Raw genomic sequence first — 242,400 nt, 5'->3', positions numbered from 1 at the left:
ACCTGTTCCTGTTCACCCCACCTTTTCTGCTCCCTTCAACCGCAACAGTGGGAATTCTCTGCGTTAACACCTTACAGCATCTGATACTGTTGTGAGTAAACCTTTCCCAAGGCAGCTGTGCTAGCCTTTCTGAAGCAAGTATTTCAAATCGATTGTTACCTAGAATGAACCCCATGCTTTTTTCTTGCCTCCCATACTTCTTATTTGAAGAAGAATTTAATTACTTTTTTTGACTGATTCTGCCAGTCCTGAAGCATTCAGAGCAACTTCTGATTGCTGAGGGAGGGAGGAGTATGCCCCTCATTGCTCCTTCAGAGAATAGGTTATACAAACATAACATATATTAAAATTAAATCCTGCAGTAGAATATGGCTGCTTTGGTTATCTCCTTAGATGGCAAAGCCTACAAGTTTCTGTAACGGCATCTTCAAACTCAGGTGCAGTAACAGAAGGTTTTTTTGGTTTTTTGTTTTTTTTTAAAGAGAATTTCAAAGCATCATCCCAGCAAGGGAAATGCAGAATCTTTGGCCTCTCTAGAAGAGGCCGTGCTATCAGCCAGAGCACAAGTAACAACCAGTGTGAGCTTCTGTGCTTACTTTCTACAAACAAGACATACCAGCTCTTACACAGAAAGCTTTTATCCGTTGCATGGTAAAACAAGAACCATGCACAATACTAGACCTAAATGGCATCAGCTCGCTAGCCTACAAAACAGGTGGACTTGACAATCTTCCAAGATCTACCTGTTCTAGCTTCCCTCACCCTACTCCAAAGTCCACTTCTGCTCCCAGTAGGTCAGACTAGCTCTGTTTGTTCCCTCAAGTTCTGTTTTTTGAAGCACGCACTTTACCTTTCACCACTCGTCCTTTTACCTGCTTGGCAGGACTTTGCTCTTGTTCCTCCATCCCTCCACTCTCGCCCCTGCCAGCAGACAGCTCTGTGAAGAGACAGTCTAACTCCATCTCCAGTCAAAACCCAAGAGGCAACTGAAATGCGTCTCATGCATGTCATCAACATTTCATTTTCATTTCATTGACTGGCGTTACTGGGAAGAGGTCCCCGAGGTCACCAGGCTCTTGAGGTAACCATCACGGTTACATTCCTAGAGTGACATGAACAGAAAAACAGGGCAAACCTGCCCCCAGGATGGATCAGGCAGCCCTACTTTCAAGGGGACTGGGGGGAGCAGTAAGGAAGAGAATAAAAATGTGGTAATTACATGAGCTGCTATGCGTACTATGTGTTCATCGGCTAGGTGCTCGTTACGCTTTGACTCACAGCACAAGTTATAAATTGATTTCTACCAGAAAGTGGTGGTACCAAAAGCCCAGAACACTGGCCTGGTGCTCCTCCTGGGGACAGCACTGGAGTCCTAATAAGGCTGTTACTGCTGCTTGTTAAATCTGAAATTACTGAGATTCAGCCAAACTCACCTACCTAGACATTTTAATTAGCCACACCCTGACTAAACAGGGACCAAACTAGCTAGCCTGTTATTTGTTCTTAAAGTTTCCAAGATAAAAGTAGAGTAATTCTAGTACTTCTGGACATTATAGCATTATAACACAATACCACTATTACATTATACACACAAAACCACAACTGGGAATTTGGGTAGAAGAACAGGGTTTGTAATGTACCGGCTTAGCCTGGCAACTGGCCTTTCCCTTTGAACCATGCCTACACAGAACTTCTTGGCCCTTGGGCCCAAATAGTTGCTCTGAAGCAAACTGAAGTGTTTCTGCAGTGAAGCCTTCGGCTGTTCTGCACTTTGAGAATATTAATGACAGCCACTATAAATAGAAAAGGAAAGGGAGCTTTTTCCAGCCTGCCATACCCACCCCTCTGGGAAGGGGCTGCTTTCCTAGCACAAAATGCTGTAAAACAGACTTAGGGAACTGCCCTGCTGGAAGGATTTCAGCTGCTCTTTACAGGGACCCTCAGCAAGCGCCAATGCTGTACAAACCCCAAGTGTGATGTATTACAGGCAGTGATAAGGCTGGGGCAACAAATCACTTAAAAAAACCCCAACCAACCAACCAACCCACCCAAAAAAACCCCTGTACACTTACATCTCTCTCTGTTCAGCACCTCTGTGCAGTAGGCGAGAGTCCATCACCGCTTTGCTTCCCCAATGCCAGGAGAACAGCCTTCTGCTGCAGGTACATCCACTTACTCGCCTCTCTACCACTGATTTTCTAAGATTATTAGACTAACCTGTTTCTGCTGGAAACAGCTCCATGTCGGGATGTTTTCAAAGCTGGGCTTCCCTAAGATCACCAGGTTCGCAGGCTCCTGCCACCTCCGTGCAAGGAAGTACGCACAGTGGTCATAAGGTGCTTTGCAGATGACAGGGCTGTTAATGCCTGTCCACAATTAGCTCCCCAACACTGGGGCTGGGAAGCCCTTTTGCTAGTTGTAAGCTACACTGGGAAGTTCTCTCAGATCTCTGTATAAAGTAGCCATTCGCATACCCAACTAGGAGTCAGGTTTTGACAAAATCTACAGCCAACCTCATTTATTTCTGGTAGCATTACTGTCCTACAGTAGGCCATCATATTACCGTCACAGCTCCCCTATGAGGTCAGTGCTCGCTCTCCATCTGTTAAAATAAAAAGCTTTTAAAAAGACAAAAAGGGTTATTTTAGGCAGCTGACATTAAGAATTGCCCTTTGAATGCTCCTCTCCTCCCCCGCACCTGAGGAGGTGCATAATGCTGTAGGTTTGCTGAGCACACCCAGACCTACCCTGGCTTTGGGGACCACGGGGTGAGTTACTCTCCTTTCTGTGTCGCCTTGCTGTGCATCAGGCTGTCCCGTTCAGGCTCACGTTACAAAGAAATTAAAACCTAACTGTGGCAGCTGAAAGCAAACCAACAACCCTCAGAGAAGTACCACGGACCAGCTGAAAAGAGGCTGAACTTTGGCTAAAAGCGCAAACCGACCCATTCAGTGATGCGTGAGGAATCTGCAGGAGATGAGCAGCCGGCAGGGCAGGGGCCACCCTGAAAGCCAGCCTGCCCAAGGATCCCCAGCTCTAGTTCCTTCTGCGATCTGGCAAAAAATGGATGTAAAGCATCTGTAAGGACACGGTCTCTTTTTTGGCAGGGAGATAAGTGGGTGGCGGGGGGGGGCAAAAAAAAAAAAAAAAGAAATGAGAAATGCTTTGCTGCTCATGTTTAGTCTTCCCGCTGAATCTTAGGAAAGCCGTTGGGTGCATGTGCCCTAACAAAACAGGCAGAGAGTGTCTCACCACAAGTGCTTTGTGTAGGGAAGCTGCAGTCTTACACAAGTATCTGAGCCCCTCTAATCCCAGACCTTCTGCTTTACCTCCAAGAGGCTACCAGCACAGAAAAGATAGGCAGCCAGCTGAACTACAGTCCCACCCCACTGCTGGTGAGCCACAAGCATTGCTGTGCACACCATTTATTTAAACTGGACAGCAGTGCCAACCAGAATTGGGACAGCATCCAAAACCACCCAACATTTATTTTCATTCCGGGACACACATTTCCTTACAGTCCCAGCCCAGAGACAGCCCCAGAGCAGCTGAAACCAGCCATCTCCGTGGCACGAAGGTGGGTTCCGTGTACAAAGCAGTAAAGCTAAGATACGACCTCCCACGCTAAAGTGTCTGTATTGTCCATAGACATCACAGCAAGAAGTGGTGCGCTGTAAATGAAGAATAAGCAAGGCAACCGGAGAAACAACACACTTGGAAAAGAGCGATACCAAACGTTTTAATGACGGAGCTGTGGAACACATAGCATGTAGGGAGCTGAAAGCAGAGCAAGTCTGCGAGCAGGATAACCACCCATAAACCGAGGAGCGCTCAGCCACAAGACTGGTAATCCAAATACGCTCTGGCAGCTCGGGTACAGGAGGGACATTACAATAGTAACTCGGGAAACCACTGGCACGCAGTCTGAGAGAGAGGGGCTGGCTCATGCAACAGTTGGGCCTGTGAAAACATGTATTTTTACTCTTTCTGTGTAAAAGCTTAGAGGAGGGGAAAATACACTTTAAATATTTAAATATATTTAAATATATTTAATTTAAAATACATATATTTTAAAAAAACCCAAAAACTCTTTTCTGTCCCCTTCACCAGATCTTCACAGAAATTGCCCTGCAGATAGGTTGGCACTTAAGCACCCTGTCAATGCATTAAATTTCAAAAACAACAGAAACAACAAAGCAAACCTCTTCTGCGCGTGTAGCACACTGACCAGCGTAGGATGCAACAAGCATCAGCGGCAGCACAAAGGAGGGGGTCGCAACAGCAGAATCAGGGGAAGAACCAGAGCAGCTCAGGCCAGCGGGCAACCACAGACCCAGAGACTCACCCTGTCCTCCGGCTTTTCAGAAGATTGCGTATCAAGCAGCTTAGTCTGTACCACACACCACCTCAGTAAGCAGAAAAGGGCAGAAATGTTTGTTTTCAGTGGAGCACACCAGATTATTCTCTGTTCATAGCACTAACTTTGTGGTGGAAGGAACGGCTAGTACATTCGTGAGAGATACCTGAGGCCTTCTCCAACAGCATTTGGCCTGGAAAAGGAAATTCAGAAGCAGAAAGGTAATTCCAGTCACATCTCAAATCTCCTGCTAGACAGCAGGAAAGGGAGCAAAGCAAGTGTCTCACCTTGAGCATCACCTGCATCCGAGATGGAGCTGACAGCAGCACACAGAGCAAGGCAAATGAGGAGCAGCCAAGCAACAAACAGCAGCTCAAGAAGATGCGGCAGGAAGCATCTTCCCCTCGGTGAGAGGTCCAAAGACTTACAGTTGATGAAACCAGTGACAATGTTTTAAATAAAACTGTAAACCATCATTTGAGAACAGTTAGAGGGTGCACACTATCTTACGGTACCCATACAACACTTTATCACCTGTGGAATGAAGGTGATGACCCGTGTGCTTTGGAAGAGGTCAGCCTTCACGTTTCAGCTCTGATTTCTTTCTCGTTAAGCTATGAATGTTTTTCACAACTTACCCTTGCTGCTCAGAAAGCTCTAGCTGGGAGGCCCAGCAGCATAGCCACAAGCTTAAAGGCCAGTGTTCATAGGAACAAGCATTTTCTCCCATTATCAGCCAATGTCTAGGTGTTTTATAGCAAATAAGGAAGGAACTGATTTGCAGCCCTCGCTCCTGCAGCTTTCAGATAGGAATACTATTCGCTTGCCCTCATTAGCACCGCAAGAAGCAATGCTTTGATCCGATACTTAATAGCATGAGGCCAGATGTCTAGAAGCTTTACAGGAGAGAGCATCTGCAGCCTAGCTCCTGCCTCGAGATCCAATATCAGGATCTTCCCACCAGTATAGGCTTCCAGCATGCCAGGGTGTGGGATATTCATGATCCCGTCTGGCAGACGGCTGAATGTTGCACATTCTAAACTTCCAGACAGCATCATCTGGACAAGGAGGACAAAAACGCCTGCAGCCGCTATTTAAAGCTGCTGAGTATTCTGGTGTGTCTGATGGTGGGAGGCAGAGGCATATTCTGTGATGGACAATGAGGACACTCATGGGCATGGCCATGACAAGCAGGTTTTCATGGGTTGTTAAGTCTCATGTAAGCTTTTAACAAACCAAGTGTAAAATACCGCAGGACTCATGAGCAAGGATGGAAGCCTGATGTTACATCCTGTGCAACGTACAGCATACACTTACATATACACAACTACGTAACAACAACTGGGGTGGAAACGGCAGACAAAGAGGCCCACTCTGCTGACTTTACTAGAAAATCTGCTGAGTTCCTTGCCCTCTCTGAAGCAGTCAATTGCTCTTCCCAGGGCATCATTTCTATGGGACTCTGCTTTCAGACAGCGTTCAGCAGGCCCTGGGGGTCCAGTCACCGCTATGGTTCAGCCACTGCTATGGTTCAGCTACACATCTAAGTTGGCTGCAGTCTGCATCACAAAAATCGACTCTAGGCTACATGGCCTTTGCGAATGCAACAAGAGAATGGCCAGTTGCTTCCAGCCACCAGGCAGTAATTAGTACCATCAAAAACCTACTGCGCTTTTATTCCCAAATGGTCAGAGACCATCTTTTGCTGATTAAGTACTCTTAAGTACTAAGAGGCATCGAAGCAAGTTGCCTTTGTCAAGTCACTTAGCCTTGTGCTGTACTGGAAGATGGGCTGTCACTGACTCTCTCAAAGAGGACTGTCCTCACCACTGGAATCGCGGTCCTGACATACAACAACCCTTGGGGTTCCTGGACACGCTTCAGCCTCCTTGCCAGCAACAGCATCCTGGGGCTAACGTAACACACACAAACCTACACTTGACCCAGCAAACCAAGGGCTCCTCACTTCTGGTTTCATGCTCTTTCTGCTGCAGACAAGAGCTGCCACGCAATGGCAACGCCAGCTGTTAAACCCTATTTCTAGATCCGTAAATATTTTTACAGCAGTGTGTAAAATATCCCCGTTTTATACAGGGAGAAACCAAAGCTCGGAGAGGTGCTGCAAACTGCCTGCAGCCAGCAGACCAGTGACAGACTTGGCAACCAACCCGTCTCCTACGGGCCAGCCCATCACCCGGGTGGCACGGACACATCGCCTGCCTTCCAGCACGGCCCTCGGCTTGGGAGAAGGCAAGAACATCCTGTTGCCTTTGGAGCAGTTTGCTGAGCACGGTCCCAAAGGGCCACGTGGTTTCAGTCATTAAACACCGTGCTCAGGCAAGCTCTTGGCATGACGGCAGCTAAGCCAACGCAAAGACCCAAAGGTCTCCTCGTGTCTCCCCCCTCCAACCCCATGCACTTGAAGGTAAAGAAACAACTGCATCCCTCTGGTAGAAAAGACAGCACCGAGATAACTGGAGTGTCCCAGTAAAAATAAAAAAAGACACCTCACGTCCAACTTTGGGAGGCAAAGTGAGCAGGTCGGTGCCAGCACCTGTCAGAATCACTGTGCAAGGTGAGGGACACGAAATGCCACCAGCTGGGGCACAGGGACACTGCCAGGGCAAGGGGGAGAGGAACGCTAAGGCGTGCTTAACATTAACAGACATAGGTATCTGGAACAGTTATTCCTTTACAGCCTCATAAATTAGCGAGCCCATAAAAACAGAAGCCTCGAGGAGGACATGCCAAAACCCTGCCATGCAAACCATGTTAATTATGATAATAGGCAGATTTTAATAAGCCAGTTCCTGGCTCCCACACTTTCACCTATAGAACACACACATTTCCAAGGCCAGGGCATCTCAGAAATACCTGCCAGCCATCTAATTGTCTAAACCCTGGTGGCACAAAAACCATGTTAGAGGGTTTGTCACACCCTGTATCCCTTTGAATTTTCCTAGTAAAAAAAACAGAAATCAGATGAAAGAAAACTCCTCCTCTGTAAACCCCAATCTAGTCACAGCAATGAAACAAATGTCTCAGCACAGGTGGTGGTAGTGGTAAAGGAGACAGGAGGGCAAGAGGAGGGAGATGAAAGAACGGTAAATCATCTTCTCCAGATGACGGGACCGGGGAGCTCCTGGATTCCTGGCTGCGCAGTTCTGGCAGCTGACGCTGCTCTTCCTCTGATGCCCTGGCAGAGAGTCAGGCAGCACTGCCGTCCGCTTCAAACATCTGCCAGTCCAGCCCGTTGGAAGCGCGTCTGTGCTGAACACCGGAGCGTGGAAGGTGAGGAGGGGGAGCCTGCCAGATCAGCTAAGACTTTAGCTCCCGGTCGGGTTTCATGCTGAAGGGCTCCAGCCTCTCGCTCTCTGGCAGCATGCTGTTCAGCCGCTCCATCAGTGGGATCGTCTGGTCAATGCCCATCTGTATACGCCGGAGGATGGCAGACATCTCGTTGACCTTCTGGATCTGCTCCGCATACTTGGCATACTTCTTCTGACGCTCCTGCATGAAGCTATAAAGAGTTTCCACAGAGAGGTCCATCTGTTTAAAAACAACAAGCAGAGCGAGGCACATTAGGCCAACTGTTACCGCAGGCCTTTCAGCACACTGTCTTTCCTAAAAGCAATCGAGAAGCACCTTAGATGCCCCACTAATATACCAGCCAGGAACAAAGGAGCTCCTCTGTAGGTACATAACCAGTTTGTCATGAAATGGGATAATTCATAGCTGTATACCAGGGAGGACATATGACCACCTCAGTTCTACACCCAAACACTGAGTATTTGATCAGAAAATTCTTTATTTACAGGGTTGAAAACCAACAGGCACTGCCAGGAATTTCCCAATAAACCATATGCATATCCTCCAAGTTACCCGAATCCAGGGAACTCATGGCCTCCGCCTACACCTGTAGTGTATTTTCAGTGGAGATTGTTCATTTGCAAGCATTAAGCTCTACCACACTTTCCAGTGCTAATTTCATTGCCTTAGCCAGGTTGCTCTGTGATGAAGCCACTGCTGTTGTTACTATCGGCGTCTGGAAAAGTCCCGCTTTGAGAGAGCGCCACAGTGGATTGCTAGTGTCCCTAATATCCCCAAATCCTAAAAATAAAAGTGTTATGAGTGACCCCAGGAGAGACATTAAGTAAATCAGCCATGCAATTAAACATGGTAAGTACCCAAACATGGCTCGAGCATGATGACAATGACAGGAACTGCAGTGCTATTCCTGCCACTGAGTGACGAAGGTAGCCTTTATAATTCACAGCCCAACTTTCTCTTCAGCCAGACCTGCAAACTCCAGGCGGGATTCAGCTGATAGCTGCTAGTACTGTACTCACATGAGCCGAGTCGGACAGTTTTAAGCTGTTTTACATGTTGTAAGATGTACCATATATTCAGAGAGCTTGGTAACAGATCTGCTCCAAGCTCTCAAGCACACACCTGAAGCTCGGTTGCTTCGGCTCGCCATAGCTGTGCTCAACAACCCCAGTCATTCCAGTGGGCTGGGTCTTCAAACCAGTATGTCTGAGCAGTGGGCACGCATCCTGCAACCATGCTCTGTCCTCGTCCCCTCGTTTGGGACTCGGTGCATGCCCAGAGTGGCTGACAAGTGGAGGGCAGGAGTGGACACACACTGACCAGTTTTAGCTCACTGCCACCTCTTATCACCGTTTTTCCAAACCTCTCCCATCTAATTACCTGCAGAGGAAGGAGGTCACTGCTCGTGATGAAGCAGCCTCAGGGAATCGGTGCTGAGAACTCCTGGTCTACCAGGAAGCACAGGTTCAAACAACATCCCTCACTTTAACTGCGTGACAGTCAACCCATTTGGTGGAAGACAGTGATCGTACCTGTGTCCTGAAACCAGGACAACCTGTCATCAGGAACAACCCAAATTTTTTGGTGCAGTGCTAAAATACAAGCCATGCTGACCAGATCTGACTTGCATAGTACTTAATCGGTAAGTGCAATCCTGACCCAGTACGCAGTGGTGCGGGGCTGTAGGGGAGAGCCTGCAGCAAGGGGAGGACTGGGTGGAAACGGTGCAAAGCTGGAAGAGGCATCCCCCGCCGAGGAGGGAAGTCCCACCAGACAGAGCACTGCCGTCCCGCTGGCAGCAGCAGGGTTTGGGGGAAAAACTGGGGGAGCTGTGTTTGCTGACAAACACCCCTTTCAAGCCCTGGGGAGGAGGTCAAGTCAAAAATAGTTGGGCAAGAAAATATTTTATTGAGAAACCTAAGTTACAAACAGCATTGAAAACAAACACACAAGTTTCCGCTGAACTGCCATGGGGATTAGGAAGCATTTTTTTCCCCCATCACCTCCATCAGAGCTGGATACAGTACCAATTAACCTTTTATTTCGTCTGTACTCTCTAGTGCTCTCAGGCTGAATTCTTCCGCTTTGCCTCTGTGCTTTCCTGTGAATTCCTCCCTCCACGCTTTCATGCACGGGACAAAATAAAAACCAGCAGAGCAGGAAACTCCAAATAGAGTGGAAACAATTTAAGCCTACACAGGGGTTTCTATTAAAACCCCAGCTTAATAATTTAGTAGCTTGGCGCTAGCTCTGTAAATTGGAGTGTGTAAAAAGCAGACCACCACCAGGTCTGCATGGGATGGAAGTAAATTCAATCCAGCGCCTAAAAACGTCCTACCTAATGAAAGACAGTGGCGTGGAGTGGCAGCCGGTCGGAAACCTGCCAAAAGCCAGCACGCCTCATTGAACTGAGCAGCACGGGGACCCAGGCAGAAGCCTCCTCTGGTGTTGAAGTTCTCCTCCACAGGCAGGTTCTCCACATGGCCTCACAGCACTGTGCAAGAGGCAAAACTCTCATCTACCAAGCTCTGAAACAAAAAACCCAAAGGCCCCCTTTTCTCTCCATTCCAATAATTTCCATGTGTTGACTTTTAGGAGGGGAACATGGGGAGAAGCTGAAGCTAACCTGCAAAAGGAAGAAGAAACGCAGAGTGGCCTTCCAAGCTCTTTGCTACTTTTGGACGCATTCACAATGGATATAAAAAAAGCTGCCTCACAAAAAAGAGAAAGGGTGGAAGTGTGTGTTTCCTACGGTTTCCCTACGCCTAGTGTTCAAGTTTGCCTGTTGCGGGAGGCCACGGCAGCTGCGCAGCCAGCGACGTGACAAAGAGGACTGAAATTGAATAATTGTGAGGAAAGGTCAATTTTTACTCAGACTGAACCTGGTCTTTTTTAACTAGGAAAAAAAAAAAAGCTACCTGTTAACTCCTGTATATAAACGCCAATGCCTCTTTGCAGCTTTCCTTGAAGCGGGCCTAAATACACACTTACATCCTTCCTGCCTCCTCCCCCTGAAGCAAGCTCCTCCAGTGCCAGACTTTGTGATTTTACCTCTCCTGGCACGCAGTGCCATTCCTCTGGTGCTCAGACGGGGCCTTCAGTTGCAGGACTCAGAGGGTCAGCCCTATTTACCCACCACAGAGACTAAAACTGTCCTTTAGGAATCTGCAATGACTAGGGAATGCACACAAGAATCCGCTTAATTCCCATCTATTTAATTCCATACAGTAGCAATAAAAAGCATCTGGAGAAGGGGAGCTTAGGCAAAGAGTTTGCTCCCTTGCCTACATCCAAGGCAGTCCACGCTTTTCAAGACACCCTTGAGGGTCAGATGAGTGAATCTGCCTTCTCTGAGCAGCTCCCATCAACTCCCACCTCCCTGACACAAGGCCCTGCCACATTCTCTTCTGGAAAACTCAGGTCTCAGCCTCCTTGCCCACCCCTGGCTAAGAAGTTCTCTGGGAAGCCCAGCAAGATGCCTCAGAGCCAGCAGCTCTTCCGCTGCCCCACAACCATCTGCAAGTGTTTACCTGAGCTGTTTTTTCTGCTCTGCTTGCTTTGAGCTTCCTACAACACTGGGCCACCACAGCTGTGGGCAACTGCCCCACTGGCAGGTCACCACCCTGTACCCATAAGCCATGACAGACGTGGAGCTGCACTGTCACCAGCCCCTCGACGACTTCACCATCGAGGCTTCACCATCACCAATTTCTCCTGCAAACATCACCACTGAGTAAGGTATCATCACTCCCAACTGACAGGTACAGAAGGGTTTAGAGTCAAAAGACCGGACCTGAAGCCTGTGAAGAAGCAACAGAACAAAAGCAGAGGGCAGAGCCCAGCACGTGAGGTCGGCATCCTAATTCTTGTCATAGCAAGAGGTTCTGCCCAGCCTGGTCTTGAGGAAAAAAGACATGTTCTCAGTGAATGGGTGAGAGTTCCCAACACACAGTTTATTTCTTTCCAGAAAAAATTCCTCCTGTTAGAGCAGGAAACCTGAGGCTGGACATGCCCAGAGTAGAAGACAGGATTTTTTCCCTTCCTACATTGAAAAGGATAGAAGAGTTTTTTCAGTATTTCTTTTAAGAGTATAGTATCACGAAAACAGACAAGCCTAAAACTTGTCTTCCAACGTGATGTACTTTTTTTGTACAGCCACTGACATTCAGAATTTGGGTCTGTTTCTGTTTCAAAGCTCATGACTCCTCCGTGGATCAGCAGCAGCAGGACACTAATTTATGCCTCAGCTTCACACTTCAAACATGAAATGACATCTACTGGGCTTTTCTTTCTTCAAATGAAAACAGATTCATAATTACTTCCAACAACAGTGCAAGATGGATATTCCTCCACTTAAAAGAGCGCCAGCACAGCCCCTCCTGCTACACCATTCACATTGTCAACCAGTAAGGACTCGCAGACACTCCTCTGCGTTACACAGGCCCATTTGTAACACCACACTGATGAAACACAAAACCAATTGAGGGTACTTTCAGACATCTTGCACACCACAAATTCTTGCATTCATTTTAAAATTCTTCTTGGCCCACACTGCCAAGCAGAATAAAGACATTAATTTAGCCCGCAAAAAGAGTGAGGTCAGCACTGGACACTACCCAATTCTTTTCAAGAGACCACACTGAAAACAAACCAGTGCCCTATATACACCTCTTACCTGGTGTGGTTTTATAGCACCTCTGTCATGGTCATGTAAGTGTCCTGAGCTCTAGGAAACAGAGGTCGCATCTTGTTAGTTCAATGAGTGAGACTGAAAATTGCAGGTAGACGCATCTTCCCTGGTTGCAGAACATGCAAACGCAATCAGAAGTTCACTAAACTTGGAATCAAATTTCTAGAGAGGCACTGCTGACATTTGTAGCAAAACAAACACATCTTCTAAGAGGATGCTCTGTCACTCCCAGCTTTTCCACTCCCTCCTTAAAATGCCAATAAGGCAAGAAGATGTTCTGTTCCCCCCCACTCAGCAACAGCCTTCAAGAGCTCAGCTAGACATCCGTCTGTCCTGTGTCCCTCTGCCCGAACGATTTGCTGTCAGCTCCCATCCCCTATGGCTGCCACTCAAAAAAACACAGCAATTAAGGTACAATCCTTATTCCAGAAAGTTCGCTTGCTAGAACAGTGCTCCGAGCACAAGCGGCCTTTCCCTTCACGTTGTCAGGTGCCTGGCTGGGGTGAAATTAACTCCTTCCTGCAGCTGCACAAAAACCACATCAGAAAGTGACAGGCGGGAACACGACTGCATGGAATATTAGTCACGATGCGCTGGTGTGAAAATACTTTTCAATCAACGCACTTAAAACTGAAGACAGCTCCTCTTTCTGTAGTGCTTGAAAACAAATGTGCTCAATTAATGGCTTTTTTTTTTATTATTCCCCTCTCTCTTTGATAATGTCACGCAAAGTTTGCACAATAGATCATGATGACTTCCTGATGATGGGAACATCCTCTGTTTCTCCCACTCATCCCACACACTGGTAAGTGATAAACTTACTGCGTAGCATCTTTTCCGGGGCAGAAAACAGATGCCCAGCCAAGGATCCCACATCCTTCTCTTCAGCACCAGTCATGAGTACAGCTCTTGTGAGTACCCTCCCTCTGCGCCACTGCCAGGTAAACAATTACAATTTGTGTTTACGTCTTGCTTATCACATCCAAGACCAAATGCCATGCCAAAATGTTCCTTTTGCTCCCTCTGTAATTTGTCATTGCTGTAAAAATTTGCCAAGGGCTATTCTGTCTAAGCATTGCACGGATCGCAATCAAGTTAGAGAATGAAGAGTAACCATTCTAACTGGCCCTAACATTGAGGTTTAATAACATTAACAGGTACATCAGGGTCCCTACTTCAAAAGATCTACAGCTAAATCACACCTGGTCCCTTAGAGCTAGAATAGATACACAATAGCGTAAGATAGGCTGCTGTGTCTGTAATATCAAGATGTAACTATTTTGGGAGGCCTCGTGTTACACAAAAGCATTCAGAATTCAAATGAATCAGGAGGTTCATTCCTGAAATTAGCTTTTCCACTTCCTGCATATTGCATTATTGGACAGGATATGTTTGTCGCTACCCTGCGGTCTGACCTCCTCAGCCCACGTCTCCCTCAGCTCTGACTTGAGCCTTCCCTGCCTGAGAGCTACCAGCATCCTTCTGCCAACTGGCAGCTCCCCAAGCTTAAGTTATGACTGCTATCACTACCTGTTGCTAAAAAAAAAGAAAACAAAACCAAAAACCAAAACAACCCAAAACAACTAAGAGTCCTAAAGCTACAATTAAAACAATACCTACCTCTCACCCAGCACTAATGAACCAGTAGACTTCCAAGTGCTTGAAAAAGTAGGGCCCCACTTCACAGAGGTGGGAGAAGATGGACAGCAAAGCCTGACAACCAGCAGCCATCTGGAATCTGGTGCTATAGATGCTGTAGCCAGCTCTCCAGCTTGGATACATCTCCTATCACAGTCCTGTTCTACTGGACTTACTTTACTTACATTTTCCTCAACACCACAGCTATTTATCTTCCTTCTCTCTCAAAACAGCTAAACCATAACATAAGCAAGTGAAACTCAGGGCACAGTTTCACATTACACAAAATCCAACACAACCTCAGGCTGCAAAGCAGCAGTCCCACCCTCCTCCTCCAAATCAGCTGCATGATCACGGGCTCAGTTCTGCACTTAAGTCTGCAGGGGAGAACAAAACAAGTTTGGTCTTTCCAGGCTCTCTCTTCTTCAGTGGTTTGGTCTTCTGTCCGTCAGCTTGCTTGACTGACCTGTCAGCCTGACAGTCACAGAAGTGGCAGGACCACTATGTGAAGAGAAGCACCATCTCTCCCACTGCATGTGTTCCTGGATCCTAACCTAGTGTTTGCTGTGGCCGTCAGACTTTTAAATGTGCAACAAGATTCTTGGGGGAAAGAAAAAAAAAAATTATCTGATTTTATCAGTAAGTTTTCTAAACTGTCACCAAGAAAAGTTTATAGTAATTTCTAGCTTATTGACTTTAACTAGTAAGAACATGTTTTAGAGCTTTCAATTGCTTTCATAGAACAATCTGCATCCATCTAAAAAGTCATCTGTAAAATGTATCATGACTAAAAAATATTATGTTATACTCAAAGCATTAGAAATACTTCCATAGCTCTCCTAAATGACGAAGTTTAAGAAAAATAAATAACAAAAAGCCACCCAGACAACACATAAGATTAATGAACCTGTGTGTACAACATCCTCACAAAACCTCTCTTTTGTGGAGTACAACTCCACAGAAATTAATAAGAAACTCCTAACCTGTCTTTAATTTGCTGTCCCTGGAGAAGGAAAAACCTGTATCTGTAACAGAGTGATCTGTTGCCTAAATGATAACTTGCACAACTCTTATTTCAGACTACTAGTAATTGTGCTACAAAACATGGCCTTCAATTCTCTCATTTCCTGATTTTACGCTGCTGCCATATTACTCATTCAGAACACTCCTATATCCAGCCAGAGCTGGGATATTACAGGACAACAGCACTTATGTTATTCACCCTTAGGGTTTCATTTTACTATAAATTTCAGTTCTGTACGTTCAACATGTTAGAATGACTAGCTTTAAGCAAGTTAGTTTTCCCATCAAAAATAAGCTTTGATTTAAAGTGATGACCACTGTCATTAATGAGAAGTTTCTCAGAAAACACTGCCATTGTCATTTCAGAGTGAAAAGGTGCTATCTAAAATAATAAGCATCATTACATTTGCAAGCCATCTGATATATAATGATATTATTCTCAGCTTCACACCTGGGACCTGGTAGCCGTAGGTCTTCTTTTCCAGGTGTCCTAGAAAAGATCTTTCAAAATTTTTCACAAGGGGATGCTACCTTTACCATATTTAGTCAGGGTTAGACACTAGAAGAAAGCGTTTTCTAGAAGAGAACACTACTTAAGAAGAAAAAGCTCTTAAATCTGTTCTCAGAGAACGCAAAGGAGCCAAGTTTTAACCATTTCCTACAGTTTGTGAAGTGGTAAAAGGATTATTAAGGACACCCTCTTTTTTTTTTGTCTGGGGAATTGCAGACAAAGATGGGTTCAAGCACCCTGCCGCACTTACACAGCCAGTCCAACACATCTGGTTGCATCAGACCTACCTCCCATGTGCTGTGCATATGGCCTGTATACACACAAGGAAGCTGAAGCGCGAGATGTGCAGGGGCACAAGCCCAGCAATCAGGAATCGGGGATTTCTGGACATCTGATAGCCCAGATGAAGCTTTTGCTCTTTCCCTGGCAGCCACAGTTCTCATATGAAAGTCCAAATCAACAACTTTTCATCAGGGAAACTCAAAGGTATGTCAGCTCTAACAATGTTAGCCATTGATAACCTGAAAAATTTCTGAAAGATCTTTTTGAAGCTCTATCAGCTCTTTCATGTTCAAACAGAACATGAAATGAGCCAAGTACATCCCAGTCGTGATGAGAAGGGGAGGATGTACCCCTTCATTCCCAGAAGAGCTACTTTCAAGACTGACTCCACCATACTTCCACAGTGCTGAAGCTCAAATGTCCCAGCACTTTTCTGGAGGTCACAACATTTGATAGTAAGTCTTTGGCTTCAGGAAAGCCTCAAGGAAATCCTAAGCACTGTAGATCATTTCCACAGCAAGCTCTTTTGAGGCTATAGACTATTGTTCACAGTAACAAGAGTACACACCACCACCAACCATCAACGATTCAGACAAAAGTTCAGTGAGTGAGCAGTGGTAACTCTAATCCACTCTGAGCATTCACAGAAGGCTGAGTATTTCTCTCTCCTTGTTTATTTCTACAAATGGATCTCTAGAACAAATTGATCAAAAGCAAGAAGGCATTTGAAAATTTGGGCTATGACCTGGCAGGAGAACTTGTAATTGAAAAGTAAGTAGTTCATCTTCAGTTCCCATGTAGCTTAGGTCAGGCATAAGCAAGAATTAAATTCTATGGACTAGATTAAGCAAAAGGAAAGTTTTATAACAACTACCTGAGCACCTTTTTCAGCTGAAATTAATCTGATTTGGGATTTTATCTTTTAGATAATTTGCCAGCCCCAGCAATTGCTCTTCAAGTACATCACTTTCTCTTCTGGTAAAAACATAAAAACAAAACAAACAAACCCCCCCCCCCCAACTTATTTCTTCTCCACTACACCACAGTACAGCACAGTTCATACACTGGATTAAAGGGTATTCTACTATACTATAATTCGGCATTTTATTCAGGCTTCCAGAGGTAGATGACACATCTAGTCAGAAACAACACCCATATGAATTAATTAGTAGTAAATGATATGTTTCATACCTCTAGAGCAGTGTTGAAATAATGGCTAATAATGTTCTCATATAGAAACATTCGTGCCCCAATGGCACAGAAACATTAAGGAAACCCTACCCTTCATAAAAAGCAAGATGGACAGATTACTTGCACTAGGCTTTGTAATACTTTCAACATGAAGTCATCTCTGCAGATCACATCTGATTGTTATCAGAATGCTAATTATAGGGCTGCTAACACAAAGTCAACCCCGCTCCCCCAGCCTACCATCTAGCATCTTTAAGTCATCAGAGCCAGTATTATTTGCAAATATTTGGAGTTGCAAACCTATCTAAAATGAACATCAAACTGCTGAACGGCTTTTAGCTAACATTCCTGACACACACACACCCCCACCCCCACCCCAGCCTCCTTCTCCTCCCCCAATTATCACTTAGGGGTAGAGTTGACACCTTGAAAATTTCAATTCGACCTTGAAACAGGAGGTAATCGTTAAGAATGAAAGCCTGTAAAGTGACTTTTCCTGTATCAACACAATCCAGCAGGGAGGGAGAAGACCATTTTCGATCTACGTTAACCCCAGACTTATTTAGAAAGAGAAGTTGTACCATTTTTGGTCTTCATTTGACTAAGCCAAACAAGTAAAGCTTTTCCAGTTTCCCCCCCCCCGCAAGGTTCTCCTCTCTCCAGGCATCCTTATAGCCCTTCTGTTGTACTATGAACTTGCCTGCCTCGAACACAGCGAGAGCTGCGCACAGCGTGTCAGACGAGATTGTCTCAGAGCCTTGTGCAATCAATATGTTCCTGTTTCTCATGGGAATACCTTGTGTGACACACCCCCAGGCTGATACTTGCTTTCTTCATATCTCAAATCTGTTTCATGCCCCAATTCAGTATCAAGTCTGCCAACTCTGGAATGGACTTCAATACTTATTCCAATTTTAAGATCTACAATGCTTTGGGGTGGGGTGGGTGCTTTCTTTGTTTGTTTGTTATTGTTTGGGGGTTTTCCCACCTGGGAAAAGAAGGCTAGAATAAGAAACTCAATTTCCTAATTTAAACAGGCTGTGAGAAGAAACCAAATTCTATTCCTTCTGGTACCTGATCATCATAAACTCGATGCAGTAATCCTGATGGAAGTGTTAATGTAAGCCTTAGCATACTAAGACTTCTGACCTTCAGTGCCAGTCTCTTAAGCACCTAAGTTCTATAGTAACACAAAACTTTCTGAATGCTAGATGCTTGTTTAAGTTTAATTTTCTACTCTTCCTTGGAAATTTGGGAGTGAAAAGGATTCCAGTTTAGATCTTTTCTTAAAAGGCCGTAAGAAACCAAAGCACAAGAGAAGGAAATGTGCTGGAACTGATTTCACACATATATTCCAGGAGTGAGGGACTGGTCTTTTTTAGGACACCAAATGAAGCAGTGCAACAGATTTCAGGCTGTCACAAGTGCAAACAATCTTTCCTCTTCCTTAATAACTGCTAGATCACTTCATAAAGTTTGTGTACCACAGAGCACTGGCCATCTGCCTCAGGCATAGACAGCAAGCCATTGATTCTATGTATTACAGTAACAATTAGGAAGCTTTTTCAAAAGCAGTTTCCCATGTTGATGCTGGCTCCTTAGGACATCACCCCAACACTCAAGAATTCAAGCTACTTGCACATCAGGCTGGAGAAAAATGAACAACATGAACTAGAGGATATGAAGGTAAGTTTCCAGCTTAACAACCCTGTACATTTATTTCTACATGATGGTGCCTGTTAAGATTCCAGTCTTTATAAATAACACTTCATCACAGAAGAGAGGAGGAATAGAGAGCCTGATAGAGTGCCACAGTCCTCATAATTCCAAGACACCAAAGACTGTATTTAAGGTACCGATTTCCTCACAGAACACTATGTTCCCTAGCTTTTCTAAAAAGCATGGCAGCATGGCATTAAATTCCTTGAAAATACAAGTGCCATTTCAACCCAGGTTCTTCCCCATTTCAGAAATATTACATTCCAAGGAATTCTCAGGCCTCTGTCCCTGGATTTGGGCCATTGCTAATTTAAGTCTGTGAACCAAAAGGCTCAATTTTTCTTGCAAGTTAACATGGCCTCATCTAGAAACTCTTTATATGTTGTGTCAAAACGAAACACACCTCCATTTTCACTTTTGCCAGGCTTCAATTAACAGCCTTACTTTTGATCCTCTCAGCCCTTCCCTTTAATGGGACAAAAGGTAACTTAGTGGTCTGATCCATATGAGTACATAGACCTTGAAGCAAAGGCCTGAAGCTGAAGAAACACTTTGGGCTTGGTAAGGCCATTCATATTTTGCTGGCCTAATTCAGTTTAGTCAGAAGGTGTGTCATTCTCAGGGCAGGTTTCACAAACAGTTTTGCAAACTCAGATCTGGTACCACCTACAGGGAAACGGTAACTAACAGGAATGGCAACAAACATCTCTCAGCAGAGTACTAAGACAAACTCAACCAATTAGCAAGCAAAAAACACCACCATGAAACCTCCCCTTCATTCAAGTCCATTCTCTGAAGGGCCACTGGTCAACTGTGACTGGAGCATGGGATGAATCCCAGACACTCCAAATCTTTCTGCTTAGAGAGGAATGGAGCTAAGAAGAGTGACTGTGGCGCATCACCAGTAGAAACTATATATGCTTGCAGCAGAAATACAGCACGAGTCTAATTGCAGCCTTGGTTAATGGGATCCTGCACTGCATCAACCTAGCCCCCAGCCAGACAATGTCCTTCCAAGGTTTCTGGCCCAGAATTCATTCATTCCTAGTGATGGAACAGCATCCCCCACTTAGGCAGCTTTTCCCCTTATCACCACCTTCAAGGTACCTTGTCCTTTAACTTCCACCAGGAACTTCCACCTTTACAAGCTGTCCCTACCACTGCCAGCCCTCTCACCTCTAAAGGAGAGGGGTTCAAAGCCAGGGGTCCTGCCCATAGCAAACCCATCCTCCCCTCAGGGTGGAACAAAGCCATGTTGATGACCTCGGCAGGCCACATTCCCCAGCACGTTTTGCCAGTAGGTGACAAGTCTCTTCCATAAAACAAACGCTCAATGTCAAAGAAACAACATAGATGCAATCAAGATCAAAAAGCCACAAAGCATTCACAAAAAATAAACTGAAATTCCTAAATCCCCAAATTGCTGGGCATGTTTTACTTCACACACATGGTGACATGAATGACTGAATCACAATTTATGAGTCTTAAATACATGGGATAAGCTACAATGTGCTTGTATATAATGCTTGTGTATAAAAGTGCTTTTTTTTTAGTCTGTTGCTTACAGAAAATAATTATTTAACTCCTATCCATAATTTTAAACAGCTGAAATACATTGGGAGACACGATGTGGTGTATGTGTGGTTCAAAAGTTATTTACTCGCCAAATATTAAGAGATGTATTTCTGGACATCTTAACTACATACTAGAGAACCCCATTACAATTACTTTTTGCAGCAAGCTGGTAAAGAAAAAAAAACCAAAACAAACATAAAAAAATAAATCCATACACATCTTATTCTGGAATATTTGTTCAAAACAATGAGCTATTCCCATAGACGAATTTACAGGTATGAAACAAGCCATACACTGTAATTTGCTATGTGGCAAACCAATTAGTGATATTAATGCCTGCCTGGACAAAAGTTGTTTAACTATTAAGAATAGTTAAGAATATAAAAGTAATGTTTATTACATTTGAAGATGGGGGGGGTCCCCAAAGATGTGTATCATCTTTGAGATATTTTTAATTTCATTTTATACTGTAAAAAGTGTTGTTTTCAGAATTATTGTCAGTCTGGGATTCCTATGGCAATTAAAGCTACAGATAACACTGCCTTGATAGTTGTTTTTAGGGCAAAGCATAAGAGCCCTCCCAATGATCAGATCGACTTTCAAATACATTCTAAGCACAGTTAATCTAGGAACTACATTTGCCTTTAAGGGTACACATAGGATACTTTGAGAAGCACATCCCCTTTGCCAATACTGGAAGTCTAATAAGAAACGCTGAAGATCTTTTCATTCAAAGCTTCTTTGAAAGGAGCTTAGATGGCTTTCAGCTTCCCTTTTGCTTTCATAGAAAGAAGCTAGGCCTGAATTTTCAAGTGTGACTAGTAATTTTTGGATACTCAGCTTCAGATATTTTGAAAGATGCAATTTTGGAGAAGCTTAGCACCTTGTTCATGAAAAATAGGGTTTGTTTAAGGCACTGAAACTAGACAGTTTTGGAGGCACACAAAATCACGGGCCCTTTCTGAAAATTTAGCTCTTGTTCCCCAGCCTTTACCTATTCTACTTCTTTCCCATTCCCTGTTACTCACCATTCCCTAATTAGATGACTCTCCAAATTCTCTTCCTGCCACCCAAAACAGGTATCCTCCACTGATAAGGACTTAATGTAAAGTAGCCCTCTCCCTGCTTCATTTCCTTCTTTCCCCCAAGTCATACCTAGTATTTAGTCATTGGTCGTAGTAATTTAGTATTGGTCAACATTCGCCTTCAAACGAATCTTGGCAGAAACCCTCGGTCTTACAGATCGCAAAACCGAGGCAGGCACTCCTGGCAAAGAAATCACATGCAGGTCTCAAACCCAACAGCAGCTGAGTTGCTCAAAACTTCATACTAATTATAATGCAGATCTACAGCACTGTCATAGCAGATGCAGATGTGGGATGCAGCAAGTTAAGACCTCCTGTCTACAGCTAGGACCCTAAACCCACCACAGAAACAAGAAATATCACATTCTCCCTAAGGCGCATCACCAACTCTGTCCCCATCATTAAACATTTTGTGGCAAAAGCTCCAAGGTGCAGGCAAGATCAATTTAACCTGTTAACTATCTATAATCACCTTTTATACCCTAGCATTTTGTAACACACTATCTACTGGGTTTTAAAAATGCACCCTTTTCCTAACATACACATATAACAAGCTCACATGGGTCCAACATACCATCAGTACACAGACTAGATCCTGTTCCCAGACCCATCTGAACAGAATGTCCCCGGAAGTCAATAATGTGGCGATTCATCCAATAATCTAAAAATTTTCATCCTACAAAATACCAAAGTATAGACGAATTACCCAGAAAATGCTGCACACAGGCTTTTTTCTTGAAAACTGTCAAATTTTGTGAGATGCCATAACCCTGGATTAACACATACATAAATCCCAAATTGCTGTTCTGTTGTTTTTCAAACTGATAAGGAGAAAAAATTAAAAGGAATCCTAAATATTTCAGTGGTCCTGGAATTAATGCAGTATTGCAACAGATGGTGAGTCAGCTGCCAAAAATTAATATGAAACATAATATTTAATGCATAGTGGTTATTTTTTTTCCCCTAAAAAGATGCAAGCACATCCTTTTTTTTTTGGCAGTGAAGACAAAGCCTATTGTCATAAAAATCAATCCCTTCCAAAACCAACAGTTTGGGTATGAGTAAGTGTAACTGCTGAAGAGAGGCAGTTGAGACAACTATCTTCAATCACATCTTCAATTCTTTCCCCTTCAAGAAAATGCTTGGGTAAATGTATTTCTTCGAGAGAGAGAACAGTCACAGCAACCTGGAAGCTGCACAGGTTCTATGTTTAGGAGCAGATACAGATCCAGGCAACACACTGCAAAGAAATTCTGGCTAAACTGGGAAATGGAATGGAGAGCAAAGCTAGACTGTTTTGGTCCCCAAAGTAAGGGAACGCACAGATGGGTCTACTTAGATCTGCAGTAACTACTGTCATACAATGTTTCTGTTTTCCTTAGCTTATTCTCTTTCCTATTCAGACCCATTTTAATTCAGATTGTGTGCCAATTTACAAACCACCATAGTCAATTATGAGTTATCGAGGACCAATAAATTTACAACAGTACTTTTGAGTTTTGCCAGAAAACAGGAAACTTTTTTTCTGGCCACACAGACAACGAGCAAAAGATATTTGCCCTGGGACATTTTGTCAAGGAAAGACTAAAAAAAAATCCTGGCTGCAGGCAGTACGACTGTAGCATACTATACAGTAGGACTATTACTGCACTGAGTACAGTCAGTGACAGTCTGAAAGGTGAACATACCTCAGACAAATGGTAGGGAATCGGGGACTAAAGCTTACCAACATTTTGTAGGAAAGCTAAAAGCATCAGTCACTTGATAAGTCTGTTATTGGAAGAAAACACTTCAATGCTTACAGTGTTAAAGAAAGGAAAAGGGAAATACTGACTACCGAAATGAGGATAAAAGAATTTACTGTCCAGCTCATGCACACATTATGCTTTTCACAATACACTTCATTTTCTCTTTCATTTTTAGTCTTCAGCAGCGGTCAAAGCTTTGTCTACATGGCGAAACTAAATTATTGCTGACAAATAGGTGCAGCCAAATGCGATTTCCTTTGTCTACACTTGTAACAAGAGACATACCCTGCTCTAGTTCAGCTGCACCCCTCGTTGTCAACAACTGTCAACAGCGGTTCAATTTAGTGCACCAAGGAGAGCCCAAACAATTTGGAAAGAATGATTTGAGTGGGTCCCACCCGGCTCCTCCAGAACACACACACAGAACAGCCAATGCAAGAAAAACATTTAAAAATTATTAGGAAAATGAACAGTAAAAACCCACCAGATCTGGCAGAGGAACTGAAAGCATCTGAAGTTACTTAAGTGTTGTGACCAAAAAAAAAAACCACCAACCCAACTGACTTGTCAGTTGCCCGAGTTAGTCGCCCATTTCTTCTTTACTTTGTCAGAGAGGAGTCTGTGATAAAGAAGCTAGTGACAATATCAGTATCATCGTTTTATTTATTTTATGTTAAAAAAACCCATAAGCCTTACAAACTAGAAGAAAACATCACCATAGCTAATTTGAAAGGCACTCTGCTGCTTGCCCTATAGGAGGCAAATACAACTAATGCAGATTGCACTGGTGGAGTCTACCATGACTTTAAATCATGTCGATATTCCCTCTCACACTTTAACAGCCAAAAGAATTACAATCTGCTTGGATTAATGCACTACACTGTCATTAGGCTGGCAATTAAATCCCATTTCTGAGATTGTGTGATCTGAGTCACCAACATCTGCAAATATCTTTACATCTTGTGTAATAGCTGGCCTCAGATCTTGATATACCAAAGTAAAAAGGCCTTTTTAATGGCTCCCACGTTACTTTGGACTTACAACTTCATGATGACAGCAGCTTCTCAAAACAGCCCATGAATCAAATTTATTATCCAGTTTGTCACGTGGGATTTTCTTAACTCTAAGCCAATAAAGCAACAACGAATCAAGGTCATTGTTTATACTGCATGAATAAAAATTAACCACCTGTTCAAAAATTTTTCTTTTGACATTGAAAGGTATTTGGCCTCATAGAGACTTTTGACATATGCAGCATTCACCAGTTCTTCTACACATCTGGGAGTATGTGAGAGAACACTCTCAAATAGCATCTCCTCTCATGCCAGTCTGTCTTGACATTAAAAAAAAAAAAAAAAAAAAAAAAAATCTGTCAGCCATCCTACTGCTTCCAACATCAGTAGTTACACATGAGAAAGACGATCCCATTGCAGGATGCTCACCCCAGGGATGCTCACCCCAGGCATTAATTTCCTCCCCAACAGTATCATTGAATATCTAAGTAGATTAGTGATTTTAAAATGACAGTTTAGTGGTAAGAACAGCAGCACAGGAAGATCTTTTTGCCATATGGATCAGAGAAGAGACAGCATGTTATGGGCTCTGAAAACAAAGTCTAGCTCTACAAACCCAGTGAAGAAAGGAAGAACTACTACCTTCTCCAACCATAGATGTTAAGATAACCATTTCTTTCCTTAAATTAGAGCCTAACCATGAGGCATAATAAAATGTATGCTAGACAGACCGAAATAAGGAACGTTACCTTTAAAAATTCCAGTCATCTTTTACTTCTTCAACAGTTACTTGCAGTACTTGCCATAACAGAGGAACAGCCACTGTTTACAGCCAGGAATCTATATCCATATCTATATCTATCTATAACCAATAAACACACCACCTAACAGTAACCACAATGAAAGCCAGGAAACTTTGCCTGAAGTGCAGAGCCACAAAGTTTCTCTACAGGGTTTACTCTGAAGTTGACTGCTGCAAGTGACCCACGGCTATCTACAGCAAGCACTTGCATTCATAGCACACGATGGCCAAGCCGATGCCCCGAGCCCTTCCCCACCGAAGCAGGCATGCTGCAGGCAGTACCTCCTTGATCCGCTTCACGAGTGCGTTCTGATCAAAGGCAACTGCTTCTGCACACTGGTGAAGATGATCTTGGTACCGGAGACACAGCTGCAGCACCTGCTGAGGGTCCAGCTTTTCCAGTTTGGCGTTGGTCGGAGAGGTCTGCCCGCTGAGGAGTCCTACAAGGCAAGGGAAGGACCAGAGTTAATCTGACTGTTCATGGAACTGGTTCAGCTGCAAGCTGAGAGGCAGCAGAACAAACCCAGAAAAAAGCTTTATAAGGGGTAATGAAAAACTAATTCAGGATCTTAGGCTACTGAACAGACTTCAGCAACGTAACAGCGAAGGCTAAAGTAGGAAGGGTGCGGATTGAAGATTTATGGATGTTTAGGATTTATAGCAGTGCAAAGAACAGTTTTCCATAACAGCTTAGCCGCCCCTGAAAGAACTTAAACACAGACTCTAAATGCAGGTCCATTAACGCACCTCAGCTTGGTTTTCAGCGATATGCTGTGTAAAGCTAGTCCTGTTTCTTCTCCTCCACAAACAACCCTAAACGGTAAAAAATGAACCCCCTCCTCATTTATGTATGCCAGAAGAGAAGGGAGTTGAGATCTGCATTCCCATATGGGCATGGGACTCAAACTGTTTTCACTAGAATCATGCTGTCAAAACCAGAGCTCTAAAAATTCACTGATCCCCCGAAACAAACCTGAATAAAAAATGACCCACCTAAGTTGAATTATTAGGGGCGAAATGTCCATGTTTTGCCTACCTTGCCTTTTTTAAGGATTCAGAACCCTTTCATCTTCTAAGATCTTTCTTTACAATCTCAAAGACTAGCAATATACTTTCTTCTTTTTTTTTTTTAATATGGAATTAAGACTCTTACCTACTTGCGTGAACAGGTTTCACAAAAAGCTCACCAAAAAAAGGTATTAGACTTAAAATTGGGACACTGGTAATATCCAGAGGAGCAAAATTGTCCACAGAAATTTCTCCTGCCCATTGTTTGTTGCCTACATAGCACAACTTGAGAACCTTTGCTGAGCTCAAGCATGCGTGTGCCATACTTTCCCCAAAGCTGCTGGAAAAAATTACGCTAAACTCAGGCCATCCTTTTTTTGCTATTTCATTTACTTACTTTCATTTCATTTTCCTTCAGCATTAGCACAACTTTTTTCTTATTGGGACACCATCTGTGACAACCAGCACATACACACAATCTGCTTTTCCCAAAACATCCGTCAAGCTATGTAAACTGAATTCAGTGACTGCACGCATCTGCCCTTTGGGACTCTCAGTTTACAGACAGGAAAAGACATTAAAACAGCAAATGTAAGCAAGTATCACACTAAGCAATTAAAAAGTAATAAATGCCAGTTATTTGGATTGGAAAAGTTCTTCTAAGAATGTACCTCAGTGGGAAATGGAAACTATTTTGGATGGCCCTCATGCCTATTGGAAGCTCCAACTGGTGACATCGAGTTCTTGCCAAAACACAAGAACAAGATAGAAACCAAGATGTAAGTCAGAAGCATCTTATGAATTTGAGAAAGTTAAACCTTTGAAAACATTTGCAGACAGAAATGAAAACAAAATCAGGACAGCAACTTCATCAGATACTGTGAAGTAGGTTTACTTTTCATCAACACTCAACATTTTATTCTCTCAGGATGCTCTCAATTACTCTTTGCACAAAACCTTTTCTTTCCTCATCTTAAGGGGAAAAAAAAGATAATTTTGTTTTACTGACTTGTTGCCCACTACAGTTGCACTGTGTGAGTCAAGAGGTCAGCAGAGGAAATAGACACTTCACTATTTAGTCTCAAACCCCTGTATTAGCAATAGCCAAATTTTTTTGTGTGTTTTAAAAAGAATCATCTCAAACACAATCTTAGGTCCAGCAATATCTATCGCAAATCTTTCAAGCCTACTTTCAGCTGAAGAGCAAAACTTTAATGGGAGCAAACCCACTGAAAGAAATAGGACTTTTCTTAAATGTGTACGTTATGTTCTAGTGCTTCCTCAGTTTGTTAATTCTGATCTTCTATAAAATTATCTTGACAGGATAAATGTTCAAATAATGTTGTCACTTTTTGTATGTTGAATGTTCACATAGGAATGAAGAGTTCACCATACACCTGAGGCGGTTATCCTGTTTCTGCACCGATCAAATACATGATGTTATCAACCAACTAATTTTCTTTTATTACTAATCTCTCACCAACTTCAAGAGGAGGAAGAAAATTAGACTCTATTTAAGAGACTTAATTAACATGAAGTGTGTATTTTGGCCAACTTACACTGCTTATGAGAATTTTGAAGCAGAATAGGCCCAAGGACTGTAAAATGAGCTATAAAGGAACACGCTACTCAAACTTGTATTATGTACTTATAACCATGTACAGGTTACAAAATGCTAAAAGCAAAATTAATAAACTGTAAGGAGCCTCTAATTCACTATCCAGAAAAACACAAGCGCAAGTGAAGGGAGACGTTAATTGTTCAGCTGGAATTCCTTCATAAGAAGGCAGAGGTGGAAATACAATCCAGTACAAATGTTTGGAGTAGCGATAAAAAACAAACAGCATATGCCGCTTAAAGATAGACTATGGTATTACTTTGGGTGATGCAGTAGGGAGAAGCCAAAGGAATTAGCTTCTCCAAAGACCTCTAGGCTCATGATGACAATGGCAGAGAACAATTTAGCTTAGAGTTTCAACTTGCAAGAAAAAAAAAGTAAACAGCATGAAAAAGGCCATGCAGCCATCCACCTGGCAGAAATTCCCATTGTCAAAAAGTCGCCCCACCATTTTTTGTTGTTCCCAGTAACTACTTATTGCCCACTCTATAAATATTAACATTTTCTTAACACTAACACCCCCCTCTACTCCGCTCTCGTGAGACCCCACCTGGAGTTCCGTGTCCAGCTCTGGGTTCCCCAGCACAAGACAGACATGGACCTGTTAGAGCAGGTCCAGAGGAGGCCACGAAAATGGTCAGAGGGCTGGAACAGCTCTTCTGTGAAGAAAGGCTGAAAGAGTTGGGGTTGTTCAGCCTGGAGAAGAGAAGGCTCCAGGGAGACCTCATTATGGCCTTTCCATACTTAAAGGGGGCTTGTAAAAAAGACAGACTTCTTACCAGGGCCTGTAGTGACAGCACAAGGGACAATGGTTTTAAACTGAAAGTGGGTAGATTTAGATTAGATATTAGGAAGAAATTCTTCACTGTGAGGGTGGGGAGACACAGGAACAGGTTGCCCAGAGAAGCTGTGGATGCCCCATCCCTGGAAGTGTTCAAGGCCAGGCTGGATGGGGCTTTGAGCAACCTGGTCTAGTGGAAGGTGTCCCTGCCCATGGCGGGGGGGTTGGACTAGGTCATCTTTAAAGGCCCCTTCTGACCCAAGCCACTAAGATTCTATGATTTTATTAATTTGCTGCACTTTATTTTTTAGCAAATCAGTAGCTTTGCTCCAGCAGAGCACATGGTAACAATAAGTCATCTTGAAACTTCATGGAAGAGAGACTGCAACCACTCAGATCCCAGAAAGGTTTTACCAGGGAAGCCCAGGGAGTAGAAACAGAGAGATGCAGGGCTGGAAAGGACCCCCCCCTGTGCCATGGAACCCAGATCTCTTCCCTTCCTCGTCTCCCCAGCAGCAGGCAGTAAGCCCAAACAGGTTTAACGCAGTACCTCCTCCGTGAGCTCTGCACTTAAGAGACAGCAGCACACTTCCCTATACCCATGAAAAACTTGAGACCCACAGGAAAAACGCTGAACCAGAATCAGTGAGACACAGAAAAGGGTAGGGGGTTTAAAAGGGTGTTGCTGGTATCCTTTGTTCCTACACTAACAGAAAGTTGAGGAGATATCTAAAAGCCTCTAGCAATTCAGCACTGAGAAAGCTTGATTTTTAGAGCAGAGAGATGGCCAGCACTGTGAACCTCCAGGTATTATTAAACAACCCACCTCTTGGAAAATCACTGCTTCCTTCTTAAAGCCTTGTCCCACACTTTGAACTATCCACTGAACAGGGCCATCTCTCAGTGACTGGTCTACCCAGGGTTTGTAAAAGGATATGAGATCATATCTGTTGCAACAAAATATTAGGTCACTCTTACAAGTGCCAAAAGGGGGAGAGACAGAGGTAACCAAGTGGCTCAGGCTTACTCCCAAAACAGCCAGACTTGAACCTGATCAGCAGCACATCTCAGAGCAACTAACTGCTGAGCTACTACCTCTTCACTGAGGAAAGGGTGTTCCTCTGATTTTGTCTGTGTGATTATTACTCCCCACCCCCCATGAGCACAGTTCTGCTCTTAAATGGGAAGAAAACAGCACCTGAAGTTTTAATTTCTTATTAAATTGAATACTCATTTTTCAAGCTGTTGGTTCTCTTCCAAAGAAGGAGGCACAGCAGGAATCATCTCTGCACCATTTGAAACCTCGAGAAGAGACTGCTTGGCACATGAGTGATGCGACATACCCCAGCACGATAAGGAAAGGTGGCATGGAAGATGTCGTGGCTTGGGGAAAACAAAAATGGGGAAACAGGAGAAGGATTACTGTAGAGGCTTTAGCGCATGGACCAAAAATGCTTTGGCAACTGCCAACATGCACAGTCTTGGCTATCAAATTACACCATAAAACAAATACGAAGACAGACCATGTTACGTGCCTGCCACGATGAAGAGAAGTCAAGATCTCCCACCTACTCTGGATACATCTGATCAATAAACAGCATGCCCATGAAGGTGATAAACAGCAACTGGGACAAAGAAAGATTCACATTTCAGCTCCTAAATGATGCTTTAGAAAAAAACAACCCAATACACCAAGTATGTCATGCATAGAGAAATATCATATATCACTACAAGGCTAGCTGACCCACAGACTTGACAAATCTGTTATTGTTTCCATATTTCTTGGCAAAGCAGAGGCATGTTAAAACCATTTTCCTCCTACTTAGTCATCTCCTTGTTGGTTCCAGGTCAACATACACTTCCAACAAATCACATCCTACTGAGCAGAAGAAAGCTTTTAGTTTAAAAAGCATTTTTGTGACCTGAAGTTCTTGGAAAAAAATGCGTTACATGCTATACTGATTCTACATACATACAGAACATAGTAACCCACCATAGTTTCGTTCTGCTGCTTTAATTGACAATCCTAACAACAACTTGAGTGCTTTCCAACCTGAAAAGTATTAATATTTCTTTTCGATTTCTGTATTTCCACTTGTCAATCACCTTTTCAACCAGTAACAGCAGACATTACAAAAAGAGTATCAGTAGGTCCACAGTTGTTAATTTATTATTACAGACAGCAAAGCACATGATACTGTGGTCTTGCTACTAATTTTAAGGCCAGAAAGGGTTGCTGTCATCAGCTAACCAATCTTTCTGTGGAATATAAGAGAGGACTTTAAAGTAACTCCTTATTTAATCAGACCAGAATTCTACCTTGCCCAGAATACTGCTTCCAACATTTGACAACAGTGGACATTTAGAAAACAATATCTTTATCAGTTGTTCTTCCTCCACGACAACCTTCCTGCCTCCAAAAGTTATTAATAAAAATTTCAGGCACAAAATACTGTGCTCAGTGAAGCTATGATACTTGAATTTCACTAATCCTTTTTGAAAGGTATACATTTATCTCTACAATATCCTGTGGCAGTAAGGAAGATGCTTATTTATGCACAGCATGAAGAAAACTCTTTTCACTTGCTTCACACTTGCTACTCTGTAGTAGTTGTGCTGTGACACAACAGAACCTACAGAGCGGGGTGTACGTCCTCCCACCGCCTTTCCAAGCTCAAGAACCCCACTGATCAGTCTTCTCTCCCACAGAAGACTTAATTTCTCTGATTACCTCTGTAACACCTTCAAATACCTCTATCCTGAGGCCTGACTTCCCTCTTTAAAAGCCAAGTCAATTCTTCTACAAAGTATAATGGTTACACCTCTAACAATCCAGTTGCTTCTGTAATTGCTACCCCTTTGCTGGACCTACTAATCAGCAAACCCCTTTTTAAGAGTATTGCACGTGTCATCACCTCTTCTCCCGAGAGCAAGGTTAAATGAAGCAACAGATTACACACAACAATTAGCAATTGCTTGTCAACTTTACAGAGGCGTTCCCGGTTCTGGTACCTGTTTCTGGAGGTTTATTACCATCAACGTCACTATTTTTTCTAAAACCTCTTCTGTGAACACTTCTCATTCATCCTTGTAAAGAATGACATACTTCTTTTGTAGCAAATGCTGATTCAACTAATTGATTTTGCTTTTCTGAAATTCTTCTCTGAAGACAATCCCACAGACTCTTCAGCAAGCTTCTGGAGAGTCTAAAAAGCTTTTATTAAGTATACGCTAGCAGAAAGCTGTTTTCAAGGAATTTCTACTCTGGTGTCCTCATGATTTCCTATTTAATCTGCTAGAGTTTGTGATCTTTTGGTCTCCTAACACAAGGTTCTTTTTGCCCTTATTTTTGTGTGGTTATCTTTTTGCCTACAGCTCCCTTCACGCTGCTTTAACTACACTGTTTTTCCCTCTCCCATCCTTCAAAAATCACCTGTGCTGCCTGCAATTTAGTGCATTTCAGCTGCTCCCAACTTGTGCTCTTACTACCCTGATTTTTTATGAGACTCCTCTTCATAAATTTAATCCAAGACAGCAAAACTTTTTCAGCTCTTCTATTCCTCATTCAGCTTGAGCAGACTATGGTTACAGTTAATATAATAGCATTGAGTCATTTCATTTACCCTCATTAAGACAGCATTAGTTTTAGCTTAAAAAGCACTAGTGTTTTTCAAGTCTCCAGGAATTTTCCTGTGTTCCAAGAGTATTTAAAAACGATCAACCCCACGACTTGCCTCATCAAGCATTTCTAAAGCTCCTGGGTAGAAGCTACCCAGTCTGGCCAGCTTCTTAAATAAAGTCTGGCCTCAGTGGCCACAGGTTAACTATTACAGTCGCCTTTCTTGTTGCTATTTGCATGGGGAGATTGTTTTGCCAGTACCTTCAGGCATCCTAAGGGCCAAAAAAAGATCCACACAAGAAACAGATGAAATTACATCCCTAAAGACCGAGTCTTCTTTCTTGACTGTTACTGCTTGCACAAGTTTGGAGGCAGCAACTTGCTATTAGCTGAGATAGAGAGCTTGCTTCCATATACTCTCCATGCAGAACAGCTTTAATATGACATACGGAAAAGAAATAATTGCACCTGTATGTGCAGCAGAATAAAAAGGCATTAAAAGACTTCCAAACAAGTAAGGCAATCAGATTTACAGGGCTCTTACTGACTAAATGCTTTGAATTTTAATTGTGTACTTCCTCTCTCATTCTTGAAGACTAAGTAAAGACTACATTTTCAACAAACCCTGAAGAGTCAAAATAGCTTTTTGGGGGGTTGTTTTGTTTTGTTGTGGGTTTTTTGTTTGTTTGTTTGTTTTAATAACACCTCAGTTGGGAAACATCAACATTTATACACTCAAATTTGGAAACCCAGGCCACCCTTAAGAAAAGGGCATATACCATAGAATTAATAAAAGTCAATCATAAAGAAGCTGAAGGAAAGTAAAAAAGAAAAAAAAAAAAATCACTGCTACTCACCCAGAAATCTTTAAGCTCAAATGTGGATGACCACATGATCTTTTTCACAGACCAGTTTATTTTCTAAAAATCTCACTGATAAAACACCTTGTAATAAAATACATATTCACTCCAAGACAAAAGTTGGCTTTGTCGACTGTGTATTTTCAATTCCTTTGAACTTTAATGGGGGAACACAATGACTGTAGGCAAACTGAATAGCTATTATGTGAGCAAAGAACATATTTGTACTGTGGCAAGGAATGTTGGCTGTAACAGCAGATTTTCCCTCTACTTTGGAGTCAGTACCATGTGATCATTTACTTCTGCATGGGCGACAGATGGGCCGAAGACTCTCATCTTGTCACATCTTTTCACAGGCAACTTTTCTGACTGCAGAGCTCAAATATGCTCTCAGTATGAATACTGCACCTCAGCCTCCTAACGCAGTGTAAGCTGTTCACTGTAAAACAGTACTCACCAGGATATATAAATCACCTTCCTTTTTGTTCCTCTGCCATTTGTCTTAAAAAACAAACATTAAGAAGAATCTAGACATTTAGGCTTCTATAAAAATGTAGTTTGCTACAATTCTAAGACAAAAACTCCACACTCTTAAGAGATTTCCACCTGTTAAGGTCACATAATTTACATTAGAAGAAATTGTGATTCAGAGGGGGTTTTGTTGTTGTTATTATTATTACAATAAAAACAGTATTTGGTTATGATATTTCTGCTTTCCTATTGAGCCTCATTTTTCCTTAGGACTAGATCTTGCAAAGATTTCTATACATCACTAAAGCTTTCTCCTGTCACATAGGTATGGCTATACATAATCAATAATGTGCACACAATTTTTTGCACCACTGAAGCTTGCAGCTTCTCTGATGTGACGACTTCTGCCCCACACTTTGTATGATCTGTACAGCAGTTAGCACAATGGAGCCTGATCATGACTGGTAATTTGAAGACTGCTGCTAAACACAAATGTTTCAGTAATGCAAAAAATCTCTAAGTTAAAATTTCCATTTGAAAAGAAGTAAAACAGAAAGAAATCAGAAATGCTTCCTCATTTGGACTGTTAGAAACCTGAATGTCCAAAAGGAGAAAATAGTGCACCATCTGCATGTACTGAGATTTCAGTTTGCAGTTACTTAGATATGCCTCTCTGGAAGTATGAGATTGCCCAGTGTTACACCTTCAGAAAGTCACTAGTGGTTGCCATAAAATTGGAAGCATGTCTACCGATACCCTTCTTTTGAAGCTTCAGGTAGGGAAAAAGGTACACAACATACCCTGAAGAAAAGCACACAGCTGCACTTTATCAACTAAAAGCAGCCAAGGTCCCACCCAGTCCATCTCCCCACTGATTTTTCACTTCTAGAATGCAGAAGTAATATCAAAAAGAAGTAGTTTTGACTACGCAGTTGCAATATTGTATGGCCAGCTTCCTGCAACAGACCCCGAGGTATAAAAATAGGCACAAGGCTAGAAAAATGGATGGGATAGTTCACAGGGAAGTAAGAGATGATGGTCCTGTGTCATGCAATAAGTTGTATTTACTCTGCAGCAACTTTTTTTTTTTTTTTTTTTGGAAAACACATCGAGACCCAAGACCCACCATCATCTGATTACATAAGCACATGATATCCACAGGCTACAACTGACCCCGTTATCCTAAGTACTCTGCAAACCCAAAGGCCAGAAGACTAACGTCATTTTATAAGATGAGGAATTGAGACCCCAAGAGATTAAATGATTTATCTGAGACCACATGGAAACTGCTGTCCCTCGGCCTAATGACTTCACCGCCAGAACATCCCTCCCCTTCTCTCGCCCTCAAATACCAAATGCCAGCAGGGCAGGCGGCAGCGGAGCCTGCCATCAGTGTTGAGGACTGAGCATCGACCCAGTCCCTCCCACACAGATTCTCAGACATCTAATAAAGGTTCATAAGACAGCTAGAGCCAAATCACCAGCTTCTTCCTTCCAACCCCCACATACATGTTCCACAAAAGAGAAGGTCCAATTCCCATCTTGCTCATCACATGCCTCACCACAGCTTTTGCACAAAAAACAATTCACCTCACTAAAACCACAGAGAACTAATCCAGTGGTTTTCTTTTTCCTCTAGGGTAGCAAAAGGAATCAGAGCACCAGGCGATCAAAAATTAGAGCTAGTGCCAGCAGAAGCAGAAGAGAGGGAAGGAAAGGACAGAGTGGGACTTCTCCGTTTTAGCAACAGCAAGCTGTCACCTCAATTTTTTTGTGCATGCAAAGCATTGAGAAAGTCTCAACTTTACCTGTCCACACATCTTCCTTGAAATAACAGGATCTTAACTACCTTTCGTATCTCTCTCCCACTGCAAAGTTTGGTTGAAATTTGCCACCAGATGCAAAGTTTTCTAGGCTGTAGATGGAAGAGAAAAGGGACAGCAGGAACAAACAAACTCAATTTATTTTAAATTAAAAAAAAAAATAAAAACCAAACCTCACAAAAATCTACAAGCTAAAACTCATTTAATTGATTCTATTACTAGTAATAAAGATTAGCCTCATGGCAATCTTTATTTTATTTTAGGCAAAAGTGCATGGATATTCATCCACACGACATAGCACATACTATCAGAAAAAAAAAAACAAAACCCCATGTTCAGTGGTTTAGAAGAAAGGTGACATCTAAAGTCACCTCTGAGCACAAGGGCACCCACGTGAAGTTGGGGCACGTTTGCTGTTCCACAATAACCAGCCTATGTACACACTAACCCCAAGTAAATTCAGTGGGGGTAGAGTATACTGTGCTACTTTTACAAAGAGGCAAAAGCACACACACAGGCAATTACTACGGCGTAGCTGAAGTGCTGCAAGCCTGAGTTCACAACCTAGTTTTTTCCATGGTAACTTATTCATAGGCCTTGTGCCTGAGAACACGTTACAGGAAAGACGATTTAAGGGAAAACGGCCAGCCACTTCAGGCTCACAGATTACATCTATGACATGCCTGTAAATGAGCTTCTACATGCTTCTAAATGCTTATTCTACAAGTAAGATCTTTTATTAGATTAATCAATATCGCTGTCTGTTGGTTTTCTCCAAACTTTCAGGCACTTTCTTCAGTTCAGATGTCAATTTGAGTTTTCTGTTTGCAGTTTATTGCCACAGCATGGCACAGAGCAAGACTGATGAACAGGCCGTTTACTTATGGATTCAGCAAGTCCAAGACTTCAGTTTTCTTTTCCAGAGATGGAGAAAAGGGTTTTAAAAGTGGCAGAGAAAACTTTAATGATAGCTTCACTGAAAGAGTTCTTTTTAAATAAATAATAGGCTCTGCTGATGAAACTTTTTATCGATGCTTTATAATTGCAAACAATGCACAGTGCTGATTCTGGTATAACCATCATTTATATACATGAAATACATGGTTTCTATTTGGTATGTAGCAGCACTTTTCATGTATTTCCTATCATTTCTGTATCATCACAAAAAAGTGGACACCTGTTATATTTTCTTCCTCTTTCCTCACAGGGAATTTCTGTATCATATCAAAAATATAGTCAAGTGTTAGACTGAAAATCATTCACTTCTGTTCTGGCAAACACTACATCCTCAATTACAACTGCAGCCCCAAACCTTAAGGGCTTGAGCCAAGGCACATTGCCGTAGTAAGATTAACATCATGGCCAAAAGTTATGGCCACGTCACGGCCTTTGTCCATTTTTCCAAGAGCACTATCTAAAATATACATTAAAGAAGCACTGTCCAAAACATACTATTGACACTTTCTGGCCACAAGTACTAGGAATAGTGATTTCTCTCTACTAGGTGCATTCAGAACATATAGGAAGAGCAAGAGTCCTTTGTAAATGCAAGACAGTTGACATTTTCTACTCTACCTTCTTTTCTCACATGCGACCCAACTTACCACTCAGTCATTTTGCTAGCAGTATGGGCTGCCACTTCACAACCAAATTTTAATTTGGATGATACTTTTTTCCTCTCTGAAGGCTTTACCAGCATGACTTGAAATGGCTGCACTACTCAGGAGTAGCAAAGTCCAAGTGGGGCTGATGAAACTTTTTAAATGATACAACCCGTATTTACATAGCTCACACAGCATATACTTCACACAAATTAAGTAAATGCTCCTTACTTTTTCTTGTAACAAGTTTAAGTGGACTATTTTGTTTATTAGGGTAAGTGGTTATCTACTAGCAAGTCCAACTGAGTAAAGGAAAGAGAGGTCTACCCACCGCATTTCTCCTGTTCAGTACAAAGTGAGGAACCATCACTTTGGGAACCTGGATGCCGTCAGACAATTAAACTTTTTTCTTCAGCAACCCCACTGCCCAAACAGCACAAAATCATTCAGGAAGAGCCATTTTCTATTTAAATGATCCTACCATCTGTCATTTCTTCAGTGAACCCCTGCTGCTGAAGTCTGAACTAATGCTTTCATCCCTGTCCTAGCTCTCCTACCTGTACTTAAATACTCAGGTTTCGTTCCTACCTTCCTAATTCAAGTTAGCCAAACTCAAGCACTGATGTACTCCTCTTTCTCAGTCTGCTTGGATTCTTTTCCCGCATCCATTAGAACCAATTTTAGAAGTAACTCAAGGGATACAATGGATGTCATTCTCCCAGCAGTATTGGCATCTAAATAACTATTATTGTTCCCAGCATTGTATTGCAACATAAGGGTATTTTCCCTGGCCAGAGAGAAACATGGAGCTGGCATGAAATTGTAACAACTAAATTTAGGATATTGAAATTACTCAAAGGTTGAGTTGGGGAGAGAAGGAGGAGACAATACACACACTATTTACTTTTGACAGTGTGTTTAAAAAACTAATTACTCAGCTTTACAGGGCTTATTAGGGCACCTAAAACATTCAACAGTTACACAGAAGTAAGTGGCCTGCTGTGCTCTGTATTACCTCCGTGTTTATCATCTCCTGTCAAATACTGTCAAGTGGCAAAGTGCCTTGAAGAAAGACAAAGCACAATAAGGAATCCCTAGCATGAAGTGTTTTAAAATCCCCAGGGCGGGGGGACGGGGGCAAATCAAGCAAATTGTACCTCCTCTGTAGTAGACAGTTTACATTCCTTTTGCACTTCAGTAAATGAACTCACTAGTAAAATATTATGAAAGAGCATCATCTTACTATTAAAATAAGCTGCTACTTAAGCAAGCTTTGAATACCTAATGACCGTATTTGTGCAATCCTGTCCTTATAGGTAACCCGTAGATAACAGTAGTCTAGGAGTACCGCTTTTATCAGTTACAACAAGTAACAGCACAGGGTTAGTGAGCCTGGGAGCTTCTTGAGCCCCAGCTCCCCACGCTGGAAGACAATGACTCGAGTCCCAGCATAGCCATCAGCCCAGGGAGACACATCTCGGAGCCAGCCCTGACAACTTCCACATTCCAGCTCCGCCAAGCACGTGCGTCACTCCCTCTGCGGTTAGAGATACCCAGAATATAACAATTCACTTCTCCCTCCACTTAACCCCCCCCAAACAGTGCAGCTGTAAAAACATCCCCCCCCTTATTTTTTAATACACAGTCTACCGATGGTGTGCTCACACACAGCACGAACTTATCTCCTAAGTCTGTCATGGAAAGTATCAGTCATTCTATAGCAAACATTCACTTCCTCATCGTAACAGTTCCAAATACATGGTAGGTGGAGTTTTGCTCATCCACAATCACATCTCCCTCAAGGTACTTTTAAGGTCCATTACAAGACCTATAAAGCCTTTATACCCGGAAAGCCTCCCAGAAGTCAGGAAAAGCCCCCTGTCCCTGTTTAAGAAGGGACCCCCGCAGAACTACATCCTGAGCTGAACTTAGGGCATTCTGCCACTGAAAAGGGGATGAAACTTGTTGCTCTGCCACCCCTCCTTGCCACGCAGGCCAGGCCCTGTCCTTGTACCAGTTCTGGTTCTCACTGAGCTCCTCCACAGATGGATTCAGCTCATCAGCCTACCCGAAAACTACCCACTTGTCACTACTAGTTCCCCACCAGCCCACCAAGCCAAACTGGCTCACAAGGGAGCCAACAAGCCTCAGCAGCAGCACAAAACACAGAGCTATAGGTACAGCCCTCCTCCTCTCAGCCGTTAGATCAGCTCTCCCACTCTGGGGATGATCTGGAGACAGACAGACATTCTTCCTCAGTCTAGGGCAGAGTCTGGCATGCAAAACTGTAAGAGCCCCCCAGGCACAGGACTCACTCTCAGCATCCTCTGACTATGCTAAGAGAGAAAGAAAAATACACCATGTTATGGATGCATACAGCATCAGAATACCACCAGTTAAAGTAATTATGGGTACTTGAGGACACTTGTCTACTCTTTGTGCTCATAACACTAGACAATATACACAATAGCCAAATAAAACTAAAAACACTGAATACTCAACTGTTGAGCATTTTATCTGGTATGGCTTTAAAAAAACCCAAACAAACCAGATTTTCTGACTTGGTTTACTATAAGAGAAACTTAACAGCATTTCAATTAACACATCTCCATCAGGTACTGCTTGTGCACAAAGCCAGTTATGACCCTTGGTGAGGCTCCAGCGTTGTAACCTTTCTAACGATTAACGAGGGGCCTGAATCGGAGCGCAGAGCTGCGATGCTCTGTGGCTTACGCGGTGAGAAGCAAGGCTTGCTCCCCAGCTCAGGCCTCCTGCCACAGCATTCACCTCCTCAGTCCTAAGCGCCTGGCTGCCACGGAACTGCTCTGCCAGCAGCACCCAGGGCCCCCGGGTCATGCAGCATCCAGGAGGAGCCCCTAAGCAAGAGAGAACTAGCCGGACACCTCTCCTCCTCTGCAATGTACCGCTGGGCAGAAAGGGACCTCAAGAAAACCACATTATTCTATATTAGTATATATATACACATACATGCCCACAGAGCTCAGTTTCTCTTCACTCAACATCTGAAACAACAACTTGGTTTGCAACAGCAACAGCAATTAATTCTTATATTCTGTGCAGAAGGTTCTGACTTCAGATAAGAAATAAAATACCAGGAAGGGATGAGCTGTAAAGCCAAAGACAGCCTTGTTCCCAGGCAAATGCTCTTCTTTGTTATAAAAATAGGGAGAGGAAAAAAAAAGGCAGAAAGCTTCCAATTTAAGTTTTCGAGATTATACATGAAAACAATTGAAAATTAAACGTTTGGTGGGACATTACCTGCATTTGCTGCTATTTTAAAATTATAGAAGTGAGAAAAGAGTTGGTTTTCACTGCATTTGGCATTTTTAAAGCTCTTAATAGCAAACTGTAGAGTCTCAGCATTCCCATGAGACAGAACCTAAGACTTTTTGCTTTTCAGATCACCAGAGACTGAAGAAAGGATCACGCTCCAATGCCTGCAAGCAGTCAGTTGGTGTTGCGTATCAGCCAGAGTTGGGCTGCTCTTCCACAGAGATTTGCCACCGCAGTTTAAACAGTCATAGGCTGAGCTCTTGCAGGGTAAGAGGTGCCCAACCAGCCCCAGAACGGGTCCCCGCTCTCCCACCCACCCCCTTCCCAAAGGGCTGTGTGCCGCTCTGACCCCAGCCACCTTTTCCCAGGCTTAGCACTCAGACGGCTGTGGGACATAACTGGTTCAAGCTGGCTGATCCAGCAAAAGCCTTCCCTTTTCAGCAGAACTGCTTCTCCTTCCCACTGGCCCACCCAACCAAAGGACCTGGTGGCTGTGTAGCCACCAAGCCCACCACAACAGGAGACAATGGTGGTTTTCCGCAGCAGCAGCACCTTGGAGCGGCGATGCCTTTACACCGTGAAATCCTCCTGGTTTTCAGTAAGTTTTTCAGATTCAGAGCCTGGCTACGCAAATCAAAAGTGCAGCAATAAGCCACAAACAGAGGTTACCTCCCTTGGGATATGCAAGGTAGGGTGGCTTACTTGTCAAGACCGGAGAGACAAGCTGCCTCGCTTCACCCTTGCCAGCCTACAAGAGGTAGCTGCTGCACATACACTGACTCCTTACCCGCAGCGGCTTGTTCCTGTGCACAGTCTGCAGGCTCAGTAGCTTCAGTGTAACTTTCAGAAAACCATCCATCAGGTGCAGCATAATACTGAACCCAGCATAATAGCGAAGTCCTACAAACAGTATATCCAGGTCTAAGCGACCTCTACCTACTACATCTACCACTGATTCACTGTCACTGGAATCTGATTTTGACGTTAGGTTCTCCATCTGCCGGACACGATCCATACTTTCTTAGGTTTCTTATGAAGGTGATAGACCTTGCATGCCTAAACTTTGTTCACATTAGGCTCACCAGTAACATCAGGATGGCTGTAAGACCTGCAGCTGTTAACAGAAAGTAGCAGTTCAAGATGCTGTTTCGGTATAGGGTCCTACATAAATATATCCACTTTTGCAATGATTTTAGCACTGCTTTTTCAAACTGTACAAAAACAGGCTCAGAGGTAGGTTTCAGAAAAGGGATGTAGAAGGGATCAGCCACAATTTTTTTTAGAAGTTGTAGGGGAAGAATTTTGATCACGTGGGAATCTGTAACCACAGGGGTGATAACAGAAGAGCCTTACCTTTTTTTTTTGTTCTGAAATCATGAAGCATTTCTTGTTTTCACTAATATAAATACATATCAACATGTTGACCCCACATCTCCACTCTAACAAAAAGAAGTCTAAAAGCAGTATGAAAACAAACCATGGTAGCACAGACACGTACGCATCTCTTCTTGGGTCGGAGGAGAAAGAGAATAGGAAAACTAACTCTACAGAAGACATGAGTGACAGTAACATACAACAGTATCTAAGTCCTCAACTGCCTTAAAATTAAGGTGCAAAACAACTTAGAACACATTAAAACTTGAAAGTCCGGAGCTTGAGATCTTAAGACTCTCTTAGAAATGCATTAGTACCTTAAATGTTTTCATTCAACTCTCTAGCTAATGAATATGTGATTATTTTATTTTTTTCTCTTCTGATGTAATTGAGGGAGAGAAGGACAGCACTTGCAGCAGCAGTTAAATGGTTTATTTGATTCTGATAGCTTCCAGTAAAGAAGTGGAGCACAAAACAAACCTGACCGTTCCTCCTTCCCAGTTACACTGCCTGCGCTTCTAAACGGCTCCAGCACAAACGCAACAGCTTTTCCTTGTCCAGTCTGCCTTGAAGTCTGGTGCACTGTTCTTTGCTCATACCCAAAGCTGAGTCATTGCAAAAGAGGTCTGAAGTGTGCGCATGTCTAGTAAGGTCATTCAACAGAAATCACTCAAATCTATTCAATCAACACCACGCTAGCCAAATTTTTTGAACGAGATAGCATGGTCTAGCAGGAAGTCATCAAATTGAAAAGCTTCCAGAAAGTCAAATATACCGGAGGGAATTGCGCAACATGAGGGTCAAATGTAAAGCTTTGCCTCTTTACACTACTACAGCAGCTCTAAAAGCCTGGCAATGAGTGCCAGTTGAATATAAGCTACATTGTTAAATTGATTTGCAAAGTTTGTGCCCCCAACAATCCAGTTTTTAAATCCTTTTACATTCTGAAAAATAAAGGCCCAATTTTTCACAAGTTCTCAATATCCTGAAAGGCTGTTTGCTAATGACACAAATACCTTACAGATGTTTGGGTAGCTGTAGGCTGCCCATAGCAACTTGTACACATGGTGGAGATGAGGAAAGAAAGGGATACAGGACACAGAAAGTACCTCACATCTACACTACTAGAAGGCTGAGTACTGGCACTTATTCCAGCCTAGGAGAGCTCTTTCCTAGTTCAACTTGTGCCACTTTCTGCTCTGAACTAGAATGCATGAACACAAACAGAGTAAACACCATACAACTCCTATTTTTGTTAAGGAAAGAAAAAAAAAAAGTTGTTAGACCAAGTCATATGTTTAAAATAAATAAATAAAAAGCCGTGTCACTTCTGTGGTCTGCAAGAGCATTCATACAGGGGATGACCGGCAGTAGGTGTTCCAGTATAGACAGCTCATAGATTATAGATTAGATGCTGTTAATGATTTCCCATGCTTTTTTTGGTTTAGAAGACACTTTGTTTTGTTCTTAGAAGCAGTTTTAGAAAAAACTGCTCTATCACAACATTCACTTATTGTACTTACACCTTTTCTGAGGTGCTTTCCAACACCGCTCACCATCAAATTCACCAAATACCAGTAGTTACTACTGAGCTTCAGAGTGGTATCTGTTGGAAGGTGGCTTTCACTGTTCTGCTGTCTGCCTGGTTTAAGTCCCTCCTTCTGCAGAGAGAACTTTGCATTACTTGAAGTATAAAATATGATGAAGCTTTAAAAGAAGGGTATGCAGGGGTTGAGGGCGAGGGGAGGTCCTCCTATTCATTGGCCAGGCACTGAAGCTACCAGAGGTCACAAAAGCTGAACTTCTTTACTCAAGCAAAAATTCCCATTAAAGCCAAATTAAGTTTTGTTGAATAAGGGCCACAGCAGCAAGCCCATAGTATGCTCTCAACTGGGAGCAAGTCAAAGTAAATTACGCAACGGCCGTCAGGAATCTGTGTACAGCTCTTCAGAGCTGCAGTGTAGGAGGAGCCCTGAAGCATCCTTAACCTTTGTCTATTTATGTCCCAGCACTGAGATCCCTTCCAACAAAACAAGCCATGCTTTTATATATTTTTATTAGTCCAATTTATAGCAAACAGTGCTCTCCTCCTCTTCCTCTTTCCCCTCCTCTCCTTCCCACCCTTCCCTCTCCTTCCCCCTTGCTGTGTTGTGCTGTTTGTGTGGAAAAAACCAAGCTCCTGCCCTTGCCAAGAGTGACATCAACTCATTCTTATCCGGTGATGTCCAGCAGAATCTTCCTCTGATAAACATTTGCTCAGTGTCAGAGCCCCAAGGTTACTGGCTGCATTTTGTTTTCATTGTCGCTTGTTTTCTGACACTTTGCTGCTCCTTATACACTGAAATCCCCCCCCATGTCTTCGACCTGGAGCCAGAGTGAGGCAGTGAACAGGACATTCCTCCCCGCTTACCCGGGTCTTCCCACCACCCTCTTCCCTCTGGAACAAGAATCTGTTTGTCTCTCTATGAACAATAAAAAGCTGATACTGGGGAGAAGCAAAAAAAATAGGAACAAAGCGTGTGCAAAAAGCAATTCAGGAGTGTAGACCTATGGATTTTTGACCTTTGTTTACTTTTTTGTACAGATTTTCTTATATCCTTCCCTAGCATGCTCTAAAGTTAGTGAAGAGGCATAGCTGATTAATGAGCTGATGTACCCTTGTCTCCTTGCACAGCAGCACTCTCCACCAAGACTCAGCAACATTTGCTCAAATCTGGCATCTATATTGTCTCATGCTTCTGGGCTGACCCCCATCTGATAAAGCACCTCAGATGTTTTCCTCTTCTCCCCTCCATCCTTTTTCTGTCCTCTCCTCACAAGGCACCAGCTTTCTGGAGCAAAGGGAAGCAGACGATCCTTTTCCTCGCACACTCCCCTTGCATTTTACCCAAGCTGACGTTTATCCGAAATACATCAACCTGTGCCTTCAGGCAACTAGTACTGAATGAAATGCATTACTGTTTGTCCCAGCAACGTGGAATCCATGGACAATCTATTAAAGCAAGGATGAGAAAAAGATTTTTACAAAACCAAAAGGGTTGAGTAAGATTCAAGAGCCCTGAAATCTCTAGCAGTGAACAAAGAATGAAAACAGACACCTTTTAGCCTGGGATGGCTCCTGTCTACAACTCCACTAAAGAGGAAGCATTGTACAGAAACTTCCAACTTACAGGATGATGGATACTTTGCATCCACTACTGTGTTCTTCCTTGGGTCACTGGGGAGAAAGAAAAATCCATTTGTACAGTTTTCCAGACGGAAAAGTCTGCTGTAATTGGAAGGAGATGTTCTGGTAGCATCAACCTACAGACTCCTGCTTTTCTAGGAAAATAGTCCTAAAACCTCCTCTGGTGTTCATGAAAAGGTTGCAGCTGTTCTGAACAGCTTATAAAGCCAACATCTTTTTAGCTTATATATGACAGAATGAAGGTGAATTTTCTTCAGAAAGCAAATGAAGAAAAAAAATTACTTTCAAATGTTACCATTAACACATACCAACTGTATTAGAGCATTAGAAGTACTGAGGAAAATCGACATAGAAAATTACTCCCTGCCATCATCACTTAGAGGTGTCTTCTAGAAGAAAGAAAGGGAAGGTGACGACCTGGCTTAAAACAAAGCATAGGAATCCAGTGTTCAGACAGGTCAGTCAACCTGTCCTTTGATTTTTAAACCTCTCCAATTCTCAGTGGTGTGGCTAGTATCACTTGGATCCAGCCATTCCTGTGAATTCACAAATGTTAGCGATACCTGCTGCCACAGGGCTACCTGCAACATCCTCTTTCACAACAGCAAACTCTGTCCTTGTGTAGTTTCTCACTGTTTTTTATGCTTCCTTTATTATTATTGTTTTCTATTTCAGACAGAAAATGTTAACAAACAAGACAGTTCCTGCACTCATAGCCTCATTTTCTAAAAGCCTTGACTGCTCCCATTGAAGTTCATGACCATGTCATGCCCTAAATAAGTAGGCAGAGTACAAGTAACAACCATAGTCAAGGTCAGGCAAGAAATACCTTCTCAAACAAACCATGAGGAAGGAGCATACAGGCTCTCAAATACACTAAGCAACATTTTAAATCAGTTTCCAATGAGAAGGTTGCTTATCTTTTAGAAAGATGCTTGGGAAGATCAAGGTCTTATTTCCTCTTCACATAACAGCTCTTTTGAAACTGTAAAATATTAGTAGTAGTTAAAAAATAGTCATCAGCTAGCCTGCAAATACATATTTTGCAATGAAGGGTCCAGTAGATTAATCTATGTGCTACTTATTGGGACCCCCCCTCTCTCTTTTCAATAAGACAGCCATCTAAATGAATAGAAATTCTCCTCTTGCCTTCAAGGCCTAATAAGATGCCACATCACTACTGCAACAGACTGCCATCAAGGTTATCCTGTCACTTTTCATGACTGAACAGCCAGCCAGATGCACCAACAATTTACATAGAAACAACACTACAAATCTATAACTGAACATGTATTATCATTCCAGGGAAGCATGCATAAAAACCTACACAAATAGAAACAACACATGCCAGCCTTAAAATAAAATTTAAAGAGTGATTTTCCAGAATACACGAAGCACATTTTTAGCACCAAACTCACTAGAAGTATTTGCACTGAAACATACCTTAACTCAGTGGTCAGAGCTTGGGTGGAACAGGGGAGAATATTTTTGAAGGGATACAAGGACATCCATTTGATGCTACTGTGTCGGTGGTTGCTTTACTGTCCTAAAGGTGAAACTATTGTTGGCTGACACGTAGGGACATAGCTCCATAGGAAACCTGGGTGATATTCACACCTCTGCTCATTTTAGCATTGAGTTCTTTTTTAGGGTATCATTATTTATGATACTTGAAGCATTTGAGTATTTCCAGTATCTGGAAATGGGATGTTTGGTCACAGAAATACTGACAGGGACACAAATTCCCAAACGACCTTGACTATAATTAGCCATCTAATTATAGTGGCATTTGGCCGACCAACACCTCTCTGGCAGTCTCTGGCTGTTTTGTTTCAACAGATAGATTGACTGCAGAATTTGCCAGAGCCGCCCTCCCAGTAAGATAAACCCCTATGTAACAAGAGAGGCGATAGTTGCAATACAGGAATTCATATGCCTATGAACAAAATAAACGTGGGGTTTTTTTTTCATGACAGGAAGAAAAAAAATATAGCAATGCTGTCTCAGGGGTTTAATTAGCTCAGCAGTAACACTGATAACAAGACATCTTATCAGAAGCTTTGCTTTCAACAAAACCAATTAGTATCAATTTAAACAGAACAAGCTGAGATAAACGTGTACATAACATGGATGACCTTGAGGTTCACAATGCCTAATAATTAAAGTACTGGATCATTTCCCATACTCAAGAGAGAAAAGTTTGTATAAATCAACAATAATCAAAGGAAAGTTGTTCTCCTATGGGGACAAGAAGGGTTCGAATCCAGTACATTGATTTCAGCCAGTTGTCCTTGTGAAACTGAGCCATGGCAAGGCTCAGGTTTTTTGAGTAACTTTTTGAGATCTCCAAACAAGATTGTGAACTTTTCCTTCCTATCATTTTGACCTACTTTTCTAAAATAAAAAAAAAACAAAAAACAAACAAAAAAATCAGTCCACACTTCCAAAGTCTTTTATAGACAAAGGAAAAGCTAAGCCACAGCTAATTAGAACTCCCCTTCCACCCAAAACTGTACTTATCCACCTCCTTTCCTCTCTTCATTCTTTTGCAGCCTTCTCCATCTGCTTTTCCATTACTACTTATTTTTACTCTCCTGTTTCCAGCAATATTTATCTGGATTTTTGAACTAGCAATGGTTTGATGAGTCCTTATTTACTGATACAGATTTTAGCCTAACACAACCTCTAAATGGGCTGGATGAGCAGAAAGTGAGGTGGATTGAAAACTGACTGAGCTGCTAGGCTCAAAGGATTATGATAAGTAGCATGAAGTCCAGCTGGAGGACAATTACTAGTGGTGTTACTCCAGAGAGCGATACTGGGGCCAATACTGTTTAACACGTTCATTAATGACCTAGATGATGGGACGGAGCGCACCCTCAGCAAACTTTCAGATTATACAAAACTGGGAGCAATGGCTGATAACACCAGAGGGTTGTGCTGCCATTCAGAGGCACCTTGACAGGCTGGAGACATGTGCTGACGGGAATCTCATGAAGTTCAGCAATAAGAAATGCAGAGCCCTGCACCTGGGGAGGAATCGTCCCAAGCACCAACACACACTGGGGGCTGACTGGCTAGAAGGCAGCTTTGCAGAGAAGGACTCGTGGGTCTTGGTAGACAGCAAGTTGAACACGAGCCAGCAGCGTGCCTCTGCAGCAGAGACAGCCAACAGATCCCGGGCTCCACTGGGAAGAGTTGCCAGCAGATCAAGGGAGGTGATCCTTCCCTTCTGCTCAGCACTGGAGGAGCCACCTCTGCAGTACTGTGCACAGTGCTGGGCTTCCCAGTACGAGAGACATGGACGTGCTGGCACAAGTCCAGTGAAGGACCACGGAGATGATTAAGGGACTAGAGATCTGTCACACAAGGAAAGGCTAAGAGAACTGGGACTGTTCAGCCTTGAGAAGAGAAGGCTCAGGGAGGAATCCCATCTATGATCAATACGTGATGGGAGGCAGTAAAGAAGATGGAGCCAGACTCCTCTCGGGTATGCAGTGAAAGGACAAGAGGTAATGGACACAAACTGAGATACTGAAAATTCCACATAAACATAAGCTTGTTTCGGTTTTGGTTTGTTGTGGGGGTTTGGGGTTTTTTGATTGCTTGTTTGTTTTACTATGAAGGTGATCAAACACTGAACAGGTTACCCAGACAGGCTGCGGAGTCTCCATCCATGGAGATACTCAAACCACAACCAGACAGGGTCCTGGGCAACCCACTCGTGCTGACCCTGCTTTGAACAGAGGAAGCGGACTAGGCTGTCTCCAGTGGCACCTGCCACCCTCAGCAATTCTGAGCAACAGGCAAAGACAAAAATTAGGCTTCATAAGGGCAACAATGACTTGTAAACAGTGCTTATGTAATCCCTACTGCTCTTAAAGAACATTATAAAACTTCTCTGCACATTACTCCTTTGCAGTAGGCTCATACTGTACCCTTCTGACGGAGAGCTATGAAGAATCACTACCAGAACAGGACTTTTAACTTACACCCAGCTCTAATTCAGTGTTTGCACTATGCCTCTTTTATCCCACTTGGTTAATGCAAACTAGTCAAGTTCAGCCTGAGTTAGAGGAGAAGCAGCAGCAAGGAGTACTTCGTTTGCATTCTGGTATAAGGCAATCACCGCCTGCAAACATAAAATGCACATGTTTCTTATAACATGAAGGAATGCTTCTTGATCACTCGGGCCAACTGAGAGCGTTTCAAATTCATTCACTGGGCCAAATTCCTTTCTTAGTTACTGAAAAATGGAGCAACATCATTGTGGTCAGGACATGAATTTTAGGCTATTGTAATTACTGTTGTATGTGTGAATGTACGCATGCACCCACCCCACATGTTTAGACCCAGTGCTACTTCCATAACTGCACTGCAAGTTTCACAACATGCAGTATTTTTTCTTAAAGCATTAGCAAAGTTATAGGACTATCCCCTGTCCTTCTAGACATGCTGGCTGCAGAGAGCTTGGAAACACATGTTCTTCCCATACTCCTTCATTTGCCTTTTGATTTTTTGTCTAAAAAGCAAAATTCCTAAATGGCAATTTTTGCAGTTAGCATGCAACTCTTCAGTGCTTGAGGCTAATAAAGACAGCTGTCATTCAACCAGAACACTTCAATCCACATCAAGTCTTTCCTTAGAGATAACCAAGGTAAACACAGGTGTTTCAACTTACAATTCCTGTAATGCCCACCTAAGTTCTTAAAAATCATGCATGGCTACCATCCAGAATTGTAGTACACTGGAAGGCTTCCCCGAGGTCACACAGGAACTAGCTACTGACCTCCCCACTCGTGCAACTTCTGCCACCTGCACCCACCAGCTTCAACAACCATGTGGAGCCTGTCGTTTTACCAGGAACAGTTTTGCCCTCCCCTCCTCCAAGTGAAGGGCCTGAAGCCCCTCTCTGGTCCTCTTTACCAGGAGCATTCCAAGCTCTAGGTCAGAAAGCCACTCCTTTTGCCTCATCTACCCTAACCTCCGCCCTCCTAGAGCATGCCAAACTCCATAGCTATTTATCTCCAACTTCCCCACCTTCAGTCTTTAAGAATACACTTGCTTCTCCACCAGGCCAATACCATAAAACATGTTTCACAGGCTCCACCGATTTTAAGACCAGAACACTGTCATGTCTCAGTACATTTTGAAAAGAGGAAAGAAAGTCTTTGTATGTTTTGCAATAGCTACCCCATCATTTCTCTGCATGCTTTAACCAATCTGTCCTGGTTTAACCAGGTGGAATCTGGGTTGACGAGTTAAGCTTGCAGCAGGGTGCATCCTCCAGGTTTCACTGCAAGAGTCCCATTAGAGAGAGGCGTGATCTCAGTAGAGAACCTGGAAGACAGCAAGCAGCTTGCATCCCAGACGTTAACCTTCACCCGACCACTGCCAGATACCTAGACAGGTTCAAACCACAGAAAACCACAGGGCAGAAAACCCTTGCTCTGGAGAAACTAGCCACTTCTCAACTATGGCTGCAGCACAAAAATCACAATGTAAACAAACTTACATTTCCTGGCATTAACCATGCTTTACTGAAGGTAACATTCTCTTTCACTCATGTCATCCAAACGATTAAAGAAAGGTGACTTTCCCTACAGACAAATGCCAACTTCTCAATAGTCATCAGACCACATGCTGCAAGGTTTCATTCATTCATCCATGGTGCTGTGTACACTACAATCCATCCTGTTATCATTCCCTAAAGAAAATTTTTAAAACTGGTAAAGGCATAGTGTAAGATCCTACCATTTAACTATCAAGAAATTACGCTGCTGGTAGAGAAAGAGAACATTAATGAGCATTCCTTGACAATATCACTGCCCTTGCTGGCATCAGGTTCATCCAGCAAACATAGCAAGATGATGAAAATTCTCTCCTTTTCATTTTTATCCAAAAGCACTGAAATTAACCCATAGGATTTTTTTACCAGTTTTATCTTAAAACTGGCAGCAAAATAAATAAATAACCTCTTAGCAGATTAAGACAGTTCATGGAAGCCTAAGCTCAAAGACTGAAAGTTTCTTTTTTCTTAAAAAAAAAAGAGGGGATAAACCCCCACTTGTTTCTGCTTTGCATCTGTTTTTAGGATTGCAGGAAGAAATACAGTATCTCTGCATACAGGGTAAGTCAATTTAAGGAAAACCTGCTGCCCTACACCCCCATATACAACTGGCGACATTATACTGACCTCTCCTTTATATTGTCACTGGCGCTTTTACAGCTAGGTGGAAAGCTAGTTCAGGGAACTGAGAAAAACTAGTGTTATTTTTAGAGAGGGTAGGGTTAAGTTTTCAGTTGGCTCAGCTCTCTGTCTGGCTGCATGAGAGGCAGGGATAACACAAGGGAGTAGGGAAAACAAGACTGCCTTCAACCAGCTTTAAGCTCAAACTGAACTTGGCGAGCCAGCTGGAACATCAGGAGATGAAACCTGCTGTGCTCATGCCACTCCCCAAAGACCACTGCAGTGCTTGAGGTGTGTACAATGCATATGTGAGGCAAACGTGTTTTAAAATAAAAAGCTTTGTGAAGAGGTACAAGTCAATGTCGAGCAAGCAGGCACAGCTACAAAGCCCAATATAGTCTCCTGCAAAAGATACAGGCTTAGGTCTGGAGGAAGCATACAGCCCCGCTCAGGGATACACTTAATAGCTTTATTAGCCAAGAATGTTCTGCCTCACTGGTTTGAGCCTCCCTGACACTGCCTTGCGCTATCTAAAAGTCAGCCCCTAACATACATTACTCCTCACCAAGGCACTTTGGGAGTTCACATAGGAATCAGACTACTGCTGAGGGTGCAAGTATCTTCCCTTACCACAAGCAGTTCACCCCCAAAATGTCTGAAACCAAGAGGACACCACGTTGCAAGCCAAACCTACCTACGCAATGTTCCCGGTCCCCAAAAGCCTCAGGCATAATTTTCTGAACACAGAACTGCCAAAGCGGATTGCTAACTACAAGTCTGACTAGTCCTGCATCTCACCTACAATATTAAGAGCCCTAGAATCAGCAGAAGCTGGGTAACAGGTAACCTAGCCTGATACCTAGAAACCAGCACAGACTCAAAAACATAAGGTTTGAGGCTCCCTCCAAAATGTTTGGTAATCATTTATTCTGACAACTCCCTGTATTCCTAAGCCCTAAGCAAACATCCAACTCCTTTTTGAACGTTGTTAAATTCTTGGCCCTGTCAGCATCCTGTGGTCGACTGTTCCAGCATCTAATTGCAATTCCTAACTTCTGGAGCTGCCTGCTGTGGTCTTTCTCACTTGAACAGAGCCCACTCCACCCACGTGCAAACGAAGAATGTTCCTGATAATCCTTTTGAACACATCTGCTTCAGAGTAGAGTGCTGCCTCAACGCGGGTCTGCACCAGGCCTCTGAAACCCACATATTAGACCATCAGGAATTGCGGAAAGGCAAGAAGTAGAATGCCTATGGCAGGCTAATCCCTGCAGCAGTATTTTTAAGCAGCAATTAATTCACTCTTCAGGCAAAAATAAATAATGCACAGGCAGAAAACAAGAAAGCTGAATCAGAACACCAAAATATTCAAACAATTAATAGCAAGGAAATGCTCTGATTTTATCAGAGCACACCTGAATTAAAGATGTGCTCTTGTAACGCAGCAGTCCCTAGAAAACAAAATAGAAAACACAGACCAAATGTGTCAGGCACATATGCACACCAATGTTGTATTATCTCCTCCCTTCCATCCTGTACATCAGGGAGCCCAACTGCACTGGCCAGTTTCCAGAATGAAATCATATAGTCTGCTATCAGCACTATGAATTTGTATTTCCAGAAAATCCTGATGTCATAGCCTGACAGCAATCATCAATGAGGAATTATTGATTTTAATGTCAAGTTGTGCAACCACTTGAGAGGAGGAGGAATGGAAGAAAACAGCCAAGAATGAACAGGCTATTCAATGACTTAAAAAAAAAAAAAAAAAAAAAAAGAATTAGAAGGAGTCTTTGATATCCAGAACAATTGCAGTCATGGCCAAAAAAAAAAAAAAAAAATCTAATTTTATCCCACTAGAGACTTATTGTTGGGTCCAAATTCCTTACTGTAGTTTGCTGGAACAGAAAAAAAAAAAAATATCAAACAGTTGAGCTGAAATGGTCGATATACATGCAACTGACAATATAAATGGCAGAAGTACAATCTATTAGACCGATTTTACCCAGCAAATGCTGCAATCGGACATGGATGCATGACTTCATCTAAAGGGACAGATACACCCTGGAGTTCTGAGCAGGATCCGAGGGCAGACAGCATGACACACGTGTGCCACATGACGCCAGTATGCGCTTACCAGGCTAATGCCAGCAGGGAGTTAAAGTCCTCTGTGAAACCTGAGTCTCACCAAGAGTAAAACAGGTAAAGCTCTTTTATGACACCTCGAGACCGTGGTTTCATGGCAGCTTAGATGCCAACATGTTTCAGCACATCATCCAAACACGTGCTGGAGCCAACACAAAGGAAAGGTGGGAAGGGACTGGGTCATCAAGCAGTAACACTCGCTTAAGTGCTATAATAGTTCATCATTATCAGAAAAGGGTGGCCCTGCATCTATATACCTCCTCTCTTGTACCAACCCTAGCACTTGTCCGATAGAGCAGTAAACCAAATCAGCTTATTAACGGTGGAAAATTAACCCGGTAGAGAAAGACTTTTCTGCCAGGTTAGCAAGACAAATTGGCTTCACGTAGGGTCAGATAAATGTCAGACTCAATGAGGATGAATGGAGGGGGAACGACACGCAGAGGAAGAACATGAGAAGGTGTATTCTCCTCTTTTGGAAAGGAGGAGCTATTACATCAGTTCAAGCTACATTGCATAACTTGACCCTGAGGAAACAGACTGTCTCCCTTTGCCTTGGAGAGAACATCAACCTCTCTCCATCAGTCTCCGCATTCAGAGTTTTCCAGTTGTGTACAGCATCGTTTTAATGTTCTCCCATCCATCAGCACAGGCAAAAGAACTACATGAACCCTAGGTACAACCTGCACATAAGAAGCGAACAACAATCCCCATGGTACTCATCCTACAGGTAGAGCCCAAGCCAAGCACTTTGCTCACACAGGCCAGGGAAATTTTGCCTTCTGCAAGCTTTCAGAGCAAATACCCTTTAAACCTGCAGTTCTTCAGCGATTGCCTCACTTTACTACAAGAGGGTTATACAATTTCAAGGCAACAAATGTCATTTTGATAGGAATCAAATGTTCATTTAAGAAGAAAAAGAAAAAAAAAAGCAGCGTATTTCCTTATTTTACTTTTCCAAATGCTCCATGAGGTGCTAGTTTGCTAGATGTAGCCAAAAAGCAAAACTAATGCATCAGTCTGATCCCTCTATTAAGAAATGATGAACCTAGAACATTTCTGAACTATATTCCAGGCATCCTCTCCGCACAGGAATTGATTAGCAGTTCAGCCACGCGCTGGACTGCTGCTCAGATAACAGATCGTATCCACTTTGCAGAAACAGCTTCCTTTCAAAGACATCAGAAAACAACTATGCAATGACTATTTATTTGCATTTGAAGCAGGGGACAGCGAGAAGTCAACTTTGTGACCATGTTTTTAACATTCACTGAACAGGGACAGATAGTCACTGAATAAAAGGCTACAGTGGTTTAAGATGTTCTTAAAACAGCCTTTTTTGACTTTACTATTCCCAGAAGCAGAGACAGCAAAGCAGATCACAGGGGTCCCCTCCATGTGTTTCAGTGTACAGTCCCCTAGTTATTTTTACCTGCCAGTAAAAACCACCAGCTGAGCCAGCCCAACAGTCCACAGCCACCAAAAGCTAAGCGTCCTCTTTCCTCACAGCACCCATCTCCTGACTAGGTGGTCCCATCCCCACTGGTACTCATTAGACCCCTCCGTGAACCAACCCAACTCCCCAGCCCGGGAGCAAACCTATTTGCTCTCATTGCTCAAGTTCACTGCAGGTCCACCAGGTCAGGAGCAGTGGGAGGAAGGAAGGACGGACGGAGGGGACAGAGTAGGACCTACTGTAACGGGAGTGCAAGGCTAGGTCAGCTAGGCCTGCCTTGTGCAACAGACTCCTACAGCAGACCTGTCCTACCAGCCATGCTGCTGGGAGGATGACCAGCAGCATAAATCCCTTCAAGCTTCACATCTGCTCCTACAGCACACACGGAGCTGCAGCCCGAGACATCGGAGATGCTTTCACTACTAGGATACCACAAAGGGCTGCAGCTGGCAGAAAGGGGCCTTTATTTTAGGACTGTTTAAAGACATTATTAAAACCAAGTATCCAAAAACCAAAGGATCCCAATATCACTCATTACTCTTGAAAATATTAGCATTTACTTTTAAAGTAAGCTTGTACACAAAAGTCTTTTTAAAATCTCCTTCTACAAGGAAGGTACATGTCTAGCTAGCAACAAGGTTTACTTCTATTAATATCTAAGCCGCCAGAACTAGGTAAGCTATGGAGTCTTTGTCCATCTGCTCTACTGCATGGAAGATTATCTGCTTCTGTGCATCCTGCAGTGTTTTATCTAACCTACCAGAAACATTAAAAATATGGATGTATATACACACACATATGTGTGTACATGTATATCTACCTGTATATTCACACATACATATATATACACACACACATACACAAACACCCCTAAGATGCCAACATCCCAAAATAAGAACGGTAACCAGAGGTATGTCAAAGGTCTATAAATTATTTCACCTGAAGAACATGTTTCTCAATACAGAACAGCTTTCTAACACAAACCTATGTTTATTATCCCAAAGCAGGGGGCACAGCAGTTAAAGCACAAACCCCTCCATATAAGTTTAAAAAAAAATTCCATTAGCTACAGCATCACCTTTAGCATGCATGATTAACTACATAACAAGAACATGCCTGAGGGCAAGTATATTTAATATCATGCCAAACTCCTCCATGACACCTCAGAAGAGCAGAGCTCTGTGGCGCTACAGCAATTAACTGCCTTCTACATTGTAAGAGCAAAGACTCAATCTAACTATTCTTTCTCCTTTTTTAGTTTTGGATAGTATGCCTTCCTGGACAGAAGAGATCACCTCAATATTTTTACACTTCCACTGGGAATGTAAGGCATCCCCTTGAACTAAACCATACATTTTACAATTTGTTAACCCCTACCTACATTCAAGGCAACAGATGTCTTCAAAACCTTACAATCTTTGATGGAATCATCTACCATGAGGTCCTTCTAGAGACAACACAACAGTGTCCTTCCAAGGACAAGAATACTGAGGAGATCTTCCTGGGTCAACTCTGAATCAAAAGCTGCTATGGTATAACTTAAGGCCATTTTGAACATTAGGGCCTATTAAGCGAGTCTGTGTTTTGCTTCGTAGGTGTCATCAGGCATATCGTTAAAGAAGAATAAGGCAAAAAACCCCCAAAACATTGGCATTTTCACTTGTCTTACTGCTTTCTAATGTGCAGAAGTCCTGATGATCCATTTCTACTTAATGCTAAATATTTATGAAAACTAAAAACAGCCACTTAACTTTTCTGCTTTTTTATTAAGCAGAATGACATCATCAGAAGTCCCAGGTCTTGTTTCAAAGGCTCGCTGTTGAAACCAAAGCCAAAAACACCCACAAACCCACCGAAACCCAACAACGAACCTAATCTAATAAGAAATTATCTGTTTTGACCCAAAATATCAGCAAAACTATGGCCTTTAGGCCAGTGTAAAGTAGCACTTTTAGAATAGTGCATCTCTGTTCCCTGACCTGTTTTACAATAGCAATACCTGTGCCAGCACCTCTGAGGGAGCAGCCCAGGAGAAGACGGGTGGCAGCAGCCCTGGCTTTGAGTGTCCCTGGAACTACAGGAAGCTCCACAGGGAGCAGCTGTTATTCCACCACTCTGCATCCTGATGCAAAGTATTATTTTCAGGATAAGGCTCTTCAGGTAGGCAAGATCTATAATGTCACTGTGAAGAAATAAATAGAAAGGAAAAAAAACACACGTGAACATGGGAGTCTTTCAGCTCTCTGATCCTTCCGGACTCAAAAGAATGTTTATTCCTTTTGTAAGAAAAAAAAAAATAGACAAACAAGAGTTGAGATAAGGCACTATTTTAAGGTCATTTATTAGATTTCCTGTGGAAGAATTAAAAAGTTTTCTTTCAAGCTTAAAATTTTCTTGTCCCAGTGCTTCACGACCAACATTTTGGCTGGAACAACGCTAGTGTGTTAAAGGAACAAAATTAGATATATGTTAGGTACAGTGGATTCCAAACTTTGATAACTGAGCCTCAAGGGAAAAAAAGGCATTCGCACACAGCTCCGTGCAAGTGAGCACATCCTGGCTTAATTTCAGGAGAAAATGTCCCACAGCTGAGAATGTAAAGTGGGATAGCAATAGCTCTGAGCAAAATACCAACATTTAATGAAATAGCACTTAAGTTCTCACCAGCAGAACTCTTGACCCTCTCTTAAATTACACTGACACAGTTTTAAATGGACAATAGAGTAGGTGGTGCACCGAGTTTGTGACTGGAGACATTACCTTATTTTACCATTATGCAGAGGGAGTGGAAACGTACTTGGAGAACAGCCGACACCAGTATGTGAAGGCGTATTACGGCTAGGACTTTGGCATGGATTCTTTTGCTTGTGCTCAAAAAGGGGATCCAGCCCCTTTTTCCATTGCATCCCACCCCATCCTACTTTTGGTTTTTTGCTGTGCTTGCTCCACGACAGCATGGCATAAGGCACGCAACTGTGGCTCAGAAGAGAGCAACCTATCTGCTCCTCGGTGGCTTCACAGGAAACTGTCCCAGCACACCTGGAGAGTTGCTCCTGTCACAGACGCTCTCCAGAAACCGCCTTATTAGCAAGGAGGGTGAAGCAAGTTTGGAGGGGGAGCCATTAAAAGTAAATATTATTGCCGAGTGAGAGCAGTCAAAAAGCACACCGATGAATATGCACACTAGATTTGCACATGGCAAATGCCAATTTGTCAAATGCTTTGGAGAAACTTACCTATTTCATTAAAAGTTCTGGGGAAAAAAGTTATCTAGGCATTACACGTGCTCACATAAAGACTATTACACTGAGGTCCAAAGACTTTTTACCATGTTTTTGAAAGAACAGTGAAATCATTCTCATTTTTACTATAATAAGCTATCCACAAGTACCAAGGATGTACTTGGTTTGTAGCCTGACATATTAAGCTGACTATAGAGACTGAATAACACCCTTTGGGGGACTGGTAAATACTGTGCTAAAGCCAATTCCCCCTCCCCTTTCGCATACTAGAAAATCTCTTTTTATTTTTTTAAAACCAAATGCCATCAACCTAAATCCCTTCTATTTCATGTGAGGGTGCATTTGTGGCTCCATTTTGTGAAGGAAATATTTCAAAAGGGAAGTAACCGGTGCGGTGGGCCACAGGAGTAGAAAAGCGCTCAAGAAGAGGTCACATTTATTTTGTTCTTACGTGCACTGAGACTTCGGTCAAAGAGAAGAACTCACACATGCTGCAAGTTTCATTTAAGGTATGGTAGTACAGACTAGAAGCTGGGGAAATGACAGAGGAGAGAGACTTCTGTGGTTTTCAACTGCATAGTAAGTTTCATTTTATTTTCTGATATTCAGGGCTTGAACAATACAATAATACACTCTTATCTCAATTTCACTGTACCTTATTTTGACAAGCAAGAAAAATAAGCCTAGCCATCTGGATAATAAAGAGGCAGTTTATCACAGTATAGTCTGTGATCAGCCTTCTGAAAAACTTCAGTAGGGTCAAAAATTCAAAGTAGTACAGATTCTGTTTTCCTGTTAAGCCCCTTGAGTTAAGAAGATAAGGGAGGGGTAAAATTAAAAGCATCAAAATAGTCAGCATCAAAACAGTTTCTAAACAAAATGTTTGTGAACAGTCTCAGCACTTTTTATCTTTTTCAACCTTAGCTCCCTCTGATGGCTGCTTTCCAAAGAAAAGATCAATTCTGCTGCTTCTAGGGAAAAAGCAAGCCCCAAATCACTAGCTTAGCCTGTTCTGTTCACCCCTGCTTTTGGAAAAAATCACTAAACCAAACAGGGCATCAAAGAGTAGAATACCAAATATTTGCACAGAAAGCCACAGAGGTGCAAGTCCACCGGTCCAGCTGAGAGAGCCGGACCTCCGCTCCTGCCACCGCATCACCCCCCACAGCCGCTGCACGGCCGCCCTCCCAAGGGGGTAAGCCGGTCAGCAAAGCAGAGAGGAGAACCCAGCCGGGACACTTCATGGGAAACCCGAGCACCTCAATAAATCCTGTGCACATTATCTTCTCCGCTTCAAGTCCAGAACCTAATTTGATAACATGCTCGCCTTTAAACCACCAAGATAAGTGTCTCCTTAGTTCTGAAGTACCTAGCTGGGACAGCTAGTTTCAACCAGCATGGTGCCAGATGTTTCCAGATGGAAATCTGTGATGGATTTATGGAGACTGACGTAGCAACCGCAGCCGTAAGCCTGTACGCTCCAGCGTTACTCAACCACATGAGGCTGCGGCTCCACAACTAGTAAAGCTGATCTCAGCTGGCCCCGACATGACCTCACTCCACAACCCATGGGATTTCTCCCCACGCCAGCCCCAGTGCCTGCTGGATCCCATGATAAGCCAATTCAGTTCCTTGCCTGCCAGAAACATTTTCCCTTTTTTATTTCCCAGATGATTCCTTGGTTACGCTGATCACCCTATTTTTCTTTCATCTTAAATTTGCATTTACAAGGAACAGATAGTAGAGATGAGTCACCTGTGACCACTGGTTAAATATTAACTGATTAGAGGTTGGAAAGCAAACATCCTCAGTTTCTCCCCTTTTTCCAAAAGTATACCTGATCTGTCAATATTTAACAATTTCTCCCTTTTCTTTTGTCCTGTATGCACTATCCTTATCTTTCCCTGTTGCACATTGACCATGATGGCACACATGAGCACAGCCCATTTTTAGCCAACTCACTCAACCAGTTTTCTGTATCTTTATTGAGAGATCAACCTTCTTCACATCAGTCCTACTGCCGTGGTGCAGCGCCTCTATATCTAACTCACTCCTGTCAATTCACTGCACAGGAAAACTACTTTATTTTAATTTAGATTTTAAATAGTTGATGCAATCAAAACTTTAACCTGCACCTTTGTAGATGCTTTCTTCTGCAAGCTGAGATGGTACAAAGGTAGACACACCACCACAATTTTCTTTGCACAGGTAAGAGCTATGACATGAAAAATAAATCTACCCTTCCCACATCTGTCCCATTGCCTGGCATTAAAAGCTAGGTTGAGTCTTCACATTTTCATCCAAACACAGATGCAAACATTGACAACAAAAGTAATTGGATTTAGATACTAATAAAGGCATTTGGCATTTAAAATAAAGAACAGGAAGTCTGAAACACCACTGCAGCTCAGTCATCAGTTGATGTACTACAGATCATTAGACAAAAGAAATAATTTATGTACCCAAGTGATTAATCCACAAAACCATGCAATGTTTGCATGGTACCCAACTTTTGGACCCACGCCTTTTCTCACCTGTTGGATGTTATCGTAGCCATGCAATTTTAAGAGGGCCTCTGGAGAAACATACGTCAGGCAAATAGCTTTAACCAGCAGAGCTGGGGCTTTTTTGTTGTTTTTTTGTTTTGTGTTGTTTGGTTGGTTTTAAAATGCTTTTACGCTTTCGGTCCAAATTTCTTAAGATGAGAAAACCAGCGTCTTTCAAAAACAAAAATATTGAGGGTAAAAAATTTAAAAGCTGATTTGGAGAAACCCAAGGCCAACATCACAGAAAACTTCTGCCTTCCAGGTTCAACAAAGCCCCTGTCTCCCTCCACCCTGCAAAAGTCAGGCATATCGGTATGTTTAAAAACAGAAGCAGCACGTAAAACAGACTTTCCAAAATGAGTCAAAATCCATTCTTGACCACTGACAGCTCATCAGCCTCTACATTTTACGTCAGAAGAAGTGATGAAAACAGGCAAATTCAAGTCTGTTAATTTTTGTTTCCAACAGCACCTTTGACATCTGATATGTTAATTTATTAACATGCTAGTCTTCATTAAACATTAAGTGCTATGACATCCATTTCAGCACTGATCAAATACCATATTTACTACAGCTGTAATAATTACAACCAGTGAATCCAAGACTTAGGTTTGTATCAGGTTCCTCATCAGCCTCCAGAACTTTCTAAACTTTTAGCAAACAGACTTTGAAATACTTCACATGCCCATTTCAACATGCAGTGACAGTCAACGCCTTCCCCTTCCCCTCAGCAATGCACCTCTACGTCTCTATGAAATTGTTAAACACAGAACAGGACTGTGTGAGCCTTATACTTCTAACTTAAAAAAAAGCAACAGCAACACCTAGTTGAAGCACAAATCTAACTTCAGATTTGAGAGTTTTGTACTAGCAGGGTCTTTCACATAGATGGTATATAGTAGTAGTAGCACAGCTACTAGAAGTAGTAGCACAGCAACAGCTTATGAGGTCACAGGGAACAGCAATCTCTCTTATAGCAGAAGAAACAAATTTTTGCACAAAACTTCACTAATAACTATCATTAGCTTTGTTGTTCACAAAGATGCCAGCAGATGTTCCCAATATCCAGATATTAAAGACAGAACACTTGACAACTAAGCAAGGATAGACAGAAGCATCAAATTTATCTCTTAACACAGGACAGCAGGTAGGCAGCATACCTATATACTGCTGCTTCACTGGCAACTAGGTATTATGAGAGATTGAAATAAATTAATATAACATTTTATTCTTCTCTTTTTGTTGGTCATCCCATAAGAAGCTTTAAGTATCGCATAATATCTGCACAAAATTTTTCTGAGCCAGAATCACAGTTAGTTTAATTAGATACACGATGTGGAAAAATAAATAAGTAAATAAATAAATTCCATCAAACCAGCCATTTGGACCCTTGAAACAATTACAGCTCGAGACCAATTTAATATGTGAACCAAAGTCTGATTTTCATCTCCTGTTGCCTTCATTAGGAAATGAAGCAAGAAAATTCCAACTGCCTGCAGTGATACTTAACTCATAGGATACTGAAGTTACTACTAAAACAAAAAGCCTAGTAACAAGATGTCAAAGACAACATGGACAAAAACCCCATGGGTTTGCACTTTTTGTAACTTCTGTGTTGCCAGGTTGCGGCAAGACGCCAAATCGCCCACAGAATTTGAAGCCACAGCCAAATCCTCCTCCTCTCTAAAGCAAGGCCCCGCAGCACCTCACGTGCTAGGTTGTACAAAGTAAATCCACACTGGCACCTCAAGTCTCTGGACCACCCTGTGTTAGCAAACAGCAGAGGTGCAGTGAATTCCATTTTAAAGCTCCACTGGGCTCTTGGCTCCAAAGACGACAAAGCTGTGTGCAGTTTAGATTCATCTCTGATAAAACAGCAAATTTTTTTCTGCCACCCATATATCCAAGTACAATTCAGAGCTTGGGTATGATTTCAGTTACCAAAAAAAAAAAAAAGTATCTATGCGCAAACATTCAAGAAAAGAAATAAAGCCTCTCATCTCAATGACTAATGCATACTTCCTTACTGCCTTCTCTACCATAGAATATAATAGATCAGATGGAAAACTGAGGAAATGTAGAACAGTGGAGAATTTCAAACTACCGCAATGAAAGCAACTGAGCTACCACCCAAATTGACTTGAAATTTCAGTTCATACTAAAACTGATGACAAGACCCCTCAATGGGAGGCAGCAAAAAGCAAGAGTTAAGTATTCTACTCTAAGTCATCCTGTTTGTACAAATGTATAAATACAAACATGTACTTCCATTCCAATCATCTGCTTTTGCTACTCACACATCACAGAAAAAACAAGATTTAATCTCACAGGAGGTATTACTTAAGAAGTTCCATCTCCAGTATCTCTTCCACTTCCTATTACAGATAAAAGTACTGTCTACTCAGATGAAATCGAGACCTAAGGACTAGAAGGAAAAATCAAACTTTCCCTTTAGGTTCAGGCTTTGATTAGCTGACAGAAATCCTCCAAGACTACTATTATGAAGAACGAGAATTGATAAAACCCTGACCAACATTTTGCCCATCTTCTTCCTCATCCAGCTGAACATCCCTGACCCATTCCTTGCAAAGAGAGATCAGTCAGCATCAAGAGTGTCAGCAGTGCCTTTCCAGCAGTTTTATTTGTGGTTGGTATCGTGTGGAAAGGAACATTTTAAAACATAAGCAATTTTATTTAAAACTTGTGAAATATATCACCAGGATAATATGTACTGCAGCACCCTGCTTCTTGGAGCACATTATCTTGGTGTCACCAAGAACTAAAAGCAAAGGGTTACTCACTAAAACACAGCCAGATGAAAGTTACGATGTTTTTTGAAGTCTCTTGATCACTATGACTTACAAAGCCCTAATCCGTAAGAAGACCACACTTTCCAGTTTCCACTTTGGAAACATCCCATCTACACTGCCACAACCACAACTGGTACCCACAGTGGACTCCAGGTCAGCTTCCAATTACACACAGCAGGCATAGAGAAAGTGCAATATGCCAAGGTACAATAGGCAGGGTCAGTCACAGATGCATCGTGTCCTTGAAGGATTGCCCACACACACAGGAAAAAATCCACTGCAATAAGGACATAACACAGTAAAAACCTAGAAAGAAGAGATGATCACTTGTCCGAGCCAGCTAATACCTGAAAAAGAAAGGGATTCTTCAGGAGAAGGGTTTCCTCGGCACTCTGCTTCTGGTTTAACTTGAAACATGGCTTCCCATCCCTCGTAGCTGGCACATGAGTTTAGAAAGAGTTTGCAGAAACAAGGAATTTTAAATGAGGAAACTCAGACTCCAGTAATTTTATACCAAAGTCCGAGTGCTGAAGAGGCATGTCTTGCCAGAGATCTCTAATCTGAACAGTGAGATCAGGGGGAGGAGAACAAGCACAAGCAATTTTGCATGGTGTCTCACTGAAAACAAGTTTGGGCAAGCATTAAGGTTGCCTATATTAGCATTTTAGTTTTTAAAAACTGGTTATATGCAAATAGGTTATAGCCTCAAGTTCCTGGAGAGTGCCAACACCTTCCCAGGCACCAAAAGGTTTGAACAGCATATAGTGAAGGGCATTGACTCCCCACTTGATGTCCAGATGTTTTGGTACACACCTCCCATTAATGCATTAATGAAAAGAGAACCACTTAAAACCCTTGCAATGTCAAAGGGCTTTTACTGGCATGATAGACTGGAGACAAGGTATCTTAATGACATTTCCAAGGCAACAGAGATGCAGGTTCATGACATTCCCTTCCACGCTCACTCTCCTAAGAAATAACTTGGGAATTAGCAAAGCATTGCATTTTAAGCTGAAGAGACATATACAAACAAATGTGTTCATTTATGTGAGATACACTAGGATACAAAGACTAGGAAGGTGGGGTTAAAGTCTGGAATTTTAGGCCATCACTTAAAAGATGCATAATTTCTTCCCCTTTCCCCCTTTCTCATTTCACCTCTGTCCCCTCACCCACTAGCTAAAGGGTCTCAGTTCATACCGTGTCATGGACTCTGGCAGCACTATGTGTTGTAGGGCTGGTGATGAACTAGAAAGAAGATTTGATCAAGATGAATATTTTGGGGCTGGGGCTGGTAGGAAGGAGAGGGTGTTGCAATCATTTTCTAGACACATCAGTTCCCCAGTTCCATTCCATATTCTGGATGAACGTTTTTCCGAGCACAATGGCCCACTGGGGAAAAACTTACTATGCACTAGTATCTTGGATGAGAACACCTCAGTCTTCAACACACCTATGATCAAAACAGTGTTGCCAAGAAAATACTATTAAACTCCATGTCACAGACAGGGTACTGAGGTGAGGATCAATAGCCATGGACAGGAGCCAAACCTCATGTGCTTCCATCTGTATTACTGCTGATCTATATTTCATTTTCTTACCATACATGCTTAGAAAACCCCTCATATCAACAACTGGAAATAAGTGGCGCACAAGATTTTTATTTTTCAAGATCATAAAGACTTCTGAAAGACTTTCAGCTGAAGATCTCTGCACCATCTCCTCCTCACAGACCCAGTACCGTTTCAGGCTGTAGTCGCCTCTCAGTTAAGCACTGTGTGGCTCAGCTCACAGGTCCAGCTGGTACCAAACCCAGCTTGCCACCAAGGCCACCAAGACCTCGGGCACTAGGTACAACGAATGCAACTAGAACACAAATGTTCATGAAAAGAGCTTGAAGAGAAAGCAGTTTCCAATGCACTGTTTCAGCAAGGTTTCCAGCCCTTTTCAATCACATCTACTACTCCTTTTGTATTCCAGTGACACCCTGTGGCAGTTACCTAGACTGCAGTCTTTCCAAGTCTCCATATTCACAAAGGCCTACGGGGGTAAAGAACAACAAATCAGAAAACAGAGAAAGGACATTGCAGCACTGAGCTGAAGGATTGCTGCTGTGCCTCACTACTCCCGAGGCATGAAATGCACAGGTTTCTCTTCCACAGCAGAGTAACTTACTAGCAGCCTGTGACGCTGTCCCCTTGACTCCCCAGCCGCAGCTCAGTAGGCAGACTGAAAGGCAGTACTATACCCGCTGTTACACCTTTCCCTTGGGCAGAATACATCACTGCCAGGCTGATACACCATGGTGGAAAAATCTAGTTTTATTGACTGAGCTTCTCAGGTCTTCTACTGCAACACCGAACTGCACTTCGCACTCTGATATTTCTGTCTGTGCAAGTTGCACAAGTGACTTCTAAGGGGTATCCCAACTGTATCAATTAGAGGACTGCAGCCTGCAATCATAAAGTCCCAGTTTTCACTGCATTAGAATAGACTCACCTACCATTTCCAGAGTTAATTTCTATATGCACCAGCTACTGAAAGGAAAAAAAACCCACACAAGTGAATTCAAACAGCAGCCTAGTATTTCTACTGTTTACTCTTAACCTCACAGAAAAATTTCTCTCCTAACAGCATGTGTGTTTACTTTTGCCCTTCAACTCTTTACCATATGAAAAAACATACTGGATACAGTGCCTCAAATCAGCTCAAAGTGGATCTCTAACACAGGAGATATTGCACTGCAGGACATTTTACATTTAATGAACATATCACGGCCAACCAGGGCATATCATGTGTCTTCTCTGAAATTATGTGCCAAAATTACAGTTAGTAAACATTTTGGAACATAAGGAAAGTAGACATGTGCAACACAGGTAAAAGCACCCAGGGAACTCAAACACTCTCACACACACACAAGAACACCTCAAACAAAAAACTCCACAAGCATCCAAGACATTAGCCCACAAAAGGCACTCACGTCACTGCAGTGCAATCTTTAGAACTTCTCAAGTGTCTTAAGATTGCTGGAAGATAGAGCTTCCACCACAAAAAAAGAAAAAAAAAAAATCTCCCCAGGTGCTAAAATCCTGCTAGAGTATGCCAAGGATGACCACAGTTTTGTGAAGGCTGAGTAGCATCTCAGCAGCACCTCTGTCATGCCAAAGGCTGTCTGGAGCCCCTTAGCTTAGTATGCATGGCCAAGGAATAACCAACAGGTAGGCGGATAAATAAAAGGGGTAGAGCTAGAGTGAAGGAAGTAGTGAGGATCCTGGTCTCCAATCCCTTCTTCTGAGCTACAAATGCTTTCTAGCTTGTGGTTATTTAATACAGAGCATATAAACAGACAGGTGAGCACAAAAACCTTTAAGGATGTTCCCATCTTCTGAACAACCAAGCCCCTTGTGGATCTAGCTTAAGGGTGGGAGGGTGGTGAGAGCATCAAGTCTAACAATCTTACTGGGCACCTTTCCACACTGTCTCCAGAACATGTTTATTACTGTCAAACTTCAAACATCAACCTTAGCGCTCTACCATATGAACTTAAACTATACAGAAATGCACACTATTTTGGGACAAAAATCCTTGCTCTGCTGGGACAGGAGCTTTGCCTTCGACTTTGGCAAAGTTGCAATTTCACCCTGAACATCCATTACTGAAACAAACCATTGCTTTACAGCATGTACATCTGCTCCTGCCCCTTATCCTTGACTAATGTAGTCCCTTCTCTGACCACTACCTCAGGATGATGTAGGCTTCCACGTTGATTTGTACAGCACGCTGGCAGAGTGGTGCTTATGCACAACTACAACAGGCAGCAATTGCACTTCCTACTACACATTACTACTAGTAATTTTGTTACTATTGCAAATTAAAAAGCATTATCTCCAGCAGATCATCTGCACCTCAGGATTCAGCATGTAACCTGCAATTGTGCATTTTCTGGTTTATATATGCAAGGGTGCAGACAACTAAGCCAAGCGTACCATGACCAGCCCCACATGGAAAACAGAGGGAATATTACAAAATTCAGTATGTCAAACATCACTGTTCAAGCCAAACGAACCACAAAACTCCTATTTTCCTTTTTGTTAAGCTGCCCTAAGAAAGGAATAGAGGCAGATCAAATTTTATTCTAAATTTCAAGGTTTTATAACAATGAGCTTGCTGACCTGCGCTTTATTGCTTGGTTGCCAAACTCATTTTGCACAATTACACAGAGAGAACATGGTTAAGCTAAGATCCCACCATACTGCTTTGACAACAAAGTTTAGGGATTGAGCAGACTTGTTTTTTCACTTCTATCTTAATAACCTTTTTATCTTTATATAATTTTAGTAAGTCAAATTCTTAATTAGAAAAGGGGGGTATTATCTACACATACAACCTCCTGGAATCTGCTTTTTATTCTACTAACAGTGCCTGGGCAGGGAAATAAAAATAAGAGTAGAGTTCTGAATGATGTGATGTTATAGTAAGTGCAGTTAACTGCAGACAGGCTGTGGATACAGAAGTATCCACTCATCCTTTACTTTGCTGATGGTTACTTCACTGAATCAGCACCCATAGGAAAAAAAAAAAAAATCAAGAACTAGGACATACGGTGTAATAATTTACACTGTGCCTCTTGGTTAATCATAATCTTTCTCAAAAAATTGATTGGCCTAAAACCAAATACTCTTCTGGACTTGGATAAACTTATTAACTCCTATAAAGCCTAAGATCAAACAGAAACATTCATTTTTCAAAAGCGATGCATTGCAACACTGCTACTGGCCTAGCAGCAAGACACAAGCGTTTCAGAAACGGCCACCAGTCAAGCAAAAGAACATTAACAGGGGGCCAAGCAGCATCACAAGAAGTAAACTATACATGTACAGTTTCTATGTACAGAAAATACATACTACACATACATCATCTGTAGGTATAGTATATACATACTATATACAGCAAGTATGTATGCACACATACACACATATAAAATATTTTAAAGCCAACAGTATTCAAAGTTAAGGGATATATCAGTAGGTACAATTTAAAAAACAAACAAACAAGAAACTGTTGGCAAATGAGCATGTTGGTGCATCTTCAGCCTTTCAGTGCAAAAGAAAAAAAAAAGTATTTAGAAAGAAATGTCCTGCCACCGCACACAACTACAGGTCAGCACTGGGGATCAATGAGGTTTAAACAGCATAGTGCACTTGGCAGTCAGTCAGCCGCCTGCCCACTGGGAAGTAGAGAGCTCACTGATCTTTGCTGGGAAGGCACCTGGAATAAAGTACGTCAAGCAACATACTAGACATGAAGTCTAGAATATGGACTTCAGGCCAAAATACTTTCAGGTTGTTGTTTTGGGGGGTGTTGGGGTTTTTTTGTTTGGTTTGGGTTTTTTGTTTCTTTTGTTGGGTGTTTTTTTTAATTTTTTCTGAGGACAGAGGTGGGAGGTTTAGGGATGCAGGTAATAGCTCAGAAGCATTTCTGACTTCTTTCCTTCCCGCTTTCTATTGAGAGTTTCACCGATTCCTAATGGCAGACCCGTCCTGGAGGTAATGGCAAAGTGACCTTTGGCATGTCTAGCTCATTTTCTTCTTACATTTTATTAAGATTTTCAACACCAGAAGATAGGGAAGTAAGACTTCTTCATAACTGAAGTGACCACTGATGATGGTAACAGAGAAATCTGTTGTATTTATAAGCAGAGAGATTCCTCATTAAAGTGCTATTTCAAATATGTAATTACCATTCATCCTTTCCTCCAAGATAGCAGACATTTCTCATTAAGAAAAGTCAGGTATTTTGTTGCCACATCCTCCAGCCTTTTCCTTTGCATCTCTGGCTGAACACGTCTATATTGCTCATTGCCATAGTAACTAAAGGTACTAAAATTTTCTGTCCGTGTGTCAGAGCTCCCCTCTGGAACTCAGTCAGACTCCAAGGTCCCATCCCTTCCCTGATCATCAGGTGTTTCAGTCCCAGCATGACAGACACATCCCAGACACAAACTTCTTGTGTCTCTACATCCAAGTGTCCAACATAAAACATAGCAGTTACTATCCAGTAAACACAAATACATCATGATACTAATGGCTGGAAGAATACAGCAAAGTGAAAAGAGCAGTAGGTATCACAGTGGCCAGCTAAAGAGGAGAGAACCAAAGTAATGGCACCAGGAGGCAGCTTCCATTAGGTCCCCCACTGTTTCTCCAACCCCATCCAGCCTACAGAGGGGAAACTTACTTTACAGACTTGAATCCACTGAATAACACTGTTGTAATATCCCTATAGGAGCAGTCTTGGAGAGTAATCTCTCCAACTATCTATCTCTATAAATACACTCACACATGCGTGTGTTTATATGTATATAACCTACACACGTTTTTAACTGGAACATTTCTTTGCATGCAATTTTCATTGATACAAAACATCAGGTTCAACAGAGGGATATACATCAGAGGAAGGTACCCATAGACACACCAAACAGGGAAGGTAGGAAGAGAAATTTCACTGGCCCTTCAGTCACAGTCTCAACCAAGACTTACAAGCAAGTCTTAACTTATGAGCAAGACAATAATGCTGAATAAAAGTACACAAATGTGAAGGAGAGAAGGAGAAGAAAAAAAAAAAAAAATCTATCTAGCTTTAGATGCCTGAAGTCCTTCAAGGACTGCCCCCCCCAAAGAAAAATGTCCTGTAAGTGCTTTCCCATCACATGCTTCTCCTTGTCCTAGAAAGATGATCAGCGACACTCCAGTAGAGCACACTAGCTCTTATACCTTATCAGATGCATCCAATTTCCAATCTCCTCCTGACATAAAGAGATTACAGCTTCTGTAAACATTTGTAATTACACTATGTATTTTGGATGTTATAAATAATTATTTTCATTCCACCTTAACCAGTTAATAGTGATTTCAAGGTACACTGGCCAACATGCAGGTACTCCTCATCAAAACGTGTGGCAAATCTATAAACCAGGATATGGTTAACTCCTTACCACATGGTATTTTTCCTCAGCACATCTTCTAATGTATCCAAAGGGTAGCTGCACCCCAAGAGCCGTACAGGCCAGCTGGAGAGCTCTGTCACAGAAGCTCTGTGAAGGTAAAGGAAGGAGAATCTGCAGGTGACTTGTGATGACCACCAAAGCTTACTCACATGCAGCAAGATGGTGGGGAAGAGCCATACGTGCCTGAGGAGGTCCAGGCAGGAGTCAGAGCTATTGGGTTCAGCAGAAATTGGAGTTCAAGGGTACTCACCCAGGAAAGGGGAGGCCAGGCTAATCATCTAGGTTTATACACTCGGACTCATTCTGTTTATCTGCCAATACACAAATTATACCATGCAGTGTGGAACAGCTTGCAAGGGTATGGGCCAGGGCGGGGAAAAGGTAGACAACTGAGTATCCACAGTCCCTAATACTCTCCCAGCTTGTGTTGAGCATATTGTTTGCGTAATACCTAACCACAGACTCAAATCCTCCCACACATAAAATTGAGTTAGACCAGGTCTCCAAATAGTCAACAATCCACTGAGGAATACATGGAAATAGGACATCACCATCATCCTCCTCTCCTCTCCTCCAACAACCTTTTGAAAGGAAAGCTCCTTTCCTCAAAACTGAGGCATCTTCTAGGTTCTGTTTTCAGGAGCTAGTTTTGAGTCATGAAACCAAAACAGAGACACAGCTCTTCATAATACAGAATACTGGTCCACAAGCCAAAAAACACCAAAACCCAACCAATTAAAAAACAACAACAACAACAACAAAAAAACCCCAACAAACACCAGGTAGATGTGTACTCACATTATCATTCTTGGTATTTCTTTCTGCCCAACATGCTCATTTTCACAGACTTTGTTAGGAACACGAAGCATGGGGTCCATCCAACAAACTTGGATGTTGCAAATTCTGTTAGAGCCCTATACCCCCAGCAGCACTGTTAAGTGTTGCAAAAAGCAGATCCTCCTTGTAAGGCACAGGGGCAGAATTAAAAAGGATTGAAGTATCGCAATGTTTAGAGAATCATAGGAACAAAATTCACTAACGTGTGCTATTAGCTAAATTCCCTAAACAATAAATGGAAGTAGCAGCATACAGCAAGCTCAGGGAAAGAAGAGAGGATATAAGTCAGTCAATAGAAAATACTGAGGAGTGAGATGTGACGAAATCTATTGCTTTAAAGCCAATAAACTCTAAACACCCACCCTTCCTCTACACGCTATACCAGAAAGATAAATACATCAGTATTTTTCTGACAAGTAGTTTTCCTGCCTGAAAAGTGACCTTACCAAAAAAGTTATAAACAATCCTTTCAAGCTACCTAACATAAGCTTACGTTTCCTGTGATTGGAAGACAACAGAGGATTGGCACAGCATCGGTACAGCAGCACAAGTTTCACCACTGTCCTCTCAGAAGATTTCTTAGCATCTCCCTTCAGCTTCTCTGCTGAAGATGTGCACCAGCTGTAATAAAAACACCATTGCCAAGTTTTCACTTTAAACCATAACTGAGACAAAAAAGACACACCTTATGCTGGACCTATCTTTCAGGACTCACTCTGCCATGTAACTTCGGTTTCCTTCTTACACTACTGCCAGGTAAACTATATCCTAGACTCTTCAGAGTAAAGGCCTCATTTTCTTCTTTGTGAAATACCTTTCTTGATAAATAACAAAGCAACGCAAATAAGGATAACAGGCAGCATAGTAAGAAAAGATCTCACTGGGTTAGCCATAACCTATTCATTTACTTCCAATTCACGCCTGATAGATCTTTGCTTAATGTGTCCCTAAAAACGTTAAGGACAGAAATGCTACAACCTTACTGACCAACATCTTCCCATGCTTTGCTATTCTTACTAAAGTAGCAGTAGTATTTGTAGGACAAGAATCCAGTTATATTGGGCTAGGGGATGCTAATGAGCTGCGCACAAGATCCTTCATATGGCTACAAGCTACAAGATCCATACCATGTATGTCTGACAAAGGAATGGAGTACACCACAAGTAACTCTCAGAGAAGCTGCCTCTCACCTATTTGATATGCCTGGGAACACAGGCAAGCCTGAACTAAGAGCCTCAGCAACCCTCAATAACTGTTTCTCTCCGTGCTGGGGGATCAGGAGTTCCTCTAACAAAAGACATGCTGTATATGATAGCAAATGCAATCTGCAGTCTCAGCACATGACCCATACCTAAACTGTTCATAAGCCACAGTCTCCAGTTACGTATCAGCACACTGCCTAACTCGCAGAAACGATCCCTGCTCTCAGGGGAACTTGCATACAACAAACCAAAGACTGTCAGGCAAGACAAAGCAAAAAGAACAGTATCATCACATTCCTGTGCAACAGGCCAAGCAGGCATCAGCAACAGCTTCAACAATTAAATATCTAGCATGAAAAATTTTTTTTTAGTTTAATTAAGATTTCTTCCATAGATAGAACACAAGACAGCGCTACTGAATTCTCTAAATAACCACAAGCCGATATTCAGTGAACCCACAGTATGTACTACTTAACGCTCAGTACTGAGTACCACTTACACTTCCAAGGGATGCTACCACCATATTGGCAACCACTTCCTCCAAATGAGGAGGAAAGGACAAGGAAAATGGCAGCACAAAAGAATCACCAGTATTTACAGGGGAGTGGTTACCAAAAGTTTGTGTCAAGTTACTGCAGGTGTTGTTTTAGTTAGAAGTTAACTGTAATGTACAAGACCCACCTAGAAGAAGGTCACAGTCCTCCCTGCACCGCCTCCCGAGAACAGTCCTAGCAGACGGCAGCTCAGGCCTTCAAACCAAAGGCATCAAAAAGGCATTTGCCATCAGCTGAGGAGGAGCCGGAGGGTGTCTGCCTAGCACACAGAACCAATTCCAGTTTTCATTTCATAAGGCACCTAAGTTACCACCTGGGCATGAATTTGTCTTCCTGAATTTTTAAAAAGACAATGTCCCTAATACAGTATAACCGGCAGCAGCAGAAAATAGTCCACCACCTTGGAAAAAACCCAAAACATTAAAGCAAGAGGAAACAAAGCACAACTGCAGCAAACAGCTAAGATGGAAGGCCCCACATGCAGAACTATACTCCAGCTAAATGCAGACTCATAGTAAAGAGATGTGTTCAGGAACCATTGTTTAGGACAGACAACCCAGGCACATCGCAGGAGCAGTTTAATCACATTTCACCAGCAGCAGCTACTTCACAACTTACATCGTAGAGTCCTCTGTATGATACCATTAGCAGACACCGAGAGAACAGGCAACACTTAAGCTAATTCTTTCAATGTCATTACCAACACAGTATCAAGACGTAATGAAGTCACTAGACTTGAGCCTATTTAACAGGTTGCTACTGAAAAGGGGATCTAACGCCCTGGGCTCCTCCTTCACCACCGCTTCTGTCAATTATCAGACATCAACTCTAGCACTCACTGACCTCTCCTGCAAGCTGGGTCTGCTCACCAGCCTGGCACGGAAATAACCAGAAAAAGATACGTCTTCTACCAAAAAGCCCAAGAAATACTAGAGCCAGAGCAACAGAGGACATGCCCACATGGCCAGAAGCAAAAGCAACAAGGAGTAAGTCCCCCTTTCAACAGGGGCAAGCTGCCAGCCTGGGCATTCAATGAACTACTGTGCAGCAAACACCAAATACAAGAAGAAACTGAAAGTCACTCTTACACAGTGTGAAGAACTCGTCTCCAAAACAAGAATAATTTCTCTTCCCATACCCATGTGTTACTTGAATTTTTAACTTGGCACCAAACCAAACAGAATGCAACTTGAAAGCTGCCATTTTCTACACAAGCCATGGGCTACTGAAACACCTTGGTTTTCAGATGTTCCAGAAATGTCTCAATAAAGCATGAAGACCATTCGCTAAGACATTCCCTTTTCAAAAACCAGGTTAGAGTCTGCAAGTCTGTCAATAGACACAAGTAGCCCAGGAACATTAATGGGACTGATCACAGAATTTGGAAATGACAAGAGACACCCTTCAAAATTAAAAACTGATAGAGCTTGGCCAGCTGAAGCAGAAAGCCACTGCCTTTTTGGCAGCTTTTGTCAGGCCGTCAGGATGTCTCAAATGCTCACAATACCACCAGGGTGACCAGACGAACCATGAAACCAGACTGGAGAGCAAACTAATCACAAAATCCTATGGGGATGGGAGGAGGCACAGCAATGTAAGGAAGCTTCTGCTGCCCACACAGTGCCTTGGCAGTGAGACAGTAACCTCTGTTTCTTTTGCTTCTTCATGCTGAAGACCTTTTACCAGTACAGAATTCTAGCCATAAGTAGGAACAAGTTTACTTCCAAAAAAAAGGCTCCATAGGACAAATATAGCTTATAAGAAAGACAAAGACTTTTTACCAGGGCCTGTAGCAAGAGCACAAAGGACAATGGTTTTAAACTGAAAGAGGGTAGGTTTAGGTTGGACAAAAGGAAGAAATTTTTTTTATGACAAAGGTGGCAAGACACCGGAACAGGTTGCCCAGAGAAGTTGTGGATCCCCCATCATGGGAAGTGTTCAAGGTCAAGTTGGACAGGGCTTTGAGCAACCTGATCTAGTGGAAGATGTCCCTGCCTGTGGCAGGGGGGTTGGACTAGATAGTCTTTAAAGGTCCCTTCTAACCCAAACCGTTCTTTGGTTCTATGACTCCATTCTAGACTTCATTTCTTTCAACTTCTATTTTAGATACATGCCTGGAAGAAGGATTGCTGCTTGGAAATCTTTTTGTCACCATCATACAGACAAGTCTATTTGTTTAATGTACCCTTCTGTATCTGGAGTTTCCAAAACAAATGACCAACCTGACATTAAATACCATCAGAAACAGCTGATGTAGCCTAGAATCTATTTGTGACACAGTTTCTGCAAAGTAACTAAGAAGTAACAAGACTTTTCTTCTAATACAAACTTTGGAACCTTTTGCTTTTCATTTAACCCACTGGCAATGAAAGTTAAATCATTTTTCCTGCAAGAAGACATAGTCACGAATGGGTATTAATTACACGGACTTCCTTCAAAAAGACCCACAAGATCTACTTTGTCTTACAAAGTCTAGAGCATGCCACTTACAAGACAGCTGCCCAAAACAGAGCCCCAGACACACACACTCCAACCTCACCCATGTCCTGCTCCCTTTCTCAGAACTAATCAGTCAAGGAAAGTAACAGTGTTAGTCTCAACCCATTTTAATTTGATTGTTAAATTAACAGATACACCAGTCAATGTTTTTGTTCCTACTATCAAGCTCTCAACATTTTGTTTGCCTTAGGTCTTGCTGACCTTGGCACAGAATAGGAATTATATTTGTAGTTGGATGACTAGTTCTCAAACAGCTTCTCCTATATTACTAACACGCACCAATAGGTCCTTTATATGTATCTGTCTTCTTTGTTTACCGTAACACTCCACTGCTTCCAGAAAGACGGACCTCAATCGTTCTTGAGGCTTGGGAGAGATGCTGATGCCCTCTGGAAGAATGTAACGAGCATTCTGTTTTCACAACACAAAACCTAAACACCCTTTTCAAAAGCTTTTGGGAAGCTTTGTAACAATGCTTATTTCCTTACCCCACCCATCTTGCTTTAATGACCAAGAAAAACCGCATAGAAAAGAAAAGCCAAACAACAGAATATTCACCCTTCGCTTTTCAACCCTGTCCACTGTTTCCTCACTTAACTGTGGTCAATAATCATTCCTAATTTAACACTTTTGTTTTCAGGTTGGCCCACCTGTCGGTAAAGGTGCTTTAAGTGCTTTGTCAAGTGAATCCCGTTTCTTGCCAGCAGTCCTCAATCCTCAGAGAGGATCCCCTGGTCGTAAAAGCCAAATCCTGGGTCAGAGATAATACTTTACAGATCTAGTAAGAGTCTTTCCGAGAAAAATCCCACACTGTAGTACCTTATCAACCTTCCACAGTAATGACCACAAAGCAAATTGCATTTTTAGGTTTTTTTCCAAACACCTTCATAAGCTTTGTTCATAAGCTACAAAAGTATCACCACTTTGGATTACTCAGAGAAGATGACTTTGATTTTATACACAGCTGGTGATGCTTCATGCCGTGAACTTCATGCTATGAACAGACTGCAAGAACCAGGGACACTGAACAGAGGCTTCATTTTCATGCAAATATCCTCAGGAAGCCGCATCAAGGAAAGAAACAGCACATCCCATTTGTTGTGTACCACTTACAAAGAGGTCTCTACAGGGAATGCTTGTGACCAGGGAGAAGATAGGAGACTTCCTCTGTTGCTCCCAGAGGTCTAGATTACAAACTGTCCTCCCCACTTTAAAAAGAGTCTTGTTTCATCAAGCAGTGAAGTTCCCTGCTAGCATTTCTAATAGAAGGTTTTTTACATTCAGGAAAAAAAAAAATGCAAACCCCCCAAATATATAGCAGTTTCTGGAGAATAACAATCAGGCACTTCACTCCCAGGTGCACTCCCTAAGAGTAGTTTTTCTCTCCTCTCAGTTTGGGCGAGATTGGGATTTGATGTTTACAAATGGCAATACAACAGGCATCCACTGGAATGCTTTCCTAAACCCACCACATGTGGGACACTCTCCCCTTTCTGTCCACATGAATATAGCACCAGAGAAGATAGTCCCTGGCATTAAGAAGAGAGACATTCCAGTCCTTGACTCACCAAAGTAGGTGCTACACAACCACTTCAGGACAATAGCGCCTACCCCACCGAAGAGCCATGCCTGACAGGTTTAAACACTGGAATCAGCAAATACTTAAACGCTGATCTCTCAAACACTGCTTATTACGCATGCTCAGTCACAATGACGGTACTTTGAAGAAGGCAAACATTACTTAGAAGGACCCTACACAATCATAGCTGGTAACTCTGAGGTGCAATTTTTGCTGTAGAAGACAAGGAAAACCTAGTATGAAAGATGTAATGGACACAACACTGGCATTTTCTTCCATGCAAGGGTGTACAACGCTAACAACCTCCAGCTTCACTGATCACAAGCTCAACTCAATATGGCTAAGAAAGGCTAGTGCTTTGGCTCTTAAGTGCTTTGTCTCTCAAGAACATGCAGTCTCTTCATGACCAAGTGCTTCCCCAGTCCATCAATTTAACTACTAGGCTTCTTCTGAGGCTTAAAAGCAAAATAAAACCCCTTGGCTTTGCTTAGCCAAGGAGAAACTGAAAAGAATAATGAAGCTTACAAGGGCTATGAGCTCAGGTCTTCAGCTCTCCAAGCTGGTAGATCACAAGACACAAGTTTTTAGGATTAACTCCTAAAAGATCTCTAGTATCCTTCTTCATCCATTCCAGGAACATGATCTTGCATGTGAAGAATACAGAGACCAGTCCAAACCAGAACAGCTTCTCGAGCCAGCCTGTGGCAGATCTGGGGTCTCTCAAGACTCGACTCACTCAAGAGACCACAGTGCTTTCTGTAGTGAACACAAGTATCGCAGTCCTGTTGTTCAAGTAATAACAAGTATTTGAGGCCGAAAAAGCTGTTCACAAACGTAAACATGATTAAGCATGCAATACTCTTGAGCAGTCACCAGATGTCACCACATCGCAAGAGACTCGGAGGGAAAGTATTAGCAGGCCAAGTGATAGAAATAGAAAAGGTTTCTATCATACATACACAGCTTCAGGTCCGAAGTAAGACAAGCAAAAGCAACTCAGTGACCAAGACGACCTGCCATCAAACAACTTTACACATGCATGTTTAGGAGTTAAAGGACCGGGACTGGCCATCTAAGGCAGTGCCTTCCAACCTTTCTATCTCAGCCACAAGACTGCTGCTATCTCTTCTTTCTCACTTCCTACCTCAAACTCTGTATCCTTGCTCCTCAACCACCCATAAGGAACACCGCCTCTGGAAGCAATCACCAGTCCTGCTTCCCAGGACTTCCACAGCTCTTATGCAACCCAGGTTTGCTCACCACAGTTTGAGGCTGGGTGGAACTGAAACTCTTCGTCATTGCGCTCTTACACATACAGAACAACCTCGGTGCCAGATGTTAATGCACCTTCTAAATTTGGTCTCTCAGATTAAAACTTCCTTATTTCTGTTGTGGATTTGGATTCCAGCATTTATATTCCAAATTGCTACTGGCGAGATCCTGGTTCTGCCTTTTGTACAAGGAGGTCTCAGGCAAAGCATGTTCTGCCCACAGGTAATGATCCAGCCTGCTGCTGACATGAACACTGTGCCAACATCAGCAATCTTACAAGTCCATTCTAAAATGGCTGTGAAAGTGTTAGGAATAAATCAAATACAGATTTCTACATTACCCTCTGTAAAGTTCAAGAAAAAAAAAAAAGGTATAACAGTCTCTTTCCTTGGTCAAGGGGGACAGCAGCACCAGCCCCAAAAACCTTCATGTCTGCTCTTCTCCTCCTTAATGGCCTCCCCATTTTTCTGCCCCTTCTGCTGCAAACAGTAGTCAGTGCTGTGCGCATCTAGACGCCTATCCAGCAGTACCCAATAAAATGCCAAATATTTGGCCCATTGGGTTATCATAGTGTCTACAATTTCTAGTCATGTTCCAGGGTCCTCATGCAGCAGACACGCACACACCGGCAGGGAAAAAAAAAAAAAAAAAAAAAAAGCGACATTGTGATGTTACATCACCTCTAGTGATGCCTGCAGGGTGAAGTGGCTACTTCACAGCAGCCAGGCATGAATCAGTGACACTCAGACTAGTCAGTAGCACCTAAACCTGCAGCTGTACAAGACCACATCATTTCTTCCAGTAGCAGGGAACACTGAACATCCCAGCTCCTTCCTCTCTTGTCACAGCAGGCCTACAAGGCATGAGCAAGTGCTGCAGCCAATGTACGGATGCACAGTAGGCCTCGCATTTTCAAAAAAACACTGCCTCACTGAGCGTCCACAGCACGTTCACACAAACCTGCTGACCCACACCGTTCCAGGGAGAGGAACCCAGGAGCAGGCTGCCTTTACCAAATCAATTCGCGCAGGCTGCTCCAGACATCTTCCTTCCCAAGGGGCTTTCGGAGACTAAAGATGCTGCACAGTCTCCAGAAAAGAGACAGCTAGAAGCCAGGCCGCAAAACACACAAACAGTTTTTGGTAAACTGTTGGCTTGGCAACTCCGATTTAAATCTTCACTTCCCTTTGAACAGAATAAGAGGAACAAAGAATGGGTGCAGGGGAAGAAAGAAACTAAAAAACTGGGAGGAAAAGAAACAAAGAAAGAAAGGGAGAGAGGCACAGTGGGAATTTAAGAGGTTCACCAATATAAAGGGATGTTGTCAACACAGGGCTTATGGACCCACGCAAGCCTCAGTCCAACCCCTACAGCCCACCTCCCAAACCAAGAACGAAATCTCCTCTAGGTTGGAAACCCCAACATGAAATACGGATTTTAAAGCAACTGAATCCATAGACGTGTAGCCATGACTCCAAGAGAGTAACACACAGATGTTTTTAAGAGCCTAGAGCAAAACCGGAGACTGTGGTCCATTATATATTAGAATGGCATCTAATATATATATAACATGGCATCTCTCATCAGCCAATGGTACAGGGCAAGCTCACATGCTTGGAGCTGTACTATCGTCACAGCAGATGGTTCCACTGCAGAGAATGTTACTAGCACACTTCTAAACCAGCTCACCCACCATTTAGAGGGCTGGGAATAATTACAAAAGAACAAAAGAAAGTAAGGTTTAAAACAAGAGGTGTAATGAAAAATATGGACAGAAATATGAACTTCGGTAGGAACCTCAGGATACACAAAGCACACGCTCCATTAGGTACAAAAAAAAAAAAAAAAAGGCCTTTAAAAACAGAGGAAGAACAATCGCTTACCTTTCAAAAGGGGCTGGAAAGTTGGAATTTCCTGCAGTTTTATGACATCTGGATCATTGCTGACATTCCGGGAGGACTGCGTTCCTGGGGCTACCACCACAATGTCATCCATTTTCGCTCGCTGCTTGGCTGGCGACGGAGATGCTGGAAGGATACAGGAGAGGAAGGGAACGATCAAATTAATAAGCAGATTCCATCAGAACTCAACCCTCAGCAAACGTTGCCACGTTCGACGCAGTACAGGTACGTTTTTTTACGGCATAAACACATGGCCGAGACCCCTGAAGGGCCGCACGCTCCCCTCTCGCCCTCTCCCTCCGAGAACGTATTGCGTCCGAGCAAAAGTTTTTCAAAACCTGGTTCACGGCCGATTTTAAAACACCTGCACCGCTGACACCCTCCTCCTTACGCCCCCCCACCCCGAGCCCTGCACCCTCCTCCCTCCAGCGGGACACGGGCCCTCGCCCGGGCTCCGGGGTACCCCCGCCCGCCCGGTGCCCCCCCCTCGCCGCCCGAAGCGGGCCTCCGCCGCCAGCGGAAGGGCCGGGCCGCCGCCTGGCAAAGAAAAAAGCCGTTCCCTTCTCCACAGCAACCGCCTCCGCCCCTCGCCCCCGCACAACCACGGAGCCCTCCCGCGGGCATCCCCGCCGACCCGAAGGCAGGGGGAACCCCGCTCCCGCCGGCCCCTCCGCCCTCCCGGCCGCTTCCCGCCAACGTTCCGCTCCCCTCCCGCCCCGGCCACCGACCTGAGGCGCCGGGCTCGCCCGAGCGGCTCTCGGCCTCCGCGCTCTGCTCCGCTCCCATGGCGGCGGCGGACGCCGGCCTTCCTCCCCCGCCTCCTGCAGCGAGGGGAGCGGCGGGGGGAGCAGCGCGGCTCCCGCCGCCGCCGCCGCCCGCCGACGGGGCTTCCGCCGGCGGCTGCGCCCGGGTGACAGGCAGGCTCCGCCCCGACAGGCCCGGCCCGGCCCGGCCCGGCTCCGCGTAGAGGCCGAGGCGGCAGGGCCCGGGGAGCCGAGGGGATGGCGGCTGCGAGGCCGGAGGCCTCTCCCCTCCACACACACACACACACCCGTGGCCTGCAGGCCCGGCCCTCCTGTGAGGCGGGGAGGCAAACCAGCGCTAATCTTTTTTTTTTTTTTTTTTGAATTAGGGATATTAATTTTTCTGGCCGAAGGCAAAGCCGCCGAACCCCAGAGTGCTGGGTCTGGGTCCCAGGCCGCCCGGTAAAGCCACCCCCGGCAGGGCCACGCTGTTCTCCCGTGGCTTGCTGGGTGGGCTAGCAGGCATCACCCCCCCCCCCAAAAAAAAAAAAAAAAAAAAAAAATCCAACCCTACAGCCCCTTGTCCGCAGCAGGGCAGGAGCCGGCTGCCTTCATCCTTGGGCCAGGAGCGAGGTAAAAGCAGCCCCGACCAAAAGTTCACAGGCAACTTGGGTTAAGCAAAAAAAAAAAAAAAAAAACCAACAAGTGAAAAGGAGAAGGAAACATGCTTTGAGATTTCAGACTTATTATTTTAATATTTGACAGTCAAATCAGCAAAGAAGCCACGCAATTGTCTGCAACGGAAGGATAGTCTATAAACGTGGAAGAGGGCTAGCTTACAAAAAAGCCTGTTCTCCCCCCGAGCACGATTCCCAGCATCATCGAAAGCTCTGCGCTGAACTCGGCGTCGTTTCTCCTGGCTGCCTCTGCTAACTGCCACCAAGATTTAATTTAACACAAAAATAACGCTCCTATCTCATGGGAACGGCACCTCACAAGTGTTACCCAGATCAAGGCTACGGGAAGATGGTCCCAATCCAGCATCGCCTTTTGCTAGCTGTAGGCTCTACTATGTGCTTTTGTAACCTGATAATAATTGACCTTTCTTTCAGCTGCCTGAACGACTGCTTGATCCCTGCCAAAATAACAAACAAATAGTATGAAAGCAATGTAATTATTTGGGGGGAAGAACAAACTATTCTTGGCACAATTTGGTTTACAGACTTGAGTTCCTAATCTGCAATATGCACACACATGAATAAAGTCACACCTGTGAGTAGTCTCTGGCTTTTAAGGAAGGACTGGCAGTGTTTAAAGAGAAATGCTGCAGTGTTTAAAGATAAAGTGCACTATGTCCATAGGACTACAGCCTACCTAGTGCTTGCCACAATGTCATTTGACATTATCCGTCAGGCTCGGACAAATTTTAAAATTAGCCGCGTTGGATCAGCACATTTAACTTCAGTTTGCATCCTTTCCACTTCTATGGAATGGACTTCTCGCTCCTCTCTGCAGTGTTTTCATTTATTATTGTGAAAGTGTGAATTTGCGGTATACCACCACCCCCAGAAAAGTTTTAATTTAGCTACCAACCAACTTATGTGTCTACCGTGTGGAATTTTATCATTGCAAACATTATTAAAATAAAGGTATATTTTAATGTGTTAGTTGTGTGAGTGAATTCTTTATTTTGCCACTAATGTAGGTATAACACAAGTCCTCTGTAGTGCCCTGCAGCCAGTAACTGAATTAACGTACCTGAAACAGCATACGGTTTTATGTGTCTACATTAGAATACATAAATCTGATGTTTGTGTTACCATGACCCCTGGTTTACAATGACTAGTTTGGGGGGCAAGGGATTTAACTACGTGTGAGTGGAGGTGAGTGTGAATACCCACAAACGTACCTACACATATATATATTTGAAGTTCCCCTTTTCTGCGCCCAGGTGTTTCACCCTGTAGGGCACCAGCTCCCAAGCGGAGAGGTGCTCTACAGAGGCAGGATAACACATTTAGCGACTTAGCACCATGACACGGGGCTGACGGGGTCCAGCCATCCTCCTGTCTCTCGGCCTCCCTTCCTTCCCACCTCTGTGGGGAGGGGAGCACGGCAGCCGCTGGGGCAAGGCCGGTTCTCTCCTAGCCAGTGTTTTCCGCATGGCTTTTGATGGATCTCGGCTCCCCTGCACCTCATCAGCCTGGCTGAGTTGCGTTTGCTCTGTCCGGGGAGGTTGAGTGCCCACCCTACAGAAAAGAGGTAGGAAGGAGGGAAAGAAGCAGTGGTGGCTGGACTGGGGCAATCGCGTCATCCCATAGTACCTCTTCTGCCCTGCTCATATTATATATCACATCAGCCCTTTCATAATCCCATAATCATCTAAGCTTGTCTGTGCAGGTCTCCACATTCACCATCATTCCAGTACCCCGACACCCCTAACCTTTAACGCTAACACAACAGCTCCGGTGAAGAACCATATTCTTCACCCTCCAGTTACGACCACGTCAGCCAGACCTTCAGCCTTTTTTTTGAGCTTCTTTCAGCTCAGCTTCTCTCACCACCACTATGTAAGCAAAAGCAGGTGGCAGCGGGGGCTCTGCCTAAGGCATAGCACAGGTAGTATTTGTGCTTGCTTTTAGTATTCATTCCCATAGTGAGTATCATTGTGTGATATGGTTAGTAGGCGACAACTTAAATGTTCACGTTCTCTTACAGCTTTTTCTTTTAATAGTGAAAATAATTTTACCAGTTTACTAAAAGAGGGAAACCTGGCTAGAAATAAACATTTTCTTAAACAAGTGCAGCTGAAAATTTCAGAAAAAAAGCACCAAGTGTGCGAGAATTACAACGAAACGTTAGGAATTGCCCCAGATTGGGCATTTGATGTGAAATGAGATGACGGGCTCAGTCTCTTACAGCACTTATGTCCAGATAAATGCCAACACCCAGCTGTATTAACAAAGGAGATAGGGACCGACTGGGCGTGAAGAACAAGTCAGCCGCCCATCCCTTGGTGTGGGTCCCTGGGTCGCTGGTGTTAGGCACAGCGCAGGGCAGGCAGCAGGGCAGCGTGAAGCAGGACGTGCCCACGGATGCTGCCGCCGCCGCCGCCAGCACTGCGCCCCTTCCAGGGAAGGATCTCAGAGAAGCAAGAAATCTTACCTCGATTTAAGTTTCTTTAAAGTAGACAGCGGATGTCTGCCAGAGGTGCAACCAGACGCCCTTTTTTCATTATTCTACTCTGACCATTGCAGTATGTAAAATGACCTGCCCTTTGGTATCTCTTCATGTAATGGACCATCCCTAAAAAGAAAATATCTTTTATTTACACATAACTGTGTTATTCTAAGTACTCATAGCATTCTCATCCTTCTCTCTAAGGGTGAGAGACCTGAAAAAGAAGGACTATACCTTACAGTCTTTTTATTCCTTGCACTCCTTACTCTCTGGGCCACTTTTACTCCTAAACACTGCCCCAAAAATAAGAAGAAAAAAAAAATTAAAAGAGGAAATGAAAAATTTCCGAGGAAAAACATTACTTAAGCAAGCAATTGCACTAAGGCCGTTGAGCGAAGACTGGCTAAGCCACCAGTCTGTGCTCCCAGTAGACAGGCTTGTCCGTATAACGCCCGTTCAGCAAACACCTTGTGCTTGGCTATGATTTGAACAGGATTACTCAGGTAGCAGAAGGATGGGCGGGCAGGAAGGCAGGCAGGCAGGCAGGCAGGCAGGAGGGCAGGAGAGCAGGCGGGCAGGCGAGCAGGAGGGCAGGCAGGCAGGAGGGCAGGCAGGAGGGTGGGCAGGCAGGAGGGCGGGCAGGCAGGAGGGCAAGCAGGCAGGTAGGCAAGTGGGCAGGCAGGCAGGCGGGCAGGAGGGCAGGCAGGCGGGCAGGCAAGTGGGCAGGAGAGCAGGCAAGAGGGCAGGTGGGCAGGCGAGCAGGAGGGCAGGCAGGCGGGCAAGAGGGCAGGTGGGCAGGCAGGAAGGAGGGCAGGCAGGAGGGAGGGCAGGCAGGAGAGCGGGCAGGCAGGAGGGCAAGTGGGCAGGCAGGCAGGAGGGCAGGCAGGAGGGCAGGCAGCCAGGCAGGCAAGAGGGCAGGAGGGCAGGCGGGCTAGAGGGTGGGCAGGAGGGCAAGCAGGTGGGCAGGAGGACAGGCGGGCTAGAGGGCAGGCAGGAAAGTAGGTAAGTGGGCAGGAGAGCAGGCAAGAGAGCAGGCAGGAGGGCAGGCAGGCTATAGGGCAGGCAGGAGGGCGGGCAGGCAGGCGGTGCCCGCCTCCCCCGCCGCCCCTCCTCCCGGACGTGCCGGGCTGGGCCGTGCCGGGCCGAGCCGAGGCGGGTCGCCCGCCGTTCCCCGCCGTTCCGCTGCCTTGCCGCCCCCGGACGGCGGGGCGAGGGGAGCGGGGTCAGCCCGAAGGTGCCCCCAGAAAGCCGCTTCCCCGGCTACCAGCGCTCGGGGAAGGCGGCCGCGAACGGCGGTTTCGGTCCGAGGAGGGTCCGGCCCGTCTGTGGTGAGGGGCGCCCCGAGGCCGGCGCCATCCCAGCGCCGCCGGCACCCCGGCCGAGCGACCCGGCCATGTCCCCCGGTAGCAGCCGGTGGCCGGTTCGCTTGCTGGCGGTCACCTGCCTGGTGGCCGGCCCGTCCCTGGCTCAGGAGTGCTCCGCGGAGAAAATGGAAGATACCATCATCGATATCAACTTCTCTCTGGCCCAAGGCATCCGGGGCGCGGAGCCAGCCTACGCCCCGACCGCGGGGGCCTGCGTTCGCGCTTGCTGCTCGGGGGAGAAGCTCTCAGGTAACCGGCTCCTCCTCGGCCTTTTGCGGTAGTCCGACGTACGACCGCTTGGGAAATGACTCCTGAAGTTTGGGCTCGCGGGGCATTCAAGCAGAAGGGACAAGGCTGCTCTCTCTAGTCAGCACAGAAGCGTTAATTTAGACTTTCGTGCCCGCTGCGACTAGTAACAGCTTGCGGCTGCCGTCCCGTCTCGCCAAGTGCGGTGTTAGGTCTTGACGCAAGACCCCGTAGCGTTGAGGAACGTAGTTGCAGCAAAGAAACAATGGTAGTTTTAAATGTTGCAACCTCTCACGTCCCCTTACTTGAAGACGCACGAGCTGTGCTTAGTGGACGCTCTACAAAGTAAGCGACACTTTGCACCGTGTTTAATTTTAGCCAAAAATGAGAGTGCTTGCCCTTCTCTGAGACTGCTGGTTCACATCGAGGTCTCGGAGCAGCAGAAGGAGGTAGAGCAGCAAGGAAAAATGACAGTGGTAAAGGTGACCCCTCCATCGGCAACAAGCCAAGCGGTTTCTGGGATGGGATAGGGAAAAGCATATAAATCATTTCCTTCCCTGTGAGTATATCAAGGAGGTTTTCAGATTTATCGGGATTTGTAAGCGAGAAATTGTTATATAGGAAGTGGTGCCGGTGTGCTGTGGGTGAGGGGAGGATGAGGGATTAGACTCATTATTTCCCCAAGTTCGTCTGTACGGGAAGAGGAAGGTATGACCTTTCATGTATTGGCCCCGGGCCATTCTTTTGCAGTCCTGGGCTGTTTTTCCTGCAGGAATGTTACATGTTAGTAGTTTTCCTCTCACGTGAGGAAAAATTAATCTAACAAACTAGAGCTCGTTATCAAGATGCTATAAAAGTTCTTATTGCTGAAATATGTATTTATCATGTTTTGCAGGAGACAAGAAGTGCAATTTGATGATTTTTGACGCTCGAAGGACAAGCGCACATCCAAACTGCTACCTGTTTCACTGCCCTAGCACAGAGGCTTGCCCGATGAAACCCGTGACAGGATTTGTGAGCTACAAGATAACGAGAGGTAAATAACAGTGAGAGGCACCAGTCCCCACACTAGATGACTTTTGCACCTGTGAGTTTTCAGTAGTGACCAGAAAATGTTTGGGGGTTGCGTTTTTGGTAAAATGTTCTAAGCTGAGCACCGTAATTTGAAAATGCTGCTCTTTTGCTCTGTGGAAGATGGATGGGCAGGTGTGTGCTGAGCTCCTGCATGGGCCCAGCTTCCCAGCTGGAATAACATCCCAACCCTTATGAAATTCCTTCACGTTAGATTCAGAACTCCTCATAATTTTCCCTTGCTTAAAACAAAGAGAAGCCGCTTCCATCTTGATATATTCAAGAAGGAAAATTTCCTGTACATAATGCTGAAGAGTTATCACTGAAAGCAATGGAAATACAATGCCCTTGTAAGCCGTCGGTATATTCAAAGGATCCATGCTACTCTGATGAATACCATATACACACAGGCAGAAACACTGAGCAAGTGTTGGGCAAGCCTCGGAGCACCGCTGTGATGTTGCTGAGTAATTGGCAATAGTAATCATTATCTTTTGCTTTCAGTTAGGGAACCTGAAGCGCAGATGCAAACTGCCTAAACTCAAAAATTTATGGCATGTGGGCTGCACGCTCAGAAATTTCTTGCTATCTGTCATGTGCTGTGGGATTTTTAATAGTGAGTCTTACTTATTGACTGACGTTGGCTTGCACCAGACCTGTTTGACGGCTCAGATAAGAAACTGATAATTAGACCGTCCTCCTGCCAAGAGTTCACAAGGTGGTTTCAGTGTGGCTGCTTGAGAGAGCAGAAATTTCATATTTCCAGAGACTGAACTTTTGCTGAAAAAGAGAACTTTTCCAAGAGGAACTATGCAAGGAGTAACAGCAAGATATGTAGAAAGATTATTCAGATAATGTTACCAAATATTTTTGTGCAAGCATAATCACACAGGAATTGGGCAAAAGCAATGTGCAACAAATGAATTACATGCCTGTAAAATTATCGTTAGAACTATTCTTTTCTCCAGCTCTTTCTCCCCTAGAAGCATATGGGGGTTTCAAACAAATAAACAAGAAATGTAATCATGCTAGTGCTTTTGTCCTGCATGTAGTGTAATGCTCAGTTAACAACTTGATTGCCTATACCATCTCTTTTTAATTTTGCATTTTTTAGCTTCTGTGAACATTGAATTATGGAAAGATTATGCTAGCTTGTTTACCTTATGTTCCGAAGAAGTTTTCAAAGGTAGCACCTGGGTGGCGTTGGTACTGACAAACATTTCAAGCTTCGTTTTTTTGTATGAGAATCTGAATGTGGTTACCCTGAAAACCAAACTAAAAGGGGGAAAGGTACTTTACTGGTAATAAGGCAACTTGAAATACTAATGCTGTGTTGGTAATGAAATTTTGTTTTTTCTTTTTTTAACTATCCTTGTGGCTGCTAACTAATGGAAACAACCTATGGCTTGGGAAGTAAAACATTTCCTGGTCCTAGTTGCAAAGAGCTCTTGCTAAAAAAGTAATAACATTTCTGGTTTCTGCTGTTCATGTACTTCTGTGGCACCTGCCTTTTCCACCCCACCAAGATACCCAGGCAAGACTGCTGGGTTCTAGCAAAGTATGCTCAGGAGTTGTTTAGTTTGTTTTTTAAGAGTGACAATCTAAAGTTTGGTTTCTAATGCAGCTTACCAGATTTGAGATACCAGCAAGACCACTTTGGGTTTTTAATCTCTTTTTAAAGTTTGACTTGTGTAGCGCCCTTGTTCTTTCTTACCAACAAGCTTATCTATCCTAATACCCCAGCTGGGCCTCGCACGCAACAGTGTTGGGCAATTACATTTGGGAGCTTGTAGTCTAAAATGGAGACAAAAGTATACTATAAAATCAATGTTTGATGCTGAAAATGTGGAGTAGAGTTAATTAATGCAGGCAGTTACATTAATTAATCCACGTGCGGCAGAGTATCAGTGATTATTAACTCCTGTATGGGACTCGTCAGGTAGCCTCCTTCTCCCTGTGCTCCCTCCACCCGTCCTTTGAACGCTGCGTGAATGCTCTGGGCTTTTCTAGCTGTTGCCCAGGAGAGTGAACTGAAGATGCCATAGCATGCTGCAAGCGCTTTGTAGCTGTCACACGACCTCCGCCGTTTGTTTCAACGCGCGGGGCGGGGGGAGCATCCCTGGGAGTGCATCGGGAACAGGGAAAAAGTGAGTTGAGGGCTGACTCTGGTGGTGACAGGCCATTTCCTTGCTGGTCTGGAAGGGTGTCCGGAGCTGCAGAAGCAGCTGAGAGTTTGGGCGTCTTCAGCCGTACAGTTTCTGATTCTGTAATTGCTGAACGTTTTGTTATTTAAGGCCACTCTCTAAAAACAGAGTATGGCTTTCTCTAAGTCAGACCTTGTGGTTGGAGTCCGTAATCTCTGTCTAGGATCTTGCTTTGCTAACAAGCTGGTGCCTGACTGGAAGGGTAGGATTAAAATTAGTGTCTATAGTTCGAGGGAAGTAGTTGCTGTGCTCTTGTTTAAAGCATTGCCGGTTTTTTGGTTTGTTGTTTTTGGTGGGGTTTTTTGCACTTCGGTTTTTTGTGGAGTCTTAGGGCTTGGAAATACATATTAAGACAGCAGCCAACTAGGCTTCTTTGTATGTATAATAAAACTGACATAAATCCACCCCTCTAGATAAGAGTTCCTACTTGAGAAAAAAGTAACAATGAAAATGTCATAGACTTTTTGTTATTTGTTTCAATTCCAGTGCAGTTAACAAACCTCTTTTTGTCTATAAAAGAGATGAGTGAGAGTCAGAACTACTTGAGAGCATGTTCTCTTTTAAATGTTCTGTGCGGCAGCTGAATGATAATATGTATTATAATTATAAATACAATTATAAAATTAATATATGTATGTATATAAATCTGAATTATAACAATTAGCCAGTCTTTCCAAAAACTCGTGCTCACCCAAATTCTCTCTATAATACCTGTATAGAATCAGGTAGCTGCTAGGATTATCATTTGTATGGAATTTCTGTCACATAATGCTGTTGCCCTGCTTCCAAATTCTATTAAAAGACCTTCACCCACCTGTTTGGCAAGGAATACATATCGACTTCTGGAGAAATCATAAAGTGTAGTCTGCTTCTTGTGGAGGCCTTCACTGCAAATACCTTGGAGACTCTTGGAGCAATGTCTTTCTTCTAGCACAGCGATAGGAGCTAAGGTCTTTCCTACAAATCAGTATGTGTATAAAATGGCCTATAAAATGGGGATATTATTGCCACCTTGTATCATAAGACACTTTTTTGTATGTGAACTGAATTGTGTCAAGCAATCACAGGGTGCTTGGATATTACAAGAAAGGGGAGTATATCATCATCTTGGCTAGGTGGAAATGTGTATGTCTGACAAATAAAAGTGAGGTTGATAATATCTACTTCTTAACTGACAGAGGTGGAGAACGGTTTGAAGGCAATGGGCCTACTCACTCTGCTTTTCACCTCTAAATAAAGGCTTACAGGCATACAATAGGATATAAAACAATCAGATTGGGATGCTTGCTCGGCACAGGTGAATGCTGTAAGAAGCTGCATCGGGTCTGATATGCCCAGGTTTGAGGCTGACAGGTCTTGTGACACAGACAGAATTTAAAAGTCACTCTCCATATTTTAAAGAAAGGAAGATCTTGATGCCTCAGTTTCATTAGTTATTACTTTCTGGAGCCCACTTATCTCTCTCTTACTAAGAAATACAAATAGAGTAAGCCTGTGGGAGTCAAAGAGAGATTAATAATTAAATACTGGTATTTCCTTTCTGTTTCCAGACACCCATGCGTCAGAGGATACAACCTTCAAAAGTGAGGACTTTTCTTCAAATGGGTATTCTTTGTCTTTGGATGCTGGAGCCTTTATTTCTCATAGTCAGACTAGCCATCAGAATCCTACTGCTGCTTTGCAACAATCTGTCTTTCATCAGGCATCTGAACTCCTGAACCACGTGGGCAAGCATTTAGACAACGCCGAAGTTCATACCGTTTTTCCTGAATCTCAAAGGGCAAAACATCCTGAGAGCTTAGACCCCTACCCAAGGCAGAAAGTAATTAACCTGCCGCCAAAGACGTCTTCTGCTGTTCAAATTGGAAACCTCTCTGCTTCGTTCCCCACCACTCAGTCTAGCGCTCCTGAACACAGCAGTACTACTCTTACTCCGCTGCCTACAAGTACCACCCGACTGGAGTCTCGTACAACCTCTCTGCATCCTCATGGTGCTGAACCTACTCCCGTCACCACCACCACCACCACAGCTACCTTTCCACCTACCGCGACTGCTAGAGCTAAACCTGGTGTCCCTGCCACCAGCATCGCCACTACTCGTGTTCCTCTTTCCAGTCCCACAACTTCCTCTACTTCTACAATCAAGCAGATGACCACGAATTCCAGATCTGCTACCACCCCGTTGGGGCTAAGAACTTCAGCCGTGCCTCCTGAGCCAACAGTTGTCTCTTCCAACAATACCAGCCAGGTTACCCTCCTCTCTTTTTCAGGTTTCGCTCCGTCTACTAGTGATTCCCCCATGGCTTCCCAAAATGAGCCTCAGGGTTATGACCCCTCTGATTCAGGAAGCTACCTGCCAGAGAGTGTTCTGAGAGGGAAAGGTGTCGTTCAGCTGGGAGAAAAAAGCAGCCTTGTAGCAGCTTTGCTTTTTGGGGTGATATTCCTGTTGCTAGTTATTGCACTGACAGGGAAGAAAATAAGCGAATCTCTTCAGAAAAGGCATTATACCAGGCTGGATTACTTGATCAATGGAATGTATGCTGATGTATGACGGGGAGAGGGAATAAGATTGTAAGGAGCATCTGTCATCTTTGAGAGGACAACTATGAAATGGAACAGTAGATACTGAAATCTCAGAAGAGGATAGATTTGGGGTTTGGCTGCTAATGGGAAAGCGGCAGATGGCTTTGGTGGGGAAGAGAACTGCTCTTTCTACGCTGAACTGTAATGTCTATCATTTTTCATTTATTACTAAATCCTGAAAATAAACACTCAAATCCAAGTTAAGCTAAGAAGGTCTTATATTTAAGGAGAAAAAGCATTTCAAGAGCTTAATCTGTACTGTGACAAGATTAGTGGAATAGAAGTACACCTAATAAATTGAAGACCTCTGCAGTGCATGAGAATTTTCAGTGCTGTTTGTACCAAATGCCACAGTGTTACATGATTGTCTGGCAATCCTATTTACTCTGTTTGTAGCCTTAAAGGAGTACTTAGTAGTAGAGCTTTGTGTCCAAATGGTTTTAGGTACAAACAGTAAAAATTGTAGTACACATAACATAGCTTGATTTTCCTTAGCAACATATAGTTTATGGATATATATGTATCTTTAATGTTTTCTTCTGCATACATCTCAAGCTATCCTTAAAGACACGTGCTGCAGATCTGAGTTTGCCTTTTCTAAAGAGCTCGCCACCCTGTAGCACATTGGTTTTTTGCAATATGTGTCAGAGAGAAAGAGTTTTTATCGTATCAAAGTAAACCAAGCTGCAGTCAAGCTCGTAGTAATGGTGTGACCAAGTGACTTGGCATATGCATGAGAGAGAATCTGTTCTAATGTACCAAAGTCCCTAACAGTTGAGGCTCAACACCTGATCGCAGAGGGGGCTTGGCAAAGGCAACAGCTGTATTATTGGCAGAAGACACACAGGAAGGTGTGGTCTCCTTTTGCTGGACATCTAAGGGGAGGTAAAGAAGTTTTAAAGGAAAATGGTGGCTATGTTGTAGGAGGGTGCCAACCTCAAAGAACTTTCCTATGGTCAGCAGGAGCAGATGAACAAGGTTGCGTTATCTTCATGCTTCTGGTGTTCTCCGACTTCCCTCACCAGGTTGGTGGCTCTTGAAAGAGCTGCTTGCAAGTGCTGGACTTGCTGTCCCTCCCAAACACACAGAGCTTTTACCAGCTCTCAAAGCACACCCTCTTCACTTCTAGGGTCATCTTCATGTGACCAGTAAGCATAGTTGCTCCATATGTTTCCCCACCTCTGGAACAAGAGATGAGTGAGAGTACGCGTGAGCATCTACTGCTTGCTACACAACTTCCAGTTTATATTATTTACGTTTCCCGTTACACGCACCCAGTCTGAATCTGATTTTAGAATGAAAGACTAGATCTCAGAGTATCCATGTGGCAGGCAGCATAATCTATGACAAACATCAGGACAGAGAAAGAAGGGTACCTCATGAATACAAGAAAATAATTCTATTACAAAATATGAAATGTGACTCATGTCCAAGAGGTTCTTAGATCTGTCAAGCTTAGTGCGGTGGGAAGCAGTCGTGATCCAAAAATGGCCTCAAGGTAAGTTTTCTGAGAGCTCTAACAATAACTTTATGCAGAAAATTCTCTGAAAATTCCATTATTCAAAGATCAAAGAAGAGTCAGTGTTCCTTATGTCAAGATATATGGGGGCTGCAAATTGCTTTATACATACAAAACCAGCTGGTCTTCTACATTGCTTAAGTCTGACAATGCTTAAATGAAAAACATTCTGGATAACCTCTTTAAAAGTGAACAAAATGACAAAAGAAAAGTATCTCAAGTTCATCAGCTTGTCTGTTGACTGCTCTTTGTTTAACCTCAGTTTCTTTTTTTTTTTTTTTTAATAGCTATTTTCAAAGGTTTCTGGTCAAGGAACCTGACGAGGGGTAACAACATTTCTGGGAAATGAGTTAATAAAATGACAAGTACTAGGCCCAGTTGTGGGCTGTAAAAATGCAGGTGCAGATCTGAGGTTGACTGCAGTTTTCTCCCAAAAGAACTACAACTTTGCAAGAAGCCTTCTATGTTGCTGATGCCATTATGGCAGCTTATTGCAGGAGAGGTGCTGAGAACAACCCCTGAATCCTCACTGTGCATTTCTGCTGTAATAACTAATTTGTTGGAGGGAGAGATGGTTGGTATTAATTGGTACAGTACAGTACAGTAGAGCTACGTTCAAGAGAAGGCAGGCAGGCATATCTCGGGGTCGTTCAGAGCACTGGGCATGTATTTGGCTAATATCTTTAGAAACATTGCCCTCCAACCCAAACAGCAATGTATGTCAAGCATGGTGAATGGTAGAAGTAAAGCAGAGAGGTGCACAGGTACCATGACTAATTCGGTGGGGATGCTGAGTGGAGTGGCCTTTCACAGTTTTTGAGTGAAACAAACAACTTTAAATGTGCTTACATTAAAAATCCTTTTTTATGCTTGAGCAAAGAAATGTAGGTATTAGGCAGGTGTACTGAAACACCTTTTTATTTTGCCATCCATTTGTCTTGTTGGATTAAGAAAAACGGAATTATTAGGTGACCGGTTTGAATCTTTCTGGAGGGCCATTTACAAGCTGAAGCTGTGTTTGAACACTAGAGGGCAACAACAGTTTATTAAATAGAATTGACAAGTTTTGAGGATGCCAATTTAAAAATGTTTTAATTAGCTCGGTTTTTTACTTTCCTATCAATGGTTATTTCATTGCAAAAATATTTTATAGGAAAGCTGGTTTTTTTATTGGAAGGTTCTGGGTGGAGGATTATATACGCGCACTTTTAAAACTTATTACTATATCATATAGTGGTAGTGAACAGCTGTAGAAGGCAACAAAACTAAGCATTTTATCTTCTGTATTTTAATAATGTTAAATCAGATTGTATTATTAGTCACATATTGGCATTGCCAGTTAACAGAGCAGGAGAGAGAGATTTCCTGTCGTCATTCTTTCAACTATGCTGCTTAATTATATGCGTTTTTGGAGCTAATTTATTTGTCTGGATAATGCTCTTGTATAATGAAACAGAAAGGAGTGAGACAGAGTAACTGTAAAAAATCCATCCAGTTTTTATGCTTTTCAACACTGTCTATCTAAAATTCCTGTGCACTCTTCTATTTTTCCATTGATGTCTCCTGTCGTCTTAACTGTACACCACACTCATGTCACTGGGTCATCAGCCATCATGACATGATGACAACCTGTGCACTTGGGGTGGCTCTTTCTGAAGGTAACCAGTTATGTTATGGCTCGAGGCCAAAAGCTGATTGACTTTAATCACCTGGAGAGTGTAATAAATGCTGTAGCTGCTTGTTTTCATGTTGTTGCTTTATAGTGTTGAGCAAACTTGAAGTGTGTAAATAACTAAATATAGACAGTGGTGAACAAAACTGTTTTGTGGTATTGTACAGTAGGGCAAATAGAAAGCCCAAATTTTATAACCACTGCAAACAATCTTAAAGAAATAAATTGCAGATCTATTTGAGATGTATGAGAAGAGCACATAGTCCCTACCTCAAAGGGCTCCAAACTCAGTATAGCGTGTTCTCTTCAAATTCAAATGCTTCAGTTTATTGTAATTCCTTTAGGAGCGGGAAATGCTTACACTCAGGATTCTTTCAAGTAAATTACTAACTGTGGTGGGTTGACCCTGGCTGGATGCCAGGTGCCTACCAAGCTGCTCTATCACTCCCCTCCTCAGCTGGACAGGGGAGAGAAAATACAGTGAAAGGCTTGTGGGTCGAGATAAGAACAGGGAGAGATCACTCACCAATTACCATCATGGGCAAAACGGACTCAACTTGGGGAAAAATTAATTTAATTTATCCAACCCTGATTTTATTGGTAATAATGAGAAATAAAAACTAAATTGTAAAAACACCTTCCCCCCACCCCTCCCTCCTCCCCAGGCTCAACTCCACTCCCAATTTTCTCCACCTCCTCCCTGCCAGCAGCACAGGGGGATGGGGAATGGGGGTTGGGGTCAGTTCACACGTTGTCTCTGCCGCTTCTTCCTCCTTGGGGGGAAGACTCCTCAACACTCTTCCTCTGCTCCAGCGTGGGGTCCCTCCCACAAGAGACAGTCCTCCACAAACTTCTCCAATGTGAGTCCTTCCCACGGGCTGTGGTTCCTCACAGACTGCTCCAGCGTGGGTCCCTTCCACGGGCTGCAGTCCTTCAGGCACAGACTGCTCCAGCGTGGGCCCCCCATGGGGTCATACCTCCTGCCAGAAAACCTGCTCCAGCATGGGCTTCCCACGGGGTCACAGCCTCCTTCGGGCATCCCCCTGCTCCAGCGTGGGGTCCTCCCCGGGCTGCAGGTGGGTATCTGCTCCACCGTGGACCTCCATGGGCTGCAGGGGGACAGCCTGCCTCACCGTGGTCTTCCCCACGGGCTGCAGGGGAATCTCTGCTCTGGCACCTGGAGCATCTCCTCCCCCTCCTTCTTCACTGACCTGGGGGTCTGCAGGGTTGGTTCTCTCACGTGTTCTCACTCCTCTCTCACATCCCCCTTCTTAAATCTGTTATCCCAGAGGTCCTACCACCGTCACTGGTGGGTTCAGCCTTGGCCAGCAGCGGGTCTATCTTGGAGCTGGCTGGCATTGGCTCTGTTGGACACAGGGGAAGCTTCTAGCAGCTTCTCACAGAAGCCACCCCTGTAGCCCCCCTGCTACCAAAACCTTGCCACGCAAACCCAATGCACTAACCAACTAACAAAACAAACAAAAAAACGGAAAAAGAATTACACGAGAAGACAGTTTCAAAACTGAATCTTATTTTCCTCCTCGTACAAAACCATCTCAGTACATTTGAATCTGATGATGCCACTAGATACTGCTTTGATCCCGCCATCCCGCGCTCCGTGCTGATACGAGCATAGAGTTTGCAGTCAACAGTTTCCACTCAGTATCCCTTCATATAGAGGAGCTATACTTTGTGCTCTGTCATGCTCCTGAAATTGGCCTAGACTGCTGGGCCCTTCCTATGTATTACTCATTCTTTCATACAGGTAATATACTTCTCTATGTCCTTGTTCATTGATAGTTATGGGATAGCTGCATCCCCTCATCGTTTAAAAGTGTTGCACATCCCTTCAGGAGTGTACATGCTATTCCCAGATGCTTTACCAGCCCCTTAATGGGTAGGTCCCCTGAAGGATTAGGATATATTGAAAATTTTCCTTCATCTTCAGGAAGCCTACACTCACTCTTATCTCACAGTCTAAATTTGATTTTTTCTTCTAGGTCTGTACACTTCTTGAGGATATCAAAGTGCAAAGCCTAAAACTGCTGCTCTTTGTCCTCTTTGTGTTTGGTAGATATTATAAACAGTGATTAAATGTATTTTTAAGTTTCAGTACAACTACGGTGGATGACTGTTTCCTGTATATTGGCTCACTTTATGAAAAAAAACCCCCGAGGCTTATTCCCCTCCTTCCAACCTATACAATGTCATTGTCTTAAGTGGCAAAAGAGTTTAGATATGCCATGTCCAAGGTGTTCTGATCCCTCTTCTTTTTGGTTTGCTGTGTTTTTAATAGAAAATTGAAAATTCCATCATACTGACAAGACCCAGGAATAGTCATCAGATAATTTGTGCACTCTGTATTTTCTCAAAGAAATTTAACAAGCAGTTAACATCCAGAACAACTTCAGGACATTGTGGGTTAGACTGGCTAAACCATAGGCATGTTTTGAAACATTTGCAGATTTGAACAGTCACTCTGAAGACCACAAAGGTATTTCTTCAGAATGCTAGGATGGTAAGGATGGTTATATAAGGTGTAAGGACTTAGAAGGTGCTTTGGTACCTGCCACATCAGAGAAGCAGCTGAGTTCTGGCTGAACGTTCAAAAGCCACAGGGAGCAGCACCAAGTTTACTCTGTGCCCCACTTACACTGAAAGAAGGATGTGATCAGCGGTGCTTAGACTTTGACATTGCAACTTTTGCAACTCTTCTCAACAACACTGAAATTGAAAATTTGCACAAAGTTCAAACATTTATTCTTGTGCTAGGAAGATGGTAGAAAACCCCTGACTATGACACAGATTTCCTATAGGCTTGCCTGCTCTTAGTTTCCAAGTAAGCTTTCCTGTTTGCTTTTATGAAAGAGCCTTTTTTTTCCCTATCCCTAAATCCAAGTTCCACTGACACTACTGAAGTCCTGTGTAGCCCAAGGAAGTTAGGAATGAGATGATTCCTTTACTTCAGTGGCTGTGTGCTGCTCTGTCTTTGTGCGTGCAACTCCCGTTGGTGTCAGTGAGAGGTCCTCCAGCACATATTTTATGGCTATAAGTCAAGTCCTTCCACTTAGTGGCTCATAACTTTCCAAAACAATTGCCTTACAGGATGACAGGACTTCTCAGCCCAGAGGTAAAATTTCTGAAAGAATCCAAAGACCATTTTCCCAGCTGCTTCTGATTATTTAACTATGCCATTTAACTACATCCTTGTTTTGTTTCAGGGCACGAAATAAGGAGTTCAAATGTTTTTCCACCACGTGATAACACAGGCACTATTTCTGGAAAGACTCCAGATTTGGCACATGCTATATGTTGCCTTTACGGAGCACTCCGTTTTAGAATAGGCAAAAAATAATTTGTTTGTGAGGTATAGTCTTAAACAAGTGAGAACAGCTCGCGCTATGCTGCTCCCTACTAAACTTAACAAGATACACATGCAGCTTTCCTACACTGACAAATACATAAAGCAAGGGTATACCCCATTCAAGTGAGTGTTGTAAAGGATGGTAGAGTTTGAAAAGTGACAGGCCTGAATGTTGAAGTCTATGCATGTGCTACGTCTAGCAGAGAGAGTGTAAGCTTTCCCAGAATTATGTTGTAGACTCCGTCTCAAGGGTGAGTTTGAGGGTAGTTCAAGTGCCATGATGTTTTTGCAGTCACCAAAACTGGATATCACTGGTGACAGCAGACATCTCCAGTGGTACCCCATCAACTGGTAATGAAAGTGGTTTCAGGAACTCAGTCTGCATACACCAGCCATAGCAAAAAGAGCAACCAGTAAAGCGCATAAGTGCTATAAGCGGTTACAGTGCAGCTTACTTCCTCGTGGCTGGAGCACCTCCTGACTTTGGAAAACATCAGGCATTCGGAACATAGAAGAAGGTTATCCTGGGCAGCAATCCAGATGGGGTTAGAGTGGGCAGATGCAGCAGCTGGGGTCTGTGATCTTGCACAGCAGCAAGTCACCGTGCAGCAGCCGGCAAGTGACACACTCGTTCTTGGACTTGTTGTGCTCCTGGCTGACACCTCTGTTCCAGCTGAGACTGTAGAAGGAATGTAGGCTTGAAAGGTGAATTCAAAAGATGAGTCTTGGTTTGGGGGTAAAGGTTATAACTTTGTAACTGACCCTGATTATTTTTTTCCTTTAGTTAATTTTCACCTGATTGAATGTTGATTAAGTCCTAATTAGAAATGACCTTGGTTGCAGGTCTCATAATGGTAAAACAACATAGGTCTCTCCAGGAAAGACTTTGCATATTTCTCATTTGGCTTTTGACCTAAAATTTAACAAATCTTGTTTCAATCTTTAACTCAGCTCAACTGACATTTATTTTACCCTATTGCCATCAGTTGTGACAACTCAGTATCTGTCCTGTAGCTTCTTTTTCTGCACAGCCTTTCCATTGTCTATCCAACATTGCTCAAGAGTGGAGGTTTTGCACAGGGAAAGAAAATGGCAATTTGCCTTTGTATTTGCTAGGTTGTGTTTTGCTTTAGTTTTCAGATCTTCCTGTTTAAAACTGAAGAGTATTTTAAACTTGAACTTTGATGTTCTAAACTTTCTTTTGAAATGGTATCTATGTAGCAAAATAATTACTGGGTGATCCATATGTCACAGACCCAGGGCTGCATAATGTTGAATGCTTTTTGCTCATGAAGATGTCCTTCTGAATCTATTGAAATAAAAAAAAACAGCATCTCGGAAAAAAACAGATTTTGTCCTTTGTTTGTCTCAAAGAGCTATAACAAGCGTTCCAGCTACACCATAGGCATGAGTCTCAAACGTTTTGTGTTCATGTAAGTATAAACCATGGCACATATTTAATGGAAAGAATAATAAAAAGAACTGGCAGATGCATAGCTGAGTACTCTAAACTTTCTGTGCAGAAACCAGGGGAGCTGCTGGGGCACTGAATGAGACCAAGAGCTACAGCTCTTCTGCTTGTACACTGTGATGACTCACTGGGGTAAAGCAAACAAATAGAGAGCAAGTGCAGGTTGCCCAAACCTTGCTGTTTTGTAAAAGCTGTAGAATGTGCAGAATGTCCTTGTTGCTTAATTGGAGAGATACAGGTTTGATGGATGGACTGTTTGGTGGATAAGGAATTTGCTGGATGGCTGCATCCAGAGTTGCAGTCAATGGCTAAATGTCCAAATGGAGATCAGTAACAAGTGGTATCCCTCAGGGGTCCGTATTTGGACTGATACTGTTCAATATCTTCATCAATGACATGGACAGTGGGATTGAGTGCACCCTCAGCAAGTTTGCCGACCACACCAAGCTGAGTGGTGCGGTCGTCACGCTGGAGGGAAGGGATGCCATCCAGAGGGACCTTGACAGGATTGAGAGGTGGGCCCATATGAATCTCGTGAAGTTCAAGAAGGCCAAGTGCAAGGTCCTGCACATGGGTTGGTGCAATCCCCAATATAAATGCAGACTAGGGAATGCATGGGTAGAGAGCAGCCCTGCGGAGAAGGGTTTGAGAATACTGGTAGATGAAAAATTAGATATGAGACAGCAATGTGCGCTTGCAGCCTAGAAAGCCAACTGTATCCTGGGCTGCATCAAAAGAAGCGTGACCAGCAGGTTGAGGGAGGGGATTCTTCTGCTCTACTCCGCTCTCGTGAGACCCCACCTGGAGTTCCGTGTCCAGCTCTGGGTTCCCCAGCACAAGACAGACATGGACCTGTTAGAGCAGGTCCAGAGGAGGCCACGAAAATGGTCAGAGGGCTGGAACAGCTCTTCTGTGAAGAAAGGCTGAAAGAGTTGGGGTTGTTCAGCCCGGAGAAGAGAAGGCTCCAGGGAGACCTCATTATGGCCTTTCCATACTTAAAGGGGGCTTGTAAAAAAGACAGACTTCTTACCAGGGCCTGTAGTGACAGCACAAGGGACAATGGTTTTAAACTGAAAGTGGGTAGATTTAGATTAGATATTAGGAAGAAATTCTTTACTGTGAGGGTGGGGAGACACAGGAACAGGTTGCCCAGAGAAGCTGTGGATGCCCCATCCCTGGAAGTGTTCAAGGCCAGGTTGGATGGGGCTTTGAGCAACCTGGTCTGGTGGAAGGTGTCCCTGCCCATGGCAGGGGGGGTTGGAACTAGATGACCTTTAAAGGTCCCTTCTGACCCAAACCGTTCTGTGATTCTATGGTTCTATGACTTTGAGAACTGAGGGGTAGTACACAAAGTGGGAGCAACAACTAAACACCTGGTATATATGATGCTCTGCAAATGTTTTTTTCTCTTATCTTTAAGTGGTTTGGGTCTGTGGCTCCCATTGTTTTTTTTAACATAGCGACTGGAACACCTTTTGATATACTGAATTAATGATCTACTGCCAGAGTGTACCATAGGATGCACACATATCCTCACTAACGTTTCCTCCAGTTAAAGTGCCAGGGTTCCTAAACCACAAATGAAGATAGGACTCTAAATCATAATTTCTTTCGATACTTAGAGCTTTACTTATCTTAAAAAAAAAAAAAAGTTTTGGGAAAATAGAATTTTAAATGTATTGTTCAAAGAAAAGATTTCTTAATATGCCAAGATTAAATGGGGATTTTGTTCTGTGTAAGCTCTTTTCAGATCATTCTAAAGGTATTAGATTTTTCACAATTGTAGTAAGGAAAAAAATTAGTAGAAGTTGCATTAACTGCAAAGCTCCGGCACTGAAAAAGGCATTGGAAGGAGCTTTATGAGTCAGGGCTATTCAGACACAATTGCCTGTCTTTTATTCAAAGATTCATGTGACCAAATACTGTCTTTGTAGGTTTGAGTGGGGAGGGGGTGGAAGAAGGAAGGATGAGGAATGGATTGGATAGCCTCACTCTAATCACTATTTTTTCTTGAGAGGAGAAAATATAATCTAATTATTCCAAAATGGAATATGATGATCCTTCAATTATATCTTTATAGCAGGCACAACTGTTTTAACAAATATACTTGGGGAGTGGGTCTGTCTTTCTCTGTGTTTTCCTTTGTCACTTATCTATATTCAGTTGCCAGCTGTTCTGGAAGAGTCTTTATCAAAGTCCACACTGTAAGGAAATTATTCAAAGAACTAATGGAGATGGAAAAGCAGCAAATATTCAACCATATATAATTGCCTCTTCCATCCCCTCATCACATGAAGAGTGAGTTACAGGCCATAAGCCACAGAAACCTTTATATACGGAGCCAGTACAACCTTAAGGACCCACGTTCGTCCCTGCTCTAACAGGCAATGAAATAATGGGAGACACTTTAGCTAATGGCTAGGGCGAACGTGTGCCAAGCTTTTTGCTGTCCTGTGTCTATATTTCAAGTATCTTTTGTGGAGGCGGGGGTGGTTACAGCATACCCTGCACTTCATGCTGCTGCCAGTTGATAGCGGGGTAGGGGGGAGAATTTGGCACTCTGTTTCCACTTCAGCCATTCCCTCCAAGTCCTACAGCTTTGGTGCAAAGATCGCCATGGTTTTAATAAACCAGAAATTCACTAACTAAATTACTGGCAAGGCTTGTTAAAAAGGGATAGACTGTAGAATCAGCCACTGTCGAATATCTTGGGATTGCTTTAGTTGAGAAGTGAGCAAGGACTAATTAAAACTATTATCTACATTGTGATTAGTTGATATAAAGATTAAAAAAAAAAAAAAGTAAGCATTTTGTCCTTGAAATTTACTCATTCAAGGGTGGTATGCTCTAGGGCATTCACGATCGTTTTTATGATTCTGAAATAAACTGGGGGACTTACATATGTCCTGCATGCTGCCTTTCCAGGTCTTGAAACACACTTCCCACAGTGCAAAATAAAACTTATCGAATAGCGTACGAGTAATAGTTCTGAATTGTCAGAGGCATCAATTTTTCTCTAAGAAATCCTAGGTAATGGTAATTTAATGACAATGTTACCAAGAATATGCCTCCATCCTTATTTTTAATTACTATCTATAAAGCAATTAAGAGGGTAAAAAAGATTTGTGTTTTCCCTGAAACAATAAATTGTTCCAACATCTTGCATTTGTGTGACCTTACCTCACAAATCTCTTAGGAGGGCTTCATAAAACATCGCAGAGATTAAACCTAAATATGAACCATTAGAGGGCACTCTTCTCTGCTCTGAGGAACTCACCTTGTTTTTCCAGCCTATTTCGAGAACTTACCTAACAGCTAATAAAAAACCCACCCCTGAAGAGGTATCACGGTTGATGATCCACAGCCATATTCTTGAGGTGCTTAGTGTGTTGGCTGAATTGCAGACTAATTTGTATATGAATATAAATAATACGAATATAAATATGAAGTATAAATAAAATATGAACATGGATATAGATCTAAATATGATATATAAATATGAAATATAAATATAAATATGATTCTTCCTCCCAGAGTTTGAACTGGAGAGGGATGAGTCTCTTTGCTTGCCATAAACTGCACTTCCATGGTACCGCACGTTATCCCAGAAGTGGCTATTTCAAGTTGCAAATGAGCTCTTTCCTACGCACAGATGGTGTGTCACACTGTGTACATTACATAAAGATTGAAAATTGTTGTAGGAAAGATTGCTAATTACTGTGACACAGTGACTTACCTTTCTTGACCATAGGCATAAATTCTAGTCATTAATCCATGTGACTAAAAGAGTGCGAGCAAATGTACGCTTTACCAGTAACTAATTTTTAAACTTCAAAGGCTGCAGTGCAAAGCAGAATGGTTAAATATTATGGATGCATATTGCAAAATGCTGAACTCCGTGAAAGGGGTTTGAAAAGGAAATATTCTTAAATTGTTGTTGCTTAAAAGGCACGCACGGTATGGTTAATAGAGCCCAGATGCTGACTGGTTTTGAAAATTTGAGCAAACTAAAACAAAGTAATGTTTTGGTGTCTGTCAGCTTGCAATGTGAGCTCTTTTAAAAGGATGTTTTTGCTGTATCAACCTAGCATTAAAGTACTTTACAAATTTTAGAACTATAACTTACTCAAATGACATTTTTATAATTTGGCTTTGAAATGTAGCCACGGCTAAATATTCACAAGGAAAGTCTTGGACTTGCCCTGTGGTCTGGTGGGCAGTGCCAAATTAAAATCAGAATCCTGCATGGTTCACACTGAAAACACGACCACTGAAGAAGCGTATCCTCAGGCAGTGCTGTTTTCAACTCCCTGGGAGATGGAAGAGGAGAAAAGAGGTAGTAGGTAGACAGCCTGACCTTGGATGCACCATCAGCAGGAGTCCAAACGCTCCTCCAAAGGCGTAAAGAAAATGCCCAAGCCTTTCAGGTCATCTTATTTCATATTTCCCCTTGGGGATATCGCCGGATTCCTGTTGGACTAGCTTGCCTGTATGGGCTGCTGAACTCAAGCACCTTCTCCTCTGTGAAGTTTTTGTTGTAAGCGGGTTTTTTTAGCCACAAAGAAACGCAGTTCTCATCCTGGGCACCAGGCAACCTCTTCTGGTAGAAGAGATGGGAAAGAAAGAATGGGTATTATACTTAACAGGGGGAGGGGGGTGGAAATAAGTTAGTACTGAAACGCAAGGAGAAGAGGCAACTCTGTATGTGATAAAAAAAGGGGATTTGATCGGATGTTTGATGGGAAAATTGCCACGGAAGTAGCGGGAGTGCTAGTTCGTGCTGTGGTTTGACAGACTATGGGGAAACCTGCAGACAGTAACTGCAAAAACAAGTGAGGTCTCGTGGCCTGGGGAAAATTTCTGGACTAGAGACTTGACTATCAGTCCAAGCAAATCTGCTCGTAATCTGCCTGTGTCCTGGTGAAAAGGTGCAGTTCATATGGTATGGGACTAAAAGCGAGGGGAAAAGTATGTCCGCTTGTTACTGAACTTCAGGAGGAAGGAGATGATCTGGTACTCTGTTCATTGAAGGAGGAACACCATGGTGAACCCATTGCACTCTTGGAACAGGATAAACCTCATCAGGCATATCTATCACATTTATTAGAGCTGACCTTGTTTTGGGGAAGAGTTGGATGAAGCGTTTTTCTTTATAAACTGTATGACCTAGGCAAAGTGGCAAGGTCGTGATGCCACAAGTCAGGGTGTCCTATTTTATCTGCGAAATGGCTGTAACAGGCATCATTGGTGAAGTCATCACTACGTCACGTCCCATTTCCCAAGCTACTGTGCTGCAGACTTTCCTGCTGGGGGCAAGAGAGAACTTGAGCTCGAGTTTCAGTATGAAACCTTGGCCCTTTTGAAGTCAGTGAGAATTTTGCCATTGCCTTCAGAGGGACCAGGATTTCACCATGCCATGCCCATTAATTCTTGTTGAGACATTCAGCTAGAGAGCTAATTATGATAGTGGCTTCTGTGATGTGGGCAGCCACAAATTCGTTTGCTGAGCAGCCATCTTCTCCTAACAGCTTTTGCTCATTAGGGACTTCGGGTCCGGTCCTACAAAAGATCCCATTGTCTCCACTGGAACTCAGGGCACAGTTCAAAGATAGAGTGACTTTGGCAGTCGCTGCTGGTTTCAGGAGCTCCAGCTGCTGTCCCTTGCTGTCCTGACACAACTGCTTGTGAGGCTAGGCCACCAACCAAACCAGGGAACGAACCCAAGTATATAAAAAAAAAAATCCCGTGAAAGCTCTTGTATCATTGAGCCACCAGCTAAGTCTGGAGGCAAGGGTAAGGCTCTGGAGGTTTCTTAGCAGTTGGAGCCTTGGACTGGATTTGAGCCAGCAAATCGAGGTTTCTCTTTCTAAGGTTAATGAAAATAACTACAGCCAACAAGAGGAGCTTCTTACTAAAATAAAAGAGACGTTCCCTTTCCACTCCCATTTACTTTGACTTTAAGCTCAAATAAAGGAACATAATCACCTCAGAGAAACCTTGCCTGTCGGAGGCTTTTCTGTGTGCGCCGATCTTGCCTCCTATTTACTTTGTAAAAGCCTCTGCCATAGAGTTAATTCTACGTCTATGAATTAGAAGTAAAGCTGAGAAACAGTTAGGAGATAGGCTTGGTCTTGAATCCTAAGCATTGATGGGGAAAAGCGTTCAAAAAAGGCTCCCTGGGCTAGAATAGAGAGAGGACGACCGCGTCTATGCAGGCTGTGGGGGGAAAAGGGGCTAGGCTGAGGGAGGTGAAGCCAATAATCATTAAATGGCCTGGAGGAAATCCAAGCAGGAAAGGAAAGGGTTCGAATCACAGAAAAACAGTGAAACACACCAGTGTGAGGGGAGAGAGCATAAAATGTTCGAAAGCTAAAAATAAAACCAGTCAGCCCGGACAGCAGGGAAGACATCTTTAAGAGTGAGAGCAACCAGGCAGGGTGTTTCCAGCAGAAACAGGTAAGATGTGAGAGGGAACGGCATGTAGAGAGATGTGTTCTGTGATGCAGGGGTTCAGGCTTGAGGTGCAATTAAGATATGAAGAATTAATTACAGATCTGCCGTACTTCTCTGATTCCAATTAAACAGTGAAAATAAATATAAAGGTGTGCTCCTCCTGCCTGCTCCTGCAAAATCTAGTGGTGACAACACAGGTTAGATGTGGGTTGTCTACTGCCTACGTACATTTTCGCATGGGAAGCCCGTCCTCTCCACTATCCGTGTGGATCTTGCTCAAGTCAGCTGCAGGAACGAGAAGGCTACTTCATCCGGCAGAGTCAAGGACAACGCTTTGTAACGTAGAGCTGGCCTCGGGCAGGTACTGCTGTTGAGTCGCATTGTTTACATTTTCAAAATGGTTTTTTTTGCAACCTGGAAGGTTGGAAATAAATATACTTCTTTTCATAAAAAGCTCTGGGTTTTTTTTGTTTTACCCAGTAAAAGCTGAGAGTCTGATACTATCACATGACTCCAGGAGCCTGATGTTAGAGCCAGTCTACAATGCCCGGGCCTTTAATCTGGCCCAGATGTTATCTCCTGCTGTAGTCACAAGAAAAGCTATGGAAATGTATGTTCAACAGATATGAAAGTTAAATGTTTCTGTAAGTTTCTAATAATCCTGAAAATAATACAGACTTCTGAACGTAAGGATCTCAAATTTTGCTGTAAGTTGTTCTGTCTCATACTCTTATTCTACTAACCAGCTGCCATCCTCTAGGAGGGAGGGAGAATGGGATGTAGACATTCAGACTTAAATGTTCCCTGTAGAAATCCTGGAGTGGGTTTTCTAAGCCAGAGGAAATGCAAGAAAGCTGCATTTTGTATTGTTTATTAGGAATAAACAAAGTAGGTAAGGAGGGAAGCTTTTTTTAAGCGAGGCTGTATTACAACACCGTAACTTTTTAGCTTCCTGAGAGGGAAAAGGGTGTGTTTACACGGATGCAAGAGGGGAAAAGAGTAAGTTATGTTTAAACACAGCACAGCGGCAACTCAATTTATTTGTAACTACTGCTCCAAGCAGCACAAACCCAGCTTACTACACGTAGTTTAGCACGGGGGACAAAAACCCAAACCACCCCCAGAAGCGCTGGGAAATAAATCACGCACCATTACATCAGCCAAGCAGCAAGTCCTACCGATAAGGAACGCCTGCTAGCTCTGCTCTGGGAAAGATCAACATCACTTCGCTCTTGAATCCCCACACTGGGGGTATTAATTGTAACTTAATTTTACCATATTGCTTCTTTCCCCCCCCCCCCCCCCCGAGCGATACTCTAATGTTACAGCCCGTTCCTCCCCTCAGGTTTGTTTCTAATTCAATCGGCGGGGCAGCGCAGGCCGATAAATATTTAAACGCCAGCGTGACCCCTCGGCCGGCCCGAGCGCCGGGCCCTGGGGAAGGGCCGCCACAGCCCGCCCCGGCCCCGGCGCCTTCGCCTCAGAGCCGCCAGCCTGCCTCTCCCGGCGAGCGGGCGGGAAACGCCTGAGGCAGGAGCCGGTGACCCTGAGGAGCCCGCCCGAGCCGCGGCCACCCTCACCGGGCAGCGGAGCGGCCGCCGCCTTTGTGCTGCCGCCGCCGCCGCCGCTCTGTGGCGGAAAGTAGTCCCGTCCCTGCCGGTCCGGTGTTGCTTCGCGGTGCGCATCGCAGGCGGCGGAGGGGGTGAAGAGCGACAAGTAGTCCCGCTGGAATGCGACAGCCGCCCCCTCGCCGCGTCCCCTCACCCTGCCCGCCGGCGGGCACCTCGGGGGCCGCCGCCACCTCGCCCGCCTTCTCCCCTGCCAACGGCCCGGCTCGGTCCGGTCCCGCCGGGTTGCGGACCCCTCCGGGCTTTTGTCATCCGCGGGGCGGCCGGGCGTATGTGTGAGGCTGTCCCTGTGTGAGAAGCTGAGCGCGCCTTGCCCCCGCCCCTCCGCCCGCTCCCTCCCTGACGGGAGAGGTGCCGGGGAGCGGGGGGGGCGGGCGCTGCTCCGGGAGCCAGGAGCCGTCCGGGCGCGGCGCGGCGCGGCGCGGGGAGGCGGAGGCGAGGCCGAGGAGGAGGAGGAGGAGGAGGAGGAGGAGGAGGAGGACTGTATCCCTGCGCCTGTGCGCGCCCGGCGGAGGCGGAGGCCGGGCGAGCGAACGGAGGGGTGGATGGGGGAACGGCCGCGGCGGTTGCGGTGAAGCGGCGGCCGGCATGGAGGGTAGCGCTCGCTCCCGCGGCGGCGCGGCGGGGCAAGTGGCCTGCTAGGGACCGGCGAGGGGGGAATCTCCACGGCCGTCCTTCCCCGACTCTTCCCCCCAACCCCCCCAAGCCTTCCCCGCCACCTCCCCCGCCCGGCTGGAAGCATGAACTGGCAGCGGAGGTGCTGCTCCTCACCGCCGCCTCCCCGCCGGTGAGAGCGAGGAGGGAAGGAAGATGGGGGCCGTCCTGCGCAGCCTACTTGCCTGCAGTTTTTGTTCCCTGATGAGAGGTGAGCAAGACGGGGGCGGGGGGGGGGGGGGGGGAAAAAAAAAAAAAAGTTGCAGGGGTTGGTGGCGAGGGGCCATGTTTGGGCGTGCGGGAGGGGAGAGGCCTGGCTGCCGGCGGGGCGCGGGGCCCGGCGCGGGGGCAGCGCTCTCGCCCAGCCGCCGCCACGGCCTCCCCGGCTCCCCAGCAACTTCCCCGGGCCGGGCCGCGCTTGGGAGCAGCCCGCCCTGCTAGCCGGCCACCGGCCGCTTCTCTCGCTTCCCCATTGTTGTTTTCAAGTTTGTTTCTTGAAAAACCTCGAAGCGCAAGCCCCCCAAACCAGCACACGCCTCCCCCCGTCTCTCTCCGCACCCCCTAAGCTGGCCGTGGGCGGCGGGGCAGCGCTGGGACAGCAGCTCGGCCACGCCAGTGTCAGGCTGATACCGCTGTTAGTATAGCCGGGTTTCTCTCGTTTCCCCCCCCCCGAGAGTGGAGTTTTATCCTGCCGGGTGTGTGTGTGCGTGGGGGGAACCTCACGTATTCAGCGTGGGGGGGGGTGGTGGTGGTGGAAAGTGCCCGGGAACCGGTGTTTTCACTGAAACCCTCCTCGCAGCGAAGTGAGCGTGCGGAGTTGGCGAGAAGAGGAATGAATGCTCCTCTCAGCTGTGCTGGCTCTGCGCTGGACTTGGGAGAAGTTTGTGTTTCACTGGTGAACTGCCACGGATGTTCATACAGCTTTAAATCAGCAGTCGAGTGCCTTACAAGGGGACGTCACTTAAAGTAGCTGAGAATTTTTATTCCACTTCCCCTCCCCAACAAAATTTCTTGTCTTATAGGGTACAATTGGTAAGAAAACTGAGGATTTTTTTTTTTTTTTAATGCTGTAAACTTAACTACAGTAACTATTTCTGTGTGTTCAGTCTTCTGGGAAGAAATCACCTGTGGTGTTTGCATCCATCATTTTGCTGTTCACTTGTATTTTTTCATACTAGATGGGGGAAGAGGTTAATTGCTAACAGTTAATCAACCACACTTTCTAAATCAAAGTTCATCAGCACTAGTGTGTTTTGATGAAAGCTAGAGTAAAAGTGCTTTAGGTTGAAGTAACTGCTCAGTCTTCAGCTGCTCGTACTCTGGAAAACAAAAATTTTCCTCTCTTCCATACCCTTTTTCTTTTTTTTCCCCTTATGCATCTGTTTGCCATATTGTATCCTGTTTGGAAAGATACAAGTACACTTATTTAAATGGGCTGTGTAACATTTCATATTCCTATTGTCGTGGTTAAACCCCAATTTTCGAAAGTTAAGTTGGGTCTGGAGTATAGAGAGAAACTGTTTCCTGATTAGTTCATTTTATTAAGTAACGATCATACCTGTTCTTAATAAACCATTCGTTTGGCTCTAACTTGCTGTTCAACCTAGTTCAAATGACAGCACAGAAATCGCTGTCGCACGTCATGTCACATAATATTGTCACTGTAATTTCTTCAAATTAATCTCGAAATAGTGACGCGTGCTTTTGCAAGTTTTCTGTATACTTGATGATGCTTAATAAGACACTTTGAAGAAACACTTAGTTTATAAACCATCTGGACTGTCATTTGTTTTCTCGTCTCTCATCTTTGTCAATTTCCAAGGACATTCGAATCCGAACAGCATTTTTGTTTCTTCTGTGTTCATGGTTTCCTGCTGTTTGATCACCTCCTTGGAGTTGTAATCTTCTGTTTGTGACACGGTAGTAATTTTCTAATTATTACTTTAGGATAGAGATACAGCAGGAACAGCTGAACTCTGAAGAAACAAAAATCAAATTTTAATGCATGCATCCTCCCTAATAAACAGCATCTACGCAAGTAGAATTGGTTTGAAAAAGATGTGTTGAGTTCAGAAGAGGTGTCAGCAGTTCCTTAATGAGGCAGAGGCAGTGCCAGCATGAGTATGAATAAGTTTATACATGAAAGTAGAGGTGAAGTTATGAAGTTCACTATTTGGTTTGTGAATTCAGTGCTGTGAAGGATGCCAAGCCAACAGTGCTGGAGACTGAAATTCAGAAAATATAATAGTGTATATTTGTGGATTGCAGCATCCTCTCTGCTTACAGAACTAGCGTCCCTGTTCTCATTGACTTAAAGCAAACGGACAGAGGTTTACAACAACTGAACTGTGATCGTTAGTCTGAGGAAACTACAGTAGACTTGTTTTACTGATCTGGAAAGGAATAAAATCGGTAACCTGGTAGTGCAGTGCCCTGTAAACTAATAAGGACTTGAAGAAAAGCCAGGCTGTTACTAGCCAGAAATGGATGCACAGGGCAAGGCACCTTTCTTTCAAAGCTGTTGGAGGACTGCTGTGGTGACAACTTGCTGTGGAGGTTCTGTAGTTTAGGGTTGGCTTTTTTTTTTTTTTTTTTCATATTCTGGCTGATGGAAGGAGTCGCTTTCCCAAAACCTCTTGACCCTCATCACAGTCTGGTCTCTGTTCTCCTCTCTCGGGCCCCTGGTTTGATTTGGGGGATTGGGCTTCCTCCTCTCTGACCATTAAAAGTGCTTCTTGAAGCCGCTCCCTGAGGGTACGTATTGGGGAGTGGGTTAGAACTGCTTCATGGCAGCTTTGCTGTATTCTTCATGACAGCTGTGAAACCAATCAGGATCTTGTTAGATAATTGACAGTTGCAAAGAGGCAATACCAGTGGCATCACATCTGGCAGGGAGCTACAGAGAAGTGTGAAACGGAGGTTTCAACTTTTTAATAAGTGATAGAGAATTCTTCCTCTGCAAGTATTCATAGCTTACTTTTCTTCTAGAAGTAACTCTCCAGTCAGCATGCAATTGCTGATTTGGTTTGGTTTCAAGCCCTGATCATGCAGACAGTGCATAAAGCTCTTGTTTGAATAGGAATCTTATAAATGACGTTTGTTCAGACATACTGAATGTTGCAGTCCTCTGTGCTTAAGGTTAGTGAAGAAATGAAAATGCCCGTTTGGTAATGGGCATTTTAAAACTACTGTTTCCCTTTTAGGTGTTCAGAAGGGGGTTTGTTTTAATCTATTGTTATTGTTTTAATATTGTTACTGTTTTAATTGGTTTTAATCTGTTGTTACTTGCTTTTGATAAACAGATTGCCTTTGCTTTTTTGTATCTTTGTAGACAGACTTGTTTGCATGTAGTTTAGGAGAGCTTAATGTTCAAGACTTGCTAAGCTGTGACTGGAGGTGTTTGCACCTATTTTTCTGGTAGGAGTCAGAGAAGGGGACAAGGAATAGGCTTTTTTCTTCTGGGGCACTCAGGTTGGAGATAAAATGTGACATTTGCAGCTGGAGCTATGTTTTTGCCTTCAGGCAAAGGGTCTCTTCACTGGGGACTGTAGAATACTTAAGTTTTGACAAGGAAACATGGAAATATCTTTTTTTTTTTTTTTTTTTTTTGTAATCATCATGGTCTATTTCTTCACCCAAGCTTGAATCAGCTGTATTTGAGTGATGTTTTTTCATTGTATGATTCCTCAGAAATTCGTGCGCCTTTGTCTGCCGTGATTTCCAATGTATTTTCCTCTTTCATCTCTCCATAGAACAGTCTAAAATTAGCATGATCTAAGGTGTTACAAAATCCACCATTACTTTAATAGTTTTTGCAATTGCATCTCTGTGATATAGTTCACTTATCAGATTGCTTTAGCTTTTCTTTAAAACTGAAAAATTAGGACTTAGCAAGTTTGATGGAATTTTTTGCTGTGTCTTGGAGGTAAGGTGAAGTAGCATTTTTGGCAAGGTGCACTGCAGATATGGGGAAGTTCTGGGTATATGGGTGAAGCTGTGTATATCTGTTCAGAGGTGTATGCAGATGATGGGCTTCTTGCATCCTTCAGTGGGAGTTTATATAAAGATACTCAGGTGAAAAGCTTTGTTCGTGTTTCTTACCAATACCGGTTAGAAGGGCATTATCCATACTCATGTTTCCTTTTTCCCCTAGTGAATTGATCACATCTGCGTTCCCCAAGTTCTAGGTAATGGATTTGGCTAGAAGCTGTAGAGGGGCTTTTTTTGCAGGAAGATAGATCTGGAGCATAGGAACCTTTTAAACTCTGTCTTTGGGAGCTGGAGAAATCTGATTCCTTTGGACATCTGTAATCCACCTTTATGATGATGTCGCATCTCAAAAATGCCAGCTTCAAAAATATCTGCTGCAGTGCACGTAATATGGGATTTACTTTTTAGTTCAAATCAAGTAGAGCAAAGATAATTTTCTTTTTTTTCCTTCTGAGGGAGTGGGGTAGGGGAAGAAAACAGCAAGAAACAGGTCTCAGTTTCTGATCTGCCACCATTCATCTACTCTGGCAGCCAGTCTGCAGACTTAAACACTATATTCTTTGTCCCCAGCATATTTAACAGTATTAATTTCCTATGAAATGCTAAATACTTGGGTTGCTTTGCTGGTGGCTTCTTCAAAAGAGTCCACTTCCTTGTACTGTAGGGAGGAGTATGCGTTATTGTTGAGTGGCACCAGAAATGCAATTGTTACTAAAGCTTTGTTCCATGCTCCTGCTTCTGGCTGAGCCGGTGGCTCTGCTGTGCCTGGGAGGGTGCTCAGCTTCTCTCCCGGTTCTCCTGCTGGAGAACCCTCATGCTTCAGCCCACTCATCTGAGACAGATTTGGTTAGTAAACTATACGTGGCTGGTGAAATTCTTTGCTACCACCTACTTCTTTGATGGCACGTGGGGCCGTTCCTACTTTGAAGGCAGCTGTTGCCAGTGAAGCAGAATTTACATTAGTAAGGAATTTCCCACAGATGGACTTTTACTGGTAAGTGATATCAGTTGCTTAGAAAGACATGGGGGGGTGCAACTGCCTTGCAGACTTCAGGGACAGTCTGTTCATGTTCATATAAAGCAGTTGGCATCGCTCGCTTAAAAGTTGAGCCCTTGAACCTAAACGCTACAGCTCACCAAGGGTGACTTGATGTGTGGACATGAGGTTTAGGATGAGCACGCAGTGAGTACTTCCACTTCTTCTGTGCCAAGTGCTTTATAGTGATGGCTCTTCTAGAGGGTAATTGCTGTTTAGTGAAAGAAACACATTCTCTAATAATAACCTTTATTTTTTCAACTTATACCTCACTTGTGTAGTTTCAGAGTATGTACCACTTGCAGAGTTACAGAATACGCAGTGCTCTAAACAAAGAAGCTGTGTCATTATTTTGTGGTTGGAAGGGGAAAGCGTTGTATCTCTAATGGATTGCACATAAATGCTGGGTATTGGCACCCTAAATATTAAGTAACTTTTTGCTATTTATGTATTTGTCAGGCAGGCTGACATAGAGAGCCTTCATTAAGCTCTCTAGATATTCTTGTAGTTTATAAATATTTATGGCAAGAGATTCACAATGTGAACAGGCTTGATATTTGCTCCACGTGGACAGAACTTGGTCTGAACACAGTGATGGTGTTTGCAGGTAGAAATGAGCTTGTCGTCACTTCTCCTTTTCGATATGTTCTCCTGTGAAACGGTTATGAAAATAGGGTGGGTTTTTTGTCTCCTTGTGACTATCTTGCTACCGACCTTTCTATTTCAATGTAATTGGCACAGTCCCCCACCAATTTTGAAATGGAGTCAAACCTACTAGTCTATGAATAGAATGGGAATACTGTAATACCTTTTCCCATTTGATTTATAATACACTTTTAAGAACATACCATTCAAAGTGTAAGTTAAAAGAAGAAATGGTTTAGTTAGTAATACTTTGTTTCCTTTGCAAAATGTTCTAAACTATTTGGAGAAAGAAGCATGTCAGTTTAAAAGATGGAATGCTTTTTGAGCTTCATTATTTATACGGAGAGAACAATAAGGAAATGTTTTTAATATAAGCAGACATGGAAAATGGCAACATTCGTAAAGATTTTTTTAGTATCTTGTTACAGGATCACATTACCTAAATAGAATTACTCCCTCGTGATACAATCAATGTGGTAGAAATGGGATTATAGCTTTAATTCTGTTCATGAGGGCCATGTGTGAGCTCTTGATGTCAGATTTGAAAAGTAATCATATTTGAGACAGAAAATCTTAATCAACTAGCTATATAATTTTTCTTAATCAAAAATCGTTTGTTTTCCTTCTCTATGACACAGAAATGTAATTTTCTGCTTTATATTTTTCCTCTTACTCTTCCCCCCTGCCCTGATCTGTTCCCAGAGGAAAAACAGTTCGTATGGTTTTGTTTTTTGTTGTCGTTGTTTTTTGTTTTGTTTGGTTTGGGGGTTTTTGTTGTTGTTTTGTTTTAAACTGTTCATGCCTTCAGAACTCCTCAATAATAAGCATTCTCCTCTGTCCCTTGCCAGAGAGTTCAGGCTTCTAGAAGGTAGCTGCTGTGTTTGGTTGAATTCTTGAAGTTAAGGGTACGTGGAAGGTAACAGAAATGTAAGGTATTGTAGAATTTCAGACTTTTTTCCTTTGTTGTTCTGTCAAAGCAGTGAATAAAATTCTTGCTTGTACTCATACTATTAGTGTTAATTGAAATGTTAACACTTTGGAAATCCAAGAATCCTTTTGTCCACACATGGATTAATAGAGTAGGAATATTACGTATAATAGAAGAGTAGGAATTTGTAAACCTTGTAGTGACTCTTATTATGTCCATTTGGAAAATGCACTGGTGTTTTATTAACTAGAAGCTTAACTGAGGCTCAACAGTTAGCCTTTACTCTAGGTAATGGTAAAATTCGTAAGTAAAGTAATTCCAAGTTGGGTGGGTTTGTGTTTATGGGGTTTTTTGTTTGTTTTTCTTTTGGATTACCAGAAACGAGTCCTATTCAATATGAGAAAGATGAGATGGTTCACCTTTTTCAATGGATTCTGCATATGTGTGTTTTGTTTTTGTTTTGTTTTGTTTTTTTTCCAAGTGTCACTACATCTAATGTAAGCCTGTTGAAGATTTGACATTAATAGAGCTGGGATGTTAGTGTTTTTGAGAGTTAAAAAAATAAAATAAAATAAATCACATAGGTCCAACTGTGTTTCCAAAAAAAAAAAAAGCAATATGCAATAATTTTCAAAATTCTTGAAGTATGTGCACATCTTTCCTTACCCTTTAAAAACAGTCCCTAACTGTTCATTTGAACCGGAATTGTTAATTAATGTATTAATCTGTAGTAAACCTAATAGTCTTAAGAATTTGACTGTTTAAAGTGTAATTTTGGTTTGAGAACTTTTTTGTCCTTTAGCTGATGGAAGGTTGTTTTAAACTTGCACTGTGAGTATTTTCTTTCAATTTTCTTATAAAACTATTTTCTAGTTCAGTGTGAAAAACTTCAAGTTTTTGCAAAATTGTTGATACTGTCTTGTCAAAAGTATTTTACCTGCATGAGAAACAAAATCTGTGAAATTGTTTTACTAGTTGGAGGTATGGCTTATTTTATTCTCAATATTTGTTATGATGGATAAACTGACAAAGATGCTATTCACCAAGCTTGGTCTGGAAAGTATGCCACAAAGAAGTCATTGGATAGCTGATATGTTCTTTGTTGAAGAATTGCAGAGAAGTGGGGATGAAAATGTGATAAACCTTCAAGGCAGTACTGCTGCTTCCCCCATTCCCTCTGCCCTAAATTGGACCCACTATCATGTCCCAGCTGAGGGCTGTCACTAACTTTTGTAGTGTTCTTGTCAGTGCTGGCAACTTCTGTTTTATTCTGTCCTCCAGTTGGGGTTTTTTTTGTGCTAAATTCATGCTTTACAGCAACTTCCTGATAGTGCTTCAAAAATCTGAACAAACAAAAAACCCCAACCACAAAATAGAATAAAAAAATTAAGAAGGTGCTTTGATTTTTACCTGAGGAGACAAACTGACAGACTTAAATATTTGTTAAGTACTAGGCATGCCAGCTCAGATAAATTGCTGAAAGTCATCTAAGGGTAGCTCAGTGCCTATGAACTTCTTGTCAGTGTGGAAAAAGGGTTTCTTAGTTTGAAGGTAAACCAGTGTGCTGCTGCTCAGGGTGTGGATTTTTTTGGTCCACGTGGAACTATTAGCAATCTGGCTGAAACCCCTTAGCTCGGGCTATTCCCACATGGTGTCTGCCAGTATAACTAGGGTCCTCCAGCTATGGAGACAAGTGAGCTGGCAGGAGTGATTGAGGGCAAACACTCCCAGGCCATTCTTGACTGGATGTGCATCCCCAAATATGTGTGCTGTCCAGGCTGGAACACGTAATGAACTGCCATTGCTCCAGAGTAGCAACAAACTTTGGAGCATTCCTGTCTCAGCTTGCCAGGGTGTATAAGGTGTATCTTGCAGCCTTTAGCTTTCCTAGGCTTTGGGAAATAGGCTACCTGTGTCACAGCATCACGATGTTGTGTCTCGGTGCTCTAATTCAGTGGAGGGACTTAAGTAATGCAGTCTTTCAACAGCTTCATGGGGGATATGATAGAGGCTTTTGGTTTGTTTTCTTACTGGTAGAAGTGCTGTAGGAAATGATGATGCCAAAAGGTGTGAAGGGTAGTGTTTTGTTTCAGTGTGGTCAGGTCGTCTTATCTGTCATCATACAGCTTCAAGTTCGGATTGCAAAATATCCCTATTCAGATGTGGGACTCTAACTGGTACAGTATAGCCAAACAAGATTTGTTTTTCTGCATGAGCGAAGGTGCATGCTTGGGAGAACTGTCAGAAATGTACCTTGCAGACAGGAGATGCTTTGCAGCAGTCTGCAGGCATACTAACTTTTTCATTAAAGAGATTGTGTCGATTTAAACATGGGTGTTTCCAGTAGAACTAGGGAAGTGTTGCCAATGTGCATGGGACAGGTATGGCTTCATCTGCAGTGCTGTGTGTTATTCTGATAACTATTTGAGAAACTGGGACAATGTTGAAGGAAGGTTATGAGGACACCTGAGGAAATGGGAAGCGTAATGTTGAGGTCCTGCAGACGTTCGTATGGATCATGGTACTGCTTGGTCACGCAACCCTAGGAACCTTCCTGCTTTGCAGAGCCTGCTGCTGGCCCTGGAGAGTGTACTGTGCTGTTGCCACATCACTTTTATTTTCTTGCCACTTTGTGGCTCCCTCTTGTAAGCAGCAGGGTAATGGAAGAAGGTGGTAGTATTATATGGCAATGCAGCTGCAAGCAGATGCCTGACCAGGGAGCATAGCTCTTTGCTCATCCTAGGTTGTTGTCAGCAAGATAGATTCAGCATATAAAGTTACGAAGATGTCAACTGCTGAAGTAGTGTGTTTTATCTCCATGAGAGTGCATGGAAAGAACTTCAGAGTAGCAGAGTCAATGTTATGGAAAGATGGACAGAGGATCAGTGTGAGTGTGCTACCTAACACTGAGAAGAGACATGCTGTGATAATTTGGAAATCAGCTGCTAGCTCTATGGCTCTGTTGCCAACAGGATGATTTGACAGGCAATGCCTGCCATTCAGAAAGTTATTTGCCTGTGATACGCTGGAGTTCATAGTGTACCTCAGTCGCGTGTGCTTTTGCTGTACTCTGCCAGGTCTGTTGGCTTTTTATGCCTGCACCTGGTATTTCTATCCTTCCCTGTACTCCATTTTTTTTTTTTCCTCCTCTCATTCTCTTGCCTCCATCCTTCTAGCTCTTCAGAAAGAGAATTTTTTTCCTGTTATTCAGAAGGCTAAAGGATGACTTACTGCCTTCGTACCAGCTAGTCTTGCAGGATGTTTCAGTCTCCACAGCTCCTGTCTAGCCAAAAGCCTGCAAAACTAATGGTAGAAGCTTGGTGCAGAATCCAGGTGCCATTGTTGCTGCTTGGTGTCTTTGCTTTTGCACTGACGTGGTTACTCATCTCACTCACTGGCAAGCCTGACTGTTCTTTTCCTGTGACTTTTTGAGTTACCATCTGAACAGCCCTTGGATGTGGAATACACTTTAGGTTAGCTGAAAAGAGGAGAAAAGGTCCTTTCTGGCAGGCTTGGGCTGCCTCATGCTTGTTTACCAAAGTCCTGGTTGCCTGCTATGTCCTGCAAGTATATTTGTGAGAACAAGGAGGTTCAGAGAGAGTAGAACTCTGTTCACAGTGAAGGTAGAATGTGGGCTGCTAGTAAGTCAGTTCATTATTTTTCTTAAAAAAATTGTGTGGAATAAATCAGGAAGGGTGCTGTGATGGAGCACTTGGTACAAAATCCTGGCCTGCTGCTTGCTGTGCTGAAACACTTTTGTGTTTCCTGGTGATTTTTTAATTTGTTTGAAAATATAAACTATCTCTGTATAAGTTTCTTGAGGCTGGGGCCCTGGTTTTTGGGGAAGTTTATTTTCATTTGCAACTTGCCTCTCTTCTGATTTGGTACAAATCTCCCAGGCTTTTATTCCCAGTGCTACCTCAACCTTTTCCTTCTTGCTCCTCCAAACTGAGCAGCAAAACTGAAACATTCACAGATAACAAATATAGAGAATTCCTTATAAGCATAAGCAATGATGAAGAAATTTGAAACCTGGGAGTGAAGGGAGAGTCCTCACAACTGACGCTGCCAGAATCCTTGTGTCAGTCCAGAGAGTTTTTCTTATCTTCTTGTGTTGGCTCTCTGTAGAACATCTTGGGAATGGGGAGGATTGTATTGCATGCAAGGAGTTCTGCATATAGGATGTTTTTGAGGAGGTTGCAATTTATGCTCTTTGCTGGTTGTCTGTGCCCGTTTATCTGCTTTTTCTTCTCTTGGGGGCTGAATGTGGGTGCATGTCATCCCATCAAGGTGTCTGGCAAATCCTTCTTGCTTACAGTGCCTCATCCAGCACAGTGTGTATTTGCTTGGCACATCTCATCACCGCGTCTCTTCTTTTCCAGTCCTCATGTTTGCCATCCTCGTGGCAGTGTGCTTGGCAGTATCAGTTCACCTTTAGATGCTCAGAGTTATTTAGCAAGACTTTTAAAAGATGGGGATTTTTCTCTTCCCAGCTCAATGACATCTTCTTCCAGTGTAAACAATCCATAGGTTTCTTTACCAGTGGACTCCTGCATGGATATTTCTTTCCAATGTGAGCGGTTGCCCAGTATTACTGGCTGAGCCACACTGGGATTCTGGGGCAGGTTGCCACAACTTACGGTTGCCACCCCTAGTCTGGTGGGTCCTGTTCCTAAATTGGAGGTTCACAAACAACTGGTTCAACTAATTTGTCAAAGCTGATGCAGTTCTTCCTTTCAGTGGTGTGCTAGTACTTAGGTTTATCTGATTTTGTTCTGAACTGGTTCTGGATGATGGCTGGCTAAAAACTACTTTTTGGCAGGTGGAGGGGAGAGCATGGTAGCCTTCTGCTGGTTTAGCTCCCTGCATTGTCTTGCTGTGGTATGGGACAAGTGCTAGTGCCAGCGCAAAAGAGAGATTGGGAACCGACAGCTGAAAGTGGAGCCGGGGAGAAAGGATGTGGCTGCAGTCGCATCTTGAGCAGATCTAGCAGGCTGCCAGTGAAAGGGGGGAGAGCTGTTCCCCCTTCCAGCTCCCTGCTGCTTGCCTTATGTTAGTTTTGGAGTTTACTGGACCGCTGCTTGAGTTGATTCAACTCGCTAACCCAGTCAAACCTTTCACTGACGTAATGATTTGAATCAGCTTGGGGAGGGGCCCTTAATTAAGTGAGGGGGTAGAACAGCATTGGTGGGGGTTGGCTATGAGAAGAAAGGGTTTGGGGAAAATGAGATGATGCTAATTGCTTTAACCAGGCTAAATTCCATGTCAGTGAAAGAGTATGAGCATGTTGAAGGTAACACTGACCTAGTGGCACCCAGAGGCATCACGGATCATTGAAAGAGGAAAGGTGGCAAGTGGGAACTTGTGGAAAAGGCCTCTGGACTAGTTAAAGAAAAGTGGGAGAAATTCTGACAGCTAAAAACAGCCACATAAACACCAAAAAAATTGAAAAACATTTTTAGCTGGTAAAGTGATCATTTAATGTTGGTTCATCGCTTTGCATCCTGTGGGCTGCAGCATTTTTAAGCTAGTATCAGATGCTCACAAATCAGATGTACAAAGCAAGGCTTAAGTAAACAAGTGTTAGGGAAACCAGACATAAGTATCTTGGGTATTAGCTACGGAGAGAGACAAGAGCTGCAGCCAACAGAAATATTTGGTACAAGAACTGGAGCTTGGTGGTGAGGAGAAGGATGCTGGTGTAGAATTCTAGTTGTAGAGGTAGGGCAAAAAAGGCAGTGGCTGGATTTTAATATTGAATGTGGTAAGCATAGGGAAGGTGTTACGTGAATATCAGAGTTAAGAAGCAATTAGGCTCAGTGCCCCACTATCAGCTGGAGTTTCGTATGGTTTAAATTATTTTTGTTGCAGTTCAAATGTGTTAAACTTCAGGTTTTGTAACTTTTGTGTTCTCTAAGCAAATCTTTGTTCCTGCTGGTGGATACAAAAAAAGTTTATAACAAAGCATAGCTTTTACTCTGTCTTGGGTACTTTAATTAGAAGAATAAACTACATGTAGACCTCTCAGGTGAAAGAGGACATGGTAGTATTCACTACTGTTTCAGTTGTTGATTTCCAAGATGGGTGTTTTTTCTTTTACTTTTAAAAATGTGTACTTCTCTTCAATGTAATATTGTTTGTTGCAGTTAAATATGTGTTCTTATGATTTCTATAGGAAGAGAAATAGAAGCATATATAAAGAGTTCAGCTTTGACTACTTAAAAAAAAATCTGAGTTGTATCTCTTTGCCCCATTATAACTTAAACTGCGAGATAGTTGCCTAGCTTTGAAAGGAGTTTCTCTTGGACTTCTTCGCCTAGTCTATTAGTATAGTTTATAACTGCATTATTCAAGAAAGCCATCTTTTCAGTGTCCTGTGCTTCTTTTAAAGTGAGTTATATGGAGCAGGATGGGACCTTCTGCCACAATTTTCCTTCTAGCATTGCTGTTTGAGTCAAGTAAATGGCAAAGATGATGCTAGGTACTAACGCTGCCAACTTCAGTAATTGGGTTTTATAGGATATTGAAGCCTTAGCGTTTTCTGGGAAGGGTTGGAGGGAGTGGGGGAACAAACCTGTTTTTTATTATTTTGGTGATGCATGCTTCATTCCTGAATGTTGCAACAAATTGGAAAGCTTAATATCCTCATCTGCCAGCCCTGCGGAATGTTACAAGTTGCGGCTTTGAATCAATCTGCATGAAACTACACATCTTAAGTGTAGCTGTGTTTCTTCTGAGCTGTCATTCAAATAACTTGTATCATTCATGAAAAGGACGTTTTCTCCAGTCCTTCCTCAGCCAGCTCTGAGCTCCAGCAAGGAGTGAATAACCTATGCAATGCAAGTTGTGTTAGGCTCAGCAGTGCCTTCAGGCCTTGGTGATTACGCTTGACATGCCTGGTGTTCCAATTCAGTGCATGCTGTGTGCATGGGTACTCTTGCTCCGTGTTGCACATAATAATGGAACCTGTACTCATTTGTGTGTCGATTTACCTTTTTTCAAATGCTGGGCATACTGTCTTATTAAGAGAGAGCTCTGCCAGTTGGCTGCACACTTTCCTATGGTGCATTAGATGACATTGAGCTGGCTATTAACTAGATTTTTCAGGTTACAATTGTATGCAGGCTTTAAAAAGTAGAAGGTTTTATTGCATATCTATTTTTTACCACTTTCAGTTTACTGAATACTTTCTTCTGAAAAATGCAGTCATTATAAGCAACCTGCACTTCAAGAAGCTCTACTGTAATTAATTTTAGATCTTTAGGGGGTGGGAAATTATGCAAGGAAGGGAAGGAGATAGCAAGGTAATAAACCTACTTAATATAAGGATTCTGCTTTCTAATTTAAAGAAGTCTACCCCTTCTCTATGGAAATATAATCTCTAAACTGTATGTTTTGCTGCACAATAAAAACTTGTTTTCTGGAGGGGGGAATACAAATTTAGTTGTATTAAAAACAAGAAAGCTTCCCTCCTCCCCCACATTTCCATAACCTTCTATCTAAAGATTGTCATAAATCAGTTTATATTCAGTGTTTATAAAATTAGGATAACAGCCTAAACAATTTGTTTGTTGTTTTTTGTTTGTTTGTTTTTAAAGGAAGAAAGAAAGTAAAAAGCTTCCAAACATATCTAGCAGAACTTATCTGTAGGTAGATTAAGGAACTTCTTACTCCCTTCAGCTTCTCCCAGTACTCATGTGGCAGTGTCTTTGACAAACAGTTTTATGGTAACGGGGGGAGTAGTCTGATCTTGAAAACCAGCTTTTTGAATTTTGTGAAGTGTGTGTTTGTACTTCTAATTTCAGTGTGAGTTTCTCGTACAAGGAACTGTATCTTTTCTGGCAGTGTAACCCTTGACATTACTCAACCATGCACATCTTTTGGTTCTATAAATGTAAGCCTTTTCATGAGGACATATACCCTGCTAGAAGTTTAAAGTGCCCACCTATGCTGATGAATAAATCTGCAAGATTTCTGTTAAATTTGTGTGGCGACGGGTAGAGGAGCATTTAGTATGCCAATCATGGTATGTATCTGAATGATGCTGTACAGTTCTGTTGCTACAGTCCCTGAGTAAACACAGGGAAAGGTGGAAATGTTTTCTGATAGTGGGTTTAAAAGGATGTGATTGTCTGCTTTATACAATTGTAGTATTTTTCTTAACCTTTTGTTCAAGTAGGAATGAGGCTGGGATTTTCATAATGTTATATATAGCTTGTGGTTAAGGACAATTAAACAGCCATATTACAGTTAAGAAACTATCTGTTTTCATGGTTACTACTTTTCGTTGGTCATCTTGGGTGTTGTGTGTGAAAAATACATGGACTGTGCAAACTGATAGAGTAAGCAAATAAAGCATACAAAATAAAGGCTTTGTGTTAGACAACTAAACACGAGTGGTATAGCTGAGTTTGAAAGAACTTTGTGTTGTCCATTCCTGTAGATTCATTTTTCTCCCTCTCTCCTCATACCAACATCAACACTCTAAAACAACATTAATCTCATGCTGTGCAATGAATTTTGTATTTGTATGTATTATATGTAAAATGTCCAAGATATATAATTTTGGAGCATATCAACACACAGGTGACTTTCATAGCTTGACATGAATTATACTTTCATAGAAGTGGGGTGTATATTACTAAATTCTAGCAAAAAAACCCCCAACTTTGTTCAGGTGGGCCAGCACTGAGTGCTTAGAGAACTGCTTTCTCCTTGTCTTTTCAGATTCTTATTTAAGCATCCTTCTCTACAGAACAGTGTCATTTGGGCACTTCAAACCTCCGTTTTCTTTCTTCTCTCCCTTCTTTAATCTTACTTTAATAATGCACAGCCCAGAATAATGAGACGCCCATTACAAAGTTACCATCCTGAGTTGTAGCACTGTTAAAAGGCTTTGAGTTGGTGCTTTTCAGTCAAACTTCAAAATGTCCCCAGACTTTTTTTTTTATTTTTTTAAAATTTCTTACATCAGTAGTTATGGCCTGATGCACCATCATAGTGCAAGTTACACTTAATATGAGTGGTGTTAATGCATCTGTCTGTCCCCCCCACCCCTTATTTCTCCCATTTAAAGCTGCCCCACTGTTGCTGTATGCGAACCGACGTGATCTGCGACTGGTGGATGCTGCAAATGGGAAGGAGAATGCCACGGTGATTGTGGGTGGCTTAGAGGATGCTGCAGCAGTGGACTTCGTGTTTGTAAAGGGGTTGATATACTGGAGTGATGTAAGTGAAGAAGCCATTAAACGAACAGAATTCAATAAATCTGGGAGTGTACAAAATGTGGTCATTTCTGGACTTCTGTCACCTGATGGGCTGGCATGTGACTGGCTGGGAGAGAAATTATACTGGACAGATTCTGAAACAAATCGGATTGAAGTTTCTAATTTAGATGGATCACTGAGAAAAGTTTTGTTTTGGCAAGAATTGGATCAACCCAGAGCGATTGCCTTAGATCCTGCAAGAGGGTAAGTCTTTCTTAAAACAAAATAATTACAAATATTAAAATTTCTGTTACTTCTTATTGAATGATTTTAAATAAGCGATGGTACTGTTATCGAAGTTATCTTAAGCCATTTTGTATTATTTGCTTCTAATCCTATTAGTGTGTTTTGAAAACAATTTGCACTTCTGAAACTGCATTCATATTGGTTTGTGAACTAGCAATCATCAGACTTTTAAAAAAAGTACTAGAAGATGAACAGAAATGGATAAGGTCTGATGTAAAACTTGATTTAATCTGCTTGAAGGGCCATCAGCTGCCTGTGGACAGGCTTGTGCCTCTCTGCACTGTCAAACAACAGAATTTTTTTGAGCTTTGTTCATTGTTGATATTCATGCTTTATTGAAACAGCCAAAGAAATGAGAGATATCAATACACTGTATTAATAACAATTTGAGACATGTTTTAGCACTTTACCAGAAAATTTACAGAAGGGTTCCTTTCCCTACTCTCGAGGGAACTTTTGTTTTAAAAAGTCCTGTGTTTTGGCTCAGCCCATTCTAGAATAGGTCTAATTCTTCTCAGCTCTCATTTCAGTCCCTGGATGTGACTTACAGTATAATCTTTTTATTCTGTTCTTGGGACAAAGCTGTGGTTGACAGAAATGCTAAATTCAATGGTGGTTTTGGTGATGTTACATAAATGGCTGGCTTGAGGTTACCCCATAGGTAGTCATCTGTGATAACGTGACTGGCTCTCCTGAAGTGAAAGACTAATGGAATATCCTTGATGTTGTGTAATCTTTTGACTTTTTTTTAATCTGTAGTATAGATCTTATTTATACTATCTTTTTTTCCTCAACTAGCGAGAAAATTAATCTATTGTACTGCCATTTCCCATATTTTTTCAGTCAACTTTTTTGAGGGGAGAAATCAATGCACTGTTTCTTTGGAAAGATGAGGGCTGTTTTAGCTGCGTGCAGCTTCATTACATTATAATTTGTTGAACTTTTATGTTTAGGTCTTTTCCTCCAAAAGAAGAAGAAAGTCTCTTTGTAAAATGGCTTCTTTCCTGAACTTCATAGAAATACCATATCTTGAATATTTTCTTCCACAGTTTCAATAGGCCTTTGACAATATATAAAGAGGAAAGATGTTTCTTTTGCATTACTTGTATTTCTAGCTTTGGAAATAACAAAAGGATAGATTTATGCTTTTCCTATCTCTTTACAACTTATAAATTGGAGCCAATGATAGCATTAGTTTTATTTTATTAGATTCTAAAAACATTTAAGAATGCAAGAAAAGAGGTAATGCTCATGGCCCCTTCCACCCACCATGCCAAAACTGAGAGAGAAAGGAGAGGAAAAAACACAATCAAAGAGGTTTTTTTTGATTTGGCTTGTAACCAGAGAGACTGAGATCCTTGTTAGTTAGGAATAATGTGCTGTTGTCAAGCCAGTTCGTTCTTTTTAAGAAGAGTATTTGTATTTTCTGAATACGTACAGTAATATGCTCAGTGATCAAAACTAGATGATTGCATATTCTTGCACTCTTTCATAATACTTTACACGAAGAGGAAACTGCAAGAAGAAAAATGAAATAGATCAAAGGTAAAGTGAACTCATAACTTTTTCCATATTGATGATCTGTTGAAGCAGTGGGAGTAAACACTTCAATATGCCTAGATTTAAAACAAAACAACTCAAAAACCCAACCCCCCCCCTTTCCCCAAAACAAACACAAAAATCCCAACCAAAACAAAAAAACCCTCCAACAGCAGTAATTGAAGGACAAATTTTTTTTTTTTTCTAAATCTTTGTAGAGGTCACTTTGTAAGCTGTTCTACAAAAGGTATGTTTTAGGAAGGTAATACAGTAATATATCCACTTTCTGTCTTACCATATTGCAGTTGGAAAAATTGCAATTCTCGTATGCAGTTTTATGACAGAAAACCTCTCAGCTTTCAATAAATCTTGTTACATTTCAGAATGGCCTCCAAAGCTTGAAACATAGGTGGAAGGGTGGCATCAGCACAGGGATGTAAATAAAAATAAAGTAAAATAAAATAAAAAAATCCCCAGACTGTTCTTGTATGCATGCTTCTTTCACTAATATTTACATTTCTTTAGCCCTGTAAATATCTTTTGGTTTCACACTGTTGCCTGGCAGACGGTGGTAGGGATAAGCCATAAAAGGATCTAAGAACTGTTAATAAAATCTGAAACTTGGAATAGCAAAACCCCCTCTCATTTTCCTGCAGTCTAATCTATCTCCTGTTATGCTCAGTTGATTGTTATTCCAGATACAGTTTTATGAACTCTTGTAATTCGTGTAAAGAAATGATTTAGCAGCAAAATTTACACTGAGGTCATCATTACCCACAAGTTCAAATTTTCATTAAAGTATGTTTGTCAAATGCGGTTGATTTAAAGTAGCGTACATCAAGTATTTCATGATCAAGTTGACTTAAGTACCAAACTACTCGTCTGTTCTGTGCTTGTGTGTACACGTGTATTTATTATATGTATCTATCTTACTGAAAGTATGAGAATGCCTACTTTGAAATGAAATGTTAAGAAGAGTATAAGCTAGCACAAATATGTAGTCATGAATAATGCATTTTCTTGGCAGTGTCCCATGTAGAAAAAATTAAATGTTTCACCAACACTCTGGTCTTTTTAGCAACCTATCTGCTGTAGGATATTCAATGGTTGTTCTCCGAAGGTCACTACCCAGTGCTGTTGTGATAGTTCAGAGGAATATGACTGGACTCTTTCAGAGCATGTTACAGCAACAGTAGAGGCGATTAAAGAATAACTGGTTTGGATAGCCTTTGCTACTGCTGCCAAAACCATCTGTTAATTGTGTGTGAGGTTATAGGTGTAAATGAAATACTGGAGTAGAAGTTAGACTTGGTTCCCGTGTCTGTTATCGATAATGAGAAATGCAATACATTTACTAATGGAAAATATTTCTCAGTTGGTAACTGAGACACAGCAGCAAAGTCTAATTTTTACTCTGGTATTTTTGTCTAGGAAGCCATCAGAATCTAAAAGTCTAGACTCCTCTTACTGGTCATCTCCTACGTACAATTTGAGGTTTGAGCTTCTCATTTCTCACGTTCATACGCTACAACTTACTTTACTTTTTTTCTATTTTAGTTGTCTTGATACTCAATAAAATATTGTGTGTGTACCAGGAGAGAGGAGAAGGGACCTCAGATGAAGAGGAAGGGAATGGGCTGCTTGTGCAGCCTTCTTTTGAAGTGAGCCAGGGGGTTTCAGGGCAGTTTCAGGAAGACTTCTCATTCCTAGTCATCCTTTCTGAAACTGTTTATTCCTGACCTGAGTTAAACATGTGACCCTCTTAATAAGATCAGCAGCTGGGTATAATACATACTGTGACACTTCAATGTTGACTTTTTGCCAGGGGAAGACCAGGTGTTAGACCACCAAGTGCAGGAGAGCACCAGATTTAGGAACTGCTCACATGAAAGTTGAGCAAGTGGAAAAGAGGTTTTTCTGCTTCAGCACTCAAGATGAAAAAAAAAAAAAAAAGGCATATATATTCAGATTCCTGAGCAAGTGCTGCTTGAAAATGCAGTATTGTATATTTGTGCTGTTGTTTTCTTGTTATATTTTTAATTTGTACAGCCCTTTTGTCCTCAGGGAAAAGGCTTCATTATCATTGTTACAGTTCCCCCAAAATTACCCTTTAGACAACTTGATCGGCTTTCTTCCTAAGAAGCACTATCAAAATGAACTGGCTTTTCTCACTTCTAGATCTGTTGTTCACCACAAAGAGAATTTTAAGTGCCTCCTAGAAGTGCTGACTAATTGCTTACTTTTCAGGACATGTGTTAAATCAAGTGACTCTATAGAGTTACCTTAATTGTTAAACTCTTGTAAAGCTTTCGGGTTGTAAAGGTTTTCAGTTAATGAATGGAATTAGAGTACAAAGAGCTACAACACTTTTTATGACAGCTGAAGTTGATTTCTGGATGAAGTACTTTGCATGTTGGGGAAAATCTTCAGATTTAACATGTACCCCTCCCCCAGCAAGCTTCTCTCTTTTTTTTTTTTTTTTTTGTGCAAAACCTTTGCAGGGAATACATACACTTTATTTCTTTATGGACCTACTTCTTTTGTTTCTTTCAAAGTTGGAAACTTGTATCTGAGTGTGTCAAGCACAAAAGCAATTGTAGTACAGGCCTTACATCTGCACATCATAAAAAAAGATTCATGGGAACTGGTAGTATTTGTTGCTGAGTGGTAGATGTTATACAGCAACGTAAGGAAAGGAAAATGGACAGTTCTAATAAGTTACAGTATCTTTGATTTGGGGAAAAAACATTTTAAAAATGAAAAAAATTCAGAATTTCTTTGTAAATTCACTTGTTCACTGAAGGTTTTTGTTTGCATGCAAGTCAGTATTACATAAAATGGCACCTTAGATATAAATTTCCCCAAATAATGCAAATAACTGAAGGCTTTGCTTCATAGCTTCTCTTGCTTGATGCCACCTCTCCCTTGAGCAGATTGCTTCTGGCTGAAAATCCTTCTGCTGCTCCTCTGCTGATACTAACATATTTCACAGGCAGCAGATAAGTGCACTAAGCTAATCATTTGCTGCATAGGCTGGCCTGTGCATTAAGGAGTTAATTTTGAGGTTTTATAGGCATCTTATATGCAAGCGTTAAGCTGATATGAAATCTGCAGACTGCTGTGGTGTTGGCACATAGATTTATAAGGTGTATTTAATCTTTCTTCACCTAAGGAGGCTCTGTTGATCAGAAGATGTTGTTGGTTGCAAATACATCACTAAATTCTGGTAAGAGCTAGGATATTAAACAAACCAAAAGGTATTTTTTGGTGACTTAAAGATAATGAAGCTAACACAAAAGATGGCAGTAGTATTGCACAGGCTGTCCTGATGACACTGCATCAGGAGTGGCCTGCTGTGGCTCTTGAGCTGCATGTAACTCCTGGAAGATCTAAAATGCAGCACCAGTGCTGCTAGTAGCTGGATGATCCCAGGACAGGGACTGTTGGGTGACCTAAATCTCTAGGCATGGGAGACTACAAATCAGAGAAGATTGCCTAGGCCAGGATTATACTGCATGATTCAAAACCCAACAGCATGCAAAGCAGCACTTCATCCTGCAAGAGGCTGGCATGGAATCTGAAATGTCCTTGCCATCTTCTGCCCCAGAACTACTATAACTCCCTTTGCTTCTCAAGTATAAGGTGGTTGGGCTTTGGCTCTTGGTCCTATGAAGATCTTTGTGGCTTCTGGGAACAAGATCAGACACTATTCACTTACTGTAATAGCATTGAATATTAAGTCTAGGTTTTGGGGTTTTTTTTGTTTTGTTTTAATCTCATTAACAGTCTGTTCATTTTGAAAGGTTCTTTCACAAAACTTTGCAAGGTTTGTTTGAGATTTGTCATGTATGGTTCATGTGATGCTGGTTTCCAGTCCAATGCTAGGATATTTCCATGTGGCTAAAACTGTAAAGGTGTCATTTTATTGCACAGTTCAAAATGTTAATTTCGTTCTCCTCCTCTCCTTTTGCCTCATCTGAAGGAGGAGGTGAAGGAAGGTAAGCAGAAAGTAACCAGAAACCCACATACTTAAAACAGAGTGAAGGCTTAGAGAGGTGACCTCTCTTGTAAATCTTGCTGTGCTGGTTTAGATGTTACTGCCATTGACTGCCTATCCTCACCCTACTGCCAGAGGTGGCCAGGAACTCAGAAGAACGTATTTGCTAATATGTTTTCTTTAATTTTCAGGCTTTTTACCTAGTTTTCCCTTTTGTGGAAGGAGGTGGGAGAGATTTGGCTTGTTAAAAATCAAACTAGAGTGCACAGAATTTATTTGTGCAGGACAAACATTTTGCTTACAGACTTAGGTATCTTAAAGTTGTAGATGCTTTTAGCTGTAGGCAAGTTTGAAAATAGCCTTTCATCCCTACCTCCTTCATTCAGCACTTGGGCAAGAAAACAAGACTGTGGACTGGATCAGTTAGTTGAGGGCTGTGCTTTCCTTTCTGCAGCTTTCCTGTGAATAAGCTAGTAGCATCTTGAAACACTGTAGAGTTTGTCAAAACACTAAGTTCATTGTTTGGTTTTTTTCACTTTGTGTTTTCAGCTTTGGACTTGTTCTGGTAAAGCATGCGAATATGGTATGGTTGATAGCCTGTTGACAGTTTAAGGTGAAGAGGACGATTTGGCCTGTCCTTTAATGCGTACCTCAGTGCTGCAGTGATAAGGGTAATAAGAATTAGTAAACTTTATGCAACTTGCTGTAAAATATCAATGTATACTTCAGATATATGCATGCAGTGTTTATTTAATAAGTTAGAACTAAGTATTTAAACTGAGGTAGTAATTTCCAGTCTGCGTGAATAACCTCTGGTGATGAGTCTTTGGGCATGCTTCTGTTTATCTGCATTTTCAGTCCCTGCAATTATAACTTAGCATCTAAGTCTAGACTATGAAGACCTGTTGTATTTAAAAAAATAAATTGTAAACAAACAAGCTTTCACTAACAACATTTTGAATGAAGTTTTATGCTGAGTGAACACAAGGAAAATTATTTTTAAAATCATGATTTTAGACTTCTGGTAAGCATTATTAGCTAGATGTTAATTAAAAAATGTTTGTTCACACACTTTTAAAAATTAAAATAATACTAACACAACTTTTAATAAGTATTAAGGTGAACTTAAAGGGGCCATATTAATTTACAGCAGAGAGTTACAATCTGATACATTAGTTCTGTATTCTTGCTTGAGAAGTTCAAAGTAGCATTGCTGTTAGGGAAGCAGAGTGGCCTTAAAGGAACATCTGTGCTATTTCTGGGGAAGGGGGCAGAGTAAAAAAACCGCAAACAAATAATCCTTCTCTCCCCCCAAATATAATTTATGTAGCTTAGGGGTGTTTGTCAGGAAATCATTACTTCAGAATCCACGACATCTAATAAGACTTGTAGGAGAGAGCTTTCGATTGCTCACTAACGCCATTGCAGCTGACTCAGCTTAATAATTGCAAATTGCTGCAAGAAATTATTTTTGTATTAGGGAAAAGTTTTGTTTGTAATCTCTTTCCTATTTCAAGGCAGGATATTTTAGAGGGAATTTTTTTGGAAATGATGATGAGCCTTACAGACAATGTGTGTTAAAGCAGATCTGCACCAGAAGAAATTTATTGGCAAAATTTGTCTTTAGTGAATACAGCTCATTGCAGTGTGGTTTAAACTTCCTTTGTTTGTCCTGTGACCATCATCTTCCCGTTCTAAATAAGCTTCCCTGTCAAAAACGCACTTTCTGCCATAAGCTGAGATTATACTTATTCTTGCTGCGATGTGTCGGCCAACACATTGTACACCCCACAGTGCATTTGCAGCAGAAATGTGTAATGTGGACTCAGCCTGAGTCGCAGTGGATAAGAGGAGTGTGGTAGCGCCTGGTCTTACCATTATGAGTCTGCTTGTTCGTGGGCTTGTGGAGTGTACAGATGGAAGGAGGAATGCTGGAGGAAAAAATCTTACATTTTCTTCATTTAAAATCTAGATAGGGTTGGTTGGTTGTGGGTTGGGTCGTCCCCTGTCCTTGTGTCCACACCCCCCCCCCCCCAGTGTTTTGGGGAGTGACTGAAATGTGTCCATTTTAGAGTTTAAAATTTGGTCCAAACTTTCGACCAAAGGTTTTGATCTGTGTTGTAGAAAATGGAGCAGAAAGTCACCTTTGTTCCTCTGGAGGAAGTTGATCATTGGATTTATGTTGTTGACAAAAAAGATTGATTTATGGCTCATTTTTTTGAAGAAAGCTGATAAATCCACTTGCTAGCATGATTTGAAACAGACCGATAATATTCTTTAAATAAACTATGGATTAAGTTTGTTTAAAAAATGCAAATCACAGCACTCAGCTGCATGGAAGTTCAGCATGATTAACAAAGAAAAAAGTCTATAGAAGAACCATCTTTATTTGGCTGCGTTCCTGGAAAAAATAAGACTATGCCTGTGGAGAATGAGTGTATTTCGGTACTGTCTTCTCTGTAGAGTGGTCAGATAAAATGTCACAGGATAATACATGGTACAGAGGATGTCAAGCAAATGCAGCTTTTACAGTGCAGCTAGTAAGAAAGGAGGACATACCAGGGACATAAATTGTGAGGTGACCTAATAAAATACCTAAATAAGTGTTTCTAGAACTTGTGCAGTGACCCCAGGACAGGAGAAGATGGTTCATGTTACAGTCAGTGTGCCAGGGTTGTTAGTTGGGCCTGCATCTGAAGCTGTACAATTCTATGGTTTCAGGGTCTGTGTATAAAAGACCTGAAAATGAGCAGAGCAAAGCAGAAGTTAGTGCTCTGGATTTTTGCTTGATGCTTGGAGAATTACTCCATTTAACTCTTTGTTGTATTACTATAGCCTCTCTGTTGAGTTTCTGATCTGTCTGTTTCTTTGGTATGGGATGCCCCCTTCCAGGTTTTTTTAAAACATCTAGTCCAGTTGTGGGTGTTTCATAATAAAAGAAATCAATAGAAAAACCTGAGCCTTATCTGTGGGAGCAGAGTCACTTCAGATGGGCCAGTGATGCTGTTTCACAGTAATACTCTAGATTTTAAATTGTGTGATTTAAATGCATGTGTGGGTGAGAATGTATATATAATATCTATTTGTGGTCTCTCTGTCTAGTTAGTTGCATCTTATACTTGAAACATGCTAATCATGTTGTACCTTAAAACCTAAAAACCAAACCAACCAATCCCCAAAATATCCCCTTCCCCCCCAAAAAAACCCCAAACGAACCCAAACCCCCATAAATGTGGTAACCTTTTTTACTTGGACTGGTGAGTAGAAATATAAAGAATAGTAACACATTTTCTGGACCTTAATGCTTTAATTAGAATCCTTCTGACACCGCTTGCTCTAAAAAAAGAAAAAAGTCGGCATCCATTCTGGGTCTCTCTCTTCCCCCCCGCCTCATTTCTTTCCCCAGGGTTGTTTAACACATACTTTACATTTTCATTTCTCATGGGAACCTTGTCGTTTCTCACTTTTACATCTTAATTCCATGTTCAGCATAAAGTATTACTTGTATTAAGTTTTCTCTGTCACTTCAAGCAAGAAGTGGTATAGATAGGAGATTATGCAACTAAGAGCACTGTTAAGTCGGAGAGCTTTTTTTTCTAAATAAATCTATGCAAGTGTGAAATTTATTTTTCTTATTTAAAGGATAAGTATTATCTCTACTGTAGCAGGTTGTTAAAAATTATCCTAAAATTAAAGAAAGCTGTCTTGCAAATTAAGCTTGCGTGATTCATTTGCTGTGTATTGTAGTGATGCATAGAAATATCTTCAATTCTCAAGTAGAAGGTTCTTTTCCTAAAAATACATTTCTTTGTTGTAGAATAAAACTGTATCTTATATCATCGTCTAACTTTTAGGTTGAACTCTGGCAAACTTCTGAGTAAGCTGAAATTAAAAAATGCTATTTTAATATATCTTTTTTATTTTCAGCATGCATTTTTCTTGTGTACATTTAAAAAAATCTTTCTGTGAAGTACATATTTAGGTCTAGATATAAGCATAGTCTGAGGTAAAAATTAAGGGGGCGGAAATTGCTCAAGAGGTACACGTGGTTTATAAAGTAGTAGGCTCTGGTAGGTCTCAAACTGTAAGAAGATCCTGAATGAATGCTTTCAGATGTGTAAAACAGAACTTGCCAATTTCATACTGTAAACACTTGAAATATGATGGGGCTTGAGCAGTTGGTAACAATCCAGAGTTGTCTGGTTTTATTGTGCATGTGTACGTTGGTAAACTGGTGCTTCACCTGATGATGAGCTCTCACACAAATGTTCTATTAACTGTATAAAGTATGGGTTGTGTGTTGATTTTACTGTGCTTTCCTGATGAAACAACTTGTTGTTTTATTGCGATAGCCTGACACGCTATTTTAAACAGCATTTAATAATGTGCTTATTGTGGCCAGAAGTGATGGCTGGAGGTTCTGACTGAGAATTTCTGTTGGCCCCTAGATGTGCATAAAAGTAGTCGCTTGACTGAGAAGAAGGATTGCTGGATGTAGTGTTCAAGCCAGCACTCATTGTTGAGCTGGCAGGCACAGAACGGCTTGGCCAAGTAGTCAATAGCGAAACCAGAGATTTGTTTTAGTAAAGGTCTGATCACTGCTCATAACCACTAAAAGCTTTAGCATTAAATAAATTATATAGTCCTAATCAACATTTTATAGCTACAAACCAAATTTGGATTTAAAAAGATGGATACTATGAAAGCATGAAAGTACAATGTGTTCTTGAGGTTTGACAGAAATTTGTTACTTAACTAGAGAAGAATTGTCTCTTCGAATAAAAATGTTCTTCTATTTCAAGGCAGAAATGAGACTCAGAAAACTTGAGAGTTCCTAAACAGAGTTCTTTATGTTTATTTTAGCCTCATTAAAATTGTTGAAATCTCATCAGCTTATGTAACCAGAGCATTTTGCCTACTGTTTAGTAAGTAGCCAAAGGGCAGTCTTGTTGATAACCGTGAAACATAAAGAGAGGCTCTTTGCTCCCAGTCCCAAGTTCCCCTGTCTGGGGCAGGTTCCCTGTAAACACTGGCCCATGGCCCTCTTGTTGCATGTTCTGTCTTCTCTGTAGGCCCCTTCATATAAAATGATGCTATCAACTGGTCTCACACAGATAATTGGCTAGTGAAGGTTAAAAAAGGAAAATCCAGGTCAGAATATAGAGGATTTCTATGCATCAGCTTTTAAATGTCCAGCAGGACATACCTGAAATGGAGCCAAGCAATGACTGGGAGAAAAGCTGAGTGATTTTTGAGTTTTGATAGGCTTTATGGTCATCCAGGGGCTGTACAGAGACAGAAGTCTTCCCATTTTCTTCAGTGAGAATAGGATTACAGACGCCAAAGGGCCACCCGTGCAACAGGGTGGGAAGATTAAGATTTTTTGAGCTCTGGTTCCTATTTAAGTTCTTTGTCACTATTCTCCTTTTGAAGCCTGGTCCTCTGCAAACAACTGCTAGTAATCTAAAGTTGAAATCTTATAAGCTGAATTTCTCATGTGTGGCTGTGAAATTATTAGATGTCTTCTGTGATTCTCCAAAACACACAACATGAGACAGACTGTGGATTTGCGTAGTTTGGGGTTCTTCTCCCCACCCACCTGCATGGTTTGTAAAACCTCCCAAAGCATCTCGCCCCTTCCCTTCATCTTCCTTATAAGTGACATACTAAAAGCTCCCTTAGAGAATTTGCCATGTGGCACCCTAGAAATACACAACCTCAGCCAAAATTTTGAATAAAGAGATGTGACTTTGTAAAGATGGACTACATTATGTTCACCCACATGTGCATGCACGTGGCTGTTGACATATGTGAGTGTGTGTATGCATATTTTATCGTAGAGTTCACTACTATTAACAGTACATACACCAAACGTTCTCACAAATAAGTGCCTGAAATCTGTTACAGAAATCAACCCATTAAAACCTGAATGGAGTTACAGAAAAACTTGGTTTGGGTGTAGGTCTTTCAGAGGCTAAAGTCTTCAGACTTCCATCTGGTGACCCTCATAAGCATACGTTACCTGTGACTGCTCTGTTGATCTTGACAGGACGGCTTATTCAAAATTAAAAATGTACTTGAACATTTTGCAGGACCCAGGCTGAATACTTAGCAGTTTGTGGTCCTGGAGCTAAGAGACTGGGGTAGCTATCAGTATTTTTGGAAAGATGAAAAGATGGAGGAGAAAGAAACTTCTTAAGATACTCTAAAAGTAGCTATGAAATTGAGAAGTAAAATTTGTCATATTGGGAAAAGCTGCCTGACAGCTCTTTTATAGGCTAGCAGAAGTCCTATATTTAAAACTAGACGAAAGGAAAGAAAGCAACCTTGAGAAATTAAATAGGCTTAAAGAGAACACTCCTGAAATCAAGTGGAAGGTCATCTATGGTAGGTAGTTGATACTTAAACCTTGACTTGAGTGCTGCCTGTCATATTACAGATGAAGAAGTCTAGTCTTAGACTCCTGCTCATGAATGATTTGGCATAAGACTCTTCTATTGTTGAATTACAAGACTGAGTTTGTTTGGGGATTGTCATTCCTGAATTCACAATTGCCTGCTCAAGTAAGAAGAAAAAAATTCTTTTGTGCCAATGAAAGAATCTGCAGAGCCAGTTAGCTATAAAGTAAATTTATGAAGTGAATATATTTTTTTTAAAAATCATTTTGTACTAATGGAAAAGTCAGTAGTATTCTGAAAATAGTTATACTCAGTGAAGTTTCTGCATTAAAAAGGATAGTTAGAAGCAAATATTTGCATTTTGAAGTGGAGGAAGATGAGACCCTCTTGTTCTCCCTCTTGTTCTCCCCCCCCCCCCCCATATTTGGCCCCACCACATACACGATCCACTTTTCTGACTTCCAATTTTCAAAGTATGCTTTACATTCAACTCCTTGAGGGAATGTATATAATGTAAACATTAAGCATATCCTCTGGGGCTGTGGCTTTTAAGTGTTTTTCTTTCTGAAGTTGTGTTTTCCAAAGTATCTTAAAGATGGTTCTTAGAATCTGTCTTGTGAACTGCCTGGTTTTTCAGGCTGACTTGTTGTGGTAGACCATGAAGCTTGGACAGATAAAATCACACCATTAATAGTTATTTTGCCATAGCAGTGTTGAGTATGCTGCTTAGGTAAAGAACTGTGGTTTTGCACAGAGAGTTTGTGGCATTCCAGTGTCCAGACTTAAATGATTGTTTTCTTAGTGCAGGACCTAGATGCTATATAAAACTTCTTTTCAGGAACTGCTGAATATTAGCTTCAAATTTTTTCCCTTGAGATGGTAAAGGATATGAGTAAGCTTAATCTGTGTATTTTTTCTGTTAAATAAGGAAAGGCCAAAATCACGTTTAAAACAGTGTAAGGGACGTCTGCTCTCCCCTACGTAAGTATACGCCAAATCTGGTTAATAAAATGGAGCTTTGCTGAGAATTTGAAAAATGCACAAGCTAGGTAGTGAGAACAAGTATCAGGTTAATTCTGTGCTTGATAATTTTTGTTATTTTTAGTGAAAAGAATGGCTACCTTTTTCTCTTGCACATGCGTCGGCAAATATATTGCACTGGTGAACCATGAAACTTGCTGTTTTCATTGTTCTCTGTTGCTTACAGGTAAGTTCCCTTTGGTGTGACCGTGGTCAAGAAGTTCATGTGAGTGTAAGACACAGCTTGTCAAACATATGTTCAGTGAGTGCTTGACTAGTGTTTTTCTGATGGAAAAGTTCTGGCTCCTTTTTTTAGAAACAATAAGAAAAATCTATGGGAACAGTTAGCCTTTTTATGACTGACTTTGAAGACGTTACATGACTTGTTTCTCTGTTTCAGCCTGTCCCTCTGGAATTATGGAGTTGCTAAGTTCTGGCATCTATTTTCTCAAGACTGTCAAGAGCTGTGTATTAATCTTCACAGAGACAGTTTGGTGTTTTCTTTGCGTGGCTAACTGTAAGAGTTGTCAGTCTTTTAAAAAAAAAAAAAATTTAATGCTCCAAAATCATGAAATGATATGAACAGTTGCTGTATCCAGGGAGTCAACAAAAAAGTTGTAGGCAAACTATGTACAGAACAAACCTTTTGACCTTAAATCATTTTATTTCACCTAGAATTACCCTGTTTTGCGTAACTGAAGACAACACTGTTTTAAGGTAGTTGTGTTTCTATGCACGACAAGAAATCATGTAAGTTAATAAAGTGGTAATTTATGGCCTGGTGCAATCTCCACCTAGACATTTGTAGGCTGAGTTATGCAATTCACATGCCCTGTTATATAGTTAATCTGATTACAACACCTTATTCAGTGTTTCAGCAATAGGAACTGTTGACAAAAATGGTCATGCCCAGTTTTTATTTCAGAGCTTAAGTGTCTTATTTATCAAAGACCTTTTTTCATGGATAGATTTGTTACCCTCTTTAGGATTCGAGGTGCTTGAAGTTCTTCTCAAAACCTGAAATTCTCTGTGGCAGCCAAGGAGTTCAGAGACAGTAGTAGGCATGGGGAACATTCTGGTTTGGGGTATAGAGTTGCCCTTCAGCAAGGGTAACTGCAGTTTAGTAGTGGAAGAGTTCTATGGGGCCTTTCAGAATTCAATTTTATTTTAGTCTTGGTCTCTTTTTCACAGGTATGACTGTTTAAGTTTGTGTCTAGCACTATGCTAACTATTGAAGTGGGAAGGTATGAAAGTGGAGTGGAAAGCTAGGAGATTCTAGCTTAAATAAAAGTGACTGGTAGTGAGGACAGTGTGGCTTGATGAATTGTCTTCCACAAAAACACGTGAACACCAGGCTCTGTTTTTCTCCTTTCTACCACTTCTTTGCAACCAAAATGTTTTACTACTATTCCTCTTATCAGAAGCAGAGTTGGTTTTGCATATCATAAAAGGAAGCAAACTTTTTTTGTTTTGCCAATCACATTTTTTAGAGTTCCTCTGCTTTTTCAGCCTTCAATCTGCGTTGTAGTGTTGGGTCTGTGTCACTCTTGACATGTTTCAGAGCACATTGGATGATTTTATTTAGAGAAGCATTTCTTTTTATTTGCCTTTGTGTCTCTTCAGAAGCACAAGAGTGGGCAAAACGTGTCAGCAGAAGTAAGCTGAATGATCCCACAGACAAACTTGTCAATTGAATTGGCATTTTAATGGTAACACTGTGTGTATTCAGTTATAAAATTGTCTTCCCGGGTCTGTGACAATTTCCAAGGTGACTGAGTGGGGTAAATGTACTGTACTGGAATATGTGTTCATAGATAGAGACTTAGGTAGGTGCTACTTTTTTTTTTTTTTTTTTAATAATTGGCTTCTTTTTGCATAGAAACACTTAAGTAGAATACTGTGTGATTTGTGAAGTGATTGTGTGAATAATGTGTACACCAACACATGGAAATGGTAGCTGTTAGGTTGGAAGCAAAGTCTATTTGGAGATGTCTGTTGTCTTGTGCACTTCGTTGGTCAGTCAGTGATTAGAGGTTGTGTGTGTGCTCGGCTGACTCTTTCTAGCTGTGTAGAACTGACTGAACAGCTTCACATAAGAGATGGCCAGATCTGGTCTGTGTAGGCTATAGGGAGTCTGTTCAAAACGCTGATGTCCACAGGCTCAGGTTGAAGCCAGGGCAGTTTGAAGATGAAAAAAGGCAAAGGGTCTCCTCCCCTTTCATCTGGGTCTTGTGTGTTTTGATTCTTGTAGACAGCAAAAACTTTTGCAGCTGAGCGGCTGGTGTTTTGGGCTTGTCACCTTGTAGTGCTAAGAAAACTCCCCAGGCAGTTCAGTTGAGCAAGCGTTGGCAGGTCGCATGGGGTCTGTGGTGGTATGGCAGTGCTGCAAGTCATACGGCTGGGCTGTGTTACATAGCTGTGGATGTTTTCCAAACTAGACCATAGTGAGAGACGTGTGGTGAGAAGATATTTACTCTGCAGAAGGCTATTGATGTTGTAGAACATAAAGGTGGTTGTTGTGGAATATGTGTGGCTTTGTTTATAAGGGAAATATTTCTCCTCTGTCTTTAAGTGTATAGATGATAGTTTAAAAATCACAGTACGGCACAAAGCCTAAAATAAGCAATCACTTAGGGGAGTGTTTAATTGATGGTTTGTCATCTGTAAGGGCATGAGCTGTGAGTTTTCAGTATAGTAAAGGTCTAAACGTAGCCTGGGGAATGGTGGTAGTATGGAGTCAGGAAGCCCAGCAACTGGATATTTTTGTTGAGGGTCAGATGCTATTTAATTTAAAGTTAAAAGCTGTCAAACCACTTGCATAGATAAATAGGCATCTCTGGAAAGGAAGGTTTCTGTGTGTAACTCTTTGTGTAATCAGAGTTTAACTCCTGTGTTTAGAAGCAAATCAGGCCATGATACAAAGTAACAGGCTACCAGACAGTGTGGTCATTCTCCTTAAAATGTCAACAGATACTTTACACAAGTAAAGTCAGTGTGTAGAAAATAACAACAGTATGGTTGGGTTGCATCATCCGAGCTTGCAGAGCTTACTTCTTCAGGTAAGGAATGTTTATGCACAGATTTAGTTGGAGTCTTTATGCCATGAAATGGCAATAGTTACAAGCATGTAACTGTACAAAAGCATCACATATTCAGTGGTGTAATGTGTCTAAAAAGAGAAGAGTTTTGGTAGTGATGCCTACCTTATTGCTCTAGTTGGGTGGAATGAATGATTTGTGTATCACTGAGCAAATACACTGCTTACTGCATCATTTTCCAAGGGATGGATGACTGAGGGTTTTGTTTCTGATTCTTCTTTGTGTGGTATGTTGTGGTTTTGGGTTTTGTCTGTTTGTTTTGATGAGAAATCTTGGGCAAATCACTATTCCTGCTGTAACTTTCTTTTTCAAGTCATTTGATGTTATTTAGCTGGTTTGTGAGCACAGCACAGTTCTCTGCTTTTCCTTTTCCCTCCTCCCACTCCTGCAGATGCCTGCTGGAAGAGGTACTGAAATTGTCTGCCCAAATGGCATAGGCCTGGGCCAATGCTGTGCCAGCCTTTTGTGATTGTGTTTTAAAACATATGAAGCAGCAGCTGTGCTGTTGCACGTTCATTATAACAGCACTGCTTGTCAAACAATTTAGACGAATTAGAAGGGGAAAGGCAAAAATGTGTTTCAAAACCTAAAATAAGTATAAACACTTTTGGGGATAATTTGGGGGATGCTGAGACAGACTCAGGGAATGTTTGTGATAAAAGGACTCCTTTCCATTGCTGCATACCCAAATGCAAAAAACATGGTGCTAATGTGGTGCTGAACTGTTTATAAACAGAGGTGCTGACCTGCCTTCTTAATTTGAGGAGATGAATTATATAAACTAAGCTAAATGGTGAAGTAAGAGCTAATGCTTTCATTAAAGGATTTTCAGTTAGTTGGTGTGGAATTCTATGACAGTTTATTTTTGTAGAAGATGCTGACTCATCAAAATGGAAATGTCAAAACAAATGTTTCCACAAAACAACTTTTTTCATCAGGCTGTCATCCTGGTTTACACGGTTGGAGCCTGGAGCTTCCAGCTCTCTTGCAGTCATCCCACAGCAGCTAGCTGTACGCTGTTAAAATGGTTGAGGATTTCCAGCCGTGGTAGTGTTGCAATCTTCTCACTGTTCTTAGGTGTTTCAATCCAGGTAGATCTTTCAGTTTCAAATGTCACTGCCAAGTGTTATTCCACTTCAGTGATAACTTGTGAACTTTGGTTTTGTTTCATTGATTACAGCAAGACTTAGATGAGAGCGAAACACTTCCTGCTAAAAGAAACAGTACTGCACTTTCCACATGCCCAGTTCTCATTCCTTTGTCAGCGCTTTTTCATCCTGGCACTATGGTTTATGCTACATTGGGTATTGCCTAGATGGAAGGTAGGAGTAATGCTTCTCTGGGTCACCAGAATTTTAATACCTGTCTTGCAGACCCTAGAAGGCAAGAGAGTGATAAGAATATAGCAGAGGGAAAAAATGGATTAAAAATATTACTTTTTTCGGGAGACAGGAACAGAGCAGCTGAGGAAAGATGGGGTCTCTTCCCCTTGTCAGAAGTTTTAGCTTCCTGTGCTGATTGACCTGTATAGCCTTGGTTGTACGTTCTGGTTATCATATAGGAATGCTAATTATCTGTTAACTGTTTTCAGAGGCAATCCTTTATTTAAGAGTTACTAAGCTGTCTATCAGTTTCCTAGTTTTTGCTCACTGGTGTTTGTTCTCTAAGGTTATTACAAATTTTAAGACACTTTTCAAGTTCTGTGTCACCCCTATTAAAGGCCTGATTTTCATGGTGACATATCGAAGTCCACACTACAAACTACAGAAGCATTTTTCTTTGTTACTTGTCAAAAGCAATGTCATTAAATTGCAACTAGCAGCCTTCTTAATTCACCCTGTGATTTGTTCATCTTTTGTCTGAATACTAAGCAGCTTTGTGAAAATCATATTGTCTTTAAATATATAAGCAGATGCAAAAGAGGAAATACACACAGTTGCTTAACAGACCCTTGCTATCATTTGGTGGATAGTGTTGCTCCATCACCTTCCAGCACAGGATGCATTCTTGCTTCTACAGGTGGGATTGGGAGGACAGAAAAGAAGTAGCAGCATTATGCAGCCAAAATAAATAGTTCGTGGGCCTCATCTACCACTCCAATCTCAAGACAGCTGTTAACCAAATGTTTGACCTGCTTAATGGTCTGGGGATTGGATACTATTTTGGTGGGGCAGCATAATTAGTGACAGGTTGTGCTGCAAACTGATACCCATTTTCTCTGATAATTTTGGCTTAAATATGCACAGCTCAAAAACAGTCCTGGCACAGATTATTGCTTCCAGTGGAAGGTTTAACCAAATGAGCAGTAAGCCATTCCCTTCAGTGGTACTACAAGAGCTAATGTTTCGCTGTACAAGAATCTTTACCAACAGCTCTGTTAGCTGTCTAGCTTTCCACGTGTTTCATGCCATGGATGTTTGGTGTCTCTTCCTGCCTCTGCCGATGTGATTAAAAGCCAAAACGTGTTATAAGAGTGGGAGAGTTGGTAATGGGTGGCACTCCCGACCTTGGGTCACATGTACGAGTGCTAAGGAAAAGGATTGCTGCAGAATTTTGCTGTACTCCTAATTAGCTCCTCTGAGGTTACAGGTTTATGCATCTGAGGTTTGTGTAGCTGAGAAGAGCAATGTTCACAGCTCTTTACGCTGAGTGTATGAGATTGGGGTATGTTAAGCTAGCAATGAGCACGCACACAAAGAAAAAAAATGATGCATCTAGGAGCTGACAATAGCCTAAAAATAGGGACAAGCACCATTTGTAGCTAATATACAAGATGAGTGTGTGAATACTGTAGGTATCTGAGCCTAAGTCAGAAAATAAGTCCCAATTTGGTCTTTGCAATTTGTTGCTCAATTTCAGTCAAGTCGGACCTCAGCTTCACCTCCCAGTGGGCGGCTGGTGGCATCATGCAGGTCCGTGACAGGGCACCCATGTGGGACAGACCCACTCCAAATGCTGTTGCTGCTGGACATGCTTCATTCAGTGCCTCTGTGACACTTCAAGGAATCTAGCCATGACATGCCTCCCTGTAGAAGACCAAGTTTTCTTAATTCTAGTGTTGACAGAGAAACTTGCATTGTTATGTTTTGGTTTTGGTTTTTTTCAGAGGTTTTGCCCATTAGTCAACATTAGAGTCGTTGTGTCTTGTCCTAGAAGTATGGCTAATGGAGTGGGCCCAGGCAGATGCCAGTTCATTGCAGGGGATGCACAACAGAAAAAGCAGCACATAGATCTCTGGTACTATGTTTTTTTGGAACAGATAGTCAATGTGTGTCAAGTTTATTTAAATGATCTAGAAAAAGCTTGCTTGTTCTTTGCACTGAAAAAAAACCCCCAGTCTCTGCTTTGACAGAAATTTTGTATCTCAGTTAGGAGGAGCTACCTACAGAGGAGGAGATGATATCCCTGCTTAAATAGCAGAAGCTGGTGCCTTTGCTTGGTCCCAGGTATAACTGTCTCACTGGCATCAGTTTGGATTAGGGACTCTTTGTGTCCGAAAAGAACAAAAAAACACATGGTAACTTCTGTTGTTAGGACTTAAGTGAAAGCTGAGTTCTTGGCATGCTGAGCAAGCCTTATTTCTTTCACTGTTATCTTGGAACCCGAAAAAGAAAGTTTGTGCCTTTCTGTTTGAAAGTTAGCCAGAAAACAGTCTTTGAGGGCAGATACTCACTTGTCATACTTAGGTACCTAATTGCCTGAGTTGAGCCAGCCAGCTCCACTCCCTTTACAGTCACTGGAGAAGGGTGGCTTTCTCTTTGGGCTGAGTCAGAGCAGTACTGTAGTCTCTGTAGGAAGCTGCTATTTCTCTCCACCTCTTACTTGAGGAGCCTAGCTGGTGAGCTCACCCGTGGAGTTGGGTTCTAAAATTGGACCTTGTGATTAATGGTGCAGCCCCTCAGAGGACTGACTCTCCGATTATTTAGAAATCACAATTACTTGTTTCAGTGCCAAACTTGGTGAGCGCAATTGCTTCTATGGAGTGTAAAAAGGAGGGAGGCAAAAATGTACATTCTTTTTTTGAAAAACAGCTATAGTTTAACAATTGAATTTAAAAACAAAAATGCCCCCTAAAAGAAAGCAAACATCATAAATGTGAGTTTACTGGGTAATTTCTTAATGGGGTGTAAAAGACTGAGCAAAAGGGTCATCTCTCTCTCCTATTCCAGTTCAAGAAACTAGCGCTTCGTAGAAATTCCTGCACTGGAGGGTCCCCAGTGGACATTGACCTTGATTTGGTAAGATGAGACTGAATTCCCTATGTTTTAGACTCTCGTGGTCATTAAAGCACTGTTCTTGATAAAACTGTGATCAAGGCAAGTGTCTTTGTATTTCATCTCCATTAAAATAATGGTTTTATCTATGAAGCAAATTGAAGCCTTATACTCTTTTTTTTCCCTTTTTTTTTTTTTCCCCCTTTTAATAGAAGTCCACATGGTTGTTAGAGCATTCATTTCCAAAGCAAATTCAGAAAATCTTCTATTAGGCATTGCAGCCCAACACAGAGGAGCACTGAAGGGTTCTGAGTAGAGAAGATTTTTGTACTGAAAATCTTAAGGCGATAATAAAGCCATCAGTATGTACAACCCTGTAATTTTATGTATTACTTGGAACTTCAGCTTCTCTGCTTCCCTGAGTACAGAGTATGGTATTGAATATGGCTCAAGTTCCTATCCTAGAAAAAGACTCGTTTGTAGAATGAACTCTTGCTGGCCTGGAAAAGCCCTTTCTCAAGTAGTTATGTCAGCTTATTCAGTTGATCCTGAAGACTTTAGACAACTAGACTCAAGGTTGGAAAAAAAATCTGAAGGCCCCCACCCCCTTTTTTCAAATTTCTGAGTTGTGACTTAGGGATCGGCATTGTTATTGATGTAGGAAGGGAGTTGGTTAGAAGAAGCTTTCAGCAGCTAGGGCTAGCCCTACTGCTGTCGGTAAGTACATTTTCTTTCCCCATGTTGTGAAAAAGCTGCAGTGACTATTTTCGTGGATTTTTAATTAGTCAAGTTAAGGTAAATACACATTTGTTTCCATTCTGAAGTAACAAAGTATATCCTTCTGGTCTAGCTATTTCTTTTGTGCAATTGGCCTGGTTCTGTCAGGCTGTGTCAGATATCATTGAATCACAGTCTTCCCTGGTCTCTCTGTGTCCTCTGCCTCCTCACTATTACCAGTGTGCAAAACCAACCTTTTCTGGCAGCTCACAGTGCAGTCCATGAAAAAACACAAGAGCAAGTTTATGAAGAGTTAAGACTCCCTTGAATAAATTCACCATCTCTATTTTTCACACACTTGGGGGAAGGTCTTACCATTGCCACCACTTCTGTGTATTGAATAACTCTGTCCTCTTATTTGAATTTCTTCATATAGTTCTTTTCCAAGCATATTTTTTTCCCCAGTACTTGCTATTTTTTTTGGGGGGGGGGGGGGGTCATTTGCAGAACTGGAGATCCATTTTATTACAATTAAATTCAGTTTAGAGAAGAGTAGTTAGTAATTGTCAATACAGCAGATAAAAGCCTTTGGTAAAAATGGATAACAAGCATGAAGGGATTACTGTTTGTGACTTATAACAAAAGAAAGTATTGTTATCTGAAGCAGACCGTGGAATGGACAGGCGAAATTGGACCTGATATGAAAGGAATAAGTTAAGTTTAGAGCAAAATACTTTTTTTTTTTTTTTTGGAATTCTACACAGTCAGATAGTTTTCAGAAATTGTTGTACTTGAGATTTGAGTGCATCCCTGATGTACATGAACTCAACTCTTGGGGAAAAGCATATCCATATGTACGCAGATATAATCTGGGATTTTACTTAATTATATTTTGTTACAAGTGCTGGCTGATGCAAAACTTTGAGGGGTCTAGTTTTATGAGCATGTTACTGCATTTCCATGGAAAATGTAAGCTTAAAGGAAAACCCAGAACATAGATGAATTAATCGTACTTTGCCTTGGGACCGAAATCATATACAGTGAAACCTGTAAATTATGCATGGCTTGGACACAAGTCTCAAGCTGTCAGCAGTCATGCTCAGTGCTGCCACTATTAATGAAGCTATCTTTCGGCCCCTATCTTTTTCACCCTTAAGATTGTAATTGTGACTCAGAAGAGTTTTGGAGTAGAAGTGCTTTGTCCTCTTCAAAAAAAGGATACTAATGCTGTTTTGCTTCAGAGTTTGAGAGTGATACGCAGTTGCTTGGCGGACTTGGGTTGATGGTGAATGGATGCAGTCTTCAGACAATTTGAGAAACTCTTAACTGAAGTTATAGTTAAGTAATAGTGGAGAGGAGTAGTATTATACCAAGAACTAAACCCTCTGCTTTTGGGTGTAACAGGGATATAGTGAGAACAGTAGGAGAGCACTAATAATTAAAATGTAGTTTGAGTGGCAAGAAATTTGACAATTTGTATCCTTTCAGTCTTCCCACTAGAGCAATTCCTGTAGTGGAAAAAGGGCTGAAACCCACTGTGTTGTATGTCAGTGATCAGAAAGAACAGAGTAGTGTGGCAGCTGAAAACACTGGTATCTTTCATGTGTTGCATTCCCACCCCTGGAAATTAGCAGTTGTACATTGGAGAATAGTTGATCTTGGTTAGTGTAAAGACAACAGGTCAGAATGTGACCTGAGTTTATATATTAGTGAGTAAACTATTAAAAATGCAATTTTTGTGTGAATTTAATTACTAATCGTTAAGTTGGTGTTGCTTTGGCTTAGCTGTAGCTTGCTGTTGAAATGCAGTTGTGCTGAGGGGATATATCAGGATACTTTAGTTTTTTGAATTTGCTACCAAATCTACAGATTTCTGTTCATTATTCCTGACTTCTTTCATATAAATTATTTAAGTAATTTTGGCAAGATTGATGTGTTATTCTGCACTGTATCTTCAAGACTCAACCTCTTCCATATCTGGATTCCTGGCTAATAATGTTTCTTCATCATGGTGGTCTTAGGTCTAAGGCAAGATCGCCATCAGCCACCAGCTTTTCTTCACATGTGCTTTGCTACACGTAATGTTTCCATATTCCCATAAGCTCCTTTGTGCTTTTGCTCCCTTGAAGCTTTTGTATCTAGTGCAAACCTCTAAAGTGTCAGTAACTGCTCTCATAGTTGTATTCAGTTCTAGGTGAACCTTACGTAAGGCTGGCACCACCACAAGGAATGATCTAAACTCTTTGTGTACCCCTGTCTCTGGGATTGATTCCTTCCTTTGTTACCTTTTATTTTTTTTCCTGTGGCCTCAACTTTTGCTTTCACTCACCTGTTGGCCATAGGCAAGAATTTAAAAGATGACCTGATGGGATGGACACATCCTTTATCCGTACCACGTTATTTGTAAGTCCTCTAGTACAATGGTTTCCACTTACAAAGTAAATTTACTTGGAGTAATTCTCATAAAAACTCAGATACAGTCTGCTGTCCAATTTTGGTTTGTAATGTTTAAAATGTGTGTGTCAGGTTTTCAGTGGCGTATTTATAATTCAGAAGAGAGCATGCTTTCCACTTACCTTGCTCAGTGTCCAGTCTGTTAGGTTCTCACTTACAAATTCAACTGCCTTGTGGGGTGATCTCAAAAGGCACCTGCGGAATGGCCCAGAGGACTGTGCATTTCTCCCTATTAAAACAAGACTGGTAACAAAATATTATGAAGGAAACATAAAGCTAAGGGAACATGACAACACCAAGGTTAAAAGACAGAAACTGATCACCAGCAGCTTCGGAATGTGATAAAAGTGGAGTTCCTGGCTGTATATCAACATGTGCATCACTTGCTCTTTTGTGGCGTTGTGCATTGCAGGTTTTAAGCATTCTAGGCTTGAACTTCTCAGTTTTCCCTCTGGATGTTCTCACGTTTTAAATTATTCTTCCAAATATTATCCTCGAGTTAGCTGGATATGTTAGACTCCTGTTAAATGAAACAGTGAGTTTGGCCCTAGAGCAAAATCAAAACTAAAAATCAGTTTGCAACAATTATAAGTATCTATTTACAAGCAGAAATGCTTTTTCATGTGTTCTGCTGGCTTAAATTCTGCTGAATGTGGGAGAGTAACCGCTCCCCTTCCCCTTTGATAATGACCAATACTGGTGTTGTCTCCAACAGGCCGTTCTGAAGGGTAAATTATGGTGCATGTATCTTATGCTTATAAAATGAATTAACCATCATTGTGCTGAGTACCCACAAAATTACTAAAAACACAAAAGTACCAAGCGCTATTTTTTTTTTAAGCAAGCTGTAACTTGGTGTGGGCTTTCTTTTTTTCTTCTTTCTTTTTTTCTTTCTTTCTTTCTTTAAAAGCCTTAAAACATAGGATAGGTAAGGAGTGCAGTAAAAGAGGCACTTCTAAAACTTTCCTCCCCTCTTGCAAGCTGTTCAAATGGGGTTAGTGCCTGAGCTCTTTCTGTGCTCCTCGATTTCAGTAAGCAGATTTCTCCCACTGGTTCAGAGCAGTAAGAAATTTCCCCCACCTGTGCATGTTGGCTTTTGCTGTTCTTAAGTTTAATGTTCCCAACTCTTTATTTTCTCTGTGTCTTTTTTCTGCAGATTTTTAACAGATGAACTGTAGTGAGTGTAAAACACAGCAACAAATATTATATCAGATTAAATCATGTGTTTAAAGTTGCCATTTTCTATTCCTACATGGAAAATTGGGGAACATTTTATAGCTGGATAAAAGAGACTGCCAGCTTTCTAATATAACACAGTTGTATACTAGAAGGATCTCTCATACTTAACAGTGAGTCTTTAAAGTACCAGACTGTAAATTCACAATATATTTAGATATAGAAAAGATGTCTATTTGTTTTTGAGGTTTTTTCTTGTGCTTGTTTTACATGTATTAGCATATAATTTACTTTATATGCGGTTAGTGTTTTGTTTACCGTGACAGCTGTTTTTGCAAGTTAAATGTGAAGAATGATTTCATTGTTTTGTTAAAGCACTCCAAAATAGTCGTGTGAGTTTTACTGTAAAACCACTCAAATTATTATCTTCTGCAGGAAAAGCTTTGAATCAGACAGATTTTGTTATGTTTGCATGGTTTCTCCCTGCTTAATACCCTCTAGTGTTGCATTCTTCTGAATTGTGCCACGTAATGTTGGGTTTGGCTGTTTTTTGTTGAATCAGAGGTAAACCCTAAGTAAAACGTCTGATTTTGAAAACAGAAGCTAATAGGACTGGCCTAGGTGGGCTCCATCGGTGCCAGCATGTTGGGATTTCTGCACATCTCTACATTTTTCTGCTGTTGTCTTGTCACTAACACCTCTTTTTCACCTCTTTGGAGGGTTTCTGAGTGGAAGAAGAGCAAGCAGACCCTGCTCACACTGTCTTCATCCCCTTGGATTGGTGCAGCACAAGAAGACCGTCCACAAAACCTGAGCCAGATGATGTCTTCTGGACTGAGCGGTGCTAATCTTTTCTGCTTGGCTGGCAATAGCTAGCTTGCTTGAGATGCTTGGAGACTCTGTGTGTGTGAGATATAAGGAAAGAAAAAGAGATGTATCCTTCAGAGAGGACCTGAAGTATGCTTATTAGCGCAGAGGAAGGTAGCCAGCCAGTAGGTGTAAGCAGAGGAGTTGTTGGTTCCTTCTGCATCAGTGACTCGGCTCTCTGCCTTCTGCATTGATGCAGGAGAGGGGTGGAAAAGTGGCAGCCCTGGGGTGTTGGGCCTCTGGCAAAAGCAGCTGCAAACAGGCGGATCAATTTTATGGGTATAGTATTTATTGGGCAGGAAAGCTACATTATTAAAGTAAGCAAAATATTGCTGGAATCTTATTTTTTGCTTTTGTGAACATCAGATTTTCTCACCAAGAAAACCATTTTTTTGCTGGTTTTGAAGATCTCTGTTTTTTTAAATAAGAATGTGCAGTTTCTAGAGGCTCCTTCTGTATGCAATAGTTCCCCTCATTGTTGATAAATAAATGTAGCTTTCCCTTTCCCAAAACATTTATTGGTATATCCTTGTATTGTTTCTGTAGTACCCATTTCCCACTCCCTCTCCCAGGCACCAGCTGAGTTTCAAAACTTGTGGTTTTATCTAATTAAATTGTTCAAAATGTGATAGTTTTTTTCTTTTTCCAGATGCTGTAATGAAAACAGGGAAGAGCACTTCCCTGCTTGTTTGTAAACAGCCTGTATTTTTTTTTTTAAATTTTAAAATGGCATTTAGTATAATTATTTTAAATTCTGTGAGCTGATCGCAAATGATCAGCACTTTTTTTTTTTTTCTTCTGAGCAATTCAGGGTTGAGCTGAAAGTTTTAAATTGACACTTTTGAGTGATTGGAAGCATACTTGGGTTTTCTCCCCTTAGTGTAATAGCTTGGTGGGCATTTTCTTTGTGCCTTGTTAGAAAGTGTCTTTGTGAGCGAGGCCTGTGCTTGGGGGAGATTTGGGATTTTTTTTTTCCCCCCTTTCGATGCATCTCTGTGCCGGAAGTGATTTGTATGCAATGTGCATGGTTAATGTTGGCTCTTACCAGAAGAGCAGGTGAATGAACTGCAGAAGAAGCTTGTAGGGAGAAATGCTAATGACTTGGATTTAAAGCTGTTTTAATTGATTTTTAACTTCAGAATTCCAGGGGCATAGATACTAGAAATGTAGTTGCTGTAGAATGCATAGCCGCTTTTTCCATAAAAATTGAATCTGAGTACTTGATATTGAGCTGTTTAAACTAGGAATGGAAAAGTAAAAGTGGTCTTACTTCCTTTATTGTGAATTCTAACCTAGAAAAAGATTGAGTGAATTCTCAGACATCTCAGTTATTTGACAATAATGTTTTCAATATAAAAATGAAGGGATGTTTTTTTCATCCAAGTGTGAAGCCTTTGGCTGGTATTCAGATTGCATTTAGTGGGCCTTTCTAAATGCTCTGTGAAAATATTCTTCCTTCTCAATAAAAGCCAAGCCCACGTAGGTTTCTATCTCCAGAATTAGGGCGCTAACCAAATCTCTGGTGTAAGGTAGCCTGTCTCGTTATGCATTAATTACACTGTGTCCCTTTATTTCGACTCTTTTTACCCTTCATAGAGCAAGCTCTCCTCTTACCCCCCCCTTTTTTTTTTTATTTATTTTGTAGTGAACATCATGTAGCTTTTGATGGGCTAAAAATAAGGCCTTATTTTTGGTAATTTTGTAGTATGAAAAGACTAAATGGTGCATGCTGCTTTCTTACAGGAGAGTAAGCGATTTAGTGTGTCCAGTGGATGATCAAAGTATAGAAGAAAAAAACCAAAACAGTCAAGGCAAATAAAGCCATTTCAGGAAAGCTGAAATGAATGAATTCCTTGCCTGCATGTTCCTTACTGAGGGCATCAGGTTGGTTTCCATATCAACACACTGATAAACAAATCACAAGGACAGGAACTGCACTGAAAATGTACTGAACTCCTAAATGACATTATGAATTCATTTAATAAAAATAATAATAAAAAAATAGCCTAAGGAATGATGGTTACGTATAAGTAAGCCTGATTTACATACCAAACAACAGGATGGAAACTATGAAAAAAGAATGAGCAGAGTGATGGTAATGTGATATGAAGGGTAAGAGCCAGCTTGGTTTGGTAGAGCATTAAAGTTCATTAGGGTTTCTTGGAGGAGTCAGGAATCAAGAACATAAAAATGATCTAGTTGGTGGTAGTGTACTGAGAGAGGGGCCGAATGACAAGGGGATATTTTACTGATGAAAGACTTACTTGGAATGATTTAAAAAAAAAAAATCTCACCAAGGAAAATTTGCAGAAGGATCTATCTCATGATACTGAACATGCCGTTCCCCAGTTTCAGTTGATGGAAGACAGGGCATCTCCCTGGTAGGTTTTTTAGCTAATATCAGCTAATCTTCTCTCCTCTTGTTTCTGGCTGTGGCATTCTGCTTTCTCATGTTTTAGCACAGGTACCCACTTAATGGTATGGTGAGCTGCTTCAGGGTAATGATTGGGCGCCAACTTAATCCAGTAAAACAGAAAATAAAGTTAAGTAGGTAGGTCTTTGATAAAACCTGTTACTTTTGTAAGCTGCATCTGCATTAAGGATTGCTAGGGTAGTTATACCAGCACATTCTGTTTAATGTGAGTGTAGTTGATGTATCTGTGTAGTACCCTGTGTGCAGTTCATAACTCAAAATCTTGCACAGCCATGCACAGTGGGGTGACTAGATTTTTGCTTGTAAGAAACAGCCCAGAATGCCAAATGGCAGTTTTCTCCCTATTGCCCTCGTGCACCGGGCAACGGGATTGGGATGTATGACCATGCCATGGAGAAGTGGGTGTGTTCCTAGGGTTTCGATTTAAGATACCAGTATAGGGAAAAATCTTTCTCCACTTCCTGTATTCAGCATGTATAGGGAGATAAGGAGAAGAATTCTCCCAGTTTTTTTACTGAAAGAAAAGAAGCAGGTTTGGGTATGACTGAACTGAAAAGATCCTTGTGTGTCAAAGCAGGGAGTGAAAAATTCACAGTAGCAGCTGACTTGTCTAGTTTCAGCCCAAGGCTCTTTGAAATTACTGAATTCTAAATTCTGATTTACAAACTAAACATTTACAGTGCAAATGTTTGTATTTTTAGTGCAAGTCCCTGTAAAGAAACAGATTATTTTTCATTGTACAAAGAACTTAAATTTTATCTGGGAAAGATGGTGAACAGTGATCCCACCATTTTCTCACTGCTCTCCACCACTTGTAGTTTTAATGTAGCTAAGTATTCTTTTATACTTGCTTTCAGCATTTTGTTCAGTTCACAGGTGTATAGATCTGCACCTTTTAATAGGATCTCAAAGAGCTGTTTGAAACAGGTGGTTCTGTGTACGCAGGCTCCTCTGGGGCAATGCTGAACAACTACAGCTCGAGGCACTGCCAGGGCAGACCTCTGCGAGACTCCTCAGCCCAGAAGAGCTACCAAGTGGCAACACGCAGTCCTGGCTCAGCTTCTTTCCTGGCCTCTTGAGAGACTGTGGCACAATTGGTTTGGGGTTTTGGGGGGGGCTTTTGTGTGTGTGTCTGTGCGTTTGTTTTTTGAAAGTCTGTCAAAACTGCCAGCTGGTTTGCTTTCCTCTGCTATTTTCTTGTTATAGTTGAAGAACCAAGGTAGGTTGGAAGGCAAGGATTTTCCTTTTGTTAATTTGTCCATCTCCTGTTACATTAATTTATGTTTTAATTTTTTGTTGGCTTACCTGCCGCTAAAAGGCTGGCTGAACTTCGCAGTGGCTGGTGCGTTACATCTGGAGTGATTCCTGTGCAAAAGGCTGGCTGAGGCCTTCCAAAGCACATCTACATCTTGCTTCCATCTTGCAGTCAGCTAGGGTCTAAGGATGGTGTTGAATGGGTAACAGAGGGGAAGTTGTTTCTTTCTATATTTATTTGGCTTAAACTGGGAAAGTTGTTGTTTCAAATACTGTTTTTAAAAGCTGCTAAGTTCTGAGAAGCTTTATTTCCTGCTTGCTGTAGAAGAAACCAGAAAATGGCTTCTGTTTTGTAACTGTGGAAAGCGTGTTGTTAGACCTTTTGTGCCTGGAGATAGGAAAGGTTAATTTGCAAGTTCAAGGAGCAAGAGACCTTTCCACCTGCTCAAACAATTGCAATTCTGCCTTTGTGAGCATTCAGCAAAAATAGCTGCTTCTTGCTTTTTAATGAACCTCTTTCTCTTTTTCCTTGGGATCTGTGACCAAAAGGACAACCACATATGCATGTGACACTGCAGTGCATCAGTGTGTGTTTGACAGTTAAGTCAAATCTTACTTCCCATGGACTCTCAGAAACGTCTGGGTGAAAATGAAAAACAATCTCTCATCTGTGTTTTTGTCAGATTGCCCAGCATAGTCTTTAAACTAGAATACCTGAAAACAGATGGCATGATGGCTGAGATACTTTTGCATACTGAGTTGTTTCTTTCTGTTTATGAAATGAGAATATCATGTAAGTTTGTGCTTCCATGTTGATTTCTTATGAATGACTTTCAGGGCTTGTGAAAACTATCTCCAAATCTCATTCTAGTCTTACACTGTGTTGTTGATACCGAGCTAGAAACAAAGCATCAGCTTCTGATCACTTCATCACAGGTTTTCTTCTTTCCAAAACTGGAGTGTTTGCATTTATCCCTTATTTTAGAAATTAATTCCAAGAAAAGGGAAGGTCTGGTGATAATTTTCTTTCTCCTGCTAGATAAGGTCTGAATGGGAGACTAAAGCCTGCTCTACAGTGGAAATCCTCATATTTCCATACTGGTTACAGGTGGGTCTTTGCCTGATTAGTATACTGCCTGATATCTTAGGATAAATGCAGTCATTTGCATAAAAGTACTATCACCAGGATAGCTTCGTCCTCTTGAGGGAACCAGTATAGAGTATCCTGGGAAAAATACTTGTACGCCTTATAAAATATGTGTTCCAGTAGACCTTTTTCTAGTGTATGGTAGACATACATAGATGTGGAATTTTGCACATTGGTTTCCCCCTCTTGTCAATCAAGTCTTTTAGCATCCCTGACGGATCAGCTACGGAAGCTGCAGTAGTTCATTGTTACTGACCTCTGTTTCTGCACAAGGTTACTACTTTGTCAGCAGCGGTGGGAGAATGAGATGTCTCTGTTGCAGGTCACTGTGTTAAAGTCACTGGACAGACTCATGGCTAGTTCTGATGGCCTGAGCACTAATAATCTGGGCTGTGAAATGGAATAGCTGAGGTGCAAGCAGCTGTGGAGTTCTACCAGTCCTCCGTCCTTCAGCAGGATGCAGGGGATGGGGGGACGGGCTGCGGGGAGTTAAAAAGGTGTGGCTTGGTCCACTGGTGCTTGCTTGTCAAGCATTTTGAGCACATCTGGGTTGTTCAGTCTTTTGCTAGACACACTGATGCTTTTGAGGGGAGTAAAATAAAAAAGTCTTGGTTTTCAGTGAAAGAAATTTGTTTTGTTTTTGTGCGGTGTATGTAGCAGTGCTTAAGACAGGTGGTTCTGAGCCAGCTGTGCCTAGCTGAAATGAGGAACTGCAGCTTTGTTGGGAACCTGTGGGCTCCTAAAACCAGTAAGTTTAAGGCAAGAAGATTCAGCATGTTAGGATGTTAGCAGCTCACTACTTACTCCACACCCATTCCCGACATAGCTGCTCTTAGTATGTGCATGAGTGATGTTGAAGAGGCAGCTGAAAAGCTGCATAGGGTAAGTTAATTCGCACAAAAAATGGTCTTAAGTGCATTGAGTGTTAACATAAGAGATCATTGTGGAGCAACTCTGAAAATGACATTCAACTAATAATGTCCACACTTACTTATTCACAGAAACAAGCTATTGTATAAGAGTACAGTTCTCAGCTAGCTAAGAATGTCTTTTCTCTCGTGTTTAACTTGATTGTATCCCAAAGGGATAATTCTTCCTCTCTTTTATGAAGAATTATCTCCATATTCAGTTTGCTATGTGCATTTTTTGCTTTTCTTGGAGGACTGAAAATATTTCCTAAATTTTGCAATCAGTTGAGAAACTCTGTACTAAAACCTTCCTGTGGTACTTTTAGTCCCCTTATTTGAAAATCCATTTTCTGTGTCATTCGATACTTATGTCCGTCTGGATTGCGGTTTCCATCCCTCTGTGAACCTGCATCAAGAAGTTTCTGTTAAGGATACCTGAAGGGTCACTTGATTCAAATGTCTTTTCTTAAACTCCTGAAGGGCTGCAGACATTTCTTCTTCTCAAGTCAAGAGCTATTTTCGATAGCCAAACACACATTTATTGTGCATAATTTTCCCGAGCTACTCCAGTGACTATCATTTAACTTTGTATTTCTTCGTTAGATGAGTGCCAGTCCCACTAGTGCTAGAGCCGGAGCAGGCTGCATTTCACAAGGACCACTGCAGAGCTGATGAGCTCCACAGGGGTTGCTGCACTTCTGAAACCTTTGCAGGCTCTGAAGTTTGGCGGCTGTTTGGGTCCCTGTAGAGCTCAGAGGTTCTTAGGGGCTGAAACGAGCATAATTGCAAAGTTGGAGCATTCACTGTGCAGGGCCTCACCAAATAATTGGCCGTCCCAATTAAGCAGCTGTTCTTCCCACTGAATAACGTTCAGGAAGGTAAACGGTTGCCTGCCCTGTAAGGTGTCCCAATTAACTGCCTTAAAATCACTTAAGTGTTGTGTGGGGTATCTCTGTTCAATGAGTGAAACAGTTGCATGCATCTCGATGGGGGCTGGTGTTTTAATGACACTCCTAGCAGGAGCCTAGTTTCATGCAGGATAGTCGGGCTGAAAGATCTGCATCAGTGTTGAGGAGCGGTGCGGATCAGAAAGTTGCAAAGCTGATGGGTGCTGGTGATGAATTTCTCTCCCTCTGTGCATACTGTTGGAAATCACTGCTAAATTACAGCATTTAATCTTGGCATTTGTACTCTGCAAGCTTTTTTCTATGTATGTGGGATATTCTGCCGTCAGCATGCCTAGACTTTATGAGCTTTTTAGAGAAGAAGCTCTGTTATTTATTATATTTGTTCATCACACAGAATGGAACCAAGAAATGCTGTTTCCTCCTTTTTTTTTGCTGTGGCAAAACCTTTTAATTTTGGGCAAATCAAAACTATGAAGTTACAGCTGAACAGTGCATAGTGATTTCTGATGCCTTTTAAGAGGAAGTTTTATTGCCTGGGATCTCCTTACCTACCCGAGATGCAAAAATTAAAAAATGCTGAATCTAAGGATGCATAGAAAAAAGTTTGCAGGGAAAAAACATCAAAGCTCTTCTTCTATTTGTTCATAATTTTTATGGATGGTATAATCTTACAAGGTAACCCAACATTCTGGGCCACAGTCAAACAAAATACCAGCTAAGTGCTGCAGTCGAAGAACCTTCCTCTTTTCTATAAGTATATGTCAAATACTTGATGTGCAGCGAGATCTGGGCTCGCGGTCCCCATTGCTGACCCCAGTGGGGGGGCTGACCTGTAGCAAGGAGGCAGTAAAAAGCAGCTGGACAGGTCCAGAGCTCTAGTACCAGCCTGTCCTGGTTGTAACTGCCTGGAATAACAGTACTATTGGCCAAAGTTGAGAAGCGTTCCTGTTTCTGGACCCAAGCAGGCTTGCTGAAGTCAGTTACAGCATGTCTGTATATTACCCTCTGGATCTTATGGATTTGGGATTGCCCAACATGGAGCCCAGTTCTGTGCCTGTACCACTGTACAGTAAACACGCTACATACATATGGTTTTTTTCCTTAAAATTCAAAGGGTCATATAGATTTTAATTTTAAATTTTTATTTTCTCCTTTTCTGGGCTAGAATTAAAATCTGGATTCCTGGATTTAAATTTTATAGCAAGGTATAACTAGATGAGGAGAGGCAAACGAAACAGTAGTCTTCTGGTGGTATCTGAATGCCATAGTTTAGCACAATACATTACTTTTCACTTAATATTTTGCTCTATCCTGTGGGCTTCAGTGGTGGCCTTTTATTTTTATTTTTACTTTTTTTAATGGAAATAATGAAATGTGTTTGAAGAGGATGGGGAGGAGGGAGAATGACCCTTACCTTGTCTGTACGGCTGCCTTACCATTGTTCAGTAAGTCTGTATGTTGTAACATCTTCCTTTCTGTATTGTCTCCGTATGGATTACTTACCAACCATTATATAATGAAACAAGAATCTGTAAGCCTTCCAGAAAGGAGGAGCCAACACACATATGTGAACAGTTTGATATTACCTGGAAGAGGGACCTGAGATCTCTGTAGAAGAATCTATAGAAAGACCTCTGCAGTAATGGGAGTTTACAGTCGTGTCCATCTGTCCGTCCACCCCCACTCTCCCTTAGCCACGTCTCCCTTGCCTCTTAGCAGTTGCAGTTAACTTATAGCATGGTTACAACAGGGGCATTTCTTCCAGCTGTTTTACACAGTTCTGTCCATCTCCTCCTACACCTGGTGCCTACACCTTGTACTTGCTCAGCTGTTGCAGAAAAGGACCTAAGTGCAATGGTAAGAAAGTGACTGTTGTTGGCACCTGTGCTGGTTGAGGCTGCTATAGAAACCTGCACCCTGTGTGCAAGTGGAAGTGTTCATGGAGCTGTGCGCTGGAGTGCATTTAGACTGATGACTGATTTTTAGCCCAGACCTGTTCCTTGAATCTGGTTTTCTCCATGGCCATATAAGCCCTGTACTGGAAGCAAAGATGATCTGCAAGAAGTTGCTAAGAAGCAACTGTTACTAAAAGAAATGGTCATCAAGCTGTAACCTGCATTACTTTTGCAGCAATGAAAAGCCTGGCTTCCAAAGTGAAGCACAGCCCTTGATGCCATTGGCTGGAGCATGGCTGGTTCCAAAGATTTTTAATAGAAAAATTAAAACCCATAGGCTTTCAAGAAAGGTGGAGGAAAACAAAGAGGTGATAGTGGGGAAAAAAAACCTACCAAACCTATTGGAGAAACCAAGCAGAGGTCACCGGAGCTGACTGGAAATGTTACTGAATCTTAAAGCCAGTTCTGTGTGCCTGTGTGCTCCTCTGACAAATGAAATAGGGCTGGTTTTGTGAAGTCCAGGAAGGCTTTCCTTTGTTACCAAACAGGTAACACTTACCTGGTTTTGCTTGAGTAATTGCAGCATGCATGAGAGGTGAAACAGGGAAGAAGATGAGGCTGTACAGCAACTAATGAGCTGTTTCAGCCTGAGAAATCAGTCTAGCAGGGTGGCCAGAGCCTTGGAACCTATTAACCTTGATGAAGTATTTGGAAGTCCAGGGCTTGACAGCTGGGGCAAAGAAGGGTCTTTTTAGAGAAGTTTAAAATAAATCTCTCTTTTTCTCTCTTCTTTCTCACACGTGCTCGCTGGTGAAATGCTGCCTGACTTTTTTAACTTTTCTTTTTTCAAGTATGTAGCTTGCTTTTTGCATAGCTTGACCAGGTGACTTGCTACTGTGCTTACCTATCTGAAAAAAATTTTTTTTTTTCCTTCTTCCTGATAGAGAACCAGGTTCTCCGTAGCACTTGTTTATGCCTACAGAAATCTCACATGTTCTCTTCAGATATTTGTGCTCTGTGTTTAAGACAGGCATGTTGCTCCATGAAGAATGTCTCACTTGGGTTTGAATAGGGCAATATTTGTGTTAATCAGCTGCATTTCTGTCCGCAGATATAGCTGTGCATTAAAACAAACATGCTGTAGACATGAATTAAGGGGGAAAATACGACATGGAATTTCCTGACTTTTTAAAATAAAAAAAATAAATCTTTGCCAAGAATAACTTCATCTGCAAATGTTTCTCAAATGTGTTGCGCATTTGTTTTTCTTTAAAGGATGGGTGGTCAGGCCTCTTCACATGTGGGCACCATATAGTGACATGATGTGGCTGTGTGATGATCTGGGTTAGTTTAAAGGCTTCAGATCTTTCCTAATCTGGATTGTTTTGACTGAACCAGGTTAGGGAGCACAGACACAAGCAGGTATGCTGGCAGATGTCATGAGGTTATGAGAAGCAATTTAGGACAGTAGTCTTCTTGTCTGTCCCAGCTGCAACAACAAAACAGAGCAAGCACCATTGACACACTTTCTGATCTGTTTATATTATATGTTACTTCTGTTTAGTTATGCATTCTGTTAACAACCCACAAAAGTAAATACATTTTCTACCACCTGCAGAAAAAGGACAAACATTCTTACCCCCTGCTAGTCTCCAACCATAATAAAGTGGTTTCCCTTGCTTCACCTCAGTTTTAAATGCAACTAGGTAACTTCCCTCCCCCCACTATTTGCTAAATAATGTTTAAACATGTGCCAGTATATGCTAACATGTTTTAAAACTTGCTTCCCCAGTCTTAATAGATTTTACAGACTGTTTTGCCCGGTCACTGGGTGTGAACTGTGCTTCTGAACCTGTTGACTTAGCTGCCTGTCTCTGAATTTCTCTGGAAAAAAAGGTCATGAATTGGTCTTCCATCAAATCCACTTCACTGCCTCGCATGCAACTGCTATGTCCACTATAAGTCCACGCACCTTCTTTTTCATTTCCCCCACAATGCTCTGGCCCGTGTTAATGAGGCTGTTGTACTTTTATGATAGGCTGTAATATCTATCATCACTGTTTAATGTGGAACTCTGAGATTATTTTTGAGATCTGTTGGATATCCCCAACTTTCTCACTTGACCTAAGGAAAGAAAGAAATGTATGGAAGTATAATGTGACATCGTACTGTGGGTTTGTCTTAAGTTGTTTTTCTTCAGTGTTTTGTAAAGTAACTTTGTTCTGTTGTGTTTCACAGGACATGTGTACCTTACCCAGTAGAACAGAGCTCCACAGACACTGTCTCTGCAGAATAGAGAGTGCCTTTGCCTTTACTGAAAGTTGTAGCCAATGTTCCAGTTGTAGATTTATAAGTGATTGCTTTCTTTTTTTGTCTTTTCTCTTTTTAAAATAATTATAGGTTCATGTATTGGACAGACTGGGGAGAAGTGCCAAAGATAGAACGTGCTGGGATGGATGGTTCAAGCCGCTCCATTATAGTTAACACTGACATATATTGGCCAAATGGACTGACGTTGGATTATGAGGAACAGAAACTTTACTGGGCAGATGCTAAACTGAATTTCATCCACAAATCAAATCTGGATGGAAGTCATAGGTAAGAAGTTTTTGTTTGATCTATGTAATCCGGTGCTTTTCTTAGAAGATGTTGATTAAGCAACATCATAAGCTGCGTTGCAGGGAATTGTCGTGTTAGCACTTGCAAAATTTTAAGCAAACTAGTGCTGTCAGAAACTTTTATCTGTCCTCATCCTCCCCTTTCTGACACTGTGAAGTTGAATGTGTGCTCCTCTTTGGGGTATCCTGTAACTCTCACTAAGTCTTTTCTCGGAACCAGTCCCATAAAGAAATCCTTGAATACTATTCTTAATTGTGTAAGACTATATAGCAAAAATGTCCCTTTTCAATAGGTCTTCTGTGTTCTGTTGCTGAGGTATTCAGAAATGCAGAAAATGATCTGAAAAAATGGATCATTATATACTAGTATTTCAGTTTCATTAATCCTAGGGATGGGAAATGAGTGGAAAACAGTCTTTACAGAGAACTGTGCTAAAATGACTGTTTTTCTCTAACAGTTTTATAGTGATGATGTAATTCTTTTTGATCCAGTCACGGCTACTTCATAATTAAGGCTATAACTGGTACTTTGTATATATGCATTTATCCCTAATTTGGGCAATGACCCTCTTCATTAAATGAGATAGCTTTGACAAGTGTTGTTTGCACACACAAATGAATGACAGTTAGTTTGTGCCCAAGGTATCATATAGAGATATGATTTTTTCGAGGTTGTTATTTGCAAATTTTTGTGATGCTTCAGCTGGTTTATCTGGGCATGAAATATCCTTTCTTGTGCTCTTCATTCTGACCTCTTAGGGACTTGTCCCTTCTTTCACCACAAATGTTAATTTGGCATAAAGAAATCAATCATATTGACAAAATAGGTGTTTTGTGTGGACTTGAGTAGGAACATAGGCAGCATGCATGGAATATATCCACTGTCTTCCTGTGGTATTTATTTTGAACTCCACAGTTTCTTGTAATGCTGGTTTGAAAGGTTATGTCATTTTCTTCTTAAATTCTGCCTGTTAAGAGACCAAAAGTTCATGCAGTATTTTTGTAACTGTGTTTGTTCATAGAAACTAATAGGAGTTGGATGCAGTTTTAAATTTGTGTCTTTGGATATAAATGTTATAAATAGCGTTGTTAATTCAAACCATGGAGATATGGATATCTATTTTGAAGTAGTCCTTCATTTTCTGTTTATTTCACAAGAAAGAAAACTTAATAGTATCAAAAAGGAGAGAAATATTTCACAGTGATACTTTCTTTAAAAAAGGAATACTGTCACATAAGTTTTCAAGTAATGGAGAGAAAGTGATAGGAATTATCATGTGCAATAGTAGCTTGAGTCTCTTTTTTTTTTTTTTTTTAATTGGTGCTGGTTAACTGGAATACCCTAAGATCTCTTTCTCTGTTAAAAATTAGGTATTCAAAAAGCGAGTGGACAGGGTACTCCAGGGCATGGTTTAGGGGGCATGGTTAATGGTTGGACTCGATGATCTTGAAGGTCTTTTCCAACCAAAATGATTCTATGATTCTATATCTCCCATTATAAGAATAGAGAGATCATGAAACCAGATGTGCAACACAACTTTAAAAAGTCACCTTGACTGAAAGCAATCACATGTGGGGCTCAGTGTGACAGCTTGCCACCTGAAAAATTTGAGTCCAAATGTGGAATTCTCATACAAATATGAAATGCTCACGGTTGCTGAAAGAAGCAACACCAAAACAACCCCACTCTCCAAACAATAACACCAGTGAGAAGAAAGTACCACTCCAAAATGACTGCTGATATCACACCTAAAATGCACTTCAGTGGCTTTGTCCAACAGGACAATTTGGTGGCTCATTTTATTCTTGAGAGACCCCTCTGTGCTCTTCTATTTATGTGAGAGGGAAAGGACTGCCTTAGTATAGCAACACACCACTGCAGTCTGGTTGATGCCCTTCTAGGAAGAGAGTGTGTATCAGGTGCTGCATTAAATGGTACTGCTTTCAATAGCACTCCCTGGAAACGATGCAGGATGGAGAGATGTTTTTTGAAATGTTAATTGCTTGAAAAGTGTCCACCGATCAAAAATTGACACCACCACCATCCAAATTGGTATTTATGTTTTTCCTGCGGAGCACAAACCTCCTTGTCTTATCTAGTGTCTCCAGTCTTTCTGGCTCCAGACCTACTTCGGTGCTTCCTGCTGGCACTACTGCATTTTCAATCTTCTCTTGCTACTGGCTTCTTTGCAATTTTTCCCTTACTGGTGGTCTGTGGCACAGCAGTGCAGATATACTTGGTTTTGGTATTTTGTTTTTATTTTAATGGTGTTTATTCCCTGGTCTGCCTTTGGCTAACCTGGAAGTGATTCATTCTAGAGATGAGACTGTGAAGGTGCTGATCTTTCGTGGTGTGAGGGGCTGACCAACCTTGTCTGTCTGCAGAGAGCTGCATCTAACAGCTGTCTCATGACACAGAATTGAAGTCACCTGGGTCCCAGTAGTTACCTCATTCCAGAGTAAATTCTCTGGAATTGGTAAAACCTGTAATAAAGACCTGTATAGACAAGTAATTTAGATTTTTAGATCTACTAATTCTTTCTTACACATTCATTAAAACCAAAGCAATTAGTCTAATACTTTAAAGTTGTTGGTTTTATTTTTTAAACTGATACTGAAATGTGTTTTTTAAACTGATACTGAAATGTATCAGAAATATTTCATGGCAGTATGCTAATATGTTACCATTTGAGGGGGAGAAAGGGAAATCATTGTCAGAGAGGAAAGCACATATGACTTCCCTTAAGCGCTCAGAAGTGCACATCACTTCTAACAGCACCTGTTTTTCCCTAGGCATGTGAGAAAGTTCTAAAGAATCAGAAAATAGTCAACATCTGTATCCAAGCACTTTTGTTTTGTTTTTTTTTATTCTTTGCAATTACATCATTGGGAGGGGAAAAAAAAAGGGAAAGAATTGCAGAAGTTAATCTGTTCTACAGTGGGGTTTTATGTATTTTTTTTCTCTGCTGTGACCTCTTAGCCTCTGCCTGTCTTAAGAAAAAAGATCTTCTGGGGCTGTCCAAAGTGATTCTTTTTTGTTAAATACTGTCTTACGGTTATTCAGCAAATTCACTTTTCTCAATATGATATTTTACAGCTGTAATTCTGTATTTTTGTATGTGTCTCTTAATCATTTTATTCATCTTTTTCAATAACTGATTTTCTAATACTAAAAAAGAAAAGACAATTTCTAATTCTGCAGACAAAACAAAACTCCTTGAGATTTTCCTTTTAAGTGGGGAAAAAAACCCCAAACCCAAAACCCACAAAGCCTTCAGTCTTTTTTCCTAGTCGTCACCATTCCCCCCCAAAAAGAGAAACTAATCAGATTTTTCTGTGAACGGTAGAACTAATAACATCTGGGTTTAGAAAGATTTCTACTTATTCCTCCACCCCAGCAGCAATCCCTCTGGTTTCTCTCTGTATGTTCCTATGCCCCTTGCACGCATGCATGTGCATGCACATGCTGCCTCCTTTTTTCTCCCTCCTTCTTGCCATCCCTCAAATGCACCCATGGCTCCTTCCAGTCCTTTACCCAGCGTTTTCCCTTCCTCCTGTCTGTGTCCCCTGTGCACTCTTGCTGGGTCTGACAGCTCAACAAAGTGTTACTGGGCAGCTTATTTCAGCTGCTCCTCCTGTCAGGTGGGTCAAATACAGGGGGTTTAGGGTCACTTGTGTCTTTACAGCCATCCATTTGGTAAGGAAACCTTATAAAAAGTAAAAAAAAAACCAAAATCTCTTTGTGATCCCTCCTTTCCTGAATGATTGGCCAAGAGATACAAGATGCGTTGGGGTATGGAGTTGGAGGAGATGGATACTGTACAGACACAGCTAGAATGATCAAATAGCCTTGTTTCCATGTGAAAAAATGACATTGTATGATGAGGCCAATTTTTTTCCATCACCGCCTTTTAAAATCCCTTTTTTGGTGGGCCACTTTGAGAGTCATTTTCCTTAAGAGTGAAGAATGGGGGAAGACAAGATCATTATCATTGAGTACATAATCTAACTGAAAACAGACCTTTTGGCTTGTTTAGAAACTGCTAGTCTTGGTTATTTGTTCTTGATATTTAGACCATTCTTCTAACTGCTGTTTTATATTTAGAAAGTAAGTTTAATTTTTTTGTTGCTATCTAAATTTGTCTTGATTAAAACAGATTTTTTTTTTTTTTTTAATTGTTGCGAAGTGTTACTAGTTTTTCTGCTGCTTTACCTACTGTCAACATGTCTGGGAAAATATGCTTCTGGAAGCTGAAGCTATTGAAGAAATGAAAAAGGCAATTGAGTTATTGAAAGACATATAGCGTCATGAAAATACAATATTCTAGATCTGAATAGTTTTGCTAACTTTCAGCAAAGGAAGCAGATGAGTAAAAATTTGATCTATCAAGTTTTTTTAGTGTTGCATGATGTGAGGTGGGAAAGAGTCTATAGCAGATAAATGTGATTGTAAAAGCTTCGTGTAAAGCAGGATGACATGAGTTTTAATTGCTTTGGGGGAAGTGAGAAATAGTTAGCAGGAACTAACATCTTTATATCAAAAAAGAATTTCAAACAGTTCAAAGAAAACTGCTTTTGTGGTTTGGGTGGTGAGAGAGAATACAATGTAAATAGGAAAATATTTTAATTAGTGTCACTGACAGTATTAAATTGTTGAGTTTCAGACCTCAGTGGTCCAAAATTTGGAATGAGTGAAAGGGAAACATTCTTGGCATATTTCTAAAATCTGGAGGAAATCCATAACTTTTTTCTGTCTTTTTATTCCTATAGTCTGACTATCACATTTCTACACCTGGCACTACACAAGAATTAAAGATTTATATGTCAGAGAAGGACATTGATATGCATGGATGCTTTGCTGCTTGCTTGCAGGGGTCTGGATAGTGGAAGAGTACAGTAGGCAGGTGGGAGGAATATGCAAGGGGTGAAACAAAGGAGGCCTTGATTTTTTATTTTTTTTTTTTTATTATTTTTTTGTTACCTCTTCGGACAGGACCTAGATAAGCTCTCTTTGGAGTTGGTGAGCCTCTGCATCAAAACTAGTGCGCAGCATGACAGCACTGGCAGTAGCACTCAGTAAATATGTGGTAGAGCCATAAATTCATGGAAAAAACCTCTACAGCAAATTTTACAAGGATGATGTATCATTTGTTACCTGCTAGCCCTGGGACTTATTAGCCCTAGCTACTCCAGTGATGGGCTCATTAGAATAACGAGGAAGAGCACAGAAGTTGATGACTAATGCCCTTGGTTTGCCAGCGAGAGGAAGGAACGAACAGTTTTTCATGTCAGAATGTAATAATTAAAAAATTAAATTGGTGCATAGAAGAGATGGTTTTGTTTTTTTGCAGCTCTCGCCCCACTCTTATCAGAGCGAACAGTTGCTTTTTGTGGGACTAATTAAACAAAACTGAATTGCAGACAGCTCTCCTGTGAGTAGAGTACCCGAGATAGGTTGGCCTGCTAAGGCAGCTCTTGAATTAATTTTCTCTTCCTTTACCCTGCAGCAGCAGTTCTAATTAATAAGTTAACACATTACTGGCTGAAGGGAAATGCACTTACAAGGTCCCCCAGGAAGTGTTTGTGCTAATGAGATGGGTTTTGAGGCCACTGTAAGAAAACACACTTCCAGCAACTGTCAGAAAGCTGGGAAGCTCTTGCAAGGAGGTGAATGTCTTAAGTTTGCACTTGAGCATTGATTTTTCCAGTTTCTGTTTTCAGGCATCAGCTCATGTCTGTCTGCCAGATGATTAGCTGCCGATTTGATGAAACAGTAAAAATACTGTGTCCCTGCATTTAGAAGAGTTTCTTTTTCATTATTTGCATATAATGTGTACAATGTATGACATTACGTGCAACGTATAAAATATTGCATTCTGCGTATATCTTTGTGTAGATTTCTGAGAGATAAAAAATGCTTAATACCCTGAAGCAGTGAAGAGGAACCAGTCTATGGTGAAAAGCCTGTTTCAATACCTTGCCAAAACATTACAGGCCAGTGCAGAAGACGAATAGTGCCCTAATTAAAGCTGCTAGAGAATCCTGCATAAGCAGAATTAATTAGATTATTTGGACACAGAGCTAGGGTGAATTTCCTGGCTCTTCCCCAAGGTGCTTCTGAAATAAAATGCTGGAAAGGTGGAGTTTCAAAACATCTGTAGTTGACTCTGTGTGAGATACACATATGCTGTGTATATATACCTAGAGTCACTAGGTCACAGGTCACTGCATATTTCTAGACTTTAAATAAAAATATGTAGTACAGGGTGATTAGCCCAGGTGGATCAACAGAGCAGCAAATCAATACTGCTTCTAAGACCTGAGATGGCAGATGCAGAATAAGTTCAGGATCACAGCCCTGCTGAAAGCAAAGGAAGAACAGCTCCATTAGGAAGCACATAGACCACTCTGCAGATAGTGGATCTGCTGGTGCACCTCCTCCTAAACTCCCTCATCCCCTTCTGCTGGCTTCCCAGTCTCCTCCCCTCTTGCCAGAGGCCTCTCATCTACACTGCCGGTTATGGTGGTGTTTGCCTGAAAAATGACCTGCTGAATGACTTTGTTTCTCAACCACGGTTTTACTCCTGATTGACTTTTTCAGACCTTCATTGAAGGTGGGATTTGAAATATCATTGCTAGACCTGCTATTTGTTACATATACTTTCTGGAAACACATAGCAATCGTCGCTTAAAGAAGTGGCAAAAGAGAAAATATTTTAGTTTTAAAAGACAGTATTATATCCCACAAGTCATGTTTCCTGTTTACTTTCTCAGGTAATTAGAACCAGGCTTGTATTCTGATAGGAATATTTGAACAAGCATTCATGGTAAAAATCCAGCTTAGTTTTCCAAGTTTGCTTTGCAAATGTTTTTGTTAGGTTGGCAGGAGAGGAAACCTCGTAAGCCCCTGAGGGAACCGGAGCTCCCTGCCCTCCTTGTGGCATCCTTGGTGTGTTGTTATATGGTTGTCTGTTGGTCTTTCATCCTGCTTCATGTGATGGTGTATGGGATTCATGCTGTGCGTGCTTCGTCCACTTGCTAATATTTCCAATTGTCACAAGTTGAAGCTGTGTAATTCTTGCAATTTCCTGAATGCTCAGGCATTAAGTAATCTGTAGATGGAGAGAAACATTTTGTGTAAAATATTATAATTTGCTTCATGCAAACCTGTCTGTTATATGCTTTCTTTAACATGATAAGCACTAAAAGCAAGATTCAAAAGACAGGTCTTTACATTTTTAATCCTTCATGAAGGAAGTTTGAATGGTAATTGCAGCATAACAACTTTCTGCTTGGTTTTTCTTCTACTAAGGGGGGGGGGGGGAAGCCTGATAAGAATCTAGGCCCCCAGGTATCTTTAACTGAAAATTGATCTGGTATAGCATAAAAAGGAAAAGAAATTAAAATTCAGTAAATGCAGATATGCGTATCCCTTAAAGACTTTTTCAACAATATATAGACTAATAAGGAAGCTTTTGCCTCTAGTTGGTATGAATTTCCAGCTCTTAATACTGTATTGTCATTGGATGCCAGTATGGTAAATTTTGCCATAGTGTTAAGTATGAAGTATTCAGATGAATTACCTTAATTTTTTCCCAGTCTTCACAGTTGTATTTGAAATGGGATTGCAAAGACTGATACAACAGTACATTTTTTTCCCTTTCTTATAGCCTAGGAGGTGGTAATAGGCATGGGATCTTCCAGAGGGACACTGGAGAAGTGGTTTGAAACACAAATATGAAAATTCTTGCACCCTGCCCTGGAGATTGAGTGCAGGCAGCCTCAGAGGTCACCTGAAAGGAGTTTCACTACTGTGAAGCTGGAATGTTAATGGTTTAGAGACATACAGGCCAGGATGTCTAAAGTATCCCAGGTTTTCTGCAGGTGTTCTGATCAGTTTTTGAAGTTAGAGAACTGTAATGCAGCCAGAATAGAAGGGATTTGGTTAATAGAAAGTGTTTGCTTGTTTGTTTTTATGGAGAAATGCTATTATGCTTGGATATAAGACATTATCTGTTAAAATTCTAGGGAAAAAATAATAATTCCGATACTTTATATTATCTTGATTTTGGTGGCTTTCTTTTGGTGTGAAGAATGCTTAAATTTCATAGCTATAATCTAGCTTTGGATTTGAATGCTAGTATTAGTTGAAAAAGAAATGAAGGCAGACCGCAGAAATCCTGGTTGTGATAAAGGATATGAATTTAAAGTTAATCCTTTTTGGTCATTTTACTGTTAACCTTTATTTCAAGTGAGTTTATTCTTTGTCTGAAATGCATATTATCCTGAAGCAGGATCTTTTTTGTCATTGCTAGTATAAAACTTGATAGATTGTCTGTGAATTTTCATGTATATATTCCATTTCAGAGTTCAGTAGCCCCTTTTGTAATGCCTGCTTTAACTTGTTTATTATTTGTTTCCTTTATCTTCACAAAATATTTCACAGGCCTCTTCAACAGAATAAGAATAGAACAAAGGTGAATGTATTTAAATTGGATCTATGTTTTCTTCAGGCAGTAGAAAACTCTTTGCTATAACAAGTTTTTATTGTAATTGCATCTCTGATTACCATGATGATACTATAAATAGTTGTATTTAGGAAATTATGATACACAAGACAGATGGAATTTAATTTCTGTGGCAACTGCTTGTTTTCTCTCTCTTTTTCTCTTCCCACCTTCCTTCTCTGCTGTGCTCTTCTGCATTTCCTTAAGTGTCAATTGCCATCAAGATTTTTAAGGCAAATTTGTGTGATTATATGCCTGGTGCAGGGAAGATTATTCAAGTTAGTGTGTGTTTAGTGCCACCTAATATGTAGCCAATTTGCATGTTGCTGAAGCCCTAGAGAAGTCTCCTGCACGAATAACATTACTCCTTATCCTCATCTCTCACTTTCTCATCATCTCTGGTGTCTCTTTTTAACAAAACTAATCATGCGGGTACAGCAGTTTGAAGGAACTGAAGAGCTTAGTGAAGGATAATAGGATGTAGTGCTTTTTGCTGTCGTATTGCTTGTTCCAATCAAGCCTGGGCTGATAATGTAGAGGCTGAAGGCAGCTGCCACCGAAGAGCTGTCGGGTCACATCTGTCCAATTACACCTGCAGCACTGTACCTGGTACCCAGGTTGGCGGCTTTATTAGCGAGGCTAGAAGCGTGGAGAGCTGGCCGCTCCCCGACCCTGCGTGGGTGCTTGTGAAACACACTGTAGGTGCGAAGCGCCTGCTCCTGTCAACCGTGCGCAGCAGTTGAGCGCTACGGGTGATGGTCTGGTCCCCTTCATTCACCCAGGTGTATTTAATAAATAATCGGTCAAGGCAGAAGTCGGGACCCCTCTTCTCACCTGCCAAAACCAGAGCTCTGCGGTTCCTAACACAGACCACGCTAAAGCATAACTGCTTCGCAGCAGCCATCAGGAGGGCATTTCTCGCTCCCTCTCCCCTTCCTTTTCCTGTTTTTTAGCACCTTGGCTCTCCAGCCTCCCACCCCCTTAGGCTGTGGAGGCTCATTTAGTGCAAATCGACCACTGCTGCTGTGCTGACATGCATCATGTGGCTGCTGTTCAGCAAGGCTGACGGAGCGGCCTGTGGAGTATGTTCAGAGGGGAAAAAAGCCCTGCTGGTTTTGCTGATTGGAAGTGAACTATCACCTTGTAATGGCTTGCTGGAAACAGGGGATATGGAGTGTGTGCTACTGGGAATACTCATCTTAATGAGATGCAAGAAATACATGCTGTTATATTAGGGCCCAAAGCCATTTTCATGTGATGGTACCTTGTATCTGCTGAGAAGAATTATACGAGTTTAAGAGTAATCGCTTCAAGGCTGTGGCTGCCAGTGCAGTCAAATGAAGTGCTCCTGAATCTCTCCAGGTAAGGGCTGGTTTAGATAAGGGTCACAGTTCACCTTATGCATTGTCATAGGAATAGATGGTTGTCCAAAAGTTGGGCTTGTCTAACAGTGCCTATTGTACTCAAAGATTTATTCCCATCAGGAATGGTGGTACTAATGGCATTTAAAAGTCCTCCGGTTTTTTTTTGTTTGGTTTTTTTTTTTTTTAAGTGAATTGCAGGATAGTCAGAATGCTTCAGAAAAATGTGGCTTCCCTTGTGCATGGAAGTGCTGTCTTTGGTGCAGGTTTGGTTATAGTGAGAGCTTTGGACTTCTATTGCTTCTGTCCCATATGACAAATGTCATAAATTTGTCATAAAGACTTAGGTAGTCTCCAAGCCTGCTATAAACTAAAATTATTCAAATCTGAAGGCATTTAAGGTTTGGGGGTGGGGTTGGTAAAAAAGTTTACAGAATTAGAATGCCTTAATTCTTGGTATGGGAGAGTGTTCTGTCATTCTGGCTTCACTGTTTGGCTGGTAGGTTTCGGCTGTAAATTATATTACAGTAGTCTTTTGTAAGATGCTTAGCTGGTGCATTTAATTAGAAGCAAATATATACCTGACTCCAGACAGAGATAAGAAAGAAAAGATAATATGTCCTACTTTTGAGTGCAAAATATCAAGAAATAGAAAATTTTGTTTGGTGTAGAATTGGAACACTAGAGTGACAGGTAAGGGAATGTATGTGTTTTTCTCGGGAGCAGAAAAAAGTAGAAGCTTTAAAGATAATGCATCTTTTTCCAGAAGCTAAGGTGAAAGAGCAGTAATGACTGCAGTCTCTTTGTACTCAGACTCATTGGCAGAAGACACCTTCAAGTTTTTTGCTTTAATATAGTCTTCTGTTATATTTTAACAGAAAATATTTGGAAAATAAGGGTATTTTTGTCCTCTACTGAACCACTTCAGTTACCAACTTCTTTGTAAAAGCGATGCATACAGTGGGGGGGTGTTTTCTCGGTAAATGGACAGATAATTACTCTCTTCCCTGCAAGTAGAAAATTGGGATGCTGGTGTTCATAGTGTACCCTATATTGAAAGAGTAGTAGAGCTGTGTGTCAATCCCTTATGCTTTCAGTCTGGGAAGAGGGAGGGTGATCTCCACTGTTCAGTGGGAGCTTGTGTATGTAGGAACACATGTGCACCCACGCAGTTAAGAAGAAAGAAGGTGGGAAGAAGTGCTTGTGTAAATGGTACTTGTGTGGCCCTGCTTTGAGCAGGGCGTTGGTCCAGATGACCTGCGGGGTCCTCTCCATCCTAAGTTTTCTGTGATTCTGAATAAAATAACTGTAAGAATTGAGCTACTTAATTCCAGTTCTGAGGAACCTGGGTACAGATAATTAGTTTCTACATCACAAGAACCTGGAAAAACTGTCTTCAGTAATGTTTGTGCTGCATTTTTCTGATGGCTAATGAGCATGTGTTTGTATACATACATAAAATATATGGGTATACTCTTTAATTTTGTTTATGAACCTGGAGACAGGCAGTGACCCAGTTTGCTCAGAAATGATACCATTACCATAGCAGAAGATCAGTAGAACTCTGTTTAATGGCACTGCTTATAATAAAAACAATAGCTTAATAATTATCATAATAATGAATCATGAAAACTAACTTTAAGGATTTCTCTATAGTGAAACTATTTGCCATTAGAGTATTTTTCTGATGGTTCAAAAGAACAAAACTGGAAGAGATGGATGGACTGCTAACTGACCAAATGCTGTCTCAGTTTGAAGTCTGCTGAGGCTGGAAATGATAGACATCGTATATCAGCAGGTAGCAGTCAGACTTGCATAAAATCAGGTGGCATTCTTCCCGCTTGCGCATGGTGACATAGAGCCTCATAGGTATTGGGTGTTAAAAGGGTGCTAAGAAATAGCTACAGACCTAAGTAAGGATTTCAGCTGGTGTCTCTTGGCCATCGCAGTGTCAGTAGGCAGCCTGGAAATAGGACTCCTGGGTTGTCCCCCCATGTCATTCCCCAAAGTGGGTGCACTATACTTGTTCCCCATAAATAGAAAGTTTTGATCAACAGTACTTACACTGTAAAACTTATTTTCACAAAAGCTATGTTCAAGCAAAACTGCAGCGTGAATTGTTTTTGAGCATTCATTTTCTTCCCTGTACTCTATTAGGCAAGCAGTGGTTAAAGGCTCCCTTCCACATCCTTTTGCTTTGACGCTGTTTGGGGACACGTTGTACTGGACTGACTGGAACACACATTCGATCTTGGCCTGCAGCAAGTACTCTGGGGAGGACCTGCGTGAAATACATTCCAACATCTTCTCTCCCATGGATATCCATGCTTTCAGCCAAAAGAGGCAGCCAAATGGTAAGCTGTCTTGCTTTCTTTTTTTATATGCAAGTTGGAACTGATTTGCAAAAATCTTAATTAGTCTTTCTGTATGGCAGTGGGTGGCTTCACTTGCGTCATGATGCAATTTTTCCAATGCAGAGATTGGGAAAAGACCCAGAGAGAAACCAAATATTTTCTACATTGTTGTTTTTTTTTTTTTTTAAGTGCAAAAAAAATCTCTTGCTTTTTTTCTGCCTGCCACATTTATCCTGTTGTCATATTCCTTTTCTGTTTCATGTACCATAACTTCAGGCAGCATGGTATTTTTATTTTTTCGACGTAGTAGTTCCTGAATGGAAAGTAGTGTTAATTTGGTAGATGATATTAAGCAAGACTAGCTCTGTGTAATAACCAGTGTCTTAACCATTGTGTTAATTTACTGTGTTTTGCATTTTGTTTTTATATATGCAACCTACTATGCGTTCAGCACCGACATGCTGAGCAGTTTGTGAAAATGAGAAGAGCAGAGCTGAATCAAGGCTCTCATTTAGAGCTAAGTGCTACTTCCCCAAGAAAGGAAACGTTCGACATCCGTGCATTTTGGTACCATAAATACCCCACTACTCAACACTTGGAATTAATTTTTCCTTGTTCTGTGTTTATCATTTCCTTCTTTAATCTGTGTTGCTGCCACTGATTCTACCACTCAAACACCGTATGTGTCTTAACACATGAGATGAGGTCATTCATTATCAGAAGCATTAATCTGTGTGATTTATGTTTAACAGCTACAAACCCATGTGGAATTAATAATGGTGGCTGCTCCCACTTGTGTTTGATGTCTCCTACCAAGCCCTCTTATCAGTGTGCATGTCCCACTGGTGTGAAACTTCTTGAGAATGGAAAGACCTGCAAAGATGGTAGGCTTTGTTTTTAAAAATCCTTTTAGATTAAGCACAAAGTAGTTTTTGGAGGGAAAGGGGTTCTTCCAGCTTCACTACATAATACCCATTAGGGGTGGCAAATTGTGAAATCATGCATGCTTTTGCAGTACAGATAAAAGTGATTGGAAAATGCCCTCTACTTTTCAAAAAAGAAAGAATCTGATGGCTGAAGAGCAGGTTACCTCCAGTTAGAAAATTTAAGTTGCAATTCTGTCTCTGTTACTAATTCCCCACAAGTTTTGGGGGGGCTCTGTTGTTCCCTTTTCTTAGAGAAACTGATACCTACCTCCTCTGTTGTCTCTAAAATGTTTCTAACATTATTGTTCATGAATTAGTATTTGGCTAATAGGATAGTACAATAAACACTTTTTTTTTTAAGATCTGTTGTCCGTTTATTATGCACACATACACCTGTAATCTCTTCAAGTTCACATCCATAAAGTTAGGCACCTACATCTGTATAAAGGAACTGAAAAGAATGGCATGTTTTTAGAGGAGTTGAAAGTGTTCCAGCCTTAAAACTCAAAACGTGATTGAGACTTAGGGCTGCAAGTGGTCACCCAAAACCGCTTTTAGTATCTCATTGTGGGCTAATGTATATGATTTTAAATTGTTGCATTTTCTAAGTATAGGTCTTGTGACATTGTGCTGTGGTTGCTGTAGTACATTAACAGGATCAAAATAAATACTGGGAGATAATTAGCTAGCTCATAAATAAATATCTTTTATGCAGATCGTCCCTGTATGACAAAGGTAAATGGAGGAAAATCCAGAAAGATACAGCAGAGCTTACTGTAAATAGGCTAAATAAAATGTATACAGAAATAACTTTTGTTACATTGTCATTTATATTTTAAAAATTCTTCTAGGCTTGTCAGCTACTGTTCAGTGTTTTCTTTAATTTCATGCTATTTCATGCTCTCTGCTGATTATTTTTGTGTGGCTATTTCTGTCTGTGTGAACCTTGTTAAAATGCTGCTTTTATGTGAAAAACTCAAAAGCAGCTCCCAAATTATCCTTGCAGGATTGTTTGTAAGAACTTACCAATACATGCACAAGATGTATTTCTTCCATTTCTGCCAGTACAAGGAACAAGCTTTAACAAGAGTGCTCTGGGTCTGTCATATTTAGTCAGAATGTGACACAAATTCATGTGCTTTTTTAAAAAATGCTTGATATGCACGGATAAACTCCTTTGTGGCAGCAGTTAGCTAAAGCAGTTGTTACCCAATACAGGCATGTTTCCAAAAGCAGAGCTGCACAAAAAGTCCATGTGGGGGACAGGGAGTGGTGAAGGTTTGGTCATTTGCCAAGCAGAGGTGGAAAGGTAAGGCAGCAGAGACTGAAGGACTAAGGACAAGAGTTAGAACAAGCCCTGGAGAGATCAGGAAAGAGAAATTGCTTCCCTTTGACTTACTGCTGATAGGAAAAGGGCCAGGCACTTCGGGTAAGATGGGCTGTATCTTTTTGCTCCCCAGGTGCCATGATCCAAGTAACAGGTCATTGTATCACAGAAGCACCCACTTGCCTGCCTAGGTTCAGCCCCATGTCCTCATGGAGGCAACCTCCCATGCAGGTTAACTGCCCTGTGCTGAAGTTCTGAATGGCACCTTTCTAGTGTATCAAGGTAAATTACCAAAGGCAAGTAAAGGAATGGTACTAAAAAAACCCCAAAACCAAACCTTATTAAAAGGCCTTTAACTTCTCATGCAGAGATAACTCAAAATCATCAGTTCACTTTTTCAGCCATTCCTTATGTCTCAGAATTTATAACTGTTATTCTTTTCTCCCACTCCCTGAATATGAGAAGCCAAATTGTATGTTCTCAGTCAGCCATAAAGTATATTTGGCTCACAAAATATCGCTCCCATTGTATCAGAAGTTTTGTTAACCGATTTACTACAGCATATTTTCCATCTGTATGCAAAAAACTTTATACAAGAACATTTATTTATCTTATGCTTGTCAATAGAATGTTGCATTTCTAACCACCATTCTGCTATTGCATCTTTCCAAAACACTCTGCCTCTCCCTTTTCAAGAAGAAAAATGGGGGGAGAAAATTGAGTCTGTGTTTATTTAGCGCAGTGTTGCATACCACTGCTTCTTGGACTTAGAAATGAGTTAGCACGTAACCCAAGTGAAACAACCTACTCAAACTATGCATCGGATCTACTGGTTTCACTTAACTTGGATCCTGTGCAGAGCTAGCTTCTGGGAGGAGTGTGAGGGAGATTCGGGTTCAGCATTTGGAGCTGAGCTTACCCCAAAATAATGAAATCTTTTTGAGTGTTTTTTTTCACTCCTCTCACTGAAGAGAGGTGCTGGTGGTAGGCTTAGGACTTTTGTGAGTGACCTACAACTTTCCAGAGCTCTTCGAAGGCAGAGATTCACTGGAATTTCTTCTTGTAGTTGCAAAGGCTGCAATTATTGATTCTGGGAAGGGAGGAGAGCATGGCAGTCAAACAGAGCCGAACTAGCCACAGACCAGAATTTGAGATGTAAATCTGTACGTGTTTGCGTGTTGACTTCCTTTCTTAGGCTGCTCAGTGACCCTGGGGAAGTAAATTAATTTTCTCTTTTTCAGGTGTGGGGGGGGTTGTTCTGGTTTTCTGGGCTTTTTTTTTCCCTTTGTACTTGTCTGTTTACTCTGTCTGCTGCGAAAGTAGAGCTGAACCCTGAGAACTGAACATTTTTACTTTGGATTGTTTCAGCATATATCTATTATGCTGAAACACTGGAACACCAAGTGATTAAATCTCCATTTGCAATTAGAACATGTACATGACTGTGGGGTAAGAAAGGAGGGAGGGGTGACTTACAGGTGAAGAAAGGTGAAAAATGAAGCTAGGAGTTTTTCTTCTTTAAGATGGTTTTGTCTTCTAGCAGTAGGCTAAAATCAGACTGGTTCCTAAACCGAATTGTTTCATGCTGAAAGGAGCGTCTTTGAGGAGAGAGCTTCATTTCATGCTGCGCTGTTGAGAGCACCAGCCTGGACTGGAAAGACTTTGACGGGTGAATTTTGATTGCGTGTTTGTGGTGGTTGCAGTGCTTTGGCATTGACAGATGATCCTTGCAGCCAAAGGTGAGGCTGGCTGACCCTCTCTGAGCAGTTTCCATGACAACCTAGCATTTTTGAATAATCTTGGTTTATAGGAAATCTTTTCCTCCCTCCCCTTTCTCCCAGTGTTAGTTTCTCCATTTTTTTGTAAGGGTTTTTTTCATCGCACCTTAGAGGAGTTTCACCATTTCTTGTGAGAGCTATGATTATAATACACCACCACCACCACCCCCATCACCCCCATTTAGAAACACTTCTCCATAGTGTTTCAGGAAGGGGTGATAACTTGGAATAAAATTAGCTATTTTTCTAGTAACTGATAATACTGGCTGGTTGTTCATGTCTTAATTTCTATTCCTTTTACAAACCAAAACAGTTAAGTAACTGAGATGTGGGCTTGTAGCAAGCTCTTAGCTTCCCCATTGCCTAGGTGAAAGTTGGTAAATCCCTGTCCCTCAAAGAAAATGAGAAGCAGAACAAGCAGTTTTCATGGCCAGCTATTCCTCAGTCAGTAACGTCTTAAGCAAAGAGTCCTGTCTGAGCACCCAGGCACTTCTACCAGAGAGCTTTTACCTACTATTGTTGTATTCTTGGTAATTTATTGTCCTCTTCTGTAGGACATACCGAGATTTCTCTTTTTCAGTATTACAGGCACTGCTGTTCTGAGTTTGGCAGTGCTACGTTTAAATGACCTGTTTGATAGTTGTTTTTATAAGAAAATTTAGGTTTGTCTTACCAGTTTGTCATTGGAGTTACATTCTTATTAGTACTTGAAGATCTCTGTCCCTGTGCTCAGCTTCTGTCTTTGCCTGTAGTGAATTTTACTTAGTTCCCACATTTGCTACTACCAATACGGATGTGTGGTTTGTACTGAGAAAACCAACGGTGACTTCAGCTGAGCAAGGAGATGTGAGTTTCCTCATGAAGAAAAAGCACTGCTTCAGACTTTCATTTCAGCCTTGCTTTGGCTATTCTATTCTCTTCCAGGAAAAGAGTCTTTATTTTGCTCATGGACACTCACGTCCTATTTCCCTCATAGGCCTAGAGGCAGTAATCAGAAATTTGCACTTCCTTTTGCAATTTAGGGCTGCCTAGTGGGTCATTTGCTTTGTTGGGAATAGCCAGAATCTTGATTTGACTGCACAGATCAAGATGTTAATTTAACACACTAATTCTTTCATTTCTTTTAAAGGAAAGAAAAAATATATGGTTAATTTTAGATGCCTGTCCTTTTGCCTTTGTAGTTTTAAGGTTGAGCTTGTCTAGATGAAAAAAATCTTGTTTGTATTGTAGTATCAGGGGTGCTCTGACAATAGTGACTTTACAACTGGGGAAAGACATTTAGGAAAGAAATATTTTAGTCAAATGTGTGGTAATTCTGTTGAGGATGTATTAATAGTCTTGATTACTCAGATACAGAGAATGCATTATACATGTCCTAGGTCTAGCACTTCTTACGTTTGAATTCCTGAGTGTGTCTGTGTAGCTGTAGTAGCCTCAGCAACCACTGATGGTTTTAAAGTTCAGTAACTTACAGATGACTGAGACCTGTATATCACTGAGAAGATGTAATTAATTGAAAAGGTTAGCAGGGCATTAGACATTGGACTTTAAAGCTATGCCGTTGCACGTATCTGCATGCTTGCTGTATTTCCTCTTTTTTCCCCTTTCCCCTGACTTCAGCTAGCACATAGATTTAAATTATTTTGGTTTTTAATAGTGACTTTGTGAGGAAAGTATTAGTTCCAGGACTAATGTAATGCACCATCCATGAGCTTGTAATCCCAGCTTTCAAAGTGCTTAATAAAAGTAGGCTAAAGCTCTCAAAAATGAGAGTCTGGAGTAAAGCTTTTATGTCCATATTTAGACATCTTAAGTAAGGGACCTGATTTTAGAAACATTGCTAACTATCCTGAATACCCCATGACTTGAGGCACTGCTAAAAAGAATCTTGAGCTTGGTCCCCAATTTGAATAGTTTGGGGAGGGTTTTGTTTAAATAAATTACGGGTTGCTAAGATCACTTAGGATTGTGTGGGAGACCAACATGGAGGGTAGGCAGAAGAACCTGAATTTAAATATGGGACAGCTTTACACTTACTCTGCCTGCAAGTGTTTGCCTGGAAACTTTGTGCACAGTGGTTTGGAGGCTATGGGCACACACCCTGGCATACCTGGTGGTCTGTGCCCTCAAACCCAGCACTGTATTCAAGATGCACTTTTATTTACAGGCATGCTTGTGTTCTGTGCAGTAGACATAACCCGTAGTTGGAGAGAAGACAGCAGCGTGGGCAGTAAACTCTGTTCCAAATCCCATGTGTTTGTCTAGGCCACTTCATCCCTGTGTGTGCAGACTGAGGTGTCTAGAGGAAAAACTGCCTGGGGTCTGCATTTCATGCTGAGGCCAGAGCTCTGGTTGCAGCCTCGGTACACCTTTTGAAAGCGTTTAAGCCAGTTGAGGTTTGAGGTGTTTTATATGTTCGTGGCTCATTCCAGTCTCCCAGTAAGTGCTGATAAATTGAAAAGAAAAAAAAAGTTACGCCAGCATGCAACCTGCATTGTCTTTTCCTGCCTTTTCATTCTTTTTTTGAAATATGATTCCATGCCCATGGTGTTCTCCATCATGCTCGTCATTAGAGGCAGGGTTTTTCTTGGAGAGGCAGAGTGAAGAAGCCTGGAGAGCCTGCTGTCATATTTTAGCTTTTGCATCATAACTGGTCTTCGGAATAGAAGTGAACAAAATTGCTTGATTCTGTTATGTCCTGGCAACCTTGAGTACCTTGAGCAGTCTTCTGACTGAGTGGTGATCAGTGCCTAGCAAGGTCAACTTTGTACAGCTGGTGTTTGCCACGAGCAAATTGTTTTGGTTTTGAGACCACCTTTTTTCCTTGACTGCTATCAAGGTGGTAATGGGATCAGGCCATGAATGTGCCCAGCTCTTGCATTTGCTGTTTTTGCTATTGTCAGGACAAACCTGAAGGCATTCAGAGTGATCTTTCCCTCAACCTGCCTTGAGGTGAAATGCTTCTCTTTTTCCTGAACAGATTGACTAGTGTCTAACTAAGCAGCTGAGGTGTCAGTTTACAAATGCGTGGGTAATAGCTCTGAAGTAAGCTTTAAACTTTTTATTGCTTGATTGGAGGGGTGGGGAGTTGTATTTGATTGGGGGCTGGAATGTTAGCCGAGCCCCCAGATAAAGACCGTGAAATTCTTAGCACAGGGATCCAGAGTGCAACATGGGTTAGCTGAAAGCCAGTCACTTCCCGATGCTGAATTAAAGCTTAGACACAGTGGGTTATTTGACTAAACAAAAGTGTTGCAACCCAAAAGCAGGATAGTGAAGCTGTTGAAATGGGTTGTCTTTGAGAAGAATTGGAAGGTCAATTGGTCAATTTTAAGGGTGAGTTTCAGCAAAGGCATGGTTGTACTCAACCCAGTCTTTCTGGGAACCTGGCATTGGTTCTTCAAAATGACTGTCAACTTCAGCTAGAGCACACAAATTATTTTAAAATTACGCCTTACGCTTTTTCTGTATATGGTAGACCATATATAGCTTTCTAACTGTTTAGAAATCTGAGGTTAGTGCATTTGCTCAACCTTAGTTTTACTAGATAATGCTAAAAAGGTATTATTTTTTGGGTTTTTTAATATTACTTTCATAGTTTTGTTTAAAAGGTAAGTTGGATAAACGACCGTGAAGTTGGTAAGAAAGTACTATGGATTTTTTTCTTACTTGAACCTAAATTATTGGGATTAGTTATGTATTAATACTTTATATGACCATAATGCAGCTGAATGCTTGGGTCTTGATGCTGAATTGTTTAATATACTTAGTAGCAACAAATACAGATGTACATATAGACTGCTGTGACAAGATTAGTTGCTTCTGTAATTATAAAAAAAAAAGAAAAATCTTACTAACATGCCTGTTTTCCATTTATTATGTCACATGCTTTACATTATTTTGAAGGATCCATAGAGATGTAATTACAGGTTCCTCATCCCTGTTACTAATTAATGCATAAGAGTTATTCACTAGAAGAACAATTAAGTAGTGTGTACATGTGTTTCTGAACACAAGGTGTTTTAGGACAGAGGATTCCAAAGCTGATCTTAATCCATTTTGGACTACCAATCAGGAACACTTGTAATAATATTCTCAACTTCAGTTGTTGAAAGGTGCTGTTTCTTGCAGCACTGTGAAGGAGTCTTAGATGTTTTTAATGTGTTAAACTTGCTGTAAATTAAGCAATGGCTGCTTTGGCATCTCTCCAAAGTTTGGCATGCAGTGAGGTTTCATCTAGCACCAACAATTACTGACTTTTTAAAAAAGAAATTTGGCATCAGACACCAAAATTCCTTTTTCATCAGCAACCTACTTGCTTTAGTTGTTGCTCTTTCAGTCATCTAGCCCTTATTTATACCTCTGTAACCCATGGACAGAATGTGGTGGCTTGGCGATGGCTCTTTTTCTCTGCGATGTTGATGCGTTTATTTTCCTAAACCTTCCCCACCCATCCCGCCCCTTGCCCTGCCCCGTCCTCACACCTACATCAGTCCATGCCAAACCCTTTTCCCTCACTATTTGAGGGGAGCCATTGCAACACACTTTCCCTGCATTGAGGATGCACACATTTTTCACCTTAGCTGAGGCTTCCATGAGGCCTGAGTTGCTCTTATTTTCCTTGAGACTCCAAACTGATAAGCCAATTTATTGGAATGGGGTGTGGTGGTTGTTTATCCTTAATTACTTTGAAATCTAGTGACATGGAATAGAAAATGAAATGAGAATGAATTAGGATAGACAATAAGTATATCTGTCATTGATCAGATGCCCAGCACGTGTACAATTAAACAGCTTGCGTTGCCCTATGCAAAAACATCATCTGCAGTGCAAGCTGCACATCTGATTCCTCCGATAGGAGTTTCTCAAAGGAGAAACTTAGTTGTGGCGTTCTGTTACATTCCCCCCCCCCCCCCCCTTCTAAGAGCGTTGTTGAAACACGCAGCTTGTTTGTCATGATTGTCCCCTATACCAACAATGGCAAACAGTCAGTAAATTATTTATATAATTAATTTTTCATCTAAGAGGCTGCAGGCCATCTGTTGATTTGCATAAAATAGCAGCATAGTCACTGCATATCTATTTCAGTACCTTTGGAGGGAATGATATGGATAGAAAACATGTCCAACATAATACATTTTGGACAAGGACATGACATGACCACTGAATTTTCTCTATAAACACATCTGACTTGTTCTGCAGAAGAATAACCTCACATTTTAAGCCTTTGAGTGGAATTATCTGCTGGTGCCCATCAGTTTGGTTAGGTCCTGTGAAATCAAGGTAGCTAGACTAGCTTGTACTAAATGGTACAGAATCAGGTTCACTATTTACAGGCTTAATGCACAGTGTTTGTAAGACGGTTGTGGTTTTGCCTTGTTCATGTAGGTGCCACTGAACTGCTGCTTCTAGCCCGCCGGACGGATTTGAGGCGAATTTCCTTAGACACCCCAGATTTTACAGACATTGTTTTGCCACTGGAGGACATACGTCATGCCATTGCCATTGACTTTGATCCTCTGGAAGGATACATCTATTGGACCGACGATGAAGTTAGGGCCATTCGCCGCTCGTTCATCGATGGGTCAGGTAGTCAGTTTGTTGTCACAGCACAGATCGCACATCCTGATGGCATTGCTGTGGACTGGGTTGCCCGAAATCTGTATTGGACTGACACTGGCACAGACCGTATTGAAGTTACAAGGCTTAATGGGACCATGAGAAAAATCTTAATATCAGAAGACCTGGAAGAGCCCAGAGCTATCGTGCTGGATCCCATGGTTGGGTGAGGAGCTGTTTGTGAGCTTTTTTTTTAAATGTTAGTCAGTAAAGAAGATGCCTCTGTCTACCTGTATGCAGATAATGGGATGCAATGATAAACTTCTGAGCCTTCAGAAAAAAAATACTGGGATTCTTAGAAAGTTAAGGCTTTGAGGCACAGGGACTACTGCTCTATTTTGACCACCTGGGTAGTCATCTTAATGTCTTTATGTTTTATTTTCCTGTTTAAAAATATTTTGAGGAACTGTTTGGATCTGTTTATTCTAGCTAATAGCACTGGTTATGTTGTCTTGCTGAGCAGACTGATACAGGAGTTTTGTGTAAAGGGACAGAGTGTTTACATGTCAATGCTTTCTGAATGGTTTAGGCACCCTTGCTTGGGTAAGGAAATACATTTGGCTTAGAAATGTCCTTTTCTGTGTGCAGTGTTGTTTTGGGGAACAACAGTCCAGAAGAAGCTATGTGAATATTGAAAGTTTGGATTTATAAGAGTTCTTAAGATTTTGTTTCCTTTGCAGTTACATGTACTGGACTGACTGGGGAGAAATCCCAAAGATCGAGAGGGCAGCGTTAGACGGCTCAGACAGAATTGTGCTGGTGAATACCTCGCTTGGCTGGCCAAATGGACTGGCATTGGATTATGCAGAAAGCAAAATATACTGGGGAGATGCCAAAACGGACAAAATAGAGGTTTGTAATTGCACCTGCGTTTTTAATTCCATAGAGTTACAGAATGTAGTTACTCTGCTTTTCTAGGTGTTCAAATTCTGATATAGCCCAAAAGGGCAGTGGGATAATAGTTGATTTGTGCTTTAAGAAACAATTCAGTTTCCTCTCTGTCTTTGGGCAAGTTATTCGCTATTCTTCCCTGATTTTTCTGTGTGTAAAATGGAAATGATATCCATGTAGTAGATCCCTCTTTTTAAGAATGCATGACAAGGATTTGTTAAATAAGTCAGTTCTTCGGTCATCAGGAAAAAAAGCTTTTTACTGGGAGTGATGTTTGTAGGTTAAAAAATTTATCTTTCATTCTCTGCACTGCTCAGATGCTAGTAGAACATATTTTAAAGAAATAAATCTCATTTCACATATAATTGTTTGTACTCCCACAAATCCTCTGTAGTTTGCATCTCCCTTGTTTTATTAGGGTTCCAGTGAGGGGATAGATTTTTCTTTCTTTCTGGTATGTTCTGCTGAAACTTTTAATAGGGGTGTGGAGAAGTGCCATTTTTCTTCTCTCCCGCATTGAAAATCTTGTGTTTATTTTGTTACATAACATTTATGGAACAAACTTGACATTTATTATCTCTCAGTCTTTGAGAAAATAGTATTGTTCAGTATTTGTTCAGTTTATTATCAAAAGGCAGAAGTTTATCTAGAAGCAGAAGACTTGGCTACTACCTGGTGCACAGTAGCACCATCTACCTTTGCTATAACCTGGTAGATTTACCTTTCTTTTGATGAATTATAGCTTTCCTTAGTGATTCCTTACCATTGCAAATAATTTTCAGCACTTATCATATTAGGTACAGTATCTTCTCTAGCCTTATGAAATTGTTTTATTTATTTATAACTTCAAATAAGTCAACGTGAACTTATAGTATTGCGCTGGAAGGTCACATAACTGTTTGTTCTCCTTCAGAGTCAAAGTAACTCCAGTCCTGCAAGGTGAGTTGCTTTGAAACACTCCTTGGGAGAGCCTGAGGGAGCACAGGTTTTCTTTGTCCTGAAAACAAGATTTATAGTCTGTAATTCACCTAACTTTATACCAGCTCTGAGAGAAGAGGGGAAAAAGTCTTAGCTATGCTTAGAGATTTATTTATAACAGATTGAGCACTTTAGCCCTGATACTGTCTTGGACTGGAATGTATTTTGCAAAAGGAAAGTTAGGCATTCTCCACTCTCGTGCTTGCCAAAACTTTGAGATTTCTTCATGCACCTCAGTCTTACTCAGACCACCGTTCCATATTCATTAATAATGTTTCTGTTTAGTGTTGGATCATTCTGGTAGAAATTTTCATCTAGATCAGGCATGAGCTCACTGCTGCAATTCTGTCAAACCGGCTAGAACACATGATATAGTGTTTATGCCAACATTACAATGTCTGTGGCAGGACAGAAGATATCTGATCTGGCACAAAGTCTGCTGGGACAATTTCCATTTCATTGTTTTTAAACCAATGTGAGCCAGCAGAATGAGTTTGTTCCAGGTTGTCATGTAACATCTATGCAGGGCATCAGAGAAGATTTATCATCTTAAGGTTTCAGAATTACTAGGGTTTTTTTTTCCTATGAGGCAAGTATTAGAGTTATGATTTTACTGCTGCTTCTTTTTATAAAAAGTTAAAATTTGTTAACTCTTATTAGCGTGCAGAAAATCTTGAAAAAGCCTAGCTAAAACCTTTAAAGCAACAGAGAAGAAATTCTCCCACAGTTTTTCTTTGGTGTTTTTGGATTTTAGTTTTGTTTGAGGGTTTGGGTTTGTTTGGGTTTTTTTTATTGCAGAAGGTGTTAATTGGGGGTATGTGACAGAGATCTGTTAAAATCAAGAAAATTATGTATAAGGTGTCCAGAACTTAAACACACACACACCTTTTTTGATAGAAGAAATTGGCATTCATAAATAATACTGGCAGGTGATGGGTGCAGAACAAAGAAAAGCAGATGGTTCTTCAAACAGCGTGTGGTAAGTTGTGGAAATTGTTGTGGATGTTAAAAGCTTACATGTGTTACTGGGAAGACTGGGTAAGTCTGTGAAAGGGAATTCCACTGCCATTTACTAGAAAATGGAATTGCCTTCTGAACCGCAAATCGCTGAACTGTAAATTGCTGTAGAATGAATCTTCTTGAAAAGTTTCAGTACATATTTGCTTTATTATGCTATTCTGTAAGTGTAAGTTTTGATTATTTTCTGAAACAGGATACTGGGGTGGGTGGACCTTTGCATTGAACCCATACAGCCTCTTTCTTTTCCTGTGTTGAGACTATTCTATTCCTCGAAGGTTTGGGGAGTCTTTCTTCTGTTAGCTTGTTGCGTTAGCTTTAGGAAAAACTTCATGTTCTTCCTTAGATGTAATATTGCTGCTTGCTAACTGCACTTCAGAGGGGCAGAAATGGGTTGAAAATCGATGACCTTTGATAGTGATAGATCAGTGTCCGAGTTCAGTACAGCTTCTGTAATTAATAAAGCATGGAAAGGCTCTATAGGATGAAGAGGGTGTGTTCATCCAAGAGAATGGTTCAGTCTAAAGTAGATTTCCCCCCTGCCTCCAATGTGCTAAGTAATGCAAATGTAGTGGTGAGTTTCTTTACTGATGAATCTTAGTGAATCTTGTGTGGCCTCTCTGTAATATTTTATGAGAGATTGACTTTGTTACAGTAGGCTACAGAAATCTCAGGCTGCAATGACGCTATCTAAATCTATGATAGCTAAAATATTACTAACATTTCAAGTCTTACCATTTCCTCCCACTGCCTTTCTTTCCTATGGCAACCATGAATCCTGAGGAGATTTGTAACACTTTCCCTGCCTTTCCCATCCATTTTTTGTATCGGTTTAGTAGAAGATGCTTTGACCTTCAGTAAATGTTTTAAACTTACCTTTGGAGAAAGGACACTGGAGGTGGCGCAACAAAGAGGATATTTGTGACAGGGTCAAAAGACGAAACTTCGAGTTGGACATCAGAATATATGCCTGGTCCCTGCTTTGCTTGTATGTGTTTGTGTATATTTGGGAGGAGGGGTAAAAGCAGGAGAAAAATGTTTGTGTATTTGCACTTCATTGCCTTTTAAATAGTTTTTCATACATTATTTTACATATATTGTGCCTTTTTTTTCCTAGTATGTGGAATTCCTCAGGACCATTATTTAATTGCAGCACTACCAAAATTAGTGTTCCTTGTAAGCTATGTTTCTCGTTTGTTTACGCTACATATGAGCTTTTATTATTTATTTTTTACACACTGATTCATGCTATGCTGTTCTGGAGCCCCCAGACGATAATAAAGCATCAGCAGGGGTTAATGGAGACTGGTAGGGGGTACAGCAGGGAGCTTTTGTTCCCATTTTATCTGGCAGCCTGCAGCAGGCAGAAGCAGGCTGTGGCTCAACAGCTTCGTCATTTATCTCGGTCAGGTTTCACTGCTGATAAACTTCTATTGAAATGGATGGCTGCTATTGTGCTTACCAGTAGGGAAGATTTCTCATTGACTTGCTACAGGTTTAAAGCATTTTCCTGCCGTGCTATGAGGTTAAAAATGTATGATCTGCTCTGTTGAATTGGTCTTATGTTTTCCTGCTCAAGTGAATATTTGTCTTCTGAGCACGTATGCTACCTGTTTTAAGGCATAGGTTGGATTTAAAATGGTCAGCAAAGCTTGTATTGATAAAGCAATTATAAATGGCTGCGTGCATGTGTGGCTGTGTGCGTTAAGAGGAAATAATGATGATATGGCTGATTTCTCACAGTTTTTCAGTCTTTGCTTCATTTTTCTTTATTCATCTTCTATCCTATTCTCCATTCTCAGAGCCAGAGATGACACCCACTTACACCTACTAGTGGTGAGTTTAAAAAAAGGAGACTCTGCCTCCTCTACAGATCTGACCATTATCTCGTCATTTTTGAGTGCAGCTCTAACTTGAAGTGTTTCTGCATTCCCAAATCTATTAGCTGTGCCTGGCATTACTGTCTCTAATCCTCATGATTAATATGAAAAGTCTTATATCCTGCTGTTTTTCAGCGTAAGTACACACAAGTCTTCAGAACCCAGCCTTGTCGGACAACAGAAAGCGGATGCTGCTAAGACTTTTTTGAGCACAAAAATCTTGAACAGAGAGGACCTTTTTGTCTTTGACCCAGGAGCTAATAGCTTGGCATCTAGAGAATGCTCTAATTCATATTCTAATCCTGAAATTGCAGGGCTACATTTTCCTCCGATGACAACTCCCTCAATTTTACCACCACCCTAATAAGGAAATTTTGTTTTCTAAGCATTCACCATTTATTTTCTGGCTGGGAAATTTTGTCTCATAGCATTAGTCTTTGTACTGTGAAATGCTGATGACTTGTAAGCCTGATTACTGATCCTACCCCATCCACCCTACTTTGAAACAGAGGTATGAAAATTGAGAAGCAGAAACCATTGAATTCCTAGCTGTTGAACACAGCTGCTTTTGTGTACTTGCATTAAGCTTTTGCAGGTATGAGAAGTAAGGTAGTTGAAACAAATACTTGAAGTTGTTTTGCTGTTTAATTTTCCCCACAATTCTTTGTCCATCTGGTTTGGAGAGTTGTGGTGCTTGGGAACTTCATCCAGCAAAGAACTGCAAGTATGTGCTGCAGAGGGTAGGGGCAGATCCCTCTGCTCCGTCCCAGTTTCCGAAATTTAAAGGTTACTTTGTCTGGGAATTTCCAGCTATTTCTTAATGCCCACTAGGCCTCCATTAACAAAAATAAGAGATTTTTAAAATGAGTAGTAGAGTAAGGGCTTATTTAAAAAACAAACAAACAAAAAAGTAGTTTATACTTTGTATAATTTCTGTTTGGGAGGTTTGTTTTGAACTTCTGAGTGAACTTAGGGAAGAATTAAATTTGATATGTAGACCAAGACAGGAAAACTACATTACAAAGCAAATGAATGACAGCCACAGACCACATATTAGTAAGGTCTCCTGACTGTCAAAGAACTGAATACAAGAATTTGAGTGGCCTCTTATCTGTGGACCCCAAATGGTGAGCCAGGACCTCCTGACATTGTAAGCTTGTTATTATTCAAAAAAACCCAAACAGTTAAATTCCTTTTTTGCTTTGGCTTTTGAGTGTGGTGCTACAGAATTGTCACTTAAGCATGTACCTTCTGCAGATGTTCACAGTGTTTTAATGTAAAAGTAAAAAAGAAGAAACACATTTAAAACACCCATGCCAGTTTTAATTCAGGAACATTAAAATTCAACTTGTTATTGCTTTTGATAAATTGAGAGTATCTAAATAAAACTGAAATGTGAAGAGTTTGATTATTGAGATGCCCATTACAAATCACTTTTGCTGACAGGTTCTCAGAGAAGTCCTGAGGGATCTGCTATCAACAGGCTGTCATGCTTACTGGAACAGGGAGGGGTTCCCAGTACCTCGCAAAAGAAAGAGGATACTGAGGGAAGGTTTTGGGTAGATAAAGCCAGAACTCTTGTCCAAGAGTAACCTGACTCTGTGATCTGCATACCAAGCATGGTATTTTTCGAAGATGTGAAATGACTGCCCTAAAAATTATATGATATTACAGAAGACTTTGACATTCGGTTTTGAAACAGTTCTTGTGTCATAGATCTGCATTTCTCCTTGAAATCTGTGGGTGGTTTTCATTTAATGCGATGTAGATACCTTCAGCTCAGTAAGTTGCCTTATGTTGCCTTTGAAGAAAACGTTAGAAATCAGCACTTCTGCAGTGTGCCTTGCTTTACCCTAAAGTAAACGTTTAGAATAGATTGGATGAGTCTTATTCTAAAAGCACCTATTCTTTTCTGTTAACTCTAAGGAGAGCCTGGAATGGCCATGTCAGAGGCAGATGCCCGCACTTGAGACACGTTGGAGCAGAAAGTTCCGCTGCCTTCTATAACCTTTTTGCACTTTATCGTTAATAGTAAAAGTTTACCTTTCTCAGACTTGGTTGTTGCTTAGATCTGTGCTGCTTGACTGAGACTTTCCACGTTGGAAATTCAGAGATGTTTCTTACAAGCTTTGCTAACAGATGAGCAGTCCCGTTTTGTAATGATAGCACTCTGAACTTCATGGCTTTCAATGGCCCAGCATGGAGCTGGTTGAAGTACAACATTTGGATCCCACCAATGTGTCATACGTGCCTCCTAGATTTTTCCCACTGGAGTTAGGAAATTGTATTTTAGTTTATGCTGTTCTCTCATCTAGAAAGTAACAAGCCTCTACTGGCAGTCAGTATCAGTTACCTGAGGGAAAACACAAAAACCCCTCAAACTAAAACAACTAGAGCCATCATCTGACCTCACTGAGTCTGACATACTTAAAATAGTATTTAAAGGCAAGCTGGGGAGCAATGTGAAGAGATATTGAGCTACCTTCTGCAGTTCTGATTCAGCCGAGTGCTGTTTGTCGGTCTGCTATTATCCCTTACTCTTCAATATTCTAGCTTTTTTTTTTCTTCTCCCAAGCTTAGCTGCATTACTGTATGTATTGAGTTTGCGTGGCAAGGTTTTGGTAGCGGGTGGAGGGGAGGGCTACAGGGATGGCTTCTGAAGAGAAACTGCTAGAAGCTTCCCCCATGTCCGACAGAGCCCATGCCAGCCGGCTCCAGGATGGACCCGCTGCTGGCCAAGGCCGAGCCCATCAGCAACGGTGGTAAGGCCTCTGGGATAACAGATTTAAGGGGAAAAAATGTTGCTGTGGGACAGCAACTACAGCCGGAGTGAGGAGTGAGAATGTGAGAGAAACAACCCTGCAGACCCCCAGGTCAGTGAAGAAGGAGGGGGAGGAGATGCTCCAGGCGCCGGAGCAGAGATTCCCCTGCAGCCCGTGGGGAAGACCGTGGTGAGGCAGGCTGTCCCCCTGCAGCCTGGGGAGGTCCACAGTGGGGCAGATATCCACCTGCAGCCCATGGAGGACCCCACGCCAGAGCAGGGGGATGCCCGAAGGAGGCTGTGACCCCATGGGAAGCCCACGCTGGAGCAGGCTCCTGGCAGGACCTGTGGCCCCGTGGAGAGGGGAGCCCACGCTGGAGCAGGTTTTCCGGCAGGACTTGTGACCCCGCGGGGGACCCAGGCTGGAGCAGTCTGTGCCTGAAGGACTGCAGCCCGTGGGAGGGACCCACACTGGAGAAGTTTGTGGAGGACTGTCTCCCGTGGGAGGGACCCCACGCTGGAGCAGGGGAAGAGTGTTGAGGAGTCTTCCCCCTGAGGAGGAGGGAGCAGCAGAGACAATGTGTGATGAACTGCCCGCAACCCCCTTTCCCCATCCCCCTGTGCTGCTGGCAGGGAGGAGGTGGAGAAAACTGGGAGTGGAGTTGAGCCCAGGAAGGAGGGAGGGGTGGGGGGAAGGTGTTTTTAAGATTTGGTTTTATTTCTCATTAGCCTACTCTGGCCGATTGGTAATATATTAAATTAATTTTCCCCAAGTCAAGTCTGTTTTGCCCATGAGGGTAATTAGTGAGTTATCTCTCCCTGTATTTATCTTGACTCATGATCCTTTTGCTTTATTTTCTCTCCCCTGTCCAGCTGAGGAGGGGAGTGATAGAGTGGCTTTGAAGGGCACCTGGTGTCCAGCCGGGGTCAACCCACCATACCATACAAAAAAGATTGTACTGACCTTGGACCTGGGCTTCTGCAGAAGCATTCATGTGACCTTGTGATCTCTCTCAATAATTATTCAGCTTGCTTCACACAGGCTTTTTATTTTGCTCTGAGATTTTGTAGACCTAGCCTAAACTTTTTTTCTGATACCATTCATGATGTTGTAACTTTGCAAAGGTCTGTGAGAAAAGGATTATAAGGATGTTAATAACTTTTATTAGGCAGTTAAATACATATGGTGGAAAAACAAGCTTTTGGATATGCAGAGACCCTTGGAATTGAAGTGATTTAATGAAGGGAGGAGTTGAATCAACTTAATAGCTTACTGCCACCAAAAGTGGAAAGTATCCCAGAGCCCTCCCTCAGCTTTGCATTGGCCAAGTCACTCATTGGGCTGTTCCCTGAACCACTTGGACTTGCCAAAACAGCAGAAAACTCTCCACGTTTTTTCCCTCTGCAAAAAAATTTGATTATAGTTGTGTATGGAGGAGTCTGGAAAGCACAAAGTTAGGTATAGAGCAAATTAAAAATAAGAAGTTCCTGGAGCAAGGTACTGAAAGGAAGTATCCTGGGAGGGAAGAGGAGAGAACAGAGGCCTTTGCCCATGTGCAAGAGCATTAGAAGTTGTGTTGCCGAACTTAATCTTGTAAAACTGTCCCCCAAACCACTGTGATGGTTCAGGTTGGTCTTGTCTAGTCATCTTTGCTTCCTGTGAAGCGTGTGTACAGTTGCTCATAGGACTTAGTTGACAAATGATAAGTTGCAAATGATAGTAATTAGCTTTCTTTGTACCCCTATAGCCTATGCCCAAGTAACAGAACACCCTCTGACTGTTGCCATTGCACCCTATGTATTCACGTACCAAAATTAATTTCCATAGCCAAGCATCTTTATTCACCTGTTTTACCACTGAATCTTCTCACATGAGCCTCTTTCTTTCCTGTGAAAACCTCTCTTCTCATCCTGTTCGTCATTTCAGCTCAATTTTTTTGTCTTGGCCTGTTCTTTACAAATTCAGGGCTTTTTGTATTGTATGAGATTGCCTAGGAGATGTCATATTTGATTGTCACAATGGTTATAAACTCCTTTCCCTGCCTGCTTGTCACTTCACCTGACTTGAGCTGTTTCATTGAAAACCCAACCAATTGTTTCTAAAATATAATTCCATCATTGAGAAAACAATTCTGCTGTTGGCATTGATTGATCAGTGAGCTGGGAAAGTTGTCCTATTGTGAAAGAAATGAGCTTGTAACAGTGTCTGTAGCATGATAGAAAGGGCTATTTATGAAGTTAATCTCTATTCTGTTTTTACATATTTATCTTCACTGCAGTCCTATTAGGAATATTATCCATGCTCAGGAAAAATATATTTTGAATTCTTTGGAAAAATTATTAGAGCTCAGAAGGAAATTGAGGGTGCTGGGGAACTGTTAAATTAGAAATTGGTAATGGCTATTATAAAACAATTAACAGTAAGAAATTGTGGAGTTGGCTGGAAGCATTTGGTTTCTGAAGCAAATATAAAGGGTTCCAGGTATCCCTTCTACTGATTTCTCAGAATTTCACTGCAGTGAAGAGATGACTTCCCATTTCATATCTAAAACATTCCTTAACGTTTTGGAATTGAAGGAAAATGCTGTTAACAGTAAGTTAATGACACTGACAGAATAATTTCCTCAAGCTGAGTTTAAAGTTTCAGTTGCTCAGTCAAAGAGAATATAGGTGATCAGGACTTTTCTTTCTTAGAGGGGAAGACTAATAAAACTGGAAATTTAGACAAGGTGTCCCTTTTTTCCTCTCTTAGACCTGCTGTTTTATAGTAGATACATGTGTTAATTGTATGATATTACTGCAGCCATAACAGTAAAATCATTCTGGTCTGTTCTGTTTATGTTGCTTAAAGAAGCAAGTTGGGAATACATAGTTCTCAAACCCAGTCTGAAAAAATGCTGATGTAATGTTCAGAAGGCATTCGAGCTATCTTTTATTTTTAAGAGAGATGCTGCCCCAGTTTTCTTTTTTCCTTAACCAAATAAATTTAATGAGTTAATGTTGTTTTTCACTTTTCTGATATAGTAAGATTCATGTACATTTAGGTCGAAGATGAACAGTCATATACTTGATTAGCAGTGTTGTGAACTCAGTCAATATGAGTTGCATCAAACTAACAGCTCATGTAAGTATTTATCATGGGATAATCAGGGCTGAAGTAACTAAGCCTAAACCTTGAATATTCCTAAGTTATTTCAGGTATAATGCAGGCCTTGTTCAAGATCTTTTTCCATGGTATGTTGAAATATCTGGGATATATATATTGAATTCAGTGTTTCACAGCTGTCTTACAGTAATACTTCTTTGCAATCTTCTTATGCAGATCAGTGTTAATGATCAAACTCATGAGAAATTCACCTTTTCACCTCATTGTTTTTTAGTTGTATCCATTCCTAGAGTGCATTAGCATGACCCATGTTGAAATTATGAAGGTGGTAATGCTTTCTGATGTTTTTCTGCTGTCTTTCAAACTATTGCAGGAAACCCAACTTGTCATTAGAATGACTCAAGAGTTTAAGGTCTGCTCGGGAAGAGTTTACCTTTTTTTCTGTGACATTTCCTTCATATAAGTCTGTGCCAAATGGCTGGGGTGTTTTTCATGTGGTAAGGTAAACCATAACTATATATCTGAGAGTATATTTCAACATGTACTAACAAAACAACAAGCTAGTGTGTTCTGCGTTTGTGGGACACATGACATGGAAGGCATTGCCACCAAGTCAGAACACTTATTCCTTATCCATTCAGAAGGAAGATAAATGCTACAATTGTGTCCTTCCTGTAAGTCAGTGGGGAGAGATGGTTTCCACCTGTGGTCCCTGCTAGAAATTTTGTAGAGCTAGTGCAGTGATGGCAGTAGTACTTGAGCAGGGCAACTGAGGTCCTGTATATTAAGTGGATCTCCTGGCCTCTCTGAGGATCAGGAAGCTGGTTCTGGTAAAGGTGCTGAAGTTCAGGAACCAATAGATTGTCCAAAAATTGGCTGTCAATTTTAAAAATCGGGACATAGGTTCAAGTTATTCTTATTTTGTTATGTTTGTATCTGAGAGCAGTTTATGGATTTTACTGGAGGAAGTTGTTTGTTTGGGTTTTTTTGGGTTTTCTTTTACTGATGCGTATATCTGTGAAATAAACAAAGTTCTGGCAACGTCCTGTAGTGTGGCTGAGGGCTTTCAGTCCATCACAGAGGCCTATTCCACTCTTGTAAGTAATCTTTAATTTTTTGAAGATACAGAGTTAGCAGCTGTTGTTTATAAATTTTCATTGATTATTGACTTCCTCTGTTCCAGTCATCCTGAGAGAGAGCTTTGCATGCATGATACCTACCTGCTCCCTGATTATTTATAGCTACATCCAAAAGAGGAGGCACAAAAGAAGACCCAGGAAACTACAAGCCCATTAGTCTTACTTCAGCCCCTGGAAAGAGTTCTAGAAACTTGCAAGCCAAATGAAACAGGTGATTGGGAAAAGCCAACACGGATTTACCAAGGGCAAATCATGCCAGACTAACCTGATCACCTCCTACAACAAAATAACATTTTCTGTCGACATGGGGAGAGCCGTGGATGTTGTTTACCTGGACTTCAGCAAAGCGTTTGACACTGTTTCCCACTGTTTCCCACAGCCTCCTCCTAGACAAACTGTCAAGATACAGACTGCATGGGTGGTCTGTGAGATGGGTAGGGAATTGGCTCACAGGCGACGCTCAGAGGGTGGTGATCAGTGCTTTTTATTCAAGTGGCAGCCTGTCACAAGTGGGGTCCCCCAGGGATCAATACTGGGCCCCACGCTGTTCAATAGCTTCATAAATGATCTGGATGATGGGACTGAAAGCACCCTCACCAAGTTTGCTGATGATACTACACTGGGTGGTGAGGTGGACGTGTCAGAAGGGAGAGCCATCTTCCAGAGAGACCTGGACAGGCTGGAAGAGTGGGCTAGCAAGAACTATGGAAGTTTAACAAAGACAAGTGCAAGGTCCTGCACACGGGGTGACATAACCCGAGAGCCCAGTACAGGCTGGGATCTGTGTGGCTCAGGAGCAGCCTTGCTGAAAGGGACCTGGGGGTCCTGGTGGACAGCAAGCTGAACATGAGTCTAGTGTGCTGCTGCAGCAACAGAGGCAAATCAGATCCTGGGCTGCATCCACAGGGGCATAGCTAGCAGAGATACAGACATGATCATCCCACTCTACTCGGTGCTTGTCAGGCTGCACTTAAGAGTACTGTGCCCAGCTCTGGTCCCCACAATTCAAAAAAGATGCAGACAGACTGGAGAGGGCCCAAAGGAGGGCCACAAAGATGATCAAAGGGCTGGAGAATCTGTCCTATGAGGAAAGACTGAAGGATTTAGGTCTTTTCTCCCTGGAGAAGAGAAGGCTCAGGGGGGACCTCATCACAGTGTTTTTCAGTACTTAAAGGGCAGCTACAAGGAGGATAGAGGCTCTCCCTTCACAAGGAGCCACATGGAGAGGAGAGGAGCAACTGGTACAAGTTACACTGGGGGAGGTTTCATCTCAATATAAGAAAGAAATATTTTACAGTGATTCACTGGAATACCTCCTGAGGGATGTGGTAGAGTCCCCATCACTGGAAGTTTTCAAGATATGACTGGACAGGATGCTAGATAATCTCATCTAGGCTCCCTTTCCCACAAAAAGTTGGACCAGATGATCTTTCAAGGTCCCTTCCAACCTGGGCTGGTCTATGATTCTGTGGTTCTACATCGAAAATTAAACTGTTCTTATGAGTTAGGATCAAAGGTAACTTTGCACACTGTCACCCTGCTTCTGGCACTAGGTTAACTATGAGTAAATCGTATTGGGTTTGTCTGACATTCTCCCAGATTGACACTGGAAGATGTGTTCTTTCCAGAGCCTGGGGGCTGTCTTCTCCTCTGGGAGTCATCAGTATTGAGGCTGTCTGGCACCTTGTAGAACTGGGCTCTTATGTTTGATATTGATCTAAGTATGTCCCGATAGGGACAGACAGTTTGTATTATTAGCATCTCCTCAGTGCTGTGGATATAAGCTACTGTACATCTGCTTAGTCTCTACTGCCAGGGTCCTTGGTCCGCTAGGCCCGAGCAGACTGCTAGTCTGCATAGCTTTGCCAGGGTTCCAGCATGAGCTCTAACCAGAGCTGAATGTTATTTTTGCAAATGGGGTAGTTATAATGATTGAGCTCTAGACTTAAGCCAATCAAATGGCAAGTGTAAACTACTGTACATTCAAATCCCAGATTATCAAAAAGGTAAGTTCACTGTATTAGCCTATTTATCACAGTTATTACTGGTATTCGAGAGTGAATTGAATCCAAGGTATCCAACAGCAAGAAAGACCCTTAGAATATGTATATATATCACTCTGCAATCCAGTCTGTAACTTTAAAATAGAAGTAATACTTCAAAGTTGTTATTTTATGTTCCTGCTGACCATTAGGTACAGCATCTTAAAAAGCAACCACATTTTCAGCATTAATTAATTTATTTTGAATAAGCTGTATTTTCATGAGGCCATAGGTTTGCATTCATTATTGTTCTAGGATAAGCAAAGCCCTTATCCTACAGGCAGGATATCTGGTATTTTTTCTGAGGCCATTTAATTTTTGTACTTTGTTTTTGGGTTTTTTTTTTTTCCATGAAACTACTTGCTCTTTCAGTAAAGGTAGTGTTTGTGGTTGCACCACATCTGTTTCCTGTTGTAGTCTATATTCTCACTGTGGTTTGCAGTATTCAGAATGGCCTCAGAATGTGAAACCCACACCACATTGTGGTTAAAAGCAGCATAAACCACTGGAGACACTGCCTCATAGCAGCAGAAGGTGGGTTTCTCATACGGGGGATTTTGTAGGGATAGGCTTCACTGTGATGAGCTGACCCATGTGGGGCTGAAGAAGGGGGATGAATGCGTAAAGCAGTATTGCCTGGGACTCAGTTGTCATGTGAATTCCAGTATGTGAAAAGATGATGCTGAAATCCTTTGAAATTGGTTGATTAGTGATTGTTTCTTTTTCCTTGTGCTTACTATATGTATCATCCCTATATCCCTTGCCACTCTCGTTCTGCCTTACACCAGACTGTTTGGTTCTGTAGCTTATTGATGAAAATATATTCAAATCTCCTAAAACGCAGCCAAAGTGAGTGCAGACAATGTGGTGCCATGGAACTATGCATATGGTGGTACCTGGCTGCCAGTGAGCAGATGTTTATATTAAGTAATATTGCACAGATGTGCTCAGGTAAGATTGCAGTGGGAGTAGGGTAGTAGGTATGTGTAAGTACTTTTAGACAGGCGGCTGTTTTGTCTAGGTGACATAAAGCTATCTTTCAAAATAACCTGTATGTGGCAAAACAAAAGTTAATTAAAAGCAGATACTTAATCCTTCTCTTTTCCTGACTTTCTTTCAGTATAAGAGAAAGCTTATTTGAACAGCTCCCGTTTTAAAGTTTGCCAAAGAAAGTTTATCTCGCACCATACACCTTCCAGCTAATTCTCTTTGCCAGTAGTTAAGCATCCCCTTAAACATAGAAGCTTCTTCCTTTTATAAGTACAAGGCAAAAAGTGTAGTATCTAAAGATACTGCATTCTGATAGTGTTGTCTTAGTGGTTATTACTGTGTGGTTTTAGTTGATTTGCTCTGCAACATCCATCCATTCTGTGTATCTCTTTGGTCTGCTTAGCAAGCACTTATTGCCATATATTAATTAGTTGCAAGCAAATGGCTTATCTCTGTAGTTTAAGGGGGAGGGGGAAACAAGTCATCACAGAAATGCAAGATGACTGTGATATGATTAGAAAATGGGTGGTAGACAAAAGGGGATGACTAGTTTGGCTTGGAGGTGGTGATGGTGTCTTGAAGGGATGGTGGGCTTAAGGACTGTAACTCACAGTTTGTCTTACAGATGTTAAATGTGTCCCTGGTTCTAAAGTTAGCCATTAGTCTGTTGTTTAGCAACCTCGTTTATCAAAACAGAGTGTAGGAGGCATGCTGCTAGGAATTGAGAGAGCCAGCAGATGCTGAAATTTTCTGAAGTAGAATAAATGGAATAGCAGGGCTTGTTTTTGAAAGGAACTCCAGAAATTAGGCAATTATGCTGGGCTCTGAGCCCAGCTAAACAATCTGTGATAGGAAAAGCTATGTTTGGATTTGGTTATCAGTGTAAAGGACATAAGTTACAGCTTTAGGATGGTAAATGCACTACAGCGCAAAGTGAAGCTGCAAGTACTGCTCTTGACTTTCTAAAGGACCTTAGTGAGAATGCAGGGGGAAAAAAAACATTTCACCAAGTAATGCTCACCTTATTTTTGTGATTTGTGGGCATTAGTGCATTTGTAGAAGCATGCCGTATATGCTACTAGACTGAAGATTTTTTTGGTAAGCCAATTTCACAGAGTTATTATGAGCTTTTTTTTAAAAAAGTAAATACAGAGCTTAGTCCTACAAACCAGCAAGTATGTAGAGCCCCTTTCATTTTTCTGTCGGAAATGTGCACATAAAGATTCAATTCCCATTCTAACATACTGAGAGTAAGTGCAGTAATGTTGGGAAGTTTATGACCGGGAATAGTTTTAAGGAGAAATTGAATTACTGTGAAGATTATAGCATTTTCTTCCACTTTTTTAGTGAACTTAAGGATATTTTATTAATATGCACATTATACTGTATGCTGAGAAGGGTATGGGTTTCAGTTCTGTTTCTCTATTCTTTTCCTCCCTCCTTCCCCATCTGTGCTTGGGTAGAGAAAAGGTAGGAATTGCTCCAAACTAGCCTTCTCATTTCTCATGAGATTGGAAATCCTTCTGACCACAAAACATCATCCATCTAGCCAGAGTTACCAAACCAATTGATCCTGAAGCTTGTCATTGCACAAGTCTTTTGGTTTGAGCCATGGGAGGAATGAGAAGTCGTACAGACTTGTCTATGGGTAGTGTAATTCCACAAGGCAAGTGAGAGAGATTTGGAAACAGTGATCTAGTAAGTTACTCTTTTTCCAGTCCTTAACTTGGAACATCCTTGGGTAGTGGGAAGGATGTTTTAATGTTTCTGGGATTAGTATGCTACCTTGAATTTTGTGAATCACATTGTTTTGGGAAGTTTTTACATTAAGGTTGTTTGTTTTGTTTTGTTTTTCTTTTTTTGGAAGTATACGTGCTGTAAAATTAAACTGTAAACTTGAAACAAGCAGAAGTATTTCAGAAGAAACTTTTCTGTAGAATTGCAATGCTGAATAATTTTTAAGCTTCTCTTAAAGACAGGACTCTCTTCACTCCTGTCAGTATGGTACTTATTATAATACTTGGCATTCATAAGGTACTTGATCACTTGAACATGCATACATATGTTTAATCCTTTCAGTGCCTCTTTGAGGAAGTTAGGTATTACTTCTTTTTAGCAGTAGAGAAAAATGACACAGTAAATTCAGGTGTCTTGATCAAAGGTATGCAATTATTTACAGACTATTACTGTTCCTTCTAGTACAAAAAATACTGAACTTAATTTTGAAGAATGTAAAACTGGTTCTTTATTCAGACTTGGGAATACAAATTCTGGGAAGCAAACAGTCAAGAAGATCTACAGAATATGTTTGTGTGGGGTGTCCTCTTATTGCTATCTGTAACCGGGGCAAAGCTCACTTGGGAGGGACTGTGGACTACAAGATGCTGAGCCAGGACTCCTTGACATTGTAAGCTTGTCTTCGTTCATTTAAAACACAGTGTCCCCCATTTAAAACTAAACCAAGAGACATAAGTCAGAAACGAGAGAGGCAGGCAACATATAACAGGCACACGTAATATTAGTTCCTAAAGCAAATATAAGGAATGTTGTGTCATAATTTCACGTTATGATCATCTTATGAGACTAGCCTTATACGTAAGGGATCCTCCGTGGCTTTTAGAGTAAGCACCTGTTGAAATACGGGGCGGGGGGGGGTATTAGACTGCTGCGTAATGTTGATAACATTTTAATGGCTAGGAGTTTATTTTTTAATTTGAAGTCTAAGTGTGGAGCAGCTAGTTAATTAATGTCTGATAAATAGTGACAGTTTTATTCTGTATATGTATTAAGTTTGTGTATATCCATAGGTCATGAATGCTGATGGAACTGGGAGAAGAGTTCTGGTGGAGGACAAGCTGCCTCACATCTTTGGATTCACATTGTTGGGAGACTACGTTTATTGGACAGACTGGCAAAGACGCAGTATTGAACGTGTGCATAAGCGCACAGCAGAAAGAGAGATCATCATAGATCAACTGCCAGATCTAATGGGCTTGAAAGCTACAAATGTCCGCCAGATAATTGGTGAGTGATACTACTAATCAGGGAAGTAAAATGAAATAGAAAATTTTAGCAGTGCTTTTCTGCAGGTATCACTTTATACCAGGTCAGATTTTTAGAAATGAGCAGAATCCAGTTCTATTGCATGATAACTGCAGGCTGCAGTTTGATGGGATGGGGAAGGTCTTTTGTGAGGTGCTTCAGTTCTCTATACTTGGAATAATGTCAAGTTGGAAAACAGCCAGGCACCCCCCCAAAATGGGTAATTTTCTGCTGCTTAGGGATTTGGAACAGCTCATAGGTCTGAACAACCCTGGGTCCAGTAAGGGGAGAAGAAGGATCACGGAAAATGAGAACTTCTCTTTGTAACAGCCAGCTATTCGATTAGGCCAGCTGTTTATGAAGCTGCAGCTGTAGCAGCTTTTCATCTTGCAATCTGAACACGTGCTCCCAGTATGCAAAAGCTAAGAATGAGCCAGTGTTAGCCTGTTCAGTGCTTTTCACATTAATACTCCAAAATAATCTTTAAAAATAACTAGAAGTACTTTCTGCCCTGTAGTGTCTGTGGTGTAAAAAAGCAGGATCTAGCTTTAAATTGGCTATCATTGGCTATCCAAACACTAGTAGCAGTGTAACTGTAGCATCACAGAACTCATCACTTTTCCCTGAATATCCTTCTATGCGGGCAGGGCTTGCAGCTTCTTGCTGCCACGTCTGGATTGTACCCCAGGAAATTACTCAAATATAGTTGAGGTATATCTTTGTGTTGCTGCTACCACATTAGCAGGATGCCCTAAGGTACATGTGCTTTAAATGCAGCCCTCTTTCCAGCTGTTTAGCTAATTGAGCTTGGTAATGCTGGGCCGCTCTCAGTAGGTGGATTTCCAGTGTGTGCAGGTACACAAGTTAGTATTGCAAAGAGCTGGAAAGAAAACACCTTTGAATGGATGTGAAAATAGATCTGCAAATTTTTCTTCTTTAGGAACACAATTGGGGTATGTAACTGGACCAGTGTACTGTAAAAAGCAGCAGAACATACTCTTGCTTACTCACATACTTATCGTCCGTTCAGTGCTTATGCTGGGAGTTGGGAACATCAGTAGCTGTTGGAGTCCAGATCCCTTTCCCTAATGCTGGGTATGTTTCATGGGGTCAGGAAAACAAGTACTGGCTTTCCAGCCAAGTAGAGTAACATGTGTCTAAAGCATTACAGGAAATGAACAAAAATTAATTTGCTCAGAGAATAAAAGGTGAAAAACTCTATGTATTTTGTAAAGCACTCAGTGTCGTTGGTGCATGTGAGAACTGGCTTCATCTTCCAACTGAAGTCAGTTTGCAATGATTGCTTTTGCTTTTGTTGCATGCTTAGGTACAAACCCTTGTGCAGAGGATAACGGCGGCTGCAGCCATCTTTGTCTGTACAGACCACAAGGCCTTCGCTGCGCTTGCCCCATAGGCTTAGAGCTTATCAATGATATGAAGACCTGCATTGTCCCAGAAGCTTTCCTGCTGTTTTCTCGAAGAGCAGATATCAGACGAATCTCTTTAGAAACGAACAACAACAACGTTGCTATTCCACTCACCGGAGTCAAGGAAGCTTCTGCTCTGGATTTTGATGTGACAGACAATCGGATTTACTGGACTGACATTTCACTGAAGGTAGAGGTTTATTCCGTATTGGCTATTAAGTTGTTACAAAGTTCTTGAGATACTTAAGAATGGATTGACAAATGCGATTTACCAGATTTAAGGAATAGGAGCTTGTTCTAACTAAGAATGGCATACATTTTCATTATACTAGCAGCATTCTCTCCTATAAATCATTTGCATTGGTTTTGCACGGCAAGGTTTTGGTAGCAGAGGGTCTACAGGGGTGGCTTCTGAGAGAAGCTGCTAGAAGCTTCCCCCATGTCCGACAGAGCCCATGCCAGCTGGCTCCAAGATGGACCCGCTACTGGCCAAGGCCAAGTCCATCAGCGACGGTGGTAGGACCTCTGGGATAACAGATTTAAGAAGCGGGGGGGGGGGGAAAGCTGTGCAAGAGCAGTTGCAGTCAGAGAGAGGAGTGAGCACATGTAAGAGAAACAACCCTGTGTTACGGATGTACAACTAACCAAATCCAACAGGTGTTAAAAATCAGATTTATTCTTCAGCAAAAGTTAGTTAGAAGTCCGGTAACATTTTATAAAACCACAGGCTCAATGATGTAAAGAGAATTAATACTACACGGCCGACTTAAGAATTCCCAAGATTTAAAGTGATGGCTCAAAACGCGCGTATCACTCACCTAAAAGCTGAGGGCTCTCTCCCTCGAGGAGTTACCTCAGGCGGTGCCCCGACCCGAGGGGGAGTCCCCGACTGCAGACCCGCTGCTCCGAGGAGGACTGATTCCAGCGTGTCCTCCGGCGGGACCCCGTTTATACCCCTGTCGAATCTGACCTGTGGTCATTTAATTCTGTTGGCCAGGAGGGTCACCTTGGTGTACCTGGCACATCTCGATTGTGTGGCACATCACACAAATTTCAACCTGCAGCCTCCAGGGTTTCCTTCCCCTTCTCCCTTCCTGGAGAAGTTTCGTTTCCTGCTGGCAGGATGGGGGGGGGGGCGGGATGTACTGCCACACCCTGCAGAGCCCCAGGTCAGTGAAGAAGGAGGGGGAGGAGATGCTCCAGGTGCCGGAGCAGAGATTCCCCTGCAGCCTGTGGGGAAGACCATGGTGAGGCAGGCTGTCCCCCTGTAGGCCATGGGGGTCCACGGTGGGGCAGATATCCACCTGCAGCCCATGGAGGACCCCACGCCGGAGCAGGTGGGTGTCCAAAGGAGGCTGTGACCCCGTGGGAAGCCCGCGCTGGAGCAGGCTCCTGGCAGGACCTGTGGCCCCGTGGAGAGGGGAGCCCACGCTGGAGCAGGTTTTCCGGCAGGACTTGTGACCCCGCGGGGGACCCACGCTGGAGCAGTCTGTGCCTGAAGGACTGCAGCCCGTGGGAGGGACCCACACTGGAGCAGTCTGTGAGGAACCACAGCCTGTGGGAAGGACTCACATTGGAGAAGTTTGTGGAGGACTGTCTCCTGTGGGAGGGACCCCACGCTGGAGCAGGGGAAGAGTGTTGAGGAGTCTTCCCTCTGAGGAGGAGGGAGCAGCAGAGACAACGTGTGATGAACTGCCCGCAACCCCCATTCCCCATCCCCCTGCGCTGCTGTGGGGGGAGGAGGTAGAGAATTCGGGAGTAGAATTGAGCCCAGGAAGAACGAAGGGGTGGGGGGAAGGTGTTTTAACATTTGGCTGTATTTCTCATTATTCTACTCTGATTCGATTGGTAATAAATTAAATTAATTTTTTCCCAAGTCGAGTCTGTTTTGCCCGTGATGGTAACTGGTGGGTGATCTTGCCCTGTGCTTACCTTGACCCATGATCCTTTCGTTATATTTTCTCTCCCCTGTCCAGCTGAGGAGGGGAGTGATAGAGCGGCTTTGGTGGGCACCTGGTGTCCAGCCAGGTCAACCCACCACATCATTTAAATCTCATGTACACATTTTCACATAAAGGATAAGTTTGCAAAAATTAATTTGTTTGGCAGAAAGCTGAGAAGAATGCCATATGGCAGAAGGTTTTGGGGATCACAGATGTTTTGCCAGATGTTTAACAGGGGAAGCCTTGTCTTGGGTCAGGAAGTGACAATGGGTCTTAGCTATTTATTAACTTACATGGCTACTGCATGTGAGACATATTATGAATCACAGGCTTTGTAAAACAGGTCTAGGGTCTAGACTGACAAATCAGAAAATGTTGAGGGTAGGTGTTTAAATGTGGTTGTTAGTGGAGAATACAGACAATACACGGAAACCTGTTATCTCTGTTATCAGTGAGTCTAGTTTATTCCCTTTGTTTTTCATGGGTTGTAGATGTAGTCAGAATTGTGGGCACCAAAAATTAGTTTTTAATAAAAGGAAATTTTCTGCAGTTGGGTTGAGACCTGTGCCAGCAATAGGACGTTTGCAACTGAAGAATCGTAGAAGTTAAAAACACAGAGTTTAAGTTTGAGAGAGGTGATTTGGCTGAACTCTTTAGGTATGGTATTCATTTGAGCTGTGTTTGAAATAAAAAGAAAACAATGATCTGATCAATTTTTAAGGGTGATACAGATGAAGACTGGGATATAAACTTTCCCTGCTGTGTACTGTCACAAAGTGGCATAATTAGCAGGTAGCATCCAAAATGGGAAGTAAACAAACAAACAAAAAATCAATCTTTGTGTAAACTTCTAATGGGTTAGGAGTATGAGGAGTGTGTGTAGAGGGGAATATTAAGGACACAGAAAGGAAGCCCATGTTTGCCAAAAAGAATTTTGTACCATCCTAATTTTATTCCTTTACTTTCAGGTTTATAAGTGGTTGTAGTAAAACAGGGAATGCCTAAACTCTGATAGAGTATTATAATACAATTCTGGATGTATCTGCTATCACAGGCTGATCCATGATGGCAAGAGTTAAAAGAAATCTTTTGAATAAAAGACCGAGAAGAAATTATGCTTAGTGAAATGAAATTAAACCGTCAATACTGAAGCACTTGCAATACTGAGCTAATCGGTCGTTAGGTTGTTTTCGTGTTTGCTGTTCTGTCCCAAACTTTTTCATTAGGCTGCTTTAAATAGTGTTCCATGCTATAACATCGATGCTTTTGTATCGTCCTGGGAGAGCCAAAATATTTCCCCCTCAAAGTTGGCACTGAGTTATTAAGGTCACTTTGGCATGCAGACTGCTTAATCGAACCAGACTAGTTATCCCATTTATTTCCCCAGTGAAACGCTATTGTAATTGACACAGAATGCATTCACAAAGTACAGTAAATCATTACTTCTGAATAGCAGCGTTGTTTGCCTTGCAAATAAGTAGCATATTGTGAGATCCTCTTTCCTATGAGATGCCTAAAATCTGAAAGTGTTTAAAATGCAACAAAGAAAACAACCAGCCCAATGACAGACTGGTAAAATTTCTAATTTGCCTGTGTATCTTTGTATCCCTACAGACCATCAGCAGAGCATTTATGAATGGCAGCGCACTGGAACACGTTGTGGAGTTTGGCTTGGATTACCCAGAAGGCATGGCTGTAGATTGGCTGGGGAAGAACTTGTATTGGGCTGATACTGGAACAAATCGTATAGAAGTGTCAAAGCTGGATGGACAGCATCGCCAAGTACTGGTGTGGAAAGATCTTGATAGTCCCCGGGCATTGGCATTGGACCCTGCTGAGGGGTAACTTGCTGATTTAATTTCATGTTTATGAGCGGTGAAAAACAACATCGTAATGCTTTCTCTAGGGCATGTTAGTTAGGCATTGCCTGTAAATCCTGAGAGAGCTGAGCTGGGGAATACAGCCTGGTAATTTAGAGTATGAGGGCTGGAGGAATACTCTCTTAATGTCCTGAATAATCATTAAGAATACTACAAAAAAAAAATCAGAGCAGCTCATTAAAAAGGGATTTATATTTAGTTTTTTAATTAACCACAGAATCAAAGTAGTTTTAGGTTTATGGAATTCATTAATTAGAAAAGGACTATAGCATTGAAAAGAAAATATTTGTCCTTTTAAAAATGAGGATCCTTTTTATCACAAGTTAGGGTCCAATAAAGGTATTAAATGATTTAACTTGAGAGTGGGTGAGTGAAGCTTATTGTCCAAGAATAAGGAAGGTGTTTGTTTCTTCAGATAAAGGACCCTTTTTAGTTGGTATGGACAGGGGAAGCAAGGGCAGAGAACGAGTGGAAACAATTATACCCACCTATCCCCAAAATGAAAGATTTCCTGAGAAGAAACTTCTCAGTTGGATTCAAATGTAATAGCAAAAGTAGGGCAATAAGCAGGGGGAGGGAGGAAGGAGCGGGGCAAGGCAAGGCAAAAACTATTTAGCTTCTGAAATAGCTCTTCTAGCATGAAATGCTCATTTGACATTAACTAATTACTGCAAACCCTTTTTGAGGTTATACCAACATTGTATTATTCTTATTTTGCAAATGAGGGAACTTCATTTTCAAGTGTTATGAACTTATCACAGTTTCCAGTGATGCTGCAAGAGTTGCAGCAATGCAGAGAACTTGGAACATATTCCTCCTGCTTCATTTCAACAAGGTGGTGGCAACTGTCGCAGTGCTTAGTCAGAGTTCTGCACTGCCCCCAGTGGGACACACAGATGGGGTTCAGCCCTGACGTGCCAGGGGCTGCCTGGACAAGTACATCAGAGGGCATCCAAGACCAGATTGTTAGATCCAGTTACTCAAAATCTGGTTGTAACAAAAGGTTGCTATGGATGATTCTAGTTTTACGCTGGGAATAATTTTTTCCAAGGATTATTGTAATTCAGTGCTTTGTCTCTTCACCACAGACGAGAAAAAAAAATTACTTTAGTTTTGAGTCCGAATGCCTGGTTTTCCTTTTATCTTATAGCTGAGCTATGTCATTGTACTTTACATAGAAGTTTTCATGGCACTGCTACCGTGGGAGCAATTCTAACACTTAGGTCCATGCTGTATACAACTTGCAAAATTTATGCACAAAATACTTGCAAAATTTTAAGAAAATCTTAAGAAACGGTGTCTAAAGAATAGTTGCCCCTTGATAATCGGTTTCTGAAGCAACCTTTCCCACTGTGTAGTTCATTGAAATTAAAAGCATTTCACAGGTGTTTGTTACTAGAGGTATTAAAGCAGAAAGGTGTAAACAATTGGCTAGCTATGTCTCACTTGTTTTTAAAATGGTATTGGGTTTACATTTTGGAAGAAGTGGCTAACTAGCCACCAAATGTCAAATATACAGCCTTCTCTACTGTACAGTGCCTAAAAAAAAAACCAAAACCAAAACATGTACAAGTCTGTGCCTCTGCCAAATGAGGCATAAACTGGCATGTGAGTATGTAATAGTTTGTACTTCTGCTCCAGTGGAAATGCCATACAATTTTGTGTCATTCTGCCCTTGGCTGAAATGTAGCACACTGTTAATGTGGCTGGTTGACTTAGTTGTGTGGAGATGAGCAGTGGCACCTACTAGCCAAAGTGCCCTGCATACCTACTTTTTTGTATTCCTTCATTTGATGGACAACTGAATAGAAACAGAAGCTAAGTGCCATGGAAAATATCTTGCTAAATAACCAGGTATAAATGAAGGTGCCCAACTGCCAACCTTTTGCCTCTTAACTGACGTGCATAGATTAGTTGAGATTGAAGTGCTTTCATATAGAACTTGCTGATGAAAATCCAGCTCCAAGTGGAAAAAATAATGTTGGAAGCATTTTGAGGAAACTTGACTCACTTCCTTGCTTGTATTTTGAAAAAACATTTAGTGTAATGGGGCCTAATAAATGCTCGAATTTACAGCTCTTGTTTTTCTCTTACTCTTTCTACAGATTTTTGTTTTGTTTTTCCCCTTGAGTTCTTTTTTGGATTAAATGTGATTATTTTTTTTCTTTTGTCCTTTTAATCAGGTTTATGTACTGGACTGAATGGGGTGGTAAGCCAAAGATTGATAGAGCTGCTATGGATGGCAGTGAGCGGACTACTTTGGTACCGAATGTGGGACGTGCTAATGGCCTAACTATTGATTACGCTAAAAGACGACTGTACTGGACTGACCTCGATACCAACCTGATAGAATCCTCCAACATGCTAGGTGAGCCCCAGAGCCCTGGGCAGCATCGTGGGGATGCTGCTGCTTTTTCACCATTCCCTGTGGCAAATTATTGCTTAAATCATGTGAAGATACATATCTTAAGACAAAAATAGATTTTTTTCAAACTGACATGCTTTTAACATTTGCTTCTATAATTGATGTTTGTGCAACACAGCATTTAGCGAGACCTCAATTTTCTTGTAGGTGATATAGTTGCTCACAAAGTTAAAATTATACAAGCTGTACATGTTTTCAGTTATATGTAGGACAGAGCTGTCAGCTCCCAGTGTTTTTGAGAGTCTTGTTTTGCTGCTCTGAAAGAGCACTGGCAAATACATAACAAACGCTTCATCATCTGTAGAAAGATAGAGAGAAAGCCAAGATAACAACAGCTTATTGGACATTTTTCACAATATAATTTAATACAATTTGGTTTTTAATCTTTGTTGGTATTCTCAGGGTTCAGGCATTTTTTTCCCCCAGTATCCTGCACACTAAGGAGCTTTTCCTGGCTATAGTATTGGTCACCAGGGGGGCTCTCTCTCATGCTGGGGTGTGTATGATTGTTTTATAAACCGGTCATTACAGCTAAATGGAGGTGGAATATTTTATTCTTTCACTGTCCCAGGGTAGCGTACTGAGGACCCAAGCCTTCTCAGATTTGCACAGTATTTTTTTTTAACTTCTTGGCATTCACAGGAGTAGACTGCCTTGTTGTGTGCCAAATTATTCAGATTAGCGTTATCACTAGCCAGTATTTAAAGCTAAAGGAGGTAGTCTCCTTTAAACAGTACATTTGCAATAGTGGAACAAAGCTAGAAAAAGATCAAACCAGGAAAATGCATTATAGGAATTATATGTAATAAAAAAGCCTTTCTTCAGCTTCTCGTGTATTTTGGTGGGCTGTTGAGGCTGGCTCAGTGTTCCCCTGTGTGCCGTGGAACAGGACACAGCATTAGAATTTCATCTTCCTTGTGCCTGTGGCTAGTGACAGCAGAGTGCAGAGCTGTGCATCCTCATCTTCTCTGTGCAAAGAGGGAGTGACCTCTTGCTTTGTAATCTCCCATTCATTTTCTGTGACTAGACGGCAGGACATCCCATGGCAATGAAGTGGTTGAAATAATTTCCCCCACCCATGCCCTGCTCCTTAAGGTCTCTTAACATTTCCATGGTATACACAATTAACTGTTTCCTGCCTTGAGTTTCTGACTGCTCCTTCCTGTTAAGACATTCCAGAGACAGGTTAGTTTAACCTTGTGCATTTAATTTCTCTCATAATACGATGTAGAATTTTATTAAGCTTGTACAATTCTCTCTCTGTAAGCAGCAGGCACCAAATGTGGTGCAAGAGATGCTGAACTGGGAATACAGTGTCAGGATCCTGCATCCCCTTCAGAGGGATCCTGTTTGTTTCAGGGAGGAGGGAAAGGACAGAATCTTTCCAAGAACCCTGATCAGTTTCAAAGCTGAGACTTTTTTCTTTAGTAAAATACATTCTCTTCTGTGAATTGCAAGCAGGATTAGCACATTTCTGTGATATGCTCTGAGACTTCAGGATGGTCTTTTGAATATTGCACATTACTTTATAATTTACTTCTGTAATAATGAAATAGTAACTTTAAAGTAATTAATTATGTGTTAACCTTTCCGTGCAGGGGACATGTCAAACAGCATTAAACAGCATATTGTTTGTCCCCATATAATTCCGCTTTTTCTCTCCCTTCCATTTTGGAAACAGGCCTTGACCGTGAGATTATAGCTGATGACTTGCCTCACCCATTTGGCTTGACTCAGTATCAGGATTACATTTACTGGACAGACTGGAGCCGGCGTAGCATTGAACGAGCCAACAAGACCAGTGGCCAGAACCGAACTATCATCCAAGGGCATTTGGATTACGTTATGGACATCTTGGTCTTCCATTCCTCCAGGCAGGCAGGCTGGAACGAGTGTGCGTCTAGCAATGGTCACTGCTCTCACCTGTGCTTAGCAGTCCCTGTTGGTGGTTTTGTCTGTGGCTGCCCAGCACACTATTCCTTGAACTCTGACAACAGGACTTGTAGTGGTAAGCTGTAATGAATGAAAATAAAACAGAGAAGCAGATGTGTTTAGTAACAGATGCAAGCATTGTACTTGGAGGAAAGAAGAGTTTTATTTTTACGTGAAATGGTGAAGCTTGTTTGCCGATAGGCCAAGTTAAAGCTAGTTTCTACTTTTAATACTGAATGTGTATTTGAAAAATTTTTGGTTCCTTAGCCTCCCTTCCTCCATAGGAAGCAGGATATATGACTGGATAAAGATGGCAATAAAAATACGTATTTTTAAATATAATTTATGTATTTTTAAATATAATTTATGTATTTTTAAATATAATTTATGTATTTTTAAATATAATTTTCTAATACTAAAATCCTACTGACTTTTTAGAGAAGACAGGATAATGAAAGCAAAAAAAAAGTCTTGCAACGTACCAGTATCACCATAAAATAAGAAGAGTGGCTGTTAGTGAACATTTTCAGTGACTCGGCTAAATCTGTGTAAACAGAAAAGCTCAAAATGCTTTTCATTTTTTATCTGTCTGTCAAACACTCCTCAAGTGCTTGCTTGCTTGTTTATTTATCTGCTTATTTATTTCTATTCTTGCCTGACATAAAGGATATATGATAGTTTGGTCTATATTCTGGACTTTGCACAGCCTTTAGGTGGTCAAGATTTAATTCTATAGTAGCTGTGTTTGCTGGCTGATGAGATGCTGAGGTGGGCCACTCTCACACTCCTAAAAGTGTTTCTTTCTCAGTGAGGAGAGGCTTGGCTCCACGGCTTCCCCAGCACTTCAGATTTCTGATCTCAGTGCAGCCAAGCCCCCTTTTTCTTTATTGTTGTGCAGAATATGAACCGCAAGGCCCCTCAGGCTGTGTGTAATTAGTTTCTAACCAAATAATTTATCCATCTCTCAATAACTGGCTGCCAGTGAGGCTCTCATAATTTTGGCAGCCACACTGGATGGCTGATTTCCACTGGTGTCATTCAGATTAGTCAGTGGGTGAAGAGATTCATGGTACGGAGAGACAGATTGTATCTCATCCACATTATGTATGTGTAGAGAGATCCAGCTGTTGTTTTAAAGCCAAAAGCAGGGCAGCTTGTTCCACGAATGCCACCTCATGGCATTTTTTTGAAAATCATGCTCTTCGGAAAGCTCTGCTTTTCCACACCCCCATGTGTCCTGTACTCCTCCTTTCCTTTTTTTATTACAAGGGGCGCTTGCATGACAACTGGATTCTTGTACTCTAACACTCACACATCTTCCTGTGAGTTTGAGGCACGGCGGGCACCTCTCTGGTGATGACTGTGATTTTGCAGGTGGAGGAATTTGACTTCCAGTGGAGCATAAGTAGCAAAATGATCAAAGGTCATGTTTTCTTGTGAAAATGCTCTTGGAAACAAAGGAAGGAGAAAAATACAGGGAATAAGTTGTGAGCAGATAGAACCATTTCCCCGCGGTACAGTTCAGGGCCGTTCGTAAGGTATTAGGAGTTTTCCTTCTGCCATGTTCAAACCTGGGAATTTTCCAACTTCTCACTTGTAGGTAATCGGAGACTTTAGGCTTCTCTGCATATAATTTAATTTTTTTTTCTTGGCCACTATAATTGGAGCATGAATCGTTTTAACTTTCTCTTGCCTGTTTTACTTGCTTATGTACTCCTGAACATTATTATTAGCCCAAGCCCTGTCTAGAGGCCGGTTCCTCCCTTCTGGATTACCCTGCTCATGTGTGCATAGATTCTTTTAATTATGGGAAGGACACACTGCTCTGATGAGATCTGGTATCTCGTCAGACCTACCATGCGTCGTGAAGTTTGAAGGCAGTGTTACACAGGAGACATGCTTGTTGCACTCCATTTGCCTTCCAAAAATATAGTTAAAATATGTGACTATTGGGAGGGAAAATGATGAAAACTGGGAAGGGATTTTTGAAATTGGTACTGTTTCAGAGATGTGGTGACTCAAGGGGAGAAATTCTGCTGTTGCTTTTTATAATGAGCCATCAATTCAAAGTTGGAAGCCAAGCAATGGCAGTGAGAAGGTGTCTTTGGGGAAAAATGGAAAGAATTTTAGGTGCTTCTGATGGTATGTTTACCTGCACTGTTTTATCTTGAGCTTTTTTCTCTTTCCATTACTCTCTTAACTGCTTGGTAAGAATTCTGATGTTTTCTGAATCTATTATTTTGCTATACACATTCATATAAACTTTGCTTTGCTTTTTTTTTTTTTGTGCTTTCTTCCACAGTTTAGACCTAAGTAGAAGGCGGCTTAAATTATTGGAGAAACGCTTGGAGGGGAAATACAGGTTTTCCAGAAAGCAAAAATAGCTTGCAATTAGGCTTGATTGTTATAGGATGTTAGTATTGAGTGTTAGTTACCAAGGAAACTCCCCTCCCTGCCTTTTTTCTTTTTTTTTTTTTTTTTTTTCCCCCCAGCAGCCAGAATAAATGTTCAAAGCATATGCCTAAAATAACAAAGCAAGGTGATGATGTTCTCTGGAAGACTTTTGCTACCTCCCCTTTCCAAGGTGCTGCCCTACCTGTTTTACAGGCTGGATTGAATGAGTACAGTGTCCCACTGCTAATCTCTCCAGACTTGTGCTATAGAGAATTGATTGTACAAACTTCAGGGAGGCTGCAAACGGCATTTCTGGCTGCTGGCTCTTGTGCCGCTTTGCACAGCAGTGGCTCCAGGTAGACCATTATTGAAAAGAATGCTGTGAAAAGAGAAAAATGCTTTAACTATCTCCTCTGATTTCTGACCCAGTTATGTAATACTGGGATAACTACTTTTTAATCATGTATTAAATGCCTTGTGCGCTTACTGTAAGACGCAGCCAGTAAACTTCAGCTATATGGGGTGGTGAAGTCTTATTTTCTGTTGTTTGATGGTATTTCTAAGAAAAAAATGATTTGTCCAGGAAATTTTTGCTAGGCATCTGGAAAGCTGGAGGAAAGCATCAGATTTTTTTTTTTTTTCTGATTGCAGGTTAGCATTCCCAGATGAGCACCTAAAAATAAGAAAGATACATAAATTTGAGAAGAGTGAATAGATTTTTCTCCGAAAACACATCTTTGCACACACCGAACGTTTTCCTGTGAATTAGTTGTTGTTCCACTCCAGTGCAGGCAGAAAGAGGGTTTGTGGGAACAGCACTGAACCACTCTAATGGCAGTCTCTCTTCCCTGGGACCTCTAAATGAGGAACCAGTGCTGGCTTTTGCTCAGCTCCCTCTGCAAGTAGAATTGTACCTAGCAAAAGGTTCAACTTAAAAATAGTGGAGCTGCATTTCCCTGGGACCCCTTTAGAAAGAAAATTGACAGTTCTTTGAAAGGCATGGTTGACCATTCTTCTTTGAGGTGACTTTGACAGAAGTCTTCACATTCATTAGTCCTGCAACTTACAAAATTATCTTTGTCTGTCTCATCCACGTTCAGACATTTATCATAAAAAGAGGCCATTTGAAAGGCTTTCCAAACAGATTAGAGGTTGGGATTTTTATGTTTTGTTTTGATTTTTTTTTTTTGGAAGAGGGAGAAAGGGAATGAAATAATAGGTGCTGTCTGTTTACATATAGTAGTTGTCGTTACTGAATGTACAAATACACAACCTTATTGCTATGTGTAACCCTTTCACCCTCTTTTTTTTTTTTTTAACCCATCAAGCTCCTACAACCTTTCTGTTGTTCAGTCAGAAGAATGCAATTAATCGCATGGTGATAGATGAGCAGCAGAGTCCAGATATCATACTCCCTATCCATAGTCTGAGGAACGTTCGAGCCATTGATTATGACCCCCTGGATAAGCAGCTGTACTGGATTGATTCTCGGCAGAACATCATCCGGAAGGCACAGGAGGATGGCAGCCAGGTATCCTGTGGGTTATGGAATTACTAAAAGATGAGGAAGGCATGCCCCACACCCAGCAATGAATGATTGTACATGGGTAATTTAGATATATGGACTTCCTATAGATTACTAGCTGTCACTTAGCAAAACAAGTGGCATCTGGAGTTTCTGGAGACCTCAGCCGGTGATCTGGGAGGTGCAGCAGGAAATAAAACATGGAAAACGAAGGCCAACTTAAAGATACCGTTGTTCACAGTGCGTTATTTGCTCAATGCTCTCTTTAGGCTGGGGGCTCTTGGAAACCCATATTTGAGAGAAGTGAAACATGGATGGGAAGCTTCTTGGGAGAAACGGAGTGTGTCAGAGAGAAGGAAGAGTTGCAAATGAGCAGGGTGCAGGAGCTTTGATTCTGAAATGAAGAGGGTGGGACTTTGTGAGCACACAGGTGTGTCTGAAGCCTCCCAGGTTCTAGTGGGGATAGGAAGAGAGTTGTTATCAACCACGGAGGCACTGAGCCGGGAGGTTGAAACTAGTGACCTATAAGAGATGTAGCAGGCTTGGGAAAATGTATTTGACTGGGGAATACAGAAAAAGTAGAGTAGGGTAGAAGGCAAAAGGTGATACAGGTTTAGTGAGGTTAATTGTGAGCTATGACTGCTTATTCATTTTCACATTTTAAAATAGATTTTTTTTCTTCCTGATTTTTTGAATGGGGGAGGAGTGGGAGACTAAGATGAACAACACTGAGGTGTTATATTCAGTTTAATTTGTAAGAGTGTGTGGTTTCTGGTGGTGGGTGTGGTGGTAGTTGGATCCTGCTGAAACACCCTTCAGCCTTAACTCTTAATTTACCAGTGTTTTTAATTTTGGAATATCTAAATAATTTAACACCCAAAACTAGTTAAAGGCACCAGGTTTTTGCAAGCTTCAGCAGAATAAGCAAGTGTAAGACTTGTAGGCACACCCTTTCATAGAGGTGACAAGCCAAATAAAGTTAGGCAAATTTTATGGTGAAGTTTAATTTGGGGGTGAGAGGGTGGAGGCTGCTCACCTCAAAAGCATGAAGTTTTCCAGAAAGATTATGTAAGGCTGTGTTTTGTGAGTTATCAGTCCTTGTAAGATTTTTTGAAAAGTTCATGAAAGATGTCAGTTAGGTTCACCTTTCACTATAGGGAGAATATGCAGTTTCTTTCTAAAAAACATAATAAATTAAAAAAACCAAAAAGGCATGTGAACTCCAGAGGTCTGGACAGGTAGAAGGCAAGAACTTTGAAGCAGAAAGGTGTTAGCTGGAAATGCTCTAAAGTCACTGTTGTATGCCAGCTGATATCCTTTCTGTCTGTTGGCAGTTGCCTTTCCATTTATTATTCATCCTTATGTTATGTCCCCCAAGTGTGATGGCAGCGATGGTGGAGGAGAATGAGGCAAGAATTTCAAGTGCTGTCCTCACTTTGCCTGTGTTTTTATCTGTTCAGCTGCAGCTTTGGGAATTAGTGGTGATGCGTTTCTGTTGTGGAGTGCTAAATGTGCTGGGTTTGGGTCTGTCCAAACTGAACTTAGAGTTGTCAAGAAGGCAGAGGAAACATGGAAGCTGACCCTGAATCTTCAGCATAGAGACAATTTGGACTTATTGGTCAAACTTGCTAAGTCTCATGAGCTGCAACCAACTTAGATGATTGCCATTACAACAAACAAATCAGGACTAAGTGTCTGTATCTGATCAAAGGTGTTGGTGAGGCAACTGGACCTGGGTGTCTCCTTACTTCATGATAGTATTTTGGCTGCCTCCTTTTGTTGAGCAGTAGTTTGATGTGGTGCATCCATAGCAAATAAAATTGCTCATGTTGGATCAGATTAAATGCTTTTCTGTGGGTTGCTTTTCTTTCCTTTGTAGAGCCTCACTGTTGTGACAAGTCCAGTTCCCAATCAGAACCTAGATATGCAGCCTTATGATCTGAGCATTGACATCTACAGCCGCTATATCTACTGGACCTGCGAAGCTACTAATGTGATCAATGTGACACGCCTGGATGGGAGACCCATGGGAGTGGTGCTCAAAGGCGATCAAGATAGGCCCAGGGCCATTGTAGTGAATCCAGAGAAAGGGTATGTAGCTGAAATAGTGATGTGGGGAAATTCAGGCTGAAGGTCTTGAGAATCAAATTGTTTTCTTGCTGCTGGCTGGTTTCTGTTTGTCAGAATAAAAACTTCTTTGACATTTGTTAAGATGCCTTGGTCATATAGCAAAGATGTGGAAAGATCAAATAAACCTTTTTTTTTTTTTTTCCCTTCTAATCATTCCTATTCCAGATACATGTATTTCACCAACCTACAGGAAAGGTCTCCTAAAATTGAGAGAGCAGCATTGGATGGAACTGAACGAGAGGTCCTTTTTTTCAGTGGTTTGAGCAAGCCCATAGCCTTAGCTATTGACAGCCAGCTAGGCAAGTTGTTCTGGGCTGATTCAGACTTGCGGAGAATTGAAAGCAGTGACCTTTCAGGTATAGTAGCACTTTAATTCAGTGATTCATTTGTGTGGTGTGGGTGTGGGGGAATGCAGAGAAAGGTGTCTTCTTTTCCTTCCTACTATAAACAGTCTGTACTGTGATTCTAATCACTCCCTAAATTCCCAGCCAGGGAATGTGCATGATTCATGCAGCGTGCCTTTACAGTCTCATGCCTCTACCTGATTTGCATTATTAGTTGCTACACATGCTATTTACTTCAGTTTCTCTCTGCAAGACCTTTGTATGGTTTCCCAAAGTCAGTTCACAAATAAATTGCAGCAGTTTTGGAAAGGGGAGGGAGAGGGTTGTTTTTAAAGGCATTGGTTTTGTTGCAGTAATCTGTCAATCAGAGGAAGGTTTCCCGTTAGTGGAAAAATCTTTCCTGCAGAGTTAAAGCAGCAAGTATGCAGGTCACTTACGTACCTGTCATTTGGGGTGAAATGATGTGAGGATAGAGCAGATCTAACATCTCTCTGTTCTCAAAAGGCAAAAACCTCTCTCTTCCAGCTATGGAATTCTCTTTGCCTGCTCCCTGAGGTTGGTTATGCTGCTTGTCTGACCTCCTCTATGAGTTGATTCAGCTCACTTAACCACATAAGCAAAACAATAACCTAACAATATACAGAAAAAGAGAAATAGAGAAAAGTGTTCTGTTGGTTTGGAAAGCTGAGTTGGTTCAGGAAAAAGTCCAGCAAGCAACCAGAACTAGAGCAAGAGAGGAGGAAAAATCATGCAGTTGGAATGGGTGTGAAAGAATCCCTTTTATTTATGTCTCTTATTTACTAGCCAGATCCAGCAAGCTGCTGGATCAGCTCAGCTGTCTCATGGCTTTGCTAGTAACTTGTTGTGATATGAATTGGGCTGGATGTTGCTGCTGGGAGTGACAGGATGTTCTGAGCACATAAATGCCCATCTCCGTTAGGTGATGGAGTATATGCCCCCTTCGTGCTGCTGCTAGTGGAGGGCAGTGGCAGAATTTCTCCTTCCTTTGCAGTAAGTCCATCCCCAGTTTGAATAGTGCATGTCCTTGTACTTCAGCTGAGTGTTTTCTACTATCAGAAGCATAAGTACATGCGTAAGGAAGGAAGGACACACTTCACAATCTGTGAGTGAGTTTGAAAACTTAACAAGAGTACGGTAGTTTGTAGTAATGTCTTTAACTGATGACATGATACCTTCGTTCAAAGTAGTAGCATGTAATCCCATTGACACCACTGTGATTTTCAGCCTTTTATTAAGTTGCTAGCATAAGCTTTTGTTTTGGAAAACATTTTGGGTTTTCTAGTTGGTTGGAATTGAGGCTTAGCAAGATAGTAATTTTTTTTCAGTGATTCACGTGGTGTGTCACTGGAAGATTCAGGGTCACTAATGAACTGCAATACCCTGATTGTTTACTATTTTAAAACACAGGACATAACCTGAGTTAGTGAATTATTCTAAAAAAAATGTGGTCTGGTGTATCTCAGCATGTTCCAGGCTATCCCAGATCCAGGGTCTGCATGAGTCAAGTAATGGGCGGCAGAACATCACATGTGCTTTGTTTCTCTCTTTGGCTGTTATCTGCCAGAAATCAACACACCAGAGGAGGAGATGGGTCTAAATTCTAATTCACTCTGGTTTTAATGATTCTGCTTTTTTTTTTTTTTTTTTTCCCTCTTAAAGATGTGGCTGTTGGATCACCAATGCTGTGCAGGAAAAGCTCGCCATATTTTCAAAGAACATGAAGAAAAATAATTCTAAAACCTCTCTTGCTTTTTGGCATTTGCACCACAAATAGATTGCTATAATCACCACAATAAATTGCTAACTGCTGAGATGCATTCCTGTGCTTAGGAATGCTGATTAATAGGCTCTTTTGACCAGCAGAGTAATTTTTCTGCATGTTAGCTTCTTAAAAACATGCAGAGTCTCTTGTTCTGTCAACTCTGTAGACGCCAGTACCCATAAAGAGAAGGAGAGCTAGAATGCCTTTTATGTGATGCAGTCCTTCTCTTCCTCCCTGTCCTTCAGGCATGCAGTTAGGACTTGGTTATGCTGCCCAAATGGGAGATCCTATTGAAGCTAACCAGATTCTTCAGATGATTAAGGGGTTGTTTATGAAAAGATGACTGGAATTAGCTCCCTACCATGGAAACTATTTGGAAATTAGTTCTTCTATTCCAGAATAATTAGTGTGATTTGGAAATGTCTAATGATTCTAGAATTAAGTAATTTTTATTTGGAAATAGAATTGAGCTATGGGTGTGTCCTGATTTTTGTATTTGTTTGCTTTTAAGTCTTTTTGTAAAAGGTATTGCTGGAAAGAGAATGGTGATGCCAGGAGACAAAGCTTCTCTTAATCACATCTCCCTTTCATCTGACATTACCAATAAAGGGGACTAGCACCCTGATAAGCCTGCTTCGGATTTTGTTGTTGGTTTATGGAAGGGGGGATTTTGCTGTCTTGGTTTAGTCAGAAATAGTCAGTTACACCTGGTCACAAATATTAAAAAGAAAGATTAAGACATTAAAGGAGTGAAAATTTTAAGCTTCACAGCTTTAGGAGCATACTGCAAAATGCCATGTTGATTGACGTGGGCAGTATGGCAGAGCAGGGCATGTACAGGCTCCATTTGGGTAGGTCAAGGTCTTCGTTTTAACTATATTCCTCCCTGTCATCTTTGCATTTTCCCCTATTCCCAGCTTAGCTTTTCTTCTCCTCAAGATGCAGGTTGCTGTTTCTTACCTTTTCCCTATACAATGAGTCATTTTCATGGGGGTTAAAAGACGGTTGCAGTTATTTAGTTTGACTTACATCACTCAGTCTATTAATTTCTACATCAGTCTGGGTATAGCCTCCTTCAGAATCCATCAACATCTTTTCTTAATCAGATCATTGCTGGTGTTGTTCCAAAGTGGTGGGCGAGAGCCGGGTCTAGCTCAGGATTAATAGTTGAATTTCCATGTTTGGCTTTATATGTTACCACTTGTTAAATGTTTGGAAGGTTACTTAACTTCTGAGCTCTGTATGCATTTAGTGAAAGAGATAAATGTAATCTTCATAGCTGAATTTGTTTGTAAGTCGTCATCATCACTGACATACTGTTGATTAAATTCTCCACAAGCCAAAAACCGTTTTTGCTACTAATCAAAGCAGAGGGGTAGAATTTGTTCAAATTATAAAATCATAAAATGTGTGTCTTTTGTCCCATGACATTATCTTGTGTGACTATGGGAGAGACATGGTAGAATTTTTCTGTAGTATTCAGTTGTACTTGTATGTTTTCACAGGACAAAATATAAAAACTTCTTGGAAATTGTTTTGTGGGTGAACATATGTAAAACTATTGTCTGCTGTAGTAAAAGTAAAAAATAAGCATAGCAGTGAACCCAGATATGTGAAATACCAGGATTTATATGTAAATTTTCAAGCTGTGGCCTAATTTTAGACTGTGATATTGTTTCAGAATTTCAAAATTGAAGCAGATTCCTTACGTTTGTGAGTAATTTTATGCTCAGAATCTGATAAACCTCACTGAATATTTGAGTGTTAATGACCATGTCATGTAAACTAAACGAAGCATGGATTAAACCTCACTTTTGAGCTCTCAGGTTTTGAATAACGTATTTTCCTTCTGTGCATGAGTTGCGAAGTCTCCACTGTCTTCGGACAGTCTTTAATGATACCTTTAAAACAGCTGCAGACTGTCTTCTGTTTATGTGGAGTGTTAACCATGAAGTGTGGCAGTTGCCCTTGACTATATATAATGCCAGGTAATCTAGCATAAAAGTCAACAAATACTCTTCAGAGGTGTAAGGCTAAAGCCTCTTGGCTGCTACCGATGATTACAAAAGGAAATGAGCAAAGTAACTCTTCACTAGGAAGAAAGGAGCGTTCCCAATTTAGCATGAAAACCTTAGTGAAGATAATATAGTTGAAACAAAAGAATAGGAGGAAGTCAGAAGTCAAGTGTTTACCTTAATCTCATAAGTCATGTGAAAAGTACTAACTACCTTGTCTTCGCTTGGATTTTATCTTGTATTAGTTAACTCAAGCTAATAATCCATCTTCTTATTCCCTGTTGTATGCCAAGACAAAGCAGTTAATCTCTCCAAAAAAGGGTAGAAGAATGAAAAGAATTAACCAATTCCCATCATATCGATAAAAGACTGGATAGGCTCATGAGAGCTGAGCCCCCAACTCCAGATGCTTCTTAAATACAGTAAATGTATTTGAAGCACAAAACCTGTCATCTTGATGAAAGTAGAAAAAAAGATTTGATCATCTGTCTGCAAAATGCATCAGTCTTGCACCAGAGGACCCAGGATTGCTTGTGTTTTTACCTGGTAGTGTAAAAGTAGGTGGAAAATAGTGGTGTGAGTAGTGTAGAAAATGTTTGCGATGGCTCAATTAGAATCAACTAAAATACTAAACCACTCTTTCCCTTCTGCAGGTGCTAACCGGATTGTTTTGGAAGACTCTAATATCTTGCAGCCTGTGGGACTAACTGTATTTGAAAACTGGCTGTATTGGATTGACAGGCAACAGCAGATGATTGAAAAGATTGATATGACTGGTCGAGAAGGACGTACAAAGGTCCAAGCTCGTATTGCACAACTCAGTGACATCCATGCTGTGAAAGAGCTCAACATTCAGGAATACAGTAAGTGCAATCCCTGTTTGCAAGTGCAAACAGTGCCTGTGGGGCTCGAGGCAAGGAGTGGCCACCGAGAGAGGAGCCTGTTTTGCCTTGTCACTGATTGACATCAGTGCAGATCGAAGGGCCCAGAAGTTGGTATCGTTTTGTGTCTGTACATCGCCAGGGTGCAATTAAGTTTGTTTCCTTCAGGCAGTTGGCGATGGACTGGAAATCTATCACAAACCCAGCATCATGTTTTGTTGCTGATGACAACTTCATTGGTAGTCCCATACAGGCACCTGGCATGTGAGTGTCTGTAGGCACAGTGGAAATGTCCTGTCATCCCTAGTAGATGATTACAACTGCGACACGCTAGTGAGTTGCTATTAGGTGTTTACTCCATTTAGACGAGCACAGCTCTCAGGGCCTTTTACTAGCAGCAAATGTTTCGGTGGACTGCCTGCCTTGAAGGCAAAGTGAACAATTTTTGTTGATGGCAATTCATATTGAAAGTAAATGACAGAAGAGCAACGTTGCATTGCACAAAGGAAGTGTGTATTAAATAACAATTTGTGTTGAATGCAGCTGCACTTTTGAAAGTTTTCTGTTTACCAGGATATAGCTTTTCCCCACACACATGTGTTTGAAATGATGGGAGCTGGATAGTTAAAGCAGTAGAGCTGCTGTCATCCTGGAGCAAATAGGCCTGGTTAATAGGCTGTGGTGCATGCCTTGGAGAAATATGTAGAAAAATGTCTGGGGATGCTTAATTAAAGCATCAGTGCAGACTACTACTAGTTTTGTTTGCTATTAATCTCGGTAAATCTGTCAGGAGTTCCAAGAGAAGTGCGTTGTCCTTATTAAACATTAAAATGAAGAGACATATTTATCTAGAGCATGTTAATTTGACTTTTGGAGACAGGATGGAAGCTTCAGAATTGATAAATTAGAAAAGTTACTTTTTTAATGGTCTTTGATAGAGAAAATGAAGTATGGAATCCAGGGCATCTTTTTGTATTACTAATGCTGCTGTTTTTGCTGTAGAACTAATTCTGCCTCACACAAGCAGCAAAATGCTTTGAGTACTGCTTACGGTTTTAGTAGGCTCCACGGCATGATTCGCGCAATGTTTCAGATCACGGACAATGATCGATGTGTGTGATAATTATTGATGTGTGTAAAGGGAAAAGATGCATACAACAAAATACAACTTTTTCAGAGTTGTTTTTAGTAGTGTCTTCCCCAGAGGGAAGGAAGTAATGAAGTGAGTCCTGTGTGCCCAAAGGAATCACTGAAAGGTCAAAAACGAGATGGGGATTTCTTGTCAGTACCTGTCTGTCTTATTTTTGAAATCACAGGACAACATCCTTGTTCTCAAGATAACGGTGGCTGCTCGCACATTTGCATCGTGAAGGGCGATGGCACCACGCGCTGCTCTTGCCCAGTCCACCTTGTTCTGCTGCAGGATGAGCTGTCCTGCGGAGGTAAGTCCTTCCCATGTTCTGTGTCACTGAGCTCTCAGCTTCTGGGCTTGGGGGGGGGGGGTGGTCTCCATCTTTAGGGGTGGCTTCTGAGCAGAAAGAATGTGACAGTGCACCAGGTGCTGTTATACGCTTCTACACACTTACCTCTTTGCCTCCCCCTGCTCCCCCAGCTAAATCTGCAAGTATTGAGGTGTAAGAGAAGAAAAATTCACTAGTTGACTGTTGAATAAGGATTTCTATTCACCCTTTTTAGTTAAGACCACCGAATTATTTCAGCTTGATTTTTTTTTATTGTATGATTTTTATTACTTTTTTCTATCACTCTGTATGTTCTTTTTCAAATAGTGGTAGATTGGTGGCATATTGCACCATGTCTGTGCCCTTTTATTCTTCTCTGCTGTCCTCCTCAAACTCGTCCTGTGCGTGTCTTTCTGAACTGCAGTCCCAGAAGGGCGAGTTGCCTCCTCTGTGGTGATATGGCCACTGTAGCCTACGCCCTGGTGTCTCCAAGGGTGGGGTTGAAATGGGGAAGAGGAAAGGCACATTGGTGCTTGGGTCTCTTTGTGCCACCGTACTGAATGGATTTATTATGCAATCTTCTCGCCATCAAGGCGACGTGTGGTCTCACAATGGAACAAGAGCTAACATAATCCAGATATTTTCTCAGAGCAAGTTTAATACCAGGCCAAAAGCGGGGGGAGAAAAGGGGGATTAAAAAAAGAGAAAAAAAAAAAAATCTATGCTCACTTACTGCATGAGATTAACAGTTACTGTAGTAAATGTTAAATAACAGCTAACAGCTGTGTTGAGATAGCAGGACTTGACTAGATTGAGCAGTTTTTTTGTCATTTTAAAAGAATTTTGACTGAACAGAGCTGTTGAGGGCACATAACTAGACATTGAGTCACAGTGCATCCATCTGCAGCGCATTACACCCTTTTAATGTTTTCTATACAATGACTGTTGAATGTTAAAAAGAAAGTGAGCCATCGGTTGTGTATACAGTCATGTTGCAGGAAAGGGAGAGTAGAAAAGTGTGTTGACTTTAAATGAAGACTTTTGAAGACCTACTAAGAGAAGGGTGTAAGAGGCTGAAGTGGGAAGGGAAGAAAATAATTGTGGTTTGAGTGTACATGTTTCTCTGTTCCTGTTGTTCTTTATCTAATGAGTCTCCATCGATGTGAGGCTGCATCAGTCACGTGGGGCTCAAGATCTGCACAAATGACTGTGGAGGCAGCAGGGATGGAAGTTACCTTATGACGTGGCATGTTTATCAGCTGCTTGATAAATCAGAGCAGCTGAGACCATCTTGTCCTTACCTGTCCTGATCTACTGTTTGTTCACCTGGATTTTTAATTTTTGTTTGTTTGCTTGATTTTTAAAGAACCACCAACATGCTCCCCTCAGCAGTTCACCTGTTTCACAGGTGAGATTGACTGCATCCCAGTGGCTTGGCGCTGTGATGGTTTCACTGAATGTGAAGACCACAGTGACGAAAAGAACTGCCCGGTGTGCTCAGACACCCAGTTCCAGTGTGAAAGTGGACAGTGCATAGACAGTGCCCTCCGGTGCAATGGAGAAGCAAATTGCCAGGACAACTCGGATGAGAAGAACTGTGAAGGTACAGAGGGTCTTTTGGAGTGTGATGAAAATAAAGCTGTCATGGGGACACTATGATAGATTCCAAAGTTACTGCTGAGTAGGATTTGGAAGGATCCAAGGTTCTGCTAGTTTTTAAACTGATCTATTGAATGGGAAATTATTTCACAACTCCGTACTTTTGTTTCTCCATCTATGAGATAGAAATAACTGATCTCCTGCACAGTGATTTAAGCTCTGTTTGTGAAAAGTACTATTAAAAAGGTAATATGTTTTTGAGCTCTAAAAACCTGGTAACTGGGAGTGAATTACAAAGTAGAACAAATCCTTGTCATGGTTTTTTGTGTACCTTGTACCAAGTAAAGGTCTTGCGATTGTTCATTTTGTTCAGGTATTATAAAATAAAGTTAAGCATTTGTGAGTAAGTGGGAGTGAGAGACAGACAAGATTTCTGGAGACCTCTTCTTCCTATAGAGCACAGCAAGAGAGAGTATTTAAGTGCTATTGCCAACACAATGAGAATTAGGTTCTTTTAATTTTGGGAAGGATAGGTTTTGCTGGTGGAATCTGAACTACCCCACCACTACACAACGTGAAACATGAGCAAACTTGCTTTCCCCGCTGTGCAAGTAGTGAAGAGTTGTAGGGACAACTTGTAAGCTTGAAAGGATGCCTCTCCTCTCTATCCTCTCAGTACATTTTCCTTCTTTGAAGAGACTGTCTAAGGGTCTTTGAATCAAGGCTGAATTTCTTTCCAAACAATGTGCTCCAGCTCCAACAAAAACCTACAGACCGATGCAGAAATTCCTGTGTGATGAAAGGTGATTGTTAGCCAGATGAGATGCTGACATCTGAAAATAAGTTGTGCAAGTTAGTTTCCCAGTTGCCATCCAGCAACTGGAGATATCAGACAAGGGGCTGTTTATCACCTTCAAAGTGGCCCTGTTATTCAGAGTATTCAAGTTGATTAAAGATCGGAAAAGCCTTTAGCTTAACTTCTTAATTCAACTGAAGTCAGAAGGAATTTCTTGATTTACGAGAAACAGGAGGCAAAAATATGTGTAAACAACAGCAGCCAGCACCTTGCCTGCAGCACCTTTTTTCCCAAAGTGGTAGTTTATTTTTTCAGTGTACTGGCAAAGCTCCAGTTTTATTTTCTGTCTTTCATTTCAGTTTAAAAACATAATGTCAAGTGAAATATATTGTCTCATGATCAAGGAGTTCTCTGCTTTACAGGAAGAGCACAAGGGCATTGAGAAACCACATTTATCTTTCTTAAACAATTTTATCATCATGGTTTGGCAGTTTTATTTTTAATAACTTAACTCTTCTCTCTTATATTACAGTAAATGCTTAGAGTTGGAGATTCTTATAGTAATTTTGCAATAACCATGTCCTGGGATAAGTGCCTGTGTTCTCAGTGGCCTTCTGCTTCTGAGTTATTTTAGTCAAGGTACTTTTGTCTTGTAGTGTCCTTATTGTAAATAAGCAGTAAGGACCAGGTACCCACTGTGCAATATCCTCAACAGAACACTGAATCACTTTTTCTGCATGGTTGGCATGAGGGACTTTGAGTGCCACTGGCTACTTTAAGAAATGAAGCTAACAGCAGGCAAAGCTCTCCCAAGATACTCCTGAATGTATGCTTTGGTGTCTTGTGTTCTTAAACATTTTAAAGAGTAGAAGTCTTTGATACTGACTCTTGGTGTGTGTGGGGGTTCTCTTTCCAGTGCTTTGTTTAACCGATCAGTTCCGCTGTGCCAGTGGGCAGTGCATCGGGAAAAGCAAGAAATGTGATCACAACCTGGACTGCAGTGACAGCTCAGATGAGCAAGGGTGCTGTAAGTGTAAAACCTGAGACTAGAGATTTGATTGCAGCATCCAAAATTTGTTTCTTACCTTCTCTGAGTTAGATTTTATTCTGCCAACCAGACTGAATTAATTGTTACCCAAATGAATGCTCCTGTTGATAACTGCTGTCATGCAATTAATGCACAATGTGGTAGAATACAAATAACAAAAATAACTAGTATTCTGAACGAGTAGTCTCTGAGGCAGAGCAGGCTAGTAATTTTTCCACTTACCTTTTTAAACTTTTAAAAGAAATAAAAGGGTTGTTTTACTATAATCTGTTAGTATGCTGAGTTGGTGCAGTGTTAATCTTCCTAGCAGCATGAGGCTTTTATATACAACTGCTCTGCTTCATGGTTTTCTCATGCAGAGAATTAATAGCAGGTGCTTTTAGAATCAGAGGAGCACTCTGTAGAGTAAACCTTCTAAAATTTCCTTTGTATCTTGAAAAGATGTAATTCTGAGCTTGATTTATGATTTGTAACATGTGATATCCCCTACCTTGAAATCTCCAGGGCTCGGCAAGAAAACCACTGCCTTTAAAATTCCAACTTGAAAGTTCATTTTCACTGTTGGTGCTTTAAAAGAAAGAGTAAATAGGGACATCTCTTCTTCTGTTAGAGATCCATATATCGCGGTTGACACACACATAACTTGAAAATGCAAAGCCAAAGTTGGACCCTTGATCTTAAGAAGGAGTAATAGGAGATGTTCTGTCATGCTGCCAAGTTATTAGTGACATTATCACAGACATGTATAGTTATCTGCATTATAGTTCATATATTTTCTGGTTTGGTAACAGAGGATGGAAAATTAGCCCACCCAGAGTAAGATTGCAGTTGTCACTGTCCCTCTTCCAGTATGATCAGAAGTCTGTTTACTTATCTCTGTAGACTGTGACAAGCTGGTTAAAGTGTGGGTTTGGTGTTCAGGGAGAAGAAAATGTGTTGAGGAAAAGACTTGCAGTAATGGATAAGATGTAAAACACTGACTAGAACAGGAAAATACTTTAAAGTCTGCTTTTCTTGTCAAATTCATGAAGCAGAGGCAGGGGGTTGCCAGTTATTCCCAGAAATGTCATTGCTTAGAATTGGTATTGTAGGGAAAGCCACTCATTTTGACTAGTTGAATAATCATTTCAGATACAGATTCCTCGTAAGGATGGCACCTCTAAAGCTGGTGCTCAGCTATATCTAACCATCAGTGTGGGTCAGATGTGGAGTAGGTTAGGTAGTTTAATAAATAGCAGGAAACCCAAAATTCATCATTGGTGCATAACCTCTACTGTTCAGCGTAAGTGAATGTCTCACAGTTGAGAAAAGGGAGTGCCAATCTGTTATGTTGAGTGATAACCTAGGTGCTTATGTGATGAGGTAACATGGAAAGTAGTTGTCATTGTCTTCAATAACAAGAAAAAGCATAACTGGAGTCCCCCGCACAGTGCTATCTAAAGTCATGGCTGCAGGTCTTGTTCATCAGTTTCAAAGGATAGCCCTGCCTGTCAGCATGAAGCAAGATCAGGACCTTGTTCATCAACCCCCCTGCACATGCATGTACTGTTCGTTTCCTGTCACTTGTGATTCAAAAACCTCTCTGCATGTGTGGAGGTCATCTTGTGCACAGGAAGCCCTTATGGACACTCCGAGTCTTTAAACAGACCTGTCCCAGTGCCTGTTTGTTCCTCCCGTACATTAATTTGAAATCTGTTGTCTGCCTACAGAAGAGGAGGCTTTTATTTTTCCTGTGTGGAAAGATGTCAGGAAAGCTGATGTTGGTACATGAAGCTGTTGGATTAACTTACACTGTCTGATTTTCCTTTTTCCTTTTAGACACAACGGAGGAGCCTGCACCACAGCCCAACAACACAATAGGCTCCATCATTGGTGTGATCCTTACAGTTTTTGTTGTTGGAGCGATGTACTTCATCTGTCAGAGGGTGCTGTGCCCACGCATGAAGGGAGATGGGGAAACAATGACCAATGATTATGTGGTGCACGGACCAGCCTCTGTACCTCTTGGTTATGTGCCTCACCCAAGCTCTTTGTCAGGGTCTCTTCCCGGTGAGTAAATGGTGTGATCCTTGTCCTGCTCTTTGGCACCACGTAGTTGTAGCTGAGGATACTCTGCATGTATGCATGGGAGATGTCTGTTCCGGATGCATACTTCTTCGAAGCTGTTGGAAGCCAGGACTGTCAAGGCTTGTTGCCATCCTTCTTTATAACAATGAACTGCTATTTTACCGATGCTATTCACGAGCATTTAGATACTTAGCAGAACCATAAGCTCAAATAGATACACATACCGTGGGAGTTCTCTTCTTTTGCTACCAATCCTCTTTTTGGACTGTTACAGCATCAACAAGGTGTCATGACAGTACAGGGTGAAGTTACACAGAGTTATATTCATGGGACTTTCAACATTATGTAATTATTCTTGTTAGATTTGTAGAATGGGTTTGTATGCTTATGAAACTTCTTGTAAAGTCTGTAATGACCAGCAATAACTGTGGTCTCAGCTTATTTCATTTGACGATGAAGTTTTCGACAGCAATACAAGCACATGATGCTGCTGCTGTTTAAAAAGTAAGACTTGACTGCAATGTTGCACTTCATTTATATGCATTGCTTCTGTACATATTGATTAAATACATACTTGTGGCTTTGGATCCAGCAGGTTCCAGTCAGAACACAGAGGTTCTGTGAAGCTGTTACAGGGTTAAAATAATGCACCAAATTTCCTTGCCTTCTGTAATAACCTGCTTTCATAAAGAGAGTCTTTGAGCAAAATTTTCACCATTATTTCGAGCACAGCGGCATACCTCTCCGTTTCCCGCTTGGACTCTCTGCCACCATGCTTCAGTCCAGTAGCAAAAGCTCTCTTAATGGTGTGGAAATGAAAGAACACAAACCCTCTATTCTCTCGGACAAATTTCAGTTGCTCAGTTGAGGTGGTCAGAGTCGGTTTCATGTTTTATTCTGAGGCATAGAAATAGTGCCTGAATGCCTGTTCCCTCAAGTCTTTTCCAGCCGTTCAAGTGAAAGAAATCTGTTTCTCTTCACACAGCTCTAGTATAGCCCAGTGCCAAGCCCTGCAGTTGAGTAGCTGATACACAAAACCAACATGTTTATTCCCTGACATTCTTTATTCCAGTTGTCCATCAAGGAGCACTGAATTTGCTCTTAATACCAAGAAGATTAATTTTGGTTTTAGGAGTTGCGCTTATAGTTTTGTTTTGTTTTTTTAAGCTTTCTTTTCTCTGTTTGCCTCAAAGAATTGAATACTGATATACATCTTTGTTCTTCAGGGATGTCTCGAGGTAAATCTGTGATCAGCTCCCTCAGTATTATGGGAGGGAGCAGCGGGCCACCCTATGACAGGGCCCATGTCACTGGAGCCTCTTCCAGTAGTTCTTCAAGTACCAAAGGCACTTACTTTCCTCCAGTAAGTCATTCTATTATTCATAGACCTTTAATAACTTTCAGGGAAGTGCCAGTGTCTTTCTGAGGATAATTAATTGACAGATGAATGTTTTGTTTTAAATTTCTAGCCCAATAAACTTGTTTGAATATGGAGTAAGTGATTTTGAAAGGGAAGGGAGAGGAGGTTGTCTTTTTCCAAAACAGTATAGGAATTTTCTGTTAACTTTAAAAAGTTGTGAGAGTGCCCAGTGCCAGTAAAAGATGTTAGATTGAACATCAGGGGAGATGAAAAAATCCATATAAATGTTGAGCAGCTCTGGCAGGGCAATCTCCTTTCATTACACTCTACCATGTGCCTCTGGAGGTAAAACTATGGTTGATTCTGTATAGACCTGTCGAGGAATTAAAATGAAGTTTTGTGTCATGTGTCTTGCAAGTGACAGATAAATAAACGGCTTGCAACTCCATAGCATTCCTCTAGTCACAAGTGGGTAGTGTGCTGCACTAGATGCTATATAAAAGTTGGTACCAGCCCTAGAGGGCTCCCTGTCTCTTTACTGCTAGCATCAGTGGTGGTTGTTTTAGATACTTTTGTATGAAGTCCACCAAGCCACTGTCGGGTGTTAAAGAGTTATGTACTTGGTCAGTGCAGGCTGAAATCTTCAACTGTCTGTTTTCAGTTCTGAGAATCAGCCCATCATGTTATATCTTTAAATTAATCAAAATACTGTTTATGCAGTAAGGGCATGCCTATATAGGGAAGAAATGCTTGCCTCGGACAGCATGCTGCAAATATTATAAACAGCATAATACTTGGGGACTACAGCTAGCAGGAGCAGCCATCTGCCAGTTTGCCTAGGGCAGTGCTATCCCTAGTGACAATCTAGTATTGAACAGCTAGCTTCAACTTTACTTTTCAGCACTGGGTATGTCAAAATAGCAACATCAGTCAGCGTTTTTTGAGAAGAGCTTAGTAATAGCTTCTGTGGAAATGGTAACAAGCAGCATTTCCAATGTCTGTTAAAGAACTGGGGAATAAACAGTAGAAAAATCCTTTTTGTTGGGGGGGGTACACATGCAGTTCTTAACTTAAGGTTTGTATTAAACAGTACTAAAAAGAAAATCTATAAACTGATGTTTTCTTAAGTCTCCTTCATATCTTTTTTTTTTTAACTGTGGCTTTTTTCTTTTTTTTTTTTTTTTTTTCCCCCCCCTTAGATTTTGAACCCACCACCATCACCAGCTACTGAACGTTCACATTATACCATGGAATTCGGTTATTCTTCAAACAGCCCGTCCACTCATAGATCCTACAGGTAATTACTATTACAATAGCTTCTGTCAGGATCAAAGCAGTTAGTGGAAAAAATGCAGAATAAAGACAGCCTCTGCTCCATAAGAATTGCAATCAAAGGCCCTAATTTTGCAAGCACTAAAACAGGTGCTTAAATGGGTTCACGTGTATCATGTCACTGAAGCGTGTGTGTAAGTGCAGCACTGTTTGAGGTAAACTGTACAGTAAGTGGGTTGGTGGTACACCTCTCGGGTATATTGCTTTAGGGGGAGTGACAACACTCATCACAAAATTAGCTAAATGCCAAAAGGATCCTGGTACCATGATAACTGAGCCAAAAATACTTACCCTGGAGTGAACCCTGCCTTTTTTTAGGCTTCTGTCATAAATAATTTGCCATGTAATCATCAGAAACGATAGGCAAACACCACGTGGAGGAAGATTGGCAATATAGAGGCTAGTAAGTCAGAAGTAACATTAATATTATGGCCGAGGTAAAACACATAAATTCTAGTTTGCCATATTAAGGGTTAATATCTGAAAAAAGTTGCTAACCTTTTGCTTATTTTCTCTGACTAATATTTATGGGCACACAAGCTTTATCTCTGTTTCCTTGAATGTATCTTTCTTACCTTCCCTGTAAGATGCTAGAGTACATTACCATTTTTTAAATAGTTACCAAAAATAAAGAGACACCTACTACCCAAGGGTGTAAAGGTTCCCCTCCCAAATCACTAGTAGATCTGGTCAATGAGAAGAGAGCACTGTATTTGTCTATTTGAAAGAAATGCCTCCCTAACACAGAGCCTTTGGGGGCTTTTGGATAATGAGGTCTCTGGGGCTGAAAAGACATCTCTTCTCCATTAGCAGAAAATATGGCCTCTGTTGTGCAGAAGGTCAGACCAGATGTTTATAATGATCCCTTGCAGCCATATGAAAAATCTTTTAAAATGATGAGTAATCTTCTAATGAAAGAAACCCAAATTTTGGCACCAGCATGAATCATGCTGATCGTTCGTTAGCTGATGTGACTTTTAGTATTATAAATGGTATTAGGGATATAGCATAGGGTTGAATGCTTTCTGAATGCTCCCCCACCCAAAAATAAACGCTGGCCTTGCTGCTTCTGATCTTCCCGTCTTTCCTAACGTTGTGACTTGAATATAGAGGAGCTGCCTCCCCAGCTGCCCCGAACAACTGACTGCGGTGCTGGTAATTGTAGCTACCAAGCACCTCCCTTTCATTTGTTTTCTTTAAACTGTCTTGGGCTCGTTTTAAAAGATGTTTTGTGGTAGCAGCCTTTGGGAATTCCATCCCAGTTACTGCTCTGGCAAGCAATTCTCCTGACTGCTATGAATGTGCCAGGCAATTTTCAGTCTCCCTGACTGGGCTTGGAAGTTTGTACCCATAGATTGCATAATGGGAACAGAATATCTTCTCCATATAATTGCCACACAGCTAATTCCATGCGCCCCCCACCGTGCTCTTCCTGCCCCACTGCCTTCGGAGCAACCTTTTCTACCTCAAGTAAGTCCTTAGGGAGCCTGTTGTCTGTAGGTAATTAATAATCAGCATCCCTTTCACTAGTTGCTATAATTTGCCTGACGCTGTAGTGCAAAGGCGGGCCTTCTGCAGGGGAGTTAGCGAGTTTGTGGTGTAAGAGAAAGAAGAGCGTGATGCTGTGTGTCTACTGCAGAGAGGTCGACCCGCTCTCCATTTCCACCTTGACTTACCTGCTGCTCGCTTGTTCGTGGATGCGTCACCTGAAATGCACCGTCTTTCTATATGCTGATGCTTTTCCCATATATCTCCCTGCTGCAGCTACAGGCCTTACAGCTACCGGCATTTTGCACCTCCCACGACGCCCTGCAGCACGGATGTCTGTGACAGTGACTATGCCCCCAGCCGAAGGGTCACGGCAGCGACGGCCAAGGGCTATACCAGTGACTTGAACTATGATTCAGAGCCCGTCCCCCCGCCGCCCACTCCACGCAGCCAGTACCTGTCGGCGGAGGAGAACTACGAAAGCTGCCCGCCTTCCCCGTACACAGAGCGGAGCTACTCTCACCATCTCTACCCGCCACCGCCGTCCCCCTGCACGGACTCCTCATGAGGGGTAGCCCCCCCACCCCGTTATCTGCCTCTGCCGTGAAAGTGTAAATACAAAATGTTCTACTGGGGAGGGGGGAGGGAGCTCTCGGCGAAGGATGAGGTAGGACAGTGTACAGTTAAATGTTATTAAATGGGGTGGAGGAATACTGAAGATATTTGTACAGAAGAAAAAAAAAAAGGATATTTATATATTTTCTTAAACAGCAACTGCTGCTTGTGCCATAAGAAGAAAAATTTTTGTATAAAAGAACCCAGACATTTGTACAAAAAGTTTTTATTTTTGCAAATGGAACACAAAAACATGCCTTAATCCAGTGAAGTGACTGAGCACATAAGGAAATGGAAGGACCGGGATGTGTTACTTGTCCAGTGAGGCGAGATGTGGGGTTTGTCAATACCAAAAATGTTTAAAAGTAACTAATAATAAAGAAGTCCGTCTCAGAGCAGCATACCATAGATACTTGGAAGTAGCCAAATAACCTCTATGTTAACTACGGAGGGCCAGCAACTAAAGTTAAACTTGAAAACGCAGTCAGGACAGATATTAACCTTACACAAAGGGCTTTGTTTTCTACAGGAATACAGCAATCGTAGCAGTGAATCCAGAAAAATAATCACACACTTTTTTAAATGAATACACCTCTGGTTTATCTTAATGCATTTACCAAACTAGAGCGTTTAGAGTTCTCTCCTTGCTTCTGGAATTTCAATGATTTCTGGGTATATTTTGAAGTTTGCTTTTTTCTCCTGTTTAGCTTTTCCCATCTCTTCTGCATCCTTTCTTCCTGCCCGTGTCACTTTAAGTCATATCCTTATTTAAAGTACTGCTAGAACTTGGCTGCTGTAAATTCTTTTTTTTCTCCTAATTAGCCTTGTCATGCAGTGAGTACCATGCTATACGTTACCTTCTTCATTTTGCCAACACGGTAGGATTCTGTTTTGTACCAGGTCAGTACGATTTTCACGTAATTGACAAGGGTAATATGCATATACCTGAATGATTTTTAGTCCCTTAAAAAAGAAAAACTTATTTTGACCTAGTGCCCACAAAACGTCAGATATTTTTATACCGCATATAATATAGACAGCATATTTATAAATTTAACCATGGATTGTTAGTTTTACTGTAAATGAATAATATATCCTTGCAGTACTTTCAGTGTATATTAATATCACAGTATACAAATCATATATATAAATATATATATATTATTTTTTCCTAGTAAGGAAGCATTTAACTTTCAGTGGAGCAACTGTCCATAAAAAAAATAGATGTTTTGATCATTGGAAGGGGTTCCCGTGCTGTATTAACTGCTCATGATTTCTTGTGTTAGGTAAAGCCAGTTTTTCTCAGTATGATTTTTGACATACCTCCTCTTTTGCGTGGTGTGAGTTTAATACTTTAGTATTAACCGCTGTGAATGTCAAATTTTAAGATATTCTTAACCAAACCATTTTATATTCGCATCTCTATTTTTGTATATTATCATATTTAGCCCCTTCTCCTGTCGGCCTCACTGTGGTGATTTTGACAGGAGAGTATATAATCAAGTGAAAACATTATTTGTGTAGGTTGAGGGGCAACCTAGGATATTATTAACACCTCTTCGACTCCAGTGCAGTGTTTTGAATTTGCTTTGACTGTAGTGGAGCTCGCAGTATACCTGATCTTAGATAGCATTATGCATTTGCACCTTCTGTTGACATCAAATCTGTTGAAGGTGCTCGATGCCTTCAAAGGCTGGCCCTCTGAGTCTTCTTTCTAAAAACAAAGGTACTGAGGAGCTTCTGCCTCCTAGCCTTTGGGCATAGTATGGGTGTAGCAACTCTTCAGAGGTGCTATTTGGGTTTTATTGTTCTCTGTTGCTTGTTTCGCAGCCAGTTTCAACTAAAAGAGAAATGATCTGAAAATGTGGCATGGGCTTTAATTCATGCTGTTGACAGAATTAGCGACAAGTAATTCTTACTAGTGCTGCCGCTCATCTGGAGTACTGGAGTCTCACTTGGTTTTGGCTCCAAGGAAAACCATGGCATTGGGATTCCAGCTGTAATAAAGGGTCTTTCTAGGAGTCCAAGATACCTGAGGAAACTTTAAAAAGCCTTGGTGGTCTCCAGGCTATTGCAGTTGATCTCTGGATCTGGCATACTAAGGTTTTTTGCCCAGCTTCATTCTAGGTATCTAGGAATCGTGGTAGCTGTTCTTCTGGCTCTTCCTTGCTGGTGAAGAAGTTTGTTTGTGTTCTCCAGCGGGATGGATGTTGAGGAGAGGGTATTGTGAACTATAAGGGAACTCAAAACCATTTATATGAAGGGGGGGAGGGCAGGTGTGTCGGGGCGGTGGGTGTTGAGGCTGGCACGCCGATGAGAATTAGAAACTTCTCTGTTGTTTACATTTTTTCATGTGCAGCATTCCGTGTGGGGTTCACATGTGGAAACTTGCACTAATGAACTCAGAAGAATATTGCATTGTTGTATCTCAGTCCAAGTGCTTGTACTGCGATGGCAATGGTCTCTTCTTGCAAAATACTTTTTTCAGTGTGCCAATTTCTGTTTGAAAAACTGTAAGGTGGTTGAGCTTAAGGAGTGGTATCCTCTTTCTGGTGTGGTTGGCCTGCCTCAGTGAGCCTTCCTCTTGGAGGGGACTTCTTGCAGGTAAATTCGTTAAGTGTGTTAATTACAGCAAGAGTATTTTAGGAGAAAAATGTTCTCTGCATATGGATCGTGTTGCCTGCCTTCTGTGCTAGTTTACATCCATGCATAACTCAACTGAAGTCAATGGGGTGGACATATAATTCAATGTAGGATTTGATCAAGTCTTTTTGATACATGTGTTTCAGTTTGTGCATCAGATAATTTTGAGTGATCTGCTTCTGGGAGTTTCACGTGAAGAGGGAGAAAGTAGACAGACTATGTTTTTCCACTGAAGATGACCAGCATAGAGAGCAGGCTGTTTCTCATCTGGACTAACCAAAGAATTTATTTAGTGGGAAGCTGTGATCTGCCTTTGCAAGTACATGTATTTTTCCAGTAAACGTAGAGCAAAATTTTGAAAGAATTGATGATCTGTGAAGTTCCTCTTGGGAAGATCTCCAAATTACAAAAGCATTGATGCAAGTAGTATGCACACCTGCCGCATTCCCAGTGGATAAACTATAGACTGAACATGGAGACTGAACAGTTTCTCTCTGTTCGTCTCTGCCACTGAGCCAGCCCTGATTCATATTCTCTTCTTCCCTCAGTGAGGATCATGTTTTCTCCCACTTCTCAAATGGACTGAGATATTAGGACTGTAGGAGATCGCTAAAGTGGGTTTGTATCATTAGCGTGGAGGTAGTCTCATTGATGTCAAAGAAACTGCTCTTTGTCTTTTAAGCTAAGCACAAATGTCCTTATCTTACAGCATCGGGTACATACACAGGGAGGCACTAACACAAGTACTTATTGTGCACTTTCTCCTCTATGTAGATCATGGGAAGTCTTCATAGCTGGCTGTTTGGTGATGGAAATAGCTGGCATGCTCAATCAGGAAAGGAACAGTCCTTTATAGTTTTAAAAAAAAAAAGGACGTTACAGCATAATTTGTTGAAAACTAACCTTTGCCTGTTGAACAGGAGCTTGGCACGTTTAAATGGCAACATTAATGAGACCTAATCTTGCCTTTTAAAATCATACCTGCCATGTCATACTGCAAGCATTTCATACCTTCCTAAGGAGCACTCCTCATTTCTCCACTGCTTTTGGATACCAAGATATTTATTTGAAAAGAACTTAGATACGATAAATGGAACATGCACATAGCATTTGCATTTGAAATAAAGAATGGTTTCCATGAATATAAATTCATGCAACCTATGCGTATACATTAAATGAAATATTTACAATAATGCAAAATATGCAAATGAGCCAGTTGATATCAAAGGATTCATTTTGCTGTGAGTTGTAACTTTCAGTATTGTAAATTCCAGATTACTGCCATAACATTTTCCCCCCACGTGCGTGTACAAGTATATGTACGCAGGTATACGTATCTTTGATAATGTGAATTTACCCAAAGCTAGTAATTTTCTCTCTTGTGCGTACGCGTTCACACGGCCCCATTAGCAGATTCAGTCTCTCTGCCTTTGAGGGCTAATGCAGGATGCTGTCCTGCTGTCTTGTGTAAGCTGGACTTCTTTTGGCCAGGTTGTAGGACAGACAACAGAATACTTACTACTTTAAACCCTAATAGTTAATGCTCTGTCTTACCAGACATTTTTTTATACTGTTCCCCTACTTTTTGAGTTAATTTTGCAGATGAGTAAAATTCTTCTGTTTCCTGTAGGCACATAAAAATCAATCAGTTGTAGTCCTAGTGTAATTATGAAGAAAATTCCACCCAAACTGCTTTACACAGCAGGTGCTACAATCCACTGCAAGTGAAGGTGCGTGCAGAAAATCCCTATTTATTGCACTAACGGGCTTTGGTGGTGTTCTGGTCTCCAGTTGTGCATTGCATCTCTATTATAGCCCATTATCTAGAAATGGCTGGATTGGTGAGTCTAAAGCACAGATTCATTTGTTTTACTTTAAAGCAGTTAAGCCTGTGCTAAGTTGAAGAAAAGGCCACTGTCTTGAATATTGAGTATTTCCATTCCTTACTGCTTGGCAAATCTCCTTGAATTAATTGATTACCACCATTCTGGGGGGAGCTGCTTGAACTATAGAACTCCCTGGTCACGCATGCTGTTGCATCGAATGACTTCTTCAAAATATCTCTTAAGAAGTAATCAATCGCTTTTTTCCTGACATTTTTGTCTTGAGCGGGTTTGTCACACAATATTGTTACAGACAGAATCTGCTTTTGAACGTGTACTGTGCATGTAGCAGATTACTTATTATTTCTACAACAAAAAAATAGCTGGTTCATTGGGTGCAAAAATAATTTGAACATTGTTATTCAGAAATTGCTTTCTTAGCCATGAGATCTTTTTAATTGCGTTTGGGTGGGTTTATAGCCTGAAAATTAACCTTTCACTTAATTGGCAGGTGACAGATAACACCTTGAAAGTAAGTTCGGAATGACCTAATAGCTTGGAAATGGCTGGAAAACATTCCATTTCTTTCTAAAAGAAGTCAAATAAAATATAGTAGTTACCAAAATGGGCAATTTTCTTTCCTTTCCATCTTTAAAAAGGGCAGCTCAGTGGATGATGCCAGCATAGCATTTTATAGGGACTGGGTGATCTACTCCAAAACTGTGCAGGGCAGGGTAAGTAAACTGTCCATATTCGATTTGGGCCACAGATTGTCTTAGTAGCGCAAAGCGTGATTGTTATGATGAAACTATTGGAGAGCAGTCTCGTTCCCTTCTTCTACATGAATAAGGAGCGACTTTGAAGTCCTGATTAAAATGGCTGTAGCCTTAAGCCAGGCAGTTAAGAGTCGGGGAGGAAAAATGAAAGTGTCTTTTTGTAAAGAGGATACCACCAGGCTTAAGCTGAACTAGCCTTGTTTGCAAGTGAAGGATCTGGTGCTGCTTTCAGATTTTTTAATCTTGTTTTTGTTTTTTGTTTTGTTTGTTCCTTTTTGTAAGCTTTAATCACTGTTTGTCATTGTCTTAAAGCCAGCTGGTGTCTCTTGTTCATCAACTTTGGTACGACGGTGCTTTGCAAGGATGTATTTATATTATAATGACCAACATTTGGTCAGCCCTATTCACTCATTCACTAACTTTTTTTTTTGTAAAATAAAGTGCTTTACTTGTAACGTGTATATAAACCTTGTACAAAAATCCTTTCCAATTATTACTATAAACTGAGTTGTAACAAATGAAATGTTGATTTTTATAATAAAACTAAGAGTGAAAAGGAGAGGTACTCCTCATTTTATTTTGGCATCTGGAGGACAGGTAATTAAAGGTAAAAGTCCATGTGCATCTTTTGCTCTCCATAAAAGCCAGAAAGTGCTCAGTTTCCTGATGCTGTAGGCAGACTCTGCAAACATTGATGCATTTGCCTGAAACACATCGTTGACTTCAAGCAGTTCTGTTGATTTCCTTTATTCTGCAATGCAACTGGATACATTTTAAAGCCAAAAGTCTCCATTATTGATCACTTAGATTGGTTTATAGGATAATACAAACCAGACAGTTTTACCAAATAAATCCTTATCAGACTAGAGATGCCTGGTGATTATTTTGGAGACTGCTGATCTTTCAATCTGTATCGAAACGTTTGCAAAGAGTGAAGTGTTTAAAATGTGAAATTCCCCCACCGCCCTATCCTATTGCTGTAACAAGTAATTGGGTGGGAAGCAATTCTGAATTTACAAGCTCAGCACAGGAATTCCCGCTCCACTTGCATCCACTGGTTGTGGAAAAAAGTATGGCTTTGTATTAGTGTGCATGTGGCTATACTAAGATTCTTCTACAGCTCAAGTTTTTCTACATGGAGGCATGGACAAGACACATATCACTGCCCATGTCAGTAAAACAGGGCCTACATTTATCAGTCTCACAAAATGTTGTAAAAATAAATGCTACGCGTTCTCAGCTAGTGCGCTGTGCTTATTTTATTTCAAGGTACTATATTTATTCTACCTTGGAAAAATGAGCCGTTAGTCTGAAGCTGCTGGGTGCTCCGTTTTTCTCTAAAAATGCCAGTTGTGAATTGCTGCTGGGCTACAAAAGGCTCACCTGCTCTTTTTCTTTGGGTTTTTTTTTTTTTTTTGTGAACAATGGTGGCTACCTTTTCTACACAGTCTGTGCAGTTGTCATACAGTAGAAGTTTGTGTACAGCATTCATATTGTTTTGGATTCCCTGAATCTTGGTCTTTTCCAGATACAGCTGTTAAGCATCAGGGTGCATCTCAAATGCCGTTCTTCAAAGTGCATACCAGAGAGGTGGTATGGAGGGACACCACAAAGAGCAGGATCAGCCCTGTCAATGAGCCACTTGAGTTAAATCTTTAAAAAAAACCAACCTCTTTAGAGGGAGAGTGTAGCTCAGGAAACAGAAGTAAGTTGTGTTTCAGCTGCAGCTCCACCATGTGTCTTGTCTGTGCCAGTTATCAAGGCCTCCAGAGATGGCAGAGCTGCTGAAATCGTGTCTACCAGGCACCAAAGGGCAGCAGGCATAGTAAGGGACCCTAGGGTATTTTCCATCATTCAAAAAAATATTCCTTGCGTGTCTGAGAAAAGACCACTTGGAAGTCTGAAAAGAATTTATTTCCTTCACGTGATTCTGTCTTTCCTTGCATGTGTGCACACAAGCAGAGGTGATGGCGAGCGCTGGAATCCTGCCATTCATTTTATACTAGAGGAGGGATAATACACTGCATCTTCGCTTTGGTATTGGGAAGAACCCTTCATTAAGAGCATAAAAATGAGATTTTTTTTTTTTTTTTTTTTTTCCTTTGCATCTGCCAGTATTGGCAGCACTTCCCTAAGAAGGTGAGAATGTGAAATCACATGCTTGTTCCTGGAGGGGAACTGCTGGACATGTTTAACCTGTTTTCACGGAGATTTTGCAGCTAGCTGAGAAACCTCTGCATGGGAATCAAGGTATGTTTGGTAGAACTGCCTACTGAAAAGCAGGTATCTGACAAGGGGAAGTTTCACCTTGTATCAAATGTGCTATGTGTGGCAGCTATTCCTGCATCCCTTTTCCTGGTGCATCAGGTTGGGAACATAAGATACAAGTTGCTGGGCTTAGTGACTTTTTTAAAAGTAAAACAATAACAACAACAACAAACTCATTTCTTCTGTAGAAACTATGTGTCTGGGTAAATAAGCTTTACCTTGCCCTTGATCACCACAAGATCCATGATGGCAGCTAAATGCAAATTCCCTGTTTATAGGAAGGATTGGGAGCTGCCGGCCCTCTCCTGCTTGCACGCTCTGTTGCATAAAGAAACTGCGTAGTAGGAAAGGTCTGCTGCCTGGGTTACCTGCCTTGATGTGTGGCACGGCAGTGATCTCACCACAGCTTTGCTTTCACAGCAAGATACCTTTTTCATGAGTTTAAGGGGAATGCTCTGCAGAAACGATGACGTTTGCTTCTCTGAGGATGTGTAAAGGATATCGTTCAGGTCTGAGGATACGGAAGGATTTCGTGTGGTAAGTGTTTTCTGTTTGTCAGTGTTGCCAAAATTGTTAGCCCTGTCTCCTTGCCAAGAAACCAGTAAGCACCTTGACCTGCAGAGGACTTGGCTGGAGAGAAACACCTAAGTGACCCACCACCAAGCTCCCCTGCATTGCCCTGAGCAACGCGTTTCAAACCACTGATGATCCCTGCTGGTGGTTTCCCAAATAAAGGGCTACAGGTGGCTCTCATGGCTACGGGGGTGCCGGGAGCCTGTGGTAAAGCATCCGGCTGTCCCAGGAGGAAAGCCCAACAGCATTCCCCTGCAGCTCAAGTGCCGTGAGAGCTGCTCCCGGTTTCCTGGGCCAGTTGCCCACGCAGGGAAAGAGTAGTAGGAAAACATTGCACATCAGAGATGGGCAGAGAGGACCGATGCGGCTGGAAGGACTGTGGGGAGAAAGGAGAGGTGCAAGGAGGGTGTAGTGCTTGTGCTCCGGGCTCCTCGTTCCTCTCCGAGGATGTGCATGGAGGGGAATTAGGAAAGCAGAGCATAAAAAAAGATGAATATAGGATGCAGGGTGTATGGTAGGAAGGGTCCTGGAAGCCTGTGGCAATAAGAAGAAAGGATAACGTTATGGGTGGCTCTCTGAAGTCACTCAGGAGCATGGCGACGGCTCCTCAGCATTGGTGTAAGAGCAACGTGCCTGGCTGGTGTGGCAGGGACCCCAGGGGGACCAACCTGGCAAGGGTGGAGAAAAGGAACAGGTTGGGCAGTTCAGGGCAAAGAGCCAGAGGAGTCTGGCAGAAAAGCAGGGAGTCCTGTGTTTCCTGCACCCTGTCTGTGCTAGGAATAAAATAGTCTTTAAGGGGTCTGACTCCTGTGGGGCCAGACAAGATCAGTTAAGGAGGGAGCAGAAGGGACAATCTGAGAGGCCTCTCCTGCCATCCCAGCCACAGCCCCAGTACTCTAGCAAGGAGGAGAGAACGAATGTGGGAGAACAGGACACGTAAACACCTCCCCTGTCCTTGCCAACCCCCCATCTTGGTATGGGATGAGAGTGGGGAAGAAAGGGCATGCTGAAGTAGCCAAGAGCATTCCCTTGCATTCGCACCCACAGGAAAAAAAAAAAAAAGGTGGGAATAAAGAAGTGAGAGGGGAGTCACTGGCTGCGAGGCAGAGGGTGGGGGAGGAAGATGCCGGGGCTGACCAGGTCCGGGCACTGGATACGGCCTTGCAGAGACCGTGGCCAGCATGAGCCGTTTGCTGATTTTGTGACCTTGGAGGTGTGCTCAGTTTCTGCCTGCCTCCATTTGGTCTTGAAAGCGGGAAAAGTAAACACTCCTGAAACAAAGAGGCTCTTCTGAAGCGAAGCCAGAGAAACCCCGGTGCCGCTGGTTCCCCTGCCTCACCTGGCAAAGGTACCGGTAGGCAGGGGAGCAGGGAAAGACAGTGCTTCATGGCTGGGGGGGCCAGTGGCGA

At 41.8% G+C, this 242,400-nt stretch overlaps 3 protein-coding genes across 5 annotated transcripts; 2 read left to right on the top strand and 1 right to left on the bottom strand.

Annotated features, from left to right (window-relative positions):
• Positions 1-6,057: 6,057 nt before the first annotated feature.
• On the bottom strand, positions 6,058-80,798 carry BORCS5 (BLOC-1 related complex subunit 5). Of its 2 annotated transcripts, none has more exons than XM_052791009.1 (4): positions 80,568-80,766; positions 79,822-79,965; positions 25,247-25,404; positions 6,058-7,906 (listed from the first exon to the last, which is right to left on the bottom strand). In XM_052791009.1, the coding sequence occupies exons 1-4, from the start codon at positions 80,623-80,625 to the stop codon at positions 7,676-7,678; spliced, it is 591 nt and encodes a 196-aa protein (XP_052646969.1). In that variant the 5' UTR covers positions 80,626-80,766; the 3' UTR covers positions 6,058-7,675. The 2 variants fall into 2 exon arrangements, with proteins under 2 accessions (XP_052646969.1, XP_052646970.1); XM_052791010.1 differs by lacking the exon at positions 6,058-7,906 and adding an exon at positions 11,845-12,413 and having other exon boundaries at positions 80,568-80,798.
• Positions 80,799-84,899: 4,101 nt separating this feature from the next.
• MANSC1 (MANSC domain containing 1) lies at positions 84,900-91,434 on the top strand. Its single transcript, XM_052790356.1, has 3 exons — positions 84,900-85,375; positions 86,268-86,408; positions 90,198-91,434. Exons 1-3 carry the CDS (start codon positions 85,156-85,158, stop codon positions 91,196-91,198), a joined length of 1,362 nt encoding a protein of 453 aa, XP_052646316.1. The 5' UTR covers positions 84,900-85,155; the 3' UTR covers positions 91,199-91,434.
• Positions 91,435-107,817: 16,383 nt separating this feature from the next.
• Positions 107,818-233,077, top strand: LRP6 (LDL receptor related protein 6). 2 transcript variants are annotated; one of them, XM_052789669.1, is made up of 23 exons: positions 107,818-108,202; positions 123,667-124,060; positions 160,529-160,726; positions 172,772-172,968; positions 173,721-173,852; positions 182,388-182,784; positions 183,299-183,470; positions 200,230-200,446; positions 201,792-202,081; positions 205,449-205,675; positions 207,898-208,082; positions 209,821-210,147; positions 213,794-213,996; positions 215,870-216,081; positions 216,286-216,476; positions 220,916-221,125; positions 222,460-222,585; positions 224,012-224,206; positions 225,915-226,025; positions 227,865-228,095; positions 229,340-229,476; positions 230,673-230,770; positions 232,570-233,077. In XM_052789669.1, exons 1-23 carry the CDS (start codon positions 108,148-108,150, stop codon positions 232,859-232,861), a joined length of 4,797 nt encoding a protein of 1,598 aa, XP_052645629.1. In that variant the 5' UTR covers positions 107,818-108,147; the 3' UTR covers positions 232,862-233,077. The 2 variants fall into 2 exon arrangements, with proteins under 2 accessions (XP_052645629.1, XP_052645628.1); XM_052789668.1 differs by having other exon boundaries at positions 107,819-108,202; positions 223,970-224,206.
• The last annotated feature ends 9,323 nt before the right edge of the window (positions 233,078-242,400 follow it).

The sequence above is a fragment of the Harpia harpyja genome, chromosome 6, assembly GCF_026419915.1.
Source record: "Harpia harpyja isolate bHarHar1 chromosome 6, bHarHar1 primary haplotype, whole genome shotgun sequence".
Taxonomy (NCBI): Eukaryota; Metazoa; Chordata; class Aves; order Accipitriformes; family Accipitridae; genus Harpia; species Harpia harpyja.
Note: the sequence above shows the minus strand (reverse complement) of the source record. Positions and strands in the feature narration are given on the sequence as shown.

Excerpts from the sequence above, each read along its gene's own strand:
- BORCS5 (XM_052791009.1), bottom strand. The coding sequence starts at position 80,625 with ATGGGAGCGGAGCAGAGCGCGGAGGCCGAGAGCCGCTCGGGCGAGCCC. Across the intron at positions 25,405-79,821 it reads TTTCCAGCCCCTTTTGAAAG|GACTCCTCAGCGGGCAGACC; the intron begins GTAAGCGATTGT and ends CTTGCCTTGTAG. Across the intron at positions 7,907-25,246 it reads TCGTGAAGCGGATCAAGGAG|ATGGACCTCTCTGTGGAAAC; the intron begins GTACTGCCTGCA and ends GTTTTTAAACAG.
- MANSC1 (XM_052790356.1), top strand. The coding sequence starts at position 85,156 with ATGTCCCCCGGTAGCAGCCGGTGGCCGGTTCGCTTGCTGGCGGTCACC. Across the intron at positions 85,376-86,267 it reads CTCGGGGGAGAAGCTCTCAG|GAGACAAGAAGTGCAATTTG; the intron begins GTAACCGGCTCC and ends CATGTTTTGCAG. Across the intron at positions 86,409-90,197 it reads GAGCTACAAGATAACGAGAG|ACACCCATGCGTCAGAGGAT; the intron begins GTAAATAACAGT and ends TTCTGTTTCCAG.
- LRP6 (XM_052789668.1), top strand. The coding sequence starts at position 108,148 with ATGGGGGCCGTCCTGCGCAGCCTACTTGCCTGCAGTTTTTGTTCCCTG. Across the intron at positions 108,203-123,666 it reads TTTTTGTTCCCTGATGAGAG|CTGCCCCACTGTTGCTGTAT; the intron begins GTGAGCAAGACG and ends TCCCATTTAAAG. Across the intron at positions 124,061-160,528 it reads GCCTTAGATCCTGCAAGAGG|GTTCATGTATTGGACAGACT; the intron begins GTAAGTCTTTCT and ends AAATAATTATAG.